Source organism: Lacerta agilis, chromosome 12 (assembly GCF_009819535.1).
Source record: "Lacerta agilis isolate rLacAgi1 chromosome 12, rLacAgi1.pri, whole genome shotgun sequence".
Lineage (NCBI taxonomy): Eukaryota > Metazoa > Chordata > Lepidosauria > Squamata > Lacertidae > Lacerta > Lacerta agilis.
In genome coordinates this window covers 56006809-56284588 of record NC_046323.1, presented here as the reverse complement: position 1 = coordinate 56284588, position 277780 = coordinate 56006809, and the positions used below count along the sequence as shown (strand labels likewise).

The 277780-nt window shown below is 54.2% G+C and overlaps 8 protein-coding genes across 14 annotated transcripts in view; 3 read left to right on the top strand and 5 right to left on the bottom strand.

The window, feature by feature from the left end:
- The window catches only part of LOC117055485 (vomeronasal type-2 receptor 26-like), an 11718-nt gene extending 3656 nt beyond the window's left edge, over positions 1–8062 (top strand). Inside the window, exons 2-6 of the mRNA XM_033165019.1 lie at positions 405–644; positions 4282–4509; positions 4876–4962; positions 5980–6106; positions 7164–8062. Of these exons, the coding sequence (XP_033020910.1) occupies positions 405–644; positions 4282–4509; positions 4876–4962; positions 5980–6106; positions 7164–8062 (1581 nt within the window). The remainder of the gene's footprint in view (positions 1–404; positions 645–4281; positions 4510–4875; positions 4963–5979; positions 6107–7163) is intronic.
- Positions 8063–36118: 28056 nt separating this feature from the next.
- SLC4A2 (solute carrier family 4 member 2) lies at positions 36119–96219 on the top strand. Of its 3 annotated transcripts, XM_033165174.1 has the most exons (24): positions 36125–36249; positions 50244–50335; positions 66379–66516; positions 70176–70359; positions 72208–72491; positions 75331–75455; positions 76662–76888; positions 78992–79128; positions 79968–80148; positions 80770–80905; positions 81735–81918; positions 82117–82231; positions 85443–85627; positions 85710–85935; positions 86846–87052; positions 87221–87369; positions 87987–88181; positions 89327–89557; positions 90849–90938; positions 91355–91521; positions 92169–92422; positions 94095–94264; positions 95213–95386; positions 95563–95657. In XM_033165174.1, the coding sequence occupies exons 3-24, from the start codon at positions 66457–66459 to the stop codon at positions 95641–95643; spliced, it is 3762 nt and encodes a 1253-aa protein (XP_033021065.1). In that variant the 5' UTR covers positions 36125–36249; positions 50244–50335; positions 66379–66456; the 3' UTR covers positions 95644–95657. The 3 variants fall into 3 exon arrangements, with proteins under 3 accessions (XP_033021063.1, XP_033021064.1, XP_033021065.1); XM_033165172.1 differs by lacking the exon at positions 92169–92422 and having other exon boundaries at positions 36119–36249; positions 95563–96219; XM_033165173.1 differs by lacking the exons at positions 50244–50335; positions 92169–92422 and having other exon boundaries at positions 36119–36249; positions 95563–96219.
- A 66-nt stretch (positions 96220–96285) lies between these two features.
- Positions 96286–105407, bottom strand: FASTK (Fas activated serine/threonine kinase). Its single transcript, XM_033166307.1, has 9 exons — positions 104902–105407; positions 103252–103728; positions 101437–101585; positions 99792–100005; positions 99422–99581; positions 98996–99087; positions 97591–98032; positions 96780–96894; positions 96286–96538 (listed from the first exon to the last, which is right to left on the bottom strand). The coding sequence occupies exons 1-9, from the start codon at positions 105386–105388 to the stop codon at positions 96452–96454; spliced, it is 2223 nt and encodes a 740-aa protein (XP_033022198.1). The 5' UTR covers positions 105389–105407; the 3' UTR covers positions 96286–96451.
- A 5251-nt stretch (positions 105408–110658) lies between these two features.
- Positions 110659–114475, bottom strand: TMUB1 (transmembrane and ubiquitin like domain containing 1). The gene is made up of 3 exons (XM_033166309.1): positions 114376–114475; positions 112198–112671; positions 110659–111149 (listed from the first exon to the last, which is right to left on the bottom strand). The coding sequence occupies exons 2-3, from the start codon at positions 112632–112634 to the stop codon at positions 110792–110794; spliced, it is 795 nt and encodes a 264-aa protein (XP_033022200.1). The 5' UTR covers positions 112635–112671; positions 114376–114475; the 3' UTR covers positions 110659–110791.
- A 10717-nt stretch (positions 114476–125192) lies between these two features.
- Positions 125193–226443, top strand: AGAP3 (ArfGAP with GTPase domain, ankyrin repeat and PH domain 3). 3 transcript variants are annotated; one of them, XM_033166305.1, is made up of 18 exons: positions 125193–125462; positions 168405–168463; positions 172399–172486; positions 173993–174078; positions 174312–174453; positions 177955–178089; positions 179533–179660; positions 187128–187283; positions 191240–191332; positions 196491–196595; positions 199099–199267; positions 211354–211542; positions 215353–215514; positions 220433–220587; positions 221186–221276; positions 222041–222263; positions 225444–225699; positions 225829–226443. In XM_033166305.1, exons 1-18 carry the CDS (start codon positions 125195–125197, stop codon positions 226051–226053), a joined length of 2730 nt encoding a protein of 909 aa, XP_033022196.1. In that variant the 5' UTR covers positions 125193–125194; the 3' UTR covers positions 226054–226443. The 3 variants fall into 3 exon arrangements, with proteins under 3 accessions (XP_033022196.1, XP_033022197.1, XP_033022195.1); XM_033166304.1 differs by lacking the exon at positions 125193–125462 and adding an exon at positions 154269–155129; XM_033166306.1 differs by lacking the exons at positions 191240–191332; positions 196491–196595; positions 199099–199267; ... (5 more) ...; positions 225444–225699; positions 225829–226443 and adding an exon at positions 189829–189951.
- Positions 226444–228424: 1981 nt separating this feature from the next.
- On the bottom strand, positions 228425–237780 carry GBX1 (gastrulation brain homeobox 1). The gene is made up of 2 exons (XM_033165858.1): positions 237171–237780; positions 228425–229017 (listed from the first exon to the last, which is right to left on the bottom strand). Exons 1-2 carry the CDS (start codon positions 237637–237639, stop codon positions 228446–228448), a joined length of 1041 nt encoding a protein of 346 aa, XP_033021749.1. The 5' UTR covers positions 237640–237780; the 3' UTR covers positions 228425–228445.
- Positions 237781–244273: 6493 nt separating this feature from the next.
- ASB10 (ankyrin repeat and SOCS box containing 10) lies at positions 244274–251497 on the bottom strand. Of its 3 annotated transcripts, none has more exons than XM_033165855.1 (5): positions 249318–249552; positions 248813–249080; positions 246838–247342; positions 244854–244967; positions 244274–244592 (listed from the first exon to the last, which is right to left on the bottom strand). In XM_033165855.1, the coding sequence occupies exons 1-5, from the start codon at positions 249508–249510 to the stop codon at positions 244407–244409; spliced, it is 1266 nt and encodes a 421-aa protein (XP_033021746.1). In that variant the 5' UTR covers positions 249511–249552; the 3' UTR covers positions 244274–244406. The 3 variants fall into 3 exon arrangements, with proteins under 3 accessions (XP_033021746.1, XP_033021748.1, XP_033021745.1); XM_033165857.1 differs by having other exon boundaries at positions 244275–244592; positions 249323–249540; XM_033165854.1 differs by lacking the exon at positions 249318–249552 and adding an exon at positions 251153–251497 and having other exon boundaries at positions 244277–244592.
- Positions 251498–256713: 5216 nt separating this feature from the next.
- On the bottom strand, positions 256714–273855 carry IQCA1L (IQ motif containing with AAA domain 1 like). Its single transcript, XM_033166142.1, has 19 exons — positions 273833–273855; positions 272204–272531; positions 271263–271385; positions 270811–270993; positions 270079–270150; positions 269143–269348; positions 267982–268066; positions 267681–267818; positions 267428–267503; positions 266686–266792; positions 266465–266563; positions 266267–266313; positions 264417–264499; positions 262927–263034; positions 262606–262805; positions 260331–260417; positions 259953–260130; positions 258613–258851; positions 256714–256812 (listed from the first exon to the last, which is right to left on the bottom strand). The coding sequence occupies exons 1-19, from the start codon at positions 273841–273843 to the stop codon at positions 256714–256716; spliced, it is 2469 nt and encodes an 822-aa protein (XP_033022033.1). The 5' UTR covers positions 273844–273855.
- Positions 273856–277780: the final 3925 nt, after the last annotated feature.

Here is a 277780-nt window from a genome sequence, read left to right as displayed (position 1 = left end):
CCCAATTTTTCCTTCTGAATAACAGCTGGGGAATGTATACAACCCCCTTTGAAGGAGCCAAACCCCTGATGCAAAAGCAAAGGCAAGACACTTCCCAGTATTTCACAATTTGGGGGGGGGGGGAGGGCGATTCATTTTCTTACTCAGTTTTATTCTCTGGAGAGAGACTGGGTAGATCTACACTCCTGGATTAGAGAACAAATCTCCAAATCTGTATTGTACAATGGACAGAAAAGGGTTGGATATAAATGCAATAAGATAATTTAATAGAGACTAATCTTTGGGGATAATATTTTTTTTCATTCACCTGCAAATAGGGTTTGAGTCTTTTAAATTGATCCATTTATTGCAGCGACCCACTTGGGTTCTACTGGCACATCTTGTCCTTCCTGTTCACCATCCAGGAGATCAACCGGGATCTCAGGATCTTACCCAACATCACCCTTGGCTACAACCTCTATGAGAACTATTTTGATGTCAGGGTGACTTCCGATGCCATGGTAGAGCTGCTTGCAGGCAGCGGAAGAAACATTCCCAATTATCACTGCGGAGAAGAGAATCCCCTTCTGGCTGTTCTTGGAAGGAGTGATTCTGGCATCTCCAAGGAGATTTCCACCATGTCAGGCATCTACAAAATCCCACATGTATGAATGGGACAGAGGGCATGGAGGGACAGAGAGTGAAACTCTACTTTCTCCTGGGGGAAGTTAAAGGGGGGCACTTTAAAAAGTGGGAAAATCCAGAGCTATGTGCTGGCCATCAGGCCAAAGCTTTCCCCACCTTCCAGCCCTGAGCTGATGCCATGGACATTATCTGCATGTGTCATTTAGTGAACTGAATCGAGAGAAAGATCATGAGTCATGCGGTGGGGAGACTGGGTGCATGAATTCAAGAGTGCTTGGTTCAGTTTTGGTTGCTAGTTTGTTAAAGGTGTTAATACTGTCCCATAGATTATGACTACTCTAGTATTTTGTTAATCTTATAATATCACTTTTGCTGAAATCGTACTGTTTAGCTTATGAGTATTTTTGTGAGTGTTTTATAGAATGTAAATGCTTAACTGATGGTTTGTAAATTATTCAATATGATTTATGTTGCATTTGTGATGTTCTATTGTGTTTTTGTTGTCCATGAGCCGCTTTGTGATTTTTGTGAATGAAAAGCAGCACAGAAATCTAATAAATGGAATGGAATCCATACTCTTTTTTGAAAGTACCGAGCCTTTTCCTACCTGGCCCCCCACCTGACACGGAGGGAGCTGACAGGCAAAGAACTGGCGAGGGAAACCAGGCTGGCAGGGAACATCTCCATCCTTTCACCTATTAGTATCAAGCAAAGCACCCAGAGAACCACAAAGTTTGTTCCCTCAAGGCTGGAGCTGTTGCCCAGTGTGCCTCCTCCTCCTTGCACCAGATTCCTTTCTGCATACTGACCCCTTCTGTCTCTGTGTCATTTTCTGCTCTGTGATGTGGGTGAAACACCTGGTTTTAGGGGAAGGAGGAAGATCTTTTTTTTTTTTATAAGAATTTATTGGCATTTTTCTATAACAACATATACCCACACCCACACCTACAATTAAACAAATGCAAAACAAATAAAACAAATACAAACAATGTCAAGTTTTCTTATTGCATCTTTCTAGAAAAAAAAAATTTCTATTTCCATATCTTGACTATTGACTTCCCCTGCCTTTTCACCTTCGAGTTTATATCCTTAATCTATTTTATAACCATTTCTCCTAAAAAAGAAAAAAGAAATTAAATTCAGTTGTGTAATTACAATCAATTATATCTTCAACATTTTACTAAAAATACATCATCATAATAATACCTCGTCATAATTCTTCTTCATTTATTCTTATCGATTTCTTATCTTAATCTACATCTTGATCTCAATCCTCTTAATCCATAAACTTAATCCACTTAAATTCACTTTACTTATACTCCCCCTCACAGATCTTCACAACTCATTCGATCAAATCTATCTCTCCTATCCTTAAGATTGCTGCTAATAACATAATAACTTGAAATATCTCCTTTCATGTTCAAATAAAAAATATAACAGAAGATTGTTGACAGTATTCACCCTCCGATTTCAGTTTACCATATCAGGCTACCTTAAGTTTTACTTAATGCTTCACCCCACACCCCCTCTGTCCATTATTCTTCTCCTGGTGGCTTCAGCACTAAACTTCCATGTAGCTTCCCTCTCCAAACGTCCACAGATCCAGGCACAGTCCAAATCTCTCCTTGCCACGAGATCAGAGGTATCCATCTCATCATCTCTCAGCTTCTTCGGTTCTTTGTAACATTTCTTTTCTTCTTGTAAATACCTTAATTCTCTGTCCCTGGCCCCCGAGCTCACACCTCGGGGACTGGATATAGGAAATCTTGACGTCGCCTTGGGGCTGCCACCCCCAGAAAGCGAATTTCTTCTCCGAAGTAGCTCACTCATTTCTCTCCAACTTTGCATCAACCCTCTCAGCTCCTTGGCTAGGCATTCTTCCAAAATGTCAAAAGTTTTAAAAGCCTCCTCTGTGGGCAATTGGTTCCATTTCAGACCCCCACACAAGACTTTAACTTTTCTGCAAAGCAGTTCCACCTTCAAGGCAGTGAGTCTCTGTTCATCCGTTAGTCCAGAGTTCAATACCAGTTCAAGGACGAGACCCAACATACTGGCAGAGGAGGAGGAAGTGGGTGTCATATTTCTACTCCCCTCTTTGTTCGTCGCCATTTTCCTGAGCTGGAGCGCAAATACCGCAACTTTAAATGGAGATATTTTCCTCTAGTTAACTTCCCGAAAGAAAAGTTTGCCAGTCTCATGTGTCAATTTTAAACACATTGTAACCAGTTCTGTAGCAGTAATCACTCAAATTGGTTAGATTCTTGAGCTCGAAGGGAGGGAGGCAGGCTGCCCTTCTCCTTCCCCCCGGATCGTCCCAAAAGCACGATTTCTACTCAAATTCTTTACTCACGACCACCGGGTTCCTTTAGCTCCATTCTTCACAGGTAGAACTTAGACGCTCACCGCGGGCTCTGTCGCCGCATTTGCATCCCGGTTGGGGCATGTCCCCGAAGCCCGGCTCCGGTTGTCCCTTCACCCCCACTCCCCCTTTACAGGGGGAGCGAGGGAAGGGTTCGGAGCCTCCGCGGGCGCTGCCGGGGAGCCCAGGGTGCGGGACACTCTTCCCGCACCCCAACCGGAGCCCCGCTTTGCGGTAGCGGGGCTCCTGACCCCCGGGATGGACAGGGCGCTTCGGACCCGAAGCAGCCCTCGACCACCCGGCGATTGCGTCGCCGCCGGAAGTCGGAGGAAGATCTAACAGGATCCCAAGGGACATAGTATCAACTGGCTCTGATCTTGTCTCTACTGCATCTGACTCCTATCTCTGTTCAGGGCTGCTGCATCTGCCAGCTTCCCTTGTTCCTCACCTTCCAACATTCCCCAGCTCCTTCCTCCTTCTGGACTGTGTCCTTACCCCCAACACCACAAACCTGGCTCCATGCTGTCTTCCTCTGCCCCCTCCCTGGAAACCTCTTGAGTGTCTCCTCCTCCTCTTCTCATCTGAACAGTTTTTTCGGAATAAAAAGCCCATTGGCCCCACCAACCCAACTGATATCCATCATTTCAGATTACTAAATATCTACTCCTTTCATGAAAGCCAAACAAACAACCACTCTTTCCTTTCTTCACCAGCTCAGTTATGGTTTGACAGCCCAGGTTCTTAAAGATAAAACACAGTTCCCTTTCGTCTACCAGATGCTCCCCAAAGAGGAAAGTCAGCATCAGGGAATCGTGGAGTTGCTCCTCCATTTCGGATGGACGTGGATTGGCCTCTTGGCTATAGACAATGACAGTGGAGAAAGGTTTGTGAGCACTATGACACCTCTGATGATCAGAAGAGGGATCTGCGTTGCCTTCTCACAAATATTCGCAGAAGAGGATGTAAATCCACTGATGAAGCCAAGTGAAGTTTATTTCAGATGGAGACAAGTTGGGGTATTTGTTTGCTATGTAACTGATATAGTGGAAATCATATTAATAATGGAAATATATATGCAGTATGAGGTGGAAATAGGGGCCAAAGTCTGGATCACAACAGCTTTCCTGGGCATCAGCACTGGCTTGATATTGCCCCCTACACTCTTCCAGCACATTCATGGTTCTCTCTCTTTCGCAATTAAGACCACAATAAGGAGCACCAAACGTGGTTACGATGAATCACTGTCCAATCTTCTTCAGCATTTTTTGGATGAAGCATTTCACTGTTCATATTCCAAGCATGTGTTATCCCCGAAAGGCCGAATAAGATGCAGAGAGAAGGAGGAACAGGAGGCTTTGCCCCAAGAGGAGATTGAGAGAGTCCTGTCTGCAGACAGCTATGGCACTTACATCAATGTCCAGGCTGCAGCCCAGGCCTTGAATGCTGCATTTTCATCTAGACCACGGCGGAAGCTGATGGTGGGAGAAGGAGCCGAATGGGAGCAGGGAAGGCTTCAGCCATGGCAGGTATTTCCTTAGGCATTTTTTAAAAAAATGATTTTATTGTCTTTAGCACAGGTTGTGTCCTTTGAAGGAATCCCCGTGGATACAGAGTACAAATGTTCCACGGGGCCTCTTTTAAAAGACCCACCATGTAATAATCTTATTTATTATTCACATTAATCTTATTTTGCAAAACACCTTGCTCCAAGTGAGGAGCAATAAATGCGGTTGTTTTCCCTGTCATTCCAGCTCCACCCTTTCTTAAAAGAAATCCAGTGTTTAAATATTTCCAGGGGTACAGTATGTTTGGATGAGAATTGGGAGCTGCCTCCTGACTTTGATATTCTGAACTGGGTGATGTTTCACAATGAGTCTCGTGCTCTGGTGAAGATTGGCAGTGTGAGGAGAGAGGCATCTACTGGCATCAAGTTCACCATCAGCCCAGAAGCCATTGAGTGGCCCAAGAAGTTTCACAAGGTAGGGGATGTTGCCGAGGAAGAAGGCCAGGAGGTCCTGCTCCTGCTCTTCCCGGAGCCACTCCTGCAAAATGACCTTTATAAGGGGGAGCCTTTGTGTCCTTACCACTCAGTTTCAGCTGCCAGCACCACTCCTTCTTGACAGAGCAGCTGAGAGGGGAGAGCAATCTTGAGGCTCAAGAATGCGCTAGAGCCCTGGCATCCTGAGAAAAGGCGCACTATGTTTCCCAGCCAGGTCCCTCTCTGTTCACCTGGGGAGGAAAGCCAGCAACACTCAGATCTCTCTCTCTCTCTCTCCCCTGTCCGCCCCCCAACCCAGCATCAAAGGAAGCTGGCTTCCTCTAACTCCCCAAATCTTACACCCAGGTGTGTGCACCCCGTGGTTTGGCATGTGGGAGATTACCCGAATCGTAAAGTTGGCAAAACCACAATAAAGATCTAAACAGCCAATTGGTACAAGAGGAGCAGCCAATTCCTCCCAAAAATGCACAATGAAACCTCAAATATTTAATACTTGTCTGCACAGGGCTGCCTTCAAAAAGCAAGCTAGTCATTTATTTCCTAGACATCAAATGGGAGGTTGTTCCACAGGGAGGGCGCCACCACCAAAAAGGCCCTCTGCCTGGTTCCCTGTAACCTCATTTCACATAGGGAGGGAACTGCCAGAAGGCCCTCGGAGCTGGACCTCAGGGTCAGGACTGGATAAAGGGGGTGGAGACACGCCTTCAAGCGTAGAGGCTCAAGTTTGTTTAGGGCTTTAAATGTCAGCAACAACATTTTCAATTGTATATAAATGTGTGATATAAAACTTGAATGAACAAAAAACCAAAGAGGTGCTTCTGTGCAGAAGGTGGACGGGGTCAGGGGGACAAGAGATCCTGTTGGGTCATTTCCAAACCATGTGGGTGAAATCCAGACACACAAATACCCCTAACACTTTCTCCTCAATGCACCTTCTTTCCCTCTCCTTGTATCATGTTTATTGATTCTCCATGCACCTTCTTATCTTTATGATTAGGCCGTGCCTCGTTCCAGATGTAGCAAAATTTGTCAACCTGGATATGCAAAGGTGGTTCCAGAAGGAAAGCCTGTTTGCTGCTATGCATGTGATCCATGTGCGGAAGGAACCATCTCCAACCAAGAAGGTGGGTGAAAAGGATGACAAGAGAGGGACCATTTTGACTGCACCACTGGGAGCATTGCATGGAAGCAACAGAAAACTGTCTGCCTTAACAAGACAAAATAAAATAAAAAATTCCTTCCGGTAGCACCTTAGAGACCAACTAAGTTTGTTCTTGGTATGAGATTTCGTATGCATGCACACTTCTTCAGATACGAGTGTGCATGCACACGAAAGCTCATACCAAGAACAAACTTAGTTGGTCTCTAAGGTGCTACTGGAAGGAATTTTTTATTTTATTTTGTTTTGACTATGACAGAATAACACTGCTACCTACCTGTAACTGCCTTAACAAGGTGAAGGTCAAGAGGTGTTTCTCCAGGATTATGCAGAAAACATAGAATGCAACTGATGTGAAGAGGTCTTTGCCTCTCAGTAGATCCTAGATCACCACCAGGGACTGGGCAGAGGAGGAATGGTGGAGACCATCCTGACCTCCCCATCCTGACCCTTCCAGAGAAGAAGAAGACAGTCCAGAATTACAACAGGGGTTTGAGGAAGCTCAGAGGCAGATGAGGGGAAACATTGGGAAATAAGGGGAGAGGAGGAGGAGGAAGGGGAAGCAGCAGGGGGGCAGCAATGTTTTTAGAAAGCATTCCAGAACCCCCCTCTACCAGAACCCAGCAAGCCTTGCAAGTTTCAGAGCAAAGAGCTCAAAGGCAGAGGGCAAAGATGAATGAGAAAGTGGGAGAGTTGGGGGTGGAGATTCACTTGGGATGACGCCATTCTCCAAGAGGCTGGGTTCTATAGTCTCTCTCTGTAGATCCCTTGTCTTTGTACGTTCCTGAGCTGAAGGAGTTGCTGGCAGCCGCCTGACACGATGTTGCTGTGGTGATCAAAATGAGAAAACCCTTGTGCATCACCTCTGCCTCCTTCGAGGAAATGCAAGATGTAAGGGTGCCCTTCGCAAAAAAGGAACAAAGCATTTCTTGCCACTCTTTAGCTCTTTAGTCATTCATATTTCCACAGCAGAGGTGGTCATGCATGTAAGGGATGCTGAGGCCACTCTTTCTCTTCCTCAGATGCAGAACGCTGCACCAAATGCCCAGAAGATCAGCATCCAAACAAGGACAGAGATCAATGTGTCTCCAAGATTATCACCTTCCTGGCTTATGAAGACCGTCTGGGGATCACCTTAGCTTCCATTGTCCTCTTCATATCTTCTACAGCAGGCATTGTGTTAGGAATCTTCATTAAATACAAAGAAACCCCAATAGTCAAAGCCAACAACCGGGACCTCTCCTACATCTTGCTCGTCTCCCTCCTGCTTTCCTCTTTGTCCTCCTTCCTCTTCATGGGGCAACCAAGACTAGCGACCTGCCTTCTCCGACAAACGGCCTTCAGCATCATCTTCTCCGTTGCTGTTTCTTCTGTCTTGGCCAAGACCATCACCGTGGTGCTGGCCTTCCTGGCCACAAGACCAGGGAACAGGGTGAGGAGATGGCTAGGGAAGAGTCTGGCCACCTCCATTGTCATCTCCTGTTCTGGTGTCCAAGTTCTCATCTGCACCATCTGGCTGGGCTCTTCTCCCCCCTTCCCAGAGCCCGACATGCACTCCCAGGCGGAAGAGATCATCTTGCAGTGCAACGAAGGCTCTGTGGCCATGTTTTATGTTGCCCTCGGCTACCTGGGCTTCCTGGCTGCCATCTGCTTCACGGTGGCGTTCCTAGCCAGGAAGCTGCCTGGCTCCTTCAACGAAGCCAAGCTGATCACCTTCAGCATGCTGGTCTTCTGCAGTGTTTGGGTGTCTTTTGTGCCCACCTACCTGAGCACCAAGGGCAAGTCCATGGTGGCCGTGCAGATCTTCTCTATGTTGGCCTCCAGTGCTGGGCTCCTGGGCTGCATCTTCCTTCCCAAGTGCTACATTATTCTGCTCAGGCCTGATCTGAACACAAAGGAGCATCTGGGAACAAGAACTTAAGATGCCATCGGATTTGTAAAGTGTTCTAGGTTGACTTCTTCCTGAGAGATGGATTGGTTTAGGTACTGTCTGTGCTCATCTGACAGTGACTGAATTATAATAAGAACAGTAAACCACATACTGTATATCTGTGTGGCCGGCCGGGGGCAAGGACGACCCCCCAGGCTTACAACAGGAATGTTTCCAGTTCATCTCTCCCCATCAGCGATGAGTGTGCAGCTCTAGGGAGTTCCGACAGCCTTTCCTAACTATTTATTATGACCTGTGTCTTGGAGACTCTGGGTACATATTCAGAGTCCAGCAGAGATAAAACACAGACTGAGCTAGGCAGAGGTTGTGCACTAAAAAGCTACTTTATTAAGCATTTGTTGTTGTTCAGTCGTTCAGTCGTGTCCGACTCTTCTTGACCCCATGGACCAGAGCACGCCAGGCACCCCTATCCTCCACTGCCTCCCGCAATTTGGCCAAACTCATGCCAGTCGCTTCGAGAACACTGTCCCACCATCTCATCCTCTGTCGTCCCCTTCTCCTTGTGCCCTCCATCTTTCCCAACATCAGGGCCTTTTCCAGGGAGTCTTCTCTTCTCATGAGGTGACCAAAGTACTGGAGCCTCAACTTCAGGATCTGCCCTTCCAGTGAGCATTCAGGGCTGATTTCTTTAAGGATGGATAAGTTTGATCTTCTTGCAGTCCATGGGACTCTCCAGAGTCTCCTCCAGCACCACAATTCAAAAGCATCAATTCTTCGGCGATCAGCCTTCTTTATGGTCCAGCTCTCACTTCTGTACATTACTACTGGGAAAATCAGTGATCTGTAGACAAATGTAAAAAATGCATCCAACATTGGGAGGGGCTGCAGCAGGTCAGACAGGTTGCAAATAACAATATGTCAATCAGTGTACTGATTTCCACACAGTCTTCCAAGACCTGATAAGAATTAACGAGTCTCTAGCAGTTTTGGGGGTTTTATTTGTTATGATACTAAGGTGTTTCTCCTTCAAAGAGGAAGTGAAAGTATCCCTCAGTGCGCAATTGACGCAGCGGAGAGTCCCATTCACAGAAACAGCGAGAACTGGCATTGGGTGGGGGGCTTTTGTTGCAGGATTTAGTACTTTGAGAGGACATGTCGATGGGAACATGGGCATGCTTCCTCTTCTCTCTTTGGCAATCGCTCATAGCCCAGTAAGATGGTTGTGCATGAACACAGTCTTAACGGTGAGTCCGTAAGTGACTGTGGAGGCCAATTTTGGACCCACACGTCCTTCCGCAGTGGGGACATAGGTTTCCGGGAGGGAGTTGATCACGGTGAGGGGTTGCCAAACGTCCTTCCTCTTACCATCGGTGGGTCCATGAAAGGGTCTGAAGGGGTGGGGGGCAAAGTGGTTATGCAGGAACAGTCCAATCAGGCTGCAGGAGGGCAGTTGAATCAGCCAATCACATGGGACCCATTGTGTAAATAATGTATATGTAGCCAGAGGTTTTGGGGGGAAACACTCACTCACTGTTTACCATGAGCTGAAATAAAGAGCAGGAAATCAACACTCAACTCTGAGAATCTATATATAAAAAAATGTTCCCATTGCGTGCGCGGCCGACACCACCTTGCTCCGTAACCACTGGACCAAATCACATCAAATTTAGGACAAAGCGTAACATGACCATGGAGGAAGGATCTGGCATAATAAAAATTTAAAAAAACAACACCTGTCATGCCTAAAATATAGAATAAAGGCAAAAAATGGCGCGCCTATTATACCTCACCAGCAGAAGGAATGAAGACTCTAACAGTATCCAATAGAAAGGCGGATTGCCTGTTGACGTCATCAGACCTGCGCCAAAAAGAAAACCCCGTCCACCATTTTATAACTGCCATCTGTGAGCACCCAAGGACTTTCTGACACAAACTGCTTAGTGGAAATGTGGAAAAAAGACAGAGCAGGAGGGGGGGCAGTTGCGGAAGAGAGGGGGGAGGAAAAAAATGCGGGAGCGAAATAAGCCCAAGGCTGCCTGAGAGGTTGCAGGGAGTAAGACCAGCTCTGAGGGGATTTTGTCGCTGGGGTGCTTAATTTTGGGACTGGGGTGGGGGAGAATGCTCTTTTTAATGGCGTAGAGCATGGGGCCAGTTAATTGTGAGGAGGGGGGTGTTTGTGGGGGGTGCGCTTTTACAGTAAAAAAAAACCAGAGCAAGGCCCGCAGTAGGCCTCCATAAAGTGCCCAGTGCCCTCAATTAAAATGGCCGCTGCACACTCACAGGCATTTTAGTATTTCCCAAGTGCCCTCACCTAAAATGGCCGTCGCAACTTCGCATGATGAACACACACAGTCCCAAGTGATCAATACCACCGGACTGGCCCCTTGCTGACCCCTACTCTACAGGGACAGGGAAGAATGAAAACAGGAGCTTCCAGAATACTTTCGGGGTCAGAATTTAAAAAAGCAAAAACAAACCACAGCAACGCGTGGCCGGGCCAATAGTATTTCAGTAGAAACTGTGTTAATGATCAGGCACATACCAGACAGAAAGTTCCATTGAATTCAGTGGGGCTTCCGTTTGAGTAGTAAAGGCTTGCAGTTTAAGGTACAAGTTTTCTTTAAAAAATTGCTGACTGCTCAACCATTGGCTACATTTTCCTTCCAAATGACAGGAAGGGATAAATACAAGGTGCTTCGTATGTCAGCATCACATTTCTTTTATTGCGGGTATTTTATTTTCCGTATAAAGAGGGCTCAGTTTTAGCAGCTGTTTGTGCACTCTTTTAAGTATTAGCAGTTCGAAAGCACATCAAAGTGCAAGTAGATAAATAGGGACCGCTCCAGCGGGAAGGTAAACGGCGTTTCCGTGCGCTGCTCTGGTTCGCCAGAAGCGGCTTAGTCATGCTGGCCACATGACCCGGAAGCTGTCTGCGGACAAACGCCGGCTCCCTTGGCCTATAAAGTGAGATGAGCGCCGCAACCCCAGAGTCGGACACGACTGGACCTGATGGTCAGGGGTCCCTTTACCTTTACCTTTACGGTGTAAAAATGGACGCGGGTGGCACTGTGGGTTAAACCACAGAGCCTAGGGCTTGCCAATCTGAAGGTCGGCGGTTCGAATCCCTGAGATGGGGTGAGCTCCCATTGCTCGGTCCCTGCTCCTGCCCACCTAGCAGTTCCAAAGCATGTCAAAGTGCAAGTAGATAAATAGGTACCACTCCAGCGGGAAGGTAAACAGTGTTTCCATTCACTGCTCTGGTTCTCCAGCAGCGGCTTAGTCATACTGGCTCCCTTGGCCAATAAAGCAAGATGAGCGCTGCAACCCAAGAGTCGTCCGCGACTGGACCTAACAGTCACGGGTCCCTTTACCTTTAGCTTTAAACATGTATGTTGCCCTCCAGATCCAAACACACACAGAACACATATGCTCCTCTTTTGCTTCTGTTCCCCAAAAGGGCAGCAGGGGGTGTCCTGATCTCTTCACCACTTTTAATTGATCTCTGAGACGTTGAGGGAAGCCAAAGAAAAAAGCCACAAAACTTCCCCCTTTCAACTTTGCCTGGAGAGCAACCTTCTCCAAGCTGCCTCTTTTGAAAATTCGGTTCCAAAAGCAGGCAGGGGAAAGGGGGGAGGAGGATCACTTTCCAGGTTTTCCTGCTTCCCCTTGCAAGTTGGCATCCCTCCGGTGCTCAGCAGCTTGAGATCCTCCGAAAGAAAGACACTGAGATGCTCAAGGACACTTGTAGACTCTGGAGCCGCAAGGAGGGGCCTCGGTTGAAGGAAACCCCCCACAAGCTGGGAGCCTCAGTGGCGCCACTCTCCAGGATTCACCCAGGGCTGAGAAACCAGCTAGCCCCCCACCCCCCCACCCCGTTAGCTAAGGTCCTGCTGAAGGCAATCCTGTACAGGGAAGTTCTTTACATTTAATGTTTTATTATGTTTTTACATGGTAGGGACACAGGTGGCACTGTGATCTAAACCACTGAGCCTAGGGCTTGCTGATCAAAAGGTCGGTGGTTCAAATCCCCGCAATGACAGGGTGAGCTCCCGTTGCTCGGTCCCAGCTCCTGCCCACTTAGCAGTTTGAAAGCATGTCAAAGTGCAAGTAGATAAAAAGGTACTGCTCCGGTGGGAAGGTAAACAGAGTTTTTGTGCGCTGCTCTGGTTCACCAGAAGCGGCTTAGTCATGCTGGCCACATGACCCGGAAGCTGTCGGCAGACAAACGCCACAACCCCAGGGTCGTCCGCGACTGGACCTAATGGTCAAGGGTACCTTTAGCCTTACTTTTATGTTTTTACATATGTCGGAAGCTGTCCAGAGTGGCTGGACATCACATGTTAGGAGGGGCTGCAGCAGGTCAGGAAGGTTAAAAATTACAACATGTCAATCAAGTCAGTTGTGAATGACAGATCTTACACCTTTCCAGACGGAGATTTCATAATGCATAGTTATCAAAACATACATCAGAATGACAACACAGGTAGCCAATAGAAAGGGAAAACAATTCTATATACATTGTCAATTGCCACCTTGAAGAAAAACTCTTCCGGACCCTTCCGCTCAGGAGGAGGAGCCTCTGTGACTGTGTGCTTGGGGGTTCATGGCAGACCAGGAGTCCCATGATGCATGACAAGATTTCCTAAGCCAAACAAGCACAATAAAGTGTTTCTGCTTCATGCAGGAAGAGAAAGTATCCCTCTGTGTGCCATTAACACGGCAGAGAGTCCCATTCACAGAAACAGCGTGATGGCCTGAGGATTGCCCTGAGCAGTTTGGGGGGGGGGGGACGGGATGGACTGTGCTGCAACAATCTTTTGACAGCAAAGGGTAGGACAGGTTGGCCCTATAAACTCTCAATATCCCCTGGAAGCAAGCCTCTGTTGGGAAGGAACTGGCATGGGGGTGGGGCTTTAGTTTCAGTATTTAGTATTTTGAGATGACATATCGATGCAAACATGGTCATCCTTTTACTCTCTTTTTCTTTGGTGATCCCTCTTAGCCGATTAAGATTGTCTTCCATAAACACAGTCTTAACAGTAAGTCCGTAAGAGACTATGCAATCTCTATGGAGACTATGTCCGGGAAATTCTGGGCATATGGCAGCCCTAATTTATACGTTGGTTGGCAGTTTATTTGTTCAGCCTGAGTCACATTCCACTTTGGAGATGGGTTTCCCATCTGGCAATGTGAGTCTGATCTTTCTTCCTCTTTGGCGATCCCTCATAGCCCAGTAAGATGGTCGTCCATGAACACGGTCTTAATGGTGAGACCATAAGTGACTGTGGAGGCCAATTCGGGATCCACACATCGTTCCTCAGTGGGGACATTGGTTTCCGGGAGGGAGTTGATCACAGTGAGGATTGGCCAAATGCTCCATGAAAGGGTCTGGAAGGGGGGCAGCACAGTGGTTATGATCACGCTCACGTATCAGCAATGCAACTATGAAATATCAGCCCTGGGAATCTGAGGAGTCTGGTAGCTCATTTAGGCCAATGGCTCATCGTCATTCCTCTTCCTGTTCTCACAGTGGACAACCCAATGTCTCCATCGCCCTGGCTGGACCTGAGCACAACAGCCCTCTCCCCTGTGGAGGCAGAGCAGGACCTTGGGGGCTTGTAGCCTTTTAAAGCTTTAAGCACCCCAATCCTTTGAGAAAGTGTGATCAGCTGCCTTCGGACCCTCCGGTCCTGCTTCTCTAGTTTCCCACTGTGAGCTACAGGGTGTTGGCCTAGTTGGGCCTTTGGTCGGATCCAGGTGCAGGGCTCTCTCCTGAGTTCCTATGCACAAATTTCAGGCCAAACTTCCCCCCCCCCTTGATTTATGCCAAATGTTAGAGCAAGATTGCAAACATGTTTTTCTCCGGCTCTGCAGATGCCGCTTGAGCCATTCAAGACGCCAAAAAGTTATCTAGGTGAGATTTCTTCCACTTATAATTATCAAAATCATAGTGATTTCTTCTTCTCAAAGCTCAAGAGATATTTCATCAGAAGCACCAAGAGCATGACTTTATTAATTGTACCAGGACTGGAAAAGAAAAAGTTGTTGCAGATAATATTTCCTGTGTTGGAGACAGACTGAGCAGGTGAAGGGCTGGGGGGCAGAGGGAAGCCAGAGCTGAGCCCCTGCCCCCACCCCAGGAAAGACACTGCAGCTTTGGTCTTGTGAGAGTCCTGTGAATCTCCTGCTTGGCTGGGACAGGAGGTAAGAAGAGACATGAGTAACAGGTGTGAAGGAGGCAGAGCCAGGATGACATCCCTGCTACTCCTGCTGCTAATTTGCTCCCAAGGAGTTTGTGTGAAGCAGAAGGCAAAATGCCCCTTAAATCTGATCAGAGATAAAACTGATGCTCGCAGTTACTACCGGCCTGGAGACTTTCTCATTGGTGGGATCATATCTCCAAAGCGTCCTTATGAACGTGATCCATATGTCTTTTCCCAGACACCAATCACCAGCATTTTGTAGTAAGTTGTTGTTGTTGTTGTTGTTGTTGTTGTTGTTGTTGTTGTTCTTCTTCTTCTTCTTCTTCTTCTTCTTCTTCTTCTTCTTCTTCTTCTTCTTCTTCTTCTTCTTCTTCTGCCAAGGAGTTTGGTGGAGTCTCCTTCTTTGGAGGTCTTGAAGCGGAGGCTTGACAGCCATCTGTCAGGAATGCTTTGATGGTGTTTCCTGCTTGGCAGGGGGTTGGACTGGATGGCCCTTGGGGTCTCTTCCAACTCTAGGATTCTATTCTTCTTCTTCTTCTTCTTCTTCTTCTTCTTCTTCTTCTTCTTCTTCTTCTTCTTCTTCTTCTTCTTCTCATTCTCTCATCCTCATTTCTATGTACAGATATTTTGAGTTGTTTCTCGCTTTCCCACCTGGACTCACATTGCTCCTAGATACCCCACTGGTCACCCTGGACAAAACACACACACACACCACTTGACCCCCATTTTTTCCTTCTAAATAACAGCTGGGGAATGTGTACAGCCCCCCTTTGAAGGACCTAAATCACTGAGACAAAATCAAAGGCAAAGCATTTGCAGCAACTTCCCAATACTCTCGAAATTTGGGGGGTGGGAGATTCATTCTTTTACGCTGTTTTATTCTCTGGAGAGGGACTGTGCGCATCGACACTCCTGTAAGGAAGAACAAATCTCCAAATCTGTATTGTATAATGGACAGAAAAGGGTTGGATCTCAATGCATAAATAGAGACTAATCTTTGGGGATGGTATTATGTTTGTTTGCGTTCACCTCCGAATAGTGTTTCAGTCTCTTTAATTGATCCATTTATTGCAGTGAGTCCCCTAGGTACTACTGGCACACCCTGTCCTTCCTGTTCACCATCCAGGAGATCAACCGGGATCTCAGGCTCTTACCCAACACCACCCTTGGCTACAACCTCTATGAGAACTATTTTGATGCCAGGGTGACTTCCGATGCCATGCTAGAGCTGCTTGCAGGCAGCGGAAGAAACATTCCCAACTATCACTGCGGAGAAGAGAATCCCCTTCTGGCTGTTCTTGGAAGGAGTGATTCTGGCATCTCAAAGGAGATTTCCACCATGTCAGGCATCTACAAAATCCCACAGGTATGAATGGGACAGAGGGCATGGAGGGACAGAGACTGAAACTCTACTTTCTCCTGGGGGAGTTAAGGAGGGGCGCTGTAAAAAATGGGAAAATCCAGAGCTATGTTCTTGTCATCAGGTCAAGGCTTCTCCCTCCTGTCTTGCCCCATGGACATTATCTGCATGTGTCTTTTAGTGAACTGAATTGAGAGAAAGATCATGAGTCATGCAGTGGGGAGACTGGGTGCATGAATTCAAGAGTGCTTGGTTCAGTTTGGGTTGCTGGTTTGTTAAAAGTGTTAATATTGTTCCATAGAGTACAAACTAGTATTTTGTTAATCTTATAATGTTACTTTTGTTGAAATTGTGCTGTTTGTCTTGTGAGTGGTTTTGTTAAGAGTGTTGTTATGTACTGAGTTGAATAGGATCCAGAATGCAGCAGTCTGATTGGTCCGCAGGAGCCACCCAATCCAGCTCCAGGTGGAAGTGAATCCACAACCTGATTGGCATACAGGAGCATCCCGGAATTAGCCAATCACGTGGGGCCCATTGTGTAAATAGTGTATATAAAGCAGATGTTTTGGGGGAACTACATTCCTCACTATTATGAGCTGAATAAAGAGCATGAAATTCACACTTGACTCTGAATATATTTCAAGTGTTTTACAGAACGTAAATGCTTAACTGATGGTTTGTAAATTATTCAATATGATTTATGTTGCATTTGTGATGTTCTATTCTGTTTCTGTTGTCCATGAGCCGCTTTGTGATTTTTGTGAATGAAAAGCAGCACAGAAATCTAATAAATGGAATGGAGTCCATACTCTTTTTTGAATGTACCGAGCCTTTTCCTACTTGGCCCCCACCTGACACAGAGGGAGCTGACAGGCAAAGAACTGACGAGGGAAACCAGGCTGGCAGCCAAGGGACCCCTTCTTCCTCTGTGATGTGGGTGAAACACCTGGTTTTAGGGGAAGGGGGAAGATCTAGCAGGCTCCCAAGGGACATAGTGTCAACTGAATCTCATCTTGTCTCTACTGCATCTGACTCCTATCTCTGTTCAGGGCTGCTGCATCTGCTAGCTTGCCTTGTTCCTCACCTTCCAACATTCCCCAGCTCCTTCCTCCTTCTGGGCTGTGTCCTGTTTCCCACCACCACAAACCTGGCTCCATGCTGTCTTCCTCTGCCCCCTCCCTGGAAACCTCTTGAGTGTCTCCTCCTCTTCTTCTCATCTGAACAGTTCCTGACACCACCAGCTTTTTCGGAATAAAAAGCCCATTGGCCCCACCAGCACAACTGATATCCATCATTTCAGATTTCGAAATATATTTTCCACATCCTGAAACCAAAAAAGCAATCACTCTTTCCTTTCCTCTCCTCACCAGCTCAGTTATGGCTTCACAGCCCAGGCTCTTGAAGATAATACACAGTTCCCTTTCGTCTACCAGATGCTCCCCAAAGAGGAAAGTCAGCACCAGGGGATCGTGGAGTTGCTCCTCCATTTCGGATGGACGTGGATCGGGCTCTTTGCTCCAGACAATGACAGTGGAGAAAGGTTTGTGAGCATTATGACACCTCTGATGATCAGAAGAGGGATCTGCGTTGCCTTCTCAAAAATATTCACAGAGGAGTCTATACTTCAACAGATGGACCCAAGTGAAGCTTTTTTCAACTGGAGACAAGTTGGGGTATTTGTTTGCTATGTAACTGATACAGTGGGAATCATATTAATAATGGAAACATGTATGTATTATAAGATTGAAATAGGGGCCAAAGTCTGGATCACAACAGCTTTCCAGGACATCAGTCTTAGCTTGACTTTCCCTCCTCCACTCTTCCAGCACATTCATGGTTCTCTCTCTTTCGCAATTAAGACCACAATAAGAAGCACCAAATGTGGTTACGATGAATCACTGCCCAATCTTCTTTTTTATTTTTTGAGTGAATCATTTCACTGTTCATATTCCAAGCATGTGTTATCCCCGAAAGGCCGGATAAGATGCAGAGAGAAGGAGGAACGGGGGGCTTTGCCCCAAGAGGAGATTGAGAGAGTCCTGTCTGCAGACAGCTATGGCACTTACATCAATGTCCAGGCTGCAGCCCAGGCCTTGAATGCTGCATTTTCATCTAGACCACGGCGGATGCTGATGGTGGGAGAAGGAGCCGAATGGGAGCAGGGAAGGCTTCAGCCATGGCAGGTATTTCCTTCCCCTTCTGCAAACTGCAATCCATTGTCCTAACTGTGGAATAAACTGTGGTATCTGAAGAAGTGTGCATGCACACGAAAGCTCATACCAAGAACAAACTTTGTTGTTGTTCAGTCGTTCAGTCGTGTCCGACTCTTTGTGACCCCATGGACCAGAGCACGCCAGGCACGCCTATCCTTCACTACCTCTCACAGTTTGGCCAAACTCATGTTAGTAGCTTCGAGAACACTGTCCAACCATCTCATCCTCTGTCGTCCCCTTCTCCTTGTGCCCTCCATCTTTCCCAACATCAGGGTCTTTTCTAGGGAGTCTTCTCTTCTCATGAGGTGGCCAAAGTACTGGAGCCTCAACTTCAGGATCTGTCCTTCCAGTGAGCACTCAGAGCTGATTTCCTTCAGAATTGATAGGTTTGATCTTCTTGCAGTCCATGGGACTCTCCAGAGTCTCCTCCAGCACCATAATTCAAAAGCATCAATTCTTTGGCGATCAGCCTTCTTGATGGTCCAGCTTTCACTTCCGTACATTACTACTGGGAAAACCATAGCTTGAACTATACGGACCTTTGTCGGCAAGGTGATGTCTTTGCTTTTTAAGATGCTGTCTAGGTTTGTCATTGCTTTTCTCCCAAGAAGCAGGCGTCTTCTAATTTCGTGACTGCTGTCACCATCTGCAGTGATCATGGAACCCAAGAAAGTGAAATCTCTCACTGCCTCCATTTCTTCCCCTTCTATTTGCCAGGAGGTGATGGGACCAGTGGCCATGATCTTAGTTTTTTTGATGTTGAGCTTCAGACCATATTTTGCGCTCTCCTCTTTCACCCTCATTGAAAGGTTCTTTATTTCCTCCTCACTTTCTGCCATCAAGGTTGTATCATCAGCATATCTGAGGTTGTTGATATTTTTTCTGGCAATCTTAATTCCGGTTTGGGATTCATCCAGCCCAGCTTTTCGCATGATGAATTCTGCATATAAGTTAAATAAGCAAGGAGACAATATACAGCCTTGTTGTACTCCTTTCCCAATTTTGAACCAATCAGTTGTTCCATATCCAGTTCTAACTGTAGCTTCTTGTCCCACATAGAGATTTCTCAGGAGACAAATGAGGTGATCCGGCACTCCCATTTCTTTAAGAACTTGCCATAGTTTGCTGTGGTCGACACAGTCAAATGCTTTTGCGTAGTCAATGAAGCAGAAGTAGATGTTTTTCTGGAACTCTCTAGCTTTCTCCATAATCCAGCGCATGTTTGCAATTTGGTCTCTGGTTCCTCTGCCCCTTCGAAATCCAGCTTGCACTTCTGGGAGTTCTCGGTCCACATACTGCTTAAGCCTGCCTTGTAGAATTTTAAGCATAACCTTGCTAGCATGTGAAATGAGTGCAATTGTGCGGTAGTTGGAGCATTCTTTGGCACTGCCCTTCTTTGGGATTGGGATGTAGACTGATCTTCTCCAGTCCTCTGGCCACTGCTGAGTTTTCCAAACTTGCTGGCATATTGAGTGTAGCACCTTAACAGCATCATCTTTTAAATTTTTAAATAGTTCAGCTGGAATATCATCACTTCCACTGGCCTTGTTGTTAGCAAGGCTTTCTAAGGCCCATTTGACTTCACTCTCCAGGATGTCTGGCTCAAGGTCAGCAACCACACTACCTGGGGTGTATGAGCCCTCCATCTTTCCCAACATCAGGGTCTTTTCTAGGGAGTCTTCTCTTCTCATGAGGTGGCCAAAGTACTGGAGCCTCAACTTCAGGATCTGTCCTTCTAGTGAGCACTCAGGGCTGATTTCTTTGAGAATGGATAGGTTTGATCTTCTTGCAGTCCATGGGACTCTCAAGAGTCTCCTCCAGCACCATAATTCAAAAGCATCAATTCTTTGGCGATCAGCCTTCTTTATGGTCCAGCTCTCACTTCCGTACATTACTACTGGGAAAACCATAGCTTTAACTATACGGACCTTTGTCGGCAAGGTGATGTCTTTGCTTTTTAAGATGTTGTCTAGGTTTGTCATTGCTTTTCTCCCAAGAAGCAGGCGTCTTCTAATTTCGTGACTGCTGTCACCATCTGCAGTGATCATGGAACCCAAGAAAGTGAAATCTCTCACTGCCTCCATTTCTTCCCCTTCTATTTGCCAGGAGGTGATGGGACCAGTGGCCATGATCTTAGTTTTTTTGATGTTGAGCTTCAGACAGTAGTAGATATGATAGTCATCCGAACTGAATTCGCCCATTCCCGTCCATTTTAGTTCACTGATGCCTAGGATGTCAATGTTTATTCTTGCCATCTCATTTTTGACCACATCCAGCTTACCAAGGTTCATGGTTCTTACATTCCAGGTTCCTATGCAATACTTTTCTTTGCAGCATTGGACTTTCCTTTCGCTTCCAGGCATATCCGCAACTGAGCGTCCTTTCGGCTTTGGCCCAACCGCTTCATCAGCTCTGAATCTACTTGTACTTGTCCTCCGCTCTTCCCCAGTAGCATGTTGGACGCCTTCCGACCTGAGGGGCTCATCTTCCAGCGTCATATCTTTTATATGCCTGTTGTCTTTGTCCATGGAGTTTTCTTGGCAGGGATACTGGAGTGGCTTGCCAGTTCCTTCTCCAGGTGGATCACGTTTGGTCGAAACTCTCCACTATGACCTGTCCATCTTGACCTGTCCATAGCTTCCCTGAGTAATTCAAGCCCCTTCGCCATGGCAAGGCAGTGATCCATGAAGGGGAGAACAAACTTAGTTGGTCTCTAAGGTTCTACTGGAAAGAATTTTTATTTTATTTTGTTTTGACTGTGGAATAAAAGTAGGAGTGAGACCAATGTTTCTCAATCCACACACTTTATCCAGCTCTTTGTTGGCTTTACTCAACGCTGTAAGCCCTGTAAGCCAGAGCTTGCATGCTTTCTCCTTTATTACGGAAAACAGTTAATTCAACAGGTGATGGTTTTTGTTGACAGGCGCAGAAACACTTGTTAATCATCCCATTCCAAAGATCATTAAGAAAGGGAGGTCTTTGTGGTCCATAATAAAGGGACTGCAGCGTGGTTTGGGTAAGATGATGGTTCTCCGTTTGCAGTCACTTGAGTCACAGGGCAGGAACACAACAATCCAGCTTTTCAACGCAACTAGAGTTTAATTGCTTCATTTCAACTTCTTTTCAGAAGTGAAAGCTGACAGCCACGTTTGTGTCTGGCTTTCATCAAAAACCACACTGCTATCTATGTCTGTGGGCAAGGAGTCATTGAAGACCTTCAGTCTGCCATGATCCCACCCTTGCTTGGAAGATCACAGGGCAGTTCACAGCATAAATATGCAAAATAAGAAGAAAAATTACATAACAAACAACCAAATAACACAAACCACCACAGAAACGTCCCCTTCTTGTGTTGCCCGCCTCCAGACCTCTTGTAGGTGCACATGAACAAGTCCATCAGATGATGGTGGTGGGGTTTTGGAAACCCTTCTCTGGGGTGACCACTGTAGCACCTGCTCAGTTAGGAAACGTGAAATGATGGTCCTGTTGCTTGCTGAATCTGCTGATAGATCTCTCTCATCTGGGAAGAACTGCCTTTCCTATCACCTTGTTTAGAACTAAAATATCCACCTGATGAAGTTAAACAACAGATCGACAGAGCCAGACTGATACCCAGAGAGAACTTGCTGCAAGACAGACCCAAAAAAGAAAATAACAGAACACCACTAGTCATCACATACAGCTCCCAAGTTAAAACAGTACAACGCATCATCAGAGATCTACAACCTCTCCTAGACAATGACAGTTCTCTTTCTCAAGCTCTGGGAGGAAGACCCTTCATCGCCTACAAACAGCCACCCAATCTCAAACAGCTCCTCACCCACAATAATACAAAAACAGGACTCAACATGGACACTGGTACCAGAGCCTGCAATAAACCCAGATGCCAACTTTGCTGCCACATAAACCCGGATAACACCATTACTGGTCCCAACAACATCAAACACACCATCTCAGGACTATTTAATTGCTCATCTTCCAACATTGTGTATGCAATCAAATGCCAACAGTGCCCTTCAGCTCTCTATATTGGACAAACAGGCCAAACCCTACGCCAAAGGATAAATGGACATAAATCTGATATCAGGAATCACAAGACAGAGAAACCAGTAGGAGAACACTTCAATCTCCCAGGACGTTCTATAAAAGATCTCAAAGTAGCTGTCTTAATACAAAGAAATTTCAGAAATAGACTGGAAAGAGAAGTGGCTGAATTGCAACTAATCACCAAACTTAAAACCATGGAGAAACCTGGTTTGAACAAAGACATTGGATTCTTATCTCATTATACATAACAAAGCCATCTTTAGCCATCTCACCCCTTGCATTTCCCTGCAAGACTAATTGCAGCCGTTTAGAGTCGTCAACAGGTTTTCCACACTTATCAGCCTATCACCCATTCCCACCACCCTTCTGAGTAATACCCCTCCCCACTCCCTCACTATATTTAAGGATCTGGTGACTTCTGTTTCAGTGTATCTGAAGAAGTGTGCATGCACACGAAAGCTCATACCAGGAACAAACTCAGTTGGTCTCTAAGGTGCTACTAGAAAGAATTTTCGATTTTGTTTTGACCTTGTTTAGCAGATATGGAACCATTTTGCTGGATGCAGGCATGACCATTTGGCGCACAGGAAGGTGCCTTTGACTTGAGCCAGATCATTGGCCCATCGACCTCAGTGCTGCCTCCAGGGGCTTGTTCCCCAGGCTTCCAGACAGAGCCTCACCTGCAGGGGCTGGAGACTGAAGCACGGGCCTTCGGTGTGAAAAGCAGATGCTATTCCACTGCAGTACAGCCTGTAATGATCTCTGGCAGACAAGCAAGCCCCAATAAGAAGTAATGACACTCCAGCAGTTTAATGCACATTTATTTTCAACAAAACACCTCCAGAGCACAGCTTCTCACCTGCTTGCCTAGATGATAGTTGGTCAGTCTGAATCTTCGTCCCTCCAACAGCCGGAAGGACGCCAAACTCCCGCCTTTCCCCTCTTGCCCTTCTGTTGCCCTCTGATCTTATCCAGATGCCTTTCACTCCCCACTTTCACTTGACACAGTCTCAGACCTCTGCTTATCTGCTGATTGCCTAGCAACGCTCTGGCTGCCTTCCAACTCTTCCTCTTCTTAAGAGCAGCAGTGTCTTCCTTGAGAAAGGGGGGAGGTGTTGAACTGCCCTTGTCAGCCAGTTCTCATCTGCAGAGTCGGTCCCTCTTTCACTTAGTTCAGTTTCTAAGTATGGCTCTTCCCCTGCATTCTGGTCAGCCATGTTCCTGACACAGCCCTGTCACCAGATGTCATGTGCAAGAGCAACATAAAGAAGTCTAATTGTGCTGTAATCCACCATCAGATCCTTGGATGTACGGCGCTATACGAATTCAAATAATCAATCTTCACTAGAAATAAAAGGGGTATCTGTGAAAATGATGTTCTTTCAGCTAATTCCAATAGACCAAAGTGTCTGTTAGGTGTTTTGGTTTTTTTTTTTAATGATTGTATTTCTTTTGTATTAATCTTATTTATTATTTGCATTAATCTTATTTTGCAAAGCCCCTTTCTCCAAGTTTCCCCTGTCATTCCAGCTCCACCCTTTCTTAAAAGAAATCCAGTGTTTTAATACCTCGAGAGGCGCAATATGTTTGGATGAGAATTGGCAGCTGCCTCCTGACTTTGATATTCTGAACTGGGTGATGTTTCACAATGAGTCTCGTGCTCTGGTGAAGATTGGCAGTGTGAGGAGAGAGGCACCTACTGGCATCAAGTTCTTCATCAACCCAGAAGCCATTGAGTGGCCCAAGAAGTTTCACAAGGTAGGAGATGTTGCCGAGGAAGAAGGCTAGGAGATCCTGCTCCTGCTCTTCCCGGAGCCACTCCTGCAAAATGACATTATATGGGGGGGGGAATAGTGTATTTACCACTCAGTTTCAGCTGCCAGCACCACTCCTTCTTGCCACAGCAGCTGAGAGGGGAGAGCAATCTTGAGGCTCAAGAATGTGCTATCGCCCTGGCATCCTGAGAAAAGGCACACTATGTTTCCCAGCCAGGTCCCTCTCTGTTCACCTGGGGAGGAAATCCAGCAACACTCAGATCTCTTCCCCCCTCTCTCTCTCTCTCTCTCTCTGCACTGTCCTTAACACCCCCCCCCCTCCCCAGCATCAAAGAAGGCTGGCTTTCTCTAAACCCCAAATCTTACACCCAGGAGTTTGCACCCTGTGGTTTGGCATGTGGGAGACTACCCGAATCCTAAAGTTTGGCAAAACCACATTAGAGACCTGATGTCAGGTGTGGAGAATCCTCAGAGGCAAGAAGTTCATATTTTATGGCTTTTTATTCAGTCATGCGGTTGGAAGACAAAAGATCCATGTCTTCACGCATAGGAAACATTGGCTACTCTGAGCCCCTCTTCTTCCGCACCCAACAACATCCTGAAATTCTGCGGGAAGTCCCAGCAGTCATACTCCTTCACGTCCTTTGTTCATGAATGTGTAGGGACCTATGAGCCCTTGGTGCGGGAGGAGCTTCCAGACCAGGCATAGGCAAACTCAGCCCTCCAGATGTATTGGGACTACAATCCCATCATCCCTGACCACTGGTCCTGTTAGATAGGGATGATGGGAGTTGTAGTCCCAAAACATCTGGAAGGCCGAGATTGCTTGTGCCTGTTTCAGACTCTCCAGGGAGATCTGCGATCGGACGGACTTCCCACTCCTTCTCTTCTTCCGAGAGGAGCTGAGCAGACTGAGGGGACTCTTCCCAGCTCTCCTGTCCGGACCAGTCCCTAACACCGGGACAGCCAATTGGCACAAGATGATCAGCCAATTCCTCCCAAAAATGCACAATAAAACCTCACATATTTAATACTTCTCTGTACAGGCTGCCTTGTAAAAGTAAGCTAGTCATTTATTTCCTAGACATCAAATGGGAGGTTGTTCCACGGGGAAGGTGCCACCACCGAGAAGGCCCTCTGCCTGGTTCCCTGTAACCTCACTTATTGTAGGGAAGGAACAAGCAGAAGGCCCTCGGAGGAGGACCTCAGGGTCAGGGCTGGATAAAGGGGGTGGAGACATGCCTTCAAGAGTACAGGGCCAAGTTCGTTTAGGGCTTTAAAGATAGCACCAACATTTTGAATTGTATATACTGTAAATGTGTGATAAAAAATTTGAATGAACCAACCAACAAACCAAAGAGGTGCTTCTGTGCAGAAGGTGGACGGGGTCAGGGGGACAAGAGATCCTGTTGGGTCATTTCCAGACCATATGGGTGAAATCCAGACACACAAATACCCCTAACACTTACTCCTGAATGCACCTTCTTTCCCTCTCCCCGTATCATTTGTATTGATTCTCCATGCACCTTCTTCTCTTTATGATTAGGCCGTGCCTCATTCCAGATGTAGCAAAATTTGTCAACCTGGATATGCAAAGGTGGTTCCAGAAGGAAAGCCAGTTTGCTGCTATGCATGTGATCCATGTGCGGAAGGAACCATCTCCAACCAAGAAGGTGGGTGAAAAGGATGACAAGAGAGGGACCATTTTTGCCCTTTGCAAAAAAGGAACAAATTATTTTTTGCCACTCTTTACCTATTTACACAGGGATGCAGGTGGAGCCTAGGGCTTGCCGATTGGAAAGTCGGTGGTTCGAATCCCTGCGATGGGGTGAGCTCCTGTTGCTCGGTCCCTGCTCCTGCCAACCTAGCAGTTCGAAAGCACGTCAAAGTGCAAGTAGGTAAATAGGTACCACTCCGGCAGGAAGGTAAACGGCGTTTCCATGCGCTGCTCTGGTTTAGTCATACTGGCCACATGACTGTACACCAGCTCCCTCAGCCAATAAAACGAGATGAGTTCCGCAACCCCAGAGTCATCCGTGACTGACCCTAATGGTCAGGGGTCCCTTTACCTTTACCGTACCTGTTTACACATTCTTGTTTCCAGAGCAGAGGTGGTCATGCATGTAAGGGATGCTGAGGCCACTCTTTCTCTTCCTCAGATGCAGAACGTTGCACCAAATGCCCAGAAGATCAGCATCCAAACAAGGACAAAGATCGATGTGTCTCAAAGATTATCACCTTCCTGGCTTGTGAAGACCATCTGGGGATCATCTTAGCTTCCATTGTCCTCTTCTTATCTTCTACAGCAGGCATTGTGTTAGGAATCTTCATTAAATACAGAGAAACTCCCATAGTCAAAGCCAACAACCGGGACCTCTCCTACATCTTGCTCGTCTCCCTCCTGCTTTCCTCTTTGTCCTCCTTCCTCTTCATTGGGCAACCAAGACTAGCGACCTGCCTTCTCCGACAAACGGCCTTCAGCATCATCTTCTCCGTTGCTGTTTCTTCTGTCTTGGCCAAGACCATCACGGTGGTGCTGGCCTTCCTGGCCACAAGACCAGGGAACAGGGTGAGGAGATGGCTAGGGAAGAGTCTGGCCACCTCCATTGTCATCTCCTGTTCTGGTGTCCAAGTTCTCATCTGCACCATCTGGCTGGGCTCTTCTCCCCCATTCCCAGAGCCCGACATGCACTCCCAGGCGGAAGAGATCATCTTGCAGTGCAACGAAGGCTCTTTGGCCATGTTTTATGTTGCCCTCGGCTACCTGGGCTTCCTGGCTGCCATCTGCTTCATGGTGGCATTCCTAGCCAGGAAGCTGCCTGGGTCCTTCAACGAAGCCAAGCTGATCACCTTCAGCATGCTGGTCTTCTGCAGTGTTTGGGTGTCTTTTGTGCCCACCTACCTGAGCACCAAGGGCAAGTCCATGGTGGCCGTGCAGATCTTCTCAATGTTGGCCTCCAGTGCTGGGCTCCTGGGCTGCATCTTCCTTCCCAAGTGCTACATTATTCTGCTGAGGCCTGATCTGAACACAAAGGAGCACCTGGGAACAAGAACTTAAGATGCCATCGGATTGAAGGAGTCAAACCACTGAGGCAAAAGCAAAGGCAAAACCTTTCAGAAACTTTGAGGGTGAGAGATTCATTTTTTACTGTTTTATTATCTGGACAGAAACTGTGTTCATTTACACTCCTGTAACAGGGCATGAATCTCACAATCTTTATTGTGTATTTGACAGAAAAGGATTGGATATAAATGCAGTAAGATAATTAAATAAATACTAATCTTTGTGGATAATATTATGTTGTTTTCATTTGATTGAGAATAGTAGTTAACATACTGTCTTCTCTTGCATATTATTTACTACAATTGTATGTCTTAATTATGCATTCTCAACGTAGTTTTCATTTTCCTTATTCTACTTGTCAATTCAGTGCAATTCTGATACAATCAGTCAGCTGCCGAAAGGACTGGGCTTGGCTCTTTGAAGGCATCTGAATGTTTTCTTTGAAGTTTGAGAATCCTAAAAACAGCGAGGAAGGCGGGGGACAAAGGGGCTTTGTGCTCTTTTGTGGTTTTCAAATGCTCTCCTTTCTTCTTGCCCTTCTCTCAAAATGAAAGAGACGTGTGTAGCCGTTATGTTTTTCTGTTTGTTACTTCAGAAAGGAGGGGGGAGGCTTTTAATTTATGCTCAGCAAGGACTTTAACAAGGTTTTGCTATGCTCTCTCCCCTTGACCAAGGCTGAATGGACTTTATTTAAAATTATTCCTGGACTAGACTAGGAATGCTATTGGTACACTGAAAAAAGAAGGACCTGCTGCTGAATGTATCTGGCAAAGAGGCTGTATTTGAGAAAAGATCTTGTTTTGTACTGTGTGCCGAGGAAGAACTCCAGAGAGGAATTTTAATGGCGGAGTCTGGATATGCATTCTGTGAGTTATTTATGGCTGCAACTCATATCCTAGTCAGTAAACAGCGGAAGGAATGGAATGTGACCTTGTACCATCCAGAACAACAATGCAAAGAACTGAGCAATGGAAGATCGTACAGTGGTACCCCGCAAGACGAATGCCTCGCACAACAAAAAACTCGCAAAACAAAAGGGTTTTGCGAATTTTTAGTTGACTCGCAAGACGAATTCGTCTATGGCTGTTTTTCGCTAGACGAATTCGTCTGGCGAGGTACCATTGTAAGCCCGCACCGCGTTTTAAAGCTGCAGCGAGCGAACAGCAGCGCTGCTGTTCACCCACTGCAGCCTTAAAATGCGGCGCAGCACGGCTCCGGTGCCGGTCGGAAGGGGCCCCCGGACTTTCCCCCCCCCATAGGAATGCATTAATTAAATTTTAATGCGTTCCTATGGGAAATGGTGCCTCGCAAGACGAAATTTCCGCAAGACGAAAAGTCTTGCGGAACGAATTAATTTCGTCTTGCGAGGCACCACTGTAATGAACTCTCGCAGCACACCAGGTCTGGAACAACAATGTACATGGAGGACTATACATGCGAAACAGATTGGTCATTTCTAAGATGCAACAGAGGTGCTCTTTGTAAGGTGGAAAAAGCGGCCAGCTGGAAGAATGGTTTAACAGCAAGTGAGGGATGTCAACTGGACTCTAAATAAGAAATGAAGCAGCAATGTGAGGAAATGATCATGATCATATGTTTGGAACAGGAGCGAGAAACCTGATTTTATGTGGTTTGATTTGCATTAATTTGGAAAATTAGTAAAAATAATTTAAAACAACAAACTAGTGGATTCTTTATTACTGCATTTGCAACTGAGATTAAACCTACTTGGGAAAGAAACTACTTTTGCCATTTTTATGGACAGTTAAGAAGAAGAAGAATCTTTCATATCTATGATATGTGGTGGACGTGCCCAAAGGTAAAGGACTTCTGGGAGAAGATTTATAATGAACTTTAAAAAGTTTTAGTTACAGGTGGGTAGCCATGTTGGTCTGCCATAGTCGAAACAAAATAGGAAATTCTTTCCAGTAGCACCTTAGAGACCAACTGAGTTTGTTCTTGGTATGAGCTTTCGTGTGCATGCACACTTGTGCATGCACACGAAAGCTCATACCAAGAACAAACTCAGTTGGTCTCTAAGGTGCTACTGGAAAGAATTTCCTATTTTGTTTTAAAAAGTTTTGAAAAACACATTTACTAAGAAACCAGAGGCCTTTCTGCTGGGCATGACCAACTATGAAATTCCCAAACAAAGACAGAATATTTTTTATGTATGCCACAACAGCAGCTAGGATTTTAATAGCTAAAAACTGGAAAACTGAAGAATTACCAACAGTGGAAGATTGGCAGATGAAGTTGATTGAATACATGGAACTCGCAGAACTGACCGCGAAACTCTGAGACCAGAGGGAAGAAACGGTGCAGGAGGATTGGAAGAAATTCAAAGACTATTTGAAATGATGTGAAAAGATAGATATTTGAAATTGAAATGAGAGGACATTTAAGGCTACAGTAATGCCAGAAGTTAGATTAAGATAAGATATAAGAAGTAGTTAGAAATATGATGTGTATGTTTTTATCAGGATTAAGATTAAAGTTAAATGATGATTATTGTTTATTAAGATTAAGATTTGACGAGAAAGAAGATTTTTACAATGTTAAAAAGTTACTAAAGAAGATTAGAATTGGACGCAGAAGAGAGGATGTGAGGAGGTCCCCAAACAATGTTAGGAATAAGATAAGGATAGTGAAATAAGTGTTTGTTTATTTGTTAAGATTTTTGTATTTTTTGTAGTTTTGTAGTCTTTTGTAGTTTTGAAGTTTTTGTTGTATTTTGTATTGTGTGTGTGTTTTATTGTTAAAATTTAATAAATTCTTATTAAAAAAGAAAAGAAAATCTACCTCTAAAAGGTGATCGTGTATTAATTTTTGAGGCAGGTTGTCAGATAAGTCCAGATGAGTGCATAATATCCTCTGAATATCCTGCTCATCTCTATTGAGGCTTCCAATTGTGCTCTGCCAGAGGTCCGGGCTCCCTCCCGGAAGAGGACCACTTTTAACTCTTATTACACTATGAATTGTATTTGTGAGGGAGGTGGGAGAGGGGGAAGGATAAAGTTGAAAGTACAGGTTTCCTCTACTGAACCTGGCAAAATGTCCCTGACAAAGTACTGATAAAGCTGAAAATAACACTATTAGTGGTGGGAAAGGGATTCTTGCTTTGAAAGCAAACCCTAGAAGAAGCTGGGAAATGGGGAGAGATGCCCCCCCCGCTCTAAACTAGAAATGGCAGAGGAAAAAATCCATATGTTAAAATGAACCAGCCAGGCCGTAATTCAAAAGACCGTAAGAGATGAATTGCATGCTTTTCTTTTAGATATGAAGAGAGAACTGTTTGATCAGATAAAAGAAGATGTTAATAGAGCAGCTTCTTAAATTTGCAAAAATAAAAAATTTCCTTGCAGAGGCTGTGACACAATTAAGAGAGGCAAATACACAAACCACCAAGGTGGAAATGGTAGCAAGACGAGGCACAATAAAAATACAAGGAAAAGAAAGTAAGGGTAGCTCAAGACAAAAATGGTATGATACGTGGAATGATCTGGGAGACTCTGACTGATAAAAGTGATGCCTCATGTGACAAGATTTGGGAGGCTTTGGCTGTGACAGAGAAGAAGCCAGAAGGGAGGGCAAAATGCACAAGAGGTTACTATTTGTTGTTAAGTCATTCAGTCGTTCAGTCATGTCCGATTCTTCGTGACCCCATGGACCAGAGCACGCCAGGCACCTCTATCCTCCACTGCCTCCTGCAGTTTCACCAAACTCATGCCAGTTGCTTCGAAGACACTGTCCAACCATCTCGTCCTCTGTCGTCCCCTTCTCCTTGTGCCCTCCATCTTTCCCAACATCAGGGTCTTTTCCAGGGAGTCTTCTCTTCTCATGAGGTGGCCAAAGTACTGGAGCCTCAACTTCAGGATCTGTCCTTCCAGTGAGCACTCAGGGCCGATTTCTTTAAGGATGGATAAGTTTGATCTTTTTTGCAGTCCATGGGACTCTCAAGAGTCTCCTCCAGCACCATAATTCAAAAGCATCCATTCTTCGGCGATCAGCCTTCTTGATGGTCCAGCTCTCACTTCTGTACATTACTACTGGGAAAACCATAGCTTTAACTATACAGACCTTTGTCGGCAAGGTGATGTCTCTGCTTTTGAAGATGCTGTCTAGGTTTGTCATTGCATTGCATTGTTACTCCTTCATGGATCACTGCCTTGTTGTGGCGAAGGGGCTTGAATAACTCCGAGAAGCTATGAGCTATGCCGTGTAGGGCCACCCAAGATGGACAGGTCATAGTGAGAGTTTAGACTAAATGTGATCCACCTGGAGGAGGAACCGGCAGGCCACCCCAGTACCCCTGCCAAGAAAACTCCATGGACAAAGAGGTTACTTATATGTGGTGGCAATGTAAAATTATTTTAAAAGGCCTGGGGAAAGATGTATAAAGTTTTGAAGAGTATGTGGGAAGTGATTAATGTTAAAAAAACTGAAGTGAAGATATTGATATTTACAAGGTTAGATGGACCTACTGAGCGAAAGGCTTTGTTCCAGTACTTGAGAGAGGATCCCAGACCAAGGCAGGGCAGTCAGGACTATGCAAGAGACAGCAGCCGGGTATAGGAAGAAAAAAGCGGCTATTAAGCCCCATCTTTAATGTTGCAAAACACACACACACACACACACACCGCAACGAAAAGAAGAAGCCCCGGACAAAGCGTGCAACCCCCTTTAAAAGCTACAATTCTCCCCCCGCCCAAAAAAAAAAACAATTTCCAGAAAACACAGTTTAAATGCCATGCCATGTCACTAAAAGGTTCCGTGATAGACAGAAACTTGAGTCCTTGGCTTGTCACCTTTCAGTCAAGATGTCAGTGTATTGGTCATCTTTCATCCTTGAGGCAAGGATTCCCATTTTCTTTTACATTACAGTCACCTTAGTTCATTTCTGTCCGCCCAGTCTCTTGTGCAAAAAGTCCCTGATTGCGAGTGGGTGACTCTCTGCCAGTCCCGTCATCTGGTCCAGCCTTGCCCATTGGCAGCCAAGAGGGAGAGGTCCGAGTTGGTGCTGTTGTGCTTCAGGGATTTTGGCTCCCCTTGCTCTGACCAGCCCTAGGGCTCAGGACCACTTCAGCCATGTCTTTGTAGGTTGAATTTCAACCCTTCTGTACAAATAAAACAGTTTATTTGAACATTTACAGTGTTTTCCATTGATAGAGTTTCACGGGCATATTGGAGGATTTCCACAAGGCACATTTCCCTGCTGTGTGATGGATGAAGTGTTGACAAGCTCTTTCTCGGCAGATTTTGCTCTTTACAAAGCCATTCCTATAGAGGCCGCTCTTCCTTAAGGGGATTTTAACTTTAAAGGGCTGCTAGCGCTGTTTCTGATTGGATGGCTGACAAAAGGAGTGGCTTCTGAATGGCCGGTTTTGGGGCTGTGTTGAAAATGGAGGTTTATGGCCTGATTTCAGGATGGTGGACTGAGTGCACTTATGTAAATTATTTATTTATTTATTTATTTTGCCCCGCCCATCTGGCTGGGCTTCCCCAGCCACTCTGGGCGGCTCCCAACAGAATATTAAAACACGATAAAACATCTAATAGTAAAAGCTTCCCTAAACAGGGCTGCCTTCAGATATCTTCTAAAAGTCAGAGAGTTGTTTATTTCCTTGACATCTGATGGGAGGGGGTTCCACAGGGAGGGCGCCACCACTGAGAAGGCCATCTACACACATTCTATGGGTTTTATGTTGTTGTTGTTGTTCAGTCGTTCAGTCGTGTCCGACTCTTCGTGACCCCATGGACCAGAGTACGCCAGGCACGCCTATCCTTCACTGCCTCTCGCAGTTTGGCCAAACTCATGTTAGTAGCTTCAAGAACACTGTCCAACCATCTCATCCTCTGTCGTCCCCTTCTCCTTGTGCCCTCCATCTTTCCCAACATCAGGGTCTTTTCTAGGGATTCTTCTCTTCTCATGAGGTGGCCAAAGTACTGGAGCCTCAACTTCAGGATCTGTCCTTCTAGTGAGTACTCATTGCTGATTTCTTTGAGAATGGATAGGTTTGATCTTCTTGCAGTCCACGGGACTCTCAAGAGTCTCCTCCAGCACCATAATTCAAAAGCATCAATTCTACGGCGATCAGCCTTATTTATGGTCCAGCTCTCACTTCCGTACATTACTACTGGGAAAACCATAGCTTTAACTATACGGACTTTTGTCGGCAAGGTGATGTCTTTGCTTTTTAAGATGCTGTCTAGGTTTGTCATTGCTTTTCTCCCAAGAAGCAGGCGTCTTCTGATTTCATGACTGCTGTCACCATCTGCAGTGATCATGGAACCCAAGAAAGTGAAATCTCTCACTGCCTCCATTTCTTCCCCTTCTATTTGCCAGGAGGTGATGGGACCAGTGGCCATGATCTTAGTTTTTTTGATGTTGAGCTTCAGACCATATTTTGCGCTCTCTTCTTTCACCCTCATTAAAAGGTTCTTCAATTCTTCCTCACTTTCTGCCATCAAGGTAGTATCATCAGCATATCTGAGGTTGTTGATATTTTTTCCGGCAATCTTAATTCCAGTTGGGGATTCATCCAGTCCAGCCTTTCGCATGATGTATTCTGCATATAAGTTAAATAAGCAGGGAGACAATATACAGCCTTGTCGTACTCCTTTCATGGGTTTTATAAGGGGGTGCAATTATGTTCATCCATAACAGTCTAAATACTGAGCTCAACGGACCAGTGGTGGGACTTGCTATAAGGCATGTTCTTACTGGAATCAGCCCTTTGTTCTCCTTCCTTGGAGGTTCTTAAGCAGAGGTTTGATGGCCATCTGTCATGGATGCTTGAGCTGAGAGTCCTGCATTGCAGGGGGTTGGACTGGATGACCCCTGGGGGTCCCTTCCAACTCTACCATTCTATGACTCTAGGATGGGGTTTCCTGCTTTACAGAGCCTGCTTTACAGAGCTTCTGTTTCTGGTCAAGGGAGGGAACAGAACACCACCAGCCAAGAACACACACACCTCTCTGGGTTCCTGGGCAGGAGGGAGCCTGGTGTGCTCAGCTTATCAGGATTGCAATCTTCCTGGATCCCTGTAACTCATTTGCTGGTGCTTTCTAAAGATTGTTCCCTATTAGGAAAAAGGTTTCCAGACCATAAACCAGATGATGAAATCCCCAGTCCAATCAGATCCCAAAATAGCATGATTACCTTATTTTCCTTTAAAGCCCAAGGAATGCCTAATAAAGATCGTATTACTCATTTGTTAACTGCCGCTGGATTAATAAATGTCAGGTGCAGGAAGACTCTTGATGTAAATCTCTTTGAAGCTTGGCTGTCCCAGATGTCGGACTCTATGCTTAGGCACAAGCTAGCTCACAGCCTTGCAACGAGAGCCCCCTCCTGGAAAGGGAAGCACAAACCTTTGGGCAACCTGGTTTCCTTTTGTGGAATATGCAGAGTCTATTGAGCATGGCTTCCGTCCACCAGCATTAATGTGCAACAGCCTCCCTCAGAAGGTTGTGGACTCTCCTTCCTTAGAGGTTTAGAAATGAAGGTCAGGTGGCCCCCAGTCAGAGCACCTGTAGCTAGGATTCCTGCATCTCAGGGGGTTGGACTAGATGACCCTTGGGGTCCCTTAAAGGTAAAGGTATCTGAAGAAGTGTGCATGCACACGAAAGCTCATACCAAGAACAAACTTAGTTGGTCTCTAAGGTGCTACTGGAAGGAATTTTTGTTTGTTTGTTTGTTTTGTACCCCTGACCGTTAGGTCCAGTTGCAAACGACTCTGGGGTTGCAGTGCTCATCTCGCTTACAGGCCAAGGGAGCTGGCGTTTGTCTGCAGACAGCTTCCGGGTCATGTGGCCAGCACGACTAAGCCGCTTCTGGCAAACCAGAGCAGCGCACAGAAACGCCGTTTACCTTCCCGCCGGAGCAGTACCTATTTATCTACCGGTACTTGCACTTTGATGTGATTTCAAACGGCTAGGTGAGCAGGAGCAGGGACCGAGCAAAGGGAGCTCACCCTGTTGCAGGGATTTGAACTGCCGACCTTCTGATCGGTTTAGACCATGGCGCCACCCGCATCCCTTAAAGATCTGCAATTCTAGGATTCTATGCAGGGGTGTAGCAAGGGGGGGTGCGTTGGGGGAGGTCCACCCTGTGAGCCATCCTGGAGGGGGGTGACACTCAGCCCCCCCCCCCCCCGTAATGCCCAAGCCGAGCCCCGCTGCCTGGTAAAAAGCGCATGTCGGCGGCTTGCTAGGTGTTTGCCGGCAGGGGCGCCGCTCTGTAGTGCGCATGTGCAGCATCACTCCCTAGTAACACATGCATCGCTACATAGTGACACTGCGCATGCACGCTACGGGTCTGCCGCTCCAGGTGGCCAAGCGGCTTCGTACGCCAGTGATTCTAGGAGTCTATGAATGCTACTTTCACCTGGCTATTGTACATTCAACCAACCACAACTGGGATTGTTTTCCTCTTTGGAGGGATGGCTCTGTACCTGTTGGGATTGTTCTCCTTTATATGTTATTCATTTGCAACTGCTCTGCTTCAGGACAGAGGAAAGCTTCCCTTTCCCTTTCCCTCCTTCTTCTTAGTGCCACACTCCCTTCTTCTCTCGCTCCTTCCTCGGAGGTGTGCCTGTGTCCCGTGTGATTCGCAGCCCCCTCGCGTTGCTGCCGGAAGCAGCAGTTTCAGAGAAGAAGCCGTCCGACCTTTATTCCACTGGTGACTCAGCCTCTTGTGGGTGCAAGGTCAAGGGGAAACACATTTCCACAACGAACCACCTTATAAACTCTTGGTGCCGCCGCGTCGAGGGAGGCGCCAGCCCCCCCCCCCTTTCTTGCCGGGATCTCCCACGTGGGCCAAGGGAAGGCGATGGAAGCCTTGCCTGCTGCCTCTGAGCTGGGACGGGATTATACCTGGCATGGAGAAAGGAGAAGGAGAAGAGTTTTTCTCCCTTCCTCATCGTGCTAGAACTTGTCAGCATCCCACGAAGATTGACGGCACATCAAAGGAAGTTCTTCTTCAGCCCGTGCCTACTTAGACTAGACTATGGAACTCCCATAGGCAGCGATGGCCACCCACCTGGACGGCTTGAGCGGAGATTCCTGCATTGCGCGGGGTTGGACTTGGACTGATGACTTGGGATCCCTCCCAACTCCACAGTTCTAGGATTCTGTGGAAAGAGGATTGCGCAAATTCATGGCGGAGGCGGAGGCTGTCTCTGGATAGCAGCCAGGCTGCCTCCAGGCCGAGAGTCAGCTGTGGGGCGCGCTGAGTTCCCCGCTGGATCCGCGCACTCTGGCGGTTCTTGCGCGCAAAGCAAGAATTCCCGTCCAAGCCTTTTGCCTTCCTCCGACACGAGGGGTCTCTGTCCGTCCATCTGTCCGCCTCTTTCTCCACCGGGGCGGGGCCCCCGGTTCTCCTCTCAGGGGGCGGGGGCTGTCCTGCCGTGCACGTGGCGGAGTCGGGAGCGCGCTGGGTCCAGCTGCGCATGCGCTCCCCCCTGCTTGGAGAGCCGAGGTTGCTTCCTCGGACCTGGAGGGGCCGGGCTGGCGGGCGCGCGCCTGAGGCTGCTGCCGGGGCTCTTGGAGCGGGTGAGTGACGGGCGCGCGCGCGAGGCGGCGGTGGCGCGGGAGGGGAAGAAGCGCGCGAGAAGCACCGGCGGGCCGGAGCTGGAGCCTCCCGGGGCCGGGAGACGAGCGGGGGGGAGGACTGGGGTGGGGTGCCTGCCTCCCACCCTCTGGCCCAGGAGGAGGAGGGTGCGGACGGGCCTCCCGTGGCCGCGCGCTGGGCTCCCTCCTGCTCCGAGGCAGGCGCGCTCTGCGTGTGCTCAGAGGCACGCGCTTGGCGGAGAACCGAGGGAGCGCCCTCCCTGGGGAGGATCGGCTGAGGAGCCCCCGTCCAGCCCCCCCCCCCCCCCGCCAGGACTTGCGCTCCGCCAGGTGCCTTTGCCGGTGGGGCTGGGACTGAGAGATTCCCCTCAGGCGGGACTCGCGTCGGAACGAAACTCCCGAACATCCCCCGGGGCGCCTGCAGTGCGCGGCCTGCGCTTTTAGAGAGCGCCGGCTCCAGCTTCGCGCATTGCGCTCTGCCGTGGCAACCTGAGCTGTGGGGTGTCTCTCTTTCTCAGCCAGCGATGCAGAAGGTCCTCCCCAAAGGCCAGGCGAGCCACCCACCGGGGGCAGGATCAGAATCCAGGCCCCGGGGCACCGCAAGCAGAGGGCATCTGGGGAAGGGGCAGGTGCTGCAGGGGCACCCGGAAGCCTGGAGGCCGGGCGCGCGCAGTGGGGGGGGGGGATTTGTCAGGAGCCATTTCCCTGGGCAGGAGGGATGCAGATGTTTTTGGATGGGATGGAGCCGGCCGGGAGAGACACACCTTGCTGTGGGCGTGGACGATGCCAACACCTTCCCTCGCTTTCTGGGCAGGGCTGGGTGCCCGCTAGGAAGGTGCCGCTCGCCGTTGCATAACCTTGGAGGTGGGGGGGGGGGTGCCCTGCATTCCCAGGAAGGAAAGCATCCAGCCTCCAGCCCGCATCCTCTCACCAGGGAGGAATTCTCCAGGGGTGGCTCATTCCTGGCACTCCCTCCCGCCTCCCTTGAGGGCCTGCATTGCCTTGCAGGCCGTGCCAGCCTGTTCAGGCGGCACCCCTCCTTCTCTCCCCCCCCCCGCTGCTCTCCTGGGGGCGAGAGGGAGGAGTTCCTGGATCCCTGCCTTGGGTCTGTCTGGGCGCTGTGCAGCGCCAGAACCTCAGCTCACGGGCAGCGCTCACCTTTTGTTCCCGAGAGTGGAAGATTCGGGAAGGACGAAAGAAAGTCTTTCTTCACACAGCAGAGAAACGAACTGTGGAACTCCCTCCCACAGGAGGCAGCGATGATCACCAGCTTGGATGGTTTTCAAAGAGGGTTAGGACAATTTACGGTGGGGGTGGCACTGCAGCTGTGACCGTGGCAGTCAGGAAGACCCAACTGCTCTCTGCTTTTCCTTTCATTTGTGGACATGAAACCAAGAGCAAGGAAGGTGGCTGTGCCTTTGGTCAGGCCAGACCCTGGGTTGGCAACATAGCCCTTCTGAGTGTTCCTGGCCTGCAGTTCCCATCATCATCATCATCCCTCATGGTTGCCACCTGGAGGCAGCCCCCTGGCCCTTCCTCCTCTGATCCACGGCACCAGCCTCCTCTGCTTCTTTTGCCAGTGCAGGGTGGGGACCCAGAGCTCCTTCCATGGCCGCATCCTGGCTCATGTGGACACCCCACCCCATCCTGCTGCTGCCTTTGGGCCTGGCATTCTCTTCTCCTCACTCCACTGGGGACTGCAATGCAGGGGGTTGGACTAGATGGTGCCTGGGGGTCCCTTACAATTTTATGATTCACGGGAGGTTTTTAGCAGAGTTCGGATGGGCGTCTGTCGGAGGTACTTCAGCTGTGATTCCTGCATTGCAGGGGGTTAGGCTACAATTCTTCAGTTTTGTGGGTGCCTCTAAGCGTGTGCAGAGTGGCGGCCTCTTGGCAGATGCTGTTGGCAGAGCCCCGTCCATTGTTTCAGAAGCGAAGCTGCCCTTCCGTTTCCACTCAATTCTGCCCTTTCCGGCAGGCGCCTTATTCACCCCCTGAGTTCATTACCTGCTTTTCCCACACTCAGAAAGGGCAGCAACCAAAATCCCAGTCTAAGCCAGAGAGAGAGAGAGAGGAGAGGAAGAGCAGAAAGGGCACCAAACCAGAACCAGACACAGGACAGAACCAAGCAGAGGCTTGCTGGGAAGTGAAGTTGGTGCCAGAGCCTTTTCCAAGCCCCAGCAGGGAGGCAGATCTTTGCCCCTCCTCAGGTGGGGGAGCCACCATCCCGACTTGCTGGTTTGCAGGCTCTGTTTTTTTGTTTTTTGAGGAGGCAGGCCCTTCAGGTGTATGGGTAAGTTGGGCTGAGAATGAATGACCCGCCCCCAAGGTCACCCTTCCTGGCCAAGTGGGTAGATGTGAACCCTCGCGCATCCTTGGTCACAGAATCATAGAATCGTAGAGTTGGAAGGAACCATGGGGGTCATCTAGTCCAACCCCCCTGCAATGCACAAATGTTTCCTGGGCTGACACTCCCATCCTGTAGAATTCTATCTGTTATATTTCACCTACACAATCGGAATGGATTTCTGGGGAACCAAAATGTTTTTTTCTGTGAAGCCTGAGCAGGACAATTATAATTAATAGTTCTTGCTTCCCTCCGCTTTCCCCATTTCACAGTTGTGAAGAATATTCGTGTGATATGAATGCTCTGCGTCACCCTTAAGAAAAAGAGGTTGCAACTGGCCGATATATCTGCAGACTGTCCCTGGGTCAAGGGACTTTTCTTTTTTGAGTTCTCAAAGCTCCTAACCGAGTTCAAGGAAGGTGGTCCTCTGGACTAGCCAGATGCTTCACTGAGAATCAATCACAGTCAGTCCGTCATTTCAAAAATAAGACTTCAGAGCCGTCCAGCCCCAAAACGGCAACCTGACATTCCATTTTGGCGACTGCAGCCTCGGTTTAAGGAGCCCTTTGGCCCCTAGTTTAGTTTCCAGCACTGCCAGCAACCATCGACAGTGTCCTCTCCTCCTCTATGAACTTATACAGTGTCCTCTGTTTCCTTCCTTCCTTCCTTCCTTCGCCTATTTGCAGTGTTTGTGCTCTTTGGCCAAAAAGGCCGCCAGAGCAGTTGGCATCCTATCAGGAGAGAGAGAGATGCAGGCTGGCAGCATGAAAGACGGGGCACCCCAAAAAGGACTTGAGGGTCCCCAAATGGCAACTTGGTTTAAGGGTCTGTCTGGGTTTCTATCACTGGCTCCAGCTCTCCTGTTCTCGCAGGGCCTCTGTGGGAAATCAGCAAGCCAGGATCTGAGCACAAGAGCAACTCTCCCCTCCTGGGGTTTCCAGCAGCCCATATTCAGGGGTACCTGGAGTTACAAACGCCTCAGGTTACAAACTCTGCTCACCTGGAAGAGTTAACTCGAGTCGAGAACTTTGCCCCAGGATGAGAACAGAAATCGTGTGCCAGCAAGAATCCCCATTAGCGAAAGCACGCCTCCAGTTAAGAACAATTTCAGGTTAAGAGCGGGCCTCCGGAACGAATTAAGTTCGTAACTAGGGGTGCCACTGTATTTGTGGAGGCAGAGCAGAGCCCTGGTGGTAGCAAGCAGCCAAGAGGCCAGAGGGGCTTGTCCTGGCCGGGACAGTCCAGCCTTGGCAGCTAGATTTCTCTCTGCGGTGAAACAGGCCGGCAGTTGCTGTCAGCAGAGTTCCTGGGGCTCATTGTGTCAGAGTAATTAGTGGGTTTAGTTCTCGGCTCCTTGCGTTCCCCGGGTGTGGGGAGGGGGTGGGGGCCCTGGGTGAGCAGGTCCAGGGCTGCGTAATTGCAGGTGCTGCCCCACCCACCTGGGAAGCAGCCGGGGAGGACCTGGCGGTGTTTTCGGGGCTTCCTTTGCGAGATCCTCATCTTTGCTTTCTCACGCTCAACTGGGAGGCCCTGCGATCTCAGGAGGGGGCCGGGCGGCCGCTTATGGAACCATCCCATTTGTAAGCGTTGGAAGAGGCCCCCCAAGGGCCATCTAGTTCAACCCCCTGCAATTCTGGAGCCACAGACAAAGAACCCCTGCTTAAAAACCTCCAAGGAAGGAGAGAGAGAGTCTTCCGAGAGTCCGCTCCACAGTCAAACCGCTCTTGCAGGCAGAAAGGTCTTTGTGATGTTTCGTCAGAACCTCCTTTGAGCCTGTTGGTTCGAATCCTGCCCACTGGAGCAACAGAAAAAAGCTTGCTCTATCCTCCTCTGTCAGAGAGCCCCAGAAATGGCACTCGCCTCCCAAACACAGTTTTAGAAATAAGTGGGGGGGGGTCCTGCACCTTGTAGCGTGGGAGGGCCTCTTGGGGGGCAACAGGACTACTGTATTTTTCCATGTATAAGACTAGGTTTTTTCCCTTTAAAATGATGTCAAAAATTAGGGGGCGTCTTATACACAGATACATCTCTTCCCATTTTCTTAAATCTGAGTCCCCCAAAATAAGAAGCGTCTTATACATGGGGGCGTCATAGATGAGAAAATACGGTACATTCCCCCCACCCTTTATAATGGATGAAATCTCCCAGTGGATGAAGCTGAAGGTTGGAAGATGAAGGAAAGGCCTTCTTCACGCAATGTAGCGTTAAACCGTGGAACTCCCTCCCACAAGAGGCAGTGATGGCCGCAAACCCAGATAGCTTTAAAATAGGGATGGACAAAATCACAGAGGATGCGAGGGCTGTGGGTGGCTCCCGTCCAGGATGGCTCTGCTCTGTGTCTGCAGTTGGAGGCAGGGATGCTTGCAAATACTAGCTGCTGGGAAGCGCAAGAGGGGAGAGGGCTGTGTTTGAATCCTGCCTGCGTGTTTCCTTTTGGGCATCTGGTCGGCCAGTGTGAGAACAGGAGGCTGGAGTGGATGGGCTCATCCTGCAAGCAACAGGGAGGCTGCTTCTGTTTCTTTGGTTATTGGAGCAGGGTAGAAATGGTTGCCCTGAAAATGAATAAAACCAGCAACAAAACAACAGCATTCTGGAGGAGAGACAGGGGGGGGGGTCCTTGCAAGAACTGCTCTTGTCTTCCTGGGTTCTCTGCAGTGGGTCTTGGGAGGGGCTGCTGGGCAGAGCATCTTGACCAGGAGGTTGTACAGCTGGCGTCCCGTCCCCCTAGTTGCCCCCTCCCTGTGGGAATCCTGGGGGTGCCCCCTAGACCAGGAGCAGGCACAGAGAGGGGTGAGCTGAGATTCCACCCCTGGCTTGGCCTCAATGTTAGAGGAAGCTGGGAGGGGAGAGCAGGCTGTAGTTCAATGGTCCAGCCAGTGTTAGAAACTCAGGTGTGTAAACTAGGGGCCAAATGGCTCCTTAAACCAAGGCTGCAGTCGCCAAAACTAAATGTCCAGTTGCCATTTGGGGGCCAGACAGCTCTGAAGTCTTATTTTTCAAATGATGGACTGACTGTGATTGATTCTCACTGAAACATCTGGCTAGTTCAGCGGACAACCTTGAGCTGGGTTAAGAACTTTGAGAACTTAAAGAAGAAAATTCCTTGATCCAGGGATTGTCCGCATATATATAGACTTCTTTATCTTAATGGTGACCATTCCTAATCTAGGCAGATTCCTCACCTACGTGAGCAGGGCGGGGGGGGGGGAGTGAAGACAAGTGCCAGCAAATCGCTATAACGCTGTTTGCTGCACAGAAAAAGCATTTTGGTTACAGAAGTTCAGATAAAATATCGCAGACAGAATTCTGCAGGACGGGGTGTGTGAAAAGAGTCCAAGGATCCCCAGGTGGCGGAGATGTCAGGCCCCATCCTGGCACCCAGGCATCTTCACTTGGTCGCAAGTGGCCAATAGTCAGGTGCAAAGTGCGCCTGGCGGATTTCGAACCCTGGACAGAGCATCTTCAGTGGAGCGCCCACAGGACGGGCTCTCGATCCTGTTGGCCCAATTCTGTGGCTCTGCCTCCCTGCTGAGACCCAACAGCCCCCCCCCTGTTGAACTACAGGCACTCAGTGGACACTTTTCAGGTGGCTAGTTAATTTACACGGATTAAAACTCTTATAAATTGTATCAATAAGCAAACGTCTGCTCTGCGTGGAGAAGGGCCTCTGTTCAGTCCCCGCCAGCATCTTCAGGGAGGGCTAAGAAAAACCAAACCCAAAGAGCTGCGGCTGCTGCTGCCGGTCAGTGTTGACAGTGCTGAGCTAGCTGGGCCCTGGTCCCCCGTCTCCGCTTCTCCCTCGCCTGTCCTGCGTTCTTCTCGGTCCGACCGCTGGAGTCTCTTGCTGGCCCCTAATGATGGGTTGTGCGGCTGGCTGGGTTGCAACTGCCACACCGGTCTTGTTTTGAAGTCCGGCTTGTGGGGCCCGAGGTGGGGCGGTTTGTGGGAGGGAGGGAGGGGAAGGGCCGGCGGCCTTTGTGAAAGGGGAGCCAGCCGGCCAGGCCCTTCTGCTGACGGGGCCAGGACTGCAAAGATGTGCCGCTCAGCTGGTTTCCCACAGAAGAGGAGAGTCAGTGGCTGGTCCTGAATGGAGGACGGCACTGTCAGGTGCCGGTCCTGATCCGTAGAACTGGGAAGGGTGAGCAAATGGTCCAGGGGATGGAACGACGCCCCTGTGAGGAAGGCCTGCAGCTCTTGCAACTTTTTAGTTGAGAGAAAAGGCGAGTCAGAGGCAATGGGATAGAAGTTTATAAAGTTTTTCTTCCTCTCTCGTAACACTAGAATTCATGGGCATCCCATGCAATGTTAGACATTTGCCAGGAGCGTTTTGGTGCTGGCGCTGGTCCAGATGCAAATACCTGGAGATTTCTGGGCGTCACGTTGGTGGCCGCGGGTTAAAAACCTTTGCCTTAGTCCGTAGCTCATGCCATTTCCATTCCCACTGTGTGTGTTTCTCCGTCTTGCATCCTGGGACAAGGAGACTGTTGTAAGAGCAAGCTGCAGTCAGGCAACGTAGCTGAGATCATAGGACGATAGAATCATGGGAAGGGGTCCCAAGGGTCATCCAGTCCAACCCGCTGGAGAATAGACATTCCGTTGCGGTGACTGCAGCTGAGGTTCAAGATGCCCTTTGGCGCTGAGCTTATATATCTGAGTTTCTAACACTGCATGAGGTTGAAGGTTGGAAGATTCAGGAGAGGTACAAGAAAGACCTTCACGCGGCACTGAGTTGAACTGTGGAACTCCCTCCCACAGGAGGCAGTGATGACCACCAGCCTGGTTGGGTTTCAAAGAGAGTTAGACAAATTCATGAAGTGGGAGAAGGCCAGCGATGGCAACTAGCCAGCAGGGTTCTGCTGTGCCTCCATGTTTGCTGGAAACCAATGGAAGGAGGGAAGGGTTTTACCTTCCCCCAGGTCAGGCTGCCCCTCTAGAGCACCCAGGGGCAACACAAGGCGCTCCCTGGAGACTGAATTGGGAGGAAGGTGGCCCATAGCCGGTCCTTGGAGCAAAGAGTTGGGCCAAGTGGCCAGTCTGGCACATCCTGCCCCTAATGATGATGCGAATCCCAGAGGGCTCTGTGAAGCAAATGGCACTCTGCACATGGGCAGAGGTCAGCCTGCTTCCATCACTTCTGTGGGCCCTTCCAACTTGAGCAACTCACTTGCTGGACGCGAGTTTGAAGACCTGCCTCCGGCACCCCACTTGTGGGCGAGGGTTGTGGGGTTTCCTCAGTGAGTAACAAGCACACCAGAAGAGCTTGGCTGGTGCTGGATGAGGCCAGAGGAGGCCCATCGAGGCCAGCATCCTCTTCTCCCAGTCGCCAACCAGATGCATGTGGGGAGCCAGTGAGCGGGATCTGAGCACGAGAGCTCTCTCTCCTCCTGGGGTTTCCAGAAAGGGGGATTCAGGAGCCATGGAGAGCCCTCCCTCTCCTCCTCCATGAATTTCTCTCCTCCTCTTTTCAAGCCCACAAGTTTTGCATATCACTCATTTCCTGACATGACACATCTTTGTTCGGTTCAGAGTTTCCGCTCTTCTTGATTCGGGGGGGGGGGGGGGGTTGTCAGCACGAGGCGTCATTCCCTGATGGCCAAGGCTATGGGGCCAAACGTAAGGGGTGTGGCCAGAGCCGCTAGTGGGCAGAGACTCCCCCCCCCAAAAAAACCCCCACATGCATCCACACGCATGCATACAAATAGTTGCAAAGAGGCAGGCATTCGGACACATTTTGTGTCTCTGCCTCACCCATTCGTGCCTTTGAGCTGCCATTCCTGCTCTGGGGGGCTTGGACCGTGTGACCCCTCCCAACACTTCTGTTCTATGATCCTGTGAACGTAATGGCGGCACAGGGACTGCATTTAGCCTTGGAAAACCTCCTAGTGGCTCCCAGGGTTTTTCAGGTCTAATTCTGGCATTGGTGGGAGGGGAGGAATGCCGGCGCTCAATGGGCCGCATCCAGCCCCCAGATCAGGAACAGGGTTTATTTACTGCCGCTAATCAAATTTATCTAGCCACCCATCAATAAATATTCCCGGAGCAGTTTGCAAGCATAGCGACATTAATTAAAAATACAATATATAATTAATCTTGCGAAGAAGAATTATCTGGTCCAACCCCTCGCCTGGTGCAGGACGTCCTGTCCTTGGACCGAAAGTCTGGCAAGACCGTCGAGTTAGATATCCCTCCGAAATCTGGAAGGAAGGGCTCCCCATGTACACTTCCGCCCCACGGAAAGTGCTCCTTCCCTCTCTCCGGAATCCTGAGCTGAACGTTCTGCAAACCCCCCCCCTTGCCATGTGCAAAACATTTTGCCACCAGCCACCTGTGTGCATCCGAGCAGTTCTTTCATCTTGCCCCCCAAGGTGCTTGGGAGAGATTGTCTGCAAGGGTTTTCTGTGCCAGCTCTGGAAGCCTCTGGGTCAAGATGGGCAAAGTGGAGCGTTTAGTCTTAGAGGACGGCTTTGGCGCAGTGAATATCTCGCAAACCTGGCGGGACGGTTATCTCTGGCTGCGAACTCTAGGAAGGACAGAGAGCGGCGTATCGGAGGTGGTGTCACTCTGGATGTCCCACACAGCACTGAGTCCAGCAAGCTAGAATTCCCCAAAGGGGCAGATTCGTTGTGGGTGGGGGAATTGACCGGGGGGGGGCACCCCTAGACTGAACCTTGAGTGGCACCCCAAACCTGGCACGAGATGGCAGGGTTGCCCAACCACATGGGAACAGCAGCCACCGTGCTATTAAGTTAAATATGCATGTAACTGGCCATTTTTGAATTATGGTGCTGGAGGAGACTCTTGAGAGTCCCATGGACTGCAAGAAGATCAAACCTATTCATTCTCAAAGAAATCAGCCCTGAGTGCTCACTAGAAGGACAGATCCTGAAGTTGAGGCTCCAGTACTTTGGCCACCTCATGAGAAGAGAAGACTCCCTAGAAAAGACCCTGATGTTGGGAAAGATGGAGGGCACAAGGAGAAGGGGACGACAGAGGATGAGATGGTTGGACAGTGTTCTCGAAGCTACTAGCATGAGTTTGGCCAAACTGCGGGAGGCAGTGAAGGATAGGCGTGCCTGGCGTGCTCTGGTCCATGGGGTCACGAAGAGTCGGACACGACTGAACGACTGAACAACAACAACAAACTGGCCAATTGCCCAGAAGATCCAACACGGTCCCATTTGACTTCCAAAGAGGAAACTTCGTCACAATGAGGATATTGGTCCGCGATGGGAGTTTTAGCTCAACCCCCTGTGGGCACCATGTTGGCAACCTTAGTAAAGGCCTGGTAGTGAGGCAGTGATACGGTTGAAGCGCTTTTGGCTTCTTTTATGCAGGTTACAACTGGGCGATAATATATCAATATATCATCAAAAACCGGATTCAAGTCCATATCATGATTTTGGTTTCATAATTTTTGACCTGGCAATATATTGCAAATCACGATGTGTGCGCGCCCTGTGCCAAAATTACAAGGGGAGGGAAACCGTGAAGCCAGCCGATGACTCTTCCCAGCTCCACCCTTATTTCAGACATCGTGATCCTGTATATCGGTATATCGTGATGTATGGCTCATTATACATCACAATGTTGAAAACCAGACATTGCCCCTAGCCCTAATGCAGGTAGGAGTGTGGCGCAGTCTGTAGGAGCAGCATTCTGGGAATTTGCTCGAGTGCGGAGGTGGAAATGTCCCAAAATGCATCCTTGGACAAGAATAAGAATGTATTTTGTCCTCATTTTGCATTTTTCTGTTGTGAACCGCTCTGGGATCGTAGGGTGAAGGGCAGTATGCAAACTTTATTATTATTATTATTATTATTATTATTATTATTATTATTACTACTACTACTACTACTACTACTACTACTACTACTGATAATATTATTCCTGGCAAGGAAGTAGAAAGGCAAAGAATGGAGGATTAAACCTCTCCAAAATGATCAGGAGTCGGAGAAGTCATTGGAGACCGGAAGGCTTCTTTTGAAAAATGCAAGTTCTGTCTGAATGAAGAGAACGAAAAGGAGCACAAACTTTGGCCAAAAAAAAGAAAGTTAAAGCAGACAGTAAAGGATGCTGAAAAATAAAAAAGACTTTGAAGAGCACATTGGTAAAATCATTGAGACCAACAGCCAGAAGTGGTTTAAATACATTTGTAGCAGGAGACCGTCTAGGGAAGGGGTTGACCCTTGGGTGACAAGGGGGTCAAAAATGTGCTAAAGGGAGACAAGGAGATTGTGGAGAAACAGAATGACTTCTGCAACCCAATGCCTGGAGGAGTGGGGAGAGAGTTGCACTCTGTGCATGCTCCGAAGCCTCACCCATTTATTCATTTCTGGGGCTTTGTTTGCTCTGGTGTTTTGAAATCTGGTTCCCTGGCTGCGCCCTTGCAATGCCTGATTCAGAGGGGTCCCTCCTTGTCCCCTTCCCTGTGACAGCCCCATGTCCTTGGAGACACCTTTTCAACTTCTGCCCTCCAAGGACCAGGAGGTGGAGGGTCCTGATTAGGAGGGGGCAGAATTCAGTTAAACATTAGGAGAGATTAAGGGAGCCAGGGTGGACTGGCTCCAAATCTTCCAAAGGACTCAATGCAGGAAAACATTCCCCTTATCCGGCCAAGATAAGAAGTGGCACAATGGCTTTGTTTCAGAAAAAAGCACCTCCTGGCTCCTTGAAGGTGGCCCTGGAGACCCCTTGGCCAGGGGAAGGAAGGGGCTCTCTAGGGCCAGGCTGGACTGGGACTGGACTTGTGGGTCTGTGCCCTCTTGCTTTTTCCCATAGGGCAGGACGTGCAGGGTTTTGGGGTGCAGTACTTTGCTGCGTTTTTGTGTGGCCGGGTGTTAGGGGAGGGGCAGCTCTTCTGGTGTGGGGCACGTCCTGCTCCTTTGGGGTCGTTCACCCACCTTGGCTTCCCTGTACTCCGTTCTCACTTGTGGCCCCTAGAAGCTCAGTGGCAGACAGCGGCCACAATCCCAGCAATGCCTAGACCGGGGAGGGGAGCCGAGGGGTCTTGAACCCTCAACGAGTGATTTGCAGGGGCTGGACTAGATGACCCTCGGGGGTCCCTTCCAACTCTACAATTCTATGATTCTGTGACATTTGGGGAGGGAGTGTATAGTTTGCTCCAGGGGGCTTAATTTGGTCAGAATTGAGTCAACATTTCCAGAATTAACGCTAAATACGTTAGTGGCCCCCAGAGCCACTAGAGGGCCATGAAATATTGTGTCCTTTGTCTCCCCATCTACTCTCTGAAAACCAAGGGGCAAGTTGGTTGCCGGGTGTGAAGTTTCCCCCAGCTCTCCTACCCCACGGAACTTCTTCTTTGGCGATCATCCCTCCGATACCCTCTGCCGGGGGGGGGGGACTTAAAATCCTTCCTAAACTCAGACCTGGACGCAGACACCTTGGCCTTTGTTACGCCAAGGTTAGACTGCCTCTGTGCTCTCTATGTGGGGCTGCCCTTGGAGACGGTCCAGGAGCTGCCAGGCCAGATTGTAGCAGGTGAGGTGCCTGGCCATCTCACCTGTGTTCCCTCGGTTTGGGCTGGGTGTTCATCAGTATGCGGATGATACCCAGCTCTACCTCTCTTTCAAATCAGAACCAGTGAAGGCCGTGAAGGTCCTGTGTGAGTGCCTGGAGGCGGTTGGAGGATGGATGGCGGCTAACAGATTGAGGTTGAATCCTGACAAGACAGAAGTACTGTTCTTGGGGGACAGGAGGAGGGCAGGTGTGGAGGATTCCCTGGTCCTGAATGGGGTAACTGTGCCCCTGAAGGACCAGGTGCGCAGCCTGGGAGTCATTTTGGACTCACAGCTGTCCATGGAAGCGCAGGTTAATTCTGTGTCCAGGGCGGTTGTCTACCAGCTCCACCTGGTACACAGGCTGAGACCCTACCTGCCCGCGGACTGTCTCACCAAAGTGGTGCATGCTCTGGTTATCTCCCGCTTGGACTACTGCAATGCGCTCTATGTGGGGCTGCCTTTGAAGGTGACCCGGAAACTGCAATTAATCCAAAATGCGGCAGCTAGACTGGTGACTGGGAGTGGCCGCCGAGACCACATAACACCGGTCCTGAGAGATCTGCATTGGCTCCCAGTACGTTTCCGAGCACAATTCAAAGTGTTGGTGCTGACCTTTAAAGCCCTAAACGGCCTCGGTCCTGTATACCTGAAGGAGCGTCTCCACCCCCATCATTCAGCCCGGACACTGAGGTCCAGCGCCGAGGGCCTTCTGTCTGTTCCCTCACTGCGAGAAGCAAAACTACAGGGAACCAGGCAGAGGGCCTTCTCGGTAGTGGCGCCCGCCCTGTGGAACGCCCTCCCATCACAGGTCAGGGAAATAAACAACTACCTGACATTCAGAAAAAACCTGAAGGCAGCCCTTTTTAGGGAAGTTTTTAATGTTTGATATTGTTGTATTTGGTTTCTGTTGGAAGCCGCCCAGAGTGGCTGGGGAAATCCAGCCAGATGGGCGGGGTACAAATAATAAATATTATTATTATTATTATTATATACCTCTGAATGCCTGGATGGCTGCTGTTGACCTTGGAGGCCCCCAATGGCCTGAGATTCCTGCATTGCAGGCGGCTGGGCCTTTGGGCTCTCTTCCAAATTCTGCGATTCATGATTCTGTGATCTGCCCTACAGACTTGCTCAAGTTTTAAGATCTGCCTCCCATTCATAGAATTGCAGAGTTGGAAGGGAGCCCAAGGCAAGAGGAGCTGTTTGACAGCAGAGGTTTTTAAGCAGAGGCTATGCTGAGATTCCTGCATTGCGGGGGGTTGGACTAGATGACCCTCGGGGGGCCCTTCCATGATTCTATGCAGCCCCAACAGAGTTTGTTCCGCTGGTCTTTGAGACGTAACTTTGAGTTTTCCTGATCAAGCCTCCTGACTCTGTGGCCTTGTGCCTTCTTTGCATAGCTTTGCATGTTTTCAAATTACAAGCAGAGAAAGAATGGCACCTGCTGGATCAGGCCAGAGGCCCCTCTAGCCCAGCCTCCTGTTCTCACAGCAGTGGGGGGAACCTGCGGGCGGGACTTGAGCCCCACGGCCCTCTCCCCTCCTGGGCCTTCCAGAAACGGGGATTCAGAAGCACGGCTACCTCCCTCCGACTGGGGAGGGCAGAGCCCAGCAGCCACTGTGGTTTTCAATAGCCCTTTCCTCCTGCACAAAGTTGCCCTGTCCTCTTTGAAAGCTGCCCAAGTTGGTGGCCCTCCCCGCCTCCTGTGGCAGTGAGTTCCGTAGGGTAGCTGTACCCTGCATAAGGAAACTCCACTCGTATATTTCACAATTTGCTGCACCGAGGCATTACGTTGTGACTCTGTGCGATGCCGTGTGTGCTCTGAGGGTCTGCTTGTGTGTATTTTCCCCCTGGAAGCTGCCTGGGCCTGGTTGGGGGGCTCGGTGTGGGCCCAGGCACTCTGGACATTTGGGCAACCAGCCATGGCACTCGGTGGCCGCCCAACTCTCTTCTTGCTTGGGCAGGTTCAGAGATGGCTCCCATCCCTTCTTGCAACCCGCGTCCCCAGGAGGCATCTGCAGGAGGGGTGTCCCTGGGGGTGAGGTGGATGGGGGGCCAGCAACACCCACAAAGAGGGGGCTCACCCCCTTCCTGGATGTCTTCTTTTTCAGTATCCTGTTTGCTGGCCGAGTTTGGGATGGCAAGTCCTCCTCTTCACTGCCTTTCCTGAGGACTAGAGACCCTGTAGGAATTTGGCGAGGAGGTGAGTGCGCCCCCCCCGGCCATTGGACATGGGGAGGGTGAGCGGCAGGGTGTTGGGGTTTGAGTCTTATACCACCTTTGGGGGCTGAGACTGAGCAGAGGAGTAGGAACCAGGGTGCAGTCCAGCCACCCCTTTCTCCCCCCCTGCTCAAGAGGCAGGCCAGGCACACAAAAACTGCTTCCTTGCAAAGCCTTTGGAACCTCCTGCCACTAGACAGAGTGGCTTCCTCCCCGAATGCGCTTTAGGGAGGGACGTTTCCAAGGGCATGGCAGGAGCTGAGTCACTTCTGTGTTTCCCATCAGGGATGAATCAGGGCTTTGGGGAGGGAAGGGGTGTTCCTGGCGGAGGACGGGGTGGGGGTGGGGAGCGGCCTTCTCTGAGTGTGCTTTGCTCGGCCTCCTCTGCCGGTGGGGCCTTTGCAATAGGCAAATGGGGGGTGCCACACATCTCAGTCGTGGGGCACCTGCCTGGAATGCAGAAGGACGCGAGTTCGAACCCTGACAACATCTCTTGGTAGACCTAGGAATATCCCCAGAGAGCGACTGCTGCCAGTCAGTGCAGGTATGACTGATCTAGATAGGCCAATGGTCTGACTAAGGCGGCTTCCTTAATGAGGAGGGGAGCTTTGCTGAGGGGTAGAGACAGTCTGGGGAGGGGGCATGCTGGGTGTGAGGGGCAGAATGAGCCCCCTTCTTTTGAAGCTCCCTCTTGAAAGTGTAGGGCAGGGCTTTGTTTCCAGCCTCTGCCCACCTGGAGACCTCCAGATGTGGCTGAACTACAACTCCCAGCAGGCACCCCCATACTTGGCCCTCCAGATGTTTTGGGACTACAGTTCCCATCGTCCACGACCACTGGCCCTGTTAGCTTGGGGATGATGGGAGTTGTAGTCCCAAAACATCTGGAGGGCCGAGTCTGGTTGTGCTTGATCTGGAGGGCTTCTGGCCAAGGAGTCATAGATTTATAGCATTGTAGAGTAAAAGGGACCCTGAGGGTCATCTAGCCCAACCCCCAATGTGGGCCTCGAACCTGCGACCCTAAGGCTGAGTTTTGTGCTTTGACAACTGAGCTATCCCAGGAAGGCTCCTTCCTCGTTTTCCTGTCTGTGGTGTGTGTGCCTTGTGTTGTGCAACCGGCTGCGTGCTGACTCGGCCGTCCGTAGCGAAGGTGATTTCGGGGCTGGGGTGGGGGGGCAGGAAGTGTGGGGGGCAGCTTGTGGGGCCGGATTTCACAATGGCGGCCCCAGGTTGAGCCGCGGGTCAGGGCACTGCGCCAGCCCAATTATTCCGCCCTGTCAAGGTGAAGAATGCAGCTTTGCGCAGCCCAGTGGGGGTCTGCCGGCCGCCTCTGCAACTGGGGGGGGGGAGGAAGGGGGCTGGGAGGGGGACCCCACCCCAAGAGCACCAGCCGCCCTGGGGCAGGACATGGGGGTGGGGTGGCACGAGGGTCCCGGGCCAGGTGGGGTCTGTGGGTCTGCCTAGAGCCGCCATTCATACATCGATAGTCCTTCTGCTCATTCCCGCAAGGCTCCGGCGGAGCACATTGGACCGTAGCTCCGGAAGGGACCCGAGGGTCATCTAGCCCAACCCCCTGCGTTGCAGGAATCTCAAGCGAGCTGTGACCCCCAAACTCGTATCCTGCTGCCCCTAAGACCCACTCCTGCTACCCTTGCCCAGAAGAGAGGAGCAGGGGGAGGGTTGCAGCTGCAGAAGGAGGTTCTTCCTGTTGGCGCCCAGGAGAGTTTGCCAGCCACAAGGTGGGCGAGTGGGCAAGGCGGGAAAGGAGTCCGGCCCAGCGAAGAACACCTGGGGGGGGGGGAAGGGTTTGCAGAACCTGGGTTCCAAAAAATCCGACCTTAAGGAAAACCTGCCGGTTGGTGCAGCTTCCCTGAGCTGCGATTGCTGCCTTGCAAAGAGGGTGGGGCAGATGAGCCTCAGGGATCCCTTCCAAAGTCACATTTCTACGATTCTCTGACTGACTCCTGTGACTGATGGTCGCCACCATCCTTCCCCCGAGCTGCTACCCCCCCCCCCCCGATGCCAAGTGGGGACTTGGGGGTGCTGTGCCTTTGACTTCGGCCGGATGGGACCCCCACGGCCGACCAGGACAAAGATGACGCAGCGCTTTCCCCGGCTGGCGCTGCCCCAGAGGCGGCTCCACACGCCTCATTAGGGCCGCTTAGGGGGCAGTGGGGGGCCTGAGTGGCGGCCAGGAAGGGCAAAGCGCTGCCTCTCCTCGCCTGGCCCTCCTCCTCCTCCTCCTCCTGCCAGCTTGGTGGGCCTTTGGCTGCCCATGCCAATTAGCCCAGCGCCTGCCTGCCGTGGGGCAAGAGGCCCTTTCAAGTTCTTTGGGGTCACTGGAGGGCTCTGGGCGCCAGCGGGGGGGCAGTTCTCGGTGGCCAAAGAGCCTCCGGCCATAGGCTCAGCCCTCCCCTTCTGCCTCCACCAGAGTCAGAGAACCATGCAGTTTCCAAGTTGTAAGGGACCCCCAAGGGTCATCTAGCCCAGCCCCCTGCAAGGCACGAGTTGCAGCTGAAGAATCCCTGAGAGGTGGCCAGACACCCCGGCCAGGGTCCTCCATTAATGCCATTAATGTGATTTAATGCAGGGAGGGAGACACTCTTGGTCTTTACACCTGCCCCCCACCTGCAAGGAAGGGAATCTTGCCTGTTTTCCGCTTTTGAATTTATATCCTCATTTAATCCCCAGAACAACCCTGCAAAGTAGGTCAGGCTGAGAAGCAGGGACTGGCCCCCAAGGCCCCACCCAGGGAGCTTCATGGCTGAGTGGGGATTCGAACTCTGGCCTCCCAGGTCCCAGTCTGACACTACTAGACCCCACTCTCTTGGGGGGCATATTTGGGGTTTGAGCGCTGGGCCTGGCCTTGCTCTTGACTCGCCTCTGCTCCCCAGTGATACCCTCTAGCAACACCCCCCCCCCCGAGCCCCACATCCCTCTTTGCAAGGCTGGTTTCCTTGCAAGCAGTTCAGGTGGTGGTTGCTTGCGAGGGGAAACCGAGGAAGGCGGGGGGGGTCATGTGGGGGAGCCTTGAAAGAGGGGCTGTTTGCACTTTCAGGCTTCCAAGTTACTGCCCCGTTTGGTCTCGCCGTGGGGCAGAGGCTTCTCTGGCTCCCCCTTTGCATTGCGGGGTGGACTGGATATCCTTTGGGGTCTATTCTGTGACATTTTAACACAGGAAGGAAGAGGAGAAGCTCAACTCTTGCTCTCCTTTCTTCGTCAAGGATTCTTGGCCTGTGATTCCTGCATTGCAGGGGGTCAGACTGGATGGGCCTTGGGGGTCCCTTCCAACTCTGCGCTTCTGCGATTCATTGATCCCTCCCCTTTGGAGTGGCCCATTGGCCAGGGAGGCTTCCCTCTGGGGGGGGGGGGTCAAATGAGCCAGGATTTGAGCCTTCTTGAGAATCCGGGGAGCCCCCCCCCCCCCGCAAAGAGCAAGTGATGTCTGTCTGGGGAAGAGGGCAGAGGAAGGAAACTGCCTTTCTGAACAACTCTGGACTTCTCTCTCTGTGTCCCTGATAACCCTCCCCCCGTCCTGTGTCACGGGGGGGGGGGGTGCTGAGCTTCAGGGGAAGAGCCCCATGGAGTCCCTTTGGGGTCACAGATGGAAAATCCCAGCCCATAATGCCAGCTGATTTTGCTTACCAGCCCTCCCCACAGCGGGGTCCTTTCGAGGGCCCCCTGCCCCCCAGCTCTTAATCTCAGGGTCACGGATTCGAGCCCAACAACTTCCTGCATGGCAGGGGGTTGGACTGGATGACCCTTGTGTCCCCTCCAGCTCTATGATTCAAAGATGAATGCATTGATCGATATCCCGTCTTTTATCCCCAAAGCGGCTCAAAGTGGCGCACCTGTTTCTCTCCCTCTCCTCCGGTAATCTCCACAACAACCCTGCCGGGTAGGTCAGGCTGAGAGAGGCAGTGACTTGGCCCTTCAGGTTACACCCAGGGAGCTTCCGGGCCGAGTAGGGATTCGAACCCTGGTCTCTCCCAGGTTAAGTGCATGCTCAGTGCATGCCTTCGTTTTCCATAATGCCTTTGGGCCTGGCTGCATCCTGAGCTAACTCAGAAGGGGGGAAAAGGGGTGGGTGGGTGGGTGGGTGCAGAACAGGGCCCACCTCCTATTGTGGAACTGTTGAGATGGAAGGGTCCCCCAAGGGTCATCCAGCCTGACCCCCTGCCAGGCAGGCATCTCAGTTCAAGAATCCCTGGCAGGTGACCACCTGACCTCTGCTGAGAAACCTCCAATGAAGGAGATCCCCCCAGCCTTCCAAGGCCATTGAATCCTAGAATTGGAAGGGTCCCCCAAAGGTCATCCAGCCTGACCCCCTGCCAGGCAGGCATCTCAGCTGAAAGAGAGTTTCTGAGAGAAGGTGCTGAGGTGGGGAAGGTTGCCTGCTGGGGAGTGCGTCATTCATGACCCCTCCCCTTGCAACTAGGTCTTGCCTGTTTGCTGCTCCTCCAGGACAGGTGAGCTGTCTTGCCTGAGGGCTGAAGGGGGGCAGGAAATAACCAGCCTGCTTGGGGGTGGGCAGTGGGGCCAGAAGAGGGAGAGGCTGTCTGGGTGACGGGGGGGGGGCACCCTGCAGCAACCCTGGCATTAGCAGCAGGGGTTGGTTTACCACCCAGGCCGGTCGGCCGCCCTGCTGACACAGCGGCACCCGCAGGAGGAGTAATTGGCTGGGTGCTGTGGGGGAGGGGAGGCAGCGGGAGCCTTGCAAGGCCCCCACCCTGTGGGTGCCTCGCCATGGGCCCTCCCCTGCCCACCTGCTCCAGCTGCACAATCCCAGGGGTGGCCTCTGGGGCCATGGCTGTCTCTCCCTTCCCACCATAGAAGCATGGAGCCGGAAGGGAACCCAGGGGTCATCTAGTCCAGTGTTTTTCAACCTTTTTTGGGCAAAGGCACACTTGTTTCATGAAAAAAATCACGAGGCACACCACCATTAGAAAATGTTAATTTTTTTTAACTCTGTGCCTATATTAACTATATATAAAGTAATTTTTCATTTTTTCCCACGGCACACCAGGCAACATCTCGCGGCACACTAGTGTGCCACGGAACAGTGGTTGAAAAACACTGATCTAGTCCAACCTCGTGCCGTCCATCAGGCCAGGAAGCCCCCGCCCAAGGTTGGCCCACTTTCAGAGGAGCCCCACACACACACACACAGTCAGACAGTCTTTTTCCTCCTCCCCAGCAGGGCTCTCTCCTGCTCCTCCACGGTGCACCATAAGCTGTGGAACTCCCTGCCACAGGAGGCAGAGATGAACACCGACCTCAATGTGGGTCCAAAGTGGATTGGGGAGGAGAGAGGCAGCAAATGCTTCCGAATCCCAGTGGCCGGAAGCCGCAGGAGGGGAGAGTCGAGCCCGGATCCTGAAGAGAGGCACCCGGGACGCTGCCCTAGATCAGGCTTCCTCAACCTCGGCCCTCCAGATGTTTTGAGACTACAATTCCCATCATCCCTGACCACTGGTCCTGCTGGCTAGGGATCATGGGAGTTGTAGGCCAAAAACATCTGGAGGGCCGAGGTTGAGGAAGCTTGCCATAGATGGTCCCCTTTGGACCCCAGAACCCGCTTTTCATGAGAGAGGGGCCTTTGAGCATGCAGAGAGTGCTTTCCACAGTTTTGGGGGGGGGGAGGGTGTGTGTTTCTCTCCCAGGAGGGCAGGGCAGGGCAGCTGTTGTGGCAGGGGAGCAGCTCTGGCCTGCGCTCTGTGTGTGTGTGTGTGTGTTTACGGTGCCCGCGGGAGGAGTGGCCACTGGCTGAAGTGGCACTTGTGGGGATCGTCCCTCCCCACACCCTTCCTTGCCGCTGTGGGGACTTTTCCTCCCCCCTCCCTCCCTCCCTCCCTCTCTCCCTGCCAGGAGGCAGGTATAAAAGACTCTGCAGCCTCCGCCGAGGGCAGTGCCAGGGCAGCAGCTTGGGCAGAGGGTGCCCCCTTCTCCTCCTGCCTGCAGCCCGGAGCCTCCTTGCCTGCCTGCCTGCCCTCCCTCCCTCCCCAGGGGCTGCCACCCTGGCAGCCGGCAGACAGCCCTTGGCAGGATTTCCTGCTTCCTGAGCAGCTCCTGGGGCAGGAAACCAGCTGGACCCCTCTGGGCTCCCCCCTCTGCCCGCCCCACGGAAGCTGCAGCCGGCGGGAGGCGCCCGCCCAGAAGTCGCAGGAGCCTATGGGGTGAGTGGAGGGGGCCGGTTCCTGGGTGCCCAGAGGGGAGATTCCTGGGCCGTTGGCTTCTGCAGAGAGAAGCCGCTGGTTTCATTCTTCCGTGGTGCAGAGGTGCCCCCCAGTCACAGTAGAGTCAGAGTTGGAAGGGGTCCCAGGGGTCATCTAGTCCAGCCCCCTCGGCGTGGCTTGGCTTCCCGCGTACAAAGTGCTTTTGGGTCTTCCTTCCTCGGAGGTTTTTGGGCAGAGGTTGGATGGCCCTCAGTCATGGATGCTCGAGCTGAGATCCCTGCATTGCAGAGGGCTCGACTGGATGACCCCTGGGGGTCCCTTCCAACTCTGCAATTCTCTGATTCCCATAACAACCTTGCCAGGTGGGACATTGAGCTGAGTCTCTCTTTGCCAAGAGAAGTGGATAAAGGACACCCAGTGGGTCTGTGGAAGAGGCGGCCTTGAACCCACGTCTTCCACACCCTGGTTGGGGGATCCAGAGGGGAGACCCGCCTTGGGTGAGGCCAGATGGGTGGGCTATAATTAATAAAATTATTATTATTATTATTATTATTATTATTATTATTACACTGTGGTTGTTCTCCTGATGGATAAAGGTTGAGGCGGAGGGAATATTTGCCAGCTCCCGCAGCCTCCAAACTGGTCAGCTCTGTGTTGTGGCCAGTGCACTCTGCACATGCCCAGAGGCGCAAGGTTGCTTCACGGTATGACATCCCTCGGCCTTTATGTCAGCTTTTAGGGCTGGATCTGGGGGGGGGGTGGGGCTGATCACTTTGGACACTTCACGTATGTTGCCGTTAGTTTGGGTAGCCTCTGAGCCCGCGCAGAGTGCATTTTGCTCTCCAGGGCAGAGGCAGAGTCTCCTTCTGGCTTCTGCACCCTCATGGATCTGCCAGGTGAAGCAGCAGAGGCCATGCAGGGCAGGGGGAGGGGAGGGAAGAGGAGGAAGAGGAGAGGTTTGTGTGCGAGGCTGGAAGAGGAAACCTGCTCCTTCCGCAAGGAGCCTCTGAGCACGTGCTGAAGGGCGGGGGGGGGGGGCACTCTCGTGATTCATCCTCAGGATAGTCTTACTTGCTCTGCGGAGGAGGCAGGCGGCTATTTTTAACTGGGTCTGGGCGGGTGGCAGGCGCCTGGCGCTGGCTCTGCCCTCCCAGGTCTCCCTCCGGGGCTTTGCAGGGGGGGGCGAAGCTGGCAGATGGGGGGAGTGGCAGCAGATGCTGGAGCCTTGGAGGGGACCCCCAGCAGTCAGTCACTTTTGGGGTGGCCTTGTGGGCCGAGCGACAGAGCCGGGCAACTATGCCACCCTGTGAGCTCGTCTCTGCCCATTGCACAGCTGGAGAACTGCTGCCTCCTCCTGGTTATTGCATGATGCCAATCCCATCTCAAGGGGGCGTGCATGGTTCTTCTCCCCCCCCCCACTGTTTTATCCTCCCAACACCCCTGTGAGGTAGGCTAGGCTGAGAGAGCAGGGACCGCTCCTGATGCCACCCACTGAGCTTCATGGCCAAGCGTGGATTCGAATCCAGGTCTCCCCCCCCCATGTCTTTGTCCCACTCTCTCGCCACTGTGTCAGGGACCGGCAGAGATCCAAAGGGTGTTTGGAAGAGGCAGGGGAGCGACGAAACCCCACTGACTCTCCTGCTAGGGGTTAAGGAGCCCGTCCCCCCGTCCCCCACTGGGGGGTGGCAGCCTCTCTCTGTGCATCAGAGCATGGCCACCCCGTTCCTCTTCATTGGGCCAGTGCAGACCGTGTAAAACTGGGTCTGGGAATCCGACTCTCACGAGAAGCAACTTTCTAGTCCTCATTGGGGCTGTTCAGGCCCAGCCTTGTGCAAACCACCCCCAGAGGATAGAGGTGCCCTGCTTTGGTTCAGGGCGCCCAATTGAGAGAGGATCTTTCTGGCCAGCCCCTTTCCTCTTGGGGTCCAGGCAGAGAGGCCAGCGGAGGGAGGGGGGGCCAAAGCCGGCTGCTCCGAACAGACTTCCTCAGAGGTTTTTCAGCCACCTGTCATGGAAGCCTTGGCTGTGGGTCCCGCATTGCAGGGGGTTGGACTGGATGACCCTCTGGGGTCCCTACAAACTGCAGGATTCTTAGCTCTCGTGGCCCAGGAGTGAATCAGGCAACTCCATCAAAGCCCAAAGGCTTCTCCATCTTTCTCTCTGTCTCCATCTCCATCTCTCCCTGCTGAAGCCAAACCTCTTCCAAGCCCCCAAGATTCACTGTCCTTCTTCACCCCCCCCCCGCCCCCCGTTTTAAACCCCCTTTGACGGGCAACACCACTTGACCCCTTGCGGTCAAACAAGGAGGGGCCCTCTGTGCCTGTTTCAGCACATGGGGGTGGGGGTCCTGAAGCGATTTGGGGAGGTGTGGAGCAAACGTGAGAGGCAATCCTGGCCAGCTTTCTCAGAAAAAGTCCCTGGTCCCCCCCTGAGGGCGGAGGTGCCAATAGAAGGAGCAGGAAGGATGTGGCTGAACTTGATCCCTTCACAGAGTGACCTTCGTCCTCCTTGGAAGGTTTTTCACCTTCTTCTCATAGCGCCTGTGCCTCTCTCCCTCCCGACTGCAGGCTCCCTTGCAAAAGCCTTAGAATCCTAGAATCGCAGAGTGGGAAGGGATCCCCAGAGGTCCTCTAGTCCAACCCCCTGCTGAGGCCCCTGAGGATGGCCATCCAACCTCTGCTTCGAAACCTCCGTGGAAGGAGAGCCCACCACCTCCGAGGGAGACAGCTCCACTGCCAAACGGCTCTTGCCCTCAGAAAGTTATTCCCACAATTTAGTCAGAATCTCCTTTCTTGCAACTTGAAGCCATGAATTCGGATCGTGCCCTCCAGAGGATTGGATTCTTCCTTGGTCAGACCCCACCTGGAGTCCTGGGTCCAGTTCTGGGAGCCACATTATAAGAAGGATGTTGAGAAGCTGGAAGGTGGGCAGAGGAGGGAGACCAAGATGGTCAAGGGTCTGGAAACTAAGCCTGATGAGGAACGGTTGAAGCAGCTGGGGATGTTTAGCCTGGACAAGAGGAGATCCATCTTCAAATATCTCAAGGGAAGGTGGAGAAAGCTGGTTTTCCGCGGCTCTAGGAAGCTGGACGCAAACTGCCGGATTCAGATCTGTGAGCGGCCCTGAGATCTTGTGATGGAGGGCAGCATAGAAATTTAAAAACTAATAACAAATTAAAAGGCAAGAAAGGAGATCCTGACTGAGCGGGATCTCACTAGACACCCTGCACCACTGATCGGAAAATCCTGCATTTGAGAGAACTAGACACAGATAGATAGACAACAAATTCCAAGAACTTAGGGACCCAACTGGGGATGGCCTCAGGGTGACTTATCTCTCCCCTTGGTCCAACCCGAATGACCACAGGGCTTCCATGCTAGCTAGACTGAATGGGATCCCTTTGCCAATCCTGCAGGGGAGATTCCAGAAAATGCCACTCACAGAGCGGACTCTTTTAAGCAGCGGTGATGCTTGAGCCGAGATCCCTAGGGGACCCTTGGGGGTCCCTCCCAACTCTACTATGATTCTATGACACAACTAGACTGGGTCATGCATGTTCTTTTGCACCATCCCTGGTAGGAGACCACTCGGTCCAAGTTTGTTCATCGGTTGGTTGTTGGCGGGGAGCAGCATCTGTTGGCGGGGAGCAGCATCTGGGCCAAGGCGAGGTCGCCTTCCTGACCTCTCCTCCGGAGGGGGGTAAGATTCAGATGGCAGCCACACGCGCAATGAAGTGTCTGGTATAATGTTATACATTAACTTAAGCGTGAGATGCAGGTTTTTATTGTAGGAAACCCTACTGCCAATAAAGGTTCGAGAGTCTGAGATTCCGACTCTCTCAGACGGGGAGACTCTCCTTCCCTGGAGGTCCCCAAGCAGAGGTTGTACGGATGCTCCAGTTGCGGTTCCTGCATTGGGTGGGGTGGGGGTGGGGGTTGGCCTGGGTGACCCTTTGGGTTCCCTTTCAATGCCTCTATCCTGTGCTTCTGCCTGCTGGCTGCAGCCCCCTCTCCCGGGGTCAGGAGACTGGGGCACAGTCTGTCCTCCAGAGAACCAGGGCGAAAGGCTGCCTCTCTGCGGCAACATTGCCAGGCCCCCCTGCCGCCCCCCCGTAATCGCCTTAGTGGGATCAGGCGGGCCAGTTGGGGCTCGTCCCTGGAATGTGACTTCAGGAGGTGCGCCAGCCTGTAATTAAACGCTGAGCGGGGCTGGGGGGGTGTCAGCCGCTCTGGGGACTTTGGCCCAGCCTGGCCGGGATCTGATCTGACCAGCCTCTCCCTCTGCCACAAGGGCCTTTTGTCCACCGCTTAAAGCCCCGTGAAATATTTGGGTGGCGCAGGGGGGAGTGGCTCAGGAAGAGGCGAGCGCATGGGTGCCAAGGCAGGAGATTGGCAGCGTGGCAGAGAGGAGCCGGGGGAGAGGAGCCTCGCAGGTGCCGCTCAGAGGCTGCTGGCCTGGACCGCCTTGGCACCCCAAGGTAGGCAGAGAGGGTGGGCATGGGGATGGGGGTCCTGAAGGGGGCCGAAGAGGCGCCAGTTCCTGGGTAGGGCAGGCCCTGGGGGTGGGTGGGCTGCAGGAGCAGGACTGGGATGCAATGGGGCAAAGTGGTTCAGAGCATGTGCAGAGTGCCATTTCCCCACCCCCATGTGAATTAGTATCTGAGATTAAAGGGAGGCGGTGGGGGTGTTGCAACAGCTGCGCCCCCACTGCATGCTTTCCCCAGGCACGGAATCCTAGAACTGTAGAGTTGGAAGGGACCCCAAGGGACATCTAGTCCAACCCTCTGGCAGGCGGCCATCTTTGTGTCAATGTTTCCCTTTCCTCTGCCCCCCCCCCCCCTGCAAGCAGCACCCTCGGAGTAAACGTTCACTCTGGCGGATGGAGAACAGCGAGGAGGCAGGTTGGTCCCCTTCAGACACCCCCAACGGGTGGTGCATGTGGGAAAGGCACTTTGCACGTGCCCAGAGGGACTGTGTTATCCGCTGCGGGGCAACCCCATCCCTCAGGGGCACATTCCAGAGGTTTAGCCCTGCTGAATGCGGCCAGAGAGCAAGAAAGGACTCAAACTAATGGATTCAAATTGCAGGAAAGGAAATTCCGACCAGATGTCAGGGAGAACTTTCTGATGGGAAGAGCTGTTCCACAGCGGAACTGATTTTCTTGAGAGTTTGCGGACTCTCCTTCCCTGGAGGTTCTTCAGCACAGCTTGGATGGCCTTCAGTCCCGGATGCTTGAGCTGAGATCCCTGCATTGCAGGGGGGTGGACTGGATGACCCTCAGGGGTCCCACTGTACAATCCTGTGACTCCGATCCTTCCTACTGGGCTGGGGAAGGAGTGTGTGGCCGCCGGACTCTCCCACCCGTGAGAACCAGCCTGGCCCCCTCTTCTCAGCTCGGCTTTCCCTAGAACAATCTGAAATTTGTTTACTGGCCCTTAATCCTCCCCTCCTGCTACACACATGGGCGGCCGGATTAAGGAAAGGAATCTGCTTATTCAGAGGGGCGGGGTGTGTGCATGGACTGGGGGGGGGGGTTATTCTGTGGGGGGAGCACCAGTCTTTTGAGCCCCTGCCCCAGAGATGGTGGGGCAGGCTGACCCTCTTCCAAAGGAGGCCCCCTCTCCATCCCTGGGGTCTTGGTGTGGGGCTTTTGTCCTCTGCACTTGACCCGGGGTCAAGGGGTCCCGGCTCTGACCCTGGCCTGGCCTTGGGGGAGCTTCCTTCCCCCCCCCCCCGCGTGCGCCTGCCCCACTTCTCCATCCCTAGCAAATGAACCTGGATGCAGTCTAGGACCGAGAAGATGAAATCTAGGTTCTCCTTGTGGTCCTCCAGCTGCCAATCATCATGTCTGGAGGGGCTTCTTACTTTGGCCCTGTGGGCTGATGGGAGTTGGAGTCCAGCCATATTCGGGGGGGTGGTTGCAGGGTGCACAGCAGGTCCCCCCTATCCCAGGGGTCCCCAAACTAAGGCCCAGGGACCGGATGCAGCCCAATCGCCTTCTAAATTCAGCCTGTGGGCGGTCTGGGAATCAGCATGTTTTTACATGAGCAGAATGTGTCCTTTTATTTAAAATGCATCTCTGGGTTATTTGTGGGGCCTGCCTGGTGTTTTTGCATGAGTAGAATGTGTGCTTTGATTTAAAATGCATCTCTGGGTTATTTGTGGGACATAGGAATTCGTTCATATTTTTTTCCAAAATATAGTCCGGCCCCCCCCACAAGGTCTGAGGGACAGCGTACCGGCCCCCTGCTGAAAAAGTTTGCTGACCCCTGCCCTATCCCCATCAAGAGAAAAAGTGGCTTCTCTGTGCTTGGCTGGGGTCTGCATTCCTGCGCTCCTCCAGCAGAGGGTGCTGTGGAATCCTCTTCCTCCTCTGCCCCCCCCACTTGCCTATCCTGTGGAAGGGTGGGGGGGGGGGTTGGGGGCAAGCTGTGAAAGCAGTGGCAGGGGGCAGCCCTTGGGACAGGAGTGAGCAGCCCCTCAGGCTGGCAGGATCCAGGCAGAGCCATAGCACCCGAGAGTTGGAAGGGACCCCTGAAGGTCCTCTAGTCCAACCCCCAGCCAAGCAAGGGATGTCATGGCAGAGAGAATGGGGAGGGAGGGCTCTTTTTCACACCCCTCCAGTGGGGTGGACTGGGGAGGGGCTGCTTGTGCTTCCTTGGACTCTGAAAGGGCTCACTTGCTCGAGTCGCCTGCCTCCGCTTACTCTGCTCTGTTCTCTGAGCCCAGAGAAGCAGAGAGGAAGGCCTCCCTAGTTTGGGGAGGGGTCAGCCTGGGCACAGAGTGTGATTCCTGCCCCACCAGCCAGGGAGCCTCACAAAGGAGGGTGGGACCAGGTGAGGAGCCCACCATGCCATGGGGCCTGCCAGCTGGGAGGTGGGACCCCCTCTTTTTGAGATCTGGATCACAGCCTTGAAGACTTGGAAGGGACCCTGAGGGTCATCCAGCCCACCCCCTGTGGTGCAGGAATCCCAGCAGGGCAGGAATTGCTGGACCTGGCCTGGGGGTGGGGCTGGATTGTTTGTGGGGTGCTGTGAGAACCTGGTGCCCATGTGGGTCCTGCCTGGAATGTGGAGGGTGTGTGTGTGTCCCTCCCTGCAGGCGGGCCAGAGTTCGGCCTTGTGGGTGACAGCAGGCTGAGTGAGCGTCCCTTGTGAGGGACAGTCACAGCTCAGCTGCCGTCACGAGGCGCAGGGGGAGGCCATAAGAGCCGGAGGAAACCTGCTGTCCCTCACTTGGCAGCTGGAGGCAGGGGGAGCTGGTTGCAGGGGGAGCAACGAGGTGAGCACCCTGCAAAGGGGGGGGGAGCCCACCTCCATGTGGCCCCACGATGGTGGGGGGCAAAGGGGGGCTCAATCATCAGAGGTGGGGGGTCTGGACAGGCCCTCGGTGGGTGGAGGCAAAAACTGTCCAGCTTCCAGAAAGAACAGTCCACCCAGCAGCCCGAGCAAAAGGCCCTCTGCACGTCCACAGAGGCCACTTTTGGGTAGAGCTGAGGCAGGACCCACCTTTCCTGGAGGTTTTGAAGCAGAGGTGGGACGGCGCTCTGTCAGGGACGCTTTTGCTGTGATTCCTGCATTTCAGGGGAGGGGGTTGATCTGGATGACCCCTTGGGGTCCCAAGCCTTCAATTCTTTCATTCGATGCCCTTCGAAGGTTGCCAGCTGTCCTCCGTCAGGGATGCTTTGCGTGCGATTCCTGCATTGCAGGGGGCTGGGCTAGATGACCCCCTGGGGTCCCCCCAACGCTACATTCCCCTTTGAAGGAGCCTCCTCGCTGCCTTCCCCCCCACCCCGTCCAGGTGCCCTGAGACCCCCTGCCACCCTCCCTGCTCTGTGGCACAGGAACTCAGGCTGGGCAACCCCAGAGCTCTCTTGAGTCACGAGTGCGATTCGTGGCGGGGGGGGGGAGCTGAGCCTCGGCCGGATCAGACCAGCCACGCCGGCTGCCTGGGGGGACCCGATCCCCCTCTGTGCCTCGCGTTGCTCTTGGCACCCGCTGCCGCGGGAGAGCCCCAGGCCAAGACAATCGTGGCCTCTGCCTCACCCGCCCGGCCCAGCGGGGAGACGGCTCTCTCGCCTGCTCCCTCTTCCTGCTCCTCCTCCTCCTCTTTGGGATGCAGGAATCTTCCCAGGTCACGACATCTGCCAGGAGGAAGAAGCAGCAGCGCCAAACGCCTTTCCAGAGGAAGAGGCTGCTGACCTTTGCTGGAAGGGGCCCCTGGGGGTCATCCAGTCCAACCCCCTGCAAGGCAGCGAGGTTGAAGGTGGAAGTGCACCTTGGGAAGCGGTGGCGGGAGATGGGGGCTGTAGAAGGAGGGGGTGCTGAGGCTGCACAGACAGCGGGACGGGGGGGTTGTGGGGGGACACTGTCGGGGGGCAGGAAATTCCCAGGGGTCTCTTTCCATGTGGGCTCCTAACATGCCCTTGGTGAACCCAGGAAACAGAGCATAAGGAGAAAGCGGCAGGATCAGCATCCGAATGCCCCATAGCACCTCAGAGCCCAGGTAGACTGCCTCTGGGCCTGGAGGTTCTATGCGGACATCAACAGAGCCCGGCTGCTGGGGGAAGCCAAAGGGAGGAAGCCATCTCATCCAGCATTCTGTTCTCACTGCGGCCGACCGGGTGCCCCCAGGAGAAACCCACAAGCAGGATTCGAACACAAGAACTCCTCCCTAGGTTTCCAACAGAGCCTTGCTGCCTCCGGCTGTGGAGGGAGAGCACAGCCATGCTGGCTAGGAGCCCACCCACCGCCCTCTCCTCCTCCATGGATTTGCCCAGTCCTCTTTTCATGGTGGCCATGCCTGCCTCTTGTGGCAGGGAGTTCCACAGTTTAGCTCTGCCCTGCAATAGGGTTGCCAGATTCCCAAAAGTGAAAATCTGGATAATGTTGTCCAGAGCTGTTTCTCCCCACCTTTAACATCTCCCCAAAAATATTAAGTTTGGGGGCTTTGTTGTAATTTACCACCCTTGCCATATGTCTGGGTATTCCTGGACATTTACCGATTTGGCAAAAAAAAACCCACCCAGATGCCATTCTGCTGTCATTTCCAGGAAAATCCAGCCGTGTGGCATCCCTCCCCTGCAAGAATAAGTCCTGCCTTTGATCCGTTGGGAATCTTCCGACATTCACTTTTGTCCACGAATTCCAGTGTTGAGAGTGAGGCCCCAAAGCCCCCCATGCCACCTCCCTGGTCCTCTTCCAGGGGTGCCCCCGCCTCTCCCTCTGACCTCCCTGCTCAGGAGCCTCCAGCCGCAGCAGACCTGCCTCCTTCTCGGAAGGGACCCCCGAGGGTCATCCAGCCCCACCCCTCCCCTGCAATGCAGGAATCGCACCCGCAGCATCCCTGGCAGGTGGCCAGCCAAGCTCTGCTTCCCATCCTCTCCTCTCCTCCTCCCCCCCCCCGCCTGCCTCCCTCCTGCTGCCCAATTCCTCCTCCGATTCCCTTGTTCTTTATTTCATGAGACACAGGATCCTGTCTTCGTCCGCTGGGCACCGGAAGGAGCTCTTTCCTGCCCCGCCGGCACCGCCGGAGCCCGCCTGGCAGGGGCCACGATCAGGGACCCCCCTCTGGAGGGGAAAGGGGGAATCTGCGTTGCCAAAAGTCCCTCCCTCCCCATCCTGGCCTCTGTAGATGGTTCTTGCAGGGGGGGGGCATCTTCCAAGCCCCCAGAGGTGCCATTTGCCCTGTGGGCAGCCAGGCGGGCAGAAGACCCCTCATCTGGGTCGGCCTTAATCTCAGGGTCAGGGATTCGAGACCCACCTTGGGCAAAAGATTCCCGCCTTGCAGGTGGTTGGGCTAGATGACCCTGGGGGGTCTCTTCCTTGATAATTGACCTTTCTTTCTCTCTGCAGGTTATGGTGCCCTCACTCTGCCCTCTGAGTGCCAGGGAGAAAGAGAAAGGCTAGAGAGGCCTTTGCCCGTAGCCCGCCATGAGTCGCCCGCAGGTCTCCTCCGACCTCCACCGCATGGTCTCCGGGGCCGTTGAGGGGGTGAGTAGCAGAGGCCGGCCCTCAGGTGAGCCTCTCTGGACCTCACAGGGGCCACGGGGTGCTGGGGAGGCCTGGGCGGGGGCCGGCGGGGGGCTTCCGACGCCTGAGCCAGCTCTGCAGACTCGGATGCTCTGGAAAGGTGAGCTCGGTTTGCTCCATTGCCAGGAGAATGGGTGCAAGCGGGCACTGCTGTGCCACGTGGTGCCCACCTCCTCCCCCAGCCCAAGGGGCACCGCTGGGTCCAGTCCCGTGTGGGGCAGAGCCCAGAACAGAGCCCAGGGTGAAGGTGGGCTCTTACAGGCAAAATTGCAGCTGCATGGAGGGCATGGGAAGAGCTCTGCCAGTTGAATTTCTGCCTGCCGCATAACCCTCAGACATGCAGGATGAGGCCTGCAGGGGAAGGAAAGGAACCATGGGGCAGCCCCTGCTTTGCAATGTGCTGGCTAGCCACCCCCTGCCCCCCCACTTCAAGCCCCCAGAGCCTTTTCAGGAAGTCCTGTGGAACTGCTGCCTGCTGGGACCTGGCAGGTGGGGCTTCCCAGGTTGCACAGCAGCGGGGAGTTCCATGCATCCCAAGAAGCAATGTGGCCCCCCCCATAACAGTTCCACCTGCCACCCCTGCAGTTGGGTCGGGAATCCCAGGCCAACCCATAGCCCTCCTGGGAGAGGGGGGAGAGCAGTGCATGCTGGGATATGTGTCCTTGCCCCCTTGATCAAGGTGGGGCTGGTGCAGAGGTCCAGAGCAGGCTGGGGGGAGGGGGGGAGAACCTGCTGACCCCCTTCCAGCGGCCGACCACCTGCAGCACCCCCAGAACTGAGTTCCCAGGATGTAGCTCCAGAGCATGTGCAAAGAGCTCCAGCCCTTTAATTGGGTGGGGGGATTGCAGCAGAGGGGGGAGCTTTCTCCTCCCACCCACCGGCTGCTGCCTGCCTGGGTTGGCCCCCTCCCCTCACAGCAGCCCCACTTCCTGGCAGGGATCCCTGACCTGAATGAGGAAACAGGGGGGGCAGGATCGAGGGTAGCAGGTGGGGCATCATCGACACCCCATTTAAATGGCAATACCCATTGGCTTTGGGGGTCCCAGTCCCATCAAATATATTATTGGGGGGCCAAAGGGGCCTCGATTCCTGGGAATTGGCTCCTATGGCCTTGGGGGGACCCAGCCTCCAGCCCCCCTCCTGCCCCACTGGGAGCCGCCTGCTCTGCACTCCTGCAGGGTTAATGATTAACCCTTTGCGTGGCTGCCTGCGTCCCCTGCTCCCCCCGCCCCCCCCAACTGGGCGCAACCAGAGAGTCCCGTGACCCAGGAAGGAGCCTCTCGGAGGAGGCGGCAGGGCTGGGTGCTGCTGGGACCCATCCCCCGTCCCACCCCCCACCCCACCCCCACCCCAGGGCTGCCATGGACTTCTTGCTTTGCCCTCAGGTAAGGCCAACCCCCCCCCCCCCAATCGCTGCCAGGCTCAAGGGTGCCACCTGGTCGCCTGGGGAGGCCTGGGTGCCAGAGCGGGGGGGGGGGGGATGGAGGGTTTCTGGGTGCATTTCAGCAAAGGAGAAGGGAGCTGGGAGGTTCCCCCCCTCAAGTGAGGGTGTGTGGTGGGGGGGAGAAGAGACTTTCACCAGTGGCCAGGAGTTCCCCTGTCTTGTGTGCCAGGCGCTGCTTGCTGGGTGGGGGGCAGGAGGAGGAGAGCCCGCCCCCTCCTGGGTGACTTGGGGGCACCAGCTGGTTGCTGGGGTGGGGAGGGGCGGGAGCTGAGGGAGAGGAAGGCATGGGGGGGAGACCGGTAGGACTAATGCAGTAGCACGTACTCTGTGGAACTCCCTGCCACTTGATGTCAGCCAAGTGCCTTCTGTGGCTGGTGCCTGGTTGGAAGCCCTTTCATTCAGAGTTCATTTCATTCATTTCCACTGTTAGTTTTAATGCTTTACAGCCCTTTTAAACTTTTTACGGACAACTTTAACATTTCTTGTAAACCACCCAGAGATATTTTACGACCAGATGCCTTTTCAGATGCAAATTAAATGACAAGGGTTTAGATGGGACCCCAAAGTGAATCTCTCCGGAATCTCCCCTGGCGCCACCCTTGCAAGGGAGTGCGCTGTGAGCGTGTGCAGGGGGGGTAATGGCTCAATCTCTAGGGCCCCCCAGCGCAGGCTGCCTCTTGCCCTTGGCTCCAGGGGGACGTGGGCTGTTGCCTGTGCTGCGGAGAGAGAAAGCACTCTGCACGTGCTCAGAGGCACGCGCCATTATTGCCACATGTTCCAGGACTTAAATGGTGGTGTTGGGGGGGGGTTGCTGCTCTTTGGGGAGGAGTGGCAGGGGTGGGCTGTCCCAGGATATTCCTGCCCCCCCACACACACACTTGGGCAACTCAGGGGCCTTCCTGTGCATCCCCTCTTGAGAAATGGGGATTTAGAGGGCCTGGGCGAAGGGACCCCGAGAGTCATCCAGTCCAGCCCCTGCAATGCAGGATTCGCATCTGGATCATCCCTGGCTGATAGCAATGTATAAACTCTCTCGCGGAGGAGAGCCTCTTACCCACCCAGCCTCTGGGGCTCCAGGGAGAGGGAGGGCAGCCAGCCCCTCCCCGTGCAGCACTTTTGGGGTGCCAGGAAGCAATGCCCCCCCTCTCCCTCCTTGCAGGAGCCTCCGTGCCGCTGTCACCTTGAGTCCTGGGGGGGGACCCTCCTCCTCCTCCTCCTCCTAATCTGCTCGGGTGTCTGCCGGCGCAAGGGGGGGCCTCTCCCCGTCAATATTTGGAGTGGCACGAGGGGACGGAGCCGCCTGCCGCCTCCTCGCCTGCCTCCTGCGGGCGAAGTGACCTTCCCAGCCCCGGGAGGAGCTCAGCATCATAAAGCACAAGGCCGGCGGCCGAGAGAGAGAAGGAGGCGCAGAGACTCTGGCAGGAGGGAGGGAGGGGGGCATAGCAGGCAGCAGCAGCTTGGCATGGCGCAGGTAGGAGGGAGAGGGCCCCTCACTCACGGGATGGGCAGGAACTTGGGGTGGGAGGGAGGGAGGGAGGGAGGGAGGGAGGGGGCTTCTCCACCTGCCCCCCTCCCTCCGTGCCAAACGTCCCTCCGGCAGCTTCTTCCCTGGCATGGCTGGCATCCTGGCAAGCAGAGCGTCTCTTTTGAGGGGCTGGGGGGGGGAGTTGCTGAGTTGCATCCCCCACCCCTTAAACTGCCTGTTTTCACATGCAGTACTCCCACAGCCCGTTAATCCTGCAGGGCTTGGGGAGCCTGCGAGGGAGGAGGAGGGAAAGGAGCAGGAAGCTCCTGGCATTGTGGAGAAGGGAGGGACCCCCAGTGGGCATCCAGACCACCCCCTGCAAGGCAGGAATGGCAGCTGAAGAGCCCCTGGCAGGCAGGCAGCCAACTTCCAGAAACCTGCAATGGAGGAGAGTCCCAGAGGTTTCTCCTGCAAAGCTCCTCTCGCTGCAAGGCTGTGTCTGGGGAGGGCAGCGTAGCGCCCTCTCCCCCGCCTCATAGAGGGACCCCCAACGGTCATCTAGTCTGACCCCGTCCAAGGCAGAGCTGCTGATCCTGGATCCCGGAGAAGGGCGGTCAGGCTCAGCAGGTGGAGCTTATGCAGGTGGGGGTGGGGCGCAGGGCACAGGGGGGTCTCTCTCCTTCCCTCTCAGCCTCTGGGCTTGTTCCGCAGCCGGAGCAGGATGGGCCCAGCCCCACGTCGCCCACCTTTGGGGCGCAGAAGGCGGCCGAGGAGGAGGAAGAGAAGGACCTGAGCAAAGCCCTGCGGGTGGAGCGCTTTGAGGAGATCCTGCAGGATTCGCACCCGCGCAATGTGGAGGAGGCTGGGCGGAGCTACAGCGAGGAGGACTTTGAGTGTAAGTTGCGGGGGGGGGGAAGCAAGGAGGGATCCTGCATTGGGGGTTGGGGGGAGAGGAGCCTCCAGAGATTGGAGGGGCAGACTGGGCGGGGGGAGGAAATGGGGTGGGGGGAGAATGCAGAGCGATTGTTGTTGTTGTTTTTATATTATTATTATTATTATTATTATTATTATTATTATTATTATTATTATTATTATTATTATTATTATTATTTTATACCCTGGCAGGGATTCAAGGCAGCTTAAAAATAAAAATAAGGACAGCTAAAAATATTGTGCGGGGTGGGGGGGGGTGTAAATCATTAAAAGATTGATAGAATTAAAGCTATATTATATACATTTAAAAACCGGACCATAAAGGCACCAGGGCTCCTCCGGCCCTTTCATTCCCGCCCCCAGCTGGAAAGTGAGCCTGGCGCCTTCTAGATGCCAAGCAGGTGTCTCGCACATTCAGGTGGGCCTGTGAGTGGCAGTTGAGTGGAGCACCCATGTCCTGAAGAAGTCTATCTCTGGGGGGGGATTCCCCTTTGCCCTGCCTCTTGGCCTGCACTGCTTGTCCCTGGAATCACCGTGGCCAAGGGAAGACTTCCTACACTCATGGATTGGTAGCTTCAGAAGGGCCCTCCTGGGGCCATCTAGTCCAGGGATGGCAGCTGGTTGGGGGGAGAGAACTTGAAGGCCCTCTCGTCACCAAGGCTCAGGGCAGGTCCTAGAAGGGGGAGAGACCTTGTGGGTCATCCAGTCTCACCTCCTGCAAGTCAGGAATCTGCAGCTGCCCCACATGGGGATTGAACCTGCAACCTTGGCAGCTTCCTCTTTGTATCCTGAAACCCAGGAGGACAGGATCACTTCTTCCTCAGTTTCTTTCTTTCTTTCTTTCTCTTTCTCTCTTTCTTTTTTAGTTTTTTATATAAACTTTTCAATTTTATATGTTTCATTAGGTTTACAGTACAATCAATTTGACATTCCAAAATTTGACTCCCTTCCCCCTTTTTCTGCGGCTCCTTAAATTTATTTCTTAATATCTTCTGCAAATCCAAGTTCATTTCAACTTGCTCATTTAATTATCTGCTGTAAATATATACTCTTATGAAACTGAAGGTTATTACAATAACCCTGCCAATGTTTTTATCTGTTTACAATTTATCTGTCAATATTCAATAAACCATTTCCATTCTTTTATAAAAAGTTTATCTTGATTTCTTACTCTTCCGGTAAGTTTCGCCATTTCTGCATATTCCATAAGTTTTTTCATCCGTTCTTCCTTTGCTGGAACTTCCTGCTTCTTTCCACTTTGGGGCAAGTAATATTTTTGCTGCTGTAGTTGCATACATAAATAAATTTCTATACAATTTAACCCTATAATTCCTAAAAGAAAAGCTTCTAGGGTTTTTTTCCCCAATAAAATTATTTTGAACATCCTTTTCAATTCATTATATATCATTTCCCAGTAAGCTTTGACCTTACTAGAAGACCACCACATACCATAAAAGACTTCCTCCCCAGTTTCCCAGTTCTTCTACTTGGTCGATCGGTTCCTCCTTATTGGTGAGGACCAGATCCGAGACAGATTATCCCATTCTTGCTTCTTCCACCTTCTGGGAGAGGCAAAAGTGGCCGACATGCTTCTCCCCGTCCTCATTTAATCCCTGCAACAACGACCCTGCGAGGGAGGTTGGGTTGGCCAAAGTCCCACCCAAGGGGAGGATTTGAACCCCAGCCTTTCCCAGGTCCTCGGCCGACTCTCTCACCGCTGTGCTGGTTCTGGGTCAGCTTCCCGGTGGCCCTAGAGGCCCCCTCCTCCCCAGAACCGCCCCCCAACGCCGCTTGCCGCTTCTCCCCGCAGACCACCGCCAGTCGTCCCACCACATCCACCACCCTCTGTCGAGCCACCTTCCCTCGGACACCCGGAGGAAGAAGGGCATCTCCAGGAAGGCCAAGAAGAAGAAGGAGAAGCAGGCGCAGCCGCAGCGCCCCTCCGTCCCTGGGGAGACCCCCACCATCGAAGAGGAGGAGGAGGAGGAGGCCGAGGAGGGAGATGAGGAGGCCGATGAGGACACCTGCGACACCGAGACAGAGCAGACCCCCGAGGACCTGCTGCTGCTGCACGGCTCTCCGGAGGGGGTGCAGGTAGGTCGGGCGGGCTCAGAGGGACGGCACTGACCGGCAGCCATTCAGGCGGGGAGGCTGTTCCCACCGGTCAGGGATTCTGGAGCTGCGCCTCCGGCGTCGCAGGGGGTCAGACTAGATGGCCCTCGGGGGCCCCTTCAGATGGCAAGAGCTGTGGAGCAGGCTCTCCTTGCTGGGAGGCTTTCAAGCAGTGCTTGGATGGCCCTCTGCCAGGGATGCTTTAGTTGAGATTCCTGCCTTTCAGGGGGTTGGACTGGATGGCCCTTGGGGGTCCCTCCCTACTCTAGAATTCTATGATGGGTTTATTTGAAAGCCGTTTTTTCTTTTTTTTATTAACACTTTATTGTTTAAAAAAACATTCACACAATTCACACAGTTAACACAATTCACACATCCAACAAATATTACTACAAAATTACAAAAATTTCAAAAAAACAAAACAAAACAAGACAACACAAAAAAATCAACATAGTTTCCAAAATTTAGAACATACTTGTTGTCAAACAAAAGGACTTCCAATTAACATCGCTGTATGTGTTAATTTTTACCCAAATTTCTTGCACAGTTATAAGCTTTTTATTCCCTTCTTTTTATCTCTTAACTTACTCTGGTTTAATATCTTATTTGGTTCAGTCTAATTCTGCTAATAGAATTCTGCCTCTTTTTTTGGGTATTGGATTGAATTGTTGCGCTGCATATTTTGGGTTTGCGTGTAGCGATCCAGAAAGACAGGCTCCAAATTAAAAGTTGAAACGGAAGAGGGGAGTGGGAAGAGGAGCTGGAGGCAAAAGATTCCTGCTTTGCAGGGGGTTGGGCTGGATGACCCTCAGGGGTCCCTTCTGACTCTACGATTGGATGCCCACCAGTCAGGGATTCTGGAGCTGTGATTCTCTCTCTCTTTTTTTTAAATGATATTTATTAAAATTTTCCAAAAACAACAACAAATACATACCAAAAAATAAAAAAGAACAAAACTACAAAACAAAACATTCTACAAAAAATAAAAACAAAAATAAACTATTGTTAAAAATCTCAACATTCTTCACCTCTTTGAGTGGACTTCCTCCTGTTTCTCCTTGTTGCGTCCCTTACAAAATATTTTACGTAACTTCCCAATTTAAATCAATCACATATTTTAAAAATAATCATTCTCTCATCGCAGAGGGTCAGACTAGCTGGCCCTCGGGGAACCCTTCCAACTTGGCATCTCTACAAGTTACAAGAAAGGAGATTCCGGCTGAACTCTGATGACAGTGGAGCAGGCTCTGCTTCCTAGGAGGCTTTCAAGCAGTGCTTGGATGGCCCTCTGCCAGGGATGCCTTAGTTGAGATTCCTGCGTTGCCGGGGGTTGGACTGGATGACCCTTGGGGGTCCCTCCCGACTCAGCAATTCTGCAGTCCCCAGGCCAGGCTGGGGATTGAACCTCTGAGCTACAATGAAGGCCCTTCCCCCTGGAGCTCGGGGTGGCGGTGGAAGCGGCAAAGGGCTCCGTAGAGCTGTTGTGTCGGAAGGGGCCCGAGGGTCATCTAGCCCAACCCCCTGCAATGCAGGAAGAATCCCCAATGGAGAGCCCCCCAACCTCTGCTGAGGAGCCTCCAAGGAGAGCAAACCTTCTCTCTCTTTTTTATTATTATTTTTAATTAGATTTTCAAAAATAAAAGAAAGAAAAAGAGAAAAGAAGGAATTAATCTAGCATCAGAAGATCACACAAATTCCACATGCTGAATCTCCTGATTTCCCCCATCCCATCCCTGGCTCCTCTCCATTCTCTTTTCAACTGCATATCAATACTTCTCCCGTTTCTCATCATCCTAAGTTATCTATACTTCCTATTACACTACAAGTGTATTTAGAATCCTGCGGATGATTTTGTATATACATTATCAGCATTTCCCATTGTCTTCCTGGTCCCTGAGTTTCCCAGTTAATTTTGCCATTTCGGCAGAGTCTGTCAACTTGGTTTGCCATTCCTCTGTCTCTTCCTTCCATCTCTTGTCGCGTGCATGAACAGTTTTTTCTGGTCCTATGGAATCTCAGTACCTAAATTCCCAAGAAATATGCTTCTGGTTTTGTAACAAAGGTTAATTTAAACATTTTTTTCATTCCGTTATACAGGTGAAACTCGAAAAATTAGAATATCGTGGGAAAAGTCCATTCATGTAAGCAAATGTTTTCATTAGCTACTGGAGTTTAATATATGAGATAGACTCATGACACGCAAAGCGAGATATGTCAAGCCTTTGCTTGTTATAATTGTGATGATTATGGCGCGCAGCTGATGAAAACCCCAAAGCTGAGATTGTGAATTTGGGGTTCTCATCAGCTGTACGCCATAATCATCACAATTATAACAAATAAAGGCTTGGCATATCTCGTTTTGCATGTCATGAGTCTGTCTCATATATTAGTTTCACCTTTTAAGTTGAATTACTGAAAGAAATGAACCTATCCTCGATATTCTTATTTTCCGAGTTTCACCTGTATATCATTTCACAGAATTTTTTGGATTACATTACAATTCCCCCACATATGACAAATGGTACTCTCTTTATCTTTGCATTTCCAGTATATATTGGCACTTGTTGTCTACATTTTTGCTCATTTTACTGGGGTTAGGTACCACTGACACATCATTTTCATATCTGAAGAACATGCCGTAAATTTCAGATCTGTTTTCCGTAGCCTCTCCCAGTCTGTCATGGAGTGGGAGCATCTCTTCCCCTCGGAAAGGGCTTCCCCAGGCTCCTTCGGAATTTCCTTCCTGGCCCCAGGAGGCCGAGGAGGAGAGGGGAGCCCCCCAGCCCTTGACCCCCACCCCGCTTCTCTCTTCTCCCCTCAGTTCTTCTTGCACGAGGACGATGGAGTAGAGCGGCAGACGGAGGGGGCAGCCAGCCCCACACTGCCCCTCAGCTCCTCCACAGACTCTGGGGGCTCCCCGGCTCCCAAGGGGGCCAAAGCAGGCAGGTGAGTGAGGGGCGGGGGCTCACAGGGGGGGGCTGAAGGGAGGGGTTTTTGCAGGGGTCCAGAGGAAGGAGGGGGTCTGCCCTGAGCAGCAGATTTCAGCTGGGGGGGGAGTGAGGGGTAGCGGAGGGAGAGGGTTTGGGGCACCTCCTCCCTCCTGGGGGGGTCCTTGAAGGAAGGTTGGGGGTCTCTGTTGCCTCTGGCTCAGCGGCTGGCAGACTCTCACTGCATGAAATGGGGGGTCTCTCTCCCCAGAAAGTCAGGCTATTGGCTTAATTTGTTTCATGAAATGTAGATGCCACTTGATTATTTTTGTAATTGGTGCTTTAATGAAAAGTTTTCATGTTTAGGGAAGTTTTTTATGTTTGATGTTTTCTCGTGTTTTTAATATTCTGTTGGGAGCTGCCCAGAGTGGCCGGGAAAAGCCAGCCAGATGGGCGGGGCAATAATAATAATAATAATAATAATAATAATAATAATAATAATAGATAAAAGAATAATCAAGAGAGAAAGAGTGTGGAAAAAGAAAGAGAGAAAAAAACATGCAGAAAGTGTAATACAATTAGTCTCTTTCCTTTCTATAGATTATTCTATAGGCATAAGTGATATTATTATCCTCATCTAGATATGGTCACTAATAACCCATTCGATTCTGTATAAGCTCATTTCAGATATCAATATATTTATCCAAACAAAGTTGGCGCCTCTAGGCAGACCGTTCAAGCTTTGGAGTCGGCTGTTTAAAAGACCCTCAGAGCCGTTTTCCAAAGAGAAGAATGACCAGCCGGGAGGTTTTCTAAAAGTCGAAATCAACTAGAAACAGAATTAAAACTCGCCCCAGCTTTTTGAGCATCTGGCCAGGCCTTCTTAGCGGGCACCGAATAAATTGCAGGAAAGGTGCCTTGAGATCCATAGGCAGGGAGTTCCAAAGGTTATAGGTGCTGCCACCCTGCGAGGTTGGCCGTTGAAGGCACCCGTAAGAGTGCCAGGTCTTCCGATCGAAGGTCTGGGGAAAGGCGATTTCGCGAGGAAACCGGTGCCAAGTTGCTGAGGGAAAGGAGGTCCACACACACACACACACACACACACACACCCCGCTTCACGCCAGCCCCAAACAGTCGTTTTGTTCCACAATCCCTTTGGCCGCAGAAGGTGGTGCCAGAGGAGAGCTGCCTCCTGTGCCCGCCTGTGAGTCTGCCTCTCTCACAGCTCAGATGCCGAGGAAGCGGCCGGCACGGAGGCGCCCAGCATGGCCGAGGCGGGCTCCCCCGGGAGGGCGCTCTCCAAGTCCCAGCCCGGGCACCGCAGCTACAACCTCAACGAGCGCCGCCGCATCGGCAGCATGACGGGCATCGAACAGACCCGCTACCCCAAGGTGCCCACCGATGAGTCCGAGGCCCAGACCCTGGCCTCCGCCGACCTGGACTTCATGAAGAGTGAGTGGCGGGGGGGGGAGCCACAGAGCAGGAGTCTCGGGTGTGAATCCCGCCAGCTGGGGTGCCCTCTGCCTGCCTGGCACCGACTCTTTCTCGTGCGAAGCCATGGAAGCATCTTTGGCCTGATTATTATTTATTATGATGCTTCTTAATGTTTTTTATTGATGCTCCATAAAATGTGTCCTTAATGTTGTAAACCGCCCTGGGATCTTTTGATAAAGGGCAGTATATAAATTTATTATTATTATTATTATTATTATTATTATTATTATTATTATTAGCTTTGTGAGTTAGTTTGTCGGTGGCACTTCTGAGCCGGACACATTTGTTGCATCCCAGTCTTTTGTGGGCTGCAGAGTGTGGCCTTCCTGGGATGCAGGAAGCAATAATAATAATAATAATAATAATAATAATAATAGTTTTCTTCTTTGTACCCTGCCCATCTGACTGGGTTGTCACTCTGGGCAGCTTGCCTTTGCTGGGAACACCATATTTTTCGCTCCATAAGACGCACTTTTTTTCCTCCTAAAAATTAAGGGCGTCTTATGGAGCAAATGGTGGTCCCTGGAGCTGAATTGCCCAGGGGCCAAAAGAGGATCATGCTTTTTATTTTACAAAGAGAAAAGGGGGTGTTGAAAGGACCCCGCTCAGCCGCTGATCAGCAAGAGATCGGGGGAGAGATAAGAGTCCCGGCTCCCTTTCAGCCCCGCCCTCCATTGTTGAATGTGCTGCAGAGGGAGGTTGTTTGTTTCCCCAGCGACATGGGACTGGCTGATTAGATTATCTGTCTGGAAACTGTAGGAAAGGCTCCCTTTCCTTTAGAAGCTGCAGAAATGTGAGTTGAACCCCATAAAAACGGGGCTTTTCCTCTTTCCTTTTCCCCCTTTGAAAAAGAAACTGCAAAACTTTTAGCTGATCCTCAAAAAAAACAGGGCTTTTCCCTTTGCAAAAAAAGCTGCAAAACTTTTAGCTGTTCCTCAAAAAAACAGCGCTTTTAGAGGAGGAAAACCAGAAAAAAAAAATTTCGTTTCCTCTTCTAAAAACGAGGTGCGCCCTATGGTCCAGTGTGCCCTATGGAGCGAAAAATACGGTATATCTCTCTCCAAAGGCAAAGAGCCCCGTGGGGGGACCTTGTGTGGTCATCCATCTGTTCCCGGGGGGCCCCTCTGGGCCACAGGAGATCCGGCCACAACTAGGCGGACAGGAAGGTACCACCCCAGGCCTCCTGGGTGTTTTTGGCGTCTAGTATTTATCATTTTATTGAGATGATTCTGGTACATTAAAGTAAACAAGGAAGAAGAAAAAGGGAAAGAACAGAAAACACAAAGAGAGGAAGTGAAAACATTAAGAAACATTTTAAAAAGCAGAGGATGGCAGCAGTAACAGAATAACCATTAAATAGAATTACAGCTACAAAACTATATGGTATATCAGTGGATGGATCTGTTAATCCACATGGTTTTCTCGCACTTGGACCAGCGCCTGCCTGCGCTCCGGATCTGTCCCTCGGAGGAGGGAGAGGAGGGCTGGATGTTCCTTCCTTTCATTCTGCCCCTTAGAATCCTAGAAGCCAAGAATGGCAGAGTTGGAAGGGACCCCCGAGGGGCATCTAGTCCACCCCCACCCCTGCTGCAAGGCAGAAGTGTTTTTTTTTTCAAACTGAAAAATGACCCAGCTGCGACACAACAGCCCTGCGGTGTTGCCAGGGGGTCTCTGGCGGTCAAATCGGGAAACCGTTTTGCACAGAAAAGGAAAAGTGGGCCGGAGGTCCAAGCAGAACACAGAATATTCTGAGCCCCAAAACTGGGCTCATCCTAGCCTGCTCATCGTTCTGGTTTACTCGCAAGCAGGCAGTAAAAATAGAAAGCCTGGCCTGGATCTCGGGGGGGGGGTGTCTCCCTCCCCTGTCTTTGGAGGGAGGGATCCCAGGCTCTTTCTGACCAATGGCGTGCCGGCCCCCAGGGCTCAGGTGCCTCACCTTTCTCAGGTGGCACCTGAAGAAACTGGCAGGAAGACGGTCGGATGTAGGGGAGCCGCGAGGGGGGCGGATCAGGGCCTTTCTCTGCACCCCCACTGAGGGCTTTCTGTCCGTCCACCCCACAGGCCACAGGTTCGAGGACGTCCCTGGGGTGCGGCGCCACCTGGTCCGGAAGAGCGCCAAAGGCCAGGTGGTCCACATTGGCAAGGACCGCAAGGAGCCCAGCGCCCGGCAGAGGAAGCAGGACCGGCAGCCCCACGAGGTGAGCGCTGGGGGGCAGGGAGGGGGGCCATTTGTGGCCGGCTGGGGGGCAAGAGGCAGAGCTGCAGAATGGTGATCTTGCGCCCCTGGCAGAACCGTCCAGATTGCGCCCCCTGGGGAATGTGGCACAGAAAAGAAATAGGGGCCCCGCATATCATGTAAAAACCCTCTATTTAAGATCTTTTCTTATGAGGTAGTAATTGATATTTTTATAGACATTTTCATGGAAATATTTTTAGCAGATTTTGCACCCCCTCCTTGCCTGTGCCCCTGGCAGGGGCCTTCCTTGCCACCCCTTAGCTACGGCCCTGGCAAGAGGCTGCGGGAAGGAGGGGGTGCAGCCGGCGGGCTGAGGGACCACTGGGGCAAACTGGACACCAGCCCCAGATGCTGCAGGGCTATAAGAGACTATAAGTTTGGGGGTCTCGCTGGGCTTCCTCCTCCACTTGCCTCTTTGACTCACTGCCATGGGTTTCTGGGGGGACACTTGCTTCCCCCCAAATCCAAGCCTGGATTGTGGAAATTCCCTCAGGGTAGGGGGGGACCTGTGGTGTTTCTGAGCATGGGGGGGGGTTCAGCGACACCCCCTTGCAGGAAGAGGGAGCTCCTTGGCCATCACCCCAACTTCTCCTGCCCCCCAAGTTCTGATCACGGCTATTAGTCAGAATCAGAGGCCACAAGAATTTCCGAACCCCGGTTTCTGGAAACTGCTCTCGTGTTCGAATCCTGCATCCGATCGGCCCTTGTGAGGACAGGAGCCTGGACTCTCTGGCTCTCCGTGGGCCTGATCCGACCAGCGCTCTTCCCATGCTCTGACGCTCTGCTCTCCGCCTGGCGCAGGTCTTTGTGGAGCTGAACGAGCTGATTGTGGACAAGAACCAGGAGATGCAGTGGAAGGAGACGGCTCGCTGGATCAAGTTTGAGGAGGACGTGGAAGAGGAGACGGATCGCTGGGGGAAGCCGCACGTGGCCTCGCTCTCCTTCCGGAGCCTCCTGGAGTTGCGCAGGACCTTGGCTCACGGTGGGCAGGGCAGGGGGGCACCGGGAGAGGGGAGGCTGCACCCCGAGGGTCATTCGTAGAGTCAGAAGGGACCCCCGAGGGTCATCCAGCCCAACCCCCTGAAAGGCAGGAATCTCAGCTGAAGCCTCCATGGCAGAGGGCCACCCAAGCTCTGCTTAGGAACCTCCCAGCAAGGAGAGCCTGCTCCATTGCCAATCTCCTTTCTTGTAACTTGTAGAAAACTTGAGTTGGAAGGGGTCCCCGAGGGCCATCTAGTCTGACCCCCTGCGATGCCAGAATCGCAGCTCCAGAATCCCTGACCGCTGGGCATCCAATGCCCTCCGATGAAAGGGCAGGGGGAACATGCAGCTGGCCCATATGGGCATCGAACCTGCGACCCTGGCATTATCTGCGCCACACTCCAACTAGCTAAGATAACTGGGGGTGCTAGGTCTGGGTTTTTTGAGGTGGGGGCTGGTAAGTCCATTGCAGAATCCCCCAGGCACCCTGGGGAGCTGTGGAACTCACTGCAGCAGGAGGTGCTGGGCGCAAATGGGGCTCAGCGAGGAACTTTTCAGGGAGGGGGGTGTAGAGGACAGGCCCTTGTCCCCTGGCTAGTGCCCCCTCGTTCTCTCTCCCCAGGGGCCGTCCTCCTGGACCTCGACCAGAAGACCCTGCCAGGGGTGGCACACCAAGTAGTGGAGCAGATGATCATTTCGGACCAGATCCGAGCGGAGGACCGCGCCAACGTGCTACGGGCGCTGCTCCTCAAGCACAGGTGAGGCCAAGAGGCAGTTTCTGGCTCCTCCTGCTGCCAGCTCTGGCATCACAGAGACAGCGTGGTGGAGTGGTTAGAGCAGCCTCTCTCTCCGCCTTGAGTTACTGGGCACTGCACTCCCACCGTCCCCCCCTAGCGATGGGAGTTGTAGTCCAACAGCACCCAGGGACTCACGGTTTGAGTGTCAGACCAGGATCTGGCAGGGACCTGGGTTCAAATTCCGACACACGGCCATGAAGCTCAGTGGGTGACCCTGGAAGCCAGTCTCCCTCAGCCTGACCTACTTCACGGGGTTGTTGTTTAATTATTATTATTATTATTATTATTATTATTATTATTATTTATTTGCTGATGTTTAATTTTACTGTTTGCTATTAGATTCTGATGCATTCTTGAATGTTTGATATAAATTGTTTATTTTAAAGTTACTGTGGCTTTTATTTTGGATCAGATGGTTACGATTCATGTTTGATTTTTTATTATTATGTTTTTATGTCTTGGAAGCCCCCCAGAGTGACTTGGGCAACCCAGACAGATGGGCGGGGTATAAATGAAACATTGTTGTTGTTGATGATGATGATGATGATGATGATGATGATGCAAAGATAAAGACGGGGGGAGGGGGAAGTATTGCCCCCTGGCCTCCGTGGAGGAAATAAGGGTGGCACATAAGGGTCATACCAATAATCCCAGTGGGTGGTGGGGGGACCCTTCTTCCCTCGGCTTGGTGGGTGCCTGCAGCGAGGGGGGGGCCTCCTTGCAAGCCGCAGGCTTGCCCCCCCCCCCGACAGAGCCCCCTTCCCTGACGCCACGCTGCCTTTCCTCGCAGCCACCCCTCGGACGAGAAAGAGTTCTCCTTCCCGCGCAACATCTCTGCCGGCTCCCTGGGCTCCCTGCTGGGCCACCACCACAGCGCCAACCACGTCGGCGAGGGGGCTGAGCCCACCGTGACCGACCCCCTCATTGGGGGCCACGGCGGGGAGCACGAGACCCGGGTGGACATCGAGAAGGAGGTGAGGGGAAGCAGGGAGGGACCCCCAAAGGCCATCCGGCCCGGCCCCCTGCAATGCGCAGGAATCCCTGCTGGGGTGTTGCGGCTGGGGGCGCATGTGCACCAAGGGCGTGCAGCAGCCGGCTGAGTCTCTCTCTCACTCCCCCCTGCACCCCCTTGCTTCTCCCTCTCCCCACCCCCCACCCGGGGGTCTCTGCAGCGCGAAGTGGCGTCCCCAACGCTCCCCGGCCCCATCACCAGGTCCAAGTCGAAGCACGAGCTGAAGCTGCTGGAGAAGATCCCAGACAATGCAGAGGCCACCGTGGTGCTTGTGGGTAAGGGAGGATGAGAGGGGGAGAGTCTCTGGGGGGCGGCAGGGGGGCATAAGGTCATGGAATCGTAGCCTTGGAAGGGACCCCCAAGTATTTATTGGTTCTCAAACTTAATCCGTTCTGGAAATTCCGTTCCAAAACTAAAGCGTTCCAAAACCAAGGCGCACTTTCTCATAGAAAGTAATCCAGACTTTTAAAAACAAACCCCTAAAACAGCAATTTAACATGAATTTTACTATCTAACGAGACCACTGGTCCATAAAATGAAAGCAATAATCAATGAACTGTACTATAGAATAAATAAGACAGTATTGTAGATGATAAAAATTTAAATTACAGTTAAAAAAAAAATCTTACCTGCACTGATGATAGTCATGTTTTGGATGTGAGAGGCTTTGATCCATTTCCGCAGTCACATAATCAATCAATCAGTAGCTGAACTGGGTTCCCCACAGTCACAAAAACAAATTAACTGAAAAAGCCTCAAAGAATAAAAACGCAAAATAAATAGCAAAAACAGAAGCGCCAAACTTAATCAGTTCCGGAAGTCCATTTGACTTCCGAAATGTTCAAAAACCAAGGCGCAGCTTCTGATTGGTGCAGGTGCCTCGGAAATAATAGCCGAGAGCCACATCAGATATTTGGCTTCTGAGAAACGTTAAAAAACCAGAACACTTCCTTCTGGGTTTTTGGAGTTTGAGAACCAAGGTGTTTGAGAACCAAAGTACCACTGTATTTTAAATATCAAGCTTTAGAAACTGCAGTGATCAACACCAGAGAGATCAGTGGCACTTACCATTTTTTGTCTGTCTTGTCATTTTATTTTTTAATATGAAAACATTTTAACCTGAAAATGCGCAGGGAAATGTACAGTGCAGGGAAAATGTTCCAGAAGGCTCAAAGAGATACAACATGTGGTCACAAAAGCACAGCAAAATGCTAAAGCCCATTAATATCAGTGGGACTCACAAAAACCCAAGCCTGGAATTTGTGTTAAGACTTTCCGCTTGCCACAACATGAAACTGCATACAAAACTCATGCTTTGCCCAGTTCTAGATGCTTAAAAATATAGCATGCAAACCGCAACTGTGCACGTTTGCTCAGCATGTTCCATCTGCCAAACCTACGACTTGTTTGTTGCCCAAATATGTAGATTTAAGGTGCAAAGGAACAAGCAACTTATGGCAGCGTTAACCACTTTGACCCACTGGAGGAAGCTCTGTAAAACTCCGTAAAACTAAGATTTTCCTTCCAAAAGGAGCAGGCTCTGCTCTACAGGAGACAGAATCACTGTGTCTCTGCAGAAGTTCCCCAGGCCAGGCCTTTCTGCTTGCAGCAGGAAAAGTCCCCTCCGTCTCCTCCCTCCTCCACTTTCAGAAACAACAGGACTCTGTGTGACTGCAGGGACCCCAAGAGTATTTGAGTGATATGAAATCGAGGGCAGGATTCGAGAGGGGAGAGGAGATTTGGGGATTTAGCAACAAGTCTAACGCGGGTGGCGCTGTGGGTTAAACCACAGAGCCTAGGGCTTGTGGATCAGAAGGTCGGCGGTTTGAATCCCCGCGACGGGGTGAGCTCCTGTTGCTCGGTCCCAGCTCCTGCCAACCTAGTAGTCAAAGTGCAAGGAGATAAATAGGTACCACTCCGGCGGGAAGGTAAAGGGCGTTTCCATGCGCTGCTCTGGTTTCACCAGAAGCGGCTTAGTCCTGCTGGCCACATGACCTGGAAGCTGTACGCCGGCTCCCTCGGCCAGTAAAGCGAGATGAGCGCCGCAACCCCAGAGTCGGACCCTACTGGACCTAATGGTCAGGGGTCCTTTTCCCTTTACCTAATGCAACAACCAAGGATGAGAATACGAACATGAGGGCAGGGCAAGTCCCAAACAGAAATATAAGGGAATGGTGTATCGTATGTGAAGTAAATTTGTTAGAATCTTCGCAAATTTAATAAAAATCAGTATTTTAAAAAGGAAGCACCCCCCCAGCCCCATGCAGTCCAACTCCCTGCAATTCAGGAATCACAACTTAGTAAGAACACATTTCACAGACATCTACTTTTGTAAGTTCCTGGACAAAGAGGTGGCCCTCCAACCTCTGCCTAGAAACCTCCAAGGAAGGAGAGTCCATGAGGCATCTGTTCCACTGCTCTGACTGTTAGAAAGCTGTTTCTGATGTTGAGCAGGAATCTACTTTCTTGTAACTTGGAGCCATGGGTTCAAGTCCGACCCTTCAGAGCAGGAGACAACCAGCTTCCATGGGACAGAATATTTGAAGATGGCTCTCATATCTCTCCTCCTCTTTTCCAGTGAGTCCCATTGAAAGGGGATGAAGCGCCTCCCCTTTGAGGAACCGTTACAACATCTGGGCCTTTTTAGTGTAGAGAAAAGTCAAGTTAGAGGGGACATGATCAAGGTGTACACAATTAGAGTGTGGAGAAAGTTAACAGAGAAAAGCTTTCCTTCCTTTCTCCTAATACTGGCAGCCCCTCAGCTACTGGAAGATGGCCCTCATGTTTCCTCGCCATCTTCCAGGCTCCCTGATGCTTCCTTCTAAGGCTTCGTTCTCCTAGTCCTCCACACATATTCCCATTAAAATAGGGAATATCACAAATTGTTGGAAGGGATCCCCTTGGAGCACAGGAGAACTAGGAATCACAGAAGGGACCCCAAAAGCAGCACCCGAAATTCACCAGGCACACTTTGCGCCTGGCTATTGGCCACTTGTGGCCAAGTGAAGATGCCCGGTTGCCAGGATGGTGCCTGATGTATCCACCCTCTGGAGCTGCAGAATCCTATCCGTTCTCTTTTATCTGCACAATCAGAACCAACAAGTCATTTTGAAAAATACAACTTTAGGGCTCTATTTTGGCCCCCAAATGGCAACTAGGCATTCCGTTTTGGCGACCGTCTGCCTGGTTTAAGGAGCCATTAAGGAGCTTACACCTCTGCATGAGGTTGAAGGATGGAAGATTGAGGATCTTTTGGCAGCGCTGAGTTGAAGTGCCCGTTCCTGCCCATGCAAGGCGGGCATCTCGGCTCCAGCGCCCTTGGCAGGTGGCCGTGCTCCAAAACCTCCCAGGCAGGAGAGCATCTCGAGGGAGACGGTGCCAGGGCTGCCACCGCCCGAGAGCTCGGACTGTCAAGAAGTTTTCTCCTTTCTTGTGGCTCGGATCCTGGCCCTTGTCACAGCATCTGCTGCCCGCCTTCCCCCGCAGGCAGCGTGGAGTTCCTGGACCAGCCCACCATGGCCTTTGTACGGCTGCAGGAGGCGGCGCTGATGGACTCGGTGCTGGAGGTGCCCGTCCCAGTGCGCTTCCTCTTTGTCCTGCTGGGACCCAGCAGCGCCAACATGGACTACCACGAGATCGGGCGCTCCATCTCCACCCTCATGTCCGACAAGGTAGGCCCCGACCCTCGCCACCCTCTCCTCTCCCGCGCTGCAGGGCACCCTCCCCGGCCTCACCTGCCCCTTCTTCCCCCAGCAATTCCACGAGGCAGCCTACCTGGCCGACGACCGCCAGGACCTGCTCCACGCCATCAACGAGTTCCTGGACTGCAGCGTGGTGCTTCCTCCCTCAGAGGTGCAGGGCGAGGAGCTGCTGCGGAGCGTGGCCCACTTCCAGCGAGAGATGCTGCGGCGGAGGGAGGAGCAGGAACGGCGCCTGCTCCTGGGGGCCGCCATGGAGCCCAAGTCCCCCGAGGAGAAAGGTAGGCGCTGGCTTTCGGGGGCCCCGAGGGTCATCTAGTCCAACCCCCTGCGATGCAGGGATCTTGCAGCCAAAGCGGGACTCGAACCCGCTGCCCGAAGATTCAGAATTTCATGCTGTACCAACTGAGCTACCCCAGCAGCGTAGAAGGGTCATTATTATCTAGTGATTATTATAACTGAATATATTTATATCCTGCCTTTGTCCCAAGCGGAGCTCCTAAGAAGCTGGCAACATTTAAAGGATAAAATTCAGAGTAATAACAACAAAATAGTTAAAAATGGTAAGTTAGATTGAGATAGATAAGATTAAAAAAAACAACTATTGAAAGCAGTTGAAATTGTTAATGGGATTGGAAGAACACTTGTAGTTTAATGGTGAACTTTGGACGTAATGGAGATGATAAAGATTTGGGTTATTATAAAAGATGCAGGAGGAAAGGATCAACCAAAGGAGCCACAAAGGGGTGGAGAGAAGTCCAGGAGAGTCTGTGGAATCTTGTTTTTATATTGCATGTGGATTTATTACTTTACATTTTTTAATTTGAAAAACCCAAATAAATAAATATACAAAAATAAATAAAAAACGACAATCAAAATACATTGCAAAGTGTTCAAAACCAACCTCAAAGCCACAGTAGCCTAGAAAGCCCTTGCTTCCTCGTGAGCCAAAACGCAACGAGTTGATTTGCCATCATTATTATCTAAAATATTTATATCCCAGGGATATATATGGGAATGAGAGAACTGTAGCATCGCAGAGTTGGAAGGGGGCCCCCAGCCCAACCCCCTGCAATGAACACAAACTCGTTAAACACAGTCGTGGAAATACGTTGCAGCGTTGGGGGGGGGGTCTCAGTGGCTTCTTGGGGAGACACGCCCTCACTGCCCCCCCGTCTATCTACCCCGCAGCACTACTGAAGGTGGAGGAGGAGGAGGAGCCGGACCCCCTCCGGCGAACGGGGCGCCCTTTCGGGGGTCTGGTCCAGGACGTCTGCCGCCGTTACCCCAAATACCTGAGCGACTTCCGGGACGCCCTGGACGCCCAGTGTGTGGCTGCCATCATCTTCATTTACTTTGCTGCCCTGTCGCCGGCCATCACCTTTGGGGGGCTGCTGGGTGAGTGGGGGGCCAGCGCCCCACATGCAAGCGCAGAGGCCGCCGGGCCGGGCCTGGCTGGACCCCACACTGCCTGCGCCTTCGGGGAGCTGCTCTTCCCTGCAGGGTTGAGGCTCTGGGGCGTCAAGGTAGGTCAACCCCCCCTGAGCCTTGCTCTCCCCCCCACAGGTGAGAAGACGCAGGGGCTGATTGGGGTCTCGGAGCTGATCATCTCCACCTCGGTCCAGGGCATCTTCTTCTGCCTGCTGGGCGCCCAGCCCCTCCTGGTCATCGGCTTCTCAGGACCCCTCCTCGTTTTCGAGGAGGCCTTTTTCATGGTGAGTTTTTTCAGGGGGTTGGGGTCTCCCCTGATTCCCTAGCGTCCCCGCCCCCCTTGAATCTCCCTGTCGGAGCCGCGATCCTGCAGGACCTCCTCTCCCCTCCGAAGGCCCAGGGCAGGGGGGGAAATCCTAGAACCGCTGGGTTGGAAATCTCAAAACTCGGGGTTCCCTACTGAAAAGGTTTCCCGACAGGATCTGGTCCTGAATTCTCAGCATTGGTCTGGTTCAAGCAGAAAAGCACAGCCAGGTTAGGGAAAACCCTTCAAGTAGGGTTTTGATATTTCCTTAACAGGAGGGACCCCTAGAGATCCTCTAGTCAACCCCCACACACACACAATGCAGGGGTCACAGCTCCAGGATCCATGGCCGGTGGCCTCCCAATCTCTTTGCCCACCGAATCGGTCTCCTGCTAGAAGGGGAGCTGGGCTGGATGAGGGTCCCCCAATGGCATGGTCTTGTAATGACCCCACAGGCGCTGGTTCTCCCTAGAGCATCTCTCTGCCAAGGGGGAGAGGGAGAGGTGGGGGGCTGCCCCCACCCAGGACTGCGGTTGTGTGGGGAGTGGGTGGGCCCTGGAGGAGAGCCCTCACTGCCTGTCCTTCCTCCCGCCCCAGTTCTGCACCTCGCAGGGCCTGGACTACCTGGTGGGTCGCGTCTGGATCGGATTCTGGCTCATCCTGATTGTGCTGGTCATGGTGGGGTTTGAGGGCAGCTTCCTGGTGCGCTACGTCTCCCGCTTCACCCAGGAAATCTTCGCCTTCCTCATCTCCCTCATCTTCATCTACGAGACCTTCTTCAAGCTCATCAAGGTCAGTGGCGGACCCACATTTGGGGGGCCCTGAAGCTCAAAGCGTATGGGGGGCCCCCCGCTCAACCGGCAGCGAGGTCTGGCTAACCCCTGCAACCTTCTTCCACGACAGATCGGCACGACGTCTGCACCGCTAATTCTCAAACTTTGAAATATCCCCAAATCCACTAAATTCATAGACAACGGCTCAGTCGGTAGAGCGTGAGACTCAGGGTTGAGGGTTCGAGAAGGTCATGTAGTCCAACCCTCTGCAATGTTGGCATCTTTTGCCCAGCGTGGGGCTCGAACCCAGGACCCTGAGATTACAAGTCTCATGTTCTGCCGACTGAGCTATCGGGAGGGCAAATGGATTGGTTTGGCTCTTGTTTTATTATGCGTTTTGTACTTTTATGCTGTGTTTGGCCATGAGATCTTTGGATGAAGGGTGGTGTGCAACTCTGAATAATGCCCCTTTCTTTCTTTCTTTCTTTCTTTCTTTCTTTCTTTCTTTCTTTCTTTCTTTCTTTCTTTCTTTCTTTCTTTCTTTCTTTCTTCCTTCCTTCCTTCCTTCCTTCCTTCCTTCCTTCCTTCCTTCCTTCCTTCCTTCCTTCCTTCCCTAGGGCGGTACGTGCAGGTTTTTGGGGTGCAGCACTTTGCTGTGTTTTTGTGTGGCCGAGTGTTGGGGTGTTAGCGGAGGGGCAGTGCCTCTGGCGGGGGACACATCCTGCTCCTTTGGGGTCGTTCTTCCACCTTTGGTCCCCACCCTGCCCCCCGCCCCCTGTTGCTCCGCCCCTGGCCTGCTCTATACATTTTTGCCATTTTTACAGCTGTAATGTACCATCTACACATCATTTTCATATAGTTCTCTTTTAACAATATGCCATCAGTGAATTTTAAACTCACTTTCCATAATTTTTCCTGGTCTTCCATTTGTATATTATGTCCTACCAGTATATCTTGTGCCCGGAGAGTTCATTTTGGCAGCAGTTCAGCCCCAGAGGGGCACTCCGTTGTCTCTCGAGATAGACGGGTGCTGCCGCCACTGCCAACAATACACTCTCGGTAGAAAACCAGTTTAAAAGCATTACGTGAAACTATAAAAACCAACCAAGCAAGGATAATGATTCCGTGCAAGAAACGAGCGGGAAAGGTTTTGTCTCTGGGCAGATCTTCCAGGAGCACCCGCTCAACAGCTGCACGAAAGCCAACGGCACCGGCGACATCAGCCTGGATGGCAACACCACCCTGGTCTTGGGCAACGGGACGTCCGTCCGCTCCGCAGCCAAAGTGACCGGCCAGCCCAACACGGCCCTCCTCTCGCTGGTCCTCATGGCCGGAACCTTCTTCATCGCCTTCTTCCTGCGCAAGTTCAAGAACAGCCGCTTCTTCCCGGGACGGGTGCGTGGCCTGCGTTTGGGAAGGGGGGGCGGTCAGGGAAGAATTGGGCGGCCGGAGCAAGAGGACGGCCACAATTGCCGAGAGAGAGGACTCCCTTATTTGCAGGAATTTGGAGAGTTCGTCTTAGGTGCCCGGTAGATTGTCGAATGTTGCTTGATTTGGTAAAATTCCTTCCTCTGAGGTTTTTAAGCAGAGATTGGATGCCCCCCCCATCACCAATTCCTGCATTGCAGAGGGTGGGATGGATGACCCTCAGGGGTCTCACCCGACTCTGCCATTCTATGATATGTTTGTATTCAAACCTTCTTAATAAAAGTCTGTCGTAAATCCTCGTAGAAACTGCAATGCAGCAGTATATGCAGGTTTGTTTCCACCTCCAAGGAGCCACATGGGCAAACACGTGACTCATACGGTTTGCCTTCATACCTACCTAGCAACAGGGCAGAGGGCAACACATTGAATCTGACCAAAGTGAAGGCATGTCTATACTTGGGTATTTGTAGTTTGGTCAGATAGTCTGCGGGTGAAAACCCACTCCCGAAGTCTCTTATTGAGGTATGTTTTTCCATTTTGCTCATGTGACACTGCAGCTCTGTGTCCCTAATGCGTTGGAACACTTGACTTTTGGCTCTCTCGTAACGACAGACTTTTATTACCCCAGTTCTTCACAAGTTTAAAAGTGAATCAGAATCCCAACGCTTGAGAGCCCTAGTAGAAGACAGGGTCTCCGAGACTACGATTAATGTTGCCAAATTCTGCGTTTCTGCTACTAGACGCAGGAAATATAAGCTATCCATTGACAATGTGCAGGCAAAGGCAAACGTTTAATTTTATTTAAGATCTTAATTTCGAAATGCTGTTTTTTCGTGTGTTTGTCTTGTGTGTGCTACGTTGATCAGCTGAAGAGGACGATTTGGTCTGTGACCGTTTAATAAAATTTGATTTGATTTGATTTGATTTGAACCTTCTTAATCGTGATTATATTTTTTTGCGTTGGATCGTATCGTTACGCTGTACGTTTTGGGGTTTCTTCAGCTTCTCAACCGCTTTGCATGCATCGATAGAGAAAGATGGGATTCAGATTTAAAATGACATGGAGGGGGGGCGAGAGGTGCCGGAGGCCTCCTGGGCGGATGGCAGGAGGGTCTTGGGGGCACTCTGCACACTCTCAGAGGCCCCTTCCCTTAGCCACATGCTCAGCAAGGGAGTCCTGCCAACAGAAGCAGCTCTTTAAGGGCAGGGCTGGGAGTCCAGGCGCTGAATGAGTCTCTCCCTCCTTCTCTCTGGGCAGGTCCGGCGTGTGATTGGAGATTTCGGGGTGCCCATCGCTATCCTCATCATGGTGCTGGTGGACTACAGCATCCGGGACACCTACACACAGGTGAGCTGGCAGGCGGGCTCAGCGCCCCAAAGAATCCTGGAATGGAGGAGGAAGGCAGTGCTGTGCAGTGGTTACAGGGCTGGACCGGAACTTGGCAGAAACAGTTAACAATACCAGCAACAAGAACTTAATTATTTTCTGGTATCTTGAGAGTTCCTTTTCTTGTGCCTTGTTATATCCTAGTGGTTTATTGTAGGGTTTACGTATGGAAGCCAGATTGTTGGATCTTAGCAACCTCCTTCCTATGAGGTTTTTAAGCAGAGGTTGCCTTTAGTGGACATTCCTGCATTGCAGGGGGTTGGACTAGATGACCGTTGGGGGTCCCTTCCGCCATTTTCCTCCCCGGAACCCCTTTTAAGATTCTCCTCCCTCTCTCGCTCACCTGCTGCCCACCGCTCTCCCCTCCTCGCCCGCAGAAACTGTCAGTGCCCCACGGCTTCTCGGTCACAGACCCCCAGAAGCGGGGCTGGGTGATCAACCCCCTGGGCGAGACTCAGGCCTTCCCCATCTGGATGATGGTGGCCAGTGTCCTGCCGGCCGTCCTGGTCTTCATCCTCATCTTCATGGAGACGCAAATCACCACGTGAGTCACGCCAAGGGTGCCCTGGGTCTGTCCCAAGTGGGACCCTTTGCCCGGGGAGCCGGAAGGAGCCCGGTCGCTGGGGAGGTGGGTGGGTGGGCCAAGGGGTTTTGGGGAGTGCCGGTTCGTTTTTTAATTTTATTTTTATTTCATTTAATAAATTTATTTATTTGGTTTTCAAATTAAAATTTTACATACAACATATAAAGAAGATTCCAAGGAATCTCCTGGATTTCTCCCCTTCGCGGGTCCTATTATTAATCATTTCCTCCTGCCTCTTTCATAATAGTCCAGATCTTTCACATCTCCATTATGTCCAAAGTCCATCATTAAACTACGTGTTCTTCCGAGCCTACTAATGATTTAAACTGTTTATAATGGTTTTTAAGGTAAAATATAAATTTCCCCCATTCCTTAATAAAATTGTGGTCTTCCAGATTTCTGATTCTTCTGGTCATTTGGGCCATTTCGGCATAATCCGTCAACTTGATCTGCCATTCTTCTCTGATTGGGACTTCTCCTTTCCATCTCTGGGCCAGTAACATCCATGCAGCCGTGGGATTTTGGCACCTAGAATTCCTCGAAGGAAGGCTTTGGGTTATCCAATTCCTTATATACGATTTCCTAACCGCCTTGCCCCCCCTCCCCAGCCTGATCATCAGCAAGAAGGAGCGGAAGCTGCAGAAGGGCTCCGGCTTCCACCTGGACCTGCTCCTGATTGTGGCCATGGGGGGCTTCTGCGCCCTCTTTGGGCTGCCCTGGCTGGCGGCTGCCACCGTGCGCTCCGTCACCCACGCCAACGCCCTGACCGTCATGAGCAAAGCCGTGGCACCCGGGGACAAGCCCAAGATCCAGGAGGTCAAGGAGCAGCGCGTCACGGGGCTGGTGGTGGCCGTGCTCGTGGGTGAGTCCGCAAGGGGCCGCTCGGGGTAGCCTGCCTCGCAGGGTGGCGGCGGGGGGGGGCTCCATGAGGAAGAGGAGAACCAGGGGAAGGCGGGAGGTCATGGCAAGGGTTAGGGGGGTTCCAGGATCACTGCAGGTGGTGACAGCAGTCACGAAATTACAGTGGTGCCTCGCAAGACGAAATTAATTCATTCCGCAAGTTTTGTCATATAGCGGAAATTTCGTCTTGCGAAGCACGGTCGCAGGAAGCGCGGTTTTACGGGGGGGGATCGCAAAATGTTTTCGTTTTGCAAGTCACGGCCATAGGAAAATTCGTCTTGCGAGTCACCCTTTCGTTAGCGAATGCCTTTCGTCTAGCGAGTTTTTCGTCTAGCGAGGGATTCATCTTGCGAGGTCCCACCGTAAAAGACGCCTGCTTCTTCGGAGAAAAGCAATGACAAACCTAGACAGCATCTTAAAAAACAAAGACATCACCTTGCCGACAAAGGTCCGTACAGTTCAACGATGGTTTTCCCAGTAGTAATGTATGGAAGTGAGAGCTGGACCATCAAGAAGGCTGATCGCCGAAGAATTGATGCTTCTGAATTCTGGTGCTGGAGGAGACTCTTGAGAGTCCCATGGACTGCAAGAAGATTAAACCTATCAATTCTCAAAGAAATCAGCCCTGAATGCTCACTAGAAGGACAGATCCTGAAGTTGAGGTTCCAGTACTTTGGCCACCTCATGAGAAGAGAAGACTCCCTAGAAAAGACCCTGATGTTGGGAAAGATGGAGGGCACAAGGAGAAGGGGACGACAGAGGACGAGATGGTGGGACAGTGTTCTCGAAGCAACTGGCATGAGTTTGGCCAAACTGCGAGAGGCAGTGAAGGATAGGGGTGCCTGGCGTGCTCTGGTCCATGGGGTCACCAAGAGTTGGACACGACTGAACGACTGAACAACAACAATGGCAAATGCAATAATAAGGAAGACTTCCAACATTGTGGTATCTCACCAAACTGCAATGTTCGGCTGGTGATACACTGTGATGTTGGAAACCTGACATCTCCCAGCCCTCAGCCCCACACCGGATCTGTACGCCCCCCCCCACTATGCTGAAAACCAGATTTCGCTCAGTCCTAGTCTGTTTTTTTAGTATACCTAAAATCCTTTGCTTATTAGGGGCTACCCCACATTTTGTTCCCATAGTTATCTAAGTGTTCAGAAGTAGGGGTTCCGTGGCTTGGCTTTTGAAAAATAGGGAGTCCTCAGTAATGAGCTAATTGGGAACCACTGATCTAGACACAGGGGAAAAACTTGCTATAAATAACATGGAAAACCATGTTTTAAAATTTCCTGCTCTCTTGCGCCATCTGGTGTTTCATTTTTATATTTTATATTTCTTTACTAATGTAGCTGAGTCCTAAGAGTAATTCCATGTACATGTCTAGGTATTGATTTTATTATCCAAATACGCACATGTTTATTTTAAAATGACTATATTTTGTATAAATGCGTTGTCATACTTTTCCAGGCATTCTCCATCTTGGCACTGAGCTTGATGGAGATGCTCCAAAGTGGGGGCGCTGGAGAAGGGGGAGGAGGCAGACCCTCTGTACCACTCCTGGGTTTGGGGTGGGGTCTGGCGGGACCCCTGCTGAGCAGCCCTGTTCCCCTCTCCCTCCCCGTCTCCAGGCCTGTCCATCGTGATTGGCGACCTTCTGCGCAAGATCCCCCTGGCCGTCCTCTTTGGGATCTTCCTCTACATGGGCGTCACCTCTCTCAACGGGATCCAGTTCTACGAGCGACTCCACCTGCTGCTCATGCCCCCCAAGCACCACCCGGACGTCACCTACGTCAAGAAGGTCAGAGCCTGGCCTGGGATTTGGGGTGGGTCTCCCAGGGCCCCTGCAGGAAAAGGCAGGGGGTCAGGGGAGAGGCCTGGGGGGGGGGCTGCTTGCCATGGGCAAGCATGAGCCCCATTTCCCCAGAGTCGCCAGTACATCAGGAGAGAGGCCACCCTCCAAAAAGAGGGTCCTGGGCTGGGGGGGGGGGGTGTCTTTCTGCCCCTGGCTGCCAGGAGGGCCCCCAGAAGCGACTTTAGTTCACATTGCTTGGAAAAAATAAATGGGTGCAGTAGACTCAGTTTAAGCTGCATGACTGAAATGGATTAATTTCTGGCGGCATCTATTTCAACAATCCCAAAGTTTGGGAATCAGCGGCCCAGTTGGCCGTTCCGCTGAAGAGCGCTCAAATTCTTCCAGCATTGTCTCCAGGAAGCGTCATGGCCAGGAAGCTGTCGGGGTGTGAATGTGTGGCTCAAAAAAGAAGAATCACAGGATTGTAGTATGCTTGAGTGGGAAGGGACCCCCAAGGGTCATCCAGCCCAACCCCTTGCAGGGCAGGGATCTTTTGCCCAAGGTGGGGCCCGAAAACTATAATCTGCCAGGCATTTGTATTACTCAAAATCTGAGATGTAGCAGTTAATTTTTTAATGTGGGGATCTGTCATGGAAGAACCCAATTGAAAAAGGAATGGGGGTGATCCCGACCTCGATGCTGGTTGCGATGGGACCCCCCACGACAGTTTGAACCTCAAGTGTCGTAGGTCTGGCCCCCTCCGTAGGAAGCCCCCCTTCTCCTGACACCTGTGGGGCAAGCTCGTCCTCTGGGGTGGGAAGGCGGAGGGCGATTCTGCCCTCGGTTATGGGGGTCTTCCGCCTGCCGGGGATCCTGGAGCTGCGCTGTAACCGGGGGTTGGGCCGGATGACCTCCTGGGGTCCCCTTTCCGACGCTGCGCTTGTGACCCTGCAGGTGCGGACGCTGCGGATGCACCTCTTCACGCTGCTGCAGCTGGCCTGCCTGGCGGTGCTGTGGGCCGTCATGTCCACGGTGGCCTCGCTGGCCTTCCCCTTCATCCTCATCCTGACGGTCCCCCTGCGCATGTGCCTGCTCAGCCGCATCTTCACCGAGAGGGAGATGAAGTGTGTAAGTGGCCAACACAGAGGAGGCCCCGCCGGGCGCAGAGCCCTCACGCAGCAGAGGGGGAGCGGGCTGCGCTGGCGCCTCCGCTCCCAGGGACGGGGGTGGCGGGGGAGCAGAAGCGGGCCCTTCCCCCTCCTCCTCCCGCTGCCCCTGAGCCCCCCCTCTCTTCTGCCCCACAGCTGGACGCAGACGAGGCCGAGCCCATCCTGGACGAGAGGGAAGGGGTGGACGAGTACAACGAGATGCCCATGCCCGTGTGAGGCGGGCAGGATGGACGGAGACCCGCAAAGGGCCCTGGAGATGGCACCCCCAGTGCCTTGACCAGCCACCCCCCACCCCCCCAGTGCCTTCTTGCCCCGGAGCAGAGGGGTCGCCCCACATCTCCCAGCCGCCTCTGGGTGGCGCTCAGCACACTCACACCCCCGAGACACCCCCCACCCCTTTGCTTCCGTGCGCCAGCCTTAGAGGGGGCGGGGGCCTGCCCCTCCCTCGCCCCCAAAGACAATCACTCTCCAGCCCCGTCAAATCTCAACACGGCTTTCTTAGGGCGGGGCGTCCGGCAAGGGCAGTGGGGCCGGGCCTCTCCCCTCACCTGGGGGCCTCTCCAGGCAGCACCGCCTCCCCAACCATGCCCAGCCCAAGGCCAAGGAAGAGGCGCCCCCAGGAAGCGGGGCTGGGCACACCCCCCCCAGGAGGAAGTGAATGGGGCAGGTCCATAGGGCCGCACTGGAGGCAGGACGATGCGTTGTGGGGAGGCTGGGGGGCGGCGGAAGGGAGCCCTCTGCCCCATTCCTTGCTGAACGATGGAGGTAAATAAAGCAAGAGAAGGAGGCCGGTCTGGACTTTTCGCCTGTTTATTTTTATTTAATATTATTATTATTATTATTATTATTATTATTTATTATTGCAAAGACAAACGCTCTCTTGCACCTCAAATGAATCCCTCTGAGGGATGCACTGGGGGAATGTGTGCTCTGCAAGAAAAGTGACACACCATCCCCAAATGGGCCACAACTCGTGTTTCCTGCTCTCCGGTGACCCACACCGACCCACATGGAAGCATCTGCTTCAGAACTGCAGCTCCTTCAGCTTCCGTCTCAGGTAGAGCTTGGTCTCCTCCACGCCCCTCATTTTCTCCAGCTCCTGGTAGGGCAGCTGCAGAGCGGAAGAGCAGAGGAAGAGCCTGCTGGCCAAATGACCCCTGGGCGTCCAGATAGACTGCTCCTGGTCCCGGAGGCTCCATGTGGGCGTCAGAAGAGGCCAGGCTGCAGGATCTGGCCTAAGGGGACCCCTCCGGGCAGCACAGCTGACAAACGCTGTCGGGGAGCGAGTGGAAATGCAAGCCCCCCCCCCGCCCAGCCCATCAGGAAGTGTGGGGAGGGGGAGTCTCGCTTACCTGCACCAGGCGGTAGCCCAACAGGCAGAGATGGCGGCTGCGCATGGCCCGAGAGCCCACCAGGACCGAGGAGCCGTGGCAGTAATGCCACTGGTCGTTGACAGACAGCACCACCCTGGGGGGAGGAAACCGGGTGATGGCATCAAGGGGAGTGTGCGGGCCCCCATCACTCAAGGTGTCTCCCCCCCGTTAGAGCCCCAGAAAAAACACTGCAAGATCTGGAGGATGTGGAAGCCTCCACTGCTCAGAAACAGGGGGCAGGCCCCCTCCCCAGACGCAAAAAGATGAGGGAGGGCACCTGCAGGCTCAGCCCCCCCCCCCCCGGCACCAGAAGGTACCCTGGCAGAGCCCCCTCCAGAGGCAGCAAGGTTGAAAGGCTACAAAGGGGTCCTCTGCGCCCCCAAAACAGCTGCCCCTTCCGCAAACAGGCTCCAACCCCCTCCCTCCCCATAACTCCAGGCCCCCCCCCCCCGGCTTTGGATTCCTGGCCCAGTCAAGCCCCGACATGTTCTGACCACAGGCTGTGAGCCACCGGCAGAAGGGAGGGGGGCAAGGGCAGGCAGCCTGCAAACTGAGCCATCTCTGGGCCAGGAAGGAGAGAAGCATAGAACTGAACGAGTTGGAAGGGACCCCCAGGGGTCATCTAGTCCAACCCGCTGCAATGCAGGAACCGCAGCGAAAGCATCCCTGGCAGGATGGGCTGAGAGAGGAACGCACTTGGCTCCAGCCCCCCCCCCAACTCAAGACTGTGGCCACAAGTCAGAGGTGCCTCCCCCCCCCATCCATGGTGCAGGAGGAGCCCGGCAGGTACCTGTGGACCCCCTCCTTCTCCTGTGGACCACCCTGCGCCGTGCCTTCGGTGCTGGGCCCCTGGGGGGAGAAGCCTTGAGGGTGCCCCCCTTTGTCCGCTGGGGGGAGGCGGAGGAGCTGCTCCCTGGCCGGCAGCCCCAGCTCAGTCTCTGGCTGCCCCCTGGCGGGGAAGGAGAAGTGGGTCCCGTTGGTGCTGCAGGGGGAGCCCACCGGGGAGGGGTCCGTCCGTGTGGGGCTGCTCGGGAAGGGGGTCTCTGGTGAGGGCTCCCGGCTGGGGCCACAGAAGCTGTCCAGGGGCGGAAGAGACCCTGCCGTCGACTCCAGCCCCAAAGGCACCGAGTTCTGCGTTCCAGAGGCGAGGGCGGGGGCAGCACCCTTGGGAGAACTGTGGGTGCCCCCCAGGGGGAGGACGCCACCGGAAGGGGTGACCCAGAGCAGGAAGTCTGCGGAGAAAGAGAGAAAGAGGCATCGGCTGGGGGTTCGAGACAAAGGGAGAAGGGGGGTTGCTTGGTGGCCAAAGACACTTTGCACGGACTCAGGAGCACTCTTTTCCCCAGGGGGCCTGAAGTTACAGGTGGGGGTGGGGGGTGGGGGACACGATCCACTGCATGGCACATGTCAAAGGACCAAGAAGGTCCAACTGATCAGAACGGAGTTTGGAAAGGCTTAGAGGTGAGTGGGAGATGAAAGCAAGTTTTCCCAAATTATTAAAGGAACCCCCCCCCCCAAGGCATTTCCCTCCCCCAACAGCCCAAAGCAGCTGAACTGGAGGCGTTTCACTGGGGCGGGAGGTAAGATTCATAGAATCATAGGATTGCAGAGTTGGAAGGGACCCCGGGGGTCATCCAGTCCACCCCCCTCCGAGTCCACGGATTCTATAAAACATCCCTTAAAGACACTCCAAGCGTTTAGAGCAGGAATTCGTTTCTGTTGAAATATTTGCAAATATTTAAAAGATGAGGCAACCTAATGGGATCTATCAGTTTATACCTAAAGTGGGAAGAAGCAAAGAGGGTGTCGAAACAGACAGACTTTGGCGTGGAAAATTCAATTTATGACCCCAAAACTGAGACTGGATCCGTTGGGTGATCTTTTACGACCGGTTTTTAAAATGGAAAATTGTTCACCCGCCTCTGCCCCTTCAACGCCAGAAGAGATGGAGGGAGACATTTGCATGGCTCCACCGAGAGCTTCCTTTCCGAGAATCGAAGGGGACCCCCGGGGTCATCTAGTCCAACCCCCGGCCAGGCAGGAATCACCCAAAAGAGCGTCCCTGGCGGAAGGCAAACCTCGGCTCTGATACAGCAAAGGAAGCCAGGGACCTGGGGGACGAAGCTGAGCCCCTTCTCCGGCTGGGGGGCCCTTCCCCACCCCACAGGCCCCAAAGGACGGGTCCCCCGACTCACCTACGCAATACCCCGGGGGCACCACCTCGTCCTGCCGGAAGCATCCCCTGCCCACCAGCTGGCAGAGAGCCTCTCCCACCAGGCCTTTGTAGCTGAGGAGCAAAGGGGGGGTGGTCAGTGCAGCAAAGGCCCCCCATCCCCCAAAAGACACATGGCAGCTCAGCACCTCTTCCCCTCCTAGCCTGGGGGGGTCTTTCTCCCCCAATTATTGTACCCAAATCACCCCACTCACCCACCCCGAAGCTTAATATTCCCCTCTCCAAAAAAGGATTGCTTCATTCATGCGACTATCACACCAAGTCCATGGGCATTTCCTAGGAGAGATGGATGGGACCCCAGAGGGTCATCCAGCCCCACCCCTGGCCAACCACAGACCTAAAGCGCACCCCCTCCCAGGCGCCCCCTCTCCACCCCCCAGACTCTGACCTGTACTTGCGGTTGGCCTTGTCTGCGGTGAGCGCCCCTTCAAACATGCGCACGCGGTACTGGGGGGGCAGGCGGGGGCCGCGGTACCCGGGGACCTCCAGCGCCACAGCCGCGTCCAAGAGGGAGAGGTAGCGCAGCACAATCTGCCCGCAGGGGCTGCCTGGGGAGGGGGGGAGAAGGGGAGCTGGCCCTCATCTGCTGCTCAAGGCGGGGGGGGGGGGCAAAGAACAGCAGCCCCGCCAAACCATGGACCTCCCGGCCTCCCTCCTGCCCCAACCCGAGGCACACAGAATGGCAGAACCGCAGCATGGGGGGGGGGAGGGAACCCCAGGGGTCATCCAGCCCAACCCCCTGCCAGGCAGGAACCTACTGGTGACGTTGGCCAGGAAGGCGGGAGAGAAGACTTGGCGCAGGAGGGCAGGAGGGAAGTGGCAGAGCTGCACCAAGGACATGAGGGTGTTGAGGGCGGCCAGGGGGGAGACACCCGGCTTCTGCACAGCCGCCTCCAGGCGGGGGAAGAGGTCGGCGTGGTTGGACGGGCGGAAGTTCAACCGGCTGAAGGGGAAGACCAGCTTCTGGATCATCTGCAGGAGGAGAGGCCTGGGGGGTCAGGCTCTCTGGCCTCCCCCCGCCCAACCCAGGCTCCACGGACGTCGCGTCCTGCCACTTCCCAAAGCCCCAGGGAGGCCGGACTCCGATGCACGCTTCGCAGTCGGAAGGGACCCGGGGGTCATCTAGGCCAACCCCGTGCACGGCACTTCCCAGGGAGCGGGTCCCAAAGTGTTCAGCAGATCACACTGGAAGGGGACCTGCGCTGGTGGGGCTTCCAGACCCCCAAGAGCCTCAGACCACCCAGGCCATCCGAGGGCAGCCTCACAGAGGTGGGCTGCTCCAGGGATCAGGAAAACCCCAACAGCTCAACTGTGGAACTCCCTGCCACAGGATGAGCAGCCGAGGTCACAAATGAGCCACCCTCAGATCTTCGGATGAAGAGCAGCATATACATTTTAATAATAATAATAATAATAATAATAATAATAATAATAATCCTCTAATCCTGTGTGGAGGGAAAGGGAACAAGAGAAACTTAATCTCCACTTCTTTCAGCCTGCAATGGGGGAGGACATTTCTTTGCTCTCCTCCAGGGAGCACACAAATGGAACTGGGCCATGGACTTCCGTAACTGTTAGGGGTTACTGCCTGCAAAATTTCCATCACTTTATCTGCTACCCTGGCAGGACTTTTGATGTGAGTAAAACTGATGTTTTCCTTGTTTACCCGAGAGCCTGAGAGTGATTTTTTTTTGTTAAGATAAAAAATGCGAAGATAATCGAAGTCTGCCTGAAGCATCCTAATTGTTCTAAAAGTCTATGCAGCCTTGTCTTAAAAGCGTCTAGAGAGGAGCTGCACACAGATGGTTTTTCTCCAGTGAAGCAGCTACCTGCCCTCTTGGACAAAGGAGAAGAGGAAGGAGAACTCCTTAGCATCCTCTCCTCCGTATCTACTGGTAAATCCAATCAACACACAGGAGGCAGGGATGGACAGCTTCAAAAGAGAAATGGGCAAATTTGTGGCGGAGGAGACGGCTAGCAATGGCTGCTATTATTATTATTGTTATTATTATTTAATTAATAATACTTGCAGGCCTCTCTCTCTCTCTCTCTGCTTCTGAATCCCAGTTGCTGGAAACCCCAGGAGGGGAGAGTGGCTCCTGTGTTCAAATCCTGCTCAGGGGTTTCCCTTTAGGGCCACTGTGCGAAGAGGATACTGAGAGTGGGCCATGGGCCTCACCCTGTCCTTTGGCTCTTACCTGGTCCTTCTCCCCCTGCAAAACCCACAGCAGCAAGCAAGCTAGGCTGGGCGAGTGGGTGCCAGCCTGCTCCCTCTCCATTGGCCCCCTCCCCGGAAGAAACGGGGCAGGGGGTGCCTGGTGGTCTGCCAGACGCGGCCGGACAACGCTGTCCGTCCTCCTTGACCCCAAACAAGAAGGCTCCCCCACCCCACCCCAAGCTCACCTTGCTCTCCAGCTGCTGTGCTCTTTCCAGCAGGAAGGTGGCGATGGCGTCCAGCAGGCGAGGCTCCCTCAGGCGGTGGCGGGACAAGTATTTGGCAACCAGGGCCATGGTGGGAGGGGTCAAGCCCCCCGCCTTGCCAGGGAACCAGTCTGCGCAGGGAAAAGAGGAGCTCAGCAGCCGCCCCCCCCAATAAACAGCATGCCCCCTGAAGGCGGTGGGCTCTCCTTCGCAGGAGGTGTGTAAGCAGAGGTTGGGGGTCCGTCTCAGAGGCCCCCCAGGAGCCGCTTCCCCCTTGCTTGCTGGCATTGAGACGCCCCCCCCTCTCCTCCTGCAAGGAGCTCAAGGAGGCGTACGTGTCTCTCCCCGGCCTCGGCCAACCCCCACAACAACCCTGTGAGGTAGGTGAGGCTGGGAAAATCACGGAATTGTAGAGCTGGAAGGGGCCACCAGGGTCATCTAGTCCAACCCCCAGACATGCCGGAATCTGTTGCCTGGCGTGGCGCTCGAACCCACGACCCTGGGATTAAGAGTCTTGTGCTCTGCCGACTGAGCTATCCCAGGGACACCCCATGAGCTTCATGGCTGAGAGGCAGGATTAAAACCCTGGTATCCCAGGTCCTAGTCCATGACTCTAACCCCTACACCACACTGTCTCTCCCGCTGGTTTCCTCAGAGCCCTTCTCTGCCCTTGGCCTCCCCTCCGTTCACTCGCTCCAATCGAGGTGCTTCTTAGCCCTCCCTGGGGGGCTCTGGGGTGCCCCTTAGGAAAAAAAAACCCTTCCGCCACCCACAGGGATAGCTCAGGAGGTAGAGAATAAGACGCTTGATCTCAGGGTCATAGGTTCAAACACCACTTTGGGCAAAAGATTCCTGCGCTGCAGGGGGTTGGACTAGATGACCCTCGGGGTCCCTCCCAGCTGTCCCATCATGGGATTATATGAAGTGGTTTGGCAAAAGGCTCTGGTGCGCCCTCTACTGCCTGAACTGCAAATCCTGGAATGAAGTGTGCAGGGGGAGCACTTTGCGCAGCAGAAGTCCATGGGAGAGGGGGCACTGAGACGCCCACAGCACCCTCTGTGCCCAAGAGCCCCCCCCCCAACACACCCACACGTTTGCACCCACAGCTACAGATCTCAGTTTCGACCACACAGTGGGAAACTGTTTTAACTGCTAGAACAAGGGCGTCTCTGGACCTTAAATTGAGGCACATACAACAAAAAATAATATTTACAATATACGGACCCCATTACATTTGTATTGAAAAGGGCTGTCTAACTGCTGGAGATTCAAAAGGACAATGCTTCTCTAAAACATATGCTTTTTCATTGTCTTGTATTGAAAATATATTTTGGCAGAAGGTAACTGAAACCATCAACAGAACGGTATGGAACAACCTTCTATTTTACAGAGCAAAATATCCTCTTGAATTCTATACCCAGCACTTGGAAGCTTACAGGAGGACCATACGAGTGGACTCTCCGTGCCCCGGCCATGGCAAAACGACAGAGACTGATGAATTGGAAAAATTGAAATGTACTTCCCTTCTATGACGTATACAAACTCACAACATATGAACAACTTGCATATAATTGCAGGCTTGCCATGGACAAATTCAATGACATTTGGAATCTATTCTTACAAATACTATAATAGGTTAAGTATAGCAACAACCTTGTAAAATATCCAGTTTGGAGGATAGGAAATGTTTTGCACCCACAGCTGACCGCCCCCCCCTTCAGCCCCTGCGAGGCTGGCAGAGACCGTCTCTGGGGCACTGCCCCCCGCTTCCCCGCACGCCCCCCCCCCGGCACCCACCTGCCATGCTGCAGATGAAGTTCTCCCGGCGGTTCTGGTAGAAGAGCCGGGACCCGAAGATGGCGCCCAGGGTGTCGCTGCCACTGGCCTCGCGGGCGCCCAGACAGAGCATCTGCTCCAGCAGCGCCAGCTCCTCCTCCTGCGCAACCTGCAGCTGGCGCAGCGAGAGATGTACCAGGCGCAGGAACTCGCGCCGCACCGGTGGGGTTTCTTCCTGCTGCTTCTGGGCCCGCAGGCGGTAGTACGAGAGGAGCAAAAAGAGGGTCTGCAGGCGGCGCTGTTCCTCCGGGCGCGGCTCCGGGCTGCCCTGGCAGGCCTCCGACGGAGGGGGGGTGGTAGCAGCAGCAGCGTGGCTCAGTGGGCGGAGGCGCACGGCTTTGCCGCTGGCCGTGGAGACGTCCCTCCGGCGGAGGCGCTCCAGCCGCCTCTGGGCCTCATCCTGCAGCGCAAGGACCAGGCGGCTGTCTCCAGGCAGGCCTGGGGCAGAGCAGGGGTTAGGGGGAGGCCGTCCCACCGCTGCCTGACCCTGCAGGGCGGCCCTTGGGAAGCCAGAAGAGAAAGGCCTGGTCAACGCCAAGGACTGCCTTCGGCCCCTCCTGCCCACACTCCCCACCGCCCCCCAAAGAGTGCCCCAGGCGGATGGGGGGCTCATCCTCATCTGGCACCCCCATTACGTATCTTGAGTCACCAGGACTGAAGCTGTTTAAACCACCTATGGTCTTTCAAAATGGGAGTGTAGTGTTTTTGTTTGTTACTGTGATCTGTATTCTTGTCGTTTTATACTATAAACCACCATGTAAGCTTTGGATGAAAGGCGAAACACAGAGTTAATCTATAATAATAATAATAATAATAATAATAATAATAATAATAATACATTTTGGAACTACTGATAGGCAGGAGCCTTCACTGTGCTCTTTTTTCGGTACCTGCTAAAAACATAATCAGACAAATCCTGCCCTGGCGCAAGTCTTAATCTCTTTTTAATCATGGAAGGGACCCTGGGTCATCTAGTCCAACCCCTCCTTGCAGGAATCCTTTGCCCAGGGTGGAGCTCAAACCCACAAACCTGAGATTATGAGTCTCTGTCGGAGCTACACTTTGCTGAGAGCCAGTGTGGTGTAGTGGTTAAGAGTGGTAGACTCGTAATCTGGTGAACTGGGTTCGTGTCTCCGCTCCTCCACATGCAGCTGCTGGGTGACCTTGGGCTAGTCACACTTCTCTGAAGTCTCTCAGCCCCACTCACCTCACAGAGTGTTTGTTGTGGGGGAGGAAGGGAAAGGAGAATGTGAGCCGCTTTGAGACACCTTCGAGTAGTGAAAAGCGGGATATCAAATCCAAATCCAAACTCTTCTAAGCTGTTATTTTCAAATTATTTTTCATTCTTCTCGGCGGCAGTTTCACTGCCTTGTCCTTTCTCCTAAACTGCCTTGAGGTCTTTTCACAATCAAGCAGAATATAAATAAGTTTATGGGACAAATAAATCAGCCTCAGCCGAGAGGCTCTGAGCTACTCAGCTGGCGCTGGCTTGGGGACCTGGGCGAGCATTGAGAGCCCGGGGGTTGGACTAGAAGACCTTTGGGGTTCCCTTCCCGCTCGACCATTCCCAGATCCCTCCCTCTCCTCCCCCCCCCCATTCCCGGATCTCACCCAGCGCAGCCGAGGCATGGAGGCAGCGGACGAGGGTGGCGTCGTCAAACTGGGCGCAGCGCCTGGCGACGGCCCGGCTGAGATGCTGGAAGTCGGGCTGGTGCAGGAGGGGCTCCAGGCAGGGACCCCCCTTGTCCTGGGGGAGCAGGCGGCCCAGGTGGCCGAGGGCCAGGGCATAATGCGCACCCGACACCCGGCCCGGGTTCTGCCACAGCCAGCGCAGGAGCTCGGGGACGCTGCGCGATCGCTCCAGCAGCCGCTTCAGGGCGACAAAGGTGCTCCGCCTCTCCGGGGGGCAGGAGGGGGAAGGAAACCCCTCGGGGGCCGCAGTGGGGTGCGGGGGGCCGGGTTCCGGTGGCGAGGCAGGGGGCTTGGCCCTCCCCAGGCAGAAGCTGCAGGTTGGGAGCAGGCCAGCCCCGCCCGGGTCAATCCAGGGGGCCGAGGAGCTGGTGCCCCCCCTGCTCAGGGCACGGAGGAGGGGCAGCATGGCAGGGGGCAAAGCGGGGGGGCGGCGCCAGCCCCAGACCTGCAGGAGAGAAGGGAGGTGGTGAGGTCCAGATCCAGCAGCCCCCAGCCCAGCCAACCCAGGCAGGGGCCACGTTGCAGCACTATGCCCATAGGCAAGGGGGTTGTTGTTAACCTGTGGAACTCCTTCCCACGAGAGGCAGGGTGGCCACCCACCTGGGAGGCGTTGAAAGAGGAGAGGGCCTTAGGGGACTTAGGAAGTCCTCTAAGTAAGATTTGAAATAAGGTTAAAATAATTAAATTGGTGTGCTCCTGTGGTAGGTGGGTTGTTAGGTATGTATTTGTTTCTTTTGTTTGTTTTTTGTAGTTTGTAGTTTGTATGTATTTTTTGTAGTTTGTATGTTTCTGTTTTTTTGTTTTTTGTTTTGCTTTGTGTGGAAATACCAATAAATTTCTTGTAAAAAAAAAAAAAAGAAAGAAAGAGGAGAGGAGAGGGCCTTCCGGGTGGGGGCACCCGCCCTGTGGGACAGCCTCCCGTCAGATGGCCAGGAAGCAAATAATGGTCGGACTTTGCCTGGACGTTTAAGACTTTTAGCCCGGGTCAGGAAGGTGTCCAGTTGTGTCCTTTCAGATTCTGTCGGAAGGTGGCCAGAGCGATGGGGGCAACGGATCCAGACGGAGATGGATGGAGAAGTCCGTCCGTCACCCCCAGCTTCCATTGGAACCCCCCCCCCAGTCCATTCCCAGAACCCAAAGCAATGTCCATGCGCCCCTTGGGGTGAGAGCGCCTGCCTTTCTCGAGGCCGGATTGAGGTCTGATGCGGCCCTCAACTCTCTATCCAGCTGTCCTTGGTCAACAACAAATGGTCGCTGTTTTTTGTGTTGAATAGATGCCCTGTGGTCATTTCTGGTCTCTGAAGCCATTTGCCCATCACAAATAAGAGCCTAGACCAGTGTTTTTCAACCACTGTTCCGCGGCACACTAGTGTGCCGCGAGATGTTGCTTGGTGTGCTGTGGGAAAATTTGAAAAATTACTTTATATATAGTCAATATAGGCACAAATATAGGCACAGAGTTAATTTTTTTAACATTTTCTAATGGTGGTGTGCCTCGTGATTTTTTTCATGAAACAAGTGTGCCTTTGCCCAAAAAAGGTTGAAAAACACTGGCCTAGACAACACAAAACACTCTTGCTGTAGGTCAGTTCTTTTTCATGTGGTTTTTAATCTTATATTTTGGAAATGCACAGCCAGGTGTTGTTGTTTTTTCCTTTACTTTTTTTCGGGGGGGTAGAGCTTGTGGAGCTTATAGGCTGCTTCCCGGGCCGGGGGTTGGGCTAGATGACCCCGGGGTCCCTTCTCTCCCTCATGGCCGCTCTCCTCCCTCCGCCGCCTCTCCCCCCTCCCTTTCCCCCCTCCTCTTCCTCACCTCGCTGCACCGGTGCGATGCCGGCCTGCGCGCCCGCCGCGACCTCCAAGAGCCCTCTCAGCCGCAGGCCACGCCCCTCATTTGCATGCGGCACGGACGCCGCTCCGCCTCTTCCGGTTTCCGAGCGGTCCGCGGAGAAAAGCGAGAGGCAGGCAGGAGGAGGAGGGAGCTTCCGGGTATTCGCCGGGCTGCGATTGGGCGGAAAGAGAAGGGGCGTGGCCTGGAAGGGAGCGCTGCTCCGCCTTCGCGCCGGGCGGAATCCGAGGGCGAGGGGCACCCAGAGGCCATCCAGCGCAACCCCCGGCAAGCGGGAAGCGCCCAGAGAGAGAGAGAGAGAGAGAGAGAGAGAGCATCGCCGGCTCTGGCTGGCAGCAGAGGCGCCCCCGGGCGCCAGGCGGGGAAAGGGAAAGCGCCGTCGGTCCCGTAGGAGACGCCTCACCTCGGGGTCGTGGGTTCGAGCGCCACGTGGGGCAAAAGATGCCTGCACTGCAGGGGGTTGGACTAGAAGGCACCTGGTGGGGTCCCTTCCAATTCTAGCATAGAGAAGCATAGAATCGGTGTCGGAAGGGCCCCCCAGGGATCATGTAGTCCAGCCCCGTGCAATGCAAGAGTTGCAGCTCTCACAGGTGGCCCGCCAACTAAGGAACTCGGCGTCTATTATGTTTCCCATTATTTATCATCATTGCATCTGGCCCCCCCCCCACCTTTTCCCCAGGGGCTGCGCACGACACGACCCCCCCCCCCCCCGGTTGGCGCGCCCGGATTCTCCCGTTTTGCTCTCGGGGCGCGCGACTCTTCGCCGTCTTCCATCCCGCTTCCCTCGAGGGCTCTGCCTCCATTTGTGACATGCGGGTGATGTAGTGATGATGGTGTGTCAGTCATGTATTCTGGGGGAAAGAGGGGAGTTTTAAAAGAGGGGGTCGCCCCATGCTCGGGTTCAAACGCCTGTGGGAACCTGTTGCGCAACAATAAAGATCATGGTCTACTGACCGCCGTTTTGCTCCAAACTACTTGGCTGGAACTTAATTCTTTTACTGACCGCATGGATGGACCCGCGGGGGACTTGCTCCCCGACGAGCTGGGCTGCCGAGTAGTCTCTCACCCCGGAGTATTTCCCCCTTAACACAGCCCAAGACCCTGCTCCTCTCCCGCCCACTCATTGTAACGGAAAAATGCTACACCCCCTGCCAGGACTGCCTTCCAGAAACCTCGCGGGGGGGGGGGCTGGAAATTCTTAATTAATTCTTAATTTCTTCCCCGGGGTTCCTGGAGGGCAGGGCCCATCACTCATCGGAGGCTGGTTCTTGGGACAGAAGAGTGGGACATGATCCCGAGCCCCATGGGCAGTAGCCATAAGCAGAGAAAACACAAGCAAGAGGTCAACTCCGCCAGCCGGACTGGAGAGGGTGGGGTGCCCCTCCTCCAGGATTCAAATTGGACCCTACCTACCTGCAAGAGAGGAGCAGCCATACCGGGGCTGCCCTGCAGGAACCCCGGGAATAGAAATTCCCATTTTGTCTGCCTTGTCCCAGAAAACGAGGGAAGAGAGGAGGCCCGGTGAGGACACATCCTGCTATCACAGGAGCTGACCAGATACCTGTGGGAAAGTATAAGCAGGATTCGAACTCGAGAGCAGTACTCTCCCCTCCTGGGGTTTCCAGCAACTGGGAATCGGAAGCATTGCTGCCTCAACTGTGGAGGCAGGACAGAGCCATCCTGGCTAGGAGCCATCGATAGCCCCCTCTTTAATGAATTGTTGGAGGCCATCACTACATCATGTGGCAGCGAGTTCCATAGTTTAACCGTGTGCTGCATGAAGGACTTTCTTTTATCTGTTTTGGATCTCTCAACATTCAGCTTCATTGGATGTCCAAAAGTTCAGTGTTATAAGAGGGGGGGGGACTCCTAACTTTATAATTTTCTATCATGTCACCTCTTCCTTTTTTTATTCTAAAAATTCCCAGATGCTGCAGCTGTTCCTCATAGGGAAGTTGCTCCGTTCCTTTGATCAACCAGAGCACTTTCTCCGTGTGTGCGTGCTGAGCTGGGGTTTAAAAACTCCGTGGCAGGACAAGACAGAGCACACAATGGCGCCTGGCCCATGGCACATGGCAAGCACCCAGAGACCTTTTCCGCTCTCTCCCTCACAGCCCCAGAGCCCAGCTGGGACCATCCAGGGAAGAGAACAGCCCTCTTCATGCAACCCACCAATTCACTTTTGGAATTAACTGTCCTGTCACAAGGCAGCGGCTGCAGCCTCCCCACTTCCACAAATACACCCCTCAAAGTTAGCCGTGCCGGTTGATGTGAGCCCCATATTCAGGGGCAGTCTACCTGCAACATTCATTTATTGCATTGGCATCCTCTGGAGATCTCAGTGCCTTACGTGGTTTACATCCTCCTCATTTAATCCACAACCCTGTGAGGTAGGCCAGGCCGAGACAGAGCGGCTCACCCAGCGAGCTGCACAGCCAAGCGGGGATTCGAACCCTGGTTCCTAGTCTGACACTCTAAGGAGCAGGGTGCTGTGGCACAGGGCGGGGAGGGGGAAATGCCCACGTCCTGCTGATGGGCTTCGCAGGGGCATTTCCAGTGCTGAGGAGGTGGAGGAGGCAGCTGGCTCTGGGGAGGAACCTCAAGCTGCCTCGGGTGCTCTCTGCAGCAGCAGCAGCCAGGAGGTCGCTGTCAGGGGAAGACAACAAGCAGACAGGGCGGGAAGGAGTCATAGCCTGCCCCTGGCCATGGAGGCTCCACTCAGCTCTCTTCCCCGAAGGACAAGCATTCCCACCCCACTGCGAGCAAAGCTTGGAGCAAGGTCTCCAGGCTGCCCGCCCTCCCATCCCCGGAGCCCTTCTGCATTCTGCCTCTGACGGGACCCCCACTGCCGAAGCTGCTGGGCCAGTGTGAGAAATGTGAGTGGCACCAGACACATTTTGCCACTGGCGCGGGTCCAGTTGCGACCACGTGTAGATCTCTGGGCACCAGGTTGGCAACCGGCATCTGCACCTGGCTGCTCCCCCCCCCCCCAGCTTCCTGAAGCAGGTCAGCAGAAGAGCTCCTTCCTTGCATTTGTGCCCCACCTTTTTCTCCAAGGAGCCCACGGTTCACCCCTCCTCAGCTAATCCCCACAACGACCCTGTGAGGTAGGCTAAGAGGCTGCGAATGACTCCAAGGTCACCTGGTGAGACTCGGGACGGAGCGGGGATTCGAACCCTGATCTCCCAGGTCCTCGTCCGACACTCTCACCACCGCCCCACACGGCCTTCCTGGAGTCCTTCTGCTATGGGGCTAAGAAAATATGGGGAAAGCAAAATGTCACTTGGAGAAGGATTTGAAATATTCTCCTTGAAGCTTCCATTTGTTTCATTCTGGGTTGCTTTATTTGATGTTTTAATGTGTTGTAAACTGCTTGGAGATTTTTTCTTTAAAATATAATTATATATAATTAATTTATAATTAATTTTCATGGGGGGGTGGGATTGGTGCCTAGATAGTCTGTTGTGGCAACCATGACCTAATTCTCAGCTGGCCTTCGGTGAGGAGCTCATGTATCTGAGTTTCTAACCCCCCAGCCACACACCACGAGGGAGACCACTTCCCATCCTTCACAGTTTTAATTTTAAAAGAAGCCATGGCCAGGCGTGCCCCCCACCCACCTGCTGCTCTCAGCCCAGGCACACAAGGCCCCGCACCCACCAGCCCCTCCCCAGCGCCCTTTCCCCACTTAGGCACCACAGGCGGCTCCTGCCCCCCCCCCAGCCCCCTCCAGTCCAGTCCCGCTTTGAGGAACATGCAAGGCGCAGCTGCTGCACGCGGCATCCTGGGAGGGTGCCTCCCCCTGGGGGGTACGGGGGGAGGCTCAAAGAGGAAGGGCGGGGGGCACACATCCAGGCAGCTCGGAGGTGGCAGTCGGGGAGCCCGCGAGGTCTCTGTCCACCCGGGGGCCCTGCCCTCCCCTGGCAGGCTGGCGCGCAGAGTCCGGGCCTCGGACGGGCGCTATCTGCGGTAGACGGCGAAGGCCACGAAGCTGAAGACGAGGGTGAGGCCTGCCAGGCAGGTGGTGGCCGTGGCCGTGAAGACGTGGCGGTACTGCAGCTGGAAGTACCAGAGGGCGCCCAGCATCAGCACAAAGAGAGGCACCATCAGGCTGCCCACGTTGAGGGCCGCCTGGGCGGTGTCGGCCTGGGCGCCGTTGCCGTGGGCGGGCGCAGGCGGCGGCCGGTTCTGCGAGATGTGGCAGTGCACCACGCTGTTGTGGGCAAGGTGCAGGGCGGAGAGCGTCTGCGAGTCGTCCCGGAGGAGCTGGCCCTGGTAGATGAGGCGCACCAGTTGCTCCTGGCCCGGGAAGTGGGTCCTGGGGGGGGGGGGCGGAAAGAGAAGGAGAGAGGCTCATGTCCCTTGGCACGGGGTGAGTAAGGGAATCCCGGCTTCCCTCCCCACCGACAGCATCTCCAGGAAGGGCTGGGGGGGGGCACCTTCCTGAAAATCCTAGAGGGCCACTGCTGCCAGCCAGTGTAGGCAATACTAAGTGAGTTGAAGCAATGGGTCAGACTCAGTACAAGGAAGCTGCCAACACTGCTCAGTTTGGACAGGGGCAGCTGACACCCCAGCAGTGTCTACAAATATCACTAATAAGTGACAGCGGGTTCACACCCCCCCCCCCCGGGTTTGAAGTTTTTGGCTGGCTGCAGAGGGAGATGGTCCCCTCATAAGTTGAACTCTGGATCTGCTGTAGGTATTTCTGCTAATTCAAGGTCCTTTTAATGAACTTTTAATAAACTGCATTTTAATGAACTGAATAGTTCATTACTGGAGGCGGTGTGTGTGTGTGTGTGTGTGAACTCAGAAGCATTCAGCTCATTTTTCAGTTGCTGTTTTGTCAATATTGTTTTACAGATTACAAATGCCCTATTCATTGGTTTGTTAAGCCTATCATACTACAAGGGCGACATTGAGCTTCTTTCTCAGTTGCTGTGTTGCTAATTGTGCTTTCTACATCATAACTGTTGATATATTTTTTAATATGCTTTATGTTGTGAACTGCCCTGAGACCTGCAGATGAAGGGCTATACACGAATTAAATTAATAATAATAATAATAACAGCGTTTTATGCCGTACTTCTGATGTCCTATTAATGTTTCTGAGCCGCTTTGGGATTTGTCAGAATGGAAAGTGACACAGATACACATCCCATCCCTCAAATCCATCCCCGGTTAACGGAGAAGGGGGCTGGCTGCGTATTTGCATTCTGACCCCATCGCAGCCCCCCAAAGGGTGGGTGATCAGACTCCTTTCAGTGGAGCTGGGAACTCACCCCCCCCCAGCCTTACTGAGCAACAGGGAGCTATCAGCAGTGCTGGGGCAGCCCCTCCCCCCAAAAAACCCACAGGAAGCCCCTCACCTCTTCAGGGTGCCAACAGTGTCCTCAGGGTGGACCCTAGCCAGGCGCTCTGTGTCATTCAGGAACTTCAGCCGCAGAACGATGGTGTTGTCTGCTGGGGGGGCTTCTGCGCCAGGGGCCAGCCGGGGTCCCTGGGCAGGGCTGGGGGCCGTCCGATTCCTGAGCCCCCCGGCGTCCGCAGCAGCAGCAGCCGAAGACGATGCCCCTTCGTCCTTGACCTGCCGGACCCCCGAGACCTGCGCCCCAGGCCTGTCTTCCACCAGGAGGCCTCCTTCCCGCGGCTGCCCCCCTGCGGCCAGAGGGGGGGAGGCAGCAAAGAGGGGGTCCCCTCGCTCCACCGTGCGCGTGGAGAACCAGGCGAGGGCCAGCACCAGCACCACCAGCAGAACCCCAAAGAGGACCGTCACTTCGTCCCCCACGCCCTCAATCAGAGCCATAGCCGACGGCGACAGGGGGGAGGCACACCTCACACACCTGGGGGGCGGAAGGGAAAGAGAAGGGCAGTGAGAGCAAGAGAAGACAAGACGCAGGGAGACTCCCCACCCCCACAAAGTCACAAGGCTCAGAAAGCGGATTCTCGGCCCGTTCGGCTCTTTAAACTTTTTGTATGTTTTAAACTGCTGTTGCGATTTTTCCTTGGTTTATCTCTCTTTTTTTGCAGAAAAATTGGAGGTGATTGGGGTTTGTTTTGCAGTTGGGTTAGGTTTTAGGGAATGGATAAAATTAAAACAATGATGTCGCAGATCTGGAGCCAACCCCCAGCCCCCAACTCTATGGGGCTGCTGGAAACCTCCAGCGGACGAAGCAGATGACGCGGTTGCTGAGGGTGGGGGTGTCTCACCCTGAATCAGCCTGGCGGCTCCTGGGAAGCTAAGTGTCCTTGTCACCCCCACCAACACCCCCAGGTGCCCACAAGCAGGATCTGGCCATACTGCCTCCTCTCCTGCAGTTTCCAGCAACTGGTTCTGGAGGGCATTTGCTGTGCAGGCAGCACTAGGAAAGAGCCATGTGCGTTTTGCGACTGGCGCACGTCCAACTGCAACCCGGTGGAGATCTCTGGGTGCCAGGCTGGCAACCGGGGGAAGCCAAAGGCCCCTTAGAGAAGGAGCTGAAATATTCTCCTTGAAGCTGGACTTTGTTTTGCTCTGGGTTGTTCGAGTTGATATTTCTTTTTCTTTCTTTTTTTTTATAAAGAATTTATTGGTTTTTCCATAACAAAGAACCATCCAACACCTTCACCAACACTAACCCAAGCACCTCCCACCACAACTATAACTAAACAAATACAGACACACCAACGATTCTTCTTCTTATTTACATACAAAAATTTTTTTTTTTTCTTGGTTGAATCATTACTGTTGACTTCCCCTGCTTTCTCTCCTTCGGCTTCAATTCCAAATTTTACTTTAATAACTTCACATCTCTAAAATTAAATTCATTTAAAAATTCAAAACTAAACATTCCAGTTGATATTTCAATGTGATGTAAGCCGCTTTGAGATCTGTTCTTTCATAGCATCATAGAGTTGGAAGAGACCACAAGGGCCATCCAGTCCAACCTTTATCTTTAAAAGATAAAGCTGTATAGAACCAATAATAATAATAATAACAACACAACAAAAAAAAACCCTCAAAACTGTCAGGTGCCATTTGGCAATGAGACTGTATATCTGCGTTTCTGTGTGCAGGACAGAGCATGGAAATCAGGAACAAGGCACACGGCCCCCTTTGGGAGACACCTGAAGGCAGTCCAGGAGAGGGAAGTCTTGTCAGTGCTTAATGTTTTGTTATGTTCTTATATATGCTGGGAGCTGCCCAGGGTGACAAATAAAATAATCGTCATAGTCACTATAATAATAACCAAAGTCCTAATAATGCTGGTGCCCGGGAGCCCATCCCCCACCCGGAAGAAGCGCTCCCTTTGGGGCTCCAGGCTGAGAGGCCCCACCAGCTGCTCTCCCGGGGGCTCCGCTATGGGGCGCCCCCACCCCACCCCACCCCACCCCCCCAAAAGAAGACGGGGCCTCTTCCCTTCCCGCGCAGGCGCGCCTTCACAACAGCCCTGCGAGGTGGGCCCCTGGGAGGAGGCCGGGACGCCCCCCCCCTCGGGACTCTGCCCACGCCCCACTGGCGGAGGAGTCTCCTAGCAACCGCCCCCCCCCCCGCGACCCCCACTCACCCGCGACCCCTCCAGCCGCCGCCGCCGCTTCCTCCTCCATCCTCCTCGAGCTGCCACTCAGGCGCTCCCGCCCTCCCTTCCGGCCGCCAGCGCGCGGCATTGTGGGCCTCGTAGTCCCCGCCTGCCAAACTTCCGACTTCCGGGCCCCTCTCGGGAAGGGGCGGGGAGAGAGCGGCAGCTCCGGCGCAGGGAGAGTCGCCTGCCACGCGGGGGCGCCCTCGCTTCCCCGAAGCGCTTCGGCTCGTCGCGCAAGGCACGCCGGGGGCCGTAGTTGCGGCGCGCGGTGCCTTGTGGGTTCTCTTCGTCGCAGGGGATTGTGGGCGCTGTAGTTTTCCTTTCCCTGGCGGGGAAGGGGAGGAAGCGGAATGTGGGCGGAGTCGGGAGAAAGAAAGTGAAGGCTTCTTCCTACGGCGCAGAGTTAAACTGTGGAACTGCCCGCCACAGGAGGCAGAGATGGCCACCAACCTGGACGGCTTCAAAAGAGGCTCGGGCAAATTGATGGAGGAGGAGGAGGAGGATAGGAAAGGCTGCTGGCCAGGATGGCTGTGCTCTGGCTCCACAATCGGAGGCAGAAATGCTTCCCAAGACCAGCTGCTGGAAAACGCAGGAGGGGAGAGTGGCTCTGTGTTCGAGTCCTGCTTGAAGTTTCCCATCTGGTTGGCCTCTGTGATAATACAATGTTGGACTAGAGGCGCATTGGTCTGATCCAGCAGGCTCTCCGCAGGTTCTCAAATGGCTTCTTCTGCTGAATTATTCCTCCCTCGTCCAACTAGAACCCGTAGGCAGCATCCCATGAAGTTGAAGGCCAGAAGGTTGAGAAGAGGCGAAAGTCCTTCTCCGTGCAGCACAGAGTTCACCAGTGGAACTCACTGCCACAGGAGGCCTTGCTTCTCAGCCTAACCTCCCGCACAGGCTTGTTGTGAGGATTGAAGAGGGAAAGGAGACTCCCCGGCAGAAAGGCCCTTTCAAATCCCGAGGGGGACGGTCGGTCGCTTGGCCTGCGCAGTAGCCAACTCTCCCCGATAGCCACATGCAAGGCTAGGGGCAGCCAGAAGGGAGCAGTAGCCAATTTCAGTTCAGCTCATAGGCAGCTTTGAGAGTAACTGGGGGAAGGAAACCCTCAATTCTTCTCCATAAGAAGATAAGGATCAGGCCACTGGCCAGCGGAAGCCCTCTCCTCCTCTCCTCTTTTAAAGCCATCTAGCGTGGTGGCCGCCCCTGCCTCCTGAGGCAGAGAGTTCCAGAGTTCAACTCTGTGCTGTGTGAAGGACTTTCTTTGATCTGCCCTGAATCTTCCGACATTTGGCTTCATTGTGTGCCCACCGTCAGAGGATGGATTGAATGCCTTGAGAGATGGCATTGCACAGGAATAAAACGCCTCCCTGTCTGCACTCCAACCTCAAGAGCCACCCAAACGCCGCCAGTGGCAGGATCAGGCGGGGCTACCTGTCTGGACCACCAGATTCTACACCCTCTGCTAGATAACCCTCAAGGTCCCTTCCAACTCTGCCATTCTATGATTCTGTGTATTATTAGGGTCAGCGACAGAACATCGGCTCTGCAGGCAGAAGGTCTCGGGTTCGATTCCCAGCAGCACCTCCAGGTAGGGCTGGCAGAGACTCCTCCTTGAAACCCTGGAGAGGCGCAGCTGCCAGTCAGCGAAGACAATAGAGAGCTAGATGCGTGGTATGGTTGATTGGCATCCGTCTGACTTGGGAGACAACGGAATAATGCACCTTTGGGGGCGAGGTCAAGCTGCTGGAAGGTTGCTGCGCCCGCTGTGGCCCCAGAGACTGATACAGGAGAGACATGTTTTGTTGCAGCCGGGGCAGAGGAAGGTGGTCGCACCAGGGCGTTTCTCCTCCCAGCCGTCATTCCTCCTCTGGTCACTGCTGTGGATGCACGGCCTGTCTGTCTGTCTGTCTCCAGGCACTGGCCTCATCTGCATGCGATTCCCACACGGCAGGGTTGGTGTTGCCGGCCTTCGTGTCACGTTTGCACACACCTTGGTAACACAGAGTTGGTCTGCCGGTTGGCCTAGTGCCGGAAGCCAGCACCGCATTGGGGATCCTGCCATCTTCCATTCCGCAGACACGACCAAGCCGGACGTCGCGGAGACAGGAGTGTGAACATGCTGGGAATGTGGCCTTGGGAGAGAGAGCACTTCTTTGTTTGGAATCCTGTCCTGTCGCGTGATGCCCCCAATCCTTCCGATGCAGCGCATGTGGACGTCATGGAGGCGTTGCTCCCGCCAGTGGCAAGCCTGGTAGACCTTCACCTTGGTATTGGACATCCCATTCTCCCACAGCCATTGCCATAGCTGCCTTGCCAACATGCTTGCCCAGCTCAGCATCAATTGAGACTTTTCTGATGTCCTGGCCCAGGATGTTGGTCTTTGTCAGGCTGGTGATCAGGCCGAACTCCCCGCAGGCTTGGGCAAAGCGGTTGACGGGTCTCTGTAGAGCTTCCTCGGAGCGCGCTGTCATGGCTGCGTCACCTGAAAACATCTCACGCATAAGGATCAGCCCCGCTTTTCTCTCGGTGTGGAGATGTGCCAGGCTGAGCAGACCCCCATGGCTCCTGGCATGGAAGTGCCGGACACCGACTCTGGTCTCCTAGGAAGGCTGAGGAGAACAGCAGGGAGAAGAATATGCCAAAGAGGGTTGGGGCAAGAAGACCACAGCCCTGCTTAATAATAATAATAATAATAATAATAATAATAATAATAATATTTGTACCCTGCCCATCTGGATGGGTTGCCCCTGCCACTCTGGGTGGTTACCAACAGAATATTAAAAGCACAATAAAATATCAAACATTAAAAACCTCCCGATACAGTGCTGCCTTCAGGTGTCTTCTGAAAGTCTGATAGTTGTTTATTTCCTTGACATCTGATGGGAGGGCGTTCCACAGGGTGGGCGCCACCACCGAGAAGGCCCTCTGCCTGGTTCCCTGTAACCTCCCTTCTCGCAGGGAGGGAACCGCCAGAAGGCCCTCGGAGCTGGACTTCAGTGTCCGGGCTGAATGATGGGGGTGGAGACGCTCCTTCAGGTCTACTGGGCCTTTGAGGCTGTTTAGGGCTTTCAAGGTCAGCACCAACACTATGAATTGTGCTCGGAAATGTACTGGGAGCCAATGTTCCCAGTATTCAGGACCAGTGTTATATGGTCATGGCAGCCTCCCAGTCTGGCTGCTGCATTCTGGATTAGTTGTAGTTTCTGGGTCACCTTCAAAGGTAGCCCCACGTAGAGTGCATTGCAGTAGTCCAAGCAGGAGATAACTAGAGTATGCACCACATGCTCTGGGGGCAGGGAGGGTCTCATCCTGCGTACCAGATGGAGCTGGTAGACAGCCGCCCTGGACACAGAATTGACCTGGGCCTCCATGGACAGTGGTGAGTCCAAAATGACCTCCAGGCTGCGCACCTGGTCCTTCAGGGGCACAGTTACCCCATTCAGGACCAGGGAGTCCCCCACACCCACCCACCCCGTCCCCCAAAAACAGTCCTTCTGTCTTGCCAGGATTCAACCTCAATCTGTTGGCCGCCACCCACCCTCCAACCGCTTCATGCCACTCTTTGTGGGGAAGGCGTCTGAGGACGAGCCATCACCTGGGACGGTGCCACGCGTGTCCTTGTGGAAAGACACCATCATTTTGTGAAGCTGCGGTGGACATCTTACCTGGTGGAGCCGTGTGAAGAGTCCTCTTTGGCTGAGGAGGTCAAAGGCCTCGATGTACGAGGGGCCAGTGTGGTGTAGTGGTTAAGAGTGGTAGACTTGTAATCTGGTGAACCGGGTTCGCATCCCCGCTCCTCCACATGCAGCTGCTGGGTGACCTTCGGCTACTCACACTTCTCTGAAGTCTCTCAGCTCCACTCACCTCACAGAGTGTTTGTTGTGGGGGAGGAAGGGAAAGGAGAATGTGAGCCGCTTTGAGACTCCTCCGGGTAGTGAAAAGCGGGATATCAAATCCAAACTCTTCTTCTTCTTCTTCTTCTTCTTCTTCTTCTTCTTCTTCTTGGCATTTCTCCTGCAGCTGGCACACTGAGAACATCAGCTCAACTGTGGCTGTGACTCGGGATCAACCCTGTCGGTGAGTGAGCGCAATCTGTTGAGAGCTGCACGGACCAGTAGCAGGGGGGTCCCGTGGTAATTCTTACTGTCCTGGTGGTCACCTTCGTCACAATGCTGGCGTCGCGCATGACTTGTGGCACGCATCCTTGTTCCCAACACTGCGAGAAGAGGCTGTGGAAGAGTGTCATGAGGGAGGAACGGACTCTGGCTTTCAGCGCTTCTGGGGGGATTCCATCCTGCCCTGGGCCTTTTCCACATGCCTGAGAGCTGAGGGCATTCTTTAGTTCGTCAAGGGAGGGAGGGAGGGACACCCAGCTCTTCCAAGACAGGCAGAGTCTGGATTCTGTCAATTTCCTGTGGGTAGCGATCTTGAGAGCTTCATTGGCTTGCTGCCGTCTGTGACCATCTCTCCCGACAAGGTTTTCCGTGGTGCATTTCTCCTGACTGTTGCCCCAAAGTCTTTCTTCAGGCCTTCGTACATTTTGCAAGTGTTGCCGCTGTCAGCAGTGAGTGAGCTGGATGCTCTGACACACCTTTAGCCAATAGCCAATGGGACATTATCTGGCAACCCGCCGGACATCACTCCTTGCCTTGTCTTCTCTCTCTACAAATTGCACCTCGAGGTTTACTCCTGAAGACTTTCTCACAAATGACGGTTTAGGATAAAGTTTTCCTTCTCCTGGATGGGCTACTTTCCCAGGTTGACGAGCCCCTCGTTTCTCTCCACAGAATGGGCAGAAAATGCCTTCTTGACTGTTGGACTGTTTAGGGAAGCTTTTAGTGTTTGATGAATTATGGTATTTTAATATTTTGTTGGAAGCCGCCCAGAGTGGCTGGGGAAGCCCAGCCAGATGGGGGGTTGTTGTTGTTGTTCAGTCGTTCAGTCGTGTCTGACTCTTCATGACCCCATGGACCAGAGCACAACAGGCCCTCCTGTCTTCCACTGCCTCCCGCAGTTTGGTCAGACTCATGCCAGTCCAACCATCTTGTCCTCTGTCGTCCCCTTCTCCTTGTGCCCTCCATCTTTCCCAACATCAGGGTCTTTTCTAGGGAGTCTTCTCATGAGGTGGCCAAAGTACTGCAGCCTCAACTTCAGGATCTGTCCTTCTAGTGAGCACTCAGGACTGATTTCTTTGAGAATGGATAGGTTTGATCTTCTTGCAGTCCATGGGACTCTCAAAAGTCTCCTCCAGCACCATAATTCAAAAGCATCAATTCTTCGGCGATCAGCCTTCTTGATGGTCCAGCTCTCACTTCTGTACATTACTACTGGGAAAACCATAGCTTTAACTATATGGTCCTTTGTCGGCAAGGTGATGTCTTTGCTTTTTAAGATGCTGTCTAGGTTTGTCATTGCTTTTCTCCCAAGAAGCAGACGTCTTCTAATTTCGTGACTGCTGTCACCATCTGCAGTGATCATGGAGCCCAAGAAAGTGAAATCTCTCACTGCCTCCATTTCTTCCCCTTCTATTTGCCAGGAGGTGATGGGACCAGTGGCCATGATCTTAGTTTTTTTGATGTTCAGCTTCAGACCATATTTTGCGCTTTATTATTATTATTATTATTATTATTATTATTATTATTATTTATTACGAGACCCACTATGGGTTAGCTGTGGTTCCTGAATTGCAGGAGGTTGGACTAGATGCCTCTGGGGGTCCCTCCCAACACTACAACGCCATGCTTCTATGACTGCTGGGCTGGAGCGGAGTGCGTGTCATCGTTCAAGTACTTATTTTCATTTGCTGGTTCATGAGGGGGCGGGACACGTCATTTTGTTTTTCCTTCCTGTGCTGCCATTGTTATTGTTGCAGTATTCATTATCACTGTTTGGGGTTTCTTTGTTTTTTTTTGTTTTATATGCTGCGTGGAATTTTAATATTTTATAGAATCATGGAAGGGACCCCCAAGGATCGTCTAGTACAATCCCGTGCAACGCAGGAAGAATGATCTATGTTGTGAGCTGCCCTGTGATCTTTGGGTGAAGGGCGGTATACGTAATGATGATGAGAATAATAAAAGAGTAATTCTCTTTTATAGTGAATTCTTCTCTGTGTGTTGCTTAGAGACGGTTTTAGGTGACAAGGAACTAATAGGTTTAATAGAGAAAAACAGAAGGAGACCCTGCTGGCTCATCTAATCCAGCAGCCTCTTCTCACAACCAGTTGCGCCCAATTGGAAACCCGCAAGCAAGATCTGAGTGCGGATTCCAGCAACTGGAATTTATGGGGGTAAAGCTCCTTGGCTAGGAGCCACCAACAGCCCTTTGCTCCATGCATTTGAAATAAGCAAACAGTACCTTCCGGGGGAGACGATATGGACCTGGGGCCTTCCCCACATTTCCCCCACATGAGTCTTCCCCACATTTTTTGGATAACCAGGGTATGGGGGGTATTGGCGTTCCCTCCCCAAAAAAGGCTAGGATCCTGTGTAAACGTACATGAGAATAAGCCCTACTGAACTTGGAGACTATGCTTGCTTTGTGTCACTGCCGGGGGGGGGGGCGTGCAGGAGCCTCGCCTTCCTTCTGGGTCACTCAACCCCCCCCCCCATTGCAGGGATGGCGTGACCTACGGGGTGCTGTGGGAGTGACCAGTGGCTCAGTGTGGCTTCCCAGAGAGCAGGGCACTCTGGGAGAAGCTGCCCCCTTGTTGCCATCTCACACACATCCTGGGGGGGGGTGTCATTTCACCCCGTTCCTGCCCAGATTCTTGCGACTTTGAACAACTGCCTGACACGGAGCAGGTGGATCTTGCCCCAGCCCTTGCTGGGGGGGGGGGGGCTGGTTGGCACAAAAACATGGCCAGCCTCTTGCCAGGGAGCACGTAATATGCAAAGCCCCTCCATCCCACCCTCTGGCATGGGAATGCTTCCCAGGCTTCCTTCATGCTTTGGGGTGGAAACAATCCAGCCAAGGGGCCCCTGGACAGCTTCCAGGCCTCCCCCCCCCCCCCGTAATGCTAGAACTCATGGAAATCCAAATAAACCAAAAGTTGGAGGATTCAGGATAAAAGGAACGAGCTCTTCACGCAGCGCAGTTAAACGGTGGAACTCCCTGCCACAGGAGGCAGCGATGGCCGACACCCTGGGTGGGTTTAAAAGATGATTGGAGAAATTAATGGAGGAGGGAGAGAGGGCAATCGATGGCTCTGTCCTGGCCAGGATGGCTGTGCTCGGCATCCACAGTCAGAGGCAGCCATGCTTCTGAAGACCACCATCCCCTCCAACATTTCTCCGATGAAAATAGGGACGTCCTAAGGAAAAGCGGGACATTCCAGGACTAAAACAGAAACATCCGGGACTGTCCCTGGAATATAGGGGCACTTGGAGGGTCTGCAGAGGGGAGAGCTGCTCTTGTGCTGAGATCCTGCTGGCTGGTTTCCCAATGAGGGCATCTGTTCAGCCACTATGGGAACAGGATCCTGGGTTAGTTGGGCAGCCTTTGGAAGGGGGGCTCTTTCCTCCTGGGCAGCCCCGAGGAATGCAAAAAAGCTGCAGTCCAGAGTCTGTCTGTCTGTCTGTCTGTGGGTCTGAGGCCAGCTGGGGGAGCTTTCCCGGCCTGTCTCCCGCTGCCCTCTGGGTGAGTCACTCTGGCTCAGCTACCCAAACCTCCTATTAGGGCCTGGGGATAATTAGCACCCAGCTGATCTGGCAGCTGGTGCCAATTAACTGCAGGATGTGTGTGCGTGCACTTGGAGGGGGGGTGCCGCTCTGGGCCTGAAGATGCCAGCGATGGGGTGGGGTGGGGGGCCTGACCCCCAGTTAGCTGATCTCCTGGAAGGCACAGGGCTGCCAATCCTATGCAGCAATTAGGCAGGGGGAGGGAGGGAAGGAGGGATAAATGCCAAGACCCACATGGGTCCAGGAGTGGGGGGGGGGGAGGAAGCACACGCAGGTGACCAGAACATCCCAGAATGGTGTGAAAAGGACAACCATGTCCTGAGCATCTCTGAACAGGCTGCCCCTACCCACCCATCTGGGACCGGCAATACCCCCAACCGAAGGGAGCAGGGAACTCAGGACCCATCCAGACGAAGGGCTGGGCTGGGCTGTATCCTGCAATGTGTGCACTCTGAAGGCTGGAAGATTTGGGACATAGAATAATATAGCTGGAAGGGACCCTAAGTTCTACACTTGGACAGGAAGAGCCAGCTGCAGAAAGATAGGATGGGGGACACCGGGCTTGACAGCAGGACATGGGGACAAGGATCAGGGGTCTTAGGAGACCACAAGCTGAACAGGAGTCAGCCGTGTGACGCAGCAGCAAAAACAGCTGCATCAACAGAAGTCCAGTGTCCAGATCAAGGGAGGTCATGGTCCTGCTCTCTCCTGCCTTGGTCAAGCCACACCTAGAATACTGGGTCCAATTCTGGGCACCACAATTTAAGGAGGATGTTGGCAAGCTGGAAAGTGGGCAGAGGAGGGCGACCAAGACGATCGAGGGCCTGGAAACCAAGCCTGATGAGGAAGGGTTGAAGGAGCTGAGGGTGTTGAGTCTGGAAAAGAGGAGACCGAGAGGAGATAGGAGAGCCATCTCCCAATAGCTTAAGGGCTGTCATATGGAGGAGGGAGTGTGCTTGATTTCTCTTGTTCTGGAGGGCAGGATCTGAACCTATGGATTCAAGTTACAAGAAAGGAGACTCCGCCTAAATGTCAGGAAGAACTTCCTGAAGCTCTTTGATGCTGCAATGTACTATCTGGGAAGGTTTTGGTCTCTCCTTCTTTGGGTTTTTTTATACAGAGGTTGAATGGTCATCTGTCAATGATTCTTGAGCTGTGATTCCTGCATTATAATAATAATAATTTATTATTTATACCCCGCCCATCTGGCCGGGTCTCCCCAGCCACTCTACTCCCCAGCATTGTAGGAGGTTGGACTGGATGACCCCTGGGGGTCCCTTCCAATGTTACAGTTCTGCCATGTAACCAGTGCTATTTTTCTAGAAAAAGGTGCCAGAACTCACCATGAACGCCTTCCTTGTTCTCTTATAATGGCAATGGCGCCCACCTGAGGGGGTCAGAACTGAGTTCCGGTGAGTTCTAGCTGGAAAAAAAGCCCTGGGTGTAACTAAAGATAAGGAAGGAAGCAATCAGTGATTTAAAAAAAACATATTAAGAGAGAAGATGGACTGGATTTTCAATTAATGATCCTCTTTGTTTTAAATTGTGTTTTGTTTTTTTGTTTTTAAAAACCATGAATCTGCCATTCCTGTCTTGCTTTGCTGGCCTGATGTAGGCTGTTCTGTTAGTTTTTTAATATTTTAGATACTGATGTTTGCTACTTAAAATTTATTTTATATTTGTTGTTAATATTTTAGATCTTGATGTTTCCTATTCAAAAAATGCTTTACATATGTTGTGAGAAGCCTGGAGAAAACTGTGTTTTGGAAGGCAGAAGTCCCTGGAATAAATGAAATGAACTCCACGCTCTCTGGGCAGAGACTGACCTGTTCCAGGCTCCCTTCTGCCTTTGTCAAAGGAGCTCTCTCACTCTCTCCATCTTCCTTTGAGATTTTTGCGAAGCGTCCTCCCCCCTGGGCTTGCACAGTCGGTGGGAGCCAGCCCCTAGGTAAGCCCCTGGCCTTGGAGGAAATGGGTCACCCCCCAACTGCAGCCGCTGGCACCTCCCCTATTGGAGGCATCCAACTGGGCGGGCTTCTCAGCACAGAGTTCAAGTGATGCGCTTCCAAAGGACGCTCTGGCCAAGCTGTGGGGGTGGAGAAGGCCATCTTGGAGGCACAGGAGCCATCTCCTAGGGGGCCAGGTCCCTTCACACTCCCCCCAATAAAATATCTGAGGGGGCTGAGCCCCCCAAAGCTGATGGGCATTGCCATGAAAGGCGCCTCTCGAGCAGCTCTCCCCTCGCGGCGGGGCTTCCGACGTGGCTCGTAGCCTTCGCTAGCCCCCTCTTCTCCTGGCAGGGCGAGGCTTACCTGCCCCCCCCCGCCATATTTTATTCAAGTTGGCGCCCCTGCCAGGAGAAGAGGGGGCTAGCGAAGGCTGCGAGCCACGTCGGAAGCCCCGCCGCGAGGGGAGAGCTGAGGCCCCCGTGGGAAAAGGCTGCTGGACTGGGGGGCTGATCCATCCGGCGGGCTCTACTCCCGAGGTGGCCACCCAGGGCTCCTCCTTCCCCGGGACCCCCGCCCGGCCGGCCCCCTCCGAGGGTCCCCGCAAGGCGGGCGAGGGCCACGCGCGGCTCCCCCCGACGCCGCGGCCGCGCGCCTTACATAAGCGTTGGCCGGGCTTGCGCAGGCAGGCGGCTCCTTCCCTCGCCTCCCGCCCGCATCCCCGCCGCCCTCCTCCTTCCTTCCTTCCCTCCTTCCCTCCTTCCCTCCTTCCTTCCTGCCTCCCTCCTTCCTTCCCTCCGTCCGGGGGCGGTGCCAGCCCGGCGCTGACGCGGGAGGAGGAGCGGGGGCGGCTGCGTGACGCGGGGCCGCCGCCGCCGCCGCCGCCGCCGCTGCTTGTGCTTGTGTTGCTGCTGCTGCTGCTTGTGCTGCTGTCGGGGCCGCCGGGCGGAGAGCAGGACCAGCCGCCAGCCCAGCAGCGCCGGGAGCCGCCATGCAGCGCCGGGAGCCCGCAGCCCCGGACGCCGCCGCCGCCGCAGCCCCGCGCCGCTGAGCCGCCCGCGCAGCCGCGCCTCGCCTCGCCTCTCCCGCCGCCCCGTCGAGCCTCGCCCGCCCGCCCGCCGCCCCCTCGCCCTTGTCCTCCTCCGCCGTCGTCGTCCTCGTCCTCCCGCGCCGCCGGCCATGAACTTCCAGGGCGGGCCGGGGGGGCAGGGCGGCGGGCCGGCCTCGCAGCAGAGCCTGGCGGCGCCGGGGGGCCCGTCGGGCCCGTCGGGGTCGGGCGGCTCGCCTTCGCCGCAGTTCGGCCTGTCCAACTCGGCGGCCATCCGCGCCGAGATCGGGCGCTTCGAGTCGGTGCACCCCAACATCTACGCCATCTACGACCTGGTCGAGCGCGTCGACGACCTGGCGCTGCAGAGCCAGATCCGGGAGCACGTCATCTCCATCGAGGGTGAGACCCCCGGCGGTGGGGTGGGGGGGGGCGGGCGCCGGGGCTCCTGCGGCGGAGGAGGGGGCGGAAGAGGGAGGTCGAGGGGTGGGGCGGGGGCTCTCAGGCCTCGGGGATGCTCTGGGAAGGATGCGGCCGAAGGGCTGTGCGGCGCCTGCCTCGCAAGTGGAGCCGCCTCCTCCTCCTCCGCCTCGAGGGGGGGGGGGGCTGTTATGTGTGCATCTCTCTCCTGCAGCAGAAAATGGAGCTCCCGATTGGGGGGGGGGGGGGGGTTTATTGGCTCTGCAGAGAGGCTGTGATTAATCCCTTGCCAAATGTCACTCCTTGCTTTCCTTCCTCCTTTCTTCCCTTCCTTCCTTCCTTCCTTCCTTCCGTTCTCTCCTCTTGCATCCCCCCCCCCACCTCACCACGTGCTTTGGCACTTGGCAGAGTTTGTTGGCAGTTTGCAAGGGACCCTGATTTTGGGTGCGGGGAGGAGGAGGAGGAAGGAGACCCTCCTTGGCATGCCTCGCACAAAGCCAGCCTCCCTTGCGCCAGGTTCCCTGGGTGGCACTGTGCCCCTTCTCCACACCCCATGCCTGTGGCTGCCCTTGGCTGTGCCCTTCCTGGCCAGAGAGGGGACATCCTGGCAGCAGGAAACCCCCCCCCCACTGGCAAATGTTGATTCTGCCAGATGTGCCCCAAAGGGATGGAACATTGTTGGCCAGCTGGGGGTGTGGAGAACCTCCAGGGTTGGGCAGTGGACCCTGGTGTGCAAAGCAACTCATTCTGAACCCCAGGAAAGCCCCCCCAAAACAGGTGGACAGCCCCCAGATCATCACCTTCCAGCAAGGGGGTTCTGGGATTGGGAGGTTGTCTGGCAAGGACTGGGGGGGGGGCAGTTTGTGAGGAGGGCAGAGGGGAAGGCCCCAAACACCTCCAAGGAACCGAAGGCTGCCCACGCCCTGTGTCTCCTGCCTGGTAAAGTCTGCGATGAACCTGGCTTCAGTTATAGAGATGCCCTCTGCACGAGCTCAGAGGCGCTGTTTTCATGCCAGTGCTCTGAGGCTGAACCTCCAGTGCCAGAGGCCCAGCGGATGCTCTGTGGAAGGGTCCTGGGGCTGGAGTGCCCGGGCCAGAGAGCCATTCTGCCTTTGTTCAGGGTCAGGTTGTGATAGCATCCCTCTGGGGTGGACCCTGGGGGGGGGGGCTCAGTGCCATGGAGACGGTGGTAGTGATGGCAGCATCCTCCATTTCCCTTGGTTTTTGCTGGCGGCTCCGTCTCTCTGTGCAGGAGGCCCTTCTGCGTGGCACTGCCTGCTCCTGTTGCTCTTGTTCAGCTTGGCCAGGGGGCTCTGGGGGGGGGGAGCCATGCCAGCTGCCCTGCTGCTGTTCTGCTTGCACCCCATTTCTCCCTCCTTTGCTAAGAAGGGCGGCCTGGGGGAGTGGAAGCTGTCAGGCAGGGAAGGCGGGTGGCATCTTCTGCGCCCGGCCTGGGCGTGGAACTGCTCAGAAAGCCTTGCCCTGAGGCAGCACAGCACCTGCGCTCCGTGTCGGCAGGTTGGCAAACCTGTAGCGCCACCTCCCCACCTGTGCTGCTTGGCAGGAGATCTCGGGGAGCCTCTTTGCTCGGAGGAAGGAAACAATTCCGGGTGAGAGATTGGCGTGTGACAAAGGAGGGGGGGGGGAGAGAGAGAGAGAGAGGATGGTGTCTGGAAAGGGCCACCTGCATCTGGGGTGTACTTGGGGGGACCCCTGTGAAGAGAAGGGCAGAGTCTGGACTATTCCTGAGCATCCCTGAGTGGAAGAAGGAAAGAGACATGCAGAAGCTGGCAGGATGGGAGGGAGGTTGCTGCTGCAGGGAATGGAAGCCACACAGAGAGGTTGACTTTGAGCTTCCGCTGATGATCCATCGGGGTGGGGGGATTTCTGCCTCCTGCTACTGTTTGGGAGCTGGTAGGAGCCTCAGAGGGACGCAGGTCACCTAGGGTTTGCCGATCAGAAGGTTGGCGGTTCGAATCCCCGCGACAGGGTGAGCTCCCGTTGCTCGGTCCCTGCTCCTGCCCACCTAGCAGTTCAAAAGCACGTCAAAGTGCAAGTAGATAAATAGGTACCGCTCTGGCGGGAAGGTAAACGGCGTTTCCGTGCGCTGCTCTAGTTCGCCAGAAGCGGCTTTGTCATGCTGGCCACATGACCCGGAAGCTGTATGCCGGCTCCCTCGGCCAGTAAAGTGAGATGAGCGCCACAACCCCAGAGTCGTCCGCGACTGGACCCAACGGTCAGGGGTACCTTTACCCTTTACCTAGAAGCCTCAGAAGTATGTCCACTCTGCTGCCAGGGGCAGGATGGGGCCTTGGCGGCAGCAGCAAAAACCAGGGAGAGATCCTCTCTTTCTTCTCCTGCTCTCTTCATGCCTTCTGTCTGTCTGTGGCCTGGCATTCATTGCTTGGGAAGAAGGGAGGAGCCTCGCAAGAGCCCCTCCTGAAAGGGCTACCTGGGAGACACCTGGGACTGAGGTGGCATCGCTGGTCTTGGAGGCAGGGATCTTGACAGGAGCTGGAAATGCCAGGTCAATCCACAGGTGCCAGCCTTATGCCCAGGACTTTCCTGGCTCTGGTCTTCGATGCCGGAAGTCCAGGGGTGAGGGTGGTGTTGAACCCCGCACCCATCCTGTGTCCTTCTGTGGGCATCCTTTCCCCTTCCAGAATCTATACATAGCATCCAGGTGCAGCCAAAGGCACTCCTCAAAGGCAGCCTCCTTGGGTGTCCTGGGTCTGTGTTCGAAATCTGCCAGGCACATTTTGCGCCTGGCTACTGGCCACTTGCGACCAAGTGCAGATGCCTGAGTGCCAGGAGGGTGCCTGACATCTCCACCATCTGGAGGTGCCCGCCTGCTCCTTGGATCTTGGCTGTTTTCACACACTAGCAACACACCCTGTAGAATTCTATCCCATTTTATTTTATCTGCACAATCGGAATGAATTTCAGGAACCAAAATGCTTTTTCCGAGCAGGAGAAGAGACCAATGTTATAGTGAATTGTTGTCGCTTGTCTTCGCCCCCCCCCCCCCCCGACTGCCCTGCTGACAGTTGTGAAGAATATTCCTATGGTGTGAATGATCTGTGTCACCATTAAGAAAAAGTGGTCAGAATGGGCCAGTATAGATGCGAACTGTCCCTGGATCTTGGGACTTTTCTTCTTTAAGTTCTCAAAGCTCTTCACCCAACTCAAGCTTGTCACATGAACTAGATGGATGTTCAATCACAGACAATCCGTCATTTGAAAAATGCCCCAAAATAGCAAGTAGACTTTCTGTTTTGGTGACTGTCACCTTGGTTCTAAGGTGCCATTTGCCGCCTAGCTGATATACCTGAGTTTCTAACACTGGTCTGGCCATGTTTAGATTGCTGTAGCCCAGATTTGGGGGGCTTCTCAGCAGCTGGCTGGTCGAGTCCCTGGTGGCCCCAGTTGGGGAGGCTGGGTGCTGGAGCCAAGGACTTGCCTGACCCACGTGGTCCTCACCCTTGAGGAACTGCCCCTTCCTTTGGCCTTGCCACTTGCTGGGCGCCGGCTGGTTACCCCCAGTACCCGAAAAGCCCTGGCATTGTTACCTGTGCCATACCTGTTCACTAGGTGTGTGCCAGTGGTGATCAGGCTAGGAGGACCTCCGAGGAGCCCTGCAGGTGAGCCGGATCAAATTCCTTAAGTTCACTACGAGTTGCTTGAAGGAATACTTTCTCTTGTCAGTTCTGGATCTCCGTTTCGTTTTAGGCTCACAAAGCTGTATTGCGAGACAGGAAGAAAAACTTCGCACTGTGCCTAATTTTTATAAACATCTGTCATGTCACCTCTCTTGTTTTTTGTAAACAGAAACCCCCCCCCCCCAATGCTGCAACTTTTCCTCAGAGGGGAGTTTCTGCATCCCCTTCTCCATCCTTTTCAGAACCTTCTCCAGCTGTGCGATATCCTCTTGGAGGAGAGGCGAACAGAACGGGACGCAGGCCTCCCAAATCGCATTATAGATGGCACGATGGCCTTGGCAGTTTGATTTCTGGTTCCTTTCCTAGTGATCTCTAGCGTGGGTAATTTTCTGCTTCCAGTTTCACCTCACTGTTCACCCGACTCCAGACAATTTACGTACAAGTTAAAAAGCGCATGTCCTAATTCTGCTCTTTGTGAGGGCGCTTTCCCCATCCCTCTATGGGGAGCAGCAACATTTGTTTCCGCTTGCCACTTCCAGTTCTGTAGCCAGTGTGGTGCAGTGGTTAAGAGCTGTAGTTCTGTAATCTGGTGAACCGGGTTCGCTTCCCTACTCCTCCACATGCAGCTGCTGGGTGACCTTGGGCTAGTCACACTTCTCTGAAGTCTCTCAGCTCCACTCACCTCACAGAGGGTTTGTTGTGGGGGAGGAAGGGAAAGGAGAATGTGAGCCGCTCTGAGACTCCTTCGGGTAGTTATAAAGCGGGATATCAAATCCAAACTCCTCCTCCTCCTCCTCTTCTTCTTCTTCTTCTGATTCAAAAAGAGGAGGACCTCTCCTCTCGCCCCACGGCCATTCAGCTTCCCCTGGAGTCTTTAGCGAAGATCTCCATTAATTAGGTGCCATTCTGATAGGTGTTGGTCCCAATAACTGGCACGCCTTTCTTTAGTTTATCCTGGGTTCTTCCTGCATTGCAGGGGGTTGGACTAGATGGCCCTTGGGGGTCCTTTCCAATTCTGCTGTTCTCCAATTCTTTTTAGGACTTGCTGAGGTGACGATTTCAGGCCCTGTACAGGTGAGCAACAGGCAGGGAGGGTCTCAGTGTAGTTGTGGTCCCACATCTCACCTAAGAGCTTCTTCTCTGGGAAAGCGACACCGTAATGGAGAGTGAGTTTCTACGCCTTATCCACGTTTCCAACATAAAGGATGATAGTTTCTGGTCTTCTTGTGACGCCTCTTAGGAGTCCTATTTTGCTTAGCAATTAACTGGATGCAGTTTCCCTTCAGTTGATACAAAATGAGACATTCTTGCTCTTAGTCCAACTGTGTTCCTATGGGTGAAAGAAAGGGTCTCTTACAGAACTTTTAACCTCTCTTTCAAATACAGTTGTTGTTGTTGTTGTTCAGTCGTTCAGTCGTGTCCGACTCTTCGTGACCCCATGGACCAGAGCACGCCAGGCACACCCATCTTTCACTGCCTCCCGCAGTTTGGTCAGACTCATGTTGGTAGCTTCGAGAACACTGTCCAACCATCTCGTCCTCTGTCGTCCCCTTCTCCTTGTGCCCTCCATCTTTCCCAACATCAGGGTCTTTTCCAGGGAGTCTTCTCTTCTCATGAGGTGGCCAAAGTACTGGAGCCTCAACTTCAGGATCTGTCCTTCTAGTGAGCACTCAGGGCTGATTTCTTTGAGAATGGATAGGTTTGATCTTCTTGCAGTCCATGGGACTCTCAAGAGTCTCCTCCAGCACCATAATTCAAAAGCATCCATTCTTCGGCGATCAGCCTTCTTGATGGTCCAGCTCTCGCTTCCATCCATCACTACTGGGAAAACCATAGCTTTAACTATACGGTCCTTTGTTGGCAAGGTGATGTCTTTGCTTTTTAAGATGCTGTCTAGGTTTGTCATTGCTTTCCTCCCAAGAAGCAGGGGTCAGTATATACAGTAATTATACAGTATATACAGTAATTTGGCAAAACTGTACAGATGCCCTGTGTTTCGTTTGCTTCTCTGTTTTGTTCCCACTAACGAAAGACAAATTCACACGGCTGAACCTTTTGGCTTTGTAGTTTAATCTTCCTAAGATCTAGGTTGAATTAAATATATTCGATATATTCCTATGTGTGTCATAGGCAATTTTGTATCACAGTTAAGCTTTGGCAGAAGTTGCTTCCTTCCCTTCTGCAATTTTGGGCTGGGCAGGAGAGCAAGGCCTGCAAGGGGTTCCTCCTCTCTGCCTCTGGGACATCCAGCTGTCCTGGGGCCCAGAAACAAGTTCTGCTCCTGTACCCTTTCACATTTAAGGGACTCTTAACTCTGAGCTAACCATGGGAATCATATAATAGTAGAAGTGTAGAGTTGGAAGGAACCCCAGGGGTCCTCTAGTCCATCCCCCTGCAATGCAGGAATCCCAGCTCAAGCATCCCTGACGGATTGGCAGCCAACCTCTCCTTAAAAACCTCCCAGGAAGGAGAGTCCTCCACCTTCTGAGGGAGTCCATCCTGCCGTTGAATGTCTCTTAGCGCCAGAAAGTTCTTCCGGGTGTTTAGCCTGAATCTCCTTTCTTGTATTTTGAACCCAGGCAGCAGAAAACCAGCTTGTTCCACCTTCACTGGTCTGGATTTGAAAAGGACAGCTTTGCTTGGGGGAAAATTGCCTTTTTCTTGGTGCCAGACATTGGGCAACTAGCTTAGTGGTCAGCTCTTCTCTTCTCCACGCCCCCCACCCAAAGTGTATTGTGGGCAGATTTGTGGGTTGTGCCCCTTCGCTTGGGCTACACGGTTTGTTTGGGCTGCTCGGGGGTCTTTGAAGAACCCTGGACTTTGGACTCCTGGGGGGTTGTGGAGAACTGAAGTGTGGGGTGGTCCGGCAGTGTGGCAGTGAGGTGGCTCTGCATCCTGCAGTGCAGGGGGTTGGACTAGATGTCTCTTGGAGCCCCTTCCACCACTACAATTCTATGATTCTGTGGGTCACTCCCAGCCACACCCTCTCCTCGGGGCTCTTATGGCTAGAGCACGAAACGCCCCACATTTTCCCTTCTGGGTTTTCTGTGGCTTGGATCCTGTGGCAGCTGCCTTGTGTTTGTGCCTCAGGAACTCCACTGACCCACAGGCAAGAGTGGCAGCTCTGGGGGGCTGGAGTGGGGCAGAATCTCTTGCAATCCGTCTTGTGCTGCAGCCTGGAGGCGGCAAGTGTTTGGGAGGTGGGGACAGGCACCTGTCCGTCTTCTATAGCTTGGCAGTTTGAAAGACAAGCTTCTAGTCCTCCCTCCCTCCCTTCCACCCTCCCACACGTTTCTTGGCCGCTCAGCCTCACCCTTTTTTGGGGGGGTGGGCGGGCGCTGGCAACTCCCTGGCACCTCTTTTCCTAATCTCATAGGTCACCATTTATTGTGGAACGAGCACCATAGTATTGTCATTTATTAAATCCGTATGCCACCCTTCATCTGAAGATCGCTGGGTGATTCACAACATGGAAATGCAAAGTGAGAACCCAAAATGCATGATAAGAACAAGAGCAAAAGCAAACCCATAAGCTCCCCCCTCCCAGAAACAGATTTAAAAGGCCGTAGAACGTTAATCAGCCAAGACCTGGTTAGAGAGAAACGTTTTCACCTGGTGCCTAAAGATAGGTAATGATGGCTCCAGGCGAGCTTCCCTGGGGGGAGCAGCCCACAGACGGGGAGCCACTGCAGAGAAGGCCCCGCTCTCATGTTGCCACCCTCGGGACCTCTCAAGGAAGAGACACACGAAGGAGGACCTCGGAAGATGATCTCAGGGTTCATATGGAGAGGGGTGGTTCTTGAGGTATTGAGCCATTTAAGGCTTTATAGGTCAAAACCAGCACTTTGAATTGGGCCCGGAAACTAATCGGTAGCCAGTGCAGTCGGACCAGGATCAGTGTACGTAATATGCTCAAACTGTCTTGCTCCGGTGAGCAACCTGGCTGCTGAATTCTGCACCACGTGAAGTTTCCGAACCGTCTTCAGAGGCAGCCCTACGTAGAACGCATTGCAGTAATCTAACCTTGAGGTTACCAGAGCATAGACAACAGTAGTTAGGCTATCCCTGTCCAGATAGGGGCGTAGCTGGGCCACCAGCAGAAGATGGTGGAAGGCACTCTGGGCCACTGAGGCCACCTGAGCCTCGAGCGACAGCAAAGGATCCAGGAGGACCCCCAAGCTACGAACCTGCTCCTTCAGAGGAAGTGTAACCCCATCAGGAGCAGGCAACCTCCCAGCCATCTGGCCTGAGGAACCACCCACTAACAGAGCCTCAGTCGGATCTGGATTGAGCTTCAGTTTGTTGGCTCTCATCCAGTCCATTACTGAGGCAAGACACTGGTCCAGCACTTCCACTGCCTCACCTGCAGGTGTCAAGGAGAAAGAGAGCTGAGTGCCATCAGTATTTTGCTGACAACATACCCCAAACCCCAGAATAACACAACTCAGTGGTTTCATGTAGATGTGAAGCAGCATATAGGGGATAGAATTGAGCCCTGCGAAACCCCACACTGAAGGGTCCACGGGGCCAAGGAGCACTCTCCAAGCATCACCCTCTGGGAACGACCATCTGAGTAGGAGCGGAACCACCACAAAGCGGTGCCACCCACCCCTAGTCCACAAGGACCCCAGGGTTGATGGAATCAAAGGCTGCTGAGACGTAGAGGAGAATTAACAGGGACACATTTCCCCCCACGCCCCCAGAGGTCACCATAGAGGGCGACCAAAGCAGCTTCTGTGCTAAAAACCAGGGCTATACAGGATTGAAATGGATCCAGAAAATCCGCTTCCTCCCAGAGCGCCTGGATCTGGTCTGCGACCACCCGCTCAAGAACCTAAGAATAGTAATTTAGGGGGTTTGCTTGGTTTTGCCGTTTGGTTTCCAAGCAACAGAAGACATTTCTGTCACGTTTTCAAAGATTCTTTCCTCTCAAACCGGGGGGGGGGGGGTGCGAGGAGGGAGCTGCCGTCTGCTATCTGGGCTGCCGGGATGGGGAGTGGGGGCTGCTTGGGGCTTCAGCATCCCTCTCCATGGCAGCTGCTGGGGGGTGGCACCTGGGTCTTGAGTGCGAGTCCTTTGGGCTTACAGTCTTGCTCACGGGGCTAAATCCTGCACATCTGCCTGACCATAAGAACCATGTGGGGGCCACCTTCCCCCTCCCCACGGCACCACGTGGCTTGTGTGCAGCAGACACATCCCAACACTGGCGCAGCCGCTGCCTTAGAAAAATAGAATTTTGGAGCTGAAGGGACCCCAAGGGTCATCTAGCCCAACCCCCTGCAATGAATGCAGAAATCGTTTTGCCTAATGTTGGGCTCGAACCCACAACCCTGAGATTAAGAGTCCCATGCTCCACCAACTGAGCTATCTCTGCCTGGCTTCAGGTGATTCTGCCATCTGAGGCAGGGCTGATGCCACCCTCTCCAACTCCCCTCCTGCCAGGGAAGCCAAGGAGGTTCTCCCAGAGCATCTTGCCACGTTGTGCCACCCTAGTTCCCATCCCTTGGGCTGGTCGCTGGGGCAGCTGAACAGGGAGAGGGCAGGTGCTTGGGAGATGTGATGCCCAAGTTGCTGCCCGATGCCAGGCGGGGGGTGGGTGGAACTTTGCCTCCCTCCAGCAAATTCCCCATTGCAGGTGACGGGGCCAAACGTTGCCCAAGAGATTGGGGGGGGGTGTTTGTGGTGGGGTCTGTCTGTCTGAGGGCATGGTTGCTCAGCAGAGTGGATTTGATTTAAATCAAATCGATTTAAATCACTAGTCAATAAGACTTGATTTAAATCATTATTATTTTTTTACAGAAAGACTCATTCTTGCTGGTATAATCTTAATATTTACAACCAGATGAAGGTTTTATTTTTGGAATGATAAATTTTCAGAGTAGTTTTTACAGTTATATGAAAAATACAGATTTGGTTATACAATTAGAAATACATAGACAGATAATTATGAAATTATTGTGAGGTCTAATAAGTTACCGGTAACTGCTTATATTTGGACAACTTTTCTGCTGTACTTTAACGGAAGGAGAAAAATAATCATTTCCTTAATAACAATTTTAACAATTTATTTAGCTAAAACAATAACATTAGAACATATGTATCCATGTTTGTTAACTGATGTGGTTAAACTTTTTTTAAAAAAAGACTTGAGTTTTAGCACACATGAAAAACTTTTAAAAAATCCTTATTTCCTGATGAATAGCCTTTGGATTATAATGTACCGGTAATTTAAATAGAAAACTATCTTTAGAAAGGTTTTTCCTCCAAAAGCATTTTATTTTAAAAATCCAATTTTATTTTTTAAAATCCAATTTAAAATTTAAAAAATCATTGATTTTTATCTACCCTGTTGCTGAGTCATTTGGGGTCTTGCAGGCTCCCCCAAATCCTGTTGTTTGAGAACGTTACTGCACTGAACCTTATATTGTGTTGTGGCTCCGTGATTCCTTACCCCCCCAGTACTAAGAAGTCAGGAATTTGCCCCCAGCTCCATTGAAAACTCACCTGCTCCCAGCCTGAAAGCACCCCCAAATCAAAGTTTGCATAAAGAATTGTAGAGCTGGAGGCAATGCATGAACCACAGCAAAAAGTGGGTTCTGTGTTTGTGTCCCAATATCTGCAAATAATGTGACTTTCGAGATGGATCTCAATTTTATGCCCGTCTGTAACTTGTCAAAGAAATGAAGACTTGGGAGAAGAGGTTTGCCCTAAGAGAGAGAGCAGGGCTCAGCTCTAAGAATCAGGGAATTTGGGTGTTTTGAGAGGCCTGTTTCGGAGAGAGAAGAGGGAGTGGCGGCTGCCAGGGCTCAGGGATGTGACGCCAAATACATACAATGTTGAGCTGGTTACAAATGTAATCGCGGAGGCAACAGTTTGAGTTTCCTGAAAAACGCAGAAGTCCTTTGGCTGGCGAGGGGCAAAGGGAGGTTCCTGCCTGCTTCTTCCATCTCATCCGCACAGCAGCCCTGCGAGGCAGGCCAGGCTGAAAAAACGGTGGCTGGCTGCAGCCCCCTTGGGGTGGGTGGGGGGCTTCCTGCCTTCCCTGGTGGTCCCACCTCTGCCCCATGGGGCGGCCGAGGGGCTGCTGCTGTGATGAAAGGACCCCAGCCCTCCAGGCCTTGGCAAGCCGTGGGGCAGCTGCTTCCCTCCGCTCCGGCAGCTGGCGTGGGGTGTGGGGAGGGGGCTGGGTCACCAGCTGGCTGGCAGGGTGGGGGCGGAAGGCCGGAGCCGGACCAGGAATCTCTGCCCTGTGACTCAGAGGCTGGCATTCCTCTCGGGCGCAGCTTCATCCAGGCTGCCTGGCATGCTCTCTGGCTGCCACTGAATTCCAGTGCCCGGCAGATGCATGTAACAGCCTCTTGGATGAGGCCATCGAGAGCCCACCTTGTCCAGCATCCCAGAATTGTAGAGTTGGAAGGGACCCCGAAGGTCATCCAGTCCAACCCCCTGCAATGCAGGAATCTCAGCTCAAGCATCCGTGGGAGGTGTCTTGCCAACCTCTGCTTAAAAGCTCCCAAGGAAGGAGAGGAGGACCATTGTCTAAAAGCTCTTACTGTCACAAAGGTCTTCCTGTTCTCACAGTGGCCAACCAGACGCCTCAAATGGAAACCAGCAAGCAGGATTCGAACTCAAGAGCAATGCTGTCCCTGCTTGGGGTTTCAGAAGCATTGCAGAGCCAGCTGTTGATACCTGTCTCCATGAATTCATCTAATATTTGTTTAAAGCCACCCCTTGTGGCAGGGAGTTCCACAGTTTAGCTTTTTTGTATCCATCTTGCATCCCCTTGTTCAACATCACTGAAGGCCCACAAGTTGTCCACGCTTCACAATAGTTTATCAGAGTTGTGGGTTGGAGCCCCACACTGGGCTAAAGATTCCTGCGTGGCAGGGGGTTGGACTAGATGGCCCTGTGTCCTCCCTTCCAACGCTACAGTTCTATGATTCTATCATGTCGCCTCTCACTACAAAGTCCCAAACTCTGCGACCTTCATCCTAAGGGAGCTGCTCCATCCCCTCAGTCATGTGGGTGGCCCTTTTCTGAACATTTTCAAACTCTACAATATTATAGTATTATTCCAAATGTGGTTGCGCCCTGTTGTTGTTCAGTCGTTCAGTCGTGTCCGACTCTTCGTGACCCCATGGACCAGAGCACGCCAGGCACCCCTATCCTCCACTGCCTCCCGCAGTTTGGCCAAACTCATGCCAGTCGCTTCGAGAACACTGTCCAACCATCTCATCCTCTGTCGTCCCCTTCTCCTTGTGCCCTCCATCTTTCCCAACATCAGGGTCTTTTCCAGGGAGTCTTCTCTTCTCATGAGATGGCCAAAGTACTGGAGCCTCAACTTCAGGATCTGTCCTTCCAGTGAGCACTCAGGGCTGATTTCTTTGAGAATGGATAGGTTTGATCTTCTTGCAGTCCATGGGACTCTCAAGAGTCTCCTCCAGCACCATAATTCAAAAGCATCAATTCTTCAGCGATCAGCCTTCTTGATGGTCCAGCTCTCACTTCTGTACCTCACTACTGGGAAAACCATAGCTTTAACTATACGGACCTTTGTCGGCAAGGTGATGTCTTTGCTTTTTAAGATGCTGTCTAGGTTTGTCATTGCTTTCCTCCCAAGAAGCAGGTGTCTGGGAGATGTGTCACCATCTGCAGTGATCATGGAACCCAAGAAAGTGAAATCTAGATTTGTATAAAGGGAACATGATATTGGCCATCTGGTCCCTCCCCCTGCAATGCAGGAATCACAGCTCAAAGCTCCTACCCTCCAAGATCTGTCAATAAAGAGATAAAATTCAATGTTACGCCTGTCCAAAACTAGGGGATGGGGAGGGGGGAGGTATTGACTGAAGAGGTTTACCTTAAGAAAGACAGTGACCTGGTTTCATAAGTAGGAAACAGAGGTGTTTTGAGAGATGAGTCAACATCTGCGTGATCAGCTGTGCTTTTTGTATTGCACGGGGTTGGACTAGATGACCCTTGGGTCCCTTCCAGTGCTGAAGTCCAATGATTCTTTGAGTTCTTTGGAGTCACCCCAATGGGTTCTGCCAAGCTGCCAAATTTCTTGAGGTTTCCTCCCAGGATTGCCCTTCTGGGCATGTCTTGCCCACCTCCCTGGCGCTGCCTGCCTGTCTCAGAGCAGCCTTGGCAGGCAGGAAGTTCTGCGGGCAGCACCAGGAAGTTGTTGGGCTGCGCAGGTGGTTGTGGGCGGCCTCTTGCGGCTTCCGCCTGGGGTTCCCCCCGCCTGCGGTGTCTCCCTGGGGGGGCCGGAGGACGGTCACGGCTGCCACCTTCCGGGGACTCCTCCCTCCCTCTCCCTCTGGGCTTCCCCCCAACCTCTGCTTCCTTGGCTACGTTTGGACAAAAGCAACATGAGGAGAGCCTTCAGCTGGATTTGGCCAGTGGCCCCCCCAGCCTCTTCTCACAGCGGCCAACCAGATGCCTCCCAAGGGGAGCCTTCTCCCACTCTTGCTCTCTGCTATTCCAAGGTAGACTGGCTCTGTCCATGGAGGTTCCATCTGGGAATCCAAGGAGAGCCTGCTTCACCAGGGCAGTGGCCCTCCAACACCCTGTGCTCACAGTGGCTGGCCGGACGCCCCAAGGAGCAGCTGACCGCAATAAGAGCTCTCTCCCACTCCACAATCTCCAGCAACTGGGATTCCACCCCACCCCCATACATTTATTTATTTGGTTTTTCAGTTTAAAACTTCACAGTCACATATCGAACATAGAAACAAGATTCCAAGGAATCTCCCAGACTTCCCTCCTCCCCTTCGTGGGTCCTACTGTTACTCATTTCCTCCTGCAGCTTTTATGATAATCCAAATCTTTTACCTCTCCATTGTGTCCAAAATTCACCCTTAAACTACGAGTGATATTCCAGCCCTACTAACGATTTTAACTGTTTACAATGTTTTTAAGGTAGGTTATAAATTTTCCCCATTCCTTATTAAAATTTTGGTCTTCCTGATTTCCGATTCTTCCGGTTGTTTTGGCCATTTCGCCATAGTCCATCCACTTGATCTGCCATTCCTCTCTGGTCAGGACTTTATCTTCTTTCCATCTCTGGGCCACTAACATCCGCGCAGCCGTGGTCACGTAGTACACAAATAGCCTTTTCTGCTCCCTTGGGATTCCGGCACCTAGAATTCCTCAAAGGACGGCTTTGGGCGTCTTCTTCTAAGAAAAGGTTGTTTTAAACATTTTCTTCAGCAACTGGGACTCAGAAGCGTTGCTGCCCCCAGCTGCGGAGGCAGAGCCGTGCCCGGGGGGCTAAGAGCCACTGCCAGCTCTCTCCTTCTCCGTCAATCTGCCTAATCCTCTTCTAAACTCCTCCAAGTTGGTGGCCATCTCTGCCCCCTGTGGCAGGGAGTTCCACAGTTTATGTGCTGCATGAAGAAGGGCTTCCTTTGCTCTGTCCTGACCAGGCTGGTCAGGCTTCGAAGACCCCACTCCAGGGCCTTGGGGAGGGCATCAGGGAGGGCTCCCAGCGAGGCGTTTCTGGTGAGGATCCTGGCCCTCAGGTGACAGACTCTGGCAAAGTTGCCTTGGGGTGCAGTTGCTGGAAGGGGGGGTTGAGCAAGGGAGCAGCACTTTGGGGGAGGGGGCACCTTGTGCACCTACAGCTTGCCATGTATGTGCATGTGGGGGGCACCCCCTTCCATGCTTGCACACTGCAGCACATGGCATTTGGGGAGGTGGGTTTGGTGTTCGAAGTTGAGGGCCTCTAGGCTCCTTGGCTGCCCTAGAGCAGGTTGTGGTGGGTCCGAAGGCTGAGAGAGGAGCAGGGCAGGCAGAGCTGCAGAGGGAGGGGGTCACCCCCCGCTGCCCTGACCCCAAGGAAGGGTTCAAGGAGGAGGGGGACGAAAAGCCAGCTTTGCAATGGTGACGGGGTGTGTGTGTGGATTGTTTGCATCTCCTTGGAGGATTCAAACCGGAGCATCTCTTCAGGGGGAGTCACAGACCTGCTCTCTCCCCACCTGGAATCCTGTGCCCAGTTCTGGGCGCCACCATTTCAGAAGGATATCGACAAGGGATGTTTCAGCTGAGATTCCTGCCTTGCAGGGGGTTGGACTGGATGACCCCTTAGGGTCCCTTCCAGCTCTCGTATTCTCTTATTCTACGGCAAGCTGGAACGTGTGCAGAGGATCTGGAAAGCAAGCCTGGTGAGGAATGGTTGAAGGAGCTGGGTGTGTTGAGCCTGGAAAAGAGGAGACTGAGATGAGATAGGAGAGACACCTTCAAACATCTCCAAGGCTTTTCTCCTGCTCCGGAGGGTAGGACTCGAACCCGAGGCTTCAAACGACAAGAAAGGAGATTGCAAGTCAACTTTAAGACAGTGAGAGTTGTTTGGCAGTGGAACAGACTCCCCTGGAGTCTCCTTCGTTTTGCGTTTTTCAACGGAGGCTGGGTGGCCATCTGTCCTAGATGTTTTAGCTGTGATTCCTGCATTGCAGGGGGTTGGACTGGATGACCTCTGGGGTCCCTTTCAACTCTGCAATACTCGGATTCATCTTCTCCCCACCACCCACCGGGTTCTTGGTTGCTCCTTAAGGCCTGCTGCCCCCCCCAGCCTCCTGTCTCCCCAGCCAAGTCCTCTTCCCACGGAGCTTCTCCCTTTCCTTGCCAAGAGCAAGAGGACGGTTCCCACTCCTGCAGCTGGAAGTGGGAATTGGCAAAGGCTTTTGGCCGGAGAGCCCAGAGCCTCTTTTGCTCCTGTCATTTCCTAGGAAACCCATCTTGCTTGAGCCGTGGGTGGGTGGGTGGGGGTGTGGAGGGAGAATAGCAGATTCATAGAATTTGAAAGAGCTGAAAGGGACCCCTCAAGGGCATCTAGCCCAACCCCTGCAAGGGGAAGGAGAGCCTGTGGTGTGTGTGGGTCTCTCTCGTGTGTGGGGAGCCCCACCTTGAACCCACTCCTGGGCCAGGTGTCCAATGAAGCTGGAAGATTCAGGACAAATAAAAGGAAGTTCTTCATGCAGCGCAGAGTTGAACCGTGGAACTCGCTGCCACAGGAGGCAGGGATGGCCCCCGACTTGTATGCATGGCTTTAAGAGAGGATTGGACACATTCATAGAGGAGGAAAGAGCTATCGGTGGCTCCTAGCCCTGAGGGCTCGGCTGTGGCCTCCACAGTCGGAGGCAGCAATGCTTCCAAATAACAATTGCTGGAAGGCACAGAAGGAGAGAAGGAGGATCTTGTGTTCGAATCCTGCTTGTGGGTTTCCCATAATGGGCATCTGGGCGTCCACTGTGAGAAGAGGATGCTGGACAAGATGAGCCACTGGCTGATTTCTTAAGAGAAATCGGGGTCTTGGGTGCGGATCCGTTGCAGTTTGCGCTAGGAGAGCTGCCTGCCCTTGAGGCGCTTCCTGCACCCCTCGTCCTCCTCCCCAAACCAGCAGGCTTTTACCCCACAGACTCTCTGCCCCAAGGTTCCTGGATTCCAGCCTGCATTTTCTTCCACCTGGCAGGAGACCCAGAGGCAGGCCCGGCCCTGCAGCCCTCGCAGGATCGGTGCCTTCCTGACCCGCAGAGTCCGCCAGAGTCTCTCTCCCGCCTGTGCTGCTGCACATCTGGCCAGCAAGCTCACAGCTGGAGAGGAAGCTTGCCTGACCTTCTCCACCCGCCTGCCAGCCTTCCCCGGGGTCAGAAGCGAAAGGGGGAGGGGGGCGAGGGGACGTGTGTGCCCATCTGGCAGCGCCAACCGGGGCTTAAGCTCTCTGTCCTGCGGTGACCTTCCTCTCCGTCGCTAGTGCAGTGAAGAGCAGGGCGGGACCAACACACACACACATCAAGATTTGCAATATATTGCCAGGTCACGATATCACGATATGGACTTATATATCAATATATCGCTTAACATTCAATTTCTTGAGCCCAGTTCCTCGGGATGCAAAATATTTCCCAGCTCTGCACAGAACCTGCACTGTCTCCTTGATTGAGGCGGGTTTGGCGATAATGTATCCGACTGGGACAGGGGAGAATAACAGAATCCCAGAAGGGCCGACTTTGGAGGGACCCCCAGGAGTCATCTAGTCCAACCCCCTGCAGTGCAGGAATCTCAACTCAAGTATCCTTGGCAGGTGGCCGTCCAACCTGTGCTTAAAACCCTCCAACCAAAGAGAGACCACCTCTTTCGGAGGGATTCTGTTCCACGGTCAGATATGAAGCCTTGGGGTGTAAAACATTTTCCAGTTCTGTGCAGAACCTGGTTCTTAAATCCTGTGATGAATGAGCTGGGGCAGATTGAAAATCTGTCTATAAAGCATCCGTCTGGGAGACCTGGCCTCAAATCCCCCACTTGATATATACTGCAGTTTTCTGTTGTGAACCGCACTGAGATCTACAGATTGTTGTTGTTGTTGTTCAGTCGTTCAGTCGTGTCTGACTCTTCGTGACCCCATGGACCAGAGCACGCCAGGCACGCCTATCCTCCACTGCCTCCCGCAGTTTGGCCAAACTCATGCTAGTAGCTTCGAGAACACTGTCCAACCATATCACCCTCTGTCGTCCCCTTCTCCTTGTGCCCTCCATCTTTCCCAACATCAGGGTCTTTTCCAGGGAGTCTTCTCTTCTCATGAGGTGGCCAAAGTACTGGAACCTCAACTTCAGGATCTGTCCTTCTAGTGAGCGCTCAGGGCTGATTTCTTTGAGAATGGTTAAGTTTGATCTTTTTGCAGTCCATGGGACTCTCAAGAGTCTCCTCCAGCACCATAATTCAAAAGCATCAATTCTTTGGCAATCAGCCTTCTTTATGGTCCAGCTCTCACTTCCGTACATTACTACTGGGAAAACCATAGCTTTAACTATACGGACCTTTGTCGGCAAGGTGATGTCTCTGCTTTTTAAGATGCTGTCTAGGTTTGTCATTGCTTTTCTCCCAAGAAGCAGGTGTCTTTTAATTTTGTGACTGCTGTCACCATCTGCAGTGATCATGGAACCCAAGAAAGTGAAATCTCTCACTGCCTCCATTTCTTCCCCTTCTATTTGCCAGGAGGTGATGGGACCAGTGGCCAGGATCTTAGTTTTTTTGATGTTGAGCTTCAGACCATATTTTGCGCTCTCCTCTTTCACCCTCATTAAAAGGTTCTTTAATTCCTCCTCACTTTCTGCCATCAAGGTAGTATCATCAGCGTATCTGAGGTTGTTGATATTTCTTCCGGCAATCTTAATTCCGGTTTGGGATTCATCCAGCCCAGCCTTTCGCATGATGAATTCTGCATATAAGTTAAATAAACAGATAAAGGGGGGGGTTATACATGGAAGGGTGTTCCTGGAACTGGGGGCTCTTTGCCTTTCTTGTGTTTTCCTGTGCTGCAACACACCCTAGAGGTGAAACACAAGTTTGTAATGGACGTAGACACAACCTCAGCAGTGAAACTTCCAGGAGCCCAGGAATTCCTGAGCCTTGCCTTCCCCGTCTTGGTACCGTCCAAGTTGGACTACAAATCCCATCACCCCCAGTCCAGCGTGACTGTGCTCCCACCTGCTGCCCCACCCCCATGGAGCTGTGCCAGCAGGGACTGCTGGGAGTTGTGGTCCAAACCAGCTGCAGCCATCCACTGCCTTGAGGGAACTGGAACGACTGCAGTGACGCTTCATCCGCCAGGAGGAACAAATTAAACAGCTGCTCCTCTTCCGACAGCAAAACGGGACCCTTTCTCTTGACGCTTGTTCTGCAAATGGGAAGGAAGTGCCTTTGGCGTCTTGCCGGCGGCTCAGTTTCCTGATTTCCAAGCGAGGCGGAGCCTCGGTCTGTGGCCTCCGCAGAAATAAGGAGGCTGCAGCAGAAGTTCTCCAGGAGAGGACACAATGTCCCTTCCGAGGCTCGGAAAGGGCCCTGGTGGGCGCCTGTTCTGGCAGGTTCCCTGCTTGCCTGCCTGCCTGCCTCAGGATAAATGCCACCCGAATCCGAAAGGGGCTGGCAGGGCTGGTGCTTGTCGTCTGCATCCATTAAGGAAGGAGACAAATGAGCCTCCGGCTAAGTTCAGTGGGTGCCTGTATCTTTGCAAATACACCTGGGCAGAGCAATATTTTGCATCCCTGCAGAAGAGCAAGTGGGATTTAGAGACGAATTCTGCTAAGTGTTATTAATAAACCCGCCTGAGGTTCCAGGCCAGCTCTGCCTGTTAAGCTACTGCCTGCAGAAGCTTTTGGGTCTTAATGCCCAGCTGGCCTTGCCCTGCAGAGAGGCTGTGGGGGGGGAGAGAGAGCAAGGGCAGGTGTCTGCCGGACTCCTCCTTTCAGCAGCGGGGGAACACCAGCAAGCAGGGAGATGGATTTGGGTCGCCTTTTGGGGTGCAATATCATGCAGACCTGCAGGGAGCAAAATGTTTTCTGGTCGCTGTTCAGGCAGACAGCTTTCCCCCCCCCCTCCCCTTGCTGCTTTTCATTTGAACGGGAGCTGCTCTTCAGCCTTGTTTCCCAGAGCAACGGAGGAGAAGGCATCGGAAGAAATGCCACGCAAGGCCAGGGACAAACGGCGGCAGGTAGAAGCCCAGGGCCACAGGGAAAGAAGTGGGATGGCGCCGGAAATGGCCTCTGCCAATTTCTTGAGCCAACGGGGGACAGAAAGGGAATGAAGTTGGTGCCAGGCAAGCCTCTCTGGGAAGGGAGTTTCACGGAGCCAGGGATGCAGCTTGTTCATGTCAAAACTGGCATAACATGCCCCCCCCCCGGGCAGCTATTTTTCCTGTCTCCTTTTGCGCTAACTGCGGCCCCCAGGAGTTCTGCAGCAGAGGCCCCAGAGCCGGAGCCTTGCAGTAGTCCAGAGGAGGTGCAGCCTCGGGGGCATTGTGGCCCTCAGGGGTCACTTGTCACCTGTCTGAATTTGGTTACCTTCCTTTCAAGTTCCTCCCAGACTCAGAAGGGTGGCATATAATCAAGAACTAAGAACGGAGACCGAGCGTGTTGTTGTGCCTTTCCCTGCCTTTCCCTGCTCACTGCTTCCGCTCTCCTGCTCCTCCTTGCCCCTGGGACTCGGCTCTGGGCTTCTGCCCCCCAGGAGCCAGTCTAAATCCCTCTCTTGTCCAAAGGCTGGGGTGCTCCTGCCAAGCATCGTGCTTCTTCCCATGGGGGGCAGCTCCTCTTCTGCCAGGCAGGAGCCCTTCGGTCGCCCAGGGGAGGCCAGGGTCAGAGGCGTCCGCGTAGCCGGCTGTCTGCTTCCGCTGTTCGACTCCCTCAGAAGGCGGTGGACTCTCCTTCATTGGAGGTTATTAATCAGAGGCTGAGTGTCCACCCGCCAGTGTCTCTGGAACTGTGATTCCTGCTATAGCAGGGGGTTGGACTAGATGACCCACAGGGTCCCTCCAAACTTTACAATTCTGTGCTTCTAAGGACAGGCAGGTCATAGAATCATAGAATCCTAGAATTGGAAGAGACCCCAAGGGCCATCCACTCCAACCCCCTGCCAAGCAGGAAACACCATCAAAGCATTCCTGACAGATGGCTGTCAAGCCTCCGCTTAAAGACCTCCAAAGAAGGAGACTCCACCACACTCCTTGGCAGCAAATTCCACTGTCCAACAGCTCTTACTGTCAGGAAGTTCTTCCTAATGTTTAGGTGGAATCTTCTTTCTTGTAGTTTGAATCCATTGCTCCGTGTCCGCTTCTCTGGAGCAGCAGAAAACAACCTTTCACCCTCCTCTATATGACATCCTTTGATATATTTGAACATGGCTATCATATCCCCCCTTAACCTTCTCTTCTCCAGGCTAAACATACCCAGCTCCCTAAGCCGTTCCTCATAAGGCATCGTTTCCAGGCCTTTGACCATTTTGGTTGCCCTCCTCTGGACACGTTCCAGCTTGTCAGTATCCTTCTTGAACTGTGGTGCCCAGAACTGGACACAGTATTCCAGGTGAGGTCTGACCAGAGCAGAATATAGTGGTACTATTACTTCCCTTGATCTAGACGCTATACTCCTATTCATGCAGCCCAGAATTGCATTGGCTTTTTTAGCTGCTGCATCACACTGTTGACTCAGGTCAAGTTTATGGTCTACCAAGACTCCTAGATCCTTTTCACACGTACTGCTCTCAAGCCAGGTGTCACCCATCCTGTATTTGTGCCTTTCTTTTTTCTTTTTTGCCCAAGTGTAGTACTTTACATTTCTCCTTGTTAAAATTCATCTTGTTTGCTTTCGCCCAGTTGTCTAATCTGTTAAGGTCATTTTGAAGTGTGATCCTGTCCTCTGGGATATTAGCACCCCTACCAATTTGGTGTCATCTGCAAACTTGATCAGGATGCCCTCAAGCCCATCATCCCCTTGCTTTCCTGTGGTGAATGGTGGGTGTGCTGGGCCCTGGCTCCCACTCCAGGGGAAGAGCCTAGCCTCTCATGCACAGACTGCCTCATGGAACTCCTGTTTTTCTTGGGGGGGGGCACACTCCCCCCCGCCTGCGTCTCCCCTTCCCCTTCCAGCCCCTTCCCCGCCTTTGCAAATATCTTTCCATCTGCCTACAGGGAGGAAGGTGAACCGGGGTGCCAGGGGCCCCACAAGCCTCCCCCCATCTGCCCCCACCCCGTGCTTGGATCTCCAGGTGACCCCCCCCCCCCGGACTCCTCCCCAGCCTTCCTCACGGGGTCCTCCTCTTTTTGCCCACCCAGCAAACGGGGTCCTGACGACAAGCCTTTGGCTTTCCACAGCTGGCTGAGCCGGGTGACCCAGATGAGGTGACTCAGCAGCACAAGCAAAAAGGGGGGAGATATATACAAATAACGCCCCCAGCACACTTTTGCAGGCTGAGTCAGGTGTCTGAGCAGTATCCGCAAGCGGGGAGGGGGGAACCCTCAAATAGGTCACATATTCCCAGCCCCTTTTGTCTCTTATGCCAGACCTGTTCAATGACACACACACCCCGCTTGCTTGCTTGCTCCCGGGAAACAGAGAGCCCTCCCATTCCGGAAAGCCCTTGCACTGCATCCTGACAGCCCCGGGGACAAGGGTCTGGGCCGTGTGGAGCAGTCTCCCTTGTTCGCGGCTGTGGGTTGTCACATCGCCGCCTTCCCCACCGAGAAGCCTGAGAGAGGAGCTCTTGCTTGTGGCTGTGCAATGGTGTAGACCGGGGGTCCCCAAACTAAGGCCCGGGGGCCGGATGCGGCACAATCGCCTTCTAAATCTGGTCCGCGGACAGTCCAGGAATCAGTGTGTTTTTACATGAGTAGAATGTGTGCTTTTATTTAAAATGCATCTCTGGGTTATTTGTGGGGCATAGGAATTCGTTCATTTTTTTCACCAAAATATAGTCCTTCCCCCCACAAGGTTTGAGGGACAGTGGACCGGCCCCCTGCTGAAAAAGTTTGCTGACCCCTGGTGTACACCTTCCTAAGTGCCTGCTGGATCGGGCCCACCCAGCCCAGTCTCCTGTTCTCACAATGGCCAGCCAGGTGCCCCAAGGGACCCCCCCCCCAGCGGGACAAGCCTCCACCCCTCTGTCCATAGAGACTCTCAATCTCAGGGTCATGGGTTCGAGTGCCACATTGAGCAAAAAGATTCCTGTATACTGTAGCAGGGGGTTGGGCTAGATGACCCTCGCCGTCCCTTCCAGCTCTATAAGAAGAGCCTGCTGGATGAGGCCAATGACTTGTCTAGTCCAACACCCTCTAGTTCTTACAGTCGCTGACCAGATTCCCATTGCGGGGAACCTGCAAGCAGGATTTGTGCTGAAGTTGCCTTTAGGAGATGGAGATGAACTCCTGTAACCTCTTTCTCCCCTCCTGTGGCGTCTTAACATCCAGGATTTGGAAGCACGGCTGACTCTGACTGTGGAGGCAGAGCAGAGCCCTTGTGGTCCGTCGCCATCCATAGCCCTCTCCTCCTCTGTGAATTTGTATAATCCTCTTCTAAAGCCAACCAGGTTGGTGGCCATCACTTCTTCCAGTGGGAGGGAGTTCCACAGTCTGACTCTGCCCTGCGTGAAGAAGAAGGTCTTTCTCTGATCTGTTCGAATGCATTGCCAGTGACGCATTTGATGGTCTACCAGGCAAATGAGGGGGGAGCTCTTTGTGGGCCTCCTGTTTCCCCTTTTCCGGGCACCTCTGTGAGATTTAACACTTCTGTCTGAAATGGTGGAATAAATGCTCGAAACCCCTTTATTTTCACATCTGCACCCTGTGCATGAGCTCGGAGAAACGAGCTTCTTGATAATCAATAATCACACATCGGTTCAGGCCATGGAGGAGGCTGCATTCCCGGCCACGGCCTCACGTGCCAGAGCGTGCATGTTTGGGTGCATGTCTGCAGACATTCGCACATGTGTGACCCTCCGCTCAGATGTGCAAGCATCACATGAATGGGGCTCTTCCCTCCTTCCTGAGCCACAATCCCCCTTTATCCTCCTTGGTTCTGCTGGGAAACTCGCCTGCCCCCGCCTCTCTGGCGTTTCCAGCCAGTGAGCGGAGTCATAGCAATGACTGGCACCTGGGAAGAGGGATCCAGCCAATAGACACGGAGAAAGCCAGCGCAAAACACACATTCCTCTTGCTTGGGCCTCAAGCCTTTCCTGCAGGAGAAGCAGGATCCTGCCTTGCAGAGATTCAACTCTGGGATGCAGCATTTTAGCGCAGACCTGGGTCATACTTCATACCCCAAAACAAAAATGTCTTCTAAGTTTGCAAACGTTTAAAATGCACTGTTGATCCTAGTGCAGTTGTCCTGGCGCATCTTGCAGGTGGCTGAGAGAGGGTGGCTTACGCCAGCCCTGCAAAGTGGGCTACTTTTTGTTTTTCCTGAAGGGAGGGGGAGAGGGCTGGTGCTGTGCTATTCTTTATATATATATATATATATATATATATATATATATAGTTTTAATTTTTCAATATTTAATTGTTTTAGTCCCCCCCATGTCTTTAGCTGTTCTTATTTTATCTGTAAGCTGCCTTGAGAACCTGTCAGAGAGAAAAAAACAGATGAATAATAATAATAATAATAATAATAATATGGTGGGGATTGTGAAGTCACTTGCAGGAGGAGGGCAATTAATGAAGGGCTGGAGCAGGGGCTGGGGGGGGTAAGTGAGGGTTTCAGCAGTGACTAGAAGGGTGATGGGTGATGTCTGGGTGGGTGCCCAGCAGAACGACCCCATTGCAACTGGCAGAAGGGCAGACCCGGAAGACGAGTTTCTGAGTTGTGATTCCTGACTAGATGCCCTTTGGGGACCCCTCCTCACTCGTTCCTTCCTAGCAGAGCTTGCGGGGATGTTATTCCGCTGCTGGGTTTTCTGCATTGCGAGCAGGGAGAGATGCAGCCGAGGACGAGAAAGGCGGATGGAGCGGGGGGGGGGGAGTGGCGTGCGGGGGCGGAGCTCTTTCCGGTCCTCCCTCCCCCCAATGACGCGCGAGCCCAACTGCGCAGCCCCTCCGGGTCCGCGACTGACGTCCGGACAGGCGGGCGTCACTCCCCCCCCCCAAAAAAAATATCATCCGGACGTTTCTCCAGGCGCCCGCAGCCTGGCACGGGATGGGGGGGCACCCTCGCCCTCCCCTTCCCCTTGCCTGTGATGGGGGGGGGAGTGTCTTGGGCCGCTTGTCCTCAGATCTCTCCCCCCCCCTGCGCAACCGCCCCCGGCGCCCCCTCGTGCCTCTTCGCTTTCTCTCTCCTCCCCACCGGAGCCCCGAGAGTTGCCTTCAGCCGAGTCAGTTCTGCTCAGAGGGGACCCAACTCAGCCCCGTTGCAGTTGAGAGCTCCCAATGGGTCTACTCTTGAGCAGAACGTGGATCCCGCGCGAAAGACCTTCACCAGAGGCTTTGAAGCAGAGGTCGGGTGGCCGCCTGTCGTGGGTGCTCTAGTTGGGAGTCCTGCCTTGCAGGGGGTTGGGCTAGATGCCCCTCGGGGGTCCCTCCCCAAGCTCCCTTCTGTGATTCTGCAACTCCCAATTTGCCTTTCTCTTGGTCTCATAGCTGGAGCCCCAAGAAAAGCCCCTCTTGCTGCTCTTCCCTCTCCAGGGCAGGGTTAGGACTGAAGGGGGCAGCACCCCCTCCTCAGTCAGGACATGGGGAGGACACCCCCCCCCCAGGATGCCCCCAAAGCAAGTGGGGGGGGGAAACGGGTGTAGCTCAGTTGGTAGAGCAAAAGACTCTTAATCTTGGGGTTAATCCATGGTTAACTAATGCCCCTCTTTCTACCTTTTTTGTCTGGTTTTACTGCTGCAAGCTGCTTTGATAATTTGTCCATGACACAGCGGCATACAAGTCTTTGTGCAAATAATACCCCATCCAGATGCCAATATTGAAAGGCCTTGATGGTGCTTTGCACAGTTGCAGCAGGGGAGACTGCAGAAGACAGCAGCCGGGGTCTGCAACTCCCAAGGAGGACAGGGGGCTCTCTCCGCTGAGGGAGTCAAGAGATCCTTGAGGCAGCTCTTGCCCCCTGGCCCCAGGGGCTTCGGGGGACCCTTCTCACTCCCTTCCCCCCAGGAGGGCAGAGCTGAACGGCCAGTGGGTGCCTCTGAGCAGGGACTCCTGTGTGGCGCACACACACACACACACCCAGCTAAGAAACCTGGCTGTGTGGCGTCCCCGACTTCTGTGTCACACGCAGGTGATTGATGCCCTGGATGAGGCAGGCTTTGTTGCAAGAGAGGAGGGGGATTGGGGTCCCAGAGATCTCTGCTGACCTGCTGAACTCTGGCACAGAATCCAGAAGGCAAAGGAAAGCTCAGATCCTTCCGCCAAGTGGCCTCGGCTGCCCTCCTGTGGCCATCATAGAATTGTACGGGTTGGAAGAAACCGTCGTCTGCTCCAGCCCCTGCAATGCAGGAATCTTTTGCCCAACGTGAAGCTTGAACCCGTGACCCTGAGATGAAGATGAAGACCCTGAGATGAAGATGAAGACAGCAGGGCCTCCAGGGGGTGGGGGTGGCTTTCTACGGGGAAACAGCCAGGAGCAAGATTTGGAGCAATTCCAACGGGGACAGATTCCTCAGCTTCTTAAGAGATCTTGCAAGGCCGCTGTGGCTGCAAAGCTGTTCTGTGGACTCTGCTGCCCTCAAACAGGTTTTGGATGTACCAAATGGTGTCCCCTGCGCTGCCCGATGCCTAGAAACAAGCCAAAGACTTTTAGGGTGGCTGCCAACACTTGCGGCTGCATCACCTAATAGTCTGGTTATGGACCTGTTAGCCGAATACCCACCATCGGGATGGTTGAGTGGGATTGAGAATAAAATGAGAGAGAGAGAGAGGAGTGTCACCAGGCACCCTGTGCGGCTTGTCCGGAAATTCCACGCTTGAAATAATCCAACGCAGATTGTTAAGTCAACGGATCCCAAGAACACACTGGAGAGCCAGTGTGGTGTAGTGGTTAAGAGCGGTGGACTCGTAATCTGGGGAACCGGGTTCGTGTCTCCGCTCCTCCACATGCAGCTGCTGGGTGACCTTGGGCTAGTCACACTTCTCTGAAGTCTCTCAGCCCCACTCACCTCACAGAGTGTTTGTTTTGGGGGAGGAAGGGAAAGGAGAATGTTAGCCGCTTTGAGACTCCTTCGGGTAGTGAAAAGCGGGATATCAAATCCAAACTCTTCTTCTTCTTCTTCTTCTTGGGCAGCCAAATTGGGAAGAACAACTGGGCAAGTCTGGGGATTGTGCGAGGTGAGAAGCCAGGGCCGAATTTCTCTCCCCTTTGACCAACCCGAATCGACGCAGGGCCCACACGCTGGCGAGACTGAGTGGCTTGCCCTCAGCAGCGCTACAGGGGAGATTCCAGAAAGACTGGGCCTCTCTGGACAGAGACAAATGGGACCAGCCTTGCGTGTTCCTTTCCCTGACCCTGGTATCTGACAGTTTGATCAATGTTTGATTTGTCCGAATTCCACTCCCTAATAACAGGTGGTTGCTATTAGGGAGTGGAATTCGGACAAATGCAAGGTAGCCTTCCTTATGTTTACTCAGGATGGAGGTGCAGTCGTACCTCGTGTTGCGTTTGCTGAGGGTTGCGAACGACGCGGGTTACGAACGCTGCAAACCCAGAAGTGTTTACTTCCGGGTTTTCCAGGTTTCGCTGCACGTGCAGAAGTGCGATATTGCGCTTTTGCACATGCACAAACACACCGCTCGGGTTACGGACTTTTCGGGGTGTGAACGGCACCCCGGAACGGATCGGGTCCGTAACCCAAGGTACCACTGTAGTAGCCAGGTTTCTGCAACCTGCAGTGAGGATTTGTGAATGCTATACGGCACTAACTTGAGTGTTAGATGCAGGGTATTTTTATTTTATTTTATTTTCTTGCACGTATGCCAATAAAGGCTTGAGAATCGGAGTCACTCCGGTGGGCTGAGTCTCTGTGAAGGAGCCCCAGGAGTGACCCACTTTCCCCAAACCTGGATGGGTCGCTGTGGCTCCGTGCCCCTTCGGAGGCCGCCGCTCCCGGCCAAAGGCAGACTGGACTTTCACACGCGAAGAGGCCCCTCAGGCAAGCGGCAAAGTCCGAGGGGAGGAACTTGCGCCGTTCTATGTGGATGTTGGCCGGGGATCCAACAAGCCAGCTCTGAGGGCCGCCTCTCACGGGCAGGAAATGGCATGTGCCACCTTCTGCAAACCTCGGATTGGCCACCAATGGCCAGCCTGTGCCAAGGCAGCCTGGCAGGCGGATCTGTGGCTCTCAGTATCAAGGGAGGCTGTGAGCTTCTGCCTGGGGGTTGTTTTATTTCCTAAATTTTATACACCAGTTACTGGGGAAAATAAATCAACCCCAATCTCTGAGCAATTTACAAATAAAATAAAATTAGCCATAGGAAAAATTGACCACAATTTAAAGCTTTCAAAGAGTTAAACAGCAACAGACCCCCCCCCCCCCCAGTAAGGCACCTAAGCTTCCTAAGCAACTAGAAGGCTTATCCAAACACAAATGTTTTTAGGTGCCCAAAAGATTGCAGTAAAGGCACCTGCTTGGTATCAATAGGCAGGGAGTTCCAAAGTGTAAGTGCCAAGATCACACTAACTAAAAGATTGATTTCTCACAAACATGGAGCAGGTATCATGTGGCACCTGTAACGGCTATGCCATTACTCGTGTGCAGGGGGTTCTTCTGGTGGAAGCTGCCACAGACAAATTCATCTGAGCCAAAGATGTTGCTCCTCCGCGGAGGCAGAGACAGCTGTCCTTCCCCCTTCACCTCTTCCACCCAGAAGCTTCCATGCACTGGCTGTTGGCAGAAACCACGCTTAGAGCCCCCTGCTTTCATAGAATCACAGAATTGTAGAGTTGGAAGGGACCCCAAGGGTCATCTAGTCCAACCCCCAGTAATGCAGGAATCTCAGCTCAAGCATCCCTGACAGATGGCCGTCCAACCACTGCCAAACAGTTCTCTTATTGTCAGAAAGTTCTTCCTGATGTTTAGTCGGAATCTTCATTTCTTGTAACTTGAAGCCATGGGTTCGAGTCCTACCCTCCAGAGCAGGAGGCTCTTTTGTGCGCAGACAGTCCCGGGTTCAGTTCCCGGCATGGGGGTGGGGATGGACAAGTGACTGACAGCCGCTCGCCAGAGGAGACGCCTCTGGGCTGCGTGGATTAACCTTTCCTTGACCTGGGGGGCCTTATCTTTTCCGCAGGGTTGGCCGGGCTCCGGGCTGGGCCTCGACTGTCCAGCAGAGGGTGCTGTTGCATTAGGAAAGAAACGGTTCGGGGGTTCGGAAGCTCTCGGGCTGCGTTGGGGGTGGCGGCTAATGGGCGCCCGTCCCTCCTGGCAGAGGCCTGAGCTCGGGGGCCGGGTTTGGAGTCTCCAGAACTGGCCCCACTCACAGCAAGCCTTTCTGGAGTGGATCTCGCCCGCAGCCTCCCAAACGGACGAGCCCGTGTTTGCCTTTCCGCTGGCCCCACCGCGCAGCTCCTCGCCCCAGGGCTGGGTGGCCCGACGGCTCGCCCTCTTCCTCGGCCCCGCCGTGGGAGCCGCGAGGCGCCTTCCCAGCTGCGCGCCCGTCGGGCCTCCGCTCCGGGCAGGGCGGGATCCGCGCCAGAGTTTGCGAGGCGCTGTCGGGGCCAGGCCCGGGCACGTCGCTGCCTGGCGCGGGCTGCGATGCGCGAGCCAGAGGAGGCTCTGCCAGCGACGGGGCCAGGCCAGCGCGGACGCGGCGGCGGCGGCGGCATGGGGCGCGGGGCGGCCCGGGGCCGGCCGTGAGCCCCGCGGGGATGCCCAGCAGCGGCAGCCGGCTAGGGCGCGCCGTCGAGGATGGCTGCCGAGGGCTGGCGCTGGAGTGAAGCGGGCCGCCCGCCGGGGACCCCCCGCGCTTGCCCGCGCCGCGCCGTCAGCGTATGCGAGTCGCTGGACCTGCAAGGCGTGCCCGCCGTCCAGGCGGCCCTCAAGGCGGCCGAGCGCCAGCGCCAGCGCCCCAAGAGCCTCTGCTCGGTGGGCAACGGGCTGGGCGTAGGTCCCCTCGGAGCCGCCCGGCCCCCGACGCGAGCGCGCAGCGGCTTCCTGGACTTCCTGCGCCTCCGCTCGCCCCGACGGCACGACGACGAAGGGCCGCCGCGCCCGGGCAGCGCCGCCTTCCCGCCGACGGAGGCGCCCCCGACGGAGCCCGGGGGGTTCCTGCGCGGCGGCTCGCTGTGGGGCAGCCGGCGCTGGAACCTGTTCGGCGCCCGCGCCGACGGGGCGCGCAAGGGCCTCAGCTCGCTGCGCAAGAGCTTCAGCTTCCGCCTGCGCCGCGGCCACGAGCTGCACCGCTCGGGCTCCGGCCTGCTGCGCCCCGCGCGCCTCCGCACCCGCAGCGAGGGCGACGCCAACTCCCTGCACACCTTCCCCAGCAAGCGGGACCTGCTCTACCCCGACGCCGCGCAGCCCCGGGGGGACCGGGCGCGCCCCGACGGCGGAGGAGGAGGAGGCGGCAGCCTGTGGAAACTGCTGGCGGGCCGCCTCCGGCGCCGAGAACGCTGCGCGGGCCGCTCCTTCAGCCCCCTCGACCCCCGCGGGAGCCCCGCCAGCGCCCTCTGGAGCCTCCCGGGAGCCGAGCCCATCCTCGTCTCTGTGGGGAGCCGCCGCAGCAGCGGGAGATCGCCCGGTAAGGACGGAGAAAAGCCGGGTGGGTGGGGGGACACCCCTGAAGCAGCACCAAGGCTGTGATTTTGTTTGGGGGGGGTCTGGGGAGGTGGACGGTATTATATTTAATTGATTTCTTTGTTGCATATATATCCCACCTGTTCCTCCATGCAGCTGGAGGTGGCCTGCATATTCCTCCTCCTCCACCCCACAACAGCCCTGCCAGGTAGGCTAGGTGCAGAGCAAGTGACTGGCCACTTCATGGCTGAGTGGGTGGATTTGCAGGTGGTCTCTCCCAGGTCCTCCTCTCACCATTGAAGGGTTTTAAGCAGAGGTTGGCTGGTCAGTTTAATAAAGTTAAACTGTGGAACTCCCTCCCACAAGAAATAGGGGTGGCTATAAAAGAATTCATGGAGGAGACGGCTTTCAATAACTACCAGCCAGGATGGCTCTGTTCTGCCTCCATAGTCAGAGGAACCCCTGGAGGGGACAGCATTGCTCTTGAGTTCGAATCCTGCTTGCTGGTTTCCATCTGAGGCATGTGGTGGTTGGCCACTGTGAGAACAGGAAGACCTTTCTGACAGTAAGAGCTTTTAGACAATGATCCTCCTCTCCTTCCTTGGGGGCTTTTAAGCAGAGGTGGGCTGGACACCTCCCATGGATGCTTTAGCTGAGATTCCTGCATTGCAGGGGGTTGGACTGGATGACCTTTGGGGTCCCTTCCGACTCTACATTTCTGTGATTTTGTGACCCTAACCGCTGTTCCACCACTGACTCTCAGGCATCGTAGCTCAGCGATAGAACACCCGCTCTGCATGCAGAACATTCCTGGCTCAGTCCCTGCCGGCAGCTGCACACAGGACTGGGAACGCCTCCGGTGCTGCCAGTCTGGGTTGGCAATGCTGAGCTAGAGTGTTCGAAGGCAGCTCCTTCCTGTGTCTTTCCCTCCTGCCCCTCTTATGTGGTCTACGCCTAAACTCTCGTTTGCAACTTTTTAGCCCCACGTACAGTATGCCAAAATAATTATTATGATTGCGATTTTAACCCATCAACCCTGCGGAGTAGGCCGCTAGCATTGCTAGGTTGTTAACTGAGACTGGGCTTGCTGGAGGGCAACTGGCAGGAGTCCACACCTTTTTCTGGGGGGTGTTTAGACCCAGTGGCAACCTGCAGTCGAAGTCCCACTGTGGCCAAGGAGTGTCCCTTGGCTGGGCTGGGGGGGGCGGGGAGAGATTTTGAGGCGGTGCCAGGAGGACTTTTGCCCTTGATGACAATGTAGTTCTGGGGGGAGGCTGGACAGCCAAACTCTTCTTCTGCGCGGGGGGGGGGGAGGCGCTTAGCTGGAGTCTGCCTAGAAGCTGGCAAGGGAGGGGCATGGAAGTGGCGTGGCTTGGCGTGCCTGTTTGCAGCGGGAGGGGGCTCCCTTTAAAAATGCTCTCTTCTCTCCCAGCCCCACCCTGGCCACTTCTCCATCCACCTCGGGGTTCTCCTTCCTGGGTGACAATGTAGTTCAGAGGTTGGAAGGTCACTTGTCAGCGATGCTTCAGCTGTGATTCCTGCCAGGGTGGATTTGATTGAAATCAAATCGATTTAAATCACGAGACTAGTCAGTAAGACTTGATTTAAATCTCTCCTTTTTTTGCAGAAAGACTCATTCTCGCTGGTATAATCTTAATTGCAACTAGATGAAGGTTTCATTTTTGGAATAATAAATTTTCAGAATAGTTTTTACAGTTATATAAAAAAAAATACTGATTTGGTTATACTATCAGAAATACATAGATAATTATGAAATGATTGTGAGGTTTAATAAGTTAACTGTTTATATTTGGACAACTTTCCTGCTGTACTTTCTTGGAAGGAGAAAAACAATCATTTCCTTAATAACAATTTTAACAATTTATTTAACTAAAACAATAACATTATAACATATGTATCCATGTTTGTTAACTGGTGTGGTTAAACAATTTTTTTTTTAAAGCTTTGAGTGCAAAACTTAAAACAAATCCTTATTTTTTGATGAATAACCTTTAGAGTCTAGTGTATAATTTAACTTAAATAGAAAAGTTACAGGTGGGTAGCCGTGTTGGTCTGCCATAGTTGAAACAAAATAGAAAATTCCTTCCAGTAGCACCTTAGAGACCAACTGAGTTTGTTCTTGGTATGAGCTTTCGTGTGCATGCACACTTCTTCAGATACCCCTAAATAGAAAACTATTAAATAGAAAACTATCTTTAGAAAGATTTTTCCTCCAAAAGGATTTTATTTTAAAAATCCAATTTAAATTAAAAAAAATCAATTTGTATTTTTTTTAATTCACTGATTTTTATCCACCCTGATTCCTGCATTGCAGGGGGTTGGACTAGATGGCCCTTGGGGGTCCCTTCCAACTCTGTGATCCTTTCCCTCTGGCTGCTCACAGACCAACCCCAGACAAGAAGCAGAGGGCAGGCAGGAATGCTGGTGAGCCAAGGGAGCCCCTTGACCCTGGGCTGCGGGTGGGCCAGGAATGTGGGTGTGGGAGTCTCCCCCCCTCCACCTGGGGGGGGCTCCAGAATCGTTGCACCAAGAACCTCTAGAGAGAGCCATTCTCTCTCCTCTCTCCCCTCCCACCCCAAGGCCAGGTGTGCAGAGCGCCTGGTGCGCAGCTGCCAGCCCCCCTCCCTCCCAGCTGCCACCTTAGAGGTGGGTGCCAGTGGGCAAATGATTCTGGGCCTCTGAGCTGTCACAACCCTGCACACCCCAGCTTGGCCAAAGAGGCAGCTGCTGCCACCACAGATTTCTGCACGGCTGGGTGGTTAGAGACCCTGGCAGTCGGCTGGGTGGGAAGGTGGGGGGACAGGACAGGCCCCTCGACCCACCCAGGCACCTTCAGGTAGAGGACACTTCGTTTGGACTGCAGACTCTTGTTTTCCGTGGCAAACACCTGGTTGCTAATGCGCCTTGATCCATCCTCCGTGTCTCGGTGGGCAGAGCATCTGCTGGGCAAGCAGAAGACCTCTGTCCCCACTGGTGCCCCTCCAGGCACGGGTGGGAGAGAGAGATTCTCTGCCTGAAATCCTTGAGCACTGCTGCCAGTCAGTGCCAGCAGTATGGAGCTGGAGGGGCCCCTGCTCTGACTCTGTACAAGGCAGCTTCCCACCCCCCTGGTTTGCTGTGAGTGGATCCTTCCTTGGCTGGGGCAGAAGCTAAAGCTAAGGAGCTGCTGGTGGGAAGGGGGAGGAGGGGAGGGGTCTTCTCTGGGGAGGGGAGGGGGGTGCAGAAGGAATAAAGGAGCGCCACAAACTCAGATACACAATCTCATTCCCAAATGGTACCTTAAACCTGAGTACAGTCGCCACCATGGAATGCCTAGGTGCCTTTTTCCAATGAAGTGGTGTTGTTGTTGTTGATTGTTGTTGTTACAGTTATACCTTGGTTTTCAAACAGCTTAGTTCACAAACAACTTGGAACTCTGCGGCCAAACGGAAGCCGTGCCTTGGTTTCCGAACGTTTCCGGAATGCATTCTGTTCGAAAACCAAGGTACGGCTGTAATTGCATTTCTGTGCCACTTTATATTTTAAAGAACAAATCTCAAAGCTGTTCACAACACAATTACAACATCATATAAAACAACTCAGAGTAAAACACATTCCAGCTTCAAGGAAAACATTTCAGCTCCTTCTCTAAGGGGCGTTTGGCTTCCTCCAGTCGCCAGCCTGGCATCCAGAGATCTCCATGTGGTCACAGTTGTCGCAAAATGTGCCTGGGATATTTCTGTCACTGGCCATGGGAGAACTTCCTGGCTCTCAAAGTGGGGGGGGGCAGTTTGATCCTCTGGGGTTTCCCGGGGACCTGGCCAGATCTGCATACGATAAAGGGCAGACTAGTCATGGCAATGGTCCGTATGGGGAGGTGTCAAGAGGCTCTGATCCAGCGTTGCCTCTGACGAAGCACAGGCCCAATGAATTGGGGTGGGAGGTGAAGTGGGTCAGGGGCTGCACTTGGGGTAAGGGCCCCAGAGAGGAGGACCCAGGCTACGTCTGCCCCCATCCCGGCACCCCAAGGTAGCACCCAAGAGCAGTGTTCGAAATTAGCCAGGCACCTGGATTTTGGCCACTTGCGACCCAAGTGAAGATGCCCGGGTGCCAGGGTGGCGTCTGACATCTCCACCATGTGGGGATCCTTGGATCTGGACTCTTTTCACACACTAAGACCCCATCCTGTAGAATTCTATCCGTTACATTTTATCTGCACAATCGGATTGAATTTCAGGAACCCAAATGTCATACTGAAAAATACGACTTTTGAGCTGTCAGGCCCCCAAATGGCAACTTTGTTGTTGTTGTTGTTGTTTAGTCGTTCAGTCGTGTCCGACTCTTCGTGACCCCATGGACCAGAGCACACCAGGCACTCCTGTCTTCCACTGCCTCCCGCAGTTTGGTCAGACTCATGTTGGTAGCTTCGAGAACACTGTCCCACCATCTCATCCTCTGTCGTCCCCTTCTCCTTGTGCCCTCCATCTTTCTCAGGGTCTTTTCCAGGGAGTCTTCTCTTCTCATGAGGTGGCCAAAGTACTGGAGCCTCAACTTCAGGATCTGTCCTTCCAGTGAGCACTCAGGGCTGATTTCCTTCAGAATGGAGAGGTTTGATCTTCTTGCAGTCCATGGGACTCTCAAGAGTCTCCTCCAGCACCAGAATTCAAAAGCATCCATTCTTCAGCGATCAGCCTTCTTGATGGTCCAGCTCTCACTTCCGTACATTACTACTGGGAAAACCATAGCTTTAACTATACGGACCTTTGTTGGCAAGGTGATGTCTTTGCTTTTTAAGATGCTGTCTACGTTTGTCATTGCTTTCCTCCCAAGAAGCAGGCGTCTTCTAATTTCGTGACTGCTGTCACCATCTGCAGTGATCATGGAACCCAAGAAAGTAAAATCTCTCACTGCCTCCATTTCTTCCCCTTCTATTTGCCAGGAGGTGATGGGACCAGTGGCCATGATCTTAGTTTTTTTGATGTTGAGCTTCAGACCATATTTTGCGCTCTCTTCTTTCACCCTCATTAAAAGGTTCTTTAATTCCTCCTCATTTTCTGCCATCAAGGTTGTGTCATCAGCGTATCTGAGGTTGTTGATATTTCTTCCGGCAATCTTAATTCCGGCTTGGGATTCATCCAGTCCAGCCTTTCGCATGATGAATTCTGCATATAAGTTAAATAAGCAGGGAGACAATATACAGCCTTGTTGTACTCCTTTCCCAATTTTAAACCAAACAGTTGTTCCATATCCAGTTCTAACTGTAGCTTCTTGTCCCACATAGAGATTTCTCAGGAGACAAATGAGGTGATCCGGCACTCCCATTTCTTTAAGAACTTGCCATAGTTTGCTGTGGTCGACACAGTCAAATGCTTTTGCGTAATCAAGGAAAATCGTTTTGGTGACTGTCAGACTGGTTCAAGGACCCATTAGCCGCCTCACTTATAAACCTGAGTTTCTAACCCTGGTTTCAGGCCCTGGGGTCTCTCCCGGCCCTCCTGGGAGATTCTGCTGGGGGTTGAGGGTGAGGTCTTCTGCATGCTCCATAGCCCTGAGGTCCTGTGGCCTTCCTGAGATGTCTGGAGGGACCCTCTGGTGGGAAGATGCTGGGTGGGGGCAGGAGGGGCCGAGTGGGAAGCAGATTTGGCACAGGAAGGGCAGGTAAACGTCAGAGGGACGTGCCTGGGCACAAGCCTGGGGGTGAGGTGAGGTCATCATCGCCAGGGATGCCAAGCCAAGCCAAGGAGCTGGGCAAGAGGCCAAACCGGGAGCTTGTGTGTTTTGGGGGGGGCAGGGAATGTCAGGCAACACCTGCGCTCTGTGGATAGAAGGAAGGGGCCAGGAGGGTGCCGTAGGGCTGGCGGAAGCCCCTGCCTGAAATCCTGGAGAGCCAAATGCCCCCCCAACAATCCAATGCCTGTTATGCCTGTTATGTAGCCACTGTGATGCCGAGTGAGTTCTAATCACGTTTTTATCCCTTCTTTTCTTTAATATATACTACATTTTATTGCATTGCCGCTGCAATTCCACAGAATTCAGATTTTGCTAGTGTTCCTGGCAGAGATGCCCGGGACCCCCTGAACGAAGCCTATGGGGCTGGCGCTGCGTAGATGGACCCACAGCCTGACTCTGCGTCAGGCTGCTCCCTCCGTTCCACTGTCCCTTTCTGGGCTTTCCTGCATTCCCTTTCGTTCTGAGCTCCCTTTTTGCAGCCCTCCCACCCAGGCACCTTCATGGGAACCTGCAAGTCAGGACGCAGGTCAGTGGCCGTCCACGAAAGCTGGTTGTGCCACGATGAAGCTAGGGGCCAAAGGGCTCCTTAAACCGAGGCTGCAGTCGCCAAAACGGATTGTCTGGTTGCCATTTTGGGGCCAGATGGCTCCGAAGTCTTATTTTTCAAATGACGGACTGACTGTGATTGATTCTGTGGGAAACATCTGGCTAGTTCAGAGGACAACCTCCAGATGGGTTAAGGGCTCAGAGAACTTCAAGAAGGAAAGTTCCTTGATCCAGGGACAGCCTGCAGATATACCATATTAGCCTAAAGGTAAAGCGAACTCTGTCCATTGGGTCCAGTCACAGATGACTCTGGGGTTGCGGAGCTCATCTCGCTTTACTGGCCGAGGGAGCCGGCGTTTGTTCGCAGACAGTTTTTCCAGCTCATGTGGCCAGCATGACTAAGCCACTTCTGGCGAACCAGAACAGTGCACGGAAACGCCGTTTACCTTCCTGCCGGAGCAGCACCTATTTATCTACTTGCACTTTGGCGTGCTTTCGAATTGCGGAGCAGGGACCAAGCAACGGGAGCTCACCCCGTCGCAGGGATTCGAACCACCGACCTTCTGATTGGCAAGCCCCCCCCCACGTTTAGTGTAATTGCTTTTAAGTTAGCCATCTTGCTTCCCTGTTGGGTAGGACGATTCCTTGCCAACCCGTCCGGGTTGTTCTGTGTCTCTCACTTCGTGTCGTTTAGTGAACCAATGGAGTTGTGCTGACCTAGGTTGTGGTGGGTAGGGGGCTAGTGGGGTTGGAGTTAGATTTGGGTTAAAGAGTGGGGGGGTAGGTTGTAAAGGATTTCCTATTATGTAGTCATATAGGTGTTTGTTTGGGGTATTTTGGACCCTTAGCCGGTTGGTCCTGGGTCTCAGCTGGTGTTGAGGGTCGTGTTCAGGGACAGGCCACCCCCCTTGTCTTTTGGACTAGGGGGTTTCCAGCAAGACGGTGTGGAGCGTCTTTGTGACGCCAATGTTGTGTATAAGGTTCAGAAGCAATCGTTGGTGTGTTAGGGTGGGGGTGTGTGTATTGCTACACTGGTGCCACCATTGTGTTGGTTAGGTATCAAATTTGTGGGTTGTGTTACGAAGGTTGGAGGGATTGTTTTGCCCATCACCCCCAACAACCCACATCTTCAACACACACACCCACTTCACACCAAAAGCACAATAACTTGACACCCCTTTAGCATCCAAGGGCATCTTTTTAAAACAAGCAAGCAAACCGTGTTGGATTAATTTCGACCCAAATTGGGTACCTTTATAAATAAGCCTCTCGAAGCAATTTTGAATTGTAGAGAGACTCTCTGAAGTGGCCAGAGAGGCTTTGGGGTTGCCGGAAGCTGGTCCAGAGATGCTGCAGAGTCACAATTGTGGCTTTTGCCAGGCGGCGTCTGCGTAGCCCTGACAGTTTTCATTGCTGCGTTTGATGCAACGGTCTCAAATGATGCTTAGCTGTTTTCAGTCACAGATGCGGCTCAGATATTTCAAGTACTGTTGTGTAGAGCTTCTCTAATATAGCAGCATCTGACTTTTGCAGTTTTGATCTTCTCTGGGTCGTTCCTGGAGGAGCAACCACCGTTTTGAAACACACAGAGCTATAATAAGCCTTAATAGTCACCACTTGTGAGAACATGTTTCTCTTCTTTGCATTCTTTGATTATTATTTTTTACCAGCAAAGGCAGAAATGTCCATTTTGCCACGAAAGACGATTCTCCTGCGCCCTCTTTCATGCCTCTCCCCCCCCCCCCGTGGGTTTTCTGTGTAACCTCCAAGCCTTTGTGTGTCATATTCTTGCTGCTACCCATAGGAAGTTAATTCCTCGAGTTCCTCGTAGTTCTCTAGAGTGAGGCATGAGCAGCGAAGGAGCCAAGTTGAGGGTCATGAAAACAACAAGGAATTGTGTTTGTTGGACTGAAGTCAGTGCACCCCTTTCCACCTCATTCTCAGGGCAGAATTGAAACACAACAGGCAGTTCTGAGATTCTGGCAGAGGGTGGAGAGGATGTATATTCGGCTACTGTCCAAAGGGCCCTTATGTTGTCATTCATTCATTTAGAACATTATAATCCACTTTTCCTCCCAAGGAGCTGAAAGCAGCACACACAGTTCCTCCCCCTCCCGTCCCATTTCATCCTCACAACAATCCTGCGAGGTAGGAATGATTATTATTATACTTACAGAGAAAAAATGCAGCACAGAAATAAAACAGAAAAAGTAAAAGCATGACGGAAAAGATGATCATCATTGGTATCTGAAGAAGTGTGCATGCACACGAAAGCTCATACCAAGAACAAACTTGGTTGGTCTCTAAGGTGCTACTGGAAGGAATTTTTTTATTTTTCATTTTGTTTTGACTATGGCAGACCAACACGGCTACCTACCTGTCATCAGAAAGTATTAAGCCTGAATAAAATTTAAACAATATAAAAAACAAATCTATTAAAAATACAAATAGCAACAGCCAGAGAAACCTCAGAGTACCAGGCCTGTCTTTAAAAGCAGTCAGTTCCTGAAGGCCTGTCAGAATAAAGGAGGGAGCCTAGTGGGGGGGGGGGATTGAAGCTTGATTCATAGAGCTGGAAGGGACCCCAGTGGTCATCTAGTCCAACCCCCTGCAATGCAGGGGTGCAGTGCACTGGGGGTCAGGCTGGGGACATTGGTGCGCTGCAGGGTGCAGGTGCCTTTGGCTTCTAATCATGCCATTTCCAGTTCTGGGATAACTGGCTCTGGTCCATGTTTTGTGGGGAGGCTGTTCTCCCCAATCTGCATTTGAATCTTCCAGATATTTGCATTTGCATGTTGCATTGTTGCTCTTTTCTGCGTGGGAAAAGGAAGTCAGAATGTGTTGAAGTAGCTGAGGCGTGTCCTTGGGGTGGCGTGTGCAGTTCTGTATGTCTCCAGGAGGAGGTCAGTCTGCTGTGACTCATTTTACCTAAATCCTCCCCCAAGTTCCTAGCCCTCATGAAGGAGTCATGAATCCGAGCGGGTTTGTTTGTTTACTTGTTGCCCGCCCTTCACCCCAAGGTCCCAAGGCAGGTCGCAATATTGAAATGCAAAAAACTAGGCGGCTCCTAAAAGCATACACTTCCCGTGGGGTGTCCTCAGCTTTTACCAGAAGCTGAATGGTGAAGGTGTCAGACCCACCTCTGCAGAGAGTTCCACAGTTTAGGGGCCACCACAGATAAGGCCATCTTCCCTTTAACTGCCACCCCAAACCTCTTCGGATGGAGGACCAGGAGGGAGCCCCCCTGCCCATCTCAGCCCCCAAGAGGGTCTGCGTGGAAGGAGACAGCCTCTCAGATATTGGGGGCCTGAGTCATTCAGGGCTTTGAGGGTGTGTGTGTGTGTGTGTCGGGGGCAGGAGACCCTTTTGCCTGCCCACTTGGCGTCCGGTCCAGGTAGGACCCCAGCCTCCCTCAGCCCCCAGTTTGGGGGCAGTTTGGCTTTGGACCGGTCTCCCTCGGGAGGTGGGGGTCTCTCCTTCCTTGGCGGTTTTTAAGCAGAGATTGCATGGCCATCCGTCATGGGTGCTTGGGTTGAGATTCCTGTATTGCAGGGGGTTGGACTGGATGGCCCTCGGGGGTCCCTTCCAACTTGACAGTTCTCTGATTCCATGGCCAGGTTTGGGTCTCTGCATAGAGGCTGCGGAGGAAGAGGTGATGGCAGAAGTGGGGGTGGGGGGGCCCTCTGTGCCGGAGACTGGCTCAGCCTGTCTGGGCAGGGCTGGGGTGCGGCTGGAGCTGAGCTCAATCCCGCGGGGGGTGGGGGTGGGAGGGCCTCCCCGTTTGCTGAACTCTGTGCTTTGACCCGGGCAGGCGTGTTGGGTGGGGCCCCACCCCGTCTGCAGCCCTCACCCCCACCCCGTCTGCAGCCCTCACCCCCACCCCGTCTGCAGCCCTCGCCCCTGCCCCATCCTGAGATGCCTCCTCCATGGGGCAGGTTCAAGAGGAGAGAGATGGAGACGAGCTGCCTATCTGTGTGGCTCCCAAAGCTGAGTGAGGCTCCCTGAAAGGGGGGGGCTCCCTCTCCCTCTCTTGGACAGACCCCATTCCTCCCCTTGCATTCTGCCTGTGGTGCCCCCTCTCCTTCCCTGCCACTGAGAGTTGGGGGGGGGTGACACTGAGAGGCATCTGCCGCTGCAGAGACCTGGAGCAGCCAGACTCGCCTAACCAGTTTGGGTGCTGTTCTGGCAAGCCCAGAGCCAGCGGGCTGCTCCTCCTGCTCCTCCCAGGGAGGGCTGCTTGCTGCTGCCTTTGGCTGCTCTGGGATTTCCAGCTGAGGCAGGCGGCGCTTTCCTCCTCCAGCCTTGAGGGCATGACTAGAACCCTGCTGGATCAGGCCCAAGAGGACCCTTCTAGTCCAGCACCCTGTTCTCACAGTGGCCAAATACCCCCCAAGAACTTGGGAATCTAGATACACTGCCTCTGGCCCTGGAGGTTCCATTAAAAACATAAGAAGAGCCTGTCTGCTGGATCAGGCCAGTGGCTCATCTGGTCAGCATCCTGGTCTCTCAGCAGCCAACCAGGTGCTTCTTATTGGCATCTCTTAGTTGGTCGCCATCCTGTGGGAGGGAGTTCCAGAGTTTCCCAAAATCCAGCTTTTTATTGTCTTCTTCATAAAGGCCCATGAAATATTATCAAAGGCCTTTTCAGCATTTATAAACATTAAAGCAGCTTGTTTCTCATTCCTGACCTCTAGATATTCTGTGTCATCAATTATATTTCTTATATTATCCTACATCTGGCGTCCTGGTAGGAAACCAGCCTGATCATGATGAATTATTTCTACCAAAACTCCTTTCATTCGGTTGGCAAGTATATTGGCAAATAGCTCATAGTCATTATTTAATAAGGAAATTAAAACCCTATAACTTTTAACTGAAAGTAAGTCCGCATCTTACTTTGGGATCAAAGTAATACAGGCCTCTTTCCAAGTCTCTGGTAAATGTAAAGGGACCCCTGACCATTCGGTCCAGTCGTGGACGACTCTGGGGTTGCGGCGCTCATCTCGCTTTATTGGCCGAGGGAGCCAGCGTCCAGCTTCCGGGTCACGTGGCCAGCATGACTAAGCCACTTCTGGTGAACCAGAGCAGCGCACGGAAACTCCGTTTACCTTCCTGCCGGAGCGGTACCTATTTATCTACTTGCACTTTGACGTGCTTTCAAACTGCTAGGTTGGCAGGAGCTGGGACTGAGCAATGAGAGCTCACTCTGTTGCAAAGATTCAAACCGCTGACCTTCTGATCGGCAAGCCCTAGGCTCTGTGGTTTAACCCACAGCGCCACCTGCGTCCCTAAGTCCCTGGTACTTTACCTCTATTTGAAATCTTGTTCATAACGGTTGTACCAGTAAGTCCTGCAACTTTTTATAATACTTTGCTGACAAACCGTCGGGTCCTGGCGTTTTACCTGTTTTAGCTTGCTTAATTGCATCTTGCACCTCCAGCGCTATTATTGGCGCATTTAATGAAACTATTTTTGGGGAGTTCCATAGTTTAACTCAGCGCTGCATAAAGAAGGGCTTTGGAGGTCCCCACTGTTGGGAGAGAGGAAAGGAAACTTCTCTCCATCTTTCTCTGTTCCATGCTTATTACTAGTCACCTACACCGCGTCTCCTCATAGAGGAGCTCTTCCGTCTCCTTGATAATTTTGGCCCCTCTTTTCCGAACCTTTTCCATCTCCACCGCGTCCTTTGGGAGGTGAGCTTGGCTGTGACCCCCGAGACTGAACGAGGGCTAGCTGCTCTCCCCACCCTCCGTGGGCATGCAGGAAGACGCTGGGGCCAGTTTGCCCTTTGCAAATTGACGGGGGGGGGGGAGGTAAACGGGGTGCTTTTAGTGGTTGGGCAGAGGTGCATTTGGTTCTTGAAAAGAATTGCTTTCTCTCCGTTTTCCATTAGTACCCTCCATTGGCGCCTCTGCAGATCTCTGGGATGGGGCAGGGCATGAGCCCTGGGCTCTGTCGGGAGTGGGGCGGAGAGGGTGGCACTGCCGTGGCCTCTGGGCAAAGAGCTTGCTGGTAGCCATGGGAGGAAAGGGGGAGCAGTGGGCAGTGAGGAGGTCCAGCATATTACAGCACATGCCTTGCATGCAGAAGCTCCCAGGCCCAGGCCCAGTTTCTGAATCCCCGGAGAGCTGCAGCTGCGAGTCAGTGCAGGCAATACTGGGTGGTGGATGGCTGGGAGGTCGCCTGCTCCTGATGGGGTTACACTTCCTCTGAAGGAGCAGGTTCGCAGCTTGGGGGTCCTCCTGGATCCTTTGCTGTCGCTCGAGGCTCAGGTGGCCTCAGTGGCCCGGAGTGCCTTCCACCATCTTCTGCTGGTGGCCCAGCTACACCCCTATCTGGACAGGGATAGCCTAACTACTGTTGTCTATGCTCTGGTTACCTCAAGGTTAGATTACTGCAATGCGTTCTACGTAGGGCTGCCTCTGAAGACGGTTCGGAAACTTCAGCTGGTGCAGAATTCAGCAGCCAGGTTGCTCACTGGAGCAAGATGGTCTGAGCATATTACGTACACCGATCCTGGTCCGACTGCACTGGCTACTGATTAGTTTCCGTGCCCAATTCAAAGTGCTGGTTTTGACCTACAAACACTTAAACGGCTCAGGATCGCAATACCTCCAGGACCGCCTCCTTCCATATGAACCTCCCCAGACCCTGAGGTCATCCTCTGAGGCCCTTCTTCATGTGCCTCCTCCTTGAGAGGTCTGCAGGGTGGCAACATGAGAACAGGGCCTTCTCTGCAGTGGCTCCCCATCGGTGGGGGGTTTCAGGTGAGCTGCTGGCCCAAGAAGAATAATCAGGTGGTGTTTTATTGCCTCTTTGGCCTCCTTTATGAAAGGGGAAAGGGGCATAACTTGCAGAAATCCATGGGGTGTGCAACCCAGCACTGACCAGCCTGAGAGATGTGATGCTCTGACAAGCCCCCCCTCCCTTCCCCTCTGTTTTTCTGGGGTGTCTTTGGCTTTGAGGGGCTGCCTTAACCCTCTGCTTCTCTCTCTCTCTGCAGATTCCTTTGTCAACAGCCAGGAGTGGACCTTGAGTCGGTCAGTGCCGGAGCTGAAAGTGGTGAGTTTTCCGTGGCTGTGCCTGAGAACCTCCGGAGAGTCCGAGGGGCCCTGCCTAGCCCAGAACCCTCTTCTCCAGTGGTACCTTGGGTTACAGACGCTTCAGGTTACAGACTCCGCTAACCCAGAAATAGTACCTCGGGTTAAGAACTTTGCTTCAGGATGAGAACAGAAACCGCGTGGCAGCGGGAGGCCCCATTAGCTAAAGTGGTTCCTCGGGTTAAGAACAGTTTCAGGCTAAGAACAGACCTCCGGAACAAATTGAGTTCTTAACCCGAGGTACCACTGTAGACTGCCTTTGCAGCTGGAGGTTCCACAAGAGCACATGAAGAGTCCTGCCGGGTCAGGCCCAAGGGAGCCCACGGAGCCCAGCATCCTCTTCCAACAGCGGCCACGGCATGAACGCCCGTCCTCCCCACTTCGGAGGTCATTTGGGGTCTGGGTCCATGGCTGGCTCTAGACGTGTGCCCTGGCCCCTCACTCCCCAGGGCATGACGGCTGGGGGCTCAGGAATACCCACCTAGCCGTGGTTGTTTTTTATCCTTGCCGTGGATGACATCCCATATAAATCCCTGGAGGCGTGGGTCTCTGCTTCCACTGGAGGCTGGAAGAATCATAGAACTGCAGAGTTGGGAGGCCTCCAGGGGTCATCTAGTCCAACCCCCTGCCATGCCTCGTCCCGAGAAGCACCAGGATGGCAGAAACTGGGGGCTGGCAGTGTAGGACACGTGTGGTGCTGACTGCCTTCAGAGCCAAATGGCAGAGAACGGCGGGGTTGGGGGGGTTGTCTGGCAGTCTGGGTTGACCACTGAGCTCCGCTGCCTTGCCAGCTGGGTCTTTTGTTAGAGCAGCCACCAGAAACTGAGGTCTCCAGTGGGCCCCCCCACACACACACTTGGGGGTTGGACCCAGAGGAGACGACTCTGAGCCTGCAGGTGGGGGGAGCTTGAGCAAGGTCTGTCTTCCCTGCTGCTCCAAAGACCCCCGGAAGATGGTCTGTCCCCCCCCAAAAAAAAAGATCCAAAGAGCCAGCAGAATGAGGGATGAGCCACAGCCTCTCCAAATAAGAAGAAGAAGAAGAAGAGTTTGGATTTGATATCCCGCTTTTCACTACCCGAAGGATTCTCAAAGCGGCTAACATTCTCCTTTCCCTTCCTCCCTGTGAGGTGAGTGGGGCTGAGAGACTTCAGAGAAGTGTGACTAGCCCAAGGTCACCCAGCAGCTGCATGTGGAGGAGTGGAGACGCGAACCCGGTTCCCCAGATAACGAATCTACCACTCTTAACCGAGACTGCTGGGCAGGATTCAAACACAAGAGCCCTCTCTCCACCCCACTGTTAGAAACTCAGTTATACAATCTAATTCCCAAATGGCGAACCTGGGTCAGGGTCGCCACAACGGATTGTCTAGGTGCCATTTCCCCCCAATTAAGATGATGATAATAATAATAATAAAATAATAATAATAATAATAATAATAATAAATAATTCATTTTCTCTCTCTTTCTCCCTCTCTCTATTTTTTTAAATTTTCTGCTTTACAATTTAAAATACTCATTTTATCAATGACTTCCCTTTTTCTCTTTCCATGGTTCATTTTGCATATCTTAAATCCCTGCATATTTTACAAAAACTAAACCATTAAGCATTCCGTTATTGCATCCATCAAAACTTATTTACACTGTTGAATTTATCTTAATGCTGCCAGCCTTTTCAGCTGTTCGCAATTATTTCCCGTATATTCAATAAACGTTTTCCAATCTCCACTAAACATCTTCTTCTTGTATCTTATTCTATATGGTAAGTCTGCAAGCTGAGCATATTCCATCAGCTTAAGTTGCTTAAGTTCTTCTTTAGTTGGGACCTCGCTCGTTTTCCATTTTCCATTCCATGGGAAATGGAAAATAATTTCATTTCTATACCAATAGTAGTTGTGGATTTATCTAATCCTTTTTTTTTTTTAAGCCATCCATCCCGGTTGGTGGCCTTTGCTGCCTCCTTTGGGGAAGAGCTTACCTGTGCCTTTAAAACCACCTGGGAGCCAAGAGAGAGTCAGGTCAGGACTTCCCAAATTAACGGGCTTAACCCTTTGCTAGCCTTTGGCGCTTGATATCTGCAAAGGCAAAGAGCGCCACCTTCTGGGCAAAGGCTGCAGCGCTGATGGGAGTCAACCTGTATTTTATTCCTATCGGCAAAGGAGGACAGTTTGGGGTGGGAAAGGGGGCTCTGGGTTGCAGGCAGTTATTTCTGGCAGGTGCCAGGCGGGGTGCCAAGGAGTGCCTGCCTCTGCCCCATAAGTGTGCCCCATCTTCCTCCCTCCACCCTTCAGAATCGTAGAGTTGGAAGCGACTAATGCAGGAATCTCAACTGAAGCATCCATGACAGTCAAGGAGAGTCCACCTCTTCTCTTCTCTTCTCTTCTCTTTCTTTCTTTCTTTAAATGAGATTTTTAATTACTTTTTTCCATTGCACCATAAAATTAGAAATAGACAAGAAAAGAAAAGGACAGTAGAAACAAAGATTGAGGAAAGAGAGAGAGAGAAATATAAAGGGTAAAAAAATAGCAAGAGAAGAACTTATTTTCCATAAAAAAGGGGGAGAGAGCCCACCACTTTCCTTTTAAGATTTATTTGCTTTTTCAGATTAATTTTTTACAATCATATATCAAAATAAATCATAGGAACAAGATTCCAAGGAATCTCCCAGACTTCCCTCCTCCCCTTTGTGGGTCCTATTATTAATCATTCCCTCCTGCATCTTTCATAATAATCCAAATCTTTTACATCTCCGTTATCTCCAAAGTTCACCATGAAACTACAAGTGATATTCCAATCCTACAAGCACATCCCTTTCCAAGACTGTCTGTTCCTTGCTGGACAAGCTCCGCAGAAACGCATGCAGGGGCCGCCGTTCCTGGCGCACTCTTCTGTCTTGCGCATGCTGGGACCACAGAGAGGGAGAGCAAGCCCTGGCGCCATCTTGCCCCTTGTTGCCAAGCAAGGGCAGGTGCCCATGGTGGGCTTCCAGCATGGGCCAGAGGCCCCTGCCCAGCTGGGCCTGAGCTTTGAGCAGCCAGGGCTGACATTGCCAGGCTCAGCTTTGAAATAAACCCAAACAAGGCTGTTGAAAACAGCCACGCTCCAAGCCTGAGTGTTTTGACTCATGCTTCGACGACCCAGTTTGGGGGTGTGCGTTGATATCCCCCCCCCTATTCCTCCAAGGAGCTCATGGTTGTCCTTCTCCCCTTTCTATCCTCACAATGACCCTGAGAGGTAGGTTAGGCTGAAAATAAGCGACTAGCCCCCAAGTTCACACAAGGAGCTCCCTGCCCGAGTGAGGATTCGAACCCTGGTCTCTCCCGGGCCTTCTTCTGATACTCTAACCACTACGCCACACTGCCTCTCAGACTAATGATTCCTCAGAGAGACAATTGCCCGAGTGAGGATTCGAACCCTGGTCTCTCCCGGGCCTTCTTCTGGTACTCTAACCACTACGCCACACTGCCTCTCAGACTAATGATTCCTCAGAGGCAATTGCCCAAGTGAGGATTCGAACCCTGGTCTCTCCCGGGCCTTCTTCTGGTACTCTAACCACTACGCCACACTGCCTCTCAGACTAATGATTCCTCAGAGGCAATTGCCCGACTGAGGATTCGAACCCTGGTCTCTCAGGGCCTTCTTCTGGTACTCTAACCACTACGCCACACTGCCTCTCAGACTAATGATTCCTCAGAGGCAATTGCCCCACTTCCTTGAGCTTGCCTGGAATCCAAAGGGATCTCTCTCTCTCCCCCCCCCCCCAATTTCTGTGCTGGAAAAGGCCTCTTGGTGCATTGGAGGGAAGAGCGTGGCTCCCTCCGCCAGCCCCGCCAGGCCCCGATCCAGCCTCCACCTCCCAAGCGGACGTCGCAGTGCTCAGCCTTGCCTTCTGCATTTCAGGGGATCGTGGGGAATCTGTCCAGTGGGAAGTCCGCCTTGGTTCACCGCTATCTGACGGGGACCTACGTGCAGGAGGAATCGCCGGAAGGTAAGGGGGCAGCCCCTCTCTGGCCCTCTTGTGGGTCACAGCCCTGCCTGGGACTCCCTGCTGTATGAAATTTACGCACTGCAGGGTTGCAAAATGCGCGCACTGCGCAACTGTAGAGCAAACAGCAACCCTCCAAGCAGTTTGCAAAAAGAGAATTTTTCTTTGAGACCATTTCGTTAACAGCAGTCATTTAAGACTTTCGAAAAGTTCAAGTAACAATAGACAAGAAACAGATTAAAACTCAGCATCTATTTTCTACATGCCCAGGTGGGCTTGTCTGAACAGGAATGTTTTTAGCAGGTGCCAGAAAGGGGAAGTGGTGTCAAGAGGCCTGGTGTCAAGAGGCAGGGAGTTCCAAGGTCCAGTCGCTGCCACACAGGCAGACTCGAGTTCTTACAAATCAGGAACGAACCCTTGTAGCAGCATCAGGGCCGTCGATCAAAGTGGTCTGGGGGGCGCAGGGGGGGGGGTCCCAAGTCCATGTCCGTTAGTGACAGACGTGAGGTTGTGCCTTTTGCTCTTTGCCCTGTTCCTGTGCCCAGGGCAGAGAGCAGAGAGCAGGATCCAGCCCTTCCTGTGGTCAGCGAGGGTCTCCCTTCCTGTGGGAGAGGCCCCCCTCCATCTCTCAGACCCTCCTGCTCCTTGGGGGTCAAGCGGACGTCTCTGTGACTCCCCGGAGGAGCCCCTCTCTCTCCTTAATCCAGTGGGCCACAGGATCCGGAAGTCCTCTTCGCTGTGCTTCTCCAACCTGCCGGGAGAGACTTTCCTCTGGTTTAATCCTGGCATCCCACCAGGCACCCATCCGAAAAACCTTGGGTGCCGTGGCCTTTAGAGTAGGGGGGGGCTGTGAGGGAGCTCCTCCGTGCTGCTGGCTTGGAGGGACCAGTTTCGTTTGTGTCGCTCTGAGGCGGCCCCGATTCTGCTGCAACGCCCAAGTTCCACTCTTGGCCTCCCTGTTCTCTGCTCTCTTACTTACAATGTGCTCTACTTAGAATGACGCTTGGGGGGGTTCTAATGGGCCTTTCCTAAGCACCTGGCCCTGACCGGGAGACCCCTAAAATCCCAGGCAGGGTGGTCTGAGGGATGGTGGCCGGGGGCCAGAGAGAGAGGGCCGGTTTCCCCTGGCTGAAGCCAAAGAGCTTGAGGCAGGGGGAGCAAAATGCTTTGGGCCTAAGGCTCTCTTGTTTGGGGCCGCCAGTTCAGTGGCACCCCGCCCCCATCGCCCCCCCTTGGTACGCCACTGTGCCAGTTTCCCTGCGCCCCAGAGAGGTGGGTCTGTGGGGAGCACCAATTGATCGGCCCCCACTCCTGTTGATGCGGGACGGAAGACGGAGAAAGAGAGGGGGGACTTATCTAGGGCAGAGCTGGGGAGACTTGGGGAGCCATGTCCAGTGCTCTTCCTTGCGGCTGGGGGGTCAGATCCCTTGGCCAGGAGGTGGACCTTTTCCAGATTGGCTTTGCCACTGATCTCTCCCCCCACCCCGCCCCGCCTGCCTGCATCCCCAGGTGGCCGGTTCAAGAAGGAGATTGTGGTGGATGGGCAGAGCTACCTGTTGCTGATCCGCGATGAAGGAGGCCCTCCTGAGCTGCAGGTGAGTCTCTGGGGGCCCCTTGCTTGTGGGGGGTCAGGGAGGGGTCTTGCTGCGGGGGCCCCTTCAGCCTCTGGGAGTCGCGAGGAGAAGACTCCCAGAGGCTGAAGCAGGACAGGAGAGCCAAAAATGGGGCTCCTCTGTTGTCCTGTTGGAAAGGCTTCTCAGAGGGTCCTGCTGGGGGGCGGCTGAGGCCATGCTGCTCTGACCCCCCCCCCCGTGCGCTCTTTCTCCAGTTTGCGGCCTGGGTGGACGCCGTGGTCTTTGTCTTCAGCCTGGAGGACGAGATCAGCTTCCAGACGGTCTACAACTACTACTTGCGGCTCTGCAGCTACCGCAATACTTCGGAGGTGCCCATGGTGTTGGTGGGCACGCAAGGTGAGCGGGGGTGGGGGGGCGGCCAGCGCAGGGCAGGAGCGGACTGGAGGGTCAGGCAGTGGGAAGCCGCTCTCTCTGGTCTGGGGGTCACGGCAGGGAAGTCCTGCTCTTGGGGGGGGCTGCCACTGAATAATAATAATAATAATAATAATAATAATAATAATAATAATAATAGTGACTTTTATTAATAATAATAATAATTCATAAAAGTCACAATAACTTCAACATTCAAAAATCCATCAGAATCTAACAGTAAACAGTACAGTGGACGCTCAGGTTGCGGACATAATCCATGACGGAGGCAAGCCTGCAACCCGCAGCATTCGTATCACGCAGCGCCGCGTCTGCGCACACGCATGACGTAATTCGGCACTTTTGCACATGCGCGAGCTCTGAAACCTGTAAGTAACTTGTTCCGGTACTTCCGGGTTCGGCGCAGAGCGCAACCAGAAAAGAAGTGACCCGCAGAGGCCGTGACATGAGGTATGACTGTTAAAGTAAACAACGGCAAATAGTCATTAAAAACAGTTCGGCCACAATAAAGAATTACCAATCTATAATCAATAAAAGTAGCAGCAAATCACAATGCATCAAATACCACAAGACATACAAACCCGTGTAATAGGATCAAACTGAGAAACAAAGACACAGAACTTATAAAAATATTTCCATAAAAGTACCCTGAGCTGCTCTTTTCCCAGCTGCTGCTTCTGCTGCTGTTCTTAAAAGTCATCGTCTGGGAAGGGGGGGGGCAAGGCAGGTGGAAATCCCACTGCCTGGGGAGGAACACAAAGTCTCTCTTTCCCCCCCCCCACCCATCCAGCCTCTGTGCTGAGAACCCAGGGAGGGAGCTCAGAGGCCATTGGGAGGGCTGAGCGATATCTGGTTTTCAACGACACAATATATCACCAGCTAAACATCTCGATATATTGATATATCGTCTGAAATAAGGATGGAGCTTCCGAGAGGCATTGACTGGCTTCACGGTTTCCCCCACATTGTGATTTTTGCATAGGAACCACACACGCATCATGATTTGTGATATATATTGTCAGGTCGGAAATTATGAAACCGATATTACGATATGGACTTGGACGATATATTGATATATTGCCCAGCCCTAGAGACCTCCGGGTATAGGGCAGTATAGAAATAATAATAACAACAACAACAACCAACAACCAACAACAACAACAATAAATTTTCCAGTAGCACCTTAGAGACCAACTGAGTTTGTTCCGGGTATAAGTTTTTGTGTGCATGCACACTTCTTCAGATACCAAAAAAACCTTATACCCAGAACAAACTCAGTTGGTCTCTAAGGTGCTACTGGACAAGTTTTTAATTTTTTAATTTATTTCGACTGCGCCAGACCAACACAGCTCCCTACCTGAAACTAATAATGATAGTCATTGGTGTGCTCAAGGGGGTTGGCACAGATACAAAACTAAGCCACCTTAAATGGCAAAATGCCCCCCAGCCCATTCTGTAGGATTGTTGTAGGATGGGGACTGCCTTGGATGGGGGGCAGAACAGAATGCATTTTCCAGCCTGGCTGGCTGGCCCACGGAGGGGTTTTCCCCAGGTCTCGCTTGTCCCCACGGTCTCAGGGCTTTGCTGCAGAGGGGAGAGACTGTGAGTCTTCGCCCCGAGGCAGGGGCGTCGCAGGGGGGGCGGAGGGGACGGGGGGCCCCGAGCAGCGCCACTGCTGGGGGTGACACATTGGGGGCCCCCCGCCCACTGGGCTTTTTTAAAACATGTTTTATTTTTATTTTATTTTTAAAAAAAATTCTTTCTAGGCTATTTTCGGCACTGCCGGGGTGGAGCTGCAGGGGCGGCCAGCGAGGAGGGGTGTCACCCCCCCTCCCTGCCGCCCCTGCGGCTCTGCCCCAGCAGCACCAAAAATAGCCCCCCCTTCCAGCGGCACAGCTCGGCATGGAGGCAAGGGGCGGGCCAGCGAGGTGGGGTGCCACCCCCTCCTCGCTGGCCTGCTCTTTGCCGAGCTCCGCTGCTGGCTGGCTTGCGGAGCCGGGGCATGGAGAGGGGCGGGCCAGCGATGAGGGGGTGGCACCCCACCTTGCTGGCCCACCCCTTGCCTCCCTGACTTGCGCTCCGCCAAGGGAGCCCGGGCGGCGGACTCGGGAGTCTTTGCAGCCCACAAAGACTCCCGAATCTGCCGCCCAGCACCCCTGTGGCGGGGCGCCGCGTGCGTCATGACGTCATGACACACGCACGCACCGCGATGCCCCGCCCCCAGGGGTGCCTCTTGGCTTCCCGTCCCCGGCAGCCAAGGGGCTAAGAATGCCCCTGCCCCGAGGAGCTTACAGTCTAGTGTTTGCCAGTCCGGTGGCAACAGGAGGAGAACGGGTTGGGTGTAGTGAGAGGCAAATGTGTGGGAGACACCCCCCCCCCCCGTTTTGCGCCTGGTCTCCACAGTGGGTGTCATACCTGCCTTTGCACAGGCATGTTCTGGATCCTGAAGGGAAGGGTCTGGGGTGCTACGGGGGCAGCAGTTTTTGTTCACAATAAGCAATTTATCAGAAAGAGGAGGCCTTGGGGGGGGTCTACTTGGACTGGGGCCTGAAGTGGAAAGGCAGTGGGGTCAGGGGGGCGCCCCCCTCCAGCCCCTGGACAGATGAAAGGGAAGGGGGCCTTGGAAGGGGACCTCTTTCCCTCCCCCTGAACTTAGAGCAGGAATGGGGGACCTGCAGTGACAACACCCCCCCCAAAAAATGTGGCCTCCCACCCTTGTCCCTAACCATTGGCCAAGCTGGCTGCTGTGAGTGGGGGGAGTCTGGCCTGGCAACATCTAGAGAGGGTCACAGCAGGGCCCCCCCAGGCGTTGCGGACTTTGTTTGTTTGTTTGATCAAAATTTATACAGTCCCTGATTTTGTGTTTGGGGGGGGGGGGAGAGAATGCCTCTCAGAGTTTTGCAAGAAGGCAAGAAAACAAAGGACAAAATTAGAGCAGTCCTTCAAATCATGCAAAAAGTTAAAATGCTAAAGCGCCTTTAAGATTTGCGTCTGGACAGGCTTGTTGAAACGAAGGTGTTTTTATCAGAGTGCCCAGGAAGGTGCCTGCTTAGTGTCCAGAGGCAGGGAGTTCCCCAGGACAGGTGCTGCCACACTCAACGACTGAGTTTTTACAAGGGCGTAAAATGGGTGTGATGTGGCAGTGCCCATTCCGCTCATTGTGGCTGCACGAGGGGCAAAGGGGTCTTGCAGGTAAATGGCCTCAGGTGGTTACAGGGAGAATCTCCCACCTTTTGCTCCAGGGCCAGGGAGGGAGGGAGGGAGGGAGGGCAGGTGCGTCTGTCAGAGAGGAGAGGGCAGATCAAGCGCAAGGGGGGTGTTGGCAAAGGCCTGCCTGGCGTTGTGCCCATGCCCTGGGACACTGCGTGGGGCAGCAGTGACCCCTGCCTGCCCCAGGGAGGTCGGCAGCAGGGGGGTAGATGTTCTCAGGCCTCTCCCTGACTCCCTCCCTCCCTCCCTCCCTCTCAGATGCCATCAGTGCCACCAACCCCCGGGTGATTGATGACTCCCGCGCCAGGAAGCTGTCAAACGACCTGAAGCGCTGCACCTACTACGAGACGTGTGCCACTTATGGGCTCAATGTGGAGAGAGTCTTCCAGGATGGTGAGTGGGCGCAAGGGAGCAAGAGGGGAGCGGGGCTGCCTTTCTGGGGCGCAAGAAGGGAGCCCATCTTTCCTGGCAGCAAGCGGCAGCGGCCTTTGCCCCTGAATTGCCCTTTCTACAGTGGTATGTTGACTTAAAAAAAAAACACCATTTAGAGTAGAGACTGCTGATCCATCTTGTGGCAGTGAGTTCCACAGGTTGCTGCTGCGTTGCAGGGGTCCCTTTATGTTTTGTGTGGTCTCTGTTGGTGGCAAGGCAGTGTTTGCCAGCTTGATAACCCTCTAGGGCCTTTGGGCTGCAGCTCCCGTCAGCCGAGCAGTGGTTCCCAAAGTGGGTGGAGGGATTACCTGGGGTGGGGGCCGCTCAGAGACGAGGGGGTGGCAGGGGGCACTGTGCTTGCAGGTGACTTTCAGGCTTTGAAAAGCTGGCATCACCAGACCAAGTTCATGCATTTTGTTGGATTAAAGAGTTGCAATTTGAACAAGAGTGCAATTAATTGCTATTGTTTTTAATTGTATTGTGCTTACATCTTCCGAAATGGGTCATGCAAAGGGCAATCCTGCATAATGCATTTTACAGGGACCAAGGGGGTGCCCCCCCCGAAAAAGTTGGTGAATTGCTAACTCCCAGGGGGCCGAGGCCTGGCGCTCTTGCAGGGCCTTTTTAGCAGTGGCTTCTTGGCTGAGAGGGGAGGAGCCCTTGCAGTGCTTAGAGGCGGGGCCTGGATCGGGTGAAAGCTTTCTGATTGGTCTGGGGAACAGTGGCCCTGTGATTGGACCTGGAGGGCTCCGCTCAGAGAAGACAGGCAGTTAACTGCCCCTATGAGAAAGTCATGGTGGCTGAGGGGGAAGTGGGGGGTGGAGACTTGCGGTGAAGAGCAGGGGGAGGGAGCCAGCGGCCCTGGCAGGCTGACCCCACAAAACATGGGTGAGCGAGGAGTCCCAAAGGGGTCAGCTGCCCCAGCAGGCAGAAGTGCAACTGGGAGAGCTTTTTGTGGGCTTGGGCCGAGGGCGGGCGTTTGGCCCTGAGGAGAACCTGGCCTGCCAGCGCCCGCCTTGCCCCCCCCCCCAAATCTCAGAGGGGGCAGCGGAGAAGGGTCACAGTGGGAAGTTATGGTGGCAGGGAGTTCCAGAGACCCGGAAATAGAGGTGGGGCTGATTGCCACACACACCCTGCAAATACGTGTTGTGGCTCAGGGCCCCCCCCCATTCTTGACCTTCCCCAGCCCATCTGTGGGGGGGCAGTGGGGGGGAGGCACCCTAAGTGTGGCTGCTGTGCCAGAGATGGGGGCTGAGTGCGCTTTCGGATGCTGCACCCCCCCCCTTTTTCTGGAAACTGCCTCCCCCCCCCGATGGTCACCTGGGGCTTATCTCTCTCCTCCCCCCCCCCCGATGGTCACCTGGGGTTTTACTCTCTCCTCCCCCCCCCCCCCCGCTTTTCCAGTGGCCCAGAAAGTGGTAGCCCTGCGCAAGAAGCAGCAGCTCTCCATTGGGCCCTGCAAGTCGCTGCCCAACTCTCCCAGCCATTCGTCCGTCTCGGCTGCCTCCATCCCCTCTGTGCACATCAACCAGGTAGGGCGGGCCGGGGGGGGGCATCTTTGGCCAGGGCCCTCGGTCTTTCCTGGGAGCCTTGAGGGTCTTTCTGGCAAGCCCCGTGAGAGGGAAAGAGGCTGCCCTGGGCTTAGCCCTGCAGGAAACCAGAGTTCTCATTGCTCAGAGCTCTAGAAAGGGACCTGAGAACCCCAAAAGGCCCTTGCTGGATCTGGCCCCTCTAGTCCAGCACCCCGTCCTCACAGTGGCCTCCCCAATGCTCCATATGGGAAGCTTGGAAGCAACAGCGATTCCCCAATTGTTATTCCCCATCTTCCTGTATTTGGAGGTAGACTGCCCCTGGGCGTGGAGGTTCTGCTATCGCAATAGATCTCCGTAAAAAGAGCCCTGCGGCTGGATCAGGCCAATGGCCCATCTTGTTCGGCATCCCGTCCTCGCAGAGGTCACCCAGATGCCCCCGTGGGTAGCCTTCAATGGAAAAGATGGAGAGGGGAAGGGATTGCCCTGGCTGGAGGGGAAGAGTGGCTGGACCTCAGCTGGAGTAGCAGAAGGGGGGGGCTGGTCCTGCGGGTGTCTGTGGTGCCCTCTCTTTGCAATCTCAGGGGGTCGAGCGCCGACCAGCACCACCCTAACGCCAACCAGCGCCTTCTGCATACTTGCGAGAGTCCCTTGCCAGGCTGGTGGGTAGGAGAGCTGAAAAGGATGCCAGTGTAGTTCACATCCGGCAGCCAATGCTCCGCTTTCAGAGAGTATCTGGGTAGGCGAGTCTTAAAAGACCAGGACACAAATGTTCACAGTCGACCGGCGGCTCTGGTGGCTCATTTGCCAGAAGTCATGTATTTAGCATTAACTCTGGTCGTTCCCTCCCTGCGAGAAGCGAGGTTACAGGGAACCAGGCAGAGGGCCTTCTCGGTGGTGGCTCCTGCCCTGTGGAATGCCCTCCCGTCAGATGTCAAGGAAATAAACAACTATGTGACTTTCAGAAGACATCTGAAGGCAGCCCTGTTTAGGGAAGCTTTTAATGTTTGATGTTTTATTGTGCTTTTAATATTCTGTTGGGAGCCACTAAGGCAACCCAGCCAGATGGATGCAGTATAAATTATTATTATTATTATTATTATTATTATTATTATTATTATTATTATTCCATGGGGTCACGAAGAGTCGGACACGACTGAACGACTGAACAACAACAATTATTTATTTATTTATTTATTTATTTATTTATTAATTATCCACTCAATTCTGCCCAAACAAAGCTTCCTGGTGTATATTTTGCTCTAGGAGGCGTAGTTTGGTCAGAATTCAGTCGACGCTAAGGCTAAGATGGCGTCGGCGTAGCAAGCAGGCTTTGGAGCTCTTGAGATAACACGAGCGATAATTATCGCCCACTGCTTCCAGGGAAGTAAACGACTTTTAATTCCCTAATTTTATACATTTTATACATTACCCTTACCTTCCATGGGTTTTTACCGATATCTTTTATAAGCTTCCACGAGACACCCTGGGCAGGCTGCCAGCCGATAGCCGCTACTCGTCAACTCCCTTCTTTGCCTTGTTTTGGTACTATGAAGTTGGGCTTTTATCTCTCTTCTCGTTTTTCTTGTCCTTCTGGCTTTTCTCCCACTTCATTATGACGCCTACTAGTAAACGCAGCAGAGACCCAGAGGAAGCAGTCTCAGCACCAGCTCCTAAACAAGCTAAATTGGAGGACTCTTTTAGTAAACTGACCTTCATGGTGCCAATAAAAAACAGATTTTCTCCCCTTAAAGATGTCTGCGATAATGAGGTGGTTACTCTAGTGGAGGATTCGAATACCCCACAGACTATAAATGGAAATAGAAAAGTCACAGGGGATGGGTCCCCCCTGGCGACAGGTCCAGAAATTGAACGAGGGGATTGTACTAGTTGGGAACAACTCCATCTAATAATCAGAACTCTTCACTGTATTTTTGAAAGACTCGATGGACTATCCTCACAATTTTGCAAACTTCAACAAAAAATTGTTCTCCCTCCACCGAAGGCAGCCCAATCTGTGGCAACAGGTGATCCAGGCAGACAGCAACACCTCCCTTCGAGTAACAAAGAGCTGGATAACTTTAAGTTTCAACTTAATCCCCTATTGTCCCACCAATCGCTGATTCTGCAACCAAGGAAATTATGCCTCACTATCTGGGATGGGTCTCCGCGGTGGGGTACCTTGCGTGGTGTTAAAGAGCACCTAAGCAAACTTCTAAACATTGTGTCATCTCAAGTCGACCTTATTGCAGTGCTACCACTGAATTATCAGCGCAGGCACCAGAAAGTAATGCTCGCTTTTTACTCCTCAAGGATTCCCTCTATCTCCATCAGGCGGAAAGCATTCCTGGCAAGTTGCGGCATTATACCAACAAGAGTTTTCACCGATTCCAAGACAAAACCACTCCTAATCGATAGATCACCGGATAAGACCCCCTCATTTATTATCCCAGATACAATCCGGGACCCTGAGCCACCTACCTTAGACACGTATGTCCCGCAACAATCCATGCCCCATGCTTCCACCGCAGTAACAAAGAATCATAGCTGTGAGGACAACCACTGGACACCCCCGGAGGAAAGATGTCTTATCGCCTCTTTTGGTGAGCTACCAACAACTGAACAACAGGAAATAATCTGTAGGCTGGACTCACTTAAACAACAGCTCTTGCACATCCTCCATACTAAATCGCTCATGAACATCAATCATCCCAATTCAGCAGAACCGTGCTCTATGGAAATGGATGAGTTAATCCCTCAAAGCCCTATGCCAAAGTGTGCGACACCCTTGCTGGGTGCCAGGGCCTCTCTCCAGGAAATAGATCCTCGCTCCATACCCCAAGTTGGACATCTATCTCCACCATTAATAGATCTACATTCATCCCTCTTGGATAACGAGCCAAAGAATGATGCTCAAAATCCTACCTCTCCTAATAAATCATTGCCATCCTACTCCTCTATGCCGGATCTGGAGTCCTCCTATTCTACCGACATACAAAGAGCGGGTGCATTAGTGAATTCTCCTTGCTCAGCCCCAGAGGCAGTTCCAGATCTACAATCTCCTCTGATACCGAGACAAACACAGGAGGATGCTGTCCCAGTGCTGAGAGTTAACACCGTGCTGATTGAAGATCCTGCAGGACATATAAACCAGATCATTTCAACCTCATCTGGTTGGCCTACTAGGGGGCCTGCCTCTGCCGTCCCTGCGAGAACTGATACACAATCCCTTAAAGACCGACGGCTCTACTTGGAGGCCCTCCGCACATCGTCCCCTAACATCATGGAGGCGTGTGACCTGTCTGTATTAGAAACTCCACCCAATAGAGGGAATGTCCGGCTGCATCAGCCTGTCTATCCATCCTTGAACTCTATGCCAGTGCGGCCCCCACTTGAGCCACTCCTACAAAGTAAAATAACTGATTTCTTTGCAGGGTCCTCTCAGCCTCCTAAGGTCACTACCTTTCCCCCTAAATGACAGCTAACTGGTGAGCATAGAAACTGTCCGCTATTGGTTCTTTGTTGGAACATTGCCGGTTGGCGTGGGAAAAAATCTGACCCCGAATTTCTGGCATACATTAACTTGTTTCACATCATCCTATTACAAGAAACCTGGGAGGAGGAGGAAATTGTTATAAATGGTTTCGACCTCCTAACACTCCGTGCTAGCCCCTCCTTGAAAGGTGGTCGCCCCAAAGGTGGTCTCGTAATTGGTGTTTCACTCAAGCTACATACCAAACTCTCCTTTGTGCAGGCTTGCCCTCCTTATGTTCTTTCTGGGCTGATAACGGGGGAAAAGATCTCACTTTTAATATCCAATGTCTACCTCCCCCCAGGAGGGCGGCGCCCTGAACTTTGCTCTAGATGGGACTCTTTAGAAGACCATCTTCTTTCTTGTTACATTAAATGCCCAAATATCCCATCTATAATAGGTGGAGACTTTAATGCCCGTACAGCTGCCAATTGGGACTCATTGACTAAAACCAAATGGTGGGTTACCCCCTGTTTTGACAACTACGAATGGGAGCACGTTGCAACAAGAATTTCTAAGGATTCCAGAGTAAATGAGGCAGGAGTTATCTTCTATCTAATGGCCATCCGCCTGAATTTAGTTTTTTTGAATGGTAGATACCCCCCTGATATACCGGGGGAGTTTACTCATCTTGGCACAAAATCTAATAGCGTCCTTGACTACCTGTTGGTTTCCAGGGATTTAGCTAAGAGTGTCCTTTCCTTTAAGGTCGATAATGCGCATGTTAGTGACCACCTTCCCCTAACGGCCACGCTTTCTCTGGTTTGGCAAGGGGTTGATCATAGACATTTCCCCCTCATGGAAATTAATGCAGCATCTAAATTAAGAGGGATTAAATGGTCAGAGGCTCTCGCCCTAAAGTATAAAGAATTATTTCAGAAAGAAATTCAAGTTCATCCAATTGTTTCAATTTCCGACTCATGCGATCCCAGTGCAGTTCTGAATCTCTTTAGCCACCTTACAGCAAACTTTACTGCTTTTTTTACATCGCCTTCTCAAACAGTTACGCGAGCCCAATATAACTCAGGAGCTCCCTGGTATAACTCTGTATGTAAACAAGCCAAACTCCAACTGCGCTCAATATACAACGAGTATAAAAACTCAGGCGCTTCCAGTTTACCATCTATATACTTTCAAGCCAAATTAGCCTATAAACAGGCTCTGAAAATGGCAAAACGGGAGTGGCAGTCTACCCGTTGGCAAGCCTTGATCTTAGCTTCCAAATCCCGCAGAGCTAATGAATTCTGGTCACTAATTAACAGTAGAACTAGGAAATATCCCTTGACTGTTATCCCAGCCCCTACTTGGGAACAGTTCCTTAGGAAATGTTTCTCACAGGCAGAAGCTCCGGTTCCTCATCTGGAGCACTTGTTCGAACACCTACCCAGATGGCCGCCCACAGATCCAGGCGAAATATCAGTCCTTATATCCCAGTTGAAAGTGGGTAAGGCCCCCGGCCCTGACCTGGTTCCTGCAGAGGCCATTAAATCACATCCTGAGTGGTGGTCAGGAATCCTGGCCAAAACCTTTGACGCCATTAATGTTACTGGCTGTATTCCCAAGACATGGAAGGAAGCCATTATTATACCAATCTATAAAAAAGGTCCTCCTGCTGATCCAGGGAACTATCGTAGTATCAGCCTCCTTTCGACTATAGGGAAAATTTATGCCCGCTTGTTGCTGTCTAAACTGTCTCAATGGGCAGAAGAATCCAACCTGATTGGCCATGAACAAGCGGGCTTTAGACCCAATCGTTCCACCATAGATCATGCCATAATCCTTTACCACCTTGCAAGGAAATACTCCTTCCCCAGTCGAGGACGTTTATGCGCTGCCTTCATAGACCTGAAGGCAGCCTTCGACAGCATCCCCAGAACCATTCTATGGGAGAAATTGGCGAGGTGGGGCATTGATAAAAGGCTCCTTTGGCTCATGATCCAACTGCATGGTGGATCCTCTGCCAGAATCAGACTTACCCCCGCTGGTGACCTTACAAACGCGGTCCCGATAAATAAAGGAGTCCGACAAGGTTGTATATTAGCACCTTACCTTTTCAACCTGTTTGTCAGTGATATGAGAGAGCCTCTAAATGAGTCGCACGCTTACATTCACGCCCCCCGCATCGCAAACTACCGTTGTCCGCTGCTTTTATACGCAGATGATGCGGTGATCCTTTCTTACTCAAGGGTTGGGCTATGTAGGGCGTTAAAGATCTTTACTGCTTACTGTCAATCCAACCAATTGTCCATCAACCACTCAAAATCAAAAGTTGTAGTCTTCTCTAGAAGTCGTAAACTTTTTCAGTGGAAGCTTGGTGGAGTTAAAATAGATCAAGTTTTTAAGTTTCAATATCTAGGGATTGTTTTTCAATATAACATGAGCTGGAAATCCCAAGTTCAACATCTACTCAACAAGGGCAAAACTTTATCTCATGCACTTCTCCAGTTCTTTTTCTCAGACGGAGCCCTACACGTGCCCTCGGCTTTAAAGGTGTACAATGCAAAAGTTATTACCACTCTTACTTATGCTGCTCCGCTTTGGGCAGCTCTGGTAAATTCAGCCCCGCTGGAGGTGCTGCAAAATCAGTTTCTTCGCCGGCTTTTAAAACTCCCTACGTGTGTTAGTAATGCAGCTATACGACTAGAATTGAAGATTCCTTCACTAGAGACTCTCTTATGGAAACGAATATTCACCTACTGGTTAACTCTTTGGCATAGATTACCCAGCCATTATCTCGTCCAATGTCTTTGGCGTGACGAATTTGCAAACCCTTGGACTGGGAAAATCCACGCCAAACTTCTGTCCTTTGGAATCTCTCCTTCAGATTCACTTAAGTTAGACCTTGCTTCAGCAAAAAGACTAATCAATCAAAGACTGGACGATTTGGAGCTGCAGCGTAATCATATGCTGGGTGGGGGTGTCTGCTCGCCTCGGAATTTTGGAGTTACTCCAATACATCATGTCCCTCTATACCTATCCTCCCTCTCCACTGCTGGGCACCGATTCGCTTTCACCAAAGCGAGGTTTAATGTCTTTCCTTCTAATGTCCTGAGACATAGATTTTCCAAGGGCCTAGTTTCCGCCTTTTGTGATTGTGATAAACAGTCGACGGAATCTCTCCATCATATAATCTTTATCTGTTCCCTGCATAGTGAGGCTCGGGCAAAATTACTAAGACCAATAACTCAAAAACTTACAGGTGCACCAGCTGAGTCACACCTTGCCTTACTCCTGCAAGACAACGACTCCTATACAACCTTGCAGGTGGCAAGGTTTCTAAACTCTGTCATATCTCAAAAAAGGCGCTGTGGCCAACTACACGACCACTAATACTTTTGTTTTCTGCTTCCTGGTTGCAATTTTAAAACTTGTATTTGTGCTGTGGTTTGTTTCCCTATGACTCCAGGGTCTATGGTTTGCTGTAATTTTATGTCATATATTCCATATTTTATGTTTTTATGGGCTTATAGCCGCAATAAATTTGAATTTGAAATTTGTCAGTCGACGCCTCCAGAGTGAATGCTAAATACTTTACTTCTGGTCAATGAGCCATCAGAGCCGCTAGAGGGCCGTGAAATGTTGTGTCCTGGACTTTTTAGACTTGCCTGTCTATCTGAAACCCAGGGGGTAAATTGTTTGCCAGCTGTGATTCCCCCCCCCCAGCTCTTACTAGTAGAGTTGGAAGGAACTCTGGGGGTCATCCAGTCCAACCCCCTTCAATGCAGGAATCGCAAATGACGGGTGGCCCCAATCCCTTGTTTAAAAACCTCCAAGGTATGCGAGGCCTCCATTAGAAATCACTTAAGCACCGTCCGCTGTTCTTGTTGGTTCTATGGGGGGGAGGCAGCCTCTTTTGGGGGGTGGGATAGGGGATTTGGTGGTCTGGGAGGCCCCCCGGTGTTGACCCCCTGACCTCAAGCGTCCCCCTTCCTCGCCAGGCTGCCAACGGGAGCGGGGCCTTCAGCGACTACTCGTCCTCGGTGCCCTCAACCCCCAGCATCAGCCAGCGAGAGCTGCGGATCGAGACCATTGCCGCCTCCAACACCCCCACCCCCATCCGCAAGCAGTCGAAGCGCCGGTCCAACATCTTCACAGTGAGTGCCTGAGTGTCCGGGGTGTGTGCACGGGGAGAGGATCCTGGTGGCGTTTGGGTGGGTGGGGGGCTCCTTTGGGTGGGCTGCCTGCACAGAGCAGCCCATTCATTGCCTGAGGGGGGCAAAGTGGGGCGGCACTAAGGTTGCCCCACAAGGAACCACGAGGTGGGTCTTGCCCTGTTCCAAACATTCGCAAATGGTTTGGACACAGGAGGGAGGCACATCCACTTTGCAGATGATTAAAAATTGGGACAAATTGCAAACCCTGCTGGGAACAGGATTGAGCTTGAGGGTGAGACATGAGGGTATGGCAGAGATTTCATTCACAGGGTGTGTCCAGATTGTCCTCTCCCCAGAGTGACCATTTCTTTTAGCTTTCTTGGTTGTCCAGAAATAACTGAATTTGAGTGGCCTTTGACTTCTGCCTCTCTGATTCCCATTATTATTATTATTATTATTATTATTATTATTATTATTATTTAGAATTTATATACTGCCCTATACCCAGGGGTCTCGGGGCGGTTCACAGAATAAAATCAAGATATAAAACCACAAAATACCTAATAAAAATTAAAAACAACAACCCAATAGGCCTCCCGAAAAGAAAAGAAAAACGCACCACATTTTAAAAGTGCATAGGATGTAAATCGGATCAACCAAAGGCCTGGTTAAAAAGGAACGTATTTGCCTGGTGCCTAAAGGTGTTTAATGACTGCGCCAGGCGAACTTCCCTGGGGAGAGATTCCGAGGACCCTCAGTTTTAAGGGCCCAATCCCCCCCCCCCCCGTTCTTCTACAGAAGTCCAGATACCACGGGGTGGGTGTGCAGATTTCCTGCAATTAGCAATAAAGACAAAAGAGCAAATTTGTTGTGATACTGCTGAGAACTCTCAAAGGCATTGTGAAAAATCCTGGCAGGGAGGGTGGGGCTGGTGGACGGAGGGCACCCAGGGTGCCTGCTGCCTGCCCTGCAGGGAAGTGAAAGAGGCTGCCCCCCCCAAGGGGGCCTTCCATCTTAAAGAATGGCCAGGGGACACGGCTGGCCGGTCCATATTTGTGAAAAATTGCATCCCTTCCAAAGAGAAACCTCTCCCCATTTTTCAATCATCTGTTTGCAAAACGGGCCACGGGTGTCCCGTCTTGAAGTCTTGACCATTGTTGAGAATCTGTATCTTTGAACACGGGCAAAGGTCTCCTGATTTCTAATTAGCCACGAACACGCTAAACCCCAGAGCAGGCATCACCTGGCCTGAAAGCAGCTGCGCAGCCCCCCCCCCCCGGCCCCACAAGGGCCACAGAGCAGTGCATGCCCCTGGGGAGGGAGGCTGTGGGTCTTGCTGGGGCGCTGGGCTCCTTGGCTTGGCTGTGAGGTCTTCTGGGGGGGGATGTGGAAGCTGGGGCTTGCCTGTCTGGAGCTCGGGGGGGGGGCGGGGGCTGTGGGGCACAGCCTTTGCAAAGACAAAACGGCCGCTGTTCTCCCCGCCCCAGCCCACTTGACCAGTCCCAGTCTCTGGGGGCTTCTTCCCTGGGCCATTTCTGCGTACAAACACAAAACACCCCCCTGCCTTCCTGGGTCTCGGCTCTTTCTCCGCAAGCGGGGCTGCTGCTGGCTGTGGGGGTCCGACGGGGGCCCTGGCTGTCCTTGCTCCTGCTTGCTTTGCTGCCCCACTGCACGCGGCCCCCACCCCGCCCCGCCCCGCGCTCCTGCTTGCTTCTGCTGGCTGCTGCCTTCCTCCCTGCTCCTTGCGGGCGGATCTTTGAGCGAGTGCTGCGCCGGCCTGCTCCCTCTCTCTCTCTCTCCCTCTCTCTCGCTCGCCTGTGTCGCCCTCCACTCGGAATGGCTTGCCGTGAGCACACACACACACACCCCTTGCTTGGCTCCCTGCGGATCTGCGCTCTTCACCATGCCTGCTCACGCCCATCCACAAACCGGCAGCTGCTCTCGCCTGGGGGTCCTTCCAGGGGGCGGCACTGGCAGTGGCACTGCTCCGGAGGGGGACTCCTGAAGGGTCTGGCTGTTGGGGTGGGTGGGGAGGGAGGGAGGGGACCCTGTTTCCTTGGTCTTCCAGGCTGGGGCGTTGGGTCTGCAGCCCTGGCGGCCACCTGTGCATCATCCCTCATTCCCAGGAGCTCATTCCCCATGGCTGCTGCTTCCTCCCTCCCTGCCTCTCCAAACTCCTGCTGCTTCTGGCCTTCTGCCCCTTCCTGGCTCCCTCTCCTGCTCTCTGCACCAGCGAAGGAGGACGGAGGGTGTCAGCGTGCCTCTGGCCAGCAGGTGGAGGCAGAGTCCTGCTTCCCTTCCTTCCTCCTTTCTTTCCTCCCTCCCTCGCTCCCTCCTTCCCTCCGCTCTTCCTTCTCTCTCATCCGCTCGGCCTGATTGCTGCCGCTGCTGCTGCTGCTGCCGCCACACCTCTGGCTGGCCGGCCTGATTCTCTGTGTCCTTCCTTCCTTCCTGCCGTGCCCCAGACAGACAGACAGACAGACAGACGCACACGTCCTTTTCTGAGTATAACATGCCAAACTCTTTATTCTTTCGATATTTGCAGATATGTGCCACTGTTTCCAACTTTTCATCAACCAAAAGGCCTTTTCAACTCCTTCCAAATTAGAAGACCCCGTTGGTTCCCCAGCAGGCACCTCAGTACCAATTCTCTCACTTTTCATTGCCTCTCCAGGGCCGGATCAGGGACAGGCACTGGGAGTGATCTCAGATTAGCGGCCTGCCCTACCTGCCGCCTGGGTCCCCCTCCTCCCGGAGACACGCAGGAGCCTTTAGCCCCTCCTCCTCCTCCCCCCCTCTCTAAAGTCTCTCGGAGGGAGTCTGCTGCGCCTGCCCCTTAAGCCGGGACATTGCTGGGCCGGAGAAGGGGCCCTCCGGGGACAGGAAGACCGACAGAGCTGCCAGGAAGTGCCAGGAGGAGATGGAGGGGCCACAGGACGCTTTGCTGCCGCCGGCCGCGCCCTGCTACTTGCTCTCCGGCTCCCTCCTTCCTCCTGCATGGACTCCTCCTCCTCCTCCTCTTCTTCCTCTTCCTCTTCTTCCTCCTCCTCCTCCTCTTCTTCTTCCTCCTTCTCTGCCACGGCCGCCACCGCCTCCTCCCCAGAGAGCAGACGACTGTGGCTCTTGGAGGCCCCCGGAGTGCGGGGCAAGAGGGCTGCTCTTCCGAGTGCGCAGGGGCTGGTGCGGCCGGCTGCGTTGATGGACAGACGACACAAGGGCTTGTAAGATGGACGGACGCCGGCCGAGGGCCGAAGGCTGCCTCCTCCCGCCATTCTTGTGGTTCTGAATGTATCGCTTGCGCCCCCCGCCGTGACTCCCGCAAGGCTCTCCGCTGTCTCTCGAGCACCTTCCGTGGACCGCTTCTCGGCAGACTGTCGGTTTCCAGCTTCATCTAGTGATCCGTTTATTTATTAAGCTGGTGGTGATGATGATGATGATGATGATAATGAACTGGAGTTATTGCTCTTCCTCCTCCTCCTCCCCCCGCCCTCCTCTCTCTCTCTTTCTCTTTCTCTCCCCAAGAATCATGTTCTCAATGTAAAGTAGCTGTTTATTGTCCGAGCTCTTTTGTAAGGGGCTGACGGTGGCCCAGTGACATCCGCGACTTTGTATGGTGCCCGTGTGTTCACCAAATAAACGGTTGGATTAGTCGGGCTGGTGCCTTCTTTTCCGGCGGTGCTTCTGCTGCTGTTGCTGCCTCTGCCACTGCTGCCGCTGCTGCTTCCTCCATCCATGCTCACCCCATCCCATGCTGCTCTCGTCTGTCACCACATCCCGTGGACCGGGGGAGGGAGGGGGCAGGGGGCGGGTGGGGCTGAGGCCACGGCAGCGCCTCCACTCCCTCCTCTGGCCTGGGGCTGGAGCAGAGAGCAGGCGGGAGCTCCTCTGAGCCTCCGGGGGGCAGCCCCCCTTGCCCCGCCCCGCCCATCTAATGCCCCGTGTCTCTTCTCTTCCAGTCTCGGAAAGGCACGGACATCGAGCGGGAGAAGAAGCCCCCGGAGTGTAAGGCGGACACCATCGGCAGCGGGCGGGCCATACCCATTAAGCAGGTTCGCACTCTTCCCCCATCGCTGCAGCCCTGGGCCAGACCGGGGGGGGGGGGGGGGAAGGGGTACCCGGGGCTCACCCCACTCTTTTTTTCTTCCCCGCGACCGAGGAGCATCTCTCTGTCAGGCCCATTGTGTTTCTCCATGCCAGTGTTGCAGTCACCAGCTCTGTGTCCGGCTACTCTGTGTGCCCGTGTGTGTGCATTGGGGCAGCGGGGAGGAGGGGAGGCCTTTGCCATCGGGGGGCTGCCAAGCACCATCTGCCGGCTGGCGACATCTGTGGGACTCCATGTTGCTTGCTTTGGCCCTCATGCAATGGTCAGTGGGTGGGAGGGGGGGCACCGTTCAGCATGGATCTCCGAAGGCTGCTGGGGACCAGGCCTTGCCCATCATGCCAGGATGCCAAGGCTGGTTGCAGCTTCTGGTTGGTGCCAGAGCAGGTGCTTGGCACCCTCGCCCGGCCCTGGGCATAGTTTCCAGGGGCCAGGGCGGTTGGCCTCGCTGAAGAAAGCCTGGATCCAAGGACGTCCTTCCCAGGAGCCGGCCAAGTGCTGCGCTGGCTCTCTGTGTAAGACCCCCTTCGAGAAGAGACCGAGCTCCGCAATCCTGTAAAGTGGTTTTGCTGCCATCTCCACTACAGCAAAAGTCTCTGCAGGGAGATTTCCTCCAGACAGCGCCAGGTCTTGCTGTCTGTCTGCCCCATTTGGGGGAAAGGACCTGGTAAGTTGAGATCTCTCCCCGCGGTGGGGCAGGAGTCGCGGTTGCTGGTGGTGGAAGAGGGGCCTTCTGGGGCTTTGGTGCAAAAATGTCTCCTGGAAGTCTCAGGGGCAGGACTAGGCCGGTGTTGTCGTCCCCCGTGTCCCCCCGCCGCCAACCCCTTTCTCTGTCCCTGAGAGGAGGGGGAACCCCAAGGAGAAAAACTGCAGGAAGGGAAAAGGTGGAGCCGAGTGTGTTGCAGTTCAGGCAGCCTTGGTGGGAAAGAGGAGCTGCTTCCCCAGGACTTTGTTGGTGGCCCCTGGCCCTTGGCTTCTCAGGGGGCCCCACCCGCCAGCAGCCGACTCCCCAAAAGGGTTCGGACCCCTTTCCCTCTCCTTTCCATGGCAAAACATGAGGCCTTGGGGAACAGGGCATGATTTGTCCTGGCTCTGCTTGCCAGCCATGGGGCTTCCTACTCTTGTTTCTGGGGTCGTGTGTTGGGGGGCTGACTGAGCCCCCTCCTGGCCTTGGTGACTGGTGGCACCTCCTGTGGCTGGCTGTCCATGGTGGCCGTGGCGCCTTCTGTGCGGCATTCAGGAAGTTCTGACTGAGTTGTGTATCACATGGGCTGCCATTTGGGGGTGCTCTCTCCCCCCCCCCCCCCGAATGCATGCCTGCAAGGCCACCAGGCTGGGAGGGCTCTCCTCACTCCTGGACCCTCAACCTGCCCCCACCCAGGGCTTCTGTGTGAACTCAGTCCAGGGCTCTTGCCAGAGGTCTCCTGTTGGGGTGCAGAGCCTTGTTGGGGTTCCTTAGAGAAGTCTCCCTCCCTGCTGGGAGCTTGGGAGCTGAAGCAGGCTCCCCACTGTGATCAGGCCAGAGGCCCGTCCAGTCCAACATCCTGCTCTTGCTGTGGCTGTGGGAATCCCACAAGAGCACTGTTTACTCCCGTGGCCAAGGGTTCAGGCCACCCCAAGGCTGCCCCTCTGTGCTAACCGGAAGGTGCAGGCAGTGTCAAGGCCCCAGAACTTCCCGGCCGGCTCCGGCCCCCTACCACCTGAGAGTCAGGCCAAAGGACTCATCTAGTCCAGGGTTCCCTGCCCACAGGAGCACCCAGGGGCAGCTGGGCATGAGGGAAGAAGCCCTGCCCCCTAGCCAACCCCTCCATGAGCCCCCTAGCCAACCCCTCAGTGGGGCTGAGCAAGAGGGGAATGGCCTCCCCACCCCCTCCCTCCTTGTCCTGCCTGGGGTGTTCCCATCCTCACCAGCCTCCCCCCCCCTTCCTGGCCCCTGGGGCAATTGCTCGGGCCCCATCCTACCCTGCGCTCTCCCTTCTTGGGCTCCGTTGCTGCCTGGGCCGGGTGGCTTCTCCTTGGAGGGAGCCGGGATCATGCTGGGAGCTTAGATTACATTTAAATTGCCATTTGCATTTTCCAATCAATACGCGACTTTACAATTAAGTTTGGTGTTAAAATTCTTAGCGAAAAGTGAGTGGAAGGGAGATTTGTGGAGTAAACGAGTCCTGTGGGGGCCATTGCTGCTCCCTGCTTCATTACCCTGCATATTGCTGCTGTTGCTGCTGCCGCCGCTGCCGCCTCCTCCTCTTCCAGCCTCAATCTAGCAGCCTGGCTTGGCTGGGGGGGGGGGCGAGAGGGAGATGTGTGCATGTGGGGAGGAAGGCGGCTGCCCCATCATGGGAGACCCCTTTCCCCCGGTGGGGACACTCTGGTTGGGGGAGAAGCGGCAGCCGGGCGGAGAGGGGTGGTTTGGATGGAGGGGGTGGGCAGTGCCCTTTATTGGTAGAAGGCATCTCCTGTGTTGGGGGGGGGCGCCTGTCTGCCTGCCTCATTTTGTCCCCAAACCCGTTCTGCCTTGTGACCTTGGACACATGTGACTAGACTGGAGTCTGTTGCTCTGCAGAAACAAGATCTTCCCCGCCGCCGCCCCCCCCCCAGGAATGCTTGGGGGGGCCCCTCACTCTCTCAGCTGGAGAAGGGGGCTTCCCAACATGACTTCCCTTCAAGTTCCTGGCAATGGTGGTGTCGTTTTTTCTGCACTTGCCGGCAGTAGTGGGGGGTTTTCCTTTGCTCCTTTGGGGCAAAGGAGATGTGGGGCCCTGAGGATGGGAGGTTCCCGGCTGAGCAGAAGAAACATGGCCGCCTCCTGCACCATCAACAGCCGCAAGGTGGTCCAACGTTGGCCTGAGAAGAAAGAGGTGGCCGAGTCCTTCTGAACGTCGGTTGCCGGAAACCTCGAGAGAGGAGGGGGCTCTTGCCCTGGGGCTCCCCGTTGGGGCACCCGGTTGGCCCCTGTGGGACTAGGTGGGCCTGATGGAGCAGGGCTGTTCTTGCGTCCTTCAAGGTGGGAGCCTTTGTGGGGAAGGAGAAGGGTCTGAGAGGGTCTGCCTGTTTGGGGAGGGCGAGAGCAGAGCAGGCATGGTGGGCAGATGGAGGGGCCTGTTTCTGGACTCCACCTCCCTTCAACAGCAGCAGCCAAGGTCTGCCTCTGGCCTGCCTGTTGTTGTTCAGTCGTTCAGTCGTGTCCGACTCTTCATGACCCCATGGACCAGAGCACGCCAGGCACCCCTATCCTCCACTGCCTCCCGCAGTTTGGTCAGACTCATGCTAGTCACTTCGAGAACACTGTCCAACCATCTCGTCCTCTGTCGTCCCCTTCTCCTTGTGCCCTCCATCTTTCCCAACATCAGGGTCTTTTCCAGGGAGTCTTCTCTTCTCATGAGGTGGCCAAAGTACTGGAGCCTCAGCTTCAGGATCTGTCCTTCCAGTGAGCACTCAGGGCTGATTTCCTTCCGAATGGATAGGTTTGATCTTCTTGCAGTCCATGGGACTCTCAAGAGTCTCCTCCAGCACCAGAATTCAAAAGCATCAATTCTTCGGCGATCAGTCTTATTTATGGTCCAGCTCTCACTTCCATACATCACTACTGGGAAAACCATAGCTTTAACTATACGGACCTTTGTCGGCCAAGGTGATGTCTCTGCTTTTGAAGATGCTGTCTAGGTTTGTCATCGCTTTCCTCCCAAGATGCAGGTGTCTGCCCTGCCTAGCCTTGGTCTGTTGGCTGTCCACGTTTGCCTTCCCTCCCAGCTGCCTGGGGAAGGACTGGGCTGTGGGAAGCCAAGAGGCTTCCTCGGTCATGGTCAGCCCATCCAGGGGCTTCTTGGGCTGTTGGGACCCTGAGCTCAAGCCCCTGCCAAGTGCCCGTGGTCTCCTTGCAGGCTTGGCCAGCTCAGCCAGGCAGAGGCAGCTATGGGCACAGCTAAGGGGAAGGCGCCACCTGCAGAGACTGGGCAGGGCACCCCCTAAACTGGCTGGTGTGCTGTGCCTCCATCTCTGGCCGTTGGGCAACGGTCCTGCCAGCCCCTCAGAGCCTGTCGGGCTGCTGGGCCGGGGTGGGGGGCTGATTTGTCCCACCTGCAGGGGAGTTTGGCCTCTGATTCTTTCAGGTTGGGGGCAGGGGAAGATTGCGGAAGGGGGCTCAGCCCTTGCTTCCCGGCCCGCAGGGCAGCCCTCCAGCCTCCACAGAGACTTCCAGGAATGTCAGTTTTGCTTTGGAACACATTTGCATTCTCCTTTTCCGGTGCCTGGAATGGATTGCTTCAAACTGGATTCCTGAAACCTGAACCATTTTCAGTGTTTGGGCCCCGTGTCGATTGCACAGTGGAGAGACTGAGGCAGGGCAAGCTCGGCTTCTGGGCATCCCTGAACTTTTCCATGGAAGTGACTGCGCTCTTGGGGGGGGGGAGTTGCGTCCGTGTGCCGTGTGCAGAAGGCACAGTCTCTGCGGGAGAGGGGAACCCCTTCTGTTGCTGACGGGGCTGGGCAGAGGGGCTGTGGCCTGGCTCAGATGTGGGGACCATCTTTACTGTTCTCTCGCTGCCCCCCCCCCCCCGCTGTCTTCCTTGGCTGCACTCTGGAGATCACAGGCAGGAAGCGAATCCAAGACGATGGTGCCGAGTCCTGGCGTGAGATGCACTTTAGCTCTTGGGGTGCGGTTGGGGAGGGCAGGAGATTTCTGCCTACCTGTCTTGGCTTCTTGAGGCTGGGCTGTCTTCACAGAAGCAGCGGGGGGGGGGGCTGGTCTGGCCAAATCCTGCAGAGGCAGCACCGGACACCCCCTCACCATGCAGGAAAGCACAGCCTGGGCGGGGCAGGGGGCATTTCAGCAAGAGGCCTTGTTCCCCCCCAAGGCAGCATGAGAACTGGCGGGACAGGATCTGCCCATGCCGGAGGGCCCCTTTGTTATCCCAAAAGGCGGAGCGTCCCAGGTCCCTCGGTGGGGAGTGGCAGAGGGGCCCAGGTAGCCTCGGCTCAGGGGCAGGGAGTGGGAGAGAGCATCTGAGGGAAGGGGGAGCCCCTGCAGCTGGGGCCCCTGGGGCCAGAGGGGGCCGCTGAGCAGAATCCCTCTAACGCCTCCCCGCTCTGTGACCCCCCACCCCACCCAGGGCGTCCTCCTGAAGCGCAGCAGCAAATCCCTCAACAAGGAGTGGAAGAAGAAGTACGTGACCTTGTGCGACAACGGCGTCCTGACGTACCACCCCAGTCTGCACGTGAGTCCCCTCCGCCAGGGAGAGCCGCGGGGTCCCAGGCTGGCCTGGCCTGTGATTAAGGGGCTGGGCTGGGGGGGGGGCTGCTGCGTGGCTGCTCAGCTCTCTTTGTCACTAGTGCCGAGAGGAGAACGGGGGGGGACGGGGGGGGACATGTGTGTGGCGGCCGCCCCATCCGTCTCTGTCACTTCCCCGCTGGGGCGCTAATGGCTTCTTCCCCGTCTTCTCCCTGCGCTGTCTCTCTCTTGAGCACAGTTTGCTGCTGAGATGAAGAAGAACCACCACGGACACGGGGGAAACCTGGGCCGCCTCGTCCCAAGGCGTGGCTCCCTTGGGCGGGGGGCGGAAGGTGGCACTTTCCGGGCTGCCCATTGGCTGGCCTGGCCCTGACCCTGGCCTGGCTCCTGAGGGCCCTGGGCAACCACAACTTGGCCCATGGAGAGCGTGGCGTCCTCCTGTCCCTCCCTCGTCCCATTCCCCCCCCCAACAGTCACGCAGGGGACTCTGGTCTTCCTCAGCTGGGAGGGGGGGCCAGTGACAAGCCCTCCGCTGTCCAGGATGCACGAGAGCATGGACCGCACCTGGCCTGCCTGGAATTTGGCTTTCTGACCTCCTGGTTGTCCCTTCCAAAGAAGGAAGCCGGTTCTAGATCTCAAAGCTGCAGAGCAAAGTTTGTCCTTGTGCACGGAGCACTCTTGGAAGATGGAGACGCTCCGGAAGATGGGACTCCCCTCTTGGCTCCCTCTTCCTCCATAACTCCCACCGGGCGTCCTTCTTTCGTCAGCTGACCAGAATACTCCGGATTCCAAGGCAAACCAAGAAATATAGCCCCCCCCCCACCATAAATCAAATGCTCAAGGGCATAAAATCTGGAGAGCAGGACAACCGTTCTGCCAAACTCTCTCTCAAGCACAGAGGGAAAGTGACAGGTGCAGAGCAACTGTCGGAGACTTTCTGGGGACAGGTTGTTTCACAACTTCTCTGGGTGGGGGTAGGGAGGGGGGCTGTGGCCGTTGCAACCAAGGGGGAACCGGCACCCTTCCCACTGCTTCTGGGGGTGCCCTGGTTCCTCCTGGGCTTGTCAGGCAGCCTCCCTGCCTCCGGCCGCCCAGGGGGTCACCCTTGGCTCTCTCTGCCTCGGCTGGGCTCCCCTCAAGCATCTCTCCATGCACAGCTTCTGCCTCTCTGCCCTTCCTTCCTTACTTCCTTCCTTCCCTCCCTCTCTCTCTCCCCCTCTCCCCCCCCCCCTGCACGAAGGAGGCGCCTCCCATTCTGCAGCCATTGAAGCCATTCACACAATCACCTTCTGTTAATTCTATCTGCAACATCAATTAAATTGTTTGTAGAAGCTAATTGAATGTGGCTTAATCACACATCTTAATAGCTTTCCACGCTTTGAACTCGTTGTTAATTCCAGTAATAAAATGAAATGAGAGAACTGGCTGGGTAATTAGCGAGGAGGCTTGGGAAGGAATTGCTGTTTTATGGCAGGCAATAAATGCGGTGCGTTGGTGACCGCGGCGCTGCTCTCCGGCAGGCAGGCAGCCCAGCTAGCGCCAGGACGCAGTTCTGCTGAGGCAGGGGAAATCCTGGGGGTCCCTGCGCTGGGCGGGCGCCGCTGGAGGCAGAGGCCGTGGGGCGGAGCAGGGAGGCCTGTGGGCACACCTGCAGGTGGAGGCCTGTGTCTCTGAAACCTCCTCTCTCTCCTGGGCTGCGTCTCAGGATCATTCCTCCTCCTCCTCCTCGCCTGAGTCTCAAGGTGCTGTTGCCGCAGGTGCCGCTGACTCTGCCGAAGCTGCTTGGTGACCTCCTTGGGAACTGGAGCGGACCCATGCCGCCTCTCTAAGTCCCTGCCCCCCTACACTCCTTGCCTTGTGCTGGGGACAGAGTGCACACTGGGACACAGCGCTGGGGGGAGACGCCCCCCCTCCCTCTTTCAGCACTGCTTGTTTGGTCCGACCTTAGCAAATGCTTGGAAACCGGGGTGGGGGTGGGGGGGGTGGAAGGGCATGAGCAAGCCAGAGACTCATAGGAGGGGGAGGGGGAGCTCCATCAGCAACTGCTGGGGGCCGGAGTTTCGGTGGTTGGGTCCTGGCCCATTCCTGGTTCCTGTGGCCAGATGGCTTGGGAAGGGGAGTCTCTCTCCCATTTCTGTGTTCACGGAAAGCAACTTCTTCCAAAGCACATATTGCTCCTAAGGGTATTCACAGATGCTCCCCCCCCCCCTGGTTAAGCCACTGCCTTTCGCCCGAGGAGGAATGGGGCTATTGCAGGAACAGTCCAGGGACCAGCTGCCATTGGGTAAAGGATTCTTCCCAGGGCCTTGTTGGTCTTGGTCCTGGGCTACGAACATCGCCTCCACTGCGCTCCCTTGTGGTTGTGGTGGGGAGAGAAAGGCCCTTTCAAGATCCGGGGGGGGGGGAGACAACCTGAGTATGGGGGGGGGCAGCTGCCAGACCCGATGGTGCGAGAGACGACTGAGCCCCCCCTCCTCTGCCTCTCCCAGGACTACATGCAGAACATCCACGGGAAGGAGATTGACCTGCTGAGGACGACGGTGAAGGTGCCCGGCAAGAGGCTTCCGCGGGCCACGACCACCGCTGCCCCCAGCGCCAGCCCCAAAACCAACGGGCTGGCCAAGGAGAGGAGCAGCATCCAGTTCCCTGGAGGCTCCAGTAAGAGCGGGGCGCGTTTGCTGTGGGGCAGGGGGAGCGCGGCCTCGGGCAGTCATGAAATGCTGCTGTGGGAGCCAAAAGCACAAAGGCCTGGGTGAGGGGGGCAGCGGGGGGGGGGAAGGTGCTGGTGGAGTCAGAGGCCCACAGGAGAGGCTGCCTGCCCTTGCCGCGCCCTTTGCCCAAACGTGCAGCACAGGAGCCTGGCAAGGACGGCTTCCTGCCAGTGCTCGGACCTCCCTTCCCTCTCTTGGGGGCCTCCCCTGCCGTGTGGCTGCATGAGGACGGGCCGTGGGGCTACAGGCCAGCCCCTGCCTCTCTCTCTCCCCCACCCCCTGGCAGGAGGACGGCCGCCGCTGCCCAACTTTGGAGCGCTTGACTTCGCAGCTCAAATGTTCCTCTAATGGAATGTAGATGGAGTGATGGAGGGAAGGGAGAAGATGAGCAAAGTGCCGGCTCTATTAACGGTTTTCAGTGTCTAATTAAATGCAAATAACTAGCATTAAAGCCCCATTACGGCTGAGCATCCAAGCCCTCCAAAGTTGGGAAGTTTGCAAAGTGGGGGCTTTGTTTCTCGGGCGAAGGCAGCCGTTGCCTGCAGGTGGGTGGGGGGTGGACAGAGTGTGCCGGCAAGGAGCGGCTTTCCCTGGCTCGGGGCGCCTGCCCAGCTCTGCCCGCCTTCCCTGCCAGCCCTGCTGAACCTCTCTGTTCCGCCTGGCGAGTCGGAGGCCGATAAGTCCTTTGGAAGGGCAAATCTGGTGTTGTGACCGAGGGGCAAGGCCAGGGTCTTAATGGGGGGCGATGGACTTGGAGTCCCCTCTGGCCCTTCCGAAGGCCCACTGGCCGCTTGTGGCCGAATCTTTTCAAGGACTGGAGAGATCCCACAAAAGCTGCAGCCACAACAAATCTCCTTGTTGTTTCTGCTCCGGTGCGCATGCTTGGCATTCATGGCTCCAGCTCCCTCCAGCTGGCTTTCTGGGGGGCCCTCTCAACGCTGCAGCTCGGAGCCAGATCCCGGCCAGCCCCACATGCCCTTGCCCGGTGCTGTGCAGAGTCAGTGCCACAATGTTCCCACCCAGGCAGGGCAAAGGGGGGGGTGGCACACAGATGGGCAATTGGTGTGTGGGAAGAGGAGACCTTGGTGTATCTGGAGGGAGTCGATGGAAGGTCCTGTGGGAATGGGTCGGGGTGCCTGGTGCTCGTCTGGAATTCTGCTCTGGGTTCAAGAGGAAGGAGAGGTTCGGGCCTTGGGGGGAACAGAGTCCCTCAGGGCTGTGGGGCTTGCTCTGCCCTTGCGTCCGTGGCGCAGAGGAGGTGGCGCCATTGGTGCGCGTGGGGCTGGCTCGTTGGCTTGATTGTTCCCCTCTTCCGCGCGCATGGCTGGCATGTGCTCTGCCCTTCGCCCCGGCCAGGCACGTGCCCTGCCCCCCCTCGTCCCCCCGCCCGCGCCGCGGGGGCAGAGAGCGCGATTGGCTCCCCCAAGCCCGGTTGCTTTGCCTGCTGTGATCATGTCACGTCGGGCTCTGTCGATGTTAACATCTCATTATCTTTGTTACTGTAATTACATTATCCGCTGCTTTATGCAGAATTATTCTCCAAGGACTAATTGATGGATCCATGTTTAATTCATTAATCATTAGCATCAAATTCGACAATTACAGTGCACACTGATTGTGGAATTTCAAATGTAATGAGGGAAGAATTAACAAAGAAAAGGGAAAACCTGTTTGGCTTCTGCTCTGCTGCTCACTACGGGGGTGATGACATTGAGGCAGGGGGAGAGGCGGGCGGGGGGGGGCGCTGGGCAACGGAGCAGCAGCCCTGGCCTTTGGGGGGAGGGAGGGAGGCCGGCAGAGCGAAGACCCCGCCCTCACCTCTGGAAGCAGGGGTCTCTGGACTCCCCTGCCCTGGGAAAGGTGACAGCCCTCTTCAAGGGGTCTCTTCCGTGGCCCCCCAGCCAGGGCTGAACTTGGCAGCCCCTGTTCTCTGTCCAGGCAGCCCTGGGCTTCCCTGCCCCGTTAGCCGTGGCCTTCCTATCTCCCTCCGCAAAGTTTTTCTTCTTCTTGTGTTGAAATCTATCAGAAATGCAAATAAATAATAATAAGAACAGCAACAATAATGATTTTTGACCAAAAATGGAAGAAGCCTGCAATCATCATCATCATTTTCGCCAAACCTAACCTTCCTTTGCTTTTAAAGGTTTTAAAATTTATTGAATTTCTGTACCACTCTACATCCAAAGATCACAGGGTGGTTTACAGTATAAAAACACAAAAATATATACCATAATAACAAAAACACAACACAGAGAGAGAGAGAATCTAAAAGGCCATAGATGGTTTAATTAGCCAAAGGCCTTTACTGTTTTAAAAGCATGAAATGATATTGTGTGTGACTCCTTAGCAACCCCAACTGCACACCATACATAAATGGAAGGTGTTATTTGGAGACCTTATAACCTTGTGGAAAGTTGCATTTTAAGTTTGAAGGCTCGGAGAATAAAACAGCTCCGTCCCGTAATCGGTAATGAGCAGCCGTGCCTTTAGCTCTTCCGCTGGACTTCAGGCCGTCTTCCCCATCCTTGCGCCTTCCAGACTACAACTCCCATCAGCCCAATGGCTACATGACGCTGAGGCTGATGGGAGTTGCGGTTCAGAGCACCTGGAGAGCGCCAGGATGGAAAAGGCTTCTCCGTGGCATTGAGGAAGCCTTCCTGGAAAGGGGGGAGCTGTGCTCCCCACCCCCAGCACCCTCTGCAGCAGGTGTCACCCCCACTATGGTCAAAGGAAGCTGCCCTTAACTCAGGTGTGTCCCTTTACGGTTACCAGTTTTTTTTTTTTCAATGAATCCAGGGACACTTTAAATAAATAAATACTACATGTTCAGGACGCTGATGCTGCAGCGATGGCGGTGGCAGAGGGAAGGGAGGTTTCACACTGCCTTTTGGAGCAGCCCCATCCCAACTCCTGCTTGCGTGTAAGCAGGAGGGGGCGGGGATCCCTCAGCTGGGAAGGGAGGCTTCCCGTTGGCTAACTGAGAGATCCCTGCCCCCTCCTGCTGCACGCAAGCTCTGATAGGCAGCATGAAGCCTCCCTTCACAACTGAGAGACCCCCGCCCCGCTCCTGCTTGCACGCAAGTAGGAGTTGGGAGGCTGATCCGACAGGCAGCATGAGGTCTCCCTTCACAGCTTAGTTGCTGGGCTCAGGGAGGGTGGAGGCACCCAGGAAGCTGCATCTTGAAATGTGAAAAGGGTCTAGGAGTCTTGGTAGACCACAAACTTGACATGAGTCAACAGTGCGATGCAGCAGCTAAAAAAGCCAATGCAATTCTGGGCTGCATCAATAGGAGTATAGCGTCTAGATCAAGGGAAGTAATAGTACCACTGTATTCCGCTCTGGTCAGACCTCACCTGGAATACTGTGTCCAGTTCTGGGCACCACAGTTCAAGAAGGATACTGACAAGCTGGAACGTGTCCAGAGGAGGGCAACCAAAATGGTCAAAGGCCTGGAAACAATGCCTTATGAGGAACGGCTTAGGGAGCTGGGTATGTTTAGCCTGGAGAAGCGAAGGTTAAGGGGTGATATGATAGCCATGTTCAAATATATCAAAGGATGTCATATAGAGGAGGGTGAAAGGTTGTTTTCTGCTGCTCCAGAGAAGTGGACACGGGGCAATGGATTCAAACTACAAGAAAGAAGATTCCACCTAAACATTAGGAAGAACTTCCTGACAGTAAGAGCTGTTCGGCAGTGGGATTTGCTGCCAAGGAGTGTGGTGGAGTCTCCTTCTTTGGAGGTCTTTAAGCAGAGGCTTGACAGCCATCTGTCAGGAATGCTGTGATGGTGTTTCCTGCTTGGCAGGGGGTTGGACTGGATGGCCCTTGGGGTCTCTTCCAACTCTAGGATTCTATGATTCTATCTTCAAGCCCCTGTGCTACCATCCTATGGGGACTTCTGAGCAGCTCCTGAAGCCAGCCAGAGCCAACTGCTCTGGGCTGCTGAGACTGCCGCTGCTGCGTTTCCGGGGGACATTAGATGAAATCCGGGGATGGAATTTGTCCGGGGACTTATTCACAAATCCAGGGACTGTCCCTGGGAAATGGGGACATTTGGTAACCCTGCTTTTACATCTTAGCCCACACAGCCCATGCAAGAGGCACAGCTTTGGCATGGACTCATTCCTCTTCTCTGAATCCATGCCTGGAAGATCCATGGATCTCTTGATGTTTTGTAAAATTGATTGATCATGTTTATTTGATTCTGCAAATGTAATTTTATAACAGTCCAAATGCACATCCATATATAGAGATTACTCTGACTCTCGAGACCCCCCCATCCCCTTCATGGGTCCTATTATTAACATTTAAAACTGCATATTATTCTGTAATCAATCCATCCATTTACAGGTTGGTAGCCGTGTTGGTCTGCCATAGTCAAAACAAAATTAAAAAATTAAAAAAAATTCCTTCCAGTAGCACCTTAGAGACCAACTAAGTTTGTTCTTGGTATGAGCTTTCGTGTGCAGGCACACTTCTTCAGATACACTGAAGAATCCATCCGTATTATCCATTAGTGTTTGTTACATTACAAATGAGATTAAAACCCTGCTAATGTCTTCATCTGCTTGCAGTGGTCTCCTAAATAGATTATAATTTCCCCCCATTCTTTTTAAAAGTTTTTGTCCTCTTGGTTCCTGAGCTTCCCGGTCAACTTTGCCATTTTGGCACAGTCCATCGGCTCGGTTTGCCATTCCTCTCTGGTAGGGACTCTTTCTTCTATCCATCTCTGAGCGAGTGTTTTGTAAAATGGAAAAACAGCTCAGAGAGGTGGCATGGCAAAGGCAACAAGGCGGCAGTTCTGGCTTGGAAGGTTGCAGCTGAGGCTGGGGAGGGGCTGCTCAGCCATTTCCCAATGGACATTCCCCTTCACTTGTCTAAATTCCCCATGCGCTGGGAACGGGCACCCGTTTTCTGCCTGGGCCCTGATTGCCATGGCCGGGGGGGGGGGGGTTCGGTCATGAAAAAAAGCTTAGGAGATAAGAGGTGGCTCTTCCCCCAGCACCCAGCATCCCCCCTCCCCCTACGGCTGCTTTTTAAAGTTGTATTTTTGCTTGAAGAATTCAGGTGGTGATCTGAGCATGGAGCTGCCACACCTTGGCTGGGTCCTCGGCTTTCTTCCCAGGTGTCTTGGCAAGCCTTCCCCCATCCTCAGGTGGGCGGGCGGAGGGGGCCTGAGTTCGGGAGGCGCCAGCAGAGGCCTCGCCACTGAGCGGAGGTGGGGGGGTCTGCCTGGCTCGCACCAGCCGCTCATTCTGGGGGGGGGGGCTGCACCTTTATATATTGATTTGTGTCATAAAAATTTGTACGCCGCTTGATTGTTCAAAACAAAAGCCTCAAAGGGGTTTACAAAAGATAAGAGAAGAAAATCAAGATGAAATTACAGCTGTACTTTAAAGCGTGCAAAAGTTAAAATACTAAAACAGATTCAAACATTTTGCATGTGTTCCTTCCAGCTCCTGCCCTCTTTGGTCACCCAGAGCAGTCTGGCGGCAGCAGACCCCTCCTCACAAAATGCCACTCCCTAACAGGATTACCCTTTCGCTCTTTATTCTGAAAGAGTCTCCATTTTTATTTGTTTCTCCACACCGCCTGATTGTGGTTTGCCAAAGCACAAAACGAGAATACCAGGATTACATTTCCGTAGTTTAAGACACACACAAAATTAAAATACTAAAATGCGTTAAGATTCACAGCAACTTTCTAAGCATCTAGGAAGGCTGGTTTAAGCAATAATATTTTTAGCAGGCTCTGTGAAAGGTCCAGTGAAGACGTCTGCTTGATGTCAAGAGGCAGGGAGTTCCACAGTGTAGCTCTGGAATCATTGAGTTCTTGCCAATGTGGAATGTGTATTATGGGGTGCCCTGGCTGGTGCCCGAGGGAGGAGTGTGGCCTGTGGAGGAGGCGAGGGAGCTCAGGCTTTGCCAGGCTCATTTCCCGGGAGCATTTCTTGCCTAAAAGGTCTCTGGCAGCAATGCCAGGGGAATTTCAGGGGGTGTTGGCCAGACTGGGTTGGGTGGTCTCTCAGTGGGGGGGGTGTTTCAGTAGAAGGCAGCTCCCTGCGCTCTCCTGCATCATAGAATCATCAAGTTGGAAGAGACCCCAAGGGCCATCCAGTCCAACCCCCTGCCAAGCAGGAAACACCATCAAAGCATTCCTGACAGATGGCTGTCAAGCCTCTGCTTAAAGACCTCCAAAGAAGGAGACTCCACCACACTCCTTGGCAGCAAATCCCACTGTCAGGAAGTTCTTCCTCATGTTTAGGTGGAATCTTCTTTCTTGTAGTTTGAATCCATTGCTCCGTGTCCGATTCTCTGGACACGGAGCAATGGATCGTGTTTTAGTTGAGGAGCAACTTGCACATTTTATGCAAAATGAGCATCGTAGGATAAGAGAGAGCACAGTGTCCTGTTAAGCAAGACTGGGAAAATCATCTCCTGTCCCTCCGGATCATACACAGCTTTGAATGCTAAACCGCTGAGCCCCACAAGGCTGGGCTTTTTTGGAGGAGGGGTGTGTGTGTGTGCGTGTGTTTGCTTTACTGCATTTGCACCTCACCTTTCCTCCAAGGAGCTCAAGGTGAGCTGGTCCTCCCCAGGTGCCTCCTGCTCAGACAGAGCCAGCGCAGGTGTGCCAGTTCCTGCCAGAGAGATCCCGTGGGAAGGGAGCGAGAGCCATCAGCTGGCTTGGCGTGTTTCAGCAGTTACCGGGATCTGTCCTTGTGAGCGATCCTAGAATCAGTATTGTAGAGTTGGAAGGGACTGCCAAGGGTCACCGAGTCTGACCCCTTGCGATGCAGCAATCCCAGCCAAAGCACCCCTGACAGGTGGCCAACCAACTTCCGCTTGATAACCACCAAGCAAGGAGAGCCCACCACCTTTCAGTGTTGTCCGTCCCGCCGGCAAACAGCTCTCACCCTCAGAAAGCTTTCTCTGAGGTTTAGGCAGAATCTCTTGTCCTTTGAATCCACTGGTTCGGGTCCTCCCCTCCGAAGCAGCAGAAAACCATGGGCACAGCCTCTTCCTGCCTTCACTTGGGGGGAAAAGAGAGGGCTGGGGGTTATTGTCCCAGGGCCTCTCCCTCAGCAAGGGCCCCCCCTTGTCCTCTGCCAGCTGAGCCTGGCTTCTCTCTGCTCCCTTCCCAGCGCCCGGATCTGTGCTGATGGCCCTGACACTCAGGGGCTGCTCCAGTGACTCCCGCCTGCCATGCCGTTTCCAGCTGCACAGCTCTGTGAAATAGCTTTCTGAGGTGTCTCTCGGCTCAAGCTCCCTTCTTCCTTCCTTCCCTCCCTCCCTCCCTTCCTCCTGACTCCCCAGAGCCTTGCAAGAGAAGGCCTCCCCTCCGCTCTTGGCCCTCAGCCGCCTCCCGGGACACCTGTGCAGAGAACGATGGCAAAGGACCCTCTGGCGCCGCCTTGGGCAGTGGGCTGGAGCCTGCCAGTTTCCTAGCGGGAAAACTCGGGGTGGCAGGTGGGTGGGTGTGGGGTCCCCGGTTTCCAGCGGCCGCTGTGGGACCTTTTCTGTCTGTCATCCATCAGGTCTCATGGGAGGGAGACTGGCAAGGGGGTTCCATGCTTTGCTGTGGGCCCCTGTTTTGCCACGGACAGATAGAGCTGGCCGTTCCTGCCCTTGTTGGCTGTTCCCCCCCCAAATGTGCTGTCGACAAAGCCCAGCCCAGCCCAGAGGGGGTGCAGCGAGCTGTCCTTCCAGGGGGCTTTTGCTGTGGAGCAGCCTCCACCTGCCCCCCCCCTCCAGCCCAACACACACACACACTCCAGGCCCACTCTTGGAGGGGAAGGCAGAGATTGATTCCCCATCAATGGAAACGGCACAGTGAGTGGCTGGCTGGGTGAAAGCAGCAAACTAATGGGGGGGGGTGTTGTGTGGCCCATTGTGCACTTTATCCAGAATTCCTCACTTGAAACCCAAACAGGCTCTGCCCCTGTGAGTCCTCTGAGCCCCACCCCCCTTGGAGCTCCGCCTGAGGACTGTGCTGGGCCCGTTTTCTGCAGCCTTGCAGAATGAGCTTGTGGTTGTGTGGCCACCTGTGTCCCCTTCCCTTTCCTCCTGCTGCTGCCGCCGCCTGGTGGGCAATTTCAGCCCCCAGCTTCCTTCTGCCCAAGCCCCCCCGCTCCACCCGCCTTGCCTGGCGCATTCCAGCTCCCCAGGTCCGGGAACCTTCAGAGGGAGAGCTGCCATCATGAACACAAGTCGCTGCCCGCCCCCCCCCCCCAGCGTCAGACAATGACCGCGTCAGGCTGTTGAGGTGCTGGCATCTTGGCTCCTGCCTCCCACCCAGGAGCCCCTACTGAACCTGGGTGTCTGGATCCACTCGCTCTGCCCGAGTCGTGGGTCCTGGAATCTGCTGGGGTGCTTGTGTGATGTCAGGGTATCGCCCATCGTGGCCGGCAGGTCAGGTGCATGCCTTGAGCGGATGCCAGGAGCCTGGCTGGCGCGGGGGGCAGGGGGGCGCTGTTAACAGTGGCTTGTTGGGGAGGCATCCTTGCCTGCAGGGCATTGGCCCTCCTTTTCTGTGCCCAGCAGAGAATTTCAGCTAGCCCAACTCATGTTCTGGGCCTCCACACCCCACCCCAGCCCAGCCAGGTGTTTCACTGGCCGTCTGGCATCTCAGGCGAGTGACACATTGGAGTCGTTCTAGTCCACACATTGGAGTCGTATCTGAAGAAGTGTGCATGCACACGAAAGCTCATACCAAGAACAAACTCAGTTGGTCTCTAAGGTGCTACTGGAAAGAATTTTCTATTTTGTTTCGACTATGGCAGACCAACACGGCTACCCACCTGTAACTAGTCCAGAGCAGTTTGGGAGCTCTTCTTCTCAGCAGGTATAGTTCACCTGAGTTCTTCACAAATCCCACACCAGGGTCCTTTTTTAAAAATAAATAAAGGGAAGACAGCAAGGATGCTTATCTCGGGGAATTTGTGGACTTCCAGATTACGAAGCTGAATGTGGGAAGATTCAGGGCAGATTAAAGAAAGCACAAAGTTAAACGGTGGAGCTTGCTCCCCCAGGAAGCCATGGTGGGCTCCTGTTGGATGGTTGGACAGGAGGGCTCTTCTTGGTGGATCCTGGGCACGATGGCCGGACTCTGACATCCGCAGCTGGAGGCAGCAATGCTTCTGGTTGCTGGAAGCTGCATGCAGAAGGAGGGCTGATCTCGGACTTGCCTCCTGCTGGCAGAGTTTCCCACCATGGGTATCTAGTTGGCCCCTTTGAGAACAGGATGCTAGGCTAGAGGAGCCCCTGGCCTGATCCAGCAGGCTTTTCCTTAAGTTTTTATGCCCCACCCCGAGTCACATCCCTCCTGAAAGACCTGCGTTGGCTCCCAGCACGTTTCCAAGCACAATTCAAAGTGTTGGTGCTGACCTTTGGAGCCCTAAATGGCCTCGGTCCAGTAGACCTGAAGGAGCTTCTCCACCCCCATCGTCCATCCCGGACACTGAGGTCCAACTCTGAGGACCTTCTGGTGGTTCCCTCCCTGCAAGGGCCTTCTCAGTGGTGGTGCCCACCCTGTGGGACACCCTCCCACCAGATGTCAAGGAAATAAACAACTCTCCGACTTTTAGAAGACATCTGAAGGCAGCCCTGTTTAGGGAAGTTTTTAATGTTTGATTTTTTGTGTGTTTAATATTCTGTTGGGAGCCACCCAGTCAGATGGGCGGGGTATATCTAAATTATTATTATTATTATTATTATTATTATTATTATTATTATTATCTATTGCTTTTGTGAAAACCCAGCCCAGCTAATCTCCCAGGCTATCCCTGGCAGCTCCCCCTCCCTGCACAAAACTCGTGTGCCTGTTGAGTCAGTGAAATAAGACCTGGCCTGATTTGCACCTTGAGAAGGACAGAAGTCAGGGGTGGGAGACGCCGGGTGGGCATTCCAGAGGGCCTGTGCCCACGATGCCATTGCTCTGCCCGGAGGCGGGAGGGTGGCTGGTGGAATCAAGGTCTTGAGAAGGCTGCTGTCCTCCTCTTGCTCCTCCCGCTGCTAGAGGCCGGTCCGAGACATTTTGCCGCCTGAGGTGGACCCCAGAATGATGTCCTCCTCCCCACCGGGGAAGAAGGAGCGAGAGAAGTATTACCTTAGGAACAAGGAGGGAAGGGAGATTGACGTTTGGGATCTGCTGGGACCTCGCGGCTCTTCTGGTGGGGGGGGGGGGTCTTGACCATGGCTGCTCCTGCCTGCCGCTGCTGCGGCCCCTCCCCTCCTGCCAGGGAAGGCAGCAAGAGAGATGGATGTGGCAGCCGAGAGCCGAGCACCAGCTAATTACCCTTCCGAGTATGTCTTGTAAATTAAGGGCTAATTAGAGGCAAAGTCAGTGTCGCGGTTTTACACGTGTTTTTCAGGCGCTGAACCGCCAGAGGGAGGGGGAGCTCAGCGGAGCAGGGAGCAGGCGGCCCTGTCACTCATCCCAGGGTGGGGCAGGGGAGGGGGTCAGCGGAGCATCCAGACTCCCCCCGGACCCCGGACCCCTTTACACCTGTCCTGGCAATGTGCTCTCTATAGCAGAGAGATCAAGATTAGCACAAGGCCGGGTTTGGCTTGAGAGCAGCTGCAATTGCCTGGAGCCCCAGCTGTGTGGGGTGGGCATCAGGGGCTGCCTTGGCCCAGCCTTGCCTTCCCCCAGCTGTGAGATCCTAGCCCCAGGGCAGGCATCCTGCGCTCCTCTTTGAAAGGGGGCCCCCAAGGAGCATCTAGTCCAACCTCCTGCAATGCAGAAATCTCAGCCATCCAACCTCTCTTGAAAACCCTCCAGGGAAGGAGAGTCCGCCCCCTTCCAAGGAGGGAGTCTGCTGAGATGAGCCCCCTTGTCTCCCCATCAGCCTCTGTGCCCCCCTCCCATTTGCCCCATCAAGCTGGGGGGCTGCTTCAGCCCCTGCCTGTGGCTCTCTGCCTCCCTTGCCCTGGTCCCCCTTGCCTTCCTGGATCAGTCTTGGGCCGAGAAGGAGTGTTTGTCCTCTGCCACTTTCTCTCTGGAAGTGCCCAGGGCTGTGGTGATGGGGCGGCTCCCTTGAAATGGGGCAAGCCGTGGGTGGCCAGCTGGGGCTGCTTGGCCCCCTTGCTCAGCGCAATGGGAGGGGAGCAGCACCCGCGCTGACGGCTTTCACTTGGTCCTTCCATTCCCCCCTTGACTTGGGCACCCCAAAAGTTTCGTTCCCATATTGTAAGACGATATCAGTGCCAGGACACCCCGACAGAGTGAGAGTTCCTGTGTGCCAAGGGGTCCTGAAGGGCGTGTGGTGCAGGAGGGAGACATCAAGAAGGGCGGGGTGACAAGCCCTCTGCCTCCAGACTCTGCCATATCCCCGCTGTGGTTCTCTGGCCAGGGGTTCAGGCTGGCGCCTCACAGGACCCTCTGTCTGTCTGTCTGTCTGTCTGCCACTGATGCCCCTCCTACTGTCCTTCCCATCAGATGAGTCAGGAGGTGCCAGGCCAGAGGTGGGTGGGCTTGGCCACTGCAGGCACAGACGGACAGGCAGCTCAGAACTTGTGGTGGGCAGGAGTGTGGCCCCCTCCTCGCCCTGGCCCTTGCCTCTTTGTCCCCCCCGCCAGCCCCAGCTCCTTGCTGGCTCCCTTGTCCATTTCCCCACCACAGGAAGCTGCCATTGGCCTCTCCAGCAAGTGGCCCCAAGGACCACATACTGGGGGCAGAGGGAGGGAGGCACAGCTTGTTGCTGCCCCCCCCTTTGGTGGCGGCTGGGGTGGGAAGCTGGGGTGACTCCACAAAGCAACCCTCGACAGGTGTTTTTAAGGCATCGTAAAGCAGCGCAACTTAGCGGCTTACCTGTAGCCTTTTGTGTGCAGAGGGACTGGAGCTCCAAGCCATGGGGGGGGCAGTCATCCCCCCATGCCCAGATATAGTGGCTCTGCCTGCCTGCTGGCCTCCCTCCTCCGAGTCCTTAGGCCTGGCTCCGTCCCTCCACTGCAGACCCCACAAGCCCAGGTGGGCTTGGAGAAAATGCCCCTGGGTCTCCCGCTCACCCCGGGGCTGTCTCTCTCCTGCAGGTGCCCCCCACTCGGCCAGCAGCACCTCCCTGCACTCGGAGCGCTCGGGCAGCGGCACCAACCTGGTGGGCTTCAGCATGAAGCCGGATGGCGGCGGGGGAGGGGGCATGCACCAGCGGTCCTACTCTGTCTCCAGCGCAGACCAGTGGAACGAAGCCGTCGTCCTGCCTAGCAGCGTCCCAAACCCAGGTGAGTGGCAGCAGCCGGGGGGGGGGGAGTGCAGCAGGGAAGGGGTTTGTGAGTTTTGTGCTGTGGGAGGTGGGCAGGCCGGCTGCAGTTCAGCCCATGGAGAGGGGCAGCTGCCATGATGCAGGCTAGAAGTTGCCCCCCCCTCCTAGGGAGCCGGGGGTTCCCCTCTGGCTCACTCCCCTTTGACCTCCCCTTGTCCTGCTCTTTATTCCAAGCCTGGGCCTACAAAAGGGTCCCTGCCCCAAGGTGTTTGCACAGGGATTGGGAAAGGCCGGAGAAAAGGAGCCACCCCAGGGCCAGGGGAGGTCGGAGGTCGGGCCTGGAGGGGCAGAGAGGCAGCAAGGGTCTCCTGCCTCCCCAGGGAAGCCTCTGGCCACCCTCTCACGCCTGCCTGCGAATGTGCTGCACCCGTTGGCTGGCTGCAATGAGCAGGAGTCCCAGCAAAAATCTCTCCCGCCTCCCCCCTCCCTCCCTCCCTCCCTCCCTCCTGCACGGGTGTTTCAGGACAGTTGAGTGAATTAAAATAATTCATACATTTCCCAACGTAGCCACTTTGCCGAATTGGAAAATAAATGCTTGTGTGCGGCATCCATCACTCGGTGCTTCCTGGCTCTGCCGCCGCACTAAAAAAGCAGTTAAATGCACATCAAGAGTGGAGGAGCCATTTCCATGCCTGCTCGCCCCCTTGTCGTTCTCATTAGCGCAGCAGCCGCCCCCCCCACTCCCTCCCAGGGGCTTTCGCAGTTTAAAGAGAGCCTCTTTATGATCATTACCGGAGTCCGACTGCGCCGCCGCCATTTGGAGCTGGGGAGGCTCCTCATTTGTAACTGTGAAAAACTATCAATTTCGGCGCGCCTGATGCAGCGCCTCCATCATTGGCCCCATCAGCTCCCTGCTGGAAGCGAATTAATCAGACTGTTACTGCTGATGGGGCAGAGAGAGAGAGAGAGAGAACGAGAGAGGAAGAGGGAGAGAACGAGTGAGCGGGCGGCAGCGGGAGCCAGCCAGCCAGCCAGTGGATGTGGGGCATGGCAGAGGGCTCTATGCCCATTGCCCAGGTGGGGAGGACCCTGCCTGTGCCCCCGGGACCTGCCCTGGGCGGAGGCGACAGGAGAGGAAGTGGGGCTCTGGCCCCTGGCAGTGGGGGAGGCTGTCTTTTTAGCAGACCGGGGGGTGGGGGTGGCAGACAGTGGCCAGGGAGCCCCTGTGTCTCTGGGAGCCCTTGGCAGGTGAAGAGTTCACTGCTCTGCCTGTGTGAGCGTCGCTTGGGGTGCGGAGTCTCTTCCCGTATAGGTGGGTTGGTCTGGATGACCTTTGAGGTGCCCCCCACCACCCAGCCCTGTACCCAGGGCTTTTCCTGCAGCCCTGGCAGGGGTGCCTGCCGCCTGCTGCACCCGTGTCGAATTCCACCCTGGTCCCCCTGGGTGCACACCCTTCCTTACACATGGTGCTCAACCTCTGGACAGAAGAACAGCAGGCAGGGGAAACGGGGGGGGGGGAATGTGACCCTCCCGTTCTCTCTGCCTGGCCCTTGGGACTCTCCCCATCCCTGCCTTGCACCCTCCTGGGGTGCTTCTGCCCAGCTGCAAGGCATCCTTGAGCTCTGCTTGGCAGGTGGGTGTGAGTAGAATCTTGCCCAGCTGATGCCCACTTTGGTTGCCCATTCTTGCCCCACACATGGCTGGCATGTTGCCCCCAGAAGATAATGTGGGCTATCTGGCAGGGAAAGGCCTCTCTTCCCCCCCCCCCCCCAAATCTGGCAATAAGAAGAGCCTCCTGGCAAACGGGGCAGGAGGGCAGCAGTTCTCTGCCACCGACGATGCCCAGCGCCTGGCATTCAAAGGCCTGCTCTCCTGGTCCCAGAGGTGGCATTGGCAGGAGAAAGGGCCCCGGCCCAGGCAGAGGAGAGAGGTGGGGAGGAGGCTGCGAGGCAGGCGCCTGTCCTGGGGTGGGGGCTGAGGGGTCAGGAGCCCTTCTGAGGTTGGCACTGCAGGACTTGCCGTGGCTGCGGATCCTCCAGGGCCAGCATAGGAAGGGCAGGGCTTGTCCTCTACTCTAGCCCAGAAGCCATTGACTTGGTGTGGTCCACGTGGCTGGGCCCCACCCAGACCCCCTGGCAAGGGAGCCAGTTCATGCGCCCATGGCGGAGCATTTAAGGTCCACCTGGCTCAGTGGTGTCTGCACTGACAGGCAGCATCTCTCCAGCAGGAGCCTTTTCCAGAGCCACACCAGAGTGGGGCCTGGGGGGTGTCTGAGACCTTTCGCTTGCAGGGCGGCCCCTCTGCTGCGGCGCTCTGGCCCTTCCCCACATTGGCCCTGGCTGGGCTTGCGATGCATGGGGCTGCCCCATGGCCAGGCGTTTCCTGTGGCAAGAGTCCCACCTGTGAGCCCAAGGACAGGATCACCCAGGGGGATTGGGCCCCTGCTCCCCCCTGGCCTGGCTGGGGTGGGTGGGCAGGCCCCTTTCCCTTTGCACAGGAGGCTGAGACAGACCCCTTTCCCTGCTCTGTGTGGGGCTCTGCCCCACTGCCCCTCTCCACCTAGAGGGAGGTAGCAGGGGGAAGCCTGGGGCGAGGCCCCCCTGGCTTGTCTCTGCAGGGCCCTGATTCCCTTGCTAACTTCTGAGCAGGGCAGGATCCAAAGGAAGTTCAGCCCCCCACCACCACCCCCTGCCTGTCTCCCCTGCCCCCTGGCATGGCAGGGGTTCAGAAGCAAGAGGGGCGCCCCCAAACTCTAAGGGGGGCAAGGTCCTGCTCACAAAACAATGGGCATTAAGGCACCGGCCCCTACCCTGTGTGCATTTAATCCAGTGCGCAACTTGATGTAGTTTCATTTATTTTATTCTGTAAAATTTGCACTCCCCTTGATTGTAGGAAACCTCAAAGCGGTTTACAAAAAGAATGTCGCTTTGAAGCCAAACCCCCCCCCCCCCGGGAATGGTAGTTCTGCAGAGGGGTCAGACCAGAGACCGCTAAAGGAGAAGCGGCAGGGGGGTGGGACGGGGGGGGGGCTTTTTAGTAATGCAGGGGAGCCTAATGTTTGTGCCTGGGGTCTGTTTGCAGAAGGGCGGGGGCAGCCCACCCACCCCCCACTCCCAGTGCAGGAAGCCAAATGTCTCTCTGGGGTAGGAGGAGCCCTTGGGGGGGCAGGGGCAGCACTGCCCGGGTTCCCTAGCCAAAGAGGTTCGGTTTGGGCCTTGGGGGGGCCGGGGGTCTGGAGCGCCTGGCGGGGGGGCTTCCGCATTTACGCTGATTGGGAGCCGGCGCTCTCTGCTCCGCGGCTGGAACTGAATGTCAGGCTTCTGATTTTGTTGCTGGTCTCTAATGAAATTTGACATTTAATGGTGAGAGCTGCGGCGGCGTGTGTGCGTGTGTGTGTGATCGGAGCTTGATTAGCGCACTCTAATTGACAGTAATTAGCCAGCTCCCTGATTGTTTCTAATTCTGCTATTAATTGTAAGGAACAGTATGATTGAGGATAAATTTGGCGCGTGGCAGGCAGGGATATGGCAGGCGCTCGCGGGGACCCTCCCGTTCCTGCCCCATTGGTGGGGGGGGGGAGCTGCTCTGCCCCGGGGGGGGCGGCCTGGTGCCAGGCCTGGTCCTTTCGGTGGGGGGCAGGGGAGGCCCAAGGGGGGGTGCCTTGCTAGGGGCAGGAAGGTAGTGAAGGGATGGGTTGCCTGCTTTAATTGTAGAGTAGTGGGGTTCCCAGGGGTCATCCAGACCAACCCCTGCCGTGCAGGCGCTTGAGTGGGGCGTGGTGTGCTGCGGACGGCGCGTCTGACGCTCTCTCTCCTCTTTCTGCCCGCAGCCAACGGCACCGCCGACTCGCTCAGCTCCAGCCCCAACGTGTCCAGCACCGCCAGCCCCAAGCTGGAGCCCCCGCCATCCCCCCACGCCAACAGGAAGAAGCATCGCCGGAAAAAGAGCACCGGCACCAGCCGGCCGGATGGGGCTGGGACAGTGGCCGAAGGTACCTTGGAGAATGGCCTGGGGAAGGGCAAGGGGGGGGGCTTCCTCTGGAGTCGGCCCCTTCAAGGCGCAGCTGCCCCCTGGGAGAGCGCAATTGGGGGGGGCTTCCAGCCCAGGCAAGCAGCTGCTGCTTCCTCCTCGGAGGCTCCGTAAAATCACAGAATTGTAGAATTGGGAGGCAGCCCAAGAGTCACCTGGTCCAACCCCCGCTGTGCAGGAGTCACGTTGTAAATGCTTGTTCAGCCTCCAGAGCATGCGCAGAGTCCTTTCTGTTGCACTTGCCGCCCAACTGGAAGGGGAAAAGAGCTGGGAGGGCCTTGAGAGCAGTCAGTGCTGGGCCCTGTCCCGAGCCTCGATCCTTCCTGCCTGTTTCCGAGGCCTGCCTGCAGGGTCGTTGTGCTTCCCAGGAAAGCCCTGCACGACTCTCAGCCTTCCCTGGGGGGGGGGGTCAGTGGGGAAGGGGCTTCTCCTTTGCTCAGGGGTTGTGCGTTGTGCTCAAGGAGGAGGCGCTACCCAGGTTAAGCTGAGCAGGGCAGCTTGTGTTGCGCAAGGGGGGAGAAATAAGTGCCTGCTGCCTTGACAGTGAGGCTGCTAGTCCTCAAGGAGGGAGGGGGACACCTCAGCTGAGCCTGTCTCCACCTAGTCTGTGCCATGCCTGGCCTGGTGTGTGCGTGCGTGGCAGAGCAGTTGTGTGTGTGTGTGTGTCTCCCCCCCCCCCCATGGTTGTGACCTGTATGTCCCGGGGAACCGTAGCAATATCCCAGGGGGTCTAGGACGTCCTTAAAGGCTTTCAGGGGTGCAGGTCAGTGAGCCCTCTCTCTGCACAGAAGGAGCAGGAAGGATGGAGCCTTCTCCTTCAGCCCCCCCCCCCCCCGATCTGCTGGCAATGCAGAGGAAAGGCATTTGCATTGGTTAGTGAATATCTTCACATGCTCAGGAACTCCCGTGGCTCCTTCTGGCAACAGCCCAGGGCCTCTCGGGTGAAGGGGGGCTTTGCATTCCTAACTCCAGCACCCATTTATCCCTTGTTGCACCTGCTGTGCAGAAGGGCGATTTGGGGCAGAGTTGGGGGGAGGGCCCCCTTTTCCTGCAGGCATTCTGCTCGCTCCTCATTTTGCAGGGCCCAGGAATCGGCCGGCTCGCTGCCTTCCCCTCCCCATATCCCAGGCCAGGGCCCCCTTCCCCCCCCCAGCGGAAGAGGCATTTGGGGCTGGGGAGGGGGGCTCCCCGCAGGCAGGCAGGCAGGCCCCAGTGCCTCAGGTTGGCACCCTGGGAGAGTGGGTGAGGTCTCGGGATGAATTGCCATCAGTTTATCTCATTTAGGAGGTAATCAGAGGCGAGGACGTGCGGCGCAATTGAATCTTCGTTGTTCTGAAGTATCATAAATCACGCACGGAGCGGTTGCTTTTTTACATGGCCGCATGTTAAGGAGCGAGGCGCCGCCGCCACTGTGTCAAACTGCTCAGGGAGCGTCTGCAAAGTGCACCGGGGCGCGTCAGGCAGCCGTGGCAGAGGGCCCCCCCCCCCGTGCCCAACTTTTTCAAACTCCCCGACCAGCTGGGAGCGTGGCAGCTGAACTCCTGGGAGCAAAACGTGGCTGGGGTGCGAGGGATGGCCACTTGTGCATAAAGTCAGGCAGGATTCCTCCTCGGATCCTTCCTCCCGGCCAGGATCCCTTGTCTGTCTGTCTGTCTGTGCCTGGCTAATGAAGTCCTCCTGGGCTTAAGGAGCCATGCAAGGTGCTCAGCAATGGCTTGGCAGCTCCTCAGCGCCTTCCGGAGCAGCAGCCCAGTGAAGCCCACGCAGGGGAACCGGCGGCTGGCAAAGAGTTTCTTTGGGGCTGCGGTTGTGATTAATGCTGCCTGTCGGAGAACCCCTTGCTGCCTCCTGAGCGACACCCACCAGATTGCCAGGGATTACGCCCGGTCTCCATGCGCCTTGACAGCCCTGCTGGATCCTGCCCCCCCACCCTGCCCCATGTCCCTTTTGGAACCCTGCCCCCCCCCACACTTCCTGCAATGGAGGGGCAAGCTAAGAAGCTGCCATGCCCCCCTCTCCCGCCCCCCAACCCCCTGCTTCTGGCTGCCCCTTCCTGGCCCCCAACCACAGGGGCTGTGCCAGGGGAAGGCCCCAATCCTCGCCTGCTCTGTTCCCATGATCTGGCCTTCCGCAGCATGGCTGTGGGCTCCCTCCGTCTCCCTGGCCCGTGCTGCTGCTTGCCTGGCAGTGTGGGGGGGGGGGAGGAGAGGGGAGGGGGGGCTGTCCCTGATGCACTAATACAGGTTAGGAATATTGGGTTTAATGAGCTGCAAAATGAGGCGGTAGCGCGATGACATTTACGAATGGCGCCCGCCTCATGCATCTCCCCCCCCCAACGCCTGCTCGATTGCGGAGGTGCCAAGTCCCTCTTGGAGTGATGAGGGGCTGCGGTGGTGCCAGGGGGCATCCTGGGCATGGGGGGCCAGAGAGGGGTCCGGCTGCAGATCCCCCTCGCAGGAGCAGCCCTGGTGTGAACAAGGCAAGAGGGCAGGTCCTTTGCCGAGGAGCAGTGGAGGGTGGCATGGGGCCGGCCCCATAGAGCGTGGGGTGGCGGGTCTCTCCCTCCTCCTCCCACGGCACCTGCCAAGGGGACACCCCCCCCCGGGGACTCCAGAGGCACGTGCTTCACCCTCAAGAGATGCCCTGGGGAGCAGGTGCTGGCGAGGGAGGTCTGTCTTGGCGGGGGGGCGCCTGGCCTCGCTCCCCTGCTCCCCTCGTGGCCTTGCTAATTTCCCTCTCATTTGGAGGGCTTGTTGCCGAGGCAGCGTTGGAGACGAGGTCGCGGGGTTAACACCCATTAGCAGCAGCCCGGCTTGCTCAGGAGTACTTCAGAGCGTTCAGGCTGCGAAACATCATCAAAAAATAATCAAGAGACGCACTGGCTCATTCCACTGCCCACTAATTCCTGGGGAGCCACACGCGGACGTGGCTTAGCCACCCCCCTTCTCACACCCTCCTGGCCAGCCCCACGGAGAGCGAGAGATCCAGAGCAGGAGACTCTCCGTGCCAAGCCCCCCACGGCCCCCTCGCCATCCCAGTCTCTCGTCAAATTACCCAAATGCTCCTCTAATTTCTCAGTTGGTCAGTCACTGAGCTAATGAGTTTGGGGAGGGGGGAGTGAGCTGCCGGGCCCAGAGGAATGCACTGAAATAGGGGGGGGGCTGCATGGTGAGGCGCTGAGCTCTCTTCCCCCTCCCCATTGTTTCTCCGCATTGGAGTCCCGCAGAAATGGAATGGGGGGGGAGGTGTCCTGGCTGCCTCCTCCTCCCCTCGTGGCACAGGCTGGGGGGGGGAGCGGATGGGCAAGGGACTGGCATGCGTAAGGGAGTGCCATGGAGGCACTTCCGGGGGTCTCCGCTGGGCCCACCCAAGCCGTGCTGCAGCTCCAGGGCAGGGATGTCCAGAGACGGACGACTGGCTGGCAAGGAAATGTGGGCAGAGTGCCAGGGCTTGGTCACCCCAAGCAGTGCCTCTCGCTGCTGCACCTGTGACTGGCACCAAGGAGCCTGCAACGATGCCCGCTCTCCTGTCCAAGAAGGGGGAGATGGACAGTCACAAGGGGGTCAGGAAGGGTTTGGCAGTGCTTGGGGGCCAAAAGGAGGTGCTTGGGGGAGAGACTGATGTGTCGGAAGCGAAGAGATGGACTGGCCAAAGCTTAACCCTCCCTACCTGTCTCTCTGTGCCCCTTCCCCTGGAGAGGTGGGTGGGCAACAGGTTCAAAGCCTTGGCAGCTTCCCCATGATGCGCTGGAAAGAGGGAGCCGTGAGCCCTGACCTCTAGCGGAGCGGGCCCCACCTGCAGAGGGAGGCCGGGCTGTGGGCACCCACCCCCTGCTGGGACAGGCTCCCTCGGGAGGTGGCGGGACTCTCCTCCCTTGGAGGTTTGGAGCAGAGGTCAGGCGCCCACGGCTCCCTCCGCGATTCTGGAGCTGTGATTCCTGCTGGAAACCCCGGGAGGGAAGGGAGGGGACTCTTGGGCTCCCCTCAGTTTGACTGTGAGAAGAGGAGGCTGGACTAGGCGGGCCATCGGCCTGGTTGCAGGGGGTTGGGCTGGATGACCCTTCCAGCTCTGTGACTCTAGGCTTCTGTGATCCAGCCACCGCCAGGCAAATGGTCCATTGATCGGAGGGCTGCCTGCTCTCTGGCCTTCCTCCTTGGGCAAGGCCTGTGGCGCTCCCTGCCTGACCTGACTGGGCGTGGGGGGAGCAAGCCAGGTGCCCCTGGGGGGCAAGGGAGCATGGGGTCTGGGGAAGGGGCCTGGGGCAGGACTCCTTTTCCTATGCCCTGCCTGCCTGCCTGCCTCTCGCGGAGAGTGAGGAAGCCACATTATGGAGCTGAGGATGTTATTTGCATAACACTAATTAGGGAATTACACATCATTTTGCTATGAGCTGGAGCGTGGGCTGTGACATCGCATGGGATGATTACTCCTGGCCCCCGGCAACTCCCCTCCAGGGCGGCGGCAGCGGCAGCTGGGCAGGCATCTGCCCTGGGGGGAGCACACACACCCCTCTACAGCCCCTACAAGCTGCCCATCTTCTGGCCCACCCACGTCCTGTCTCCGGCTGGGGCCACTCTGGGAGGCCCCTGCGGGAGAGGGCAAGAGGCTGCATGGCTCTGGCTGCTGCACACCTCCTCCCCAAGATAAAAGCATGCCCCCCAAAATCCCTCCCAAATAATAATAATAATAATGTATTATTTATACCCCGCCCATCTGGCTGGGTTTCCCCAGCCACTCTTTGCGGCTTCCAACGAAATATTAAAAATGCAATAAAACATCAAACATTCAAAAATTTCCCTAAGCGGGTCTGCCTTCAGGTGTCTTCTAAAAGTCCGAGAGTTGTTTCTTTCCAGCGTGCCTCTCCCCTCTTTCTCCCGCAGAGCAAGACGAGTCCTTTGAGTTTGTCATTGTGTCTCTGACGGGCCAGTCGTGGCTCTTTGAGGCCTCCGCGGCCGAAGAGAGGGAGCTCTGGGTTCAAGCCATTGAGAGCCAGATCCTGGCAAGTCTCCAGGGCTGCGAGAGCAGCAAGAACAAGGTAGGTCTGCCGGGTTGGGGGGGGGCGGCGGCAAAGCGGCTGTGATCCGCGGCCTGCAGAGGGACCCCGGCTGGCGGGAGGGAATCGCGGGCCGGGTTGCCATCCCGTGTCGCTGGCAGGGGTTGCCCTGCTCCTAGGGGGACAGGAGAGGCGGAGCAATGGGGTGAGGGTAGGGCAGGGGCAGCGGAAGAGCCCTGGGGTGGGGCTGAGTTGGGGAGGGTCTCTCTGGCTTGGCACCTGCAGGACGCCCACAGCACGCCTGGCCGTCGAGGCAGGACCCAGCTGCCGGCATGTCCTTGCACATGGGCAAACTCACTTTGTCTCACGGCTGGGGGTCCACAAGCAGATCTGAAAGCGGCGGGGGAGGGGGGGCTGGGAGCATCCAGGTCCAAAGATCCTGGCAGTTCTGATTCATGGTACCCGAGAAAGTTGGGCAGGGGTGGTCACAGGGATGGTGCTTCAGGCCCAGTATCAGCTGGGGGGAGACTTTCTCCTGCTGCTGCCTCCCCCTCCCTCCCCAGTGCCCCCTGAGCAGGGAGGAGGCAGGTGGGAGGAGAGGGGCACCCCTCACAGGACGCAATCTCTGCCTTTCTTTCAGGCTCGCCTGGGCAGCCACAGCGATGCGCTGGCTCTGCAGTCCATCCGCACGGTGCGCGGAAACAGCTTCTGTGTGGATTGCGATGCGCCCAGTGAGTGACGGCCTGGCAGTGCGGGGGGGGGGGCGGAGGAGGAGGAGCAGGGGTGTCTCTTCCTGCTGACAGAAGCTCCTCTGCAGGTCTGGACAGAGCAACCAGAGGCGGCAAACTGTCGCCTTGGGGGGGGGTGAGGGAAAGCTCCCTGCCAGTGTGTGCCCAGGGCACTCTGGGCATTTTGTATCCCGCAGAAGAGAGCGGCTCCTCGGTGCCCACTGCAGCCAGGATGCCCCCACCCAGCCTGGGGCACACAGACCCTTTTCTCCCCCACCTCCCCAGCCTGGGTGAGGATGGCTCTGGCAGGAGAGGGGCGCTTTTGCCCTGCGATGAATCCTCGCTGCCAACGGCCAGCCCTCACCAAACGCATCTCTGTCTGAAGCCAAACATGGGCAGGGGGAGTCTGGTGCCTGGGGGGGGGGGGAAACAAACCCAAGACAGGGAGGGAGCTGTTGACCTGGCTGGTGACTCTGCAGCCCGTTCCCAAAGGTATTGGGTAGGAGGGGGGGACACAGTGGGAGGTTCATTCCTCCCTCCGACTCCCAGGTGCAGATCACTATTGGGGTGCTCTGCAGAAACTCCTGGGGTGCTGAGTGGGTGCTTTGGGGGACCTCCGGGCATTTCATAACCCCCTGCGCTCGTCTGGCCCCTTAAATCTCACCTGAACTTGGTTTATATGGGGAGAGCGGGAGGGAGAGCCAGCAGAAGCCACTCTCTGGCAGGCAGGGTGTTAATTTGCCTGCCCCCTGCCCCCCCCTCCGCAGAACCGGACTGGGCCAGCCTCAACCTGGGGGCCCTCATTTGCATCGAGTGCTCCGGCATCCACCGCAACCTGGGCACGCACCTCTCTCGCGTCCGCTCCCTCGACCTGGACGACTGGCCTCTGGAGCTGGTGATGGTGATGACGGCCATCGGCAACACGCTGGCCAATTCCGTGTGGGAAGGCGCCATCGAGAACTACCCCAAGCCGCCCCCGGAGAGCTGCAGGTAGGCTGGGCCTGGCAGAGGCCGCTGTGCTCCCGGGCCTCCGTGGGGGCCTCCCTGTGCTGGGTGGGAGGAAGGGGCTCTTGTGCCTGGTTCTAGAAAGGGGGCCAGAGGTTCTCTAGTGCTTGTGTTGGATTGGGGCAACAGCCTCAGGCTGGGAGAAGAATCCCTTCTGGGGCAGGAACTCCAGGAGCGGGGACCAAGTTCTGAAAAATGGGTGAAACCTGATGGAGAGGCTCAAAACATCTGGCTGCCTGAGGCCAAGGGCAAGCTGCCAACTAGCCTGGCCACTGAATCTTACTCCTGCGCTGGTGAGGGGGCAGCCCCCCTCTGACAAAACTGAGGAGGCAGCAGGCTAGCAAACTTAAGGGACTGGCCGGGGGGGCAGGAGGCTGCAGCTCCCCTCTCCCCCAGCACCTGCTGCCTCAGGTAGCTGGGAGGGACAAACATCTAGCCAGTTTGCGATAACCAGAAAGCTGTAAATTTAGGGTGGAGGTTGCAGGAGGAAGAGTTGACCGTTTGAAGGCATGGATTTGCATCTCTCACCTGCCAGAAACTCAGACAGAAAGGCCCCCAAAGGCACACACTCACAATGGGGCATAAGAATTGTGAGATTACTTCTCTGCGACCTCAAACACATGTAGTCTGAGAACTGGACGTTCATAGACTTAGTAGAGCCATTCTAAGCTAGGAATCTGAAATTTGGTTCATGGGCATCTCCAGTTTTTAGGAAAGTCTGAAAACAGAACATTTACAGTCTCATCCAGGGAGCAGTAGCCCAGACCCATTCATGGACTCCGGGGAGAATCAGTCAATATCTCTTTATTCCACAGCGAAAAAATTGCCTTGCAAAATGCCCAGCTATGCAATGCAGTGCAGTCGCATCAAACATAATAAAACGGTCGCTAATAATAATCTCTACAATCTAATAGGTTGCTGCTTACAATTTTGTGACTGAGAGCAAGAGTGTCTGGACGGTTCTAGATACACACATTCTCCAAGACACTCAGATCAATAGAGGAACTCGAAAACAGGCCGTTGGTATATTGCTGCCTCAATATGGGTATCTGAAGAAGTGTGCATGCACACGAAAGCTCATACCAAGAACAAACTTAGTGCTACTGGAAGGAATTTGTTTTAATTTGTTTCAAAATGGGGACTCCCTGCGCACCTCAAAATGACTGAGGTCCTTCCTCCCCACTCAGCTGGGAGGGACCAACTACCCCCCTCGTCCTCTGACAGGCGTTGCAGGGCCCCCATCGGCTGTGGCTCTTCAGCACTAACTAGCAAGGTGGCATTTGGGACGCGAGGCCCAAGATGCCCAGACCCCCAGGAGACTCTGAAAGGGGGGTTTCCTCAACATTCAAGAGTCAAAGCTGTTTTCTGTATGATGGGAGCCAGCAAGAGAGCAGGCAGGTTCCAGTTTGGAGGGGGGGGCAGGCGATGCTTCTTCACTGACTCCTACCAGGAAATGCTGGCTGGAGGTTCGGGGTGATGTTCAAGCTGCAGCCTCGGCCACTAAGGGGACAGCAGCAAAGCAAAGGGGGAAACCCACCCCCAGGGAGAGGGAGGTCTCTGCATTCATTAGAGCCCAGTTTTGCCTCCGCCACGGAAGGGCCGGCTCTCCGGCTGACCTGGGGAAGGCAGCGCTGCTCCTTTCCCACTCCCAGCAGACAGGTAACGGCTTAATTTCCGCAATTAGCACAGGAAATGCAAATGCTGGGGATTGCTCAACGCTTTGGAATCATCCCATCTCCTGGTCTCTGAAGTTCTGATACGCTTCCTCTGAGGCATCGCGAGGCCAGACCTGGAGGTGGTGACGGGGGTGGAAGGTGGTTTTGTTGTTATTATAATTATTATTCGTTTGTTTCTGTTCCTGTCAGGAGTTGCAAGGATCATTCTAGCATGCTCCTCTCCACCAGGGCTTGGGGGTGGGGGGTGCCTGAGGCCCTCCATGTGTTGCTAGAGTGCCACCCCCCTTACCTCTAATCATTGGCCATGCTGGCTGCAGGGGGGCAGATGGCAGCTGGAGCCTAACAACGTCTGGGAAAGGCCCCCAGCCCCCCATCTCTGAGCAAGCCCTTGGCGTTTGTTTAGGAGGAGGAAGACGCTTGGTGGCGTCCCCCTGTCAGGGTGGCCTTTCTTGCCCAGAGCTCACGATCCAGGGTGGGGCTGGTGCCCCCTGGTTGGGGGGTGGCAGTCGGGACCTGCTTTTGCACGCCAAATGCCTCTGCTGCTTCCCACAAGTGCCCGAACTAGGAGGTGCCGCCTTGAAATGGGCCGCCCCCTGCCTGGGGTCTGAGGAGGCCACAGCACCCCCTTCGCTCCTGGGCCAGCCCCACCTCTGAGCCACAGGCGGAGAGCAAAATCAGATGCCAGCCAGCTCCCCTTGGGGGCAGAGTGGGTGCCAGACCGGCTGGGACACTGTTTGTGTGTTACGGATCCGAAGCAGTCACTGGGGCAGAGCTGGTCCCCTGCCTTAGCCAGGGCTGCCAGGGGCGAGAGAGCAGGTTCCCTCGCAGCAGCCTCTCTGCCTGCCAGAGAGTCGGGAGCAGCAGCGTGTGAAGGAGGGCCGATTCCGTGCCTGGAGAAGAAGGGGTTACAGGCGGCGGCATGGCTGCCCCGGCCCCTGGGGAGGCTGCCTTGTGTGTCCCTATCGGAGCCCCTCCGCTGTCACTCACTCATCCCGACACCCAGACAAGAGCCCTTTCTGCTGCCTTATCAGCGGATAAGAGCAGGTCAGGGGGCAGGAGGCACTGAGCATGCTCTGCCGCGGGTATTGATCGCGCCTGGCAAGATGCAGATGGATAGAATGGCCAGCAGATAGCAATGGGGTGCCGGCAGCATCGATCGGGGGCCCCCCGGCACCAGCGCCTTTGTGCGGGCGGCAAGACGCCGCGGGCGATAATGCGGCAGAAACGACGCCTTCAGCGTCTAGCCCGTTCCTCCTGCCCTCCAGCACGGGGGCTGGCCTTTCCGCTGGGGCCGCGTGATAGATGGCGATCCCGGGGGGCAGGCCGCCTTTATGGGGGCCGTGCGGGACGGAGACGTCTCTGTGCAGTGCCCCCTTCCCTGGAATCGCAGCATGGTGGAGGCGGGAGGGAAGCCGAGGGTCATCTAGCCGAGGCGGGAGTTGCGGCTGAAGCGTCCCTGACAGGCGGCCGCCCGCTTTTGCTTCTGCAGGGAGGAGAAGGAGCGCTGGATCCGGGCCAAGTACGAGCAGAAGCTCTTCCTGGCCCCTCTGCCCCACTCGGACGTGCCCCTGGGGCAGCAGCTGCTGCGGGCCGTGGTGGAGGACGACCTGCGGGCCGTGGTCACTCTGCTGGCGCACGGCACCAAGGAGGAGGTGAACGAGACCTACGGGGACGGAGATGGCCGGACAGCCCTGCACCTCTCCTGCGCCATGGCCAACGTGGTCTTCACGCAACTCCTCATCTGGGTAACAGAGAGCCTTCCAAGGGGGTGGCGGGGAGCGGAGGAGGCCGGGCAGGGGGTTGGCAGGAGAGGGGCCCCCCAGCTGCCACCTCCCTGACAGTCGTCCTTTCCGCTGCTTTTTCTCTGCCTACAGTACGGGGTGGACGCCAAGAGCCGCGACGCCCGAGGCCTCACCCCCATGGCCTACGCCCGCCGGGCCGGCAGCCAAGAATGTGTGGACATCCTGCTCCAGCACGGGTGCCCCAGCGACGCTGCCATGAGCTCCCTCACGCCCAGCCTGCCCCGCAGGAACGTCAACAACAACGCCTCCCCTTCCGGTGCTCTGTCCCCCGAGCCCCCGTCCCCCACGGCCCACTGAGCCCCCTCCGGGACAGCCCTCCGGCAGCGCTGCGAGTGCGGGGCAAAGGCAGCAGCCCTTGGCACCCGAGGGGCCTCTCCTTTGCCAGGCCTCCTCCTTCCCATCCCCCAGGAAAAAGGGAACACGGGGCCCCCAGAGGGCCCAGAGCAAAGGGAACCCCCTTTCCCCTCTCCCTGGCTGCACTTGTGGTGTGTCAGTACTATAGAGCCCCCCCCCCTTGCCTTCCCCCGCGTCCGCCGCTGCAGCCTTTCCGGGACAGACCTGGGGTGGCCCCCCACTTTGGATGCTGCTCCCCCTTCTCCAGCCTCCCACCCGTCTCAGCCACTTGTGTATAAAATGTACATTGGAAATATTTATATGACGGTCTGTAAATAAGGTTTCTTTGCCGTTTGTTTGTGTGTGAGAGCTAGAGAGAGAAAGAGAGAGAGAGAGAGAGAGAGAGAGAGAGAGAGAGAGAGAGAGAGGAAGACCTGCAGCAGCAACCAAACAGCTACCCAATAAAAGTACTGCCCCACCTCACCCACCAACTGCCCCACACAGTGCGGCTCTCTCTCCTTCTTCTCCTTCGCGGAGCAGGGCCAGGGCTGCACGCAGCCCAGGGGAGGCTGGACAGGGGGTGGGGGCAGAGAGGCTGGGCTGAATTGGGGTGGAGCCTGGCCACTAGAAAGCAAGCTGGCAAGGCCCCCACAGGCCCAGTAAGTCCCCACCGGTCAGATTGCTGCTGGCTATGGTGGGAGCAAGGCCAGGGGCCGGGCAGACTAGCAGGCCATGTGGAAGGGAGTTAGGGGTCTTGGTGGAGCGCATGCTGAACATGAGTCCACCGTGTGATGCAGCAGCACAAAAGGTTAACACTATTCTAGACTAGACAACAGAAGTCTAGTGTCCAGATCAAGGGAAGCCCCACTCTTTTCTGCCGTGGTCAGACCTCACCTGGAATCCTGTGTCCAGTTCTGGGCACCACAGTTTAAGAAGGATGTTGACAAGCTGGAAGGTGGGTGGGGGAGGGCGATGATCAAGGGTGTGGGAACCCCGGCAGGGGAGGTCAAGGGCAGGGGGCCGGCAGGCACAGTCCGTCAGGGCAGGCGCATCAATTGCCTAGGACAGCAGTGGCATCTGTCTTCATGGGGTGGAGGGAGGAGGCAGAAGCTCAGCCACAGCACATCCTGCTCTCTGGTGATCTGGGTGTGTGAGGCAGACCTCTGTTGGGGAGTGGGGGGGCTTCATCAAGAGGGTCCAGACACAAGCAGGAGCAGGGTAACCCCCCCCCTCCTTGCAGGGGTCCCCACAACTTGCCTCCGCCTCTCCTGCCAGAAGAGTTGCGCTCCCTTCTCCCTGCAGGGCATAGTGGCTGTGGGGAAGGACCTTTGGTTGGGATTCCTGCATTGCAGGTGGTCAGACTGGATGACCCTTGGGGGCCCTATGCGATTCTGTGACCTGTGAAGCGGGGGTGAAGAAGAACCCCTGCTGCCTGCAAATGAAAGCAGCTGAGCTGCAGGACGGCTACCTGGTTGATGTGGGGGCCATTTTAAGGGGGTGGGTGACCCTCCAGGCACACAACTCTAGCGGGACAATGCAGGTCGTGTGATCCGGTTGCTGCTATTAAAACCCTGTTACATGATGTGATGTGTTTATTGCCGTTTGAGCTGCTGCGGCCTCTCCCGCCCTTGGCAGCTTCTCCAACATGGCCCGAATGGGCTCAGGTCCGCCAGCCGGTGCTCAGCCACTGACCGGGCTTGTCGGGGGGGGGGGTGCAAGTGGGCCCCGCCTTGGGGTGCCTTCTCCGTGGACGGCAAGCGCAGCGGCGGGCTTGTCCTGCGAGCAGCGCACGCCGCCTGGCCTTCGTGGGCGCGTCGGGCCTCCTCGAAGGTCCCCGTCCACACATCTGACATGCGCGCGCTCCCCGCCCTCCAGGAAGCAGGAGGCCCCCTCGGAACTTGCGTGCTGCCTAACGAGGCTGGGACGGGGCGTCCCCCTCCCCGCAGGGGGCCAGAGACCTCAGGGGGCCGCCTCGTTGGGGCGGGTCAGGAAGTGGGGCGGTTCTGCGAGAGAAACGACGGCAGCAGCAGCCGGGAAAGACTCCTGCTTGGGATGGGGGGAAACCTCCCGCCCCGTCGCCCCCACACTGAGCCGCGGGCCACGCCAATAGAAAAGTAAGTTTATTGACTTTCATCACGACTCTGCACGGAACTGACACATTGACGCTGGCGGGGGGGGGGGGTTGTGCGGGGCCCCCGACGCCGCCCGCCTTGAGGAAGGAGCGCCCCTCTGTATAGACTTTACACCGAATAAATAAGGGCTATGGTACAAGGGCGCGTGCGGGGGGCAGGGAGAGGGTCGGGGGCGCCCGCCCGCCCGCCTCCCCGTCCGCGCAGTCCGTCCATGGGGGGCCCGCTCACGGGTGCTGTCCCTGCTCCAGCTGCTGGTGCTGGCTGCGCACGGCGAAGCGGTTGACGTGCACGGGGATGGGCACGACGATCTTGGGGTTCCTGACGGGCTCCCCGGAGCGGCCGCTGACGTTGCCGGCCTTGATGCGCTTCCACTTGGCGCGCCGGTTCTGGAACCAGATCTTGACCTGCACCTCGCTGAGCTTGAGCGCGTGCGCGATCTGCGAGCGCTCCGTCAGCGACAGGTACTTCTTGCAGTGGAACTCCTTCTCCAGCTCCAGCAGCTGCTCGCTCGTGAAGGCCGTGCGCCGACGGCGGCTCTTGCCCGGCCCCGACGACGACGACGACGAGGGCGCCGAGCCCGAAGACGACGCCGGCTCGCCGGGGACCCGCTTGGCCTTGGCCTTGGCCCCGGCGCCCAGAGAGCCGCCGCCGCCGCCGCCGCCGCCGCCCGCCCCGTCCACGAAGGGCTCCTCTTCGCTCTCGGCCGAGCTCTCCTCCTCTTCGCGCTCGCTGCCGCCCGCCGCCTCGCCAGGCCGCCCGTCCAGCTTCTCCTCGTCGGAACTGTAGGCCTTCACTTCTGCTCAGAGAAAACAGAGAGGCAGAGGGGAGACGTTATGATGGCGAAGGAAACCCGGCCGGCGCGCCCAACCTGCCCCACCTGCGCGTGATTTAGTTGCGATTCCTGCATTGCGCGGGGCTGCAATGGATGGCCCCCGGGTCCCGCCCATCTCTGCAATTCTATAGCTGCAAAACGCAGCAGCCGTGCCTAGTCCTGCCCCGGGTGTCAGCACAGAAGCCCGGCGCTCCTTCACAGGGATGGGGGGCTCGAGCTGGGGGCACCGCACGCCTTGAAAGCGCATTTTTCCTCTGCCACCCCGAAGAATTCTTGGTGCTCTAGCTAGTTCAGGGTTTCTGGAACCTAATTCTGTGCGAGGTAAACTGCAGTGCCCAGAAGTCCTGCATTGCGGGGGGGTGGGCTAGATGACCCTTGGGATCCCCTCCTATGATTCTAAGTGTGGAATAGGTGGGTGTATTGAATAGGGGAGGCTTCGAGTTCCAGTGGCTGTGGGCTGGAGGCAGCAGTGCTCCCAAATACTAGCTGCTGGGAATTGCTCTTGTGTGCTAACCCTGATCGGGGAATCATAGAGTTGGACGGGACCCCCGAGGGTCATCCAGTCCAGCCCCCTGTAATGCAGGAATCTCAGCTCAAGCATCCATGACTGGTGGCCATTCAGCCTCTGCTTATAAACCTCCAGGGAAGGAAGGCCCAAAAACACTCTGCACATGGGAAGCCAAACCACAAGGTGGGGGCTGGACTAGATGACCCCTGGGGTCCCCTCCACACACACAAACACAAGCAGACTGCAAGTCAAATGCTCCATGTCATTAAAGTCACCCCATCTTGCCCCAGTCCTAGCCAGCAAAGAATGTGGGGTTCCCCTCATAGACCCCCACCCAGGCTTGGCCTTGGAAAGGGCTCTAACCCAACTGCACCAGGAGAAGCCCGCCAGTGGGCAAGAGCATTGCCTGCCCGGGATGAAACCTCCTCATTCAGATGCAGTCTATCTCTGACGGCTGCAGTCAGGTGACAAGCAGCCTGAAGGACATTTGGGTGAGCTGTTGCTGCCAGCCAGTGTCTGCAGATGGCCTAACTTTGGGCAGAACACCTTCCTCCACGCCAGTGATGGGCTGAGGAGGGTCTGCAAGGCCTTAGGCAGAGCCGCGAGAGGGAGGAGAGTCCTCCAGGCTTCCACAAGGCAGAGCCCCCTGCCGCCGCTGCCGCTTTGCATGGCCCAGAGCTGGGACTGGAGGCCCCCTCCTGCCTCCCACCACCACAGCGCCCCCGCCTGGTGAATAGCAGCTTGGCCGTGGGAGACCTCACATCTGAGCCGCCCCTGCCATTTGCCTGAGAGCCGTGGGCACCCTGTGCCTGGAGGAAGTTATAGGAGCATTAATCTGCGGAACTCACTGCCACAAGATGTACGAGTGGCTTTAAAGGGGGATGAGAAAAATACATGGAGGAGTTATTTTTCTCCCGGCCTTTGTTCTTTAATCATCTGTAGCTTCTTTCACCGGGTGGGATGATTTAATCCTGCTTTTTATATATAAATAAATGCTATTTTCAGCTTGGTCACTCACTGTTTTACTTTTAGATGGTTTCAGTGTCTGCGGGTTTGTTTGTTTATATGTAAATCTCATTGAGTTACTTTTCATTTAAAAATAAGGTCAAATAAAAAATATCCATGGTTCTATAGATCCCCCCCCTCCAAAAAAAAAAAAAAAACCTTGTTCAGGGGTAGCAAACCCCTGGGTGCCAGTTCTTGGGGAGGGGGCCACAGTGAAGGCAGGCTGCTAGAGGCCCCTGTGGGCTTTCCCTTTAGGTGGGGTGGATCCAGCGGGACTCTTTGCCTGAGAGTGGTGTCTGTCTGCCCTTGGCAGGATCAGGCCCCATCCCAGCTGGTCACAGCTAAACTTTGCACTGACTTGCTTTCATGCATAACACAGGAAAGCAAGTCAGTGAGAGAAGGGCAATCCGCATATGCTCAGAGGCACTCTCATTCTTAAAACCACGTCCCTGGCCCATCACCACCTCCCACAATAAAAAGCAAAGGAGGGGTTGTTGGCAAGGGGGGTGTTTCAGAAGAGGCAGTATCAGGACTGAATTACTCTCGGTGTCCCTTCCAACTCCCTGATTCTGAGACAGGCCAGGGGCACCAGTTCCTGAGTCAGGTAACAGCCGCCCCGTTGCTCCCACCACTCCCAGCTGGGGAGGCGACTGGTCTTTGCACTGTAACTCATTGCAACCCTACTTCTGTCTATACGCATGGAAGCATCTGAAATGAATAAATTCACGCAGCTGCCACCCAGAGCTGGGCATTGCACAGTAGACCCCGTTCCATAATAGACCCCCGCATTAGGGCAGCCTCTAGCGGTCACCGGGAAATTAGCACGCTGGCTTGGCTGAGCTTGTGGGGCAGTTGGGGCGGGGAGAGAAACACGCGCGGAGAGAGAGGACTAAGAGTGGGCGTAGGAAATTGCCTTGTGCTGAACCAGACCATTGCTCCGTCTAGCTCAATATTTTCTACACTGGCTGGCAGCAACCACCCTCCAGGATTTCTCTCCCAACCTTATTATGCTTATTGTTATTCTTCTATTTACACCCCACCTTTCTCCCTGTCAGGGGCTCAAGGCAGTTTACAGATAAAAAGAACAGCTAAAAATAATCATTGGAAAAAATTAAACACAGATAGATAGATAGATAGATAGATAGATATAGATATCAAAAGCAGTCAGTTCCTAAAAGCTTGTTGGAACAAAAAGGTCTTCACCTGCCAGCAGAAGGACAATAAGGAGGGACCAGTCTAGCTTCTCTAGGCCACTGAGAAGGCTCCCTCCCATGTCCCCACCATGAGGGTCCCAAGACTGAGAGAAGGGCTTCCTCGCACACCTCGCCCCCCCCCCTCCCCATCTCAGCACCTGGGCAGGTTCCTATGAGGGAATACCATCTTTTCGATAGCTTGGGCCTAAGCCATAGAGGGCTTTATACAGCCCCATAGCCCCCAGCCTTTCTCAACCTGAGATCCCAAAGGTTGTTGTTGGACTACAACTCCCATCATCGCTGCTAGCTAGGGATGATGGGAGTTGTAGTCCCACCCCCACCCCCCAATCTGGGGGATCTATGGTTCTGGACTCTCCTTCGTTGGAGGTTTCTAAACAGAGGTACCCCTACCAACATGAGTCTGACCAACTGTGGGAGGCAGTGGAAGACAGGAGTGCCTGGCGTGCTCTGGTCCATGGGGTCAAGAACAGTCGGACACGACTAAACGACTAAACAACAACAAAATAGGAAAACTCTACAGTTCGGTTTGGAAAAGCCTTCTCAAGAAGGGACGAGGCAAGCAAGCGATGCGGCGGTCCAGCTGGGGAGGCAGCGCGGCCAATTTTGGGGATCCAGAGAGGGCAGAGCTGGCCCAAGACACGTTGGCTCCTGAGGCGAACCCCGAAATGACGCCCCTGGGGATCTGCTGCCCGAGGCCGTCCCCTCACACCGCCCCGTGGCTCCCTCTCCACGATTAACATAGAATCCTACAATTTTAGAGATGGAAGGGACCCCCGAGGGTCATGCAGACCAACCCTCTGAAAAGCAGGACTCGCAGCCAAGGGCCAGAGGCAAGCCGGTTCACATCTTCACAAGGGCAGAGAAGTCCAGATGAGGCCTGGGGCCTGATTCAGTACAGAGCAGCTTCACACGTTCTTATCAAGAAACGGTGTTGCAGGCAGGGCTGGAATAGCTTCAAGACAAAAAAAGAACTGAAACGAATTAACTCCAGTGGCTGCAGTGGCTCCCCTATGAATAAGTAGCAGTATTGGGGGCTTTTCAATTTAGAAAAAGGGGCTGCGTGTTGATAGAGGCCTTTAAGGTGTTGCGGAGGGACTGGCAGTTTCCCTCTTGGGGAAACAGCGGGGTCGCGTCCAATGAAGGTCGGAAGAGACGCATCCAAGGACTTCTTCGCAAAGCAGCGCAGAGTAAAGCTGTGGAACTCCCTCCCACGGGAGACAGGGATGGCCACCAACATGGAGACAAATGGAGGCTGCTGATGACTCCTAACCGCGATGGCGACTTTTCGGAGCGCGCTCAGCTTCCCCGCCTGGCGGCTTCCCGGCTCTCCTGGTGCTCTTTCCGCGGCTCCTCCCTTCGGATCCTGTTCTGCTGCAGATGCCACCTCCTCTCAGAGTGCAAGGGGCCCAAACCCCACCTTAGAGAATCACACACCCCATACACGCCCTTGCCCCACCGGGGTCCAGCGGAGAAGAACAGCGCTGGCTGTGCGCGGCCCATAGGAGGGAAAGAGGAAGCCCGGCCGTGAGGTGGGCCTGGCGCGCAGAATTAAGAGTCCCGTCCCGTCCCTCCCAGGCCATGCCGGGGATTCATGAGCTGTGACTGCTGTATTGCGGGGGGTTGGGCTAGATGACCGCTGGGGTCCCTTCCAGCTCTATGATTCATTTGAGGTTTATCAACGGAGGTTGGGGAGCAACCTGTCGAAGATTGTTTTGTTGAAAGTCTTGCCTTGCATGGGGTGGACCAGATTGCCCTTGCGGGTGCCTTCCATTTCTACAATTCCATGTCACTATAAAAAGTGGCACCGGTGGCCCTCGGGCGGCGATGGGTCTGAAGCGCCCAGAAGTGGCTGTTGGCGAAGGAAATGCGCACTCGGGAACGCAGAAGCTCCTCCGGCCACTAGGAGTCACTGGGTAGGAGGGCGATTTGCGTCTCTCGAGCTCCTTGGGGCAGCTTCCAGTCCCCACGCGATCTCACTGCCCGCCCACCATCTCCGATCCCTGGGGATCCAGCAGGACGCCACACCTCGGAGGAAGCCGGGCAGAGTCCTTCCCGTGACTCTCTGGTGAAGCCACCTCGGTGGTCACTCCGTTTTACTCTGGTATCTCGGAGCTCTCTCACACACACACCCGCCCCAGACAACCCTACCAACCTCCTGCGGCGCACTCCTCCTGCCCCAGCTGGTGGTCTCAGTCGCACAAGCAGGCCATTGGGGGGGGAGCCACAGTCCGGCGATTTTGAGGGGAAAGGGAAGCAGGGTGGACGGATGAAACCCCCCCCCAGCACAACGAATCCCCCTACCCCCCATGGCTCACCCCCTCCTAGGCCTCACCCTGCTTGATCAGCACCCCTCTAGTTGTGGGGGCTGCGAAACCGCTTTGCGGGAGGAGAACTTTTCGTCTTCGGGAAACTGGCGTTGCCCAAGATGAGCTGGCTGGGAGGGGCTGCAGTCCCGGAAGAGAGGGCCAGGTGAAATTTTTATAGACACGTGTTATTTTTTAAAAATAAATAATAAATGTAAAAACACACATAGATTTATTTGCCGCTGTGTTTTTTTAAAGCGGTATACAAATGAATTTCTAAATGAATATGTTGCCGCCGCCTTTGGACCCCTCCATGCCTAAAGGACGGAGGAAGCCCCCGCCGCTGCAGCTCAGCAATGCCCAGCTGCCTTTCAAGGCCCTGAGAAGTTTTCATGAGACAAGCAGAAGTTGGATATCGGTCTGTCTGTCTGTCAGGGATGCTTTAGCAGAGATTCTTGCATCGCAGAGGGCTGGACTAGATGGCTTTTTGCGGTCACGTCCAACTCTACAATTATAAGCAGGGGAAATGGCACCCACTGGTGCGCCTGGCACCGAAATGACACGGGCAGGAAAGCTCTGGGAAGAAGGAAGGAAGGAAGGAAGGAAGGAAGGAAGGAAGGAAGGAAGGAAGGGAGGGAGGGAGGGAGGGAGGGAGGGAGGGAGGGAGGGGCCCCGGTGTCAACGGAGAGGCGTTCCTCATTTCTGGGTTTTCGCAATACAGAGGAGGGCTTAACCCAACCAAATATTTTCAGTTGATTAATCGAAAAATATTTTAAAAATCAAATAAATTCACCCAAACCTCGATATGAGCGTCCTTTTGGAAGCTGAGAGAATCCCTGCGCGACGCCCTGCGCTGGTGGTGAAAGCCCACGCCACCCGGTGCTCCCTCGCTTTCTCTAGCGCAGTGAAGGGGCCAAAACCAAGGAGGCATTTCAGGGAAGGTAAAATCCTTGGCCCTTCAATTGCGTGGTGTTGGGGAAACCCCAGTCATTAAAACGGACCCAGCTCTCCATTAACAAGCTGTAGACCCCAGAAGCAGTCCTGTACCCGTCGACTCAGAAGCAAGTCCCATTTATTTCCACGAGGGCTTACTTCCAGGTAAAGGCATACCATAAATTTTAAGCACCCTAACAAGAATCCTGGGAACTGTATTTTGTTCAGGGTGCTGGGAATTCCAGCTCTGTGAGGGGCAAACTACAGTTCCCAATATTCTTGAGGGCAGCGATGTGCTTGAAATCGTGTTTTGATGTTGTGAACCGCCCTGTGACCTTCGGGTGAAGGGCGGCATACAAATTTAATAAATAAAATAAAATAACTATGGCTGCAGCCTGAAGCTTCCTGAAGGCGAAGGATCTCAGGTGGGAATGAGGCCGTCCTCCTGGGTCCTCCTGCCCCCCCCCCCGAAAGCGAAGAAGGCAGAAAGCCAGAAACGTCTTGCCACGGGGCCCCCACGTTTGCTGCAATTGGAAGGAGATTGCAGTTCTACAATCTGAAGAAGTGTGCATGCACACGAAAGCTCATACCAAGAACAAACTTAGTTGGTCTCTAAGGTGCTACTGGAAGAATTTATTTTTATTTTGCAGTTCTACACACACTTAAGTGGGAGTAAGTCCAATTAAGCGCAATGAGACTGACTTCTGAGTAAACGTGTCTAGGACTGAGCTGCGACGCTTCCCTCTTTAGAGTCATTTGACTCGTGCCTTTTCTGAAAGCCAGGCTGCCCACTGCGGGGGCCACAGGGATCAGCTGGTCAGCGGGAGAGAATTCGCATTCCAGGCCCCCGAAAAAGCTGGATGGCAAAGGGGTGTCGCTCCGGAGGGAAGACGCCACCGGAGGAACTGAGGGGGAGGCTGAGGCGGGAGCGAGTGAGGAAATCTGTGGGCGCCCCTTCGAACCGGGAGGCAGAAGCCGCGGCTGGACCGGCGCTCCCTTCCGTCCTCCTCGGGGGCGCCAAACTCCCGCGCGGGCGTCGGGGTGCCTTTGCGGAAGAAGCCAGGCAGGGCGCAGGGCGAGGGGACGCCTGCTCCCCGCGGCCGAAGAGGAGGCAGATCCGGGAGTGGACCACGCGCCGCATTCTCCCCCCACAACGCGCACCGCTGCCGGGGCTTCTCAGTCGCCCGATCCCAGTTCCTGGGTGTCCTGCGAGGTGGCCTTTCTGCTGCTAGTCGCCCCCCCCCCCCAGGTGTCGAGGGGCACAAGAGGCGCCTCCACGATCACCTGCAGGTGGGGCAGTGCCAGGTCTCCGCCGCCCCCCATCTCCTGCCAAGCCGGCTCACAGAAGCCCCAGCACCGAGTACATTTCTTTGCGGGGGTGTCCAGCGGACTCGGCGCCTTCCCAGGACTCCGCGCCCTCGCTGCCCGGGTATACTTCGCAGAAGGGTGGGAGGAGGGGGACCCCCAAGCCGATGCGTCCACCCCACAGCGAGGAATCCCTTGCCCTGACACACACACACACACAGAGAGAGAGAGAGAGAGAGAGAGAGCGCTCCTCTTCTGACACAGACTGCCCCTGACTGCACCAGTTTGGCTGGCTTGGATTGTGTGTGTCTGTGATGGAAAATACTTTCCCTAGCGCGGCCGCCCCCCGTCAATTTCTTTTCCGTGAGCATGTTTGGCGCTTTTGCTGGACCACAAGTGAAACTCCCACGGGGGGGGGGGACGAAAAGACTCCCCAAGCGAGACCCTGAATCAAAGTTCCACCCCGAAAGTTCAGGTGGGGGGTGGGAGGGGTCTCAGCAGGACCATCACACGCCTGGCCTAAAAGTCCCAGAGCCTAAGGGGGCGTTGTTGTGATGCGTCCCTGCGTTTAGGGGGCCGATGGAATTGTCACAGGATCCGTTGTGGGGGTTGGGGGAAGGTCCTGCTCTGGCCCGGACGTGGGCAAAGTTTTGTTCATCCTTCCTTCTTTGCCGCAAAGGCTTGGAAGGAAACTTCCCCCTTCCGAAAAAAAGTTCTCTCAACTCCCTCCTGCAGCTTCCTCCTCACTTCGCCGCCCTCCAGCCCCACAGTACGATTGTGCGCCTCTGTCAGCCCCGCTCGGAGGGCGACCGGGGCCTCTTCCCTCCGCCCGCCCGCCCGCCCGCCTACCTGCCAGGCCCGGGAAGGGCTCCGGGAAGTGGAGGGGCGGCTCCGGCGGCCCTTTGTCCCGTCCCGGGGGCAGCTCGTCGGTCTCCACGCCATCAGGCGCGCTCCGCCGGCGGCAGGGCGGCTCTGCGTTGCCTCGTCCGGCGGCCGGCAGCTCCTGCGTCGGGTAGAAGCCGTCGGGGGGCTCGCCGAAGCTGGGCAGCGCGGTGGTGAGCGCTACCATGGATGGGACAGCTTGGCCGAGGCTGGCGCAGAAGGAGTTGGTGAGGCGGCCGGCGAAGGAGGCCAGCGGCGCCAGCGGAGGGAGGCCAGCAGCCGTCTGCAGTGGCCCGTGGGGGAGCACCAGCGGCCGGTAGGGCATGAACATTGGGTATCCGGTGTAGAGCAGCGGGCCGGAGCGCGGCGCGGGCGGCGAGTGCCCGATCAGCGAGTCGATGGAGAAGGCGGCGCCCTGGCCAGTGGGTCTCTGCATGGCCGCGGCCCCCGACAGCTGCTAGCCGGGCTGCCCGGCCTGGGCCCCGCTGGGCGCCAGACTCTGCGCCGGTCGGAGAGGCGCCGGACGCGCCGTCGGTCCAGCCCGGCCAAAGGCACTTTGTCCGTCAGCGCGCGCGCGCGGCGCAGGTCGTGGCAGGAGCCGACGTTGCCTGCTTTGGCTTCCTGACTGCCTTCGAAGGAGCCTCCTCCGCTGCCGCCCACGAGCCGCGCTGCGCTGCGCTCCCCTCCGCTCCTGGCCCCGCCGCTGCCGCGCTGCCTCTGCTCGCCTCTGCCGCGCCTGGCGCTGGGCTGGCGCTTTCTGTCGAGAGAGGGAGAAGGCGGGCGAGAGAGAGGGAGGGAGGAGGGGAGGAGGAGATGGCAGGGGAGGGGGAAAGGGGTGTCGCCCTGCCTCGGGGCTCATCCATCTTCCTCAAATTCCGCTTGAGTTCCCCCCAGCGCCGCCCGCCCAACGGCCGGGCCAGGGAGCGCCGGCGGGTTCCCACTGGAGAGGCCGAGGGGGGCCCCTGGGAAGGCGCCGCCCCCTCCCGCCTCATCAGCCATTATGGCTGGTGATTGATGATTGCCAATTACCGGCCGGGCGCACAAGGGCCTTTTGTCGGGTGGGGCGGGACCAGCTGCTCCGCGGGGAGGACGGGGGAGGGGACGGGGAGCGCAGACCCGGACGGGACCAGGGACGCCCCGTCGCCTGTCGGCCCGCTGAGCCGCCCAGGGCCTGAACAGGAGCCCCGCGGGAGGTCGGGGTGCCGTCCATGGGATGGGACCCCCGCGTCCGTGGGGGCGCCAATGAGCCCGGAGGGGCTCGACGGGGTTGCTTCCTGCGACAGAACCTCTTGCTCCTCCTCCCTCCGCCGGCGCCCACTGAGGGGGACGAGAACCCGAGGTCAAAGGCGCCGGTTGGGCCGGGCATCTCCCTCTCTTGCAAAGGAATGTAGGACCCCCAAAAGCTCCGACGGCTCTTTCGTGGGTTGAGACCCTTTCCAGCCCGCTTTCCGCTCAAAACAAAACTCTTCCCGGAGGAGGGGGGCGGCCTGGTGGAGATGCCGAGGCCTCCCCGGCGGGATTGTGGGGGGTGGTTGGAGAGGAGGGGGGGCTCCTGCGGGGTCACTTCCCGACCCTCCTGGAACCCAACCCCTTTTCCAGTGGGAAAAAAAACTCCCACGAGAGGTGGTGGACTCTCCTTCCTTGGAGCAGAGGTTAGATGGCCACCTGTCATGGATGCTTGAGCTGAGATTCCTGCATTGCACGGGGTTGGACTGGATGACCTTTGGGGTCCCTTCCAACTCTATGATTCTATGACATTTTGTGTGTGTCCCCCACCCACCGTTTTGCTCAAGAGAGGGTCGCCCAACGACGGCTTTGCAAAGAGGCACTCTGGACACAGGAGATCTGAATTCCGGAGGGGGGGGCACCCAGAGATTCCTGTTCGACCTAGTAGCGGCTTGGCTCTGGGCTCCCACGGGATCCCGTTCTCGCCCCCCTGCTGTTTAACACACGCAAGAAACGACAGGGAGAGGTCCTGAGAACCTCCAGCGCCCCTTTGCATCTAGCTCAGGCGCCGCGCCAGTTCTAAGGCCAACCCTCCCTAACCCTTTTTGCCTCATTCAAGGGAGTGAAGGGGGCGAGTTTGCTGATGATATTAAATCGCTCAGGTTCACTGAAACAATGGGAGAACTCCAAAAAGATCTTTTCAAACTGGGTGAATGGGCAATAAAATGGTAGATGTAATTCCATGTATACAGGTGTGAAATATTCTTATTACACCTACAAGCCCATGAGGTCTGAACTGGTGGTGAGGGACCAGGAACGAGACTTTGGGCTCCTAGCAGATTGCTCTATTGAGATGTGGACCCAGTGTGTGGCGGCACTGAAAAAGGAAATCATTCCGTGGGATCTAGGGATCATTAGGAAAGGAACTGAAAATGAACGGTTTTCATAAGGCCCTTATACCAATTTATGGTGCGACCGTGTTTGGAGTCCTGCGCACAGTTCTGGTCACCTCGCCTCAGAAAGGATATTGGAGAAGGCTCAGAAAGAGGAACTGAAAGGATCGAGGGGGGGGGGAAAGCTCCCCTATAAGGTTGCAGCATTTGGGACTTTTTAGTTTACAGAAGAGGCAAGTGAGAGCCGAGACCTAATAGAATTTTATAAAATTGCGCGTGGCGTGGAGAAAATGCACAGATAAAAGTTGCTCTCCCTCCCTCATAACTCAGTGGGCATTCAGGGAAGCTGAATAATGGAAGATTCAGGACAGACAAAAGAAAGGGATTATTCAGGCAGCGCAGAGTTAAACTGCGGAACTCCCTCCGGCAGGAAGCAGTGGTGGCCCCCTATCTAGACGACTTCAAAAGAGGATGAGGCAAATTCATGGCCGCTATTCTGTCAGAGACAGTCACACTTCTGAATACCAGTTGCTGGAAATCACAGGAGAGAAGGCGGCTCTTGGGCTCCGATCCTGATTGCGGGTCCACATCCCTCCCGTGGGTGGTTTTCTGCTGGAGGGTGCCCTCAGGCTTACTCGGGAGTAAGTTGACTGCTCCTGTTGAGATTAGAGCTGGTGGCAGGAAAAGGAGCTGTCGCCATGTTCCGGAAGCTGAACAGGGATGGGGTGGGGGGCTTCATAGAATCCTAGAAAGGGACACCAAAGGGCATCCAGTCCACCCCCTGCAATGCAGGAATCGCAACTAAAGCATCCGTGACAGGTGGCCACCCAACCTCTGCTACATGGAGGGCTTCCCAAAGAAAACAAAATAGAAAATTCTTTCCAGTAGCACCTTAGAGACCAACTGAGTTTGTTCTTGGTATGAGCTTTCGTGTGCATGCACACTTCTTGTATGACACGAAAGCTCATACCAAGAACAAACTCAGTTGGTCTCTAAGGTGCTACTGGAAAGAATTTCCTATTTTGTTTCGACTATGGCAGACCAGCACGGCTACCCACCTGTAACTGTTCCCAAAGAAAGCTTATGCACTTTTAAAGAATTGTCGTTTGGAGTTCACGGTCAGCGAGAGGCGAGCGACCATGCAGACTTTTGCCGCCTACAGTCAGATTTGCAGATCCACGTCTGCTCAGGTGAGTTCTAGATCAGCGAGGTGGGCGCAGCCACGCCCTGGAGGAGATTTAACCAGCTGAAACTCCCTGCAGACAAAGGGAGACCAGGTCGTCCGTGGGTGGCTCATCGCCATCCCCAATGCGTGGTGTTCAAACCAATGTGTGCGTTGGGGCTGTTTGAAGTTTGGGCGTGCATCCTGACCCCGCATTATCCCTCCAGGTCCCAGGGGTCTCAGGGCTGGGAGTCCCTCCGAACAGCCTTAGACTGACGCGCCAACCGTGACCATAACAGGACGGAGATCGCTTGGCCACCGTCGCTTCATGTTCTGGCAAGGATCCTTCTCCGCCATTTAGATTATTGCAGCACGTTGGAAACGCCGGACCTGCCTTTGGAAACGGCCTGAAAACGACGCCTGGTGCCCCCGGTCCAAAACAGGACCGCGAGGCTGCTAACTGGGACGGCGCCACTCAGACAGTCACCACAAGCTCCGAGTGTTACCCAAGAGGCGGCCTTCTCCCTCCTAAACCTGCCCAAACCTTGTGATCTTCTGCCTGGGTAGCCCCTTGCCCCGTGGGAGGAGGCAAGGGGCGAGAAGAGTGGGGCAGTGCAGGCGCACGAGATGCTCTCTCCACATGGCGCTTTCTTTAAAGTAATTTCGGTGCCCGGAAGACTTTTTTTTTTTTTTAAGAGTCAGGTTTTTCAAATATTCTGTTACCCAATTTCATCGGCCCAGTTGGTCAGCTTCTCCAGTAGAAATCTGGTGTAGATCTTGTAAGTTATATATCTAGTAGGCTGATAGGCCTGTAGTTGGTAGGATCTTGGGGGTCTCCTTTTTTGTAAATTGGAATGATTATACTCTGTTTCCAGTTTGTCAGTATAGTGATAGAGGAATTTATGGCAGTGAATACAGGGGCCAATATAGTTGCCCACCAGTGTTGATTTGATAGGAATACCTCAGGGGATAACATGTCTTCCCCAGGTGATTTGCCTCCCTTTAACAAGCCAATCAACTGAAGGGCGGATCTACTGGCTGCGGGAAGGGTTAGGGGTGGGTTAAAGAAAGGGAGCGGAATAAAGATGGGGAAAGTGTTTGTACGCTAAGAAGGGCCTGTACACTAGCTCGATTTCATGCCATTCCCACAGCATTCTTACAGAGTGTATTTTCCAATACTCCTCTGGATCTTCGACTCTGCCCACGCAACAAGGGAAAGATAGAAGACTTTATTCACTTCTTCCTCTACTGCCCACTATGTGCCTCAATAAGACCTAGGCTTCTCCCTCTAACCCCGCCGACGATCGCCAGGGACGTTGACCGCATGAAATACTTACTGGTAGATGCCAACCCCTTGATTTCATGTGGAGTGGCCACCTACATATTACTGGCCCTGAAACTCAGGACCACCTTTTTGGCTAACTTCCCTTAGCCTTAGTCTTACGTATCTTCCTGACATGGACTCTGTCGTCGTGCCCTGCTATTGCTTTTTATTTTATTTGTATTTTCCAGCACGATTTTACCTCCAATGTTTTAACTGTATCTGTAGTATTTTTTGTATAATCGTGCCAGGCCACTGCCTGGTCTTTTACTATGTGCTACGGCCATATGGCTAATGCAATAAATAAATTGATTGATTCTGTTACCCGATATTTTGAACCACCGTTTGGGTATTTTTAGTTATCTTGTAAAACTGGTTTTATTGCTGCGAATTGTTATTTTATTTTATTGCGGCTCCAACTGTATGCTGTTAGTTGGGCAGAGAAAATCAGCTGGCATGAGAAGCTCCCTCATCCCAGGTCAGACGATTTAGCAACCCGCCTCTTCAGACCACAGGGGTCCCTCTACTCATTTCCATGAGGCGGGCAGATGCAAACGGAGGAGACCACCAGGACTCAGGGGTTGTGTGCGGAAGAGGGAATCGCAGCAGCCGGTGTAGATAGCATGACACCCTCCACCTGGTGATACAACCTGTGGCGTATTTGTAAAGGCTCATAGTCCACAGCCCCCAAGCCAGGCCCCCAGTTGTTGTTGTTGTTCAGTCGTTCAGTCGTGTCCGCCTCTTCATGACCCCATGGACCAGAGCACGCCAGGCACCCCTATCCTCCACTGCCTCTCGTAGTTTGGCCAAACTCATGTTAGTAGATTCGAGAAAACTGTCCCACCATCTCATCCTCTGTCGTCCCCTTCTCCTTGTGCCCTCCATCTTTCCCAACATCAGGGTCTTTTCCAGGGAGTCTTCTCTTCTCATGAGGTGGCCAAAGTACTGGAGCCTCAACTTCAGGATCTGTCCTTCTAGTGAGCATTCAGGGCTGATTTCTTTGAGAATGGATAGGTTTGATCTTCTTGCAGTCCATGGGACTCTCAAGAGTCTCCTCCAGCACCATAATTCAAAAGCATCAATTCTTCGGCGATCAGCCTTCTTTATGGTCCAGCTCTCACTTCCGTACATTACTACTGGGAAAACCATAGCTTTAACTATACGGACCTTTGTTGGCAAGGTGATGTCTTTGCTTTTTAAGATGCTGTCTACGTTTGTCATTGCTTTCCTCCCAAGAAGCAGGCGTCTTCTAATTTCGTGACTGCTGTCACCATCTGCAGTGATCGTGGAACCCAAGAAAGTGAAATCTCTCACTGCCTCCATTTCTTCCCCTTCTATTTGCTAGGAGGTGATGGGACCAGTGGCCATGATCTTAGTTTTTTTTTATGTTCAGCTTCAGACCATATTTTGCGCTTTCCTATTTCACCCTCATTAAAAGGTTCTTCAAATCCTCCTCACTTTCTGCCATCGAGGTTGTATCAAGGCCCCCAGTACAGTCCAAAAATGCATGCTCATCCATAGATACACTCCCCCCCCACCCGAAGAACAGGGTCAATCACTGCTTATATGCAACTTATAAAACACATTGAAGGATTTTCAGTCAGCTGAAATGCAACATTTAACGTTTAATTAGAAATGCAAATAGTGCCCTCATTCACGACACCTCCTTCATTCGCCAGTGCAAAGCGGGGTGTTTTTTTTTGGGGGGGGGGGCGGTGTTCCTTCAGTTCTTCTGGCGCTCCGGTGAATGACGTCATCGCTCCGGCTCGGAGCAGAGTCCTGGAGCTGCGCCCCCTGGCGTCCCCCCTCCGGTGCGCCTCACCTTTTGGGAGGAGGCTCGGAAGCCCCCGCGTATCCGATGGCGCTTCTGCCGCGTCAAAGGAGGCAACCCTGCAATTGGGGAAGAGAGGGGACGGCGCGGGAAATAATTATTGCAACCGGAGCAATGGAGAGACGTGAGAAAGAGCGGCTCAAGAACGCGAATCTGTGGCTGGTGGGCAAATAAACGTATTACCTCCAGTATTGGTCTCTAGGGCAATTTAATACACGCGAGGGGGCGAAGCCACCGCCCGCGACTCGGGAAGCCTCCCGGTTCCTAAGCCCAAAACGGTGTTGGCAACTCAAGTTGCACTTCTGGAAAAGTTTAATTCGGGCATTGCGCTGCCTCCAGCGCCCTCTGCCGATAGCCTGGGGAAACTGCACGTGGTTGCCTCGGCCGCTTGCTTCGACGGGACTGACCCGCAAGGAACCTTTGCACTGGGGGAGCGGACTCCAGTCCCACCCACTGACCCACCCCGAGGCTTCAGCTGCTGCGCACCTCGGACTGCGCCTGCCCCCGCCTCTTGACTTCCGGAAGCGAGCCAGCCAGCCCCTCTCCCCGCCTAGTACAGGACGTCTTCGAAGCGGAGCAGCACGAAGTCGCGCAAGGCCGACGGCAGGGGCAGCTCCGGCAGGGCGCGGATCAGGCGGTCCTCGAGGTGGTTCCGGATTGCGCAGCGCGCCAAGTGCTGCAGGGAGCGCGGACTCTGGCCCAGGGCGAAGAGCGACTGGAAGAGGCGCGGGTGTTGCTGCCAAGAGAAGCCGCGAGGCGGTCAGAAAGGGGGGGGGGCGCTGGGCTGAGGTGGGCTCCCCCCAGGGTCCTTCTTTGCGCACTTGCTACCGTCCAGCAAGGGCTGGGCAAGGAAAGCCTGCGCAAGCACCAGGGCCCCCTACGTAGGATGGACAGCAAGAGCGCAGCAGCCCGGAGGAATCTCGCTGTGTTTGAGGTGCACGGGCCCCGTCGAGCCACTCTTGCTGTTGCGCCCCACCATAGGATCCCGCGCACTTACCTGCACCAGCTCAGCGGGCACAGCCTCGGCCCACTCCTCCGTGACGGGCACGCGCTGGTAACAGTTGATCAGGGCCTCGATAGTGCGCGGGGAGGCGCAGCAGTGGCGCAAGACCTGCGACGGGAGGGACGAGGGGAGGCAGCAGTCAGAGGCCCGCGCCAGAGCCTGACAGCGCAAGGAAGCCCCGCCGAGGCGCGCGAGCCAGTAGCTCCTTTGCGCTGCGCACTTTTGCTCTTCTAGACTCGGTAAACCTAGGAGAGCAGCGTGACCCATCCCATCTAGAGCCCCCTGACGGGGAGCCGCCGCCTCCTCTGGCCGCCAGGTAGCATTCTGAAGTCAGAAGATGCTCCCGATAGAGTCGCTGCCAGCCAGTGTAGGTGATGCTGTGCTAGATGGAGCAACGGCCTGCTTCCTCGATTTCTCCAGCCCAGTCGCTGCCGGGCCCTGCTCTGTTTTCTGGTCGCAGCAGGGCCTCGACGGGAATGGCCCCATTAAGTGAGCTGAAACCCCGGGTGTAATGACCTTTAGGCGCCCATGTCCATTACTTCAGTAGCAATGCAGGCAATGTGCCCACCCCCGCCCTGCAAATTATGTTTTCCAAGAGTTTCTGCATTACTGAAGCGTCAGATAACAGACAGCTCTTTCTATTTGCAGTTCCGGGGCCCCTCTGCTGCTTTCTGGGCGGTCCTTTGGGGGGGGGGCTAGCGGGCATTTTGCTTCCGCCCCGAGGTCCACCCCTCGCTGCTGCGCTAGTCCCTAGGCCAAATCCCACGTCGGGGGTCTCATGGCCCGGCACATCCCTGGGGTTCAGGCGGCTGCCTGGCGCCCCTTAGCCAGGGCTTCCCTCTCTCTGGGACTGGACTGAAGCAGCGCCTGAGCCGGCTGCACGGAGCAGCTCCATCCTCATTATCTGGTGTTAATAGGAGATTAATTAGTGTTAATTGTTGATTTTCCTGCATTTTCCCAAAGGGGAGAGCAATCTGCCAAGCCTGGGAATTAAGACAGATGGTTAACCCGTTGCGCGGGGAGGTGGCCGAGATCAGGTGCAGCGGCTGCCGGGGGTTCTGCCCGGAGAGGGGAGAGGAGAGGCCCCGTTCCCTCCCCATAACACCCCTTTCGCCCCCCACCCCAGCAGAGGGCATTGGGCCTTTCCTGCCGCCTGCAGGGTCCGCTTGCAGGCAGCGCCGGCAGAGCCCCCCTGCAGCTCCGAGGAGAAGGCGGAGGGCGGCGGGGTCCTTCGGGGCTCACAAGCCCAACCCTGGAGGGGGACCCAGTGGCAGGCCGTCCCGCAGGTGCTCTTAGGCGCTCTGGAGCTCCGGCTTCACTCGGCTGCTGGTCTCAAAGCGACGGAAGCGCCGTCATTATAGCGGCTGGCGGCTGCGATTTCTGCCGGCCTCTGAAAGGTCTTGCAAGGACTGTTTTGCTTGCAACCTGAGACAGCATTCGGTGCTCGTTTTCTGCAAGCGGCCACGTGGGGCCTTTGCCCGGGCAACTCTTTCAACCTCAGTGAGAACAGCGTGTTGGACTAGGTGGGCCACTGGGCTGATACAGCAACTTCTCAAGTTCTTAAACCCGTCTGCGGGGTTCTGGGGTGCCAACTTGGCAGCCCCGCCCTGCATAATCGATCATATGAAGCGGTGCACGCACACCATTTGAATGGCAATGCCCACCAACTTGGAGGGGGCATGCCCCCTCAAATATTTTATTGGGGGGGGCTGAAGCCCCCTCGGCCCCTAGGAGTTGGTTCCTATGGCGGGACTCCAGCAAGACTTCAGCCCCTTCCGAGGCGGCCACCGTGCAGGTGCCAAACAAGGCAGGTGAGGCGCATGCAGTGCCCTGGACAATCCCGGCGCCTTCCTCGCCTCTGCCACACGCATAGCCGGGGACTTGTGGGGCTCACAGCCAGCCAGCCCCTCCCCGCCCCCTCCTCCCAAGGTTCCAGGACTTGAGGCGCCCCTGACCCCTGACCCCACCCCGCGCGCACCTTGAGGAGGGCTCCGGGCCAGACGCGGACGGCGCCGTGGTTGAGCAGGTCTCGCACCACCAGTTCGGGCCGGTGCTCCAGCTTGTAGGCGGCCACCTGTAGGATGTTGTGCAGCGCCGTGTTGCCGCTGTAGCTCATGATGTTGACGCTGGCGCCGCGGTCGAGGAGCAGCGCCACCACGCGGGGGTTGGCGGCCTTGCAGGCCTGGTGCAGCGGCCGCTGCCGGTCCGCGTCGGGGGCGTCCACGCTCGCGCCTGCCTCCACCAGCTGCCGGCACACCTCGTAGCAGTCGCCCAGCGCCTCCGGAGGGTGCGCCTGGGCGCAGGCGGCGTTCAGCGGGGTCTGCCCCTCGGCGTTGCGCGCCTCCAGGCTGGCGCCGTAGCTCAGGAAGAGGCGCACGTGGTCCGCCAGGCCCAGCCGCGCCGCCAGGTGCAGCGGCGTGTCCTCCTCCTCTTCCGAGACGCAGTTCACCCGGGCGCCGTGGCACAGCAGCAGCCGAGCGCACCTGCGCGGGGATAAGCAGAGAGGGGTTGCCCGGCGCCTTCCTGTGTCCCCGCCGTCCCCACGGCCCTCCCCTGTCTTCACCCGGCCTGTGTCCGCTCCCCCCTTGGTCTACTCGGGCAGCCTCTAAACTCTCCTGGCCACGGCCAAGCCGGACTCCTGTCTTGGGTGCCGCCAGAGGGACTGGGGCGGTGTCTTTTCAAATTTGCCCCTAGAGGCTTGTTTTGCTCTCTTATTGGCCTGCCTTAGAAAAGGTGTCAGGGCGGCTCACATGAAGGAAGAGGCCTAAAAGTTTGGCATGACGCTTGGCTTGGCCTGAAGGCGTGAGAAAGAGTAGCTGGCCAAAGGCCCTTCTTCCCCTCCTCGAGTTTCCTTCCTGGCCTAAGTTGTGCTGGTCGGTCGCTATTAGCCAGGATGGCTCCTCTCTGCTTCCAGCATTCTGAATACAAGTTGCTGGAAGGAAACAACCCGGCGGGATGGAGAGTTGCTCTTGTGTGTGTTGGGATCCTGCTCGGGTGCTTCCCAACAGAGGCATCTGGTTGGGCACAGCGAGATGGGCCACTGGCCTGATCCAGAGCTAGGCGGTTCTCGCGTGTGGTGTGACCTTCCTTCTGGCTAGGGCTGATACTTCCTCCCGGGAGGAGACCTCTCAATTCGGATATGTCTCCATCGCAGAGACAAGCGCCACTCTGAATCCTCTTTAGTCCTAGTATCAAGTGTGTATTTCATACAATAAATGGAGATTTCTCCCCCTCCCCATTAGTCTCAGTTTGATTTTATCCTGGGCAAAGTGTGCGCCTCCAACGGGTAACCTGTGCTCTCCAGCAGGTAATCTGTGCTCTCCCTCCCTCCCTCCCCGCTAGCTTCCAGCTTCTGGTATCATTCAGAAGCAGCACTGCCTCCTCCTGCAAAGGGACAGAGCAGAGGCGTCATGGCTAGCAGACTCCAACAGCCCTCTCCTCCTCCTCCGAGAATTTGTCTACTTTTCTTTTGAAGCCATCCAAGTTGGTGGCTATCACTGCCTCCGTCCTGGGGGAGGGAGTTCCGTAGGTTAACTACTCTCTGCCGGGCTCCTCGCCTTTCCGCGTTCGCGTTCCGGCAAAGCGAGAGCCTCCGCGGCCGCCGTACGGAAGTCGAGGGGGCCGGGGCGATGGGGAATCTGTTCGGGCGGAGCCGGGTCACCGAGCGAGGTAAGGCCGTGCTGCAACTGAAACAGCAGCAGGACAAACTAAAGCAGTATCAGAAAAGGATATCGCTGGAGCGGGAGAGGGATTTTGCTTGGTAACTATTAAAATATAGTTTATTATTACTATTAAAAGATAGTCCTGGGAAGCCCAGGAGAGGACGGCTGTGTTCCCCCGACCCCGAATGGAGGATGAGCGGCCCTTCTCCCCTGCCCGAACCCCAGGGCCAAGCGGGGCGCCTCTTCCAGGCCACGCGCAAGGAGACGCCCCGTCGGGGTTGTGCCACTCACTCGAGGGAGGCGGGGCTCCGGCACAGGTGAAGCGGCTGGAGGCCTCCTTCCGAGACGGCCAGGGGGTCAGCGCCGAAGGAGAGCAGGAGCCGCACGCAGTCCGTCGTAGCCGCCGCGCACGCCTCGTGCAGCGCAGTCCGCCCGCCCGGCGCCAGGTCCACGTCCGCCCCGCGGAGCAGCAGGTGGCGCAGGCACTCCAGGTAGCCGCGGCTGGCCGTGATGTGCAGCGGAGTGGTCAGCTCCTGCTCGTAGGTCAGCGACCAAAGCCCTGTGGAAGGGAGGAGAGACGCGGGGTCACGAAGGGTCGTGCGGCAGACGCAAGGGCGCTTTGCACGTGCTTAGGGGCACGGTGGCGCGCGGAAAGTAGGCTCCAATGGAAGCCTGCGAGCGCGAGAAGGGCGTTGGAGCAACCCCCAAACTCTGCGGCAGGTTTTCCTTGGGTGCAGCAAGGCGCTTTTCCTCCCCCCGCCTCCCCCCCCCCAACCCCGTTGATCTCTGGGCGCACTCAACCAGCGGGAGTTGAATCGGTAGTTCTTCCACTCGTCCTGGTCACTGGTGTCGAAGACGGAGTTGGGGCCCACTCCGCTTTCGGGGTCGCCCAGGAGGCAGAGGATGGCGCACCCATCGCCCTCCAAGAGCGCCTGCCAGAAGGCCTGCGCCGGGCCCTCGGCCTTGCGCGTGGAGATGGGCTCCACCATGGCCCCGGCGGACGGGACCCTCGGGGCTTCTCCGGCGGGACAGAGGCTGCAGCTGGGCTGCGCGGGGACGGAGGGCTGCGTGCCCGGGACGGGTGTCAGGTCGCAGCCCGAGCTATTCTGGGTCGCCCGTGTGACTCAGCAGCAGGGCCGGTGCAAAGGCGAAGCGCCGCGCCAGAAACTGGGAGCGGGGGCGAGGGGAGAAGGCAGGTCGTCTCCACGTGCTTAGCGAGACGGGCTGCGCAACGCCCCAGCTCGGTCCCACCAGACCAGCCCTGTGGGCCCGGCCCTGGCACGATCAACCTGGGCCGGTGGTGGTGGCCTACCTCGCAGGGTTGTTTTGACAAGGAAGGCACGAGAAACCCGTTTGCAAAGGGGGAAGGGCCGCAGGAGCAGATGGCAAGCCCCAGCTGGCGGGGAGGGTCAGCAGCACGTGAGGCGTGCGCGCCCGGCGGCGGGAGGAAAAGGCTGGACGTGGGAGCGCTCTCCGCGTGTTAACTTGGAAGCAAACCTCTCGCCCTTCTGCCAGGCAGCAGCTCCCCACGACTGAGGCCATAAGAAGGACACGCCCTGGGGGGGGGGGCAGCAACTGGTCTCCTTCAGAGGCCTCCTCCTGCCTCTGGTCCTGGAGCCCCGAAAGGATGATTAGTCTCTGCCAACTTGTCTAATCCTCTTTTAAAGAATGTTTTAGTTGAGGTTCCTGCATTGCAGGGGGTTGGACTGGATGACCCTCAGGGTCCCTTCCAAGTCTGCACCTCTAGGATCTATAAAGTCGCCTAAAATGAGGGATCGCCACAATCTGTAGCTGCAAAGCTGTGGCTTGAATGCCCTTTGGCCCCCAGTCTCCCTCCCACCCATTCTGCCCCTTCCCCCTTCTAAAAATGTTGTGACCTTTCTGCAAGCACACCTTTCATAATCCCTGTTTGGTTTTGCCAATTTGAAAGTGGGCAGGGAGAGACAAGAGATTTGTTGTTGTTTTTTTTGCTTGTTGGTTTTTAAAGTGACAGTATAAAAGAGAGTTGTCAGTTCTTGTTATGTTTCCAAAATAAAGGTTTGTTTGTGAGGAATCATTTTTAACTGACAATGTATTTTCAAGGGAAAAAACCTATTCCCTACATTGCATCATCATATGGAATAAAACTCTGTGTGTGTGTGGGGGAGTTTCAAAAGTGTAAAGGATAAACAAAGTATTTTATTTTATAAAGGGTCTCCTGACCTTCCTCTCCTGGGGGGAAGGGAGAAGGCGGAGGCTGCAGTGCCCCCCTCCCTTTGCAAACCAGCCACCTACCATGTTTCCTAGGCCACTTCCTGTGTGCAGGACATTTCCTCTGGGGGACTTACCCCTTCTGCCTGCAGCCCCGTAACTCTTGCTCCTTGGGGTGGCTCAGGCTGGAGAACATGAGACTCTTAACCTCAGGGTCCTGGGTTCGAGCCCCCTGTTGGGCAAAAGATCCCTACATCGCCTGGGGCTGGACTAGATGAGCCCCGTGGTCCCTTTCCAACTCCACAAGCATCATTAGCTCCTTCGGCCTACACTTCCCAATGGAGCGGCCTAATAGAATCACAGAAAAGGGACCCCAAGGGCACATGGGCCCCCATACTCCAGCCAGATTGCTCCCCCTCTTTCGCAGCTTCCTTTGCTTACCCCATTTCTGGCTGGTCCAGCGCAGATCTTGGCTCTTGGCGTGGATGACCAAGTTGACCTCGGCGCGCTCTGAGAAGTGCCTCTGCACCCCAGCCAGGTCCCCCGTGTAGAGGGCGTTCTGGACCACCATGTCCCTGCACTCGGAGGGCGGCTCTTTGTAGGTCCTCCTGCCCCAAGAGGCCACTGGGCCCTGGCAGGAGACCTGGCCCTTGGCACCCTCCCACTTCCATCTCGGCTCTGCATCATCCAGCCCCAAGGAACGCCACCTGGAGGCCCTGGAGGAGGAGGAGGAGGAAGACGAGGAGGGGAGGGACCTTGACATGAGCTCCCTCCGAGAGACCGCTCTCCTTCCTTCAGCGGCTGGGGGGTGTCTGCCCGCCCTTGGACGGCTGTGAGCTTGCAGGACCCAGGCCTGACTCAGGGCTTATAAATAGTCCTCTTGGCAGCCACGCCCGGCCTGCCTGCTGCTGGCTTCTTTTATCATCAGCTCCCAAAATACCTTTCAGCATTTGAGCCAAGGGAGGTGTTTTGTGGCAGAACTTGGGAGGTTCCAAATGTTTGCAAGCATGTGCAGAATGCCTTCCCAAAAGTTCCCCGCGCACGAGAGAACCTTTTTCTTCAGGAGATCTCTCAGCTCACAAAAAGCAGGCCCAATTATAGAAAAGTGAGGGAAAGGCTCATCCTGGAGACAGACAGTGAGGGAATGGCCATCCTCTGAGATTTCCACCTAAAGTGCCCTTTGGGGACCTGAAAAATCACCTGCCATGCACAGCTTATTTTAGGATAATCTTAGAGAACAATTAATACGTCCAAGGAAGCAACATCTAGACCGGCTAGAGGGGTTGGGAGCTGGAGGCACTGTTATACAGTGGTTCCGCTCCTTCCTCCTGGGCCGTGTCCAGAAAGTGGTGATGGGGGATGAGTGTTCAGACCCCTGGGCTCTCACTTGTGGGGTGCCTCAAGGTTCCGTCCTCTCCCCCATGCTTTTTAATATCTATATGAAGCCGCTGGGAGAGATAATCAGGGGGTTTGGGCTGGGGGTTCATCAGTATGCAGATGATACTGTAAAAGAAAAAATTTCCGTAACAATACCCAGCTCTACCTCTCTTTCAAAGAGAGGTTGGAGGATGGATGGCGGCTAACAGATTGAGGTTGAATCCTGACAAGACAGAAGTACTGTTTTTCTGGGACAGGGGGCTGGCAGGTGTGGGGGACTCCCTGGTCCTGAATGGGGTAACTGTGCCCCTGAAGGACCAGGTGCGCCGCCTGGGAGTAATTTTGGACTCACAGCTGTCCATGGAAGCACAGGTTAATTCTGTGTCCAGGGCAGCTGTCTACCAGCTCCATCTGGTATGCAGGATGAGACCCTCCCTGCCCGTGGACTATCTCCCCAGAGTGGTGCATGCTCTGGTTATCTCCCGTTTGGACTACTGCAATGCGCTCTATGTGGGGCTACCTTTGAACGTGACCCGGAAACTAAAACTAATCCAGAATGCGGCAGCTAGACTGGTGACTGGGAGTGGCTGCCTTGACCACACACCAGTCTTGAAAAACCTACATTGGCTCCCAGTACGTTTCCTTTCCCCCCCCCCCCAAGAAATTTATTGGTTTTATTCAAAACAAAGAACAACAAAACACATACAACAACACAAACACAACAGTCAAGACATAATGAAAAACAAATACAAACCACCAATAAAACACCAATAATTCTTTTTCCTGTTTAGAACAAAAAAAAAAAAAATTCTTGTTTGAATCTGTACTAGGTGACTTCCCCCGTTTTCTCTCCTTTGGTTCCACTTCTAATTTACTTTAATAACTTCTCATCTTTAAAATTTAAATCTTCCAAAAAAAAAAAATCTAAACAAAATTCTCTATATTTAATTTTACTTCGAACACTATTACTTCTTAACTGACATCATACATCTTATTTCACTTAAACTGCTGCTAATAAGAAGATTAACATATCTCTTCACTAGTTCAAAATCTTAAAATCTTAACACACCGACTTCAGGGTACCATAATAAACCATCCTAGTTATATTTTAAATATTTCACCCTATCCCTTTTCTGACCATTTTCCTTCGCCATCTCGGGGTTTCCCCCCAGACATTTCTCCATCTTACACCAACACCATTGTCCAGAATGTCCTCTTTTCTTGTAAATCCACAGTTCCAGACGTAGTCCATAAAAGTCCTTACAGGGAGCATCAGGATACACAAATCATCACCTTCCAGCATCTCCATTTCAAAGTTCCGTTCATCTTCTGATCTTAGATACACAAATCTTCTTCCCATCATTTCCGGGCTCTCACCCCAGAAATTGGATATAAATTGCCTTCTAATCCTGGGTCTCTCACCCCAACAGGATTTTTCATCTTCTCGGAGTTGCATGGACATTGTTCTTTGCACTTCAAATATTTCCTTAAGTTCCCTGCCAAGGTTTTCTTCCAGTTTAACAAAATTCTCAAGAGTCTTTCCTGTGGGATATAACTTTTCTTTGACATCCTGGTTCAATAGGTATAATTTCTGATTTAGCAATTCTAAGTTCAAAAGAATAATCCTTTGTTCGTGAGTCAGTCCAGAGTCTAAAACCAGCTTAAAAACGAAACCCAACATGGTAGAAGTGGGCATAGGGTATCAGGTTTCAGTATTTTTCCATCTTAGTCATAAGTTTCCGCAGCCATTTTCCCTGGAGTCAGGGTGAAAGGATTGCATTCCAACAACTTCAAGAAGAAATATTTCCACCAACTTAACTCCCCTAAAAGGGGTTCAACCAGTCTCACTTGTCAAATTCGAAACTTTATATCCACTACTGCAGCAGCAGTCACAATCAGAAACATTTCTTCTTCAAACAAAGGGAGGAACGGGCTTCCTTTTTAACGTACCTCCCGGAGCGCCAAATGTCCAAAAAATTAAATCCAATTATTGCAGTACTCACGGCCTGCGGGTTTCTTCTTTTTTCCTTCTGAATCAGGTAGAACGATCTCGCTCATTGCAGGCGGCGGCCGCCGCTTCACTGGCCCGGTTGGGGCATGCCTCCACAGCCCGGCGCCGTTGTCCCTTCACTCCCTCTCCCCCTTTACAGGGGGAATGGGAGAAGGGTTCAGCGCCATAGCGGGCTCGCTGGAGAGCCCATGCCGCGGGATGCTCGACCCGCGGTTTAGCGGAGCCCCGCTGTGCGGTAGCGGGGCTCCTACCCCCGGGCCGGCCTGGGTCGTTTCGCTGCCGAAGCGACCCACGACCGCCCGCAATGGCGTCCTCGCCGGAAGCCGGCTCCCAGTACGTTTCCAAGCACAATTCAAAGTGTTGGTGCTGACCTTGAAAGCCCTAAACGGCCTCGGTCCTGTATACCTGAAGGAGTGTCTCCACCCCCATCATTCAGCCCGGACACTGAGATCCAGCGCCGAGGGCCTTCTAGGGGTTCCCTCCCTGCGAGAAGCAAAGCTACAGGGAACCAGGCAGAGGGCCTTCTCGGTAGTGGTGCCCGCCCTGTGGAACACCCTCCCGTCAGATGTCAAGGAAATAAACAACTATCAGACTTTTAGTATACATTTGAAGGCAGCCCTGTTTAGGGAAGTTTTTGTTTGATGTTTTATTGTGCTTTTAATTTTCTGTTGGGAGCCGCCCAGAGTGGTGGGGGCAACCCAGTCAATGTGTGGGTGGGTATAAATAATTTATTATTATTATTATTATTATTATTATTATTATTATTATTCTCTTAGGAATCTTCCATCAGATACAAAAGGAAACCGCTGAGTCTATGTTCTCTTTAAGGACATCCATGTCTTTTATTTCCAGTCAAGCACACAATAGATTGAAGCAAGAGGACACCCAGAGCTGGAGGCAGGACAATTCTGCAACGTTTTTTGGCAGGAGCTTCGGCTGCTGCCCTTTAACACACTCCCAAGTCCAACCCCCCCCCCCGCCTTTCGTTCCACTAGCACTGCTGCACTTTCCTCAAAAGTTCCCCAAACATTTCAGGCTGCCTTTTTGAAACGTGGCACAACTGCTTCTCCAGCCTGGGGGGAAGAGGTTGGCAGTTTGGGTGCGACTCAGTTTGCAGAGAGTGAGTTAGGGGCCTCCAGATGACCCCTCTATCTCCAGCCTCTTAGGCTGACCCTCGTTCTCTCTGCATCTGTCTCTCAGGGCCACCAGCTCAGCTGGCTAGGCTAGCCCCAGAAACTTTCCTCTCCAAATTGGTTCATTGCATATCTATGCCACCTTTTCCTCCAAGGACCTGAAGGTGGCACACGTGGCTCTCCCCCCCATCAATCCCCACAACAACCCTGTGAGGTAGGTGAGGCTGAGAGGCAGGGACTCGCCCAGGGTCAGCCAGTGAGCTTCATGTTCGAGTGGGGGATTTGATCCCTGCTCTCTCCTATCCCCTAGTCCAATGCTCTAACCACTACACCACACTGCAACAAGCAACTTGGTTGCTTTCTCACTCTATAATTATAGCTTCTCTCTGCATGTGGCTGCGACAAGTAAAGCCAAGAGCCACTCACCTTCTGGCTTGCTCCAAGTAGGGCATGAGGCTCTTAATCTCAGGGTTGTGGGTTCAAGCCCCACATTGAGCAAGAGAGTCCTGCATTGCAGGGGGTTGGACTAGATGACCCTCAAGGTCCCTTCCAACTCTACCATTCTAAGATTCCATGTTCTACGTGAGGAGGAGGAGGACTTGCTCTGTAGGCAGCTCCCCCCCCCCGCTGCTTAAGACCCCTGCTTGACCCCAGACAGTTTTGTCACTTCCCCCCTTCCACCCCCACAGAGTCAATTTCTCAGAGGACAAGACCGGTGCCTCCCCAGCCCCCAGGAGAAGGCTAAATGCTTAGGCTGAGCACTGGGTCCAGCCAGACTCCCGAGTACAAACTGAGTGGGGCAGATTCAGGCTGATTTGCCTGGGTGGGTGCCTGACTCCCCACCCCCATTTAATTCATGGAATTGGAAGGCCCCCAAACTAGGACAAGGGTTGGATGTGGCTCAAGGGTCAGCCCCAGATCACTCTCGGGGGGTGCAGAGCAGCTGCAGCCCTGGGCTCCTTCAGGCCACCTAACTCTGGAGAGGCCCAAGGCCAGGGAGATGCATTAGACCTGGCCTCCCGGTATAGGGCAGTCCCTGTCCTGACACCCCTTGGTCCCCAGGACCCCTTGTGGTCAGTAGGCCTGGTTCACCACTTTGGACCATGAAGCCCACCTGCCCAGAAGACTAGAAACCAGCCGGTCCTCCTGTGGGCCGAGTCCCCTACCTCTTCCGGCACCCATATGTGTCTCCCATGACCCCTGCCTGCGCACACTGTCCTGCTTTAGGAGGTTTTTAAGCAGAGGTTGGACGGCCACCTGTCATGGATGCTTCAGTTGAGATTCCTGCATTACTGGGGGTTGGACTAGATGATGCTTGGGGGACCCTTCCAATGCCACGATTCTATGATTCCCAGGAGCACACTTAGGGGTTGCAGACCCTCACTTCCCCACACATGTGTGCCATGCCAGCCTTTGCATGTAACTCATTTATGCTGCAGCTGCAAAGGGTCTGCTTCCTCCCCCCTCCCCTCCCCTCCCTCCTATTTCTTCTTCTTCTTCTTGTCTTTCGTATCAGATGACTTGAGCTTCTCCTGTTCGGCCAGCTTCTTCTTGCCCAGGGGGGTCTTGCTGTACCAATCCTGCAGGAGGATGCCCAGAAGGCGGGAGACTTTCAGGAAAGGGACCCGGCCCAAGGGGGTGGAGGAAGAGCAGGTGGAACAATAGCTCAGGGGGTTAGAGCCTGGTGCTGATAAGGCCATGGCTGCAGGTTCGATCCCAGGTGCACATTCCTGCCTTGCAGGGGGTTGGGCTAGATGATCCTCAGGGTCCCTTCCAACTCTACAACGTTATTTGTTATGATGCCTTTTATATACACCCCCTAGACAAAAATTCCTCAATTACATCCTTTGCTCTCTCTCCAATCGACCTCCCCGTGAGCAAATCTCTATTTTGCTGGCTGGCAATAATGTATTTATTACTGCGAAGGTTCTAAAATTTGCCTTGGCTGCAAGTAAGTTGAGAGCTAGGCAACAAGGCAAGGATCATAAGGGGGAGTGTGAGACAGGGAGTTCTTAACTTAAGCAGGTGTGATTTTTGCATTTCTCTGTGTTTGCTTTGCTGTTGTTGCTGTTCTGTTTTAAATTAATTATTTGTATTTTAGGCATTGTGACCAATTGTGACGGCTTATAGCTTTTAGCAATAAATATTTCATTCAATTCCATGTTTCAGGCCCAATGCTTGTGGGACATTTAAAATCAGGGGTGCCAACTTGAATAAAATATTGCCAGGAGGTGGGGTGGGGGGTTAGCCCTGCCCCACATAATCAATCATATGACATGTTGCATGCACACCATTTGAATGGCAATGCCCATCAACTGGGGGGGTCCCAGCCCCCTCAACTATTTCATTGGGGTGTGTGAAGACCCCTCTGCCCCTAGGAGTTGGCTCCTGTGTTTAAAACGCAGTCAAAGCAACAAGTCATGCTTTGCTAGATAGGCACATGACAGGAGCTGAAGCTCAGTTTCCCTGTGAACTTGCTAGAGAGAACTCTGTGAGAGACACCCCCACTGTGCCCCGACAGGGGGAGCACATGTGGGGTGTGAAACATGGGAGCAGTCAAGTACAACATCCCTAGAGTGGACATAGAAGGGGATGCCTGGACCAGCTAGTCGGACCTTCCTGTTTCTCCTGGGCTGGGACAGGCTTCCTCTGCATGTGACTAGAGGTGGGCGTGGCCTTACCTGTGCAGGTAACAAAATGCGTACATTTTGATGAGGAAGCACCACCTGCTTAGCCAAAGCTGCTCTCTTGGCTTCCAGCCAAGAGGATAAAGGAACTCTCTCCCTTATAGAATAGTCTCCAAGTGTATGTAATTTCTCTAAGCTAAGTCTGCCTTCTGGGATCCTATTGTGAACAGATGTGTGAGTAAACTCTCTTTATACTTTTATAGAAGACTGCGTCGTGCCTTATCTTTTAGGAAGGAATAAGGTGAAAATACCAGGACAGTTACTATAGAGGCTTTAGGGAGCCTGAGCAAACGCATCCGCTGTGTAAGTTTAAAAAGGGAATGTTACTCTGCTAAATTGTGGAACTTGTTAACACAAGTTGGCATGGGATATAATAAAACAATATATTGTCTCCTGCATCCCTGAACATTCCCACAGCGCAGAGCTGTATATTCTCCTCCCTGCCTGGGCTCACCCTCTTTTAATTCCTCCCTTCTTTTTCCCCGCTCTGCTAGCAATGTGAGAACATCTGCATGTCCGAGCTCCGGGCTCAGACCCCATTCCACTGGGGGGACGGGGCCTGTCTGGCCACCCCCAGCCCAAAGGGTCCCTCTCTTGGAGCCTCAGGGCACGGCCAGCCACCCTCCGTGGGCCAGGCAGGCGGCAGGGGGTGCCAGAGGCCACCTAGGGGAGGGGGCAGGGCGGGCTACGCACTCTGAGCATCGCCTCTTCCGCGGGGTAGATGGGGTCCGCCCTGGCCAGCATCTGCAGGAGCTCCCCGGCGTTCAGCGGCCTTTTGGGGAGCTGCAGAAGGCGCCTCTCGCTCAGCAAGGACTTCACTGCCTCAGCCATGCTGCCCTGGCTGTAGCCGTCCGACACCTTCGCCAGCGCACTGAGGTCCAGGGTGCTGGTGACGACCCCGCCGTGCCTCTCGACCAGCCGCTTCCACGTCACTGGGGAAAGGGGGGAAGGGGGTCCGGGTGTGTCAGGCCCCCTTCTGTCTCGCGGCCTCACACACCCCCCCCCCCGTGCTTGGACTGATGCAGCAAGCAGAACTCCTTGGTAGTTCCATGCAGTGTTTTCCAGTATCTTATCCAATACTTTGATGTTTCTTTAAACAATCAAGCAGTGCACCATATTTTTTCCGCTCCATAGGGTGCACCGCACCATAGGGCGCACCATGTTTTTAGAGGAGGAAACAAGAAAAAAAAATATTTTTCTGGTTTTCCTCCTCTAAAAGCCCTGGTTTTTTTTTTTTTAGGATCAGCTAAAAGTTTTGCAGCTTTTTTGCAAAGGAAAAAACCCTGTTTTTTTTAGGATCAGCTATGGGGTTGAACTCACATTTCTGCAGCTTCTAATGGAAAGGGAGCCTTTTCTAAAGTTTCCAGACAGATAATCTAATCAGCCAGTCACATGTTGCTGGGGAAACAAACAACCTCCCTCTGCAGCGCATTCAACAATGGAGGGCGGGGCTGAAAGGGAGCCGGGACTCTTATCTCTCTCCCGATCTCTTGCTGCTCAGCTGCTGAGCGGGGTCCTTTCAACAACCCCTTTTCTCTTTGTAAAATAAAAAGCATGATCCTCTTTTGGCCCCTGGGCAATTCAGCTCCAGTGACCACCATTCACTCTATATTTCCACTTACTTTTTAGGAGGAAAGAAGTGTGTCTTATGGAGCGAAAAATACGGTGTATATTTTGCGAAATGTATAAACCAAAAACGGCTATGGGTGGCCTGGCTGAACTGTTCTGGAAGCTCTGGCCGGAAGGATACCGGAATCAGCAAGGGTGACCCACATGACCTGAAGGGGCTGCTGTGGAATGACAGGTCCGTAATTCACAAGACCACTGCCACCCATGATTTGCATCCTCTGCCCTCCTTAGTGGGGTCCTTAAGCCCCATGAGACATCCTGCTGGGGAGTCATTTCCCAGCAGTTCAGGATTTGTTGTTGCCAGAATTTGACACAGCTCCCGCCTCCCAGAGACCAGCTGAGTGTCCGGATCCTCCTCTAAACACACCCTGTGCCCCCAAAGCAGCCCCAGCCCCTCTCCTCACCGTAGCGTGAGGCATAGTCTGGCCGGTGGATGAGGAAGATCCTCTCATAGGTCTTGCAGAGGCCCTTGATGTCGGCCAGGTAGGGCTGGTTGGACGTTCCCATCAGGAGGACGCGGTCCTCGGCCTTCAGCAGGTTCAATGCCTTGGGAAGGTCCTTCTTCAGCCGCTTGGGGTCGTGCTGTGGGGCAGCAGCCAGCCCATCAGCCCCACACCAGGGGAAAAGATGGCAGTGAGCCTCTCCACCAGGGAAGCAGAGACCCCCCAGCCAGCTTCAGCCTGCTTTTTTCCCATGTTATTGGACATCAAGGCTATTATTGCCAAGGCTGTCCCTCCCCCCCCCCCGGTCACCCTCTGGGCATCTCCTCCCACCTCACTCACCTCCTTCTCCTCTTTGGGGACCTTCTTGTAAAAGGTCTTCTCTGCGTCCCCCACCCAGATGACGGATGGCGGCAGGAGACGGGCCACCTGCAGTAGAGGGGACACAAAAAGTGACCCCCACCTTTATGACCAGAAGGTCTGCAAAGTGAGGCTGGGGTTGGGGCAGCTGCTTCCAAACTACTGCTGCATCGCTCTGTCTCCAGAGTGGAAGCCCGCGGCAGAGCCCTGGGGCACCACCACTACCAAGGCTCCGTTGAGAAGTTGACCGGATGAAGGAGGGTCTTTGCTGTGGCCGAATCCAACAATTTGTGTTTTGCTAGAGGGGCACATGAAAGGGAATGTTGCTCTAGCCAGGAGGACTTCCTGTCACACCTGCTCTGGAGCATCCTCCCCCTGTGTGTGACCAGGTAGATGGGCGTGACCCTGGCAGACCCTACAAAAGGGCCTGTCACGCAGCCACCTTCCTCTTTTGCCATCTTCTGCTGGGTCTTAGCCACCAGCACATGGCTCATCCTTGCAGAGGGTGGAAGCCACAAGGCAGAACCTCTGAGGCCCACCTCAGACTCCTCTTCTCTATGGGTGTACCTGTAACTACAAGCTAAAGCCTGCCTTCAGGGCAATACTGTCACCTGAATGCAAGCACAGTGGTGCCTCACAAGATGAAATTAATTCGTTCCATGAGTCGTTTCGTATTGCAAAAATTTCGTCTTGTGAGGTGCGGGGAAGGAGCCCGGGCTGCTGGTGGTGATGGGGGGGGGGGCGGTGAGCCGGTGGCAGCGCTTCTCCCTCTCCCTCCGCTTCAGGCTGAGCGCACCCTCCTCGGACCTGGGCGGCAGCGGCTGTGCTGGTAGCGCGCGAGCGCCTGTCCACCCGTGGGGGTGGGGGCGGGTTGGGGAGGGGGCGCACAGTATACCAGTGGGCTCGCCAGTAGCCCCTATGGATAAGACGGCCCTGATTGGATTGCTCAACTTATATGATTCCAACGAATCTTATCAACTAGCTTCCTGCAATGTAGAAGGGAATGTTCTCTGCTACTAGCTCACTAGCGTAGAGTGACGAAGGATAATATTTAATCAATATATCCTCTCCTACTATCCACAACATTTCCACATGAGGTGTGTGTTTTTTTTGGGGGGGGACATCTATCAAGCAGCGTATAGGTTTTCGAAACGGAATAAAAAAATTAAAAAATTCCTTCCAGTAGTACCTTCGAGACCAACTAAGTTTGTTATTGGTATGGGGAGAAACTGTGGAAGGAAGGTGTGAAATTTGCAGCATGTAATGCATTAAGAGAAAATGTTTTGAAGATGATGTATAGGTGGTACATTACGCCGGTTAAATTAGCTAAACTCTACAAAGTAGAGAACAAATGTTGGAGATGTAAGTAAAAAGGAGGTCCCTTTTATCATATGTGGTGGGAATGTAAGAAAATGAAATGCTTCTGGGACATGATATATACTGAACTCAAAAAAATGTTGAAATATACATTTAATAAAAAAACCAGAAACTTTCTTATTGGGAATTACTGGTACAGAAAGATGGAGTATGCGGAACTGGACAAGATGACAGGAACAATCCGAGAACAGCAGGACCAGAAGTTCATCAAAGATTGGACTAAATTTGCAGATTATTTGAAAGACAATTGCACTCAATTGAATAAGTTAGTAGGACTGCGAGAAGCTTTGTAGTTTAAATAAAAGGAATGTCATTGTAATATGAATTGTTAGTGAGAAGTTTAAGTGTGATAATTTAAGCAGTGATTGATTTGTGAAAGATAGATGTTAGAGATGAATGTTAGGATATCATATGTAGGGTTTGATGGAAGTCAAGGCCATAAATGGTCAAAATGTTAAGATTTGGAAAATAATGTGATGGATTTTAATAGTGTATTGTTATAAAATTAATAAAAAATTATATGGCAAAAATGTTTGTTATTGGTATGAGCTTTCGTGTGCATGCACACTTCTTCAGATACACACGAGAGCTCATACCAAGAACAAACTTAGTTGGTCTCTAAGGTGCTACTGGAAGGAATTTTTTAATTTTTTTATTTTGTTTCGACTACGGCAGACCAACACGGCTACCTACCTGTATAGGTTTTATGAGATAAATAAATAAATCTTCCTTGCTCCCCGTCTTCCTTCCAGCCAGCCCTTCGCCAGCCACAATGCCAGGACCCGGCGGAGGACTCTGGACTCTCAGATGTCCCCAGTGCCCTGTGCGATGCCATAATTGGATGACCCACCCTGCCTCGCACATTCTGTTCTGGCCATACCTTGAACACCAGGTGGATCATCATCTGAAGGCCGGCCTTGCCTGGATACTTCCCAATCAGGTTCCTTGGGGAGAGGTCAAAAAGGTTGGCGCCTGTCTCTGTGCACACGGCGTGGACCAGCATCTTCTTCCCAGTGCCCCCTGGACCGGCCAGGAGGAGGGACTTCACCAGGGGGGCCATCTCATGCACAGCCTGAGAGCCTGCGAGGGGACGCAAGAAAGGGGGTCTCCACACCCAGAGAAAGAGGGCAGGGCCCAGGGCAACGTTCTGGAAGCAAGATCCGGGGCACATTATGGGATGGGGGACTGGCTGCTGCCCTACCCAGACGCAGGATTGCATACAGGGCAATGTTCTGGCGCACGTCCATAGTGGAGGGGATTGGCTCGATCTCCTGCTGGCGGAGGTAGGTGCCCAGGTAGCAGAAGTCACCTGGTGTGGAAAAGGCGAGGCAAGAGGAACAGGCCTTCAGCCAGTGTCTAATAAAATAATAATAATAATAATAATAATAATAATAATAATAATAATAATAATAATAAAGATTATTATTAATAATAATAATCTTTGCTGTGTGCCCCACACATCTGACTGGGTTGTCCCAGCCACTCTGGGTGGCTTACAGCATATATAAAAGCATAGTAAAACATCAAACATCAAAAATACCTCTGCTGGCGCTTGCCCCCCTCCCTGCCAGGCCACACAAAATTTATTTCTACCCTGCTCATCTGGTTGCGTTTCCCCAGCCACTCTGGGCAGCTCCCAACAGAATATTCAAAACACGTTAAAAGATGAAAAACTTCCCCAAACAGGGCTGCCTTCAGATGTCTTCTGAAAATCTGATAGTTGTTTATTTCCTTGACATCTGATGGGAGGGCGCCACCACCGAGAAGGCCCTCTGTGTGGTTCCATGTAACCTCACTTCTCGCAGGGAGGGAGGGAACCGCCAGAAGGCCCTCGGAGCTGGACCTCAGTGTCTGGGCTGGACGATGGGGGGTGGAGACGCTCCTTCAGGTCTACTGGGCCGAGGGCTTTCAATGTCAGCACCAACACTTTGAATTGTGCTCGGAAACATCCTGGGAGCCAATGCAGGTCTTTCAGGACCGGTGTTATACGGACCCAGTGGCCGCTCCCAGCCCCCAGTGCAGCTGCCGCATTCTGGATTGTCAGTCCCCTCCCTTCTCTTGGTTTGGTGGGACATTCATGGTCAGGCAAACAGGCTCCACTATTCGCATTGGTGCTGGTTGGACCCAGCAGCCCCCCAGGAGGTTCCTTCCAGCTCTGCCATTCTATGGCAGATTGTGAGCGACGGTTCTCTGTACATGCCCAGTGGCACACATTCCATGGCTGAGGTGGAATAAAGGGGATTTTGCTCATATCCCCCCAGAGGAAGGGGAAATGGCAGCAGAGGAAAAGAGAGGAGGAGGAGGAGGAGCTCTGTTGTATCATGTCCAAGAGATGGTGTAGTGGTTAGAGCAGGCATAGGCAAACTCAGCCCTCCAGATGATTTGAGACTACAATTCTCATCATCCCTGACCACTGGTCCTGTTAGCTAGGGATGATGGGAGTTGTAGTCCCAAAACATCCAGCAGGCCGACTTTGCCTATTCCTGGGTTAGAGTGTGGGACTAGGAGCTGTGAGAGACCAGGGTCCAAATCCCCCTTGGCCATGGAGCTCCCTGGGTGACCTTGGGCGGCTTGCTGCCTCTCAGCCTAACCTACCTGGCAGGGTTGTTGCGAGGATCAAAGATGGAGAACCATGGATGCCACCTTGAGTTCCGTGGAGAAAGAAACAGGGCGGAAAGCAAGATGACTCACCTGTGTAATCGGCCAGCTGCACCTTCTGCGGCTTCTTAATGATGCCCTCAAGCACAAGCTCCTCATAGAGGGATTCGAGGGTCCTGAGGGACAGAGGGGGAGGGAGGCAAGGCTCAGCCGGGAGGGGGGGTCCCCCAGAAACATTTCATGTTTCGCCAGACGGGCACATGAAGAAGGGGCAGAGGCTCAAAGAGCTTTGCTAGAGAAGAGAACTCTGTGAGGTGACTTCCTTCGTCTGCCTGGGCAAATTAATTTTGTTAAAAACAATTAATCTGAAACCAATACAGTTAAAACTACAGAGCTCACTCCTGAAGGAGGGAACCTGGGTGGCTCTCAAAGATCATGACAGAAATTCCTGCAGCAGAGGAGCATCTCCACCCCCATCGCTCGGACTGAGGCCCTCCTTTGAGGGTCTTCTGCTGGTTCCCTCACTGTGAGAAGCGAGGTCACAAGGAACTTTGTGGCTAGCAGCTATTAATAAATAACAACAATAATAGTTCTATTATCTATACGCTTCCCATCTGGCCGGGTTTTCCCAACCACTCTGAACGGCTTCCAGCACTTATTAAAAGCACAATAAAATGCCAAGCATTAAAAACTTCTGGATGCCGGGCTGCCTTCAGGTGTCTTATAGAAGTCAGTTGTTTATTTCCTTGACATCTGTGTGGGATGTAAAACGCAGGAGCAGTCAAACACAACATTGCTAGAGTGGACACAAAAGGCATCTTAGTCCACCAGCCGGAACTTCCTGTTTATTCAGGGCTGGGCTGGGCTGGGCTTCCTCTGTGTAACTGGAGATGGGTGTGGTCTCACCTGGACAGGTTAACACAAAACTACAGGGACCAGGCTCCATCTTCCTCTTTTGGACCACGATCTCAAAGAAGCTGCATTCCTAAGATGCTCTCTTGGCTTCCAGCCGAGAGAGGACAAAGAAGCTGTTTTCCCTTATGGAACAGTGTCCTGAGCAAATGTAACTTTTACTAAGTTTAAGTCTGCCTTCTGGGATCCTTTTGTGAACAGAATGATCTATGTAAGTAAACTCTTTTTATGATTTTATAGAAGATTGTGTAGTGTCTTATTTTGAGAGGGATTAATGGGGGAAATACCAGGACGTTTATTACAGAGCTTTTAACGAACCTGAGCAAGCTATCTGCTGTGTGTGTGTGTGTTTAAAGGGGAATGAGAACTCTGCTAATTTCTGGGACTTGTAAGGATATCTTAAACAATATATCCTCTCCTGCATCCCAAAACATTCCCACAATCTGATGGGAGGGCGTTCCACAGGGTGGGCGCCACCACCGAGAAGGCCCTTTGCCTGTTTCCCTGTAGCCTCACTTCTCACAGGGAGGGAACCGCCAGCAGGCCCCCGGGGCTTATTGCAAACAGAGATATCTCTAGGCTTGCTTGGAAAGGAGCTAGATTTGCACCCCTTCCTGTCCCTTGCGCTCCTCTGCCAAGGTGCCCAGAGCAGAGGAGAGTCCCAGGGAGCACACAGGTGGGCAGAGCAGAAAAATGTGATTTTGGCCTGCACCCTTGGTGGGGGCCAACCCAATGCAGTGGCAGAGGAAGCCTCTTGGGCACCAGGGGTGGTGTGCCCAGGGGCGGGGCAAATCGCCCAGAGGGACGGGCAGAGGTGGAGCTAGCAGCAGCAGCAGCAGCACGCATCCCAGGGGGGCATCAGCAGCAGGGAGCGTCTGACCCCATGGCACACCCCTGAACGTTTGAATTTACATAGCAGGCCTGTGCCCCCATTACCACCTCCCTCCCCCCACCCAGGAGCCACACATGCTCTTCTTCAGCATGGCCAGGAGGAACGGGCTTGGGGGGGGGATGAAGAGAGGGGGACCTACCTGTCTGGTGTCAGGTCCTTCTCCTTTTTCCCTTTCTTCCCCTTTTTCTGCTCCAAAAAAAAAAAAAAAGTCAGAGAAAGTTGTTCTGCAGCTCTGGGCAGGTGAATGGGGGGCAGAAGGGAAGGCTCCTCCTTCATTGTGTCCCCCCCCAGGGATGCTCCTTGGATAAAAGGCTTTTCCCTCCCCGCATGCACTGACCTTGGCACTCTTCTTGGCCTTGGCCTTGACCGGCCTCGCTACTTCCTGGTCGATGGCCAGCTTGAGCTGCTGAAGCTCCTGTCGCATCAGCTCATCCACCTGAGCAGGGGGAGGGAGGGGAGAGGGGGGAGGAGGCCTCAGAAAAGGGCTGCAGGGGCCCAGCTTCTGTGGCCCCTGGAGTTTTTGAGGACAAGGGCCCGCCCCTCCACCTGGGCACCCACCTGCAGCCGTATCTCCTCCTCCACCTCCTTCCGCTTGTCCACCTTGATCAGGTCCTCCTGGTAGCGCTGATCAAAGTTGATGGCCTCGTCACGGTCACTCCAGCAGCCTGGGAGGGGGGCGGAGGCAGTGCTGGTGTCCACGTGCTCCCCACCCCCAGCCCTCACTGTGCCCAGCAGCCCTGGGCCAGAAGGCACCGTGGAGGGATGTCTGGGGCTCAGTGATAGAATTGCAGATTTGGAAGGGACCCCTAAGAGTCATCTAGTCCAACCCCCAGCAATGCAGGAATCTTGTGTTTGGCCCAGCACCTAGCTATATGGAGACGTGTCTGGAGGGGGGGTGCTCTGCCGCCCTGGGCTGGGTGTGGAGCTCCTGGAGTGCCCATGATGCCCCCTAGTCCCCATGGGGTGGGCTCAGAGCTGGATTACAAATAGGCAGAGTAGGCACCAGCCTTTTAGGGGCCCCGAGAGAACGGATCAAAACAGATACCAATCAAATTGTTGGTTGGTGAAATCAAGCACGTATTTGGAGATAATTTGCAAGGGGGCCCCTGAGGTGTCGACTGCCTAGGGGCCTCCACAGGGTTTAATCTGGCACTGTGTGGGCTCCTTCTGGCACCCCCCCCCCATGCAATGGACCCTACACTGACCCACTACTGGCAGCTTTGCATGTCAAAGTAGCCCAAGAGCCCCCTGCGTGCAACACCTTCCCTCCCACACTGGGCTCCTCTCTGCCCTGCCTCACCTGTGTAGCGCAGGTAGCCCTGGTTGATGGTTGGCAGGAACTTGGAGGGGTGGAGCAGCAGGCCTTCGTCTTCCTCCTGAGGAGAGCCTCAAACCCACCACGTTAGCAGACCCCTCAGGTGTCCCCACCCCCACCCCCGGCTCCCACCCCCATCCTTGCACAGGTGAGCTGGGGACTCTGCCCAGTGGCCTCACAAGGAGCAGGCTGACTCCCAAGAGTTCAGCCAGGGCAGGGACCCCCCCCTCCTCCTCACCGCTTTCTTTTTCTCCTTCCCTTTTTCCTTCTCCTTCCCTTTCTCCTTCTCCCCTTTGCCTTTCTCCTCCTTCTCCTTCTTCTTCTCCTTCTTCTTGGTTTCTGCCTTCAGCTCGGCCAGATCCAGCTCAGCTTGCACCTGCGGGGAGCATCTGTGTGACTCCAAGAGGAATGGACTTGGGGGGGGGGAGAGTGAGGGTATCCTGGGGGGGCGGGTTGGGTGGCAGCCCCCAGGAGGCTCCTCCTCAAGGGCAGGGGAGCACTGCAAGCCCCCTCCCCTCTTCAGCCCTTCCATCCAATACCTCTTCGGGGGTCTTCTGAGCAAAGAGGACATTGCAGCCCCCCATCTGCTCATCAGGGTAGTCGGGGAAGGAGCCGACCAGGTCGCTGTGGGAGGCAGAATGGGTGTGTGTGTGAGCATCACTAAAAAAAACTAAAATACAGTTTTTATCCAAGAGCTATAACTATTTTAAATGCTGTAACCAAATGATGATGATCTTTGGGGAGTCGTGATGGAGGGTATGTATGTGGATGTGTGTAAATGTGGGATGGCATTCACTTTTGTTGTACTACGTACAATGACATTAAACTATCTATCTATCCATCGATTGATCATCTGCTGAGAGGAGCTGACCAGCTTGTCCCTTGCGGGAGGGGGGGCTACTGCTGGGGAGATTTAGTACAGATAAAAGATAGCCCTTATGGAACTCCCAGCACCTATGGCCACCAATGGCCACCAGAGGACCTTCTCCGTAGTGGCACCCACCCTGTGGAACGCCCTCCCATCCAATGTCAAGGAGATGACTTTTAGAAGGCATCTGAAGGCAGCCCTGTACAGTGGACGCTCGGGTTGCGAACGTGATCCGTGCGGGAGGCACATTCGCAACCCACAGCGCCGCATCTGCGCACGCACGGATCATGATTCAGCGCTTCTGCGCACGCGCAAAGCGCAATTTAGTGCTTCTGCGCATGCGCTAGTGCCAAAACCTGGAAGTAACCCGTTCTAGTACTTCTGGGTTCGGAGCGATGCGCAATCTGAAGTGGCCGTAACCAAGGTACAGGGAAGCTTTTTAAGGTTTATGGTTTTATTGTTTTTATATATGTTGGAAGCTGCCCAGAGTGGCTGGAGCAATCCAGTCAGAAGGGATTATTATTATTATTATCATTATCATTATCCTGGATGGTTTTTAAAAGAGGATTAGATGAATTCATGGAGGAGAGAGCTAGAGATGGCTAGAGGCTGCCTCTCCTGCTCATGTTTTGCTTGCAGGTTTCCACTGTTCATACTGGACTGGATGGGCCATTGGCCTGATCCTGCAGATCCAACCTCCTCTTAGGATCTTAGAGAGGTGTGTGTGGCAGAAGAGCCTCCTGGCACTAACAGGCTCATTGCTGCCTCCCGCTGCTTCCCAAGCCCCCCCCCCAGGGTCTCCTTGGGCCCTGCCCTGCCCACTGCTGCTCACCGGCACTCGATGAACCACTGGCGCAGCTGATCCTTGAGCGCCTCGCACATGCTGGGTCCCTCCACTTCGTAGATGGTGTCGCGGATGCTGTCCAGCGCCAATTGGTACTCGGCCTCGTAGTCCGCCTGGCGCATGCGGCGCAGCTCCTCGCCCAGCTGCGCCCGGATCATGGCCGGCGTGGGGCCCGCCAGCTCCGGCTCCAGCTCCTGCGCGGGGTGGGGTGGGCAGTGAGCAGCTGGGGGGCGACCTTCCCTCTCCCTTTCCCTCTCCCTCCCCCCCCCCCCAGCCCCACGCCGAGCCGGAGGGAGGGAGAGATACGACGGCACAGGCGAGGCCATTAGGCGAGATGGGAGGCGGGCGCCGAGCGCGGCCGTGTAAATTACCCCGTAATGAGTTTGTAATATGCGCGCGCGGCGCCTCCTTGCCCGGCAGCGGCCGCGGCGCCCAGGCACTTTCCCGCCTCATTGCCCCCCAAATGGATTTTAAATATCATTCCGAGGACACAATTATTTAAAACGCTGAACTAAACACTCGCTAATGGGGGGGGGAGGCGGGAAGAGCCCCGGCGGAAACGGGACGGGCGGGGGGACACGGATAGACCCCCGCCCGGCGCAGGAGACGGACGCGCCTTGGGTTGCCCGGGCCGCGCCAGCGCAAGAAGCGCGGGGCTAGCAAGGCCGCGCTCCCTCCCCCCCTCCCCATCCCTCTTGCGCCAGGCCCGCGCCAGCCCCGATGCGGCTCCCGGCGCAGGAGCCGAGCTGGCCCCGGCGGGAAGGGAAGGCTGTCCCAGTGGCGACCCTTCGGCCCGCCTCGTCGGGGCCGCGCCCTCCAAGCCTGCGGGACGGCCGGGGAGAGGTGCTTGGAAAAAGGGGCGGGAGGGCGGTAGCGTAAAGGGCAAGAGTCCAGCTCAGCACAGGGGGCAGAGCGCGCGCTCACCATGCCAAGGAAGATCATCTCCATCTGCCGGGATAGTTTAATGAATCGTCGCTGCACGCACCCTTTCCAGATCTGGAGGAAGAGGAAGAGGGGACGTGAATCGGGACGCACCCGGGACTGCGCTCCACACTGACCAAGGAGCTCATCCGCCCAGGCTCGTGGGGCGTGAGGTGGGGGGCGGGCAACCACGACGAGCCTACGAAAGCCCACTTCGAAGAACAACTCAGTTCAATGAGGCGCCCCACAATTTGACTCGACTCCCCCAAGAGAACCCCCGCCTCTCCGTGGTTCAGCGCAGCATCACGCCAAAAAAGGCCTGCAAAGCGCCTTTCTACAACATGTTGGCGGGCGAAAGGCGGAAGGCAACGCTTTGGGACGACGTGGTTTTGGGGAATCAACACGCGTCAGTCCCTCGGCTGCATTCAAGACTTTGGCCTTCTGATTAAGCTGGTGTCAACATAACCACCACACACCGCCGACGGCCTCAGCTGGATGGCGGCGGAGTAAGGCAGGGGAGGCTAGTCCTGTCTCTTTGGGCTGGGGAAGAGGGAAGTCTGCGCCCCCTCGCCTCGAAAGGCCACCCCACCTCTCTCCAGGGTCCGTCCCAGCCTCCAACCAGAGCGGGACGTTCCTCCTCGCCCTGTGGTCCTAGGGGCCAAAGACCCTGGCGAGCTGGCGTGGGGAACAGCCCCCCCCTCCTGCTCCTCCCTGGAGGCAATGCCCCTCCCTCACCTTCTGGATGGTGATGGCGGCCAGGTCTCGGTTGGGCTCGTAGAAGCCGCTCTCCCGCACCTTCCTCTCGCGCTCCTCGTCCCTCCGGATCTCCCACATGAAGCGCGCGCGCAGGCGGCCTTGGCGCATCCGCTCGGCCATCTGAATCAGCCGCACTGCCTCCTCCCGCGGCATGCTGGGCCGCTGAGGCTGGGGGAAGGGGGCAGCCCTTTTCAGCCGGGACCCCAGCGCTCGCCAGGAACCGGAGGGCAACAATCCCGGCCTGGCAGGGCGTGAGCGAGCGCAGAAAGCCCCCGCGCTCTGGGCCCTGCGCCAGGCGCCCCCCAGGAAATACCTGCATCATACCCGCCCTCCCCTCCGCCTTCGGGCCCAAGCCCAGCCTGGCACAGGGCAGCGCCAGGAGGAGCCCCTCGCCCCGGTCAGAGGCCCGTTCCCAGGGAGGGGGCACTCACCACGATCGTGCTCTTGGTGGGCCCCACTTGATTCAGGATTCCGCCCAACAAGTCCTGGCGGTCCTGGAGAATCCTGGCGCGCTCGTGGAGAAAGTACTTGGGAATGGGGACCTCCATGTCCGCCTGCAAAGGGGGGAGATGGGGGGCGGGAGGGGGTTGGTGGCGCCCCTCTCTTCCGCGGAGTCCCAGGTTGGATGTGGTTCGTCCAAACGAGGCCTGCGGTTTCGGTTACTTGATTTCTACCCTGCTTTTCGGCCGCTGACAAAGGGTTAAAATGGCAACAGATTCCCGAAAGAAGGCCATGAAACGGATACATATAAACGAGCAGCGTAAAAGCCGAATTAAAGCCAGATTTAATCACTTTAAAAGCAGCTTACGGAAGATTTAAACGGCCTCGAGAAACAAGGTTTTTCCTGGCACAGAAATGGCATCAAGGTCAGCGCCACGCAGACTCCGCGGAGGGAGCGTCCCGCCGTCGGGGGTGGGCAGCACGGAGCGGTCCCTTTCCCCTGTTGTCACCGGTGGCACCGCGGATGGCAGGAAGGGTCCTGACCGGAGGCGGGCAGCTCCCCTTAGCTAGCCTGCGCAAACCTTCTCCCCGGATGCCACTGCGCTCGAGGCACCCCTTTCTCCCGCCCCCCTTCATGAGAACAGCCCCGCCAGACCACTTTCTCCCGCTCTTCTAGCCCTTCCCGGGCTAAACCATGAGGACTAGAACATCGCCAACTTTTCGCGAAAGGCAGCCTGAGATTCGCCCAGCCCTCCGCGGCTCCTCCGAGGCTCTTCCATTCAGGCCTAGTCTAGGAGAGCAGAGCAAGGGTCTTTCTTATGGTGAGGGGCCCCTGGAAGGAGGGCAAGGACCAACACCCTCTCCCCCCCCCAACCCCACAGGATGTCTCCCCGCAGGACTCCACCCCACCCGCTGCCAGCCCGGGACTGACCGGCGTCAGCTTGAGCTCCTCCAGCACTTGGTCCATGTAGTGGTATTCGGACATGTCCAGCTCCACAAGCTCCTGCTTGAGCTCCAGGATGCGGCCCAGCACGCCGTCGAGCAGAGGCCGCAGCACCAGGCGCTTCTGCGGATGCACAATCTGGTCGTAACAAACATCGAGGCGCCGCGCCGTCTGAATGTAGCGCAGGTAGAGAGTGGCCACGGTGTGGAAGAACACCGCCCGGTTCCGCTCCGGCTTCGTCGGCTGCGCCGGCAGCTCCTGCCCCAGAAGCTCCTTCAGGGCCACCCGGGACTCCTGCCACAGTTTCCCGAACGTGCTGCGGGAGGGAGGGAGGAAGAGCCGCGTCCCCAGTCCGCACCACAGTCCGTCCGCAGCCCAGGTCGCCCCTCGCCACTCCGGTGGCTCTGGGGGGGCCAGGAACGCCCAGCAAGGAGGTTGCCTTCCTTTGCTGTGGGGCCAGTGCCGGATTTATGTATAAGCTAAACAAGCTATAGTTTAGGGCCCCACTCTCTTGGGAGCCCCACAAAAAATTAAAGGGGGGAAAACTGGATGTACATTTCCAAAATATAAGATAAAAAAACTAATAAAATAAAACCTACATACAGCAACAGTGTTTTGTGTTGCGTAGGCTCCTATGATGTAAGCAATGGGCCTAACCTGCTCCCTAAAATATCACAGGTTTGCTCATTTCTATATATAGGGTGCCTACATTCTGCATGGACTGGTTGCATGGCATATACATTTCAACACAAAAAACAGCGACAATTTGTTGTTGACAAAGGGCAGTTGGACATATAAAGGGCCCCGTTACCTTCAGTAGCTTAGGGCCCCATCAAACATAAATCCGGCCCTGTGAGGGGCAAATTGGCCATGGAAGGGCAGCGCCGTGGAGAAAGGCCTGGGGCTGGCCGGGCAAGGAAATTGGAACCGCCCAGCCCAGCCCTCGGGGGAAGGGACACCCCGGCGCCCCGCGGCTCCTTGGTTAATGCAAAAGGCAAGGAAGCTGTCCATGGCGAGATCAGATGCTCATGGAATCCTAGAACAGAAGGGTGGAACTGGAAGGGACCCCAAGGGCCATCTAGTCTAACCTAGTAATGGAGGGCCCCACTTCCCTCGCGAGCAGGCAAAACCTGAAGTGTGCATGCACACGAAGGCTCATACCAAGAACAAACTTAGTTGGTCTCTAAGGTGCTGCTGGAAGGATTTGTATTTATTTATTTTGTTTTGACTATGGCAGACCAACACGGCTACCTACCTGTAACTAGGCAAAACCTGGGAATCAGATCTGACCAGGCAGAACTGTATTGCGCGCGGGGTGGGTGGGTGTTCGGGCTCCCGAACACCAGAGACCCCTCCCCTTCCACGCGCCCCTGGCGCCCCCTCCCTCCTCCAGCAGCTCCAGTCGCTGCTCCGTAGCAGGCCCGGTGCTCCCGACCCCCTTTGCAGATTTGCCAGCGTCGCTCAACCCAGCTCTGGGCGCCCCCCGGGAGCGGCTCCGAATACCCGCCTGCCCAGAGGGGCTTCCTCGGGCCAGCCCAGAGACGGTCGAGCGGAGGGCTCAGCGAGCGCGGCTGTTGCAAGCTACCCCCCCACCCGACGCCCCCAAGAAGCCCGCACCTGCTCGCCATGCTGCCCCTCTGCCTCCCGGGCGCCGAGTTTCTCGCAGGTGAAAGGCGGGGAGGCCCCACCCCCGATTGTCCCGGCCAGTTCCCATAGAAACAAGGGAACAGGAAAAGGGCCGGCTGGCCCACCTTGCAGGTGTGGTGAGAAGGTCACCGGGAGCCTGCAGAAGAGCGCAGGGCCCACCTTGAAGGTGGGTGACTCCCTGGACCAAAGTTGTCTCCAAGCAGCAGAGCTCGGTTTGGGACCTGCTTCTCCCAGCTCCTTGGCGCGTCCAAGGGCCACATCCCTTACTGGAGAGCCGGGAGAGGCAGCCCTTAGCTTGCCGCTGCTGGGCCAGTCGGACTGGAGGCCCCTGACAAACGACCTTGGAGGAGATGCAGTGCCGGATTAATACATTTGGAGTCCCTACGCACTTAAAAGATTTTGGTGCCCCCATAAATATCTAGTTCAAAATAGAAACAAACTGTACAATTTTATTTTTTGAAATAAAACCTACAGTAAGATGGAAAATAATGTTTTAATTTGGTATACTTTCACTTCATTTGATTAATGTCCTCCAATTGCAAAATCTTTGATCAGATCCTGAAGAACCCACCCACCTGACTCAAAACTGCGCAAGACTGTTCATGTACGCTGCTGCTGCTGCTGCAGGGATGCTCCTTGCCCAGAGTTGAAAGGATGACAAGATGTTGTTGTTGTTCAGTCGTTCAGTCGTGTCCGACTCTTCGTGACCCCATGGACCAGAGCACGCCAGGCACGCCTATCCTTCACTGCCTCTCGCAGTTTGGCCAAACTCATGTTAGTAGCTTCGAGAACACTGTCCAACCATCTCATCCTCTGTCGTCCCCTTCTCCTTGTGCCCTCCATCTTTCCCAACATCAGGGTCTTTTCCAGGGAGTCTTCTCTTCTCATGAGGTGGCCAAAGTACTGGAGCCTCAACTTCAGGATCTGTCCTTCTAGTGAGCACTCAGGGCTGATTTCTTTGAGAATGGATAGGTTTGATCTTCTTGCAGTCCATGGGACTCTCAAGAGTCTCCTCCAGCACCAGAATTCAAAAGCATCCATTCTTCGGCGATCAGCCTTCTTTATGGTCCAGCTCTCACTTCCGTACATTACTACTGGGAAAACCATAGCTTTAACTATGCGGACCTTTGTCGGCAAGGTGATGTCTTTGCTTTTTAAGATGCTGTCTAGGTTTGTCATTGCTTTTCTCCCAAGAAGCAGGCGTCTTCTAATTTCGTGACTGCTGTCACCATCTGCAGTGATCGTGGAACCCAAAAAAGTGAAATCTCTCACTGTCTCCATTTCTTCCCCTTCTGTTTGCCAGGAGGTGATGGGACCAGTGGCCATGATCTTAGTTTTTTTGATGTTGAGCTTCAGACCATATTTTGCGCTCTCCTCTTTCACCCTCATTAAAAGGTTCTTTAATTCCTCCTCACTTTCTGCCATCAAGGTAGTGTCATCAGCATATCTGAGGTTGTTGATATTTTTTCCGGCAATCTTAATTCCGGTTGGGGATTCATCCAGTCCAGCCTTTCGCATGATGACAAGATAACTAACTACAAAAGCGGCCTGGCAGATGAAACTATGCAGAGATGGCAAGATTGAGTGGGGAAATCAGAAATCAGGAGGATCAAAGCTTCAACAGAGAATGGGACAAATACAGACTGTGTCTAAAAGAACACTGTAAACACTTGTGAACTCTTTGGCAGGCTTTGAATAACTCTTGCAATGTCACAAAGACTTTGGATATAATGGAGGATGAATTTATAATATGCAGTTTCCAAAGGTATTTAAAGAACCCACAGAGGGGAGGAGGGAAGTCCTAAGATTCGGAAGAATCTTGTTATAATTTTAATATTTGCAAGAATTTGTGTGTGTGTGTGAATCAACTTGTAAAACCAAATACTGTAAAACTTTATGGGAAAAACACACAACTGCACATACACTATGCATAAGAGTGAGAGATCCTTATCCCCGCTTCTTTCTCCACCCAACCTCGCAATGCCCGACAGCAGGTGCACTCCGAATGTAACTGACCTGTAAAAAGGGCTCTGTAAATTGAAAACGCTGTATGTACCTTTGTTATCCATGAAAATATTTCAATAAACAAAAACAAATTAAAGACCAAAATGAACCTTGCATCACGTTTCTATACTTGGTAATGATAAGGCACCTGCCTTGGTGCAGTTTTTTTTTCTGTAGGGATTTTTAGAAGACTTCAACGGAGAATATCAACACTCAGCTGAGGAATTTGTGACAAAGTTAAAAACTGGGCAATGGAAAATTTATGGGGTGCCCCCTTGATACCCTAAGCAGGTGCTTATTTTGCTTAATGGTTAATCCAGCCTGACGAAATGCCTGGTCTGAGGGCAGCTAGGAAAGAAGAGCAGCTATCTGCTCCCCAGCCAGGTTGGAGAGTTCAAGGAGCTTGCCTTCATTTACAAAGCCCTGAGCAACTCAGTGCCACGGTGCCTCAAGGACCACCAGAACCCGTGTAATATCACCGAGATCACCTGCAGGCGTGTCACTGGCAAGACTCACTTGGTAACAATGATAGACCGAGCCTTCAGTGACATGGGCCAGTCCTATGGAACTCTCCGCCACTGGAAATTCTGGGCCAACTATTAAACGCCTGATGAAAACCTTTTCTATTCCCCCAGCGAAGAATACATCCAGAATGGTTAGCTGGTGGGTGTTTTACACGTTTTAATGTCTTTTATTGCACAGTTTTATTGCTGCAAACCACTACTTTTGATACTTTTTAAAATGACAAAGCAGTATATAATTTTTTTTTAATAAATAAATAAAGTGGGTGAGGGTGTGCAACTGTGCCTTGGGCTGCAGGGGGTGGACAGACTTTTGCCTTGCCCAGTGAGGGCCTCCCAAGGCGGGAAGAGCTCGCTGGCATTCCCAGGAGGGGAGACCCCCCTGGAAATAGGTCTTCATTCCCCGCTTTGCTCCAGGCATCTATGTGCCAACCAGGGAGAGATCTTGGTAAGGTGGGGGGTTGATGGCTGTGGGGCAACCCAGCTGTGAGTCTGCCTGGGGGCCGGAGCCAAACCCAAGATGGGATTGTGCCCCTTTGGTCTTTCCGCTTCAGGGAACATGTGACACAGCCCTTCCAGAAAAGGAAGTATAAAATGTGTGTGGGATGGGAGAGATTCTGGCCGCGGCTTTTGATATTTTTGGGAGGGAATCCCCTCCCCCCCAAAAAGTGGCACAACATGCTTCTCAGTAGCTCTGGTGGGTCCAGCGTCCATTGTGTGTGTCTCATCACCTGAAGAAGCCAGGGACAAGCCCAGGCAGGGGAGGCAGGCTTGTAGGGCAGTGTGGGAGAGTGGGTAGGTCCAGCTGCACATGAGCTGAGGCAGGCAAGGGAAGCTCAGAGCCACAAAGATGAGCACTCAGTGCATTTGGGCAGGTCAATATCACCTGGCCTCCCTCTTAGTCCCTTTTGAGAAGGCACTGACCACTCCCCGCAGACCCAAACATGATTAAGTATGGCATTGCCACGGTTAAGCCAACCCAACAGCCAGCCGAGACGTCAACTCTGGCTTTTACATTGTTTGACAGATGAGCTGAGGCACACAGAGCTTTCCTGCCCCAACCCACCTCCTATCGCCTCCGCAAGAAGAAAGCAGAACTATTGAAACACTTTTTCCTCTTTATTACTGGCTGATAGTTCTCCAACAGGTCTTGTAATTACATCGATAAATAATAATTGCTAAAAACAAACTGAGGCCCAAGGAGTGAAGTCTGGAAATGGAAGCAAGAGAGTCAGCCCTGCAGAGTCAGCCCGGCCCCCCACCTCCCACGTGGCGCAGAGGGCTGGAGAAATACCCTCTGCAGGCAGGAGGAGGAGGAGGAGGAAGAAGAAGAAGAGAAAGGGGTTGTCCAGCTGGGGGGAGCAGAGGGAAGGGGAGTGGAGAGTTGGTGGTG

Bases quoted from the DNA above. Each gene is read 5' to 3' on its own strand.
- SLC4A2 (XM_033165173.1), top strand. From the start codon at position 66,457: ATGAGTCGCCCGCAGGTCTCCTCCGACCTCCACCGCATGGTCTCCGGG. The intron at 66,517-70,175 runs GTGAGTAGCAGA...CTTGTTCCGCAG, and splicing joins TCTCCGGGGCCGTTGAGGGG to CCGGAGCAGGATGGGCCCAG. The intron at 81,919-82,116 runs GTGAGGGGAAGC...GGGTCTCTGCAG, and splicing joins GGGTGGACATCGAGAAGGAG to CGCGAAGTGGCGTCCCCAAC.
- FASTK (XM_033166307.1), bottom strand. From the start codon at position 105,388: ATGCTGCCCCTCCTCCGTGCCCTGAGCAGGGGGGGCACCAGCTCCTCG. The intron at 101,586-103,251 runs GTGGGTGCCGGG...TTCCCTGCGCAG, and splicing joins CTTCATCTGCAGCATGGCAG to ACTGGTTCCCTGGCAAGGCG. The intron at 98,033-98,995 runs GTGAGTCGGGGG...CTTTCTCCGCAG, and splicing joins GCCCCCGGGGTATTGCGTAG to ACTTCCTGCTCTGGGTCACC.
- TMUB1 (XM_033166309.1), bottom strand. From the start codon at position 112,634: ATGGCTCTGATTGAGGGCGTGGGGGACGAAGTGACGGTCCTCTTTGGG. The intron at 111,150-112,197 runs GTGAGGGGCTTC...CCCCCCCCCCAG, and splicing joins ACTGTTGGCACCCTGAAGAG to GACCCACTTCCCGGGCCAGG.
- AGAP3 (XM_033166304.1), top strand. From the start codon at position 154,301: ATGGCTGCCGAGGGCTGGCGCTGGAGTGAAGCGGGCCGCCCGCCGGGG. The intron at 172,487-173,992 runs GTAAGGGGGCAG...CTGCATCCCCAG, and splicing joins GCAGGAGGAATCGCCGGAAG to GTGGCCGGTTCAAGAAGGAG. The intron at 215,515-220,432 runs GTACCTTGGAGA...TTTCTCCCGCAG, and splicing joins GGCTGGGACAGTGGCCGAAG to AGCAAGACGAGTCCTTTGAG.
- GBX1 (XM_033165858.1), bottom strand. From the start codon at position 237,639: ATGCAGAGACCCACTGGCCAGGGCGCCGCCTTCTCCATCGACTCGCTG. The intron at 229,018-237,170 runs GTAGGCGGGCGG...TTCTCTGAGCAG, and splicing joins GCCCTTCCCGGGCCTGGCAG to AAGTGAAGGCCTACAGTTCC.
- ASB10 (XM_033165854.1), bottom strand. From the start codon at position 251,474: ATGTCAAGGTCCCTCCCCTCCTCGTCTTCCTCCTCCTCCTCCTCCAGG. The intron at 249,081-251,152 runs GTAAGCAAAGGA...TCCCTTCCACAG, and splicing joins CTGGACCAGCCAGAAATGGG to GGCTTTGGTCGCTGACCTAC. The intron at 244,593-244,853 runs GTAAGTGCGCGG...TTCTCTTGGCAG, and splicing joins TGCCCGCTGAGCTGGTGCAG to CAACACCCGCGCCTCTTCCA.
- IQCA1L (XM_033166142.1), bottom strand. The intron at 270,994-271,262 runs GTGAGTGCCCCC...CCCCAGCCTCAG, and splicing joins CCACCAAGAGCACGATCGTG to CGGCCCAGCATGCCGCGGGA. The intron at 269,349-270,078 runs GTGAGCGCGCGC...CACCCCGCGCAG, and splicing joins AGATGATCTTCCTTGGCATG to GAGCTGGAGCCGGAGCTGGC.